Source organism: Pholcus phalangioides, unplaced genomic scaffold (genome assembly GCF_987345545.1).
Source record: "Pholcus phalangioides strain wild (caught in Gottingen) unplaced genomic scaffold, Ppha-v1.0 ptg000028l_1, whole genome shotgun sequence".
NCBI lineage: Eukaryota > Metazoa > Arthropoda > Arachnida > Araneae > Pholcidae > Pholcus > Pholcus phalangioides.
In genome coordinates, this window is record NW_028301618.1 from 7,946,393 (window position 1) to 8,234,750 (window position 288,358).

The 288,358-nt window shown below is 38.9% G+C and overlaps 6 protein-coding genes and 1 pseudogene across 9 annotated transcripts; 5 read left to right on the plus strand and 2 right to left on the minus strand.

Moving 5' to 3' along the window:
• Positions 1-3,787: 3,787 nt before the first annotated feature.
• On the minus strand, positions 3,788-65,131 carry CycC (cyclin C). Of its 2 annotated transcripts, XM_089252296.1 has the most exons (11): positions 64,600-64,749; positions 59,087-59,193; positions 58,903-58,987; positions 56,041-56,110; positions 45,242-45,293; positions 40,470-40,561; positions 39,762-39,853; positions 35,197-35,264; positions 33,512-33,591; positions 31,844-31,962; positions 3,788-5,729 (listed from the first exon to the last, which is right to left on the minus strand). In XM_089252296.1, the coding sequence occupies exons 1-11, from the start codon at positions 64,629-64,631 to the stop codon at positions 5,648-5,650; spliced, it is 879 nt and encodes a 292-aa protein (XP_089108422.1). In that variant the 5' UTR covers positions 64,632-64,749; the 3' UTR covers positions 3,788-5,647. The 2 variants fall into 2 exon arrangements, with proteins under 2 accessions (XP_089108422.1, XP_089108423.1); XM_089252297.1 differs by lacking the exon at positions 3,788-5,729 and having other exon boundaries at positions 31,493-31,962; positions 64,600-65,131.
• A 14-nt stretch (positions 65,132-65,145) lies between these two features.
• Positions 65,146-128,312, plus strand: LOC149067884 (proline-, glutamic acid- and leucine-rich protein 1-like). Its single transcript, XM_089252298.1, has 17 exons — positions 65,146-65,603; positions 68,268-68,320; positions 72,734-72,839; positions 74,391-74,546; positions 76,103-76,174; positions 76,297-76,356; positions 86,220-86,370; positions 87,259-87,373; positions 91,711-91,783; positions 93,872-93,972; positions 96,209-96,325; positions 102,782-102,908; positions 106,829-106,931; positions 115,932-115,984; positions 117,357-117,551; positions 121,155-122,120; positions 128,020-128,312. The coding sequence occupies exons 1-17, from the start codon at positions 65,502-65,504 to the stop codon at positions 128,104-128,106; spliced, it is 2,637 nt and encodes an 878-aa protein (XP_089108424.1). The 5' UTR covers positions 65,146-65,501; the 3' UTR covers positions 128,107-128,312.
• A 22,032-nt stretch (positions 128,313-150,344) lies between these two features.
• Positions 150,345-181,502, plus strand: LOC149067885 (uncharacterized). Its single transcript, XM_089252026.1, has 3 exons — positions 150,345-153,126; positions 173,441-173,495; positions 181,013-181,502. The coding sequence occupies exons 1-3, from the start codon at positions 150,560-150,562 to the stop codon at positions 181,340-181,342; spliced, it is 2,952 nt and encodes a 983-aa protein (XP_089108152.1). The 5' UTR covers positions 150,345-150,559; the 3' UTR covers positions 181,343-181,502.
• Positions 181,503-194,392: 12,890 nt separating this feature from the next.
• On the plus strand, positions 194,393-195,848 carry LOC149067886 (ubiquitin-conjugating enzyme E2 Z pseudogene; annotated as a pseudogene). Its single transcript, XR_016195295.1, has one exon. The product of XR_016195295.1 is annotated as a ubiquitin-conjugating enzyme E2 Z pseudogene (transcript).
• Positions 195,849-202,800: 6,952 nt separating this feature from the next.
• Positions 202,801-206,087, plus strand: RecQ5 (RecQ5 helicase). Its single transcript, XM_089252398.1, has one exon. It carries the CDS (start codon positions 203,072-203,074, stop codon positions 205,793-205,795), a length of 2,724 nt encoding a protein of 907 aa, XP_089108524.1. The 5' UTR covers positions 202,801-203,071; the 3' UTR covers positions 205,796-206,087.
• Positions 206,088-211,717: 5,630 nt separating this feature from the next.
• On the minus strand, positions 211,718-266,073 carry LOC149067888 (uncharacterized). Of its 2 annotated transcripts, none has more exons than XM_089252400.1 (10): positions 265,924-266,061; positions 262,796-262,902; positions 258,015-258,121; positions 257,822-257,920; positions 253,829-253,939; positions 253,653-253,723; positions 252,243-252,479; positions 217,068-217,324; positions 216,576-216,978; positions 211,718-212,195 (listed from the first exon to the last, which is right to left on the minus strand). In XM_089252400.1, exons 1-10 carry the CDS (start codon positions 266,032-266,034, stop codon positions 211,953-211,955), a joined length of 1,746 nt encoding a protein of 581 aa, XP_089108526.1. In that variant the 5' UTR covers positions 266,035-266,061; the 3' UTR covers positions 211,718-211,952. The 2 variants fall into 2 exon arrangements, with proteins under 2 accessions (XP_089108526.1, XP_089108525.1); XM_089252399.1 differs by having other exon boundaries at positions 211,723-212,195; positions 252,243-252,482; positions 265,924-266,073.
• LOC149067889 (stromelysin-1-like) lies at positions 226,415-248,039 on the plus strand. Its single transcript, XM_089252401.1, has 11 exons — positions 226,415-226,598; positions 231,671-231,884; positions 231,968-232,081; positions 232,172-232,275; positions 233,756-233,960; positions 234,117-234,278; positions 237,241-237,339; positions 237,427-237,578; positions 239,515-239,650; positions 239,763-239,944; positions 247,553-248,039. The coding sequence occupies exons 1-11, from the start codon at positions 226,464-226,466 to the stop codon at positions 247,613-247,615; spliced, it is 1,566 nt and encodes a 521-aa protein (XP_089108527.1). The 5' UTR covers positions 226,415-226,463; the 3' UTR covers positions 247,616-248,039.
• Positions 266,074-288,358: the final 22,285 nt, after the last annotated feature.

Consider the following 288,358-nt stretch of genomic DNA (forward strand, 5'->3'; position numbering starts at 1 on the left):
TCGATGGCAAGATGGTTGCTTAAAAACAACCATTTGAGTATTTTAAAATAATTCCTTTCTATTTAGCTATTGATGCGATGAATGGAAATATTAAGATAGATGCCTTTTTCTCAGCCCAAGATATCAAGGAAACAGATATTTTCTGGATATTATGCTGAGTTGAACTCTGAAAGAAAAGTAATGTTGTCTCCATTAGGATTCGAACCCAGACCCTCTTGCATACTAGGCAAGTATGCTACACTCTACACCACTGGAGACATGATTCTACCTTCCTTATTTCACTCACTGTGGCATGAAGTGCTGCAGTTAAAAGAGGCTACTAATATCTCTACTTCGGCACCTAACTCCACAGTGCGTGAAATAAGGAAGACTGGGTTGTGTCTCCTGTGTTGTAGATGATAGCATGCTTCCCCCGTACGCAAGAGGGTCTGGGTTCAAGTCCCAGCAGAGACAAAATGTCTTTTCTTTCCGAGTTCACATCAGCATAATGTTCAGAAGGTATGTTTCCGTGAATGGAATTATTGTTGCAGATGTGGCTGACCAATAAATTACTTTTTTCCGCTTGCAAGGTGAGCCCACACCACGCGCAATCAAGTATTTAACCCTTTCTGACTCAGTGTAGTCAGTCTGGGCTCACCTGGAAAATTCCCTTTCAAACACTGGAAATAAATGATACAATGGAAATTAGTTTAGGGATTCCTTTGAGCACTAGATAACGGCATCTACAACACAAGCCGATCCATACTTTTGGCCTGTGCTTATTTTTTAAAAAAACCCTTGTTTTTCAAAGAAATGGATTTAAATTTCAATGAATTTTTCTTTTTGGATATAAAAAGGATTTCTGGAGAAAAAAATTGTTATGTTATTGGCTGTACACTAATTCCTTTATTCTGTATAAGTTTTAACTTTTTCCACTGAAAGCTTGCCTAAAATCCAGTCCCGAATGCAAGGTGAGTTCTCTTTGGGCACACCCACAAAATTAAAACTGTAAATGCAGTTATAATTTACAAAATTATACCTGCGTACTCCTCTAGGCCTGAATAGACTTGCCTACAAATTTTTTTTGTTATTCCAACTTTAAAGGGTACTGGAAAGGGTTAAGAAGGGAATATTAGATAAATACACCAAACATTTCCTTCTCTTTTTTTAATATCAAAGCTCGTTTTCTCACTCACATCATACAGAACCATAATAATAGAGGTTGGGGGGGGGGGGAAGGAAATGTTAGTTCTCAAGGTGCGCACATACTAGAGAAAAGTTTTTTTCATTCCCAGTAAAGATGTCATTGAGAATATTTCATGTTTTTTAAAGGGTGATTGATGATGTAAGCATCATTCGAACGTCCCATCGATGCTGACCTAATACTTGAATGGCTCCTGAGAATGTTTGATATCAGCGTTTGGAAATTTTTTTAGGCTATTCAAATACAGAGTAGTTTATGTACTGCCAATCTCAGACTTACAATCTTTCAAATTCATGATCAGAAATGTTCCGCCAATATTTGGCTCTGATTTATCTGATAAGACGGGGTCGTGACATCATTATTCCTACTTGTGCCTTACAATTTTAATCTTTCAAAAATGTCTTCTGCAAAACTCATAGATATCTCATGGCATTTTAATTATGTGTCGCAGCGTATTATTTGGGAATCACTGTCGTAGAGACAATTATTGGCGGCAATTGGCTGTTTCTCCTAGGTCTACTTAAAATTTGCGCTTTATACTTACAAACTGGTGGTGATAAGTCGGGATTGGCTGTACTTGGTTTTTAGGGTGCAATTTATAGAGATAAATATTTATTGACTGGCTGTACATTTCTAATCAATCTGTAAATGGTGCTGATTATTTATTTGTATAGGCTATATATATATATATACAGTTGGAGCCACAACGAGGAGCTCATTTTTAAGCAAAAGTGTTTGTTAAATCCGCTTTCAAGCCAAAAAATATTAAATTTTGGAAATAAACTACTTATAACAAATGTGTACAGTCAACGCTTGTTATAATGGCAGTTTCATTATAGTGACCATTATGATTGGTCCCCATTTCTATTTCTGCCATGTTAGTTTTTAGTCGAATTAACCATCTTTTGATCGATCCGTTTCTCTTATCTTCATTTCACGTTTGCATCCTCTTATAGATGCCAAGTCTCTCAGACTTTCCGAGGGGCTCCTGAACTACTTCACGTCCCGAAAAATTCTTATATCTCTCAAATTTCACCCATGATTGTAAAAAATCCGTACTTTTGGGGGGGGGGGGGAAACATCATTCCCAGGAATTAACCCAGAAAAAAAACTGTTGCTTTCATTTTTAATTTTCCGAAATGGCATAACAAGCATAATGTAATTTGTTGCAAAGAAAAAAAAAACCCCCAGTGATTGTATCTTTACTAGTGAAAAATCGTTAATGTTTTTTAAAAATACTTTTTATATATATTTTTGTATGGAATTTAGATCTGTGCAGAAACCTCCCCCCTAATTCTCATTTTCTAAAGTTGGCAGCTTTACACTTCCTTCTAGACCAGTGATTCCCAATGTATTTCAATGCTCCCTGGGTGGGAGCGATGGAAGCTACAGGTATAACATAGGATCTTATGGATTAGATTGCGTTGGGGGGGGGGGGGTGATGAGAGAAAAAAATTCTAAAGTCCAAGATACTGTGAAAAACCTGCTCTCTGTAAGTGATAGAATTGCTGTGCAATCAGTATTGTACCAAACAAAATACACCAGTTTGCTCATTGAATCCAGAACCTCTCTAAAAGTGGGCTCATTGTAAGCTGGTCTGACTGTATAAACTGTTAAACTCCTATGTAACAGTACTCGAGGAACAGGAGAAACACACGTTGTTATAGATGGAAAATATTAACACTATGAAAATCGCACTGGAATCAGAGTAATATTGTTACATAGGGGATAATCACTATAGAGGCATTTCACTGTGCTCGCTCGCCGCATTGTGATATTAAAAAAGCACACATGTGCTCTGTATTTGTATGTATAATTAACATATTTTAAGACTGTATGATTTTTACTATTGTTGCGCCAATAAATTATCGGAAAAAAGGATTGCTTATGAAATTAAACTTCATATATATATTTTTTTCTCAACGTGCATCCACACAAATATTTTTTATACGCACACACACATGCACACTTTGTAATCGTACACTTGAACCCCTCGATATACTCCAATTTGTGAATAGATAGACTGCAAAAGATTAAAATTCAGAATTTAAAAGAAATCCAAGAGTTTTTTGTTATTTGAAATACTTAATTAACGCTTATCTGGATCATTGTTTTTTGAATGTTTTTCTCCTGTACGCCTAGCTCCTCGTCCAAGACCAGCCTCCTTTTAACTTACTAAATTAATTTTCTTACTTTTGCTATCATTTTACTTGATTTTTCACTCATGGTCCCCCTTAGAATCTCAAGTATCTTGAGAGAGAGAGAGAGAGCTACATAGCCCAATGTTCGAAAACATTGATCTAGATGACCTGAGCTTGAAGAATTTACGAACACTCGTTCGAATACATGCACTCTGTCATGGGAATCATGAAATTGTTGCAACATGTAATCATAGGCGGAGATAGACTTGGAAGTCTGGAGCCATGGCCATTATTGCTGGGAGGGGGATGATGTCAATTCATATACATATATTACATTAGATCAGTCGACTTCACCTTTGACACTGCCCCCCCCCCCAACCCCGGTATCTCCACCCATGCATGTAATCCAGCCTTGGTAATGCTTTAAACAAATAATCTTCAAGACAATATCAAACAAATTTTTATAATTAACAATTTATTCATAAATAAATGCATGGCATATATACACATACATGATGAACATGATAGTTATTGCAGTCTTTGAATTCAACAGATTCGCTCATTTACAAAATAATGATAATAATGGAAAAAGAAAAGAATTTCACCGGTAACAACTATTCCCAAGACGCACCCAAAAGCTGTCCTATAGCAATATGCTCTTGGCAGGGGGGACGAAGATGCTATTCATACATAAATGGTGCTCCAAACCCTTTGTTTTCCTACTGTGAATTGATATGTGGCTCCAAAAAATCCTCTTCCCCCTCCAAAGCCAACACTTGATCGATCATTTTCACATTGGCTAGTTCAATGAAGTACTTGATCGTATCCTCATCAGTTCACTTAAAAGAAAGTATCCCCCCAATCGTTCACTCAAAATATGATCAAGGGGACTTGATCATGTTCTTATTTGTTCATTCGGAGCTAGTTGTAGTCTGCCATTGGTTTGCTCATAGGAAGGATATGGATTTTATCCTCATTGGCTCATTCAAAAGGACATTTTTTTTTGTATCCCAATGGGTTCACTCTGGAAAAAGAGTTGATTATATCCTCTCATTATACACCAAATGCAGCCTAAACTTTCCACTTTTCACAGACGCCCAACAGTCAGTTTGTAAGCGCACATAAAGACATAACGGTTAAATGCTGGTTTGTCTAATCGTTCATTCAAAGAAAGGACCTGATCTCGTATCCACTTGTTTGCTCACTCAGAGGGAGGACATGATCGCATCATCTCGCTTGGAACTAGAGATGATTCTGAGTTCTTTCAGAGAAAGAATGATTGGCTCACTCGAAAAATAGTTGCTCATATCCCCAGGGCCGCAACTAGGGGGGGAGGGAGCAGGCGGGTTTCATGCCCCGGGCGCTATACCCGAGGGAGTGCAAATTTCATTCTGAAACCTCTCCTTCCACATTACAAGGGGGCGTCAAAATGTACGCGTGACCAAGCATCTAGTTGCGGCCCTGCATATCCTCATTCACTCATTGCATCCTCCCATTGGCTCACTCGGAAAAAAAGGACTTTATAGTATCTCGCTCGGAAAATAGTTTCTCATAATGAGGAAGAACTTGACATTATTCTTTCATAGGTTCACTCGGAAAAGAAAGTTGGTCTTATCTTCATTGGTTCATTCAAAGATCCCCTCCCTAACAGGCTCTCAGGAAAATAGGACTAGGTTGTATTCTCATTGGTTTATTTAGAGAAAGCACTTGATCGCATTCTCCCGAAAAACTTTCTTGTTCCAGTGGGCTCCACAGTAAAAAAGCTTGATCGCATTCTAACAAAAAAATCTTTTCTTATCTGGGCTCAATCGATGAAAGGACTTGATCGGGTCCTACAAAAAAACCTTATCCAAATAGGATCAATCGATAAAAGGACTTGATCCTTCCATTGGTTCTTTCGGAGGAAGAGCTCTATCCTATTTTCATTGTTTTACTCAAAGGAAAGACTTACGCCCCCCCCCCCTCGTTTTGATTTCTTCATTCCTTGAAAGGACTCGATCTGTCCATTTGCTTAATTGGATGAAAGACTTGACTGTATCCACATTTTCTATCACAGGTAGGACATATCCCTCCATTGCCTGAGATCAGAGGAAGGACTCTGTATGATTGGCTGGATTCAAACCACCCCCACCCCTCCCCGTCATATTTACAAAAACAATGTAAATTCCAAAACACCCAATCGCCAAAATGTCATTTAAGTAATGCTATACTGTACATAACATGAGTTATAACGTATGTCTGGTATGTGTATATACATATTTACAGGCGCACAAACATTGATGGGAAGAGGATGTACCAAACGATGTCGAATCTCACATGGTGTTCAGGCACGCACTCCTGCATTCTGGCAGGACCCTTGGTTGTTGGATTCCTGCTGAGTTCCACTCTGGCCTTGAGTCGACTGCCTGTAACGACAATAGAAAAGGCATAAATTTTTTAGGGCTGGATCCAGCTAATCTGGTAGAAAGACTGAGGGACCCCCTGAAAGTTGTGGGACCCCCATTTACTTACCATCTGGAGCATTCTCCTAAAGTAATGGTGTTAAACCTTTAGGGGGGAGTGTATGGGCAAGAGTAAGAGATCTACAACAACGATGAAGGTCAGTTATGTGGTCTGTAGATGTGCCGCTTGCTGAAAGATTATCTAGTTACAGCCCTCGGTAGATAATCAGTTATCTAGCCCTAACAACACCCCAACCTTTAAGTATCTAGGGGCACACTTGTAAATTTTTAGCTGAGCAGTGGGCACCATTGTCGAATAGCTTTTTTATCACAAATACAAGGCTACAACAGGTGAAATTCCCAAGGAGGTGGCTGAGAAAAATATGCCCATAACAAATATGGTTGTCATATATTTCTAAAATACAGCAACCAACTCCCAATTAAAAGTGCTATTATAAAAACTAGAAACAATATATATATATGCACATATAATAAAACATACAATGTATTTATGGTTGTCTTATTGTAAGTATGTATGGATAGCGTCCCGATTTACCCCAACATGTTTCTAGTACTTTTTTTAAACGTGTCAATTGTGTTAGAATTTACTACCCTGGGGTAAGCTATTCCATTTATTAACTATTAGAGAAAAATTCCCTGCAACACCATAACGTAGAACCTTTTTTCCAGCCACCTCGTTGGGCATTTTGCTTGTTGTGGCATTGTAATTGCCCCTTACCAATCGGTGTTGGTGTCCCCTTGTAAAAGCAGTAGATTGACAGCGTATTTTGATCATATCTCCCCAACACCTGCGTTGTCCTATGTAAACATATCCAAAAAATGAGTCTTTTCATAACTCAAGAACCGTGTGCCAATAAGGACACGTAGCTCTTCTCTGCACCCCCTTCAACCAAGTCTATGTCCCTCTGTAGGTATCATCTCCAAAACCTTGCAGCATACTCCAGTCCAAGACGAACTAAGCCTTGGAAGAGCAGAAGAATGGCTTTAGAAGAAAGCGAAGAAATATTTTTTGATCACCACTGAACATGTTCATAAAGCCTAAGCCGCTTGCCAAAGAGAATTCCCAAATCTGTGACCCTAGTTGCATCCGGGATAGTGACACCATTCGACTCATAAGAGAAACGTGGGTTGTTCGAACCAAAATAGGCGACCATGCACTTGTCAACGTTAAACATCATGCTTCATTCATTTGCCCATACTCCAACCCTGTTTAAGTTTGTCTGCAAAACAATGTAGCCATTTCATTGCCCACTTTGGGAAACAATGGTCTGGAGCAACTCCCTATCGCTTTGATTTCCGACTACCCCCTTTAGCTTCACGTCATCTGCGAATTAGCTAATAATCCCATCGATACCCTGACCGAGTTTATTGATAAAAAATGAAAAAAGTATGGGGCCAAGGACACTTCCTTGAGGAACTTCACTTGTGATGCCTGTCCAACCATAGAATTCCTCGCTCACCATAACCTATGTCTTAACCATGATTCTATCCTATTGAGGGGTAAATTTTTCCATTTTCTAATTTTTCATATTTTTATAAGTAGGATACATTTTTTCAGACCCGTAAAATACGGGATGATCCAATGCACTTACACAATAAGTCACTCCTCTAGCACATTGCCTTGAGTCCACCTGTCTCCGCCATAACCCGTTATGACCTATCTCTTAACCACGATTCCATCCAATTCAACAAGTTGCCCCCAATCTCATGTAAACGCTTCAAGAGTTTACCATGTTGGACCCGATCGAATGCCTTCTGGAAATTAAGATAAACAACATCTACATTTTTGCCCTTACCCAAAGCCTTAGTCACTTGATCAATACATTATTCTAGTCTATCCACTTCACCAGTTGCTTTTGATAATTTCCAAAATTTTCGAGAGGGAGCTCGTCAAACTCACTAAGCGATAATTGGACATAGCCTCTTTACTACCCTTTTCAAACATCGGAACAACATTAGCAAGTTTCCAATCCCTTGGGACGATTCCCTCAGCAACACTACTCCTGTAAATCTGTGCGACTGGTCCCAACAATTCATTAGCACATTCCCTGAGGACCCTGGGATAGATATCTGGTCCTAGTGCTTTGCTTGCACATACATTTCTTAGAAGATTTAGGACTTCCACTTGAATATCGTTGAGAATTTTATTACCCCATGCAACACCCGTACATTGAATATCATTATCTCTATCAAAAACCGACGCGAAAAAGTCTTTGAAAGCACTGACCATGAAATTGTAGTTTGATATTCATTCTCGGGTGCCAAAGCAAACCTGGCGTGCATCAGGGGGTTCGTGGACACGAGGATTGGGGGAACCCCGTTTTTAGAGGGTCGCAAAGCTATTTTCGCACCGGACCATTAAATACTTACCCTTATAGCGGCAATACGGAAATATCTCGTCAAACCTGATCTGATTTATCAGCCGGGGAAGGACCACCCTCCCAGGCGCTTTTGGTCACACAGTAATATCTCGAGTATTTAACATGCTTTTATTTCCAATGTGGCAGTGATAACGCGGATCAGGAAAATTTCAAAAACCGCTTCAGCGGCGCTACATAAAGCGTTTGTTCTGGCTGACGGAGTATCTAATTACAAAACACCCTCAGAAATCTACATAAAAACTGAACCCGGGTACCCACGGGCGCCGAAACGCTTCCGACGCCCCGTTCGGCAGAACTTGGTTTACCTCGACCTTCCCAGCCGTGATATTTCGAAAAATGCATTCACTCATTGCTGATTTCGAAAGGCAGATGGCAACACCTACTTACAGAAACAAAAATGTGCTGCTCTCTTTCACCCGAGATGGCACTTTCACATGAGGGTGGCCCAAAAAATTGCGATTCAAAGATGTTAGGCCATCTCGTGCCGCAACTAGGTGTCCTTGTTCGAGTAAGCCTGCCCCTTCCCCCACAATTTGATGATAAATAATTGCTATTTAAAATCATCAGAGGCAACCTCATGTATCAAAAGGTGCCTGGGTGAGCCGCATACGTTCAGATGGCCCTAGCAGCTCGTGCCCATAGACGGAGACAGACTTGAAAGTCTGGGGCCCGTGATGATGTCAGTTCATATATAGGGTGATTCAGAAAAGATGGGAAAAACATTAAGAGGTGATATTACACACCAATACAAACAATGCATGGTCTATAACCATGCGCGGAGATACGGGAGGGCGTGGGGAGGCATTGCCCCCACCCCTAGCGTCAAAGGTGTAGTAGACTGATCTAATGTATATATGAATTGCCATCATCATCGTGCCCCCCAGACTTCCAAGTCTATCTCCGCCTAAGTCTATCGAAACGTGCGTTTACGTTTCACGTTAAAGGTTGCTCTGCAAACGTTGAAACGGCATTTCTGTAGGAATTTATCGGAAGATAAAGAACACCGGGGGGGGGGGGGGGGACATGCAAATGTAACCTGGGGAAGAAGAAACCGCGTGCATTCGTTCTGGCAGTCCTTGCATCAAATCGGGAAGCAAAAAATATCCCGTTTCGCACAGCTGCCGATGCAAGCGCGCAAATGTTTTCGGATTGGAAAAACGCTCACCGTAAACTCATGCTGCCTCTGTGGTACTTCGGTTTGCAGCTCCCTAAAGGGGCCGTTCAAGTATTATGTCATCATCGATGGGATTTCCGATTTGATGACAAGGGGGGAGGGTTTGGATAATGCTTACGTCAGCAACCACCCTTTATGAAAATATGAGAGGATTCAGGGGGGCAGAGCTGATGACGAAATTTTGCTGACAAGGGGAGGGGGTCAAAAATGGCTAAAAATTTGCTTACGTAATACTTGAACGGCCCCAAATGAAATGTCTGTCTGCTTTTTCAGCTAAAGTGCGCCATTATCCCGTACGTTATAACTGTAATAACTCTTGGAACGGTTGCACGCTGGAATAACTTGACAGGGTTGGTATCCGCGTCTTTTATTCACTGTAACGCAAATTTTCATACGGTTTCTTCTTCCCCAGGTTACATTTGCACCCATGGTGTTATATGTATAAATGGATAAATTTCAACAGGAATGCCGTTTTAACGCCCCAGTAGCACAACGATATAGTACAATATCTGGACCATATTGTTATACTATATCGAAATGTCAGAGGAATATCAGATGTCATAACTATATGACATAGAACGATCTTGCCCTACATGGTGCAAATTATTTATGGTATTAATTGATCAAGTCTTTAATTTTTCAGTCGAATATGTATTTTTGGTTCCATGTGAATAATCTCTACTTTGAAGGACAACAACTTGGGACAATAAATTATTTTAATATAGTTTGAAAAACAGATCTATATCGTGCACCTGACAAAGATATATATCAGATTCTCAATATAGATCTATCAAAGGAGACATAGCTCTATATCAGATTTTTGATATAGACCTGATATAGATCTATCAAAGGAGACATAGCTCTATATCCTGAACATGACATAGATCTATCAAAGGAGACAAAGCTCTATATCATGAACCTGACAAAGATATATATCAGATACTGATAGTTGTATATCAACATATCGTGTGCATTTACATAAAAATATTGCCTTCAAATAAAAATTTGGAGAAAATTTGAAGTCGAGCGTACAATTTTTTGTTTGAATTGAAATTAAAAACGTTTGAATGAATAATTTTTCATATGAAATTTTGATTTTAATAGGATTAATTATGTTGATACATCAAAATCATTTCGTCAGTTATAATTGAATCCTTACTGTGTATGTTTTACATCGTAGATGTTGGTATTTTAGGAGGAGCGAGAACTTATCCACCGTAACACTTTAATTCCCACTTTATAATTGCACATATTTTTTAATTTAGAAAAATTTGCTCTTGTTTTTGTTGTATATATGTGTGTGTGTTTTTCTTAAAATTATTTGTTTTTCATTTTTTACTATACTTTGAGAGTTTTAACTTCGTGTTGCATTTTTTTTTGTTTTATTAGCATAAATCAATAATTTTAAATAAATAGTTAATATACTACACAATACATTAATTTGTTTCTTGTGTTTTTTGTATTATATATAATTTCCTTAATTATAATATAATTTTTCAATAATCTGCCTCAAAATGATAAATATGTCTCGCAATTTCTATGCATACATGAAAATTAATAAATTTGATTGAAAATACAAGTAAAAAAACCATTACTTGTAAATTAATCTTATAATAACAACATGTATCCAGTGCGGTAGTGGTGGGTTGGTAATGTACGGAGTTACAGATGGGAAGAGTTCAAACCCACTCACCTACAGAAAAATGCACTTTCCGATATAGATCTATTTATCCCTGACTATGTCTTTTTTAGCCAGAACGATATCGTGGCCCGATATAGATCTATATTGGAAACTGAAATTTTGCGATATAGATCTATATCTTTGTGCTACTTGGGCGTTTGCCGAGCGGCCGTTTCATGTCGGACCATGCATTCTTTGATGACAATTGTTTGCATTGGTGTGTACTATCTTCCCATCTTTTCTGAATAACCCTGTATACTCAAATGCATTATATCAGTCGGTTTTACCTTTGACGCTGGGGGGGGGGGGGGGAGCGTATTTCCGCCCATGCTCGAGCTACGACGACTTTTATTTAACTTTAGTTGCCATCGGGATCCGGACCGTTCGCCCCTAAAATTGAGCCTGCCCTGACCATGTGCGTGAGTATGTTATTAACTATGATTGAGTGAATGATCAAGCTAGTGACCTTATGAGTGACTACACTTACTTAGTCTCTCATATGGTCACTCGCTTGGTCCCTGATATAGTCATTCACTCCCATGGTCAGGGCAGGTGAAATTTCCGTAAAACGCGCTTACCATCCCAAAAACAATTTTTCCTTTGGAAAACATGAGCTGTGTGGTACACGTTTGCTTAGGGTTACCGGATTCGGAAACTGAGAAAAGAGGACTCCAGCGCACTTGGTCGCGTCACTTTTCCTAATTTTTACTATAGATGGCGCCACTATTGCTACAAAAAAATCCTTAAGAACTTTATAGTCCATCATTTTCTATATTTCTGAATGGAAGAGGTAACGTTTCCCTCCCTCTAGGGTGTCTTAAGGGGGTTGGTGCCAAAATTTCCAGCATCAGAGGCCCTGGCCACAGTGATTTTTCAGGGGGGGGGGGCGTCCCTCCTATACTCACTGTTAAAACTTTGACAAGATACCGTTTTCATTGGCCACTTTCTGCACTTAAGGCTCCCGGACCGTTCGCGGCTGGGACTCATGCATTAAGATGGCACGGCCCTGTCTCTCCACTTCAGTATACGGCTTTAGCTGATGGGGAGCAAACAGCGGTGCTCTCAAAATGGATGTTGCGGTTTTTTTCTTTCAGAGCTGTTTTTTCGGAGTCTTATTCGTATTATCCTGAAAAAAGTTGAGCCGGGGCCTTCATGATGTTCGTTTTCCCTCTAACCCTAGAAGAAACAATGGCGTCGTAACGCATGGACCCACCCGGACAAGTGCGAAGATTTGTTTGGATGAAACAACACACACAAACACTCGTGTCAATGAAGGGATACACGTTTCAGAGAATGAGAAAAATGTTCTCCAGAAAGAAAAAAATCCAGAAACCTGAAAATGGTGACAAAAAATGGCGGATTTTCTAAAACGTAAGGAGGACGTCTCTTTTAAACTTACGTTTGCGAAACTTATTAGCTCATGTACGTGACTTCCGTGCACGTTGTGCGTTCGATACGTGCTACTACTACTTCTAAACCACACATGTACCTCGTCCATATTCCTCTGCCGAACCTCTAACGAATTGGTACATGCGGGAATGTACGTGTAGTGAAACCTGACGTAAACTTTGTTTCTGTGTAATGCTTGTTATGTGTAGTGCTGCCATCTGCCACCAGTTTTTCTAACTATGAGTGAAGTGTAATGATTGAATAATTAACCGTTGTAGGACTGTTGCTCTCTGTGGCGAGACTTTTTAATGGGGAGATCAGCTCGCAGTTGCGCCTTGAAGTTGGGAACCACAGGAAAGCTCGATACGTGCTGCCATCTGTCTTCAAAATCGGTAAGCTGAAAAACCTCGCGAATTCAGAGAATATACAGTATTTCTGAACGCAGTCCAACGTCACGCCGCCCACGGCATAGCTGGCTAGTCGCAGACGCAGATTTTCCAATGAGTATCAATTGACCACAAACCCCCCCCAACAAAGGAGTCATAAAGAAAAGTATTTTTGCTTCACGTAACTAGGGTTACCAGACGTGCTCCTCTTTGATGTCATTTCAAGCGTCCTCCTTACGTTTCGGAAAACTCACCCTTTTGTCCTCCTTTTCAGTTTCGGGAATTTTTTTTTCCTCTCTTCATTAGCGTGTGCGTGTTTTTCCCACCCATTTTTACACGCTTTGACAACAATCGTCGTCGAAATTACCAGGGTACAAGAACCCAAGTTGTCTCGAAGCAGGACAGATGCTATTCTAACCACGGCCCAGGATAACATGAAAAAGACAGTCCGAAAAACAACTCTGGAAAAAAACCACCTGAGCATCGAGCTTATATATTACCAGAGGGAGTATGACGTCAGCGGTCTTCGCCTTGGCAGTGCTGAGAACGTCGTCCGCAACATCATTCGCCTGAAGATCACGTGACTCGGTGAAAACGAACGCGATCCTCCGTTATTTTCTTATGGCATAAATAGGAGTTTAAAACAATAAGTGAAAGAGAAATAATTTCAGCACCGATGAGACAATTCCAAAATTAATGAAAGAGATAACTGTGTCCGAGGTTAAATGAAGTGATGTATATAATAATCGAATCAGGTGAAAATGCCATGGAGCTGAAGGAATACAAGTTGTTGGACAAGAGAGCATGTCGAACGATCTGGTTTAGGCGTCTATGTAAATAAATGTGAATATAAATTATTCTCATTCTCGTTGGCTCCAGTGTATACTTAAATCGTAATATGTCTAGGAGGCCAAGCGACGCAATAATTTCAGCATTAATGAAAGATAATTCCAAAATTAATGAAAAAGTAATAATTCAAAAACCAATGAAAAAGTAATAATTGAAAAACCAATGAAAAAGTAATAATTGAAAAACCAATGAAAAAGTAATAATTGAAAAACTAATGAAAAAGTAATAATTGAAAAACTAATGAAATTTCAAAATTAATGAAAGTGATGGTTCCAAAATTAATGAAAGTGATGATTCCAAAATTAATGAAAGTGATGATTCCAAAATTAATGAAAGTGATGATTCCAAAATTAATGAAAGTGATGGTTCCAAAATTAATGAAAGTGATGATTCCAAAATTAATGAAAGTGATATTTCCAAAACTAATGAAAGTGATGATTCCAAAATTAATGAAAGTGATATTTCCAAAACTAATGAAAGTGATGATTCCAAAATTAATGAAAGTGATAATTTCAGCATTGACGAAAGTGACAATTCCAAAATTATCGAAAGAAAAATTCTAGAATTAATGAGAGATCATTTAGTTCCAAAATAAATGAAGGATAATTCCAGAATAAATGAAAGATAATTCCAAAATAAATGAAGGATAATTCCAGAATAAATGAAAGATAATTCCAAAATAAATGAAGGATAATTCCAGAATAAATGAAAGATAATTCCAAAATAAATGAAGGATAATTCCAGAATAAATGAAAGATAATTCCAGAATAAATGAAGGATAATTCCAAAATAAATGAAAGATAATTCCAGAATAAATGAAAGATAATTCCAAAATAAATGAAAGATAATTCCAAAATAAATGAAGGATAATTCCAGAATAAATGAAAGATAATTCTAAAATTATTGAAGGAAAATTTCTCCGACGACGTCACTTTCGAGCCTCCGGGAAGCAATCATTTTTATGGCTTCCAATACAAAGGCCATAATGAACTAAGGAATAAATGACGAGACGGGAGAACACAATCTAGCCAACAACAGGGAATGTTCAGACATTTCGTAATGGATAGCGAAGGAAGGCGTCAAAAAATGCTAGAGGGCGAATAGACAAGAGATTGTCCCTCATACTGAACCACTCCCCACCGAACGTCTTCCTTTGAAATTTCCGACCAAGTAACGGGATCTTTTATTGTCTTTTACCTTATAATTATCTGACCCTGCGTCTGGTTCCAGACGTCGTGGGAGACGGGCTCAAGTAAAGCTACCACCTTCGGGCAAAGTAATAAAACTGACCAGACTGTGTTAACAATTCATTATAAGCGAGGGGAGACGGGTCGTCATTTGTTCTGCTTCTTTTAGCTGTTCAGTTGGAAAGAATTATCGTGGTAGCTGGTTTTTTTTTTTTTTTTTTTTGCTGCTATAGTGGCGCCATCTTTTGTGGAAATTTGGATAAGTGTCAACCAATTGTGCGCACGCAAGCGTTTTCCTCCTCAGTTTCCGAGTCTGGTAACCCTAAATAAAATGTAACAATGACAAGGTTGTTGGCCGAAGAAATCCTCGCCATGCCTCAGGCAAAGGCCACTGTGCAATAAAACCGATGCGAGCAAATTTCTATTATAAGCGATGGGAGATGGATCGGTAAAGTAGAACTTCTCCTACCGGTCAGCTTTCTTTTACGGCCAAATAATAATTTCCCAGTGCAGAATAAAAGTACGCTTCCCCCCCCCCCCCCCGGTCTTCTTTTGCAGACGAATTTTTTCGTTCCAACCAGTATCCGCAAAAGACAGGTTTTACTGCATTTGTTGTTTTTTTCTGTCTGCGGTGTCCAATTTTGGTTAGTACTGTGGCGCCATCTGTTGCGGAAATTGGAAAAAGAGTGACGTTACCAAGGGTTCGTAGGCAGGGGTCCTCTTTTCTCACAGGTTTCGGATCTATTAACCCTACACCCACCATCTTTCGGCTTCGAATGGCATTTCGAGGTGCTGCCATCTAGTTTGCGCGAAAGGAAACATAAAGCAGACTACACGTGAAAATTTTTTTCTCCTTTAAATAACAGCGGAGACGGTGGCATCTGACGCGATGGCACTCACATATACATATATAACTAGAGCAGTGATTCCCAACGTGGGCGTTAACACCCCCTGGGGGTGATGGAATGTTCCAGGGGGCCGGTAGAAGCTACGGGTATAGGATCCCTATGGGTTAGGAGGCGATGCCAGAAAAACATTTCTGCAGAAGGGGGCGATGGGACAAAAAAAGGTTGGGAAAACTATGAACTAAAGCTTTTCTAGAAATGCCATCTCTCTGAAGGCAAACGAACTCCCATAGCATTCAATGCAAAGATATCACGATCGATTAATGTTCTCCCAGAGACGAAGAGGTGCGATTTTCGTTATAGGGGTAATGTTCAGCGGCGCCGACATGAAGAAAACATTGGGGGGGGGGGGAGCACTTCAAATGAACTCACCCGTCGCCCCCCCCCCTTCCGCCCCCCAAGTTCCGGCGCCAATGGTGATGTTCCATCTGAAGGCGGATACACGCGTAACAAGTATGTGGGTTCAACGTTTTTGTATAGATACGCATAACTTCCACTTCCGACACCACACGGTATGTGGTGCTCACATGGGGTATATGGTCCACATGCTCACACCAAAACCAGTTCGCAGAATAAGACATGCGATCACTTTCACTGCATTTGTCCCGCTCCCGCCAACAAACAATACCAGAGCGCCCTGAAGCGTGGAAGACTGGTACTGACTTGTACACAGAGGCGTATTTACAGGGGTGGGGGGAAAGCTTAACTGGCCCTGTAGCCCCAGGGTAGCAAGTTCGAAGGGGCGGCAGATTCGAGGAATGAGTAGTCAAGTGCACGGCCCCCCACATCCTAGAGCAGGGCCCCTAGGCTGGGATCTTTTGCGGGCCCTTTATGATGACTTTATAGCGTGAAAAAGCAAAAAAAAACGGTGAAAATCGTCCCGGGCCCCAGGGCTGGAGCCTTGTCAGCCCACCCCTTGTGGGAGCCATGGTCAAGTGAATTGAGAAGAATGGATAAACGGCGACAAGGCCCTAAATTCGCATCTATCTAGAGAGAGAGGGGATCTGGTTAATGAGTGACATAGAGAGTTTAAAAGCATGTGAATGACATAGAGCAGGGACCTTCAATCTTTCTCGAGTCACGAGCGGAGGGTCCATACCAGGGGTTCTTTACCTTTTTCAGTAAAAGTTACCCGACCCCAAAATCAATAACAAGATCAGCTTTGCGACCCGCGGGATTGTTTGCTTGCCCTCGAAAAAAGGGCCGTAAGTGGATTTGTATGTTTTCGTCCACGAAGCCGCTGGGAACCAAGTTTGCGTCGTCGTGACCCATAGCTCAAGAACTCCTGGCTGTGAGTTCCTACGACCCATCATCGGAAGTCCCTGCGAATTTCGGAGATAGTAGGTACGAGTAGGTTCTCGAAAGACCCTGTAGTTTGGGACGGGACAAATAGCTAAAGTGCTCTTGGGTTGTTGTTCACATCCACCAACAGCTATCTCGGAACCCTCTGTTCCATACCCATCATCAAGCGATGAGCACCCCCGTTGCAGCAACTTTGACATACTTTTTACATTGAAATCGGTATCAATTGTAATCCTTGAATGTGTAATTTTTACACCGTGTTTAATTAAAGCGTTGATGAAGTGCTTGCGGCGACTGATCGGTACTTCATTGTTACAACGGCCCTTTACGATTACAGGAAGGCGCCCCTCCCCCACCCCCTGTGAATTTGGCCTCTTAGCGAGACTCACATAAGCTATGCAAAAACCGCAAAGGGACAAACATTCGGGGGGGGGGAGGCGTTTTAAAGTCCGCATTGTACTAACGAAGTACCGAAGAAATCTCTGGACTACAAAAGGTTAACATTTCCCAGAGGAGAGAGAGAGGTACTGATCATCGGCAGGGCCGTCTCTCTCTGTCTCCCCCATCATGGGCCCCCGGGCCAAGTGATTTTTCTGAGGCCCTAACAAGCAAATTCTCGAAAAATTCTACTACTTCTCATTTTTCTGAGGTCCCCCGGGTGAGCCCATGCGTTAAAACAGCACTGATTATCGGCTCGCCCAAGGAGAAGCGACGGATTAACACCTGCCAGCCAAAGGGGGTGCGAGCGATCGATTTGTTTTTTAGAGGCTTGTTGATTGGTTAACATGTACCACACAGAAGAGGCGTCTTACTAACACCTGTCCAGACAAAAAATTGTGATCAACGTCTCCCAGTTTGTTGCAAGCCAGAGGAAAGATGAAAAACACCTTCACCCGAGGAGGAAAGCAGAGATCGGTCGTCCAACCCCCCATCTTTCTTTCAAACCGAGCACTACTATCGATTGATTTATGCCGGAAGTGAATTCTTTTTATAGTGGTGCCATCTGTATTACAAATTCTGAGTCAAGTGCGATGTTTGGATATTTATGTCGTTTGTAGGCCTGTTGCTTTCTGTGGCGAAACTTTTTAACGGGGAGAAATTGGGAAACCAAAAGTTAAACCGACTTCAGCCGACCTCCACTGTGGTGAAAATGGGGTTTGAACCCGGGTCCTCGCGATGCGAGTCCGTCACTCTGACCATTCGACAACCACAGCGGCTTCCAATTGTTGGACCAATGAGTCTGGATCAAATTTTTTACCACTCGTCCAATACCGTAACATAACCTGATCATGCTTTCAGCCAAAAGTCCTCAACATTTTAGCGAGTGCGGGGCCACCTCGTTGATTTCAAAACGTGTCGCGGGCTACTTGGGTGGTCTGGAAATGCACTGCCGAAGTGACTTGGTAATCATGGGCGGATATGCACGGGGGGGAGGGACAGCGTCAATGAAGATTTTTGCAGGGGTGGGAAGTGACTAAGTCCATTTCGGAGCAGCAAAATTCAGGATTCGGAGCAGTTTTGGAGCAGCAAATTCTGGATTTGGAGCAATTTTGGAGCAGCAAATTCTGGATTTGGAGCAATTTTGGAGCAGCAAAATGTGGGATTCGGAGCAGATATTTATAAATTGGAGCAGTGAAATTAACAAGAATATTTTCGTTAACCCTCAACCCTTTTCAAAATAAAACTGCACTGTCTTTTGCTATGAAACATCTCTTCATCGGCTTGTTTTAGGCTTTTGACACCTTGTTTGAAAGAGCGGCTGTCATAAAATTTTTTGCACCCGTCTATTTAGGATGATTTTTGCTTACTGAGGGCACTATTTGCTGCCTTGAACAGCAGCACTTCAAATGAGCTAAAAAAATTTTTGTAAGTTTTTAATTTTTTTGTACTTGGAAAGAAATTGTTGCAAAATGGGAGAAAATTTCGGAAGTATCAACTCGATGTTTGGCGATTCAGCACTCATTATCTGACGAGATTGGCGATCTGACACTCGTTATTTGGCGAGATTGGCGATCTGACACTCGTTATTTGGCGAGATTGGCGATTTAACCCTCGTTATTTGGCGAGATTGGCGATTTAACCCTCGTTATTCGGCAAAGTTTCTAAACTAACATTCGTAATTCGGCGGACATGCGCTTTTTACTCCCGGAATGACAATTTTTTTCACGAAACATCGGGATTTAACACAATGACAATCGACTACAGTAATTTCTGCTGCTTCCAGTGACGACTTTTTTTTTAAACGGAAACACTCGAATTTGCACTTTAAAGCTGAAAGGCCATTGCAAACCATCTTCAGTTCCACGATCACGGACAATATCGGGATTTCGCAATGGAAAGCCCGATCAGGGGCCGATAGTTTAAGTATAGCGGAATAAAACACGCTCTTTTCGTAAAGAAATGTTTCGTGGCTAGCAGGAACAAAAAACTTTTGGCGTCCTTTCCGAAAATCCGGGCATACTGAAGCGAAATTCGCTATTTGGCGCAGAAAAATGCGAAAATACGCTATTGGAGCAGGATGGCGCAAGATATTAGTTTTGGCGCAGTGCGGCGCAATTGGCGCAGAGTTCCCACCCCTGTTTTTGGGTCACGTGATATTTTGCTCTGAGGGACATACAAACCGTATCCAAGGTCACCAATATGGCGACTTCCTCGCCAACTCATGAAGGATTGAAAGAACAAAATACAAATCACAAAGAAATGTTAGAAATGCAATCGGTTTTTTTCCATTTAGATGGACAGGGCTCGTAGGAAGTGCCGTCTTAACGCATGGGCCTACCCGGGCACGGCCTGGGGGCCTCAAGAGAAGAGGGGCCTCACAAAAATGATATTTGGTTGAAATTTTCTATAATTTACCTGGTAGGGCCTCAGAAAAACCACTTGGCCCGGGGGCCCATGTAAGACGGCCCTGCTCCTAGGCTGGGTTATTTTGCGACCCCTCCCCCCGGTCAAAATTTCCACGGGCCCTTCTATAGTTAATTTATAGCGTAAAAAAAGATGAGAATTATCCCGGGCCCCGTCAGCCCCAACCATGCGGAGGCCATGGGGATGGGAGTGGAAACCGGGAGGACGGAGTTCAGTGAAAACAGGAACCCCCCCCCCTCCCTCACGTAAATACAAGCTTGAGAAAGATTTAGTGTTTGAAGAAGATTCGTTTTTATATCTACTCTCACAGAAAATTCTCAAGGTTGCATTCTTATCTCAAATAAGCGACACACGCACGCACAACGGTGTCTGTATTTCTTCTATAAAACTTCCGACGTGATATTACGTCAGAAACATTGGACAGGTTAACTTTCATTTGCATACTTGAGAAGGAATAACTAAAAAGAGCTAAAAAGTAGGGTCCGACAAATTATTTTATATTTAACTAGCTGTAATACCCGGCGCTGCCCGGGTTTTCTTCAATTACTGGGAGGATTGAAAGAAGTGACAAACCATTGCAAAGGCATATACACGTCTGAAACGCATTTCTAGGGAACCACGGTAACCAAAGTGAACGTTCCGAAAGTGATTGTTGGGGGCTCAGAAACCATTGTTGCCCGACAGTTTTTCGCCCATTTCGGGCAGATGTTAACTTTTAAAGTAGCCTATCGTTCAAGTCTGGTCCCGTTTGGTATATATGAGTTACTTACCCCGACCCGGCGAATGTGATTCGCCATACGGGGGTTCCCCTAAGGGAGCACCGTTTGGTATATATGCAAAATTTGAATACGGTCGATCTAAAATTGTAGATTTGCATAGAGAACCCCACTAAGGGCTACCGAGCCCCTCAATATTTCAAAAATCAAGAATTCAATTTTCAAAATTACTGATATGGCGGAAAACCCCATTAAATTCCCGCATTTCTGAAGTAAAATTGGCAATTTTAACATTGATTTCTATGGGGGGGGGGATACCCCGTGCCTCAGGCCCGTAGCCAAAAATTTCGTTCAGGGGAGGGGGGGGGGGAGAACCAAAGTGATAGAACAACAGATTTAGCCATTTCACCCCTTTTTTTCGGTCATTTTCTCACATTTCGGGGGGGGGGGGAGGGGGGCAGATCCCCAAGTCCGCAGCTGTGGTGGTCGAGTGGTTATAATGACGGACTCGCCTCGCGAGGTCCCGAGTTCGAACCCCATCGTCGCCACAGTGGTGGTCGGATGAAGTTGGCTTTCTGTGGTTCCCAACTTGAAGGCGCGAATGCGAGCCGATCTCCCCTTCAAAAAGTCTCGCCACAGAGAGCAACAGACCTACAAATGTAATTCAATCACAACACATCACTCACTTCACGTCTGAAATATAGATGACAGCAGCACTGAAAAGTCAAAACACAACACTACATACCCAGTTACACTTCCGGTACAACTCACTAGGTAGTAAATCGCCCATAGATGGTGATAGACCTGAGTTGTGCTCGGTTTGAAAGAAAGACCAAGTCCCCCCCTCGCTGCGGCCTTGCTGTGCCTGTCCCTCAAAGATCGAGCATAGACATCGAAAACCTCGAAAACCTTACGATGTCTATGCGAAAAGCCTCATGACGGAGCTGGCTGATCTACTGTATGTTTATATACAGGGTGGACATAAAATAACTTCACCGATACACGAGACCCTAGCGGCCGCAAAAATCGACGAGTGCGAATGAATTTCGAGATATAGGTGTTTCCCAATATACGCTCGGGAATGAAAAGTAGAAACAAAAACCGAGATAACGCAGTTGTGGTCACGGCGTTTCGAAAAATTTGAATGGCAACACTCACTTCCATGCATTGTAAAGTGATCTGTGCCGTAAAAAACCACGAATGGCGTTAGAACGGTACCTGTATCACCATAATCACCTGCGTAGGACGCAGAGAAAGAAAGACCTCACCAATAGGCTGGTACCCTAACTCCTCGGAGTGGGAACTCCCTGCGGTAGTAATGTTTCTAAGCGTCTCGCGTCGGCGTTCATGGTGATAATACAGGCACCGTTCTAACGCTATTCGTGGTTTTTTTACTGCGCCGATCACTTTGCAACGCATAAAAGTGTTACGATTCGAGTTTTTCGAAATTTTGTTGCCGTAACCGCGACATCTGGGTTTTAGTTTCTCTACTCATTCTCGAGCGCATAACTGGGAAAACACCTGTATCTCGAAATTCATTGGCATTCGTCGATTTTCGCAGCCGCTAGGGGTTCGAGTGTCGGCGAAGTTATTTTATGACCACCCTCTGTATAGAAATTAATATCATCAACGTGTTTCCACTCCCAAGCCTTCCAAATCTATCTCCGCCTATGCCGAAAATGCGCCACGTGTCATTCAAATGCTCTGAAACCAGGGGCGTCGGAAGTATTTCGAACCTGTGGGTGCTCGTCTTGAGTTCTATGCAGGAAATTTCGATTTCTGAATCAATTCTGTGGGTGCTCGGACCTGTTTTACAAACTTCCGTGGGTGCTGGAGCACCCACAGCACCCCCGGCTCCGACGCCACTGTCTGAAACTGTAAGAGTGGTCCGCAATTAAGTAGTGGTCCTGTAATTAAGTGGTCCGCACACACGGACCACTTAATGAATTTGGTATTGGTAATTTTTATGGGCCACTAGAGTGATTAGACAATTAGTCGCGGGTCGCAAACTAATAAAATGCTTCATGATTTTCGAATTCCTATAAAAACATCGAAAATTTGAAAACGGAAAATCAGGATCATGGGAGCCTACCTACCTCGCAATTTGATACCATTACAACCGCAGGGCCGTTGGCATCCTTGGTGAAAGGGCGCCGATTAGGATGACACCAAAAAATAGTTGTATGAAAAATGATTCAGTTCATTTTTACAAAATTAGATCTGGGCATGGGCGGAGATACGGGGAGGAGGGGGGGGGCAGAAGAGGGCATTGTTCTCACTCTCCCCCAGCGTCAAAGGCGGAATCGACTGATCTAATGTATATGTGTATACATGAACTGACATCATCGTGATCCGCCCCACAGACTTCCAAGTCTATCTCCGCCTATGGGTCTGGGACACATCAGGTGACCACGGGTTGGGCATGTACGCTTTAAACGTTCACGTATACCTCATACAATATGCGACAGACAGAAACTGATGACGATGACAACGGATCGACGAAATTGAAAACATCAACAGATTACATCATCATCTGCTCTGCATTTCAAAAGCGGCATCAGTCAACTTTGTGAATCATCAATCCATGCCTCGAACCGCTGTGGTGATCGAGTGGTCAAAGTGACAGACCCGCATCGCGAGGACCCGAGTTCAAACCCCACCGTCGCCACAGTGGTGGTCGGCTGAAGTTGGTTTTCTGTGGCTCTCGACTTCGAGGAGCGAATACGAGCCGATCTCCCCGTTAAAAAGTCCCGCCATTGAGAATTTGTAACCTAGATGGCACCCCACTACGAATTCATACTATATATTCTCACTCAGACTGTTAGGTACACATACACTTCCGACATAACCCAATCAGTAGTAAATTAGCCGTGGCGGTAGACCGAAGTTGTGCTCTTTGAAAGAAAGTCAGTCTTATACAATGGCGTCGGAGCCGGGGGTGCTCGAGCGCCCACGGAAGTTTGTAAAACAGGTCCGAGCACCCACAGAATTGATTCGGAAATCGAAATTTCCTGCATGGAACTCAAGACGAGCACCCACAGGTTCGAAACACTTCCGACGCCCCTGGTCTTATATCTCATGAACCGTGAGTCATATCAAAATGAAACAAGCCCCATCTATAGTGTGCACGTTAGGAATACAATTTATACTATCCAGAACTTTCTTTGAGAGGGAGGCAAATGGTATTTTGGGGGGAGAGGGAGGTATAACTGACTTAAATAGGATTCCGTATACAGTAGGACCTCCCATATCTGGACACTTCAGGCGAATTATGTTTTTTGCAAACGGGAACTTTCGTGATGTTTTTTCTTTACCTAAATTCTGTTTTGGAATTTTCTAATTCATCGGCCATTTTATTTATTTTTGACTTGAATCATAGGCGGAGATTGACTTGGAAGTCTAGGGGGGGGGGGCACGATGATGATATCTATACATATATACATTAGATCAGTCGACTCCACGTTTGACTCTGGGGGTATCCAGCTCCCCCGTATCTCCGCCCATGACTTGAATACGTCTTTTAAATCGCCTGACGATACCGGGAGACTACGTAAAAACCTTCGTGAGGTAATTCTTTAAACGCTCATAAATCTCAGGAAGTACCTAACGCAAGTCAAAAGCAATGGTATCGTCAAGGTGTAGTACAATGCAAAGGTGCACCCAATGATCACTACGGTTTCGAAATCTCTTCCCGTCTCGGCACTAGCCCTTCGCCCCCCCTGATTCGTAACGAAATGTTTTCCGCTATATCTCGAGCAGTTCACGACGAAAATAGGCGACGTTGGCATCGTTTGTTACATGTTCCAAAGATAAGACCGATGATAACGACACAATTTGATTATGTCAGTTCCTACCACGCGATTCAAGGCACGAAAAAAAACCCCCTAATTCATGTCGAAACTCGTGGCCGTGTCTGTGACACAGCCTACCCCCAATTTTTTTTTTTTGTACCACTTATCATTGTTGTCGTCCACTGCGATTTTCGGGCTTCTGGGAAACAATGATGGCAACTGTGTCCTAATGAATGATTAGTCAGAAAGAAGTAAGCTTGATAACTTTCTTTTTTCGTTTCATTTCACCGCGTCAGTTGAACAGTCAACCTTTTTAGCGTGTTATAGAAGTTTCCCAGCGCTCTGTTATTTCCTATGGTTATTTGGGCAAATTTCCAAACATGCCGAAAACGTAAAGTGATGTCAGGCACATGGCTCCCACATCCTGGAGCAGGACCCCTAATCTGGGATTTTTTACGCCCCCCCCCCCGACCAGACTTCCACGAGCCCTTTTTGCCCCTTTATGATGAATTTATAGCGTGAAAAGCAAAAAAACTGAAAATCGTCCCGGGCCCCAGGGCTGGAGCCTTGTCAGCCCACTCCTTGTGGGCGCTATGGTCAGGCACGTGGTGCAAACGGAAACCTGATGCTTTATGCATACGTGAGGAAAAAAAAAACTAAAACGCGCTACACCACTACGAATATTGACATGGAATCGGAAAAAATACCGTTTACGATCTTCAGAAACTACTACTACTACTAAACCAGATATGCACCTCGTCCATATTCCTCTGCGGAACTTCTAACGAATTGGTTACATGTTGGAATGTGTGTACGTATAGTGAACCTTCCGTGAAGTTTGTTTCTGTGTAGTGCTGCCATCTGCAATCAATTTTTTAAACTGTGAGGTTTTTCTCAACTCATACGGAGTGAAGTGCAAAGAATGAATAATGGTAACGTTGTAGGCACGTTGTTCTCTGCGGCGAGACTTTTTAACGGGGAGATCGGCTCGCATTCGCGCCTCGAAGTTGGGATCACCACAGTGATCTTCAGAAACTAAAAAGAAAAATATTCTTTTAGCTTCTTTTTTTTTTTTGGATCCGAGCAGTGACTACTACTTAACCGTACATGCACCTCGTACACATTCCTCTACGGAATTCCTAACGAATCGGCACATGCCGGAGAATGCGTGTTCTGAGTATATATGTGTGGCCCTAACGTATTTATGTTGTCGAGTTGAGCTTGCCATCGGTTCGTGCAGCCATCTATCGTCCATTTTTCGAAATGGGAATGCTTGAATTTTTTCATGTTATGTTAGTATCGTGTTGTTGGTCTGCCCGCTCTCTGCGGAAAGACTTTTTCAAATGGGAGACCGGTTCGCATTCGCGCCTCGGGGGTACTACTAGACTACTGAACCAGACATGCACCTCGAAGCAACCGCAGAAAACAAACTTTGGTGCCGACCAGCACTGTGCGGTCAGCGGGGTTCGAACCTGGATCCGTGGGACGAAAGTCCAGCACGATGCCCACACGATCGCACAGGGGCTCTCAGTAATGACTGCAAAGAAGTTTTAGAAATAAAGGATTTTTTTTTCTATGCATAACTAGTAATGGTATGTAAATTAGAAGTTGTGTGGTTTTAATTACCTGTTACTATACGCATACACAGGGTGTACCTGTAAGCAAGGGCGTAGCGAGGGGGGGAGGGACTTGGGGGGTCTGGTCCTCCCCCGAAATGTGAGAAAATGACCGAAAAAAGGGAAAAAGATGGCCAAATCCATTGTTCTGTCACTTTGGTCCCCCCCCCCACAGAACAAAATTTCTGGCTACGCCCCTGCCTGTAAGTGCTAGCACGGCTTTCACCTCATCAACCGTCCGTCGTAGAGGTATGATCATAATTTTAAAAAATGCTCAAAAGGTGTTCAGAAAATAAAGTTAAAGAAATTAAAGCGTTCGCAAAATAAAGGGGAAGTGCAACCAATTAACATAACTTGATGTGGTCAGCAGCGCCTATATAAAACAATAGGAAGCTGTTAATGCACATAAATTAGTGAAAAAAATGTAATGTGAGCATTCACAATTGGTTGTTGTACTTGTACGGTGTTGTGAACGACGAATTAATCCTTTTTGAGCCGTTCGAACCAGGCCACCGGGAGTCTTTTTTTCAGCGAGCACAAAGGAAGTTGGTGTCTACAAAAAAACATTAGTACTACTCTGGGGGGTCTTATCTCAGGGCTTTCCACTGTGGCTGTCTCCTCAGCCTATATCCCCTAGGGAGACAGAGCAGGAGTCACAGTCTGGTGGTCTTACCTTAGGTCGAGCAAATACTGGAGCAACTACGAGGTACGAGAGTGCATAATAAAGACTAAAGACGAAAACATTTGTATTGTTTTGTTCTACACTGCACATACTCGAGGAGTGAGACAGAAGCCAACAAGGTGCGTGACTTGAACAATCCTGTTTGTTTTAGCCTCGATCTGCTTATTTTTGCTATCCGCTGATTGGTTCATTTCTCCTTTTTTTTCTTTCCCTCTTCTGTGGAGGGATCAGCACATCCTTACATTTCAGAACCCCTCCGGCCATTTTCTTTAACCTCTTCCTTGTTTACTATGTGCCCTATCTCTTTCTCCACTCCATGCATTTTTTTTATTCCTCGTCGCAATTCTTGGAACTCGTAGCTCCTCGCTCCACTATGAGCATTATATGTTCTACTTGATAATATATATATATATTTACCTTAACATTGAAACTCGTAATTGCAGGTTATTATGATTTTAATGACTTTGAAAATGGCTTAGTAGTCGGCACTCACGTGATGGGTCACAGCATTTCGAAGGTAGAGATTAAATTTGGATTTTTGCATATACCCATCGCAAAATGGTACCGTGAATATACAGAATCTGGGAAAAAATTCAATCTCCAACAAAGGTACGAGTGGAAAAGACCTCAAAGGAACGGGACCAGTGACAACTGACAAGAATCGTTTCATTAGACAGACATGCAACACTGCCTCAAATTACTGTAAATTTTAATGTTGTGTCATCAACAAGTGTCAGCATGCGAACTGTACAACAGCCCCTTCTTGATATGGGCTTTCAGAACCGAAGGTCCACTCGAGTACTTTTGGCGACTGCAAGGCACAAAACTATGCACCTCGCCTGGACTCGTCATTGGACTGTTGATGACTGGAAACACGTTGCCTGGTCTGAGTCGCGTTTGCAGTTTCATCGGGCTGATGGACGTGTATGGGTATGGGAAAACCCCATAAAACCCATGGTCTCTGCATGTCAACAGGAGACTGTTCAAGCTGGTAGAGGCTGTTATAGTATGAGACATGCATAGTTATCAAATAAGGAACCTTAAATAGGGCTACTGACGGTTCTGGGCTGTGACCAGTATGTAAACATCCAACATCCTTTGTGATCGCTTACACACCATTCGTGTCCTGTACGCATTCCGACAGGCTTGGACAATTCCAACAGGACAATGCGACACCCCACCCATCAGAAGTTGCTACAGAGTGGCTCCAGGAACACCATTTTTTTTCCAGTATGGCCCAGGTCTTCTTCGACTAACTGTTTATATCTCTTCCTTGAGACAGAATGGCAGGCCATGATCTGGTAAGGGGGAGGAGGAACACTCTTCTGACTTCAGTATCCTCTGTAGGCAACCTAAATCCCCAGACAATATTATTGAGCATATATGGGATACCTGTTCAATGTGCTGTATAAAATCAATTGGTACCATTATGGAATTGTCCTGTGTAAGCAAATCATGAAGTGAATTGCCTTCAGGATACCTTCACACATTCGTGGAGTCTATACCACATTTCATTACAGCACTTTTGGGTGCTTGATGGGGACCTACATGATACTAGGTGGGTATACCAGTTTCTTTGGCACTTCAGTGTAGATGTATTACTTTCCAAATATACAACTACCTTCTTTGTGATTAAAAAACTATAGCAAGAAAAAGATTGTGAATTGCAAACTTTCAGGAGGGGGGGAAAGAAATTCAAACAGAAAATTTTAACGAATTAGCAAAATCACATGCTCTGAGACATAGAGTTGTTGCCGTTAATCGACCAGCAAATTCAAAATATAGAATGGAAAGAAAATGACCTGAGCCTATGTGCAAAGTCGATTCTGGATTTTTATCCTCAAACTGTGGCTGCAGTAATGAATGTTTAAAGGACCCTTTGCACATATGAAAGGCTATGCATTTAAGGCAGTAGTTCTCAAACTTTTGTAACCTGCGGCTCCCTTGCCTAATTCACAACTCGTCTGCAGCTCCCCAGAATAGTTTTTAATAGGTATTTTTCACTCATAAAAGAACCACTTCAAACATAAAATAGGCATACAAATCAATATCTGCTGCTCACAGTGATGCACACTTTGAGAAACACTGATTTCAGTGTTAAATAAAAAAATGCTGTACCAAAATAAACTCATTACGTCTCTTTCAAAACACATCTTCACAAGAGCTCATACTTATAACCTTCATCACAACACAGTTAAATACACCAAACTAATAACCTACAGTCCTGAATGACTCCTCAGATGGTCCTTGTTTGGATTCCCCCATAGACCCACACAAGTTGAAGTGTTTTTATCTTTTCAAGAGGGGTGGCAACCACCCTTTTTATGGAAATTCAGAATAGCTATGCTTCCATACCCAACTCAACTTAGGTTAGAGTTCACAAGCCATTCACTTGTTTTGCGGCAGACTCGCAAAACCTCAAGTGTAAGCTGAGCTACTGGATCTGAACTGCTGCCACACGATATGTTATACAGCAATAGTGCAAATAATCAATCACACAAGCACATAAATTATATTTCCTTTCTTCAACACACCAGAGGTGCCAACATGAAGAAAACATTGGGAGAAAGGGGCTGAAAGTTGCTGGTCGTTCCATATATATGCGACTCAGGTGCGTACGCAGAAGGATAGCTTTGTATATTGCATTGTTTTTTTCTGGAATTATTTGGGGCCCTCAAATGGCCTCAGCCCCTAGGTTCCGGTGCCTCTGCAACAGACATTTTCAAATCTACACTACCTTTGTTTGGACAATAAGAGTGAAATATAAAATTAGCCAATTAAGTAATTTCAATCCAGCAGAACCAATGCAAGTGTGCCCAACAGTAAACTCCATCAAAATTCCAACAGCAAACACCATCAAATATTTTATACTCAATGATCATGGGTGGAGATATGTCAGCCTCAAAAGCAGAGCCGACTGATCTAATGTATATGCATATATGGACTGATTGATCCACACCTCAAGCAATCACTCATGAAAACGTGCATGAAACAAATAATTTCTCATCAGTTAGATTAGCGATTCTCAATCTGTGCTCCATGGACCACTTAAGGTTCTGCATACACTTCTCAGGGGCTCTGCGGTCACTCCAAGAAAAATAAACCAGTAAATTCATAAAAATAAAAAAAAAGAGGAAAAAGGAACTCTTCCATATGAATTGATTCCAAAAGGACTGGATAAGTTGGAAACCTCTGAGCTAAAAAATCAGTCATTTATGGAAATGCATATGAAATAATCAAGCTCTAGTTGATCAGTCAATCATTCTTCATCTATGGAAATTTACTTCAACTTAATATACTCGTATCAATTGAATGATTGGATATTCATTTTGCACTAACAAAACCTCCTCCTCAGAAAACCAGTCACTCATTTTGTATTCAATGGACATGAATGCTGACATGACCTACAAATTCATACGAAATTGATAAGCTATTATTAGTTGGACAATTTGTGGGTCATTCTGTACTTTCTCACATAAATATTTATAAAACAAAAACCTCTCATTAGTCACACAATTGGTCACACATTTTGTATTCATAGAAATGTGTATAAAATTAACAATCCCATAGTCAGCCAGGCAGTTGCTCATTCTGCATTCATGGAAATGGATATTAAACCACAAATGACCTGCTCATTCATGGAAATGCATATCAAATAAATGACCTGCTCATTCATGGAAATGCATATCAAATAAATGACCTGCTCATTCATGGAAATGCATATTAAAAAATGGATGATCTTGCCTTAATCAACTGCTCATGGAAAGCATGTATGAAATTCTGTAGTCAGCCAGGTTTCTTGTACTACATACATAGAAATGCATATGAAATGGAGATGACCTGGGCATTCATGGAAATGCATATGAAATGGAGATGACCTGGGCATTCATGGAAATGCATATGAAATGAATGACCTTGCTCATGATCAATTGCTAATGGAAAACCTGTATGAAATTCTGTAGTCAGCCAGATGGTTACTCATTCTACATACATGGAAATGCATATGAAATGGATGATCTGCTCATTCATGGAAACTCGTATGGAATGGAGATGACCTGGTCATTCACGGAAAGTTGTATGAAATGGGAATGACCTGCTAATTCATGGAAATGCAAACAAAATGGATGACCTCACATTAATCAATTGCTCATGGAAATGTATATGAAATTTTGTAGTCAGCAAGAAAGTTACTTGTTCTACATACATGGAAATACATGCATATGAAATGGATGATTTGATCATTCATAGAAATGCACATGAAATGGTTGACCTGCACATTCGTGGAAATGCATATGCAATGAATGACCTCACAATGATCACTCTTATAAATGTGTATGGAATCAATAACCCCTTGTCAGCCAGACAGTAGCTCATTCTGTATTTATGGAAATGCAAATTGAAATGAGTAACCTCCCACCATGCAATCAGTCACTCATAGCAATGTGTATGGAATCAATCATCTCTATTCAACTGTATAACCTCTTGTCAGTTGGACAATTGATAACTCACTCTGTATATTTTCAGTAACATGCGTTGAATAACATTCTATCAGTTGAACAATTAGTCACTCATATGGCATTCAGGGAAACCCATATGAAAATTTTGACTCTTTGTATCCAACACAGAAGAAAACTGAACTGACAGAGGATAAAAGTGATTATCTCATAGGATTTACAAAACAAAATCTATGAAAAGCAGCAGCGGCATCTGAAATTAAGAACTGTGTAAATTTTTCAAGACAGACTCATCTATCCACTAAATGACGAGATCGGAAACTCCACAGAGGGTTTATACAAGACTTTTTATTGGCTTAAGGAATGGCAGATATATTTTTTCCGACAACAAAAAATGGCACATTCATAGGAAACATTATTCAAGGGCTTTTTTCTTTTTCCCTTTCAAGCAAGCTTTTTTTTCTTCTTTTCCTTCTCGTGCATATCACATCCATGTTGGAAGAGTATCACAGTGACGGCGCGGTTACATTTGACGCATACTGTGTATTTTTGAGTGTGTGTGTATGTGTATATATATATTTCTTATATATAATAAGGCCATTTTTATGCATGCAAGTTATAATAACCTATAACCTCCGCCCCCAAATAAGCCACCATAATCAACATTGAACGTTGTTACCTGGTGGGCTGTGTTTTGGGTTTTGGCATTTTTGCCAGCAGAGCGGGAACTTCTTTCTTCTCGTCGAACGATTTCCAAAGGTCGTAGAGTGACAAGATCTGGCGGGTGATCTCCAGTATCTAAGAACGGACAGATAAGAATTTGTTAAACAGATTAGCCTTTGAACAACTGAGAGTAATATACAATGTAGGGTGATTCTAAAAATTCATGGGACAAACTTTAAGCAGCATTATAAGACTCCTAAACAAGCATTTTTGGTCACAGAATGTGGGATCGAATCGCAATGGCAAAGGCGGTAGAGGGTGTTTTTAGAGAGTGCACAACAGCACTTCATCGAAAGCAAATATTATATTTTTATGACGGATTTGCTTCAATAAGTGCAGTCAACCATATGCGGGTGCAAGGTTATTGTAATGTGGTGGGCCTTCCCATGGTGCAACTTGAGTAACACAAATTCTACCACAAATCATTGTACTGCTTGATCATAGTTTGATGCAGCATGACCTTGATGGTTCTTGCACCAATAAAAAACAAACTCCAATCCAATCCGACGGTGCATATGCACCCTTGAATGGCTGATAGTAAATACTGCAGCAAATCTGTCTGAAAAATATATTTGTTTTCGGTGAAGTGCTGTTTAGCAGTCTCTGAAAACACCTCTACATTCTATGACCACAAATACTTGTTTAGGTGTCTTATATAACTTCAAAAAGTTTTTTCCATTTAAAATCACCCTGTATGGCCTAAAACAGGTAAGAGACCATCAGAGGTGCCAAAGATGTCAAAATTGCTACAACAGTTGATGCTTTTTACAACGACATTCCCGCCATTCCATCAAAAATGAACATTACACAGGGTAGTCGTTGTATCAAAAGAAAAAAAATATAGGATAATTATGTAAAAATATTTGGGACTTAGCATACTGGTCATTGTAACTGAATGGTTGCCAGAACATGTGTCTACTGTATGATTTTTCATAATATAAAACATAATCATGGTTTTTCGCTGCCCAGCATCAGTATGAACCCATTCTCAATGCTTCCAGGTCAGAGGTCTTCCCCAATCACAGCGGATATTCACAGTTTGGCAGGATGTGCTGTGTTGTGATTGGCTGCTGAGCTCTAGAAATGGTGCCTTCTCTTGAGTTTGAAAGCTATGATCGGACGAGAGAAGAATATTTGTTTGATTGAACTGGCTACTGAGAGAAGAATGCCTCATGTTCTTCGAAGCAGAAATTCAAGCTCATCTCTATGGTTACAGGAATTCAACAAATGAACTCATATATTTGAACATTTGCGTATTCAAACTGTTACAATCGAAAAGAGGAGCCAATAAAGTTGAGCAGGACTTTGACTGTCACTGTGAAGAACAAAAGACATTTTCCGTGCTGTAGTCAGTCCATCAAATAATTATCAAACTATTATGCACTAACAGCCTTCAAAATGCATACATCAATTGTAGTGCTCAGCAATCAATGAAAACACAATGGCTTCTGCTACGTCGCCAAGCCTTAAATATACATTGTGCTTACGGAAGACCTCATACCGACAAACGTTTATCTATGATTTTAACCACAAGCATTAGAGAAATGCTGATGATGAATTCATGGTAATGGCGGCCCTTAAGCCAGAGAAACTTCTTTTTCTAATTATAATCATTGAAAATTACCTTCTCCATGTCGACGTTGAGTTCCGCAAACCACTGCTTGCATTCCTTTCCCAGTATGACGCAGGCCATATGCAAACATGCTGAAATAATAAATCATGACAAAATTATTATATAACTTTTGGTTATTGACTCACACATTACACACACAATTGACAGAATAATTCTACCACTTAGAGGCGTTTGGAGTGTATTCAAGTTTTTCAAATCAGGTAAATTTGCTGCATTCTAGATTAGGGGGCTTTCAACTTGTGCTCTGTGGAGCTGTTTGGGCTACATGTACTTCCAAGGACTCCGTGGTTGATCCAGGACAATAAAATTTGAAAAACGATATTAAAAAAACAGAAGCCCACAGGGCTCTGCCACAAAAATTATTGACTGAAAAGGCTCTGTAAGTCAGAAGTTGAGAACTGCTGCTTTAAATAGATGTGTTTGCCCCGTATTAGAATCTAGAAATATTGTACAAACATTTTGTAGAATAATCCCTTAGAACTTCTAATTAAACATTTAATTAACACAAAGGACGGTTACACACAATGGGTGCCATAGCTATCCCAACATCCACTGACTATCTTTTAATACACAACATCCTTCTTGAAGATGAAGCTCATGCAGCCATCTGTCAGTCACTTATTGAGTTAGTAATATTTACAACACATTTGCTGGCCAGATTTAGCCAGTTTACATTGGTTCAGTAGAAACAATTCCTAATTTTTTTGTCACGTTTAATGAATCAGTTGCTAATATGGCACCTATAATCAGGGTTACCTCTAACATAAGCACCCAGGCAGCTACCAAATGTGGTGTTCATAGGTACAACCAGTTCACAGCTGCAACCGGCCTTTAAACTACTTAAATTCTACTACTGGATATAGCTATGTGAATCCCTCTAAGAATATCAGTGCACTCTAGCACGTTTTCATACTATGTTTGAATGTATGACTTGTGCCAGTCCCGCACACAAATCGGTGACAGTACATGTTCACCATACACTGCCTTCATTCGCTGATCCATTTCACGAAATCCAACTCCTTCTGGCACTAAAAAAAAAAAGGATAACACAGTGTTGCTCTTTTTTACTCGCAAAAATTCAGCAGACCCAAATAATGAAACAAATCATTGCCTGCTGAACGATGCTGTCGGCCGACCGCCAGCACATATCATGTGATTCCATATGATTAACTAGAGCAAGTCCATTCTGCAGTAGAGGGTGCTCTCTCTCTCTTTCTTTACTTCTATATATTGCTCTACCCCTACAAAAAGTTTTGTCACACTCATACAAAAATAAATCAAATTTTCCATTTTAATTTGATCCACCCTTATATTTACACAGACACAATTACCATAATGTAATTTATAAGTTGCAGAAATTGATCCTAAATTTCAATTGCGAATAAAAATTTAAGTCAGCTTTGTTGAAAATTTTGGAGGGGAAAACGAAAAAGTCGGAATGGCTAAAATTACGTGAATATATGAGAATGTCCTAGAAAATATAGGCCATTTGGTTGCCCTACCTGTGCACATCTTAGGTGCTGAGAGGGAGGGCTCATATCTAAACCTATGCTCTGTCTATGAAAGTTTTCTGCGGTACACCTGGTTTACCAATTGATCAGACCTTGTGATATGATAATTGATAACAATATTTGTGTTAAGGTTTGAGGGCAGGGTTGACAACCTCTGACACTTACCGAGAGCTATTTGATGAGGTGGATATAGGAGACAAACATCAGTCCGTAGGCTATCGTTGATGACTTTCCTGAAAAAAAAAACCAAATAGATAAAATGACGCATTTGTATTTGTATAAAATAAAAACATTTATCTCGTTAATCTGCCCCAACATTTCCATTGCAAAGCTAGATACTGCGAATCAAATACATTGAATATTACAGAGAATAATGGTAGAATTATGTTACAGGAAATTTTTCCTCCCTGAATGAATAATCAGTGGCACGATGTGGTGAACCGAGTCACATCTCCGGATCACAAGTCAATTCAACAATGACAAGGGTCAAGAACATGAACTCTGAATAATTTACATTTATATTTTTTTAATCTTTAACAATTTAATTTGAAGTCCTAGAAATTTCGAAAAACATTTAGCTTTTTCCCAAAAATGTCGTTATGCCTCTGATACGCCAGTCCCCCCCCCCCCACTTCTAGTCCAGGGACATCAAACAATTACAAAACAGCATAAAGATGGCAGCTAATTGCTCATCGGAGCAGAGTCAAAAATCTTCATGTCCTTGGACCTTAAAGACATAAGCGGTGAGCATCACAAGTCAATCCAACAATGACAAGAGTCAAGAACATGAACTCTAAACATTGGACTTCGATGGAACTAACCCATGGCTCAGAGAACCAGACTCTCCAGGCAGAATCGGAATACAACCGGAGACGCAAGCTGGTGAAGACATAAGAACATGGTGAAGGGAAGAGATGATCCCTTTGCTGCTAGCCAGCCTCTGTAGAGACAATCTAATGACTGGGACCACCCACTCGCTCGCAGCGTAGACAAATTTTCGTTCCAGATACATTTCTGCACTATTCAGTAATCATCACAAGGCAAAGCAAACCACAACACCATGTTGTTTTGATGCAAACAAACAATCAAGTTGGCACCTCTTGATGATGATGATGATGCGGCATCATGCTCAACCGCAGGCTGACAATGGATGGCTTGACAAGGAGGGAAATGAATTAATGAAATATATTTCAGTTATTAAGCACTTACTAGGATGCAGTGGCTTATTTCCATCCACCGCAGGTCCGAACCGTTACAGTAAGAGAGCAGTGCAAAGTACACATATACATTGCGATTATAATTGCAATGGGTCACAGGGGCTTGCGAGGTGGGTCATATAGCTCCTATAACACTCAGGGATTCTTGACCTATGGGCCATGAATAAATGAACTTGATTCATAGGGGTTTCCTACATGGGTAATATAAATCCACTTACACACAGAGATTCTTGAACTACGGGTCAAGATCCAAGCTTGATTCGCAACAGCTTCCTAGATGGGTCATACAACTCCACTAACAGTCAGCAAATCTTGAGTTATAGGTCACAACCAAAACTTGATTTGCCTTCCGAGATGAGTCATAGAAATCCACTTAGAGATATGAATTCTTAAGCTATGGGTGACGACCTTCCCCCCAATTTACAGGGGTTTCCGAAATGGGTTGTGCAAATCTACTTAGAAATGCGGATTCTTGAGCAATGGGTCACAACCCAAACTTGATTCCCAGGGACTTCAGAGGTGGGTCATACAAATTCACTTACAGCTAAGGATTCTTGAGCTATTTCTTCACCAAACACCAACTCTGACCGTATTGCTATATTACATTTTACTGCCATCAATGAGTTAGGTTAGGAATGAAGGCGCCATCTATCAGTAGTTACCTCAAATTCGCTATGGAAAATATCTCATGAAAGGGGGGGGGGGGGTTAGAACCCTCCCCCTTTGCATACGTGAATGCTTGGAATACCGCTCCAGCCCTCCATGTTCCTGAACTCCCAAGGCTACTTCTTCTTCACATTTGGCCTACCAAGGTAAAAGAATGGACAAGTTGACTTAAACCACCCAGATACTATCAACTGACTCGCAGTAATTGGAGATATGGACCAATGACTTAGCGATATCAGTTTTGTTAAAATTTATGTAAAACTTATAAATTTGGATGTTAAATATTCTGAAATTAAATATTAACGATTTTGAGTTAGATTTTGTCTCTTGTTGTGTTGGATTGTTCTTGCTACTCATTGACATCCCTGTCGTGTGACACGTGGTCTGTCGGTGTGTTAGGTATTGCTATATATACAGTGATGGGAAGAAACAGGACAAAATTTCAACCCTGCCTTACTTCTCAGACACCCTATATAAATTATGTCTCGCAAAAAGTATTTGGAAATTTTCCACTGTGATAAACGGCCATTTGACAACCTGGGATCACACCACAATATACAGACACTCCTCAGGTTATGAACATCTGACTTAAAACTCCTTTCACGAACCAAAATACCTTGTAGTGCTCTTGCAAATTATAGATTTACCTTGGCAATATTGCACACATTGTCATGTAGTTGGGCGACTCTGGCCAAGTTATTCAATGATGTTCTGTTATTTAAAGTGCCGCCACATATCTTGCTTGAATTACAAAATTATTTATTATTCCTCAATCGCAGTTACTTATGAAAATTTCCGATGTGTTTTTTGATATTTTCTTCAGGAAAAAATATGGTGATAAAACTGTTTTTTGTTCTGCGACTGGTCTGTCCAAGTCAGTAATTGCAGACTGAGCCACACTATGCTCTGCACATAAACCGCTTTACATGAGAGATTCAGATTCTCTCATACACTTCACCTCCACCATGTTCGATGTAGCTGCTCTGCGAATCAGCGATTGAAATGAATCATGAAGTGAATACGATGTCATAGAGAAATTATGCGCAAATGTTTACAGCAGAAAATTTTCAGTCAGCTGAGGGATCTTTGTAGAATAATGTGAAACATTCATTGGCAGGGAAGAACATAATTTTGCCGCCCCCCCCCCCCTTCAGCTCATAGAAGTTTCAATTTTGTAACAGTGGTTCTTTTTGTTTCCCTTCTTGCAAAAATTTGCTTCTTGGAGCAATTACCCCTCCCCCTCCAGTTCTAGCCTTGCCCTACCCTGCATGCATACAAAGAACCTTGCACAGTCTACAAACACAGCGAGAATACAATATTATCACCACTTATCACAGCATTTTCTTAACATTTTTAAACCCAAGATCAGTTTGGAACAAAATTAGATGGATCACCAACTTATTGTGGATCCAATAATTTATTTCGACCTCCACATATGTTTGTATAAAAAAACCACTTTGGTTAGAACTTGTTGAATAATTTCTAATCAAATCAGAATTTAAATATTTATACATCATTGCCTGTTATCTTCATGAGCCACCTAAGATGGGGGGGGGGCGGAACCATAGGTTGAGGAAACAATGTCTTATTAGATAAGATACTTAATCCCATAACAGTAAATGCAGTTCACTGTATATAGTGACGGACTCGCATCGCGGGGACCCGGGTTCGAGCCCCACCGTCACCACAGTGGTGGTCGGCTGAAGTTGGTTTTCTGTGGTTCCAACTTCGAGGCGCAAATGCGAGCCGATCTCCCCGTTAAAAAGTCTCGCCACAGAGAGCAACAGTCCTACAAACAGTACAAATATTCAGTCACTACACATCACTCACTTCCCTTCTGAGATACAGATGGCAGCACTGAAAAATCATACACAACACTAGATACACACTCAGACTGTTAGGTACACGAACTTACACTTCCAGCACAACTCACTAGGTAGTAAATTGCCTATAGCAATAGACCTGAGTTGTGATCGGTTTGAAAAAAAAAAAAGAAAAAAAGTTCACTGTACAAGCCACTGTGGTTGAGTGGTCATTATGATGGATTCACATCGCAAGGTCCTGGGTTCGAACCCCCACCGTCGCCACAGTGGTGGTCGGCTGAAGTTGGCTTTTTAGGGTTCCCAACTTCAAGACACAAATGCGAGCCGATCCCCCCTTTAGAAAGTCTCGCCACAGAGAGCACGAGACAAACAAACAGTACTAATGCAATTCAATCATAATACATCCCTCACTTCACTTCTGAAATATAGATGACAGCACTGAAAAATCAAACACAACACTACATACGCAGAGATAGATGGCTTTTTCTCAGCCCAAGATATCAAGGAAACATTTTATTTTCTGGATATTATGCTGAGGTTCACTTCATGGGGGGGGGGGGGCTCAATCGCTTTTAAAACATACCTCCATCCTAATATGTGTGTACATTCATCTGTCTTAACTAAACCCCGAAACTTTTCTCCAAATCCCAATCCCATCTTGCAATTTGTTAATTGCGACAGTACCCAACTGTCCGGGGAAAATATGGTTTTTTTTTTTACACAAAATAAAGTGTTCCAGACTCTGCCACGAAGCTGGGCTGGAAGAGGTCTCAGCAACGGGATAAGTCCAGTGGCAAAGTTCTGGCGTTCATTCATTGAGGTTCACCTCAGCATAATATCCAGAAAATAAAATGCTTCCTTGACTACATACGCACTCCAAATGTTAGGCATACACAGTGTTACACTTCCGGCACAACTCCCTAGGTAGTACATCGCCCATAGATGGTGATAGACCTGAGTTGTGCTCGTTTTAAAGAAAAGAAAGGAAAGTTCGCTGTACAGAGAATCTATTAGGAATACGTACCAAGCCATATGCAACAACGCTTCGTCCTGTCCAACATCTTCGACATAATGCACCAATGGTCTATACGGATGATACAACACCAGGCAACAATCCTGAAATGAAAAACATTGTTACGCCATTTTCATCACTGAGACAAATGATAATTTTGTTAAAAGCTTAATATGAGTGTATGGTCGAGGATGTAATACTTGCTATATGGTAGACTAATCAATCATGTAGATATCAACTTTGGAGAATGAAAATAAAGGAGATTTTCGCATTTACACAAATTCCGAACAAAAATTGTACACCAAGGATGATAAACCCTTTAGAGATTGTGTGCCATTTCATCGATTCAGAAATGGTTTGCAAGCCTTTAAAGGTATCTGGAATTGTGTCGCAGGCAGATTAGGTCATTTGCTTATGTCTCGTGAGTCACTTGACTGGTTTGGCAATAAGTCAATTAGAGAGAAAAGCGAAAGTTCCTTAATTGAGGAGGTGTAAAAAGTCTTGTTTTAAAACAAGGCAGTAACCATCAATAGGGGGAAACTATCAAAAAGCAGGACACCAGAGGGGTTGCTAAAAATTTTATTTTCCCGTTTACCTCCATTGGATGGTCAACTCACAATTTTACTGAATGCCAAACGAATTTCTTAAATAGGTTTCACTGAAAAATGAAATGCAGTGCATATAAAAAAAACATATTATATCATATTGCACAAATCTCACCATCGTTTCCAAGAGGTAGAATTCACACTCATTGACATGCTTCATCGGGTACGGGAATTCTTGAGGATATGCGTATGAAAACTTGTTCTTGACTGCAAAAGACAAAACAAAAATTAAATGAATAATTGTACCGAAATTTGAAACTATTAAAATTGTCCTCAAAACAGTATCTTGCTGCTGTATTGAAACTTTTACACATTCCTCTCAGCTTATTTCACTCACTAATTTGTAAGAGCTAAATCGATCAAAAGCTACATTCTGAACAGCCAATCATGAATTTCAAGACTTCGAACCCACAGTCGATCCTGCAATTCAGAACTGCTGCTCTATGTCTGAATTCTAGGATCTTTGTAAATAGGCCCATGCAGCTGCCAGTTTCTGAAGCCTGGGTAATGTGTGAAGTAGCCAGCCACAATTGTGATAGACCAATGGTTTTTAAAACAGAACAGCAAGCAAACAACGATAGTTACTGAAAGTTATTCGTGCAGGCGATTAATATGCAAGATACAAATGTTTTTTTTCACTTCGTTGTGTCCTTTAAAATGCCTGGTCTTTCGATGGGTGTCACTCTGGCACTACTACTAAACCACACACGCACCTCACCCATATTCCTCTGCGGAACTTCCAATTGAATTGGTACATGTTGAAATGTGTGTGTGGTAAAATATGACATGAAGTTTATTTCTGTGTAATGCTTGTTATGTGTAGTACTGCCATCTGCCATCAATTTTTCTAAGTATGAGTAAAGTGCAATGATTAAATAATTGTATCGTTGTAGGCTTGTTGTTCTCCGTGGCAAGACTTTTTATTAGGAGATCGACTCGTATTTGATCCTCGAAGTTGGGAACCACAGGAAACCAACTTCAGCCAACCACCATTGTGGCAATGGTGGGGTTCGAATCCGGGTCCTCATGATGCGAATCCATCACTATGACCAATAGACCACCACAATGGTCCTGTTGCTTTGGCTGATAAAGTTGTCAATTATAAAAACAATTTTGGAAATCATGATGTCTTAGAAAAGTTTACACTCCTCTATAACAGGCATGTTTAATAGGGTGGAACGGAATTTTTTTTTTTTCGAAATTGTCATCGTAATAGAATTTAAAATATGCCTTTATGTGAAGAAATACCATTCCTAATTTTTTTCCCCAAAATTCAAACTTCTTGAGGTTCCTCATCGCCTCTCAAGTTTTACGCACCCGTAGAATTCTGTAACATGACATCGTGGAGGAGGCTTTCTTATTCCCCCGAACACGTGATTCATTCAGTGAACTAGATGTTTCTCCCCTTGTTTTCAGTATTCATTACAATCTTATCCCTTAACTGAGAGGGTGTATAGCAGTCAAAATGACGACCAGAAGCTTTTATTGTTGTGACATTTTAGGAAAGCCTAAAGAGTTGGATTCTTGGGTCTTGCCCACCTATGGCGATGTTATGCTTTGTTATTTTCTAACTCAACGCAATATGAAGGCACAACAATCAAGAAAAGATCCAGCTATTGCAGACATTCTTGAAATTATTGTGCCAAAGATAGAAAATATTTGGAAAATTGCTTCAATTCCTACGGTTTCTCACCAACGGATATGCAAAATTTTCAAAGACTTTTACTGTAAATACAAGAATCTTCAGAGAAATATGAAAGCAAGGAAAGATTCTCAAACTTTCAAGTTGAAATCTTTTCAGTGCGAAGCACGGAAATTGTTCGACATTGCAGCATGCAAATGTGATTTTGAAGACTAAGTGTGACAAGTTGAGAAAGATCCCAAATTTAGAGCGAGATTTCTTGCAAGATCAAAGAAGTACACGCAAGATGGCCATTGGTCCAGTAGATGTCCTAACAACGAAGAAATTGAAAAACAATGAACAAAGGAAAATGATATCCCATTTGAAGTCCATCTCAAGAAGAAACGGCGGAAACTTGTTCATCAACCACTGAAAATTCATCTATATCCAACGATTCTGAGGAAAGTGATCTATATGAGCCAAAACACAGTTTGCCGTTGAAGTTAGCATTTCCATCTACCTAAAGCTGGTCCATCAATCGGTGCCGAAGCAAGTACTTCATTTGCTTTTGAAGTTCTACCATCATCCTCTCAGATGAGAACTAAATTACCAAATGTTCCTCTTGCTTGTGATAGAACTGGTGTGTCTGATTGATCAGCTGCAATTATTGCGAATGCTCTGCTGGAAGATGTTGGGTTATTGACGAAAGAGAAGCCAAATATGTGACAATAGACTGGATGAAAATAAGGCATGAAAGAGCATCACAGAAAGTTCTTTTGCAAGATAAAATTCCTAGAACAAAATGTGCGAGGAATATATTTTGATGGTTGAAAAGACAAAACCTTAGCTAATGTCAAAAAAGGTGATTTTTTCCATAGAAGAACCGTATCTGAAGAACACATAACCAGGAACCCGGATCAATTTATCTCGGTCACACAACTCCAAGAAGCAGTAGAGCAAGGGATATAAAGTCATCAATTCTTTGACTTTTTGAAGAAAAATTTTTATACGAAAGAATTGATGGCGATCGAATGCGACGGAACTGTTACCAATACTGGTTATAAAAAGATATCGGAAAAAGTTTGGAAAATTGCGAAACATTACCTCTATTGTGAAAGTTAAACCAATCTCTAATAGATCTCTAACCTTCAGATAATGGACAGTGACAACAGTGATTTATTTGCAGATCAGAGATATCTTGTGGAAATAGTACGGGCAAAGAACTGGGAAAAAAGAGAATTCTAAAAATTAGAAATGAGGGATTATCAGAAGCAGAAATCCGTACATTTTCCATGTTTCGAAAATAAATTTTTCTGCTAAGCACTATTCGGAACTAATTGCATGGGATCAAGTGCGAGTGACTGAACCACCTATCATAAAAAAATCAGGAACTGGACCCACAAAAATTATCTGAACCTGCTTTTCCATCTATACCAAATTTTCCGTGTCACACACAAAAGCTGTTGAACGGTGCGGACGACTCGTAACTGAAGCATCTCTTGCTGTATCAACACAAACGAGAATTGTGAAGGCTTCATTCAAGTCAGAATAAAATCAAGGAGTACTCTTCCATCGTTTGTAAAAAAGTGGACTATTTTGCAAAAAAGTGAAATGTAATAACAGTGTGATAACAGTGGAAGCAATAGAGGCATTCTCCTGACACCTATATCGTGAAACTATGTTTTTTTTGTTTTTTTTATATAATTTGGAATATGGTTATAGTTTTGTCCCAACCCCCATCCCCCCAAAAGGATTTATTATATATATATATATATAATGTTTAAAAAGATTTTCATAATGTGGACTTAGAAAAGTCTTTTAATGTATAAAATGATAATTTCCATGACTAAAAACCATTATTTATTTCTCAAAAATAACAAAGATAGAACCTCAAATAGATACAATTTCTTGTATTCAGCTCTAAAAAACAAATAAATACCTAGAAATGGATTACCTTTTGGGTTTGATAATACGATTAAATAATCGACGTTTGGGTGTACCCAAAATACCAAAACGAACACGGCTATACGCATTTCTCTCTCTCGGAACTATATGAAGTTCCTTCATCAGTAGCAGAAACAAAGAAGAAAGAAAATAAAGGAGTTTTTTCCAATATTTTCTTTCTTCTTTGTTTCTGCTACTGATGAAGGAACTTCATATAGTTTCGAAATGCGTATAGCTGTGTTTGTTTTGGAATTTTGGGTACACCCAAACGTCAATTATTTAATCGTAAATAAATACCTCGTTCAGAAAAGTATAAATTACCTATGACCAACCATTTGTAACAAATTCAGGAAAAAATTATTAGACCTCAGAATAAATAACATCTCAAGAAAGAAGCTTTTGGATTTTCAAACTCTATTATGAATTATGAATATTGAAAATATAAATAGGTAACCACAGCAAAATTTGAAATACCTTTAAAAAAAACTAATAAATCAACGTTTATTGTATATAGAATTTTTTTTTAACTCTAGAACAGACCAAGGGGATCTTTGAGAGCTGCATAGTGTATGCATTGTTTTGCTCTTCCATTTGTATTGTACAGGGTGGGCAAAAAGTCCAGCTCTTAGATTTTTTTTTTTTTTTTGGGATTTGTCCAGCCCTGATCTAGATGTTTATTGGTGAACACTGGCTGTGTCTGAGAAAATTTGACTGGCACCTAAATATTTGTTTTTTTCATTGCCTTTTGCCTAAAATCTTTACTTGATCTTAACCGCACACGAAAATATGGCATGAAGTTTGAATATGCAAAAGCAGATAAATAATACTGTGAATAAATAAAGAAAAAAAATTATATAATGGAAAAATTGGTTGCTGTTTGTTTCGCCCATTTGAATATGCTTATGGTAAAATGCTCAAAACTGATATTAACCAGCATGGCCATACAGGAGGGAGGGGGGGAGGGAATCAGGACATTGTCCCCAAGGTCAAAGGTGGAGTAGACTGATCTAATGCATATGTGTATACAAATTGGGCAAAAAGTCTAGAAGTTTCTACTGACGTTTTGCCCACCCTGTATTTTTATTTTGTATTTCATGGTACAATGTCTGTGTTGTGTTAAATAAATTTTAAAAAAAAGTTTAGAGATCTATGAAGCTCATGAACCGAATGTACATACATGAACGTTTTACAAACTGAGGTTTTTCACTAATAATGTTATTTAATAATGTAGAACAAGAAAAAAACTGAAATGCAGTTACAACAAGCCAACTGTCCTGTGTGATTTATAGAAATTTTTTGTATAAAAAAAAATTACCCCTTACCTACAGTCTGGCACGTCGTTATCAGGCGGCTATTTGAGATCATGCCAAATTCCTGAAAATGATAAATAAGATTATAGTTAAGCATGAAGGACATTACACATACATCATACTACAAGTTACACTGCTGGCCATTAAAATTGCAACACAAAGATGGTGAAGCCATTACAGAGCTGAACCGACACTATAAATATCTTGGCTATTACTGGAAATCGTTTAGGTTATAACCCCACCACAATGTCTCCATTTTATCCCATTTATTCTTTAAATGTGGGATGAGTAGCATATGTGCGAGTGTCAGTACGCAAATGTGTGATTTTTCAATTATTTATAAACTGTTTCTTAAGTTAGGTTCAACACATCAGTTTGTGATATTTTGTTCCTGTTATGTTAAATCACTATAGGTTATTGGATCCAGAACCCATGGATTTGTGTGGCGCCATGTGATTTGTGTGGAAAGAAAGTGAAATCACAAGGTTCACTCTGATGGATGTCGAAATACTCATCAATAAATTGCAATGTCTGAGAATTGGACAAGATGAAAAACTCTTCGACTTTTGGAGTGTGTGTGTCATATAAACATCTTTGGCCATTGTATCTCATAAAATAACTGCCAGTTTTAGTCTGGGTGCGTGTACAGTCCCAAATGAATATTCTGATAATCATCTTTGCTTTTGTTTATTTTTGCTTCACTCATCCAATTAATGCATTCATATTCTTCCTTTGGTTGCTGCCTTCATCGAAATTTTTTTTTGCTAACGTGATTCATGATTGCACACCAATTTTGTTGTGTAAACCAAATTTATGAACAAACATCAAATCATGATTTATATATATATATCAACCTATTCATCTAAATAAATCATTTTTATTATTTTCACACCTTTTTTTTTATCTGTGCTTTTTATATGCCGTAAACACGAGCTACTTTGGCCCTGGGGTGTTACTTTGTCCTAAAACAGAAAAATTATTGAAACATTCTTGCTACAAGCTGTTTGCTTCAGGTTCGCATAGTAGCCAGCAATTCTGCTAGGCCGTAGCACTGATCTGGGAAGCCCATTTTCAATAGAGTTCTAATACAAATACAAAGGCTGCAACACACAAAATGCCCAACGAGGTGGCTGAAAAGAGATACCCTTAAAAAATATGGATGCCGAATGTATATCTACACTATATCAAAAATACAGAAATCCAATAAGAGCAATAGAAAACCAATAATTATGATAAAATATAAATACACTGCCCATAAAAAATTATGGTTGCCTCATTCGCTGCTAAATTGCAGCAATGCTGCTTTCATAGCTTTGTTAAATACACATGTTTTGTTGTTGTCACACTTAAGTTTGTGCAAGGGGCCTCCAGTACATCTTTTAGTTTAGGCAAGCACCAAATTTCAAAGTTAATCTATATAAATAAAATTGATTTTCTGTCTGTGTGTGTGTGTATCCTCTATACAAATCTATAATTTTAGATCTATTGTATTAAAATTTTTCATATATACCAAATGGGACCCGACTAGAACGATAAGCTACTTTGAAAGTTTCTCAGAGATGGGCAAATGCCCGAAATGGGTGAAAAACTGTCAGGCAACAATGGTTTTTGGGCCTCAATAATCACTTTCAGAATGTTTACTTTGGTTACTGTGGTTTCTTAGCAATGCGTTTCAGACATGTATATGCCTTTACAATAATTTGTCACTTCTATAAGGCTGTGAATATATGTATAATAGTTTATATGCCTTTTTATAATGGTTTGTCACTTTTTCAATCCTCCCAGCAATCGAAGAAAATAAAAAAATAGTACCGGTAACTCCAAAAAACCGGTTACTATGTCCCAAAAAAAAGTGGGACAATGTAGCAAAAAATACTTGAGCCAACACTGGGAACTGGTTGTGAAAAAACTAACAACAAGTCTGTTGAGGACAATGAGCCATTAAAATCAACTTTACCAAAAACTATGGAAAACCAATCTCTAAAGGATATTTTTTTTGAAGAAGAAGATATTGTAGTAGTTGCTCAGAAGTGGGGGAATCCCAGGACTGGTTACGAGCATAGCAGAAACTGGCACAATTGTGCTTTGCATAGAACCTATAAAAAAGCTTAGAAGTGGTCTATTGAAAAAAAAAACCAGAGACCTCTTACAAATGGTCCAATTTTACACAAGTGATCAAACCTTCAAAATCATCGAAAACAGACCTTTTTCTGTAAATACTGTATTGTATAGCCCAGAATTGAAAGTTGTTTCTGAAATTATACGATACGGATACAAAGATTATACTTAGACTGAAAACATAGTGGGGAGAGGAGGGTGGGCGGCAAGCAAGGCAACCGGGGAAAGAAAGAGCACAATCAATGAAATCAAACATTGGATGGATTCCTATGTGCTTGCGTATAGTTACGAGGGCTGCAGCAGAGTTGCAGCTACAAACAATGGGAGCAAGGAAATCAAAAACATTTTCAGACGTGCCAACTTTTGGAATCCAGAAATCCGGAGATTCTACCGAGGGGGACCCCCCCCCCTCCGAGGCACTCATAGACTCGATCAAAAAAAAATTTCAAAAAAAAATTTTTTTAATCAATTAAGAAAAAGTTACATTTCTCCCCCCCACCCCCCAAGGCAGGTTCTGCACATTGCCCCTGAGCAGAATATAATTCCATGTCAGTCCTTCAGTGCAAAATAGAGAAATCACATCTACATACTGTTCATAAAATGTGTTTCCTTTCGTGAATGCTATCAGTGATTCTATCTTGGGTATATGAACTCTTAAAAGCTTTATACTTTAGCTTTATTATACCTTAAAGTTTTATATTTTTTTTCTGAACACGTTTAATCGGAAGAAACAATTAAAAAAAAACTCAAATTACAAAGCAGCCGACGAAAAACGTGTTTACCGCACGGCTGTTAATGGAATACAATAACGATTATACAGAAATTTCGGCAACCAAGGTCATGCCCCTGATAAATGATTGCCGATAAACGCTACGAAAACGAAGTCGCATCTTTGCCAGTTGCTTAAATGCGGTCACAGAGACCTTTTTTAAGGCTGCTCGATGGAAATGACCACGACTGTCCTCTATGGGTGTTTCCCTAACGACGACTGTAATCATTGACGCCACGGCAACATGAGAGCTCGCGTTAAATCTGATTTTCTGCCAAAATCCGGAGAAATTTCAACAAATCCGGAGAGCGGGAGGAAGGATGAAAAATCCGGAGTCTCCGGCCTAAATCGGGAGAGTTGGCAGGTCTGCATTTTGCTTTGTCGCTCGTTTCTGTGTAGTTTCAAAATTGGTGCCAAAGGGCTCGTTGGTTTTTCTTTAATTTAAATAAAACCATATGAGATTAAAAATACTTCCAGAATCATTCACGTTTGATTCTCAACTATTTTAAAATGCCATGAATGATCAAATGGAAACAAGTAATAAATAATTTTCATAAATTTTCCACGGATCTTTTTTTATGTTCACATGCTTTGCTAATTTATCATTCATCGTGTAGGAAAATGTATTTGAATAGTCAGAATTTAATAACATCTTGTACGTGTGTTTACGAGGAAAAATCAGCAAAATTTATATTTTGATTAATTTTCTTTGTTCTGTTTGATCATTTTTGTCGCACCACGATCATTTGCTGCAGAAGAGGGCTAATTAGACTGGGAACTACAATTTATTGCAGATTCCGAATGGCAGCCTTTTATTTTCTATACTCATCGAGAGGTTGGTGCACTAACCCTTTGATGTGGGACTCCCTGCCGTAGCAATCTTTTTCTGTGGTCATGTCACTGTTTCTGTTGTACCCCATGTGTCAGGAAAGTTCCTGATAAGGATAAACCAGGTATTGAACTTGAGGCACTTCCTTTGGCATCCTTTGGTACTTCAGACGAGTATCTTATCTACCTGGGCTACTGTGTCCTTTTTTCCGTCAATATTTCCATACTGGGTCATACCGAATGTTTGTTATGCTGTTCGTTTTTTGTGTGTCAATAATTATACTTTTTAGTTGCGTTAAAAGTGAAACCAACAAATAAATATAAAAATGCAGTAAGTGATGTGAGAGAGAATCTTTTGATAATTTTTGTCGCACCACTGTCATTTTCTGCACACAAGGGCTAATTAGACGGGACCTACAATTTATTGCAGATTCCAAATGGTAGGCTTGTTTTTATACTCATCGACCCTTCGATGGGGGACTCCCTGTGGTAGCAATTTTTTCTGCAGTCATGTTGCCGTTTCTGTTGTACTCCTGTGGCAGGAAAGTTTTCTGACAAGGACGAACCGGGTATCGAAATCGCGACACCTGTAAATAGGGGAAGGGAAGAGGAGGGCGACCAAAGTAGAAGAGGGAATATTTTTGTAGTTATCCTTAAAAATAGTGATATTTACCACACTATTTTTTTCTTAATTGATACCTGAGCTCTGGTCCTTACAATTTTGAAATTTTTGTAAGTTCTAAAGCCATAGAGCAGATCCTTTAACTGAAAAAACAAACTGATTGCAAGTTTCTGCTTGTAGCAGAGAGTTATCTCTCTGCTACATCAAACGCCCCCACTAGGTATGCTACGTTCCTTGTTCGTGGCTATATATTCTTATCTTGCTTCTCTCTATCCTATCCTAATTTTTTGCTTTTCTCACTGCCCCACTGTGTTTTCACTCATAACAACCGTACTGGTACTTTACCAATGTAAGATTTAGTTTAATGTTTTTTCTTTATTGATTTGTAAACATTTCCCTTTTTTGACGAAGTAACAGTGTAAACTAAAAATAAATAAAGTGTATTTTTTTATTGATATATGTGAGAGTACTTTTTCATCAAAATCAGTGAACCTCATCACTTCAAGCATGTTTTGGTGTTTTAAAATAGGGGATATTTGATGAGGGACAAAGTTACCCAAACTCATACATGCCAACAATGGAACCAAACCTATACCTCTCCATAGTGGCGGTGTTCATCACCAGCGTGGGGAGGGGGGGGGCAAAAAAAATATTGTGAAAAAGAATTTTTAGCATTTTTTTCTTCTCATGACTTTTTTTAAATTCCAATAAATTTTCTTCAACTTCAGAAAAAAATTGTGAATCTGACATTCTATATCCAACTATCAGTAATACCTGGCACTGCCCTGGTCTTCTTCATATACTGGGAACGTTAAAAAATACAAGGTCACAACAGGCAAAATGCCCAACAAGGTGGCTGAAAAAAAGACGCCCCTAACAAATATGGATGTAAATTGCAACAACCCAGTTAAAAGTTCACTACTATATAAACTAAAAACTATATATACACCCAGTGGCCAAAAAATCAGGAACATCCTGCTACTTTACCACTAATATTGTGTGGGACCTCCTGTGGCTTTGATGACAGTGGATATTCTTCTAGGCATGGATTCTCTACAAGTTACTGAAACCGATGAGGAGTACTAGCCCATGCTAACAAAATGGCAGCTCTTAATTACCTCAGATGGTGTTTCAAAGCTTTTAACAGACCTTTCAACCTTGTCCCACAAATGCTTAATGGGGCTGCGATTGGGTGACTGGGGGGGGGGGACATTAAAGCAATGAAAACTTTGAATCATGCTCCTCAAATCAATCTCAGGTAATTCCAGCCCCGTGGGAGGGTACATTGTCTTGCTGGAAATAGCTATCATGAAGAAACATTACGGACGTAAACGGATGCACATAGTCAGCAAGGATGTGGAGGCAGGCGCTGGTGGATGTTATAGATGTTTCCAATGGGAAATAAGGGACCAAAAGTATACCAGGCAAATGCTCCCCAGACAGTGAATCCACCATAGGCGGAGATAGACTTGGAAGTCTGGAGAGGGCACAGTCATTATTGCTGGGGGATGGGGGCACGATAATGTATATATGAATATACATTAGATCAGTCGACTACACCTTTGACGCTAGGGGAGCGATGCCCCCTGTATCTCTGCCCATGGATTCTGCTGCCACCCACTTCACTTGAACAGTTGCCATGTGGCATGCCGGATCCATGGATTTATGCTGCTTGCGCCACACATGGATCCCGCCATCAACATCATAAAGAAATCTTGATTTGTCAGCTCAGACAACATTCTTCCATTCATCAAGTGTCCAATTTTGCATTCTCTAGCCCACAAAAGCTGTTTTCTTTGGTTTTGAAGTGAAATTAAAGGCACTCTTGCTGGCTATTAAAACCAATTTGTTTTAAAATCTATCTTGTAGAGCATATAGATATGCTTTGAGATGTATTGGGCTACAATTTGCCGTGTTGTGGCTCTTCTGTTGCCGCATGCAATGCGTGTCTGCCGTCTCTGGCACCTCTTTCATTCACAAACGATTTCCTTCCACTTTCGACTGGAAGTTTTTTGGCTTAGCTGATTTTCTTTCAAGACTCAAGATACTGTTGTGCAAGAAAAGCCAAGAAGGTTAGTAGTTTCAGAGATACAGTAACTGCCCTTCCTGGCATCCACAATAATGCCGCATTCAAAATCACTCAAATCTCTTGTTTTTGCCATGAACAGTCAAATTGCAATGTTAACTGGTGCTTCTGACCAGGAGAAAGCTTTTTATCAGCGAATCAGTTTATTACGTCAGTTCATGTGCTGTATGGGTGAGTCGAAGGGAGTGTGAGAGGTGTTCCTAATTTTTTGGCCACTGAGTTTACATGATAGTATATAAGACTGCCCATAAAAAATTATGGCTGTCTTATCTAAGAATTTATTACTTCTCGATCCACCCCAATATCTTCATCGTATTTCTTTTCAAACTTGTCAATTGTGTTAAAATTCATGACCCCCGGAGATAAGCTATTCCATTTATTCACCACCCTGTTACGAGAAAAATTCCCTGCGAAACCACAACCTGGCATTGTCCCTTACCAATCGATACTGGTGTCCCCTTGTTAAAGCAGTTGGATTGGATTTGATTTTGGGATTATTGGAGCAAGCGCCAAAACAAATGACCAATTAAAGATAAAACAAAACCTGTTCTTGTCTCATCAAGAAAGTAAAACCATGAATGATAAAAAAACAATGCCGTGTGAAATGCAAAACAATGACATAGATTGCAAACAAGTATAATTTGTTGTAAAAACCAATGGCTTTGATGCATCGCTATGTACAAATACAAATACAACGCCACAACAGGCAAATTGCCCAACGAGGTGGCTGACTTAAGAACATCATGGATCCCCGAGCCCACCCCCCCCCCCCGCGCGGAACCCCCAACGAATCGGTATATGCGGGAATGTGCGTGTACGTGTAGTGCAACCTGACTTAAAGTTTGTGTCTGTGTAATGCTTGTTATGTGTAGTGCTGCCATCTGCCACCAGTTTTCTAACTATGAGTGAAGTGTTATGATTGAATGATTTATCGTTGTAGGCCTGTTGCTCTCTGTGGCGAGACTTTTTAACGGGGAGATCGGCTCGCATTTGCGCCTTGATGTTGGGAACCACAGAAAACCAACTTCAGCCGACCACTACTGTGGGGTTCGAACCCGGATCCTCGCATCGCGAGTCCGTCACTATAACCACTCGACCACCACAGCGGCAGGTCAGATAAACTGTCACGAAGCGAAAGATGATTCTGACCAAAAGCGGTCGTAAAATGATGACCATGATGTGAACAAGTAAAAGCATGAACAATGGTCAATGAACTTTGACACTGTGGGCACTCTGGTTGAGTGTGCTGTGTGCCATCAAGAGCATGCATGGTTCTTCTCTGCACCCCCCAACCAAGTCAATGTATCTCTGTAGGCATGGTCTCCAAAACCTGATGGCATTCTACAATCCAGGACAAATTAAGCCTCGGGTAAAGTGGACAAATAAACGATAAATTAATAAATGACTAGAATAAGGACCATTTCCGCGGGAGCCTAAATGGTAATGTTACTGAAAAAAAGTAGTTCTTTTTACCTCTGTGATGAGGAGGTGAAAAGCTTCTTCTAAATTCTAAAGCTTCTTGTATTAATAAGACAGAGGTATATAGTAATATACTGTTTTCCTTTCATTTGTTTCTTTTCTAACTTTTATACTTTTTCCTTCCTTTTTCTAACATGTCATTAGGTTAGAACAAGGTTATCATGTTTATAGCCGATTCGTGAAACATAGATCATCCGAATTTCTTGCCAATCGTTTGTAAGTGAAGCGGTTAATAACCCTATGATTACTAGAAGAAAAGTCATCTCCAACTGAAACATGTTCAATAACATCCCGGAACTAGTAAGAATAAAGCCGAAAATAGAAGTACCCATAGTAGCTTCTGATATACTTGCTGCTAAAAGAGATTATCGAGTACCAACTTATGAAAATCTCTCTCATATTGATCTCTAGCCAATAGGTACTCCCAATCGATACCCGGATATTTAAAATTCCTCTAATATTACTATCCTCTTATGTTTAAACATGTACAAAATTTCTTCCTGAAGCCCTGAAATCATGCCCCCCCCCCATCTTGAAGCAGGGCCCCCTGGGATTGGATCTTTTACGGGCCCCCCCTGACCAGACTTTCATGGGGCCTCCTTTATGATGAATTTATAGCGTGAAAAAACAAAAAAATGATTAAAATCCTCCCGGGCCCCAGGGCTGGAGCCTTGTCAGCCCACCCCTTGTGGGGCCATGCCTGAAATATAGTTTGGATCCCGATTTGGTGGTCTATATCAAACTCCTACAATAAGCTTATGACGATTTTTGTTTTTAAGCTCAATCCACATAGTTTTAATATCACTTCTCTGCATGTTATACTCTCTAGTTTTCGAATATGATTTCACATATATCAATTGTAGTTAGAAAATTGATCTAATTTTTCAATTAGATCAATTTTTCTAACTACAATGAGTGAAGTGTAATGATTGAATAATTGTATCGTTGCAGGCCTGTTGCTCTCTGTGGCAAGACTTTTTAATAGGGAGGTCAGCTCATATTAGCGTCTTGAAGTCGCCCTCCACACTACTACTACTCAACCATACATGCACCTCATACACCTTCCTTTACGGAATTTCTAAAAAAATTGGTTTCATGCCGGAATGTTCACGTACATGTTATAAACCTAACATGAAGTTTGTTTTTATGTACGTAACTTGTGTAGGGCTGCCATCTGCCATCAATTTTTCTAACTATGACTGAAGTGTGATGATTGAATAATTTTATCGTTGTGGGACTGGTGCAAGACTTTTTAATGGGAAGATCGGCCCGCATTTGTGTCTTGAAGTTTGGAGAATCACAGAAAACTAACTTCAGCTGACCACCACTATGGTGACAATGGGGGTTTGAACCTGGGTCCTCACGATGCGAGTCTGTCACCATGATCACTTGACCACCACAGTGGTTGCCCTTCATACTGTAAGTTAGTGGTTCGTTGAATTTTTTCAGACATTTCACTGGTACTTGGGCTCAGTAAGGTTGAGAAATGCTGCCATATGTATATGTGGCACTTCAGTTGTGAACGAAAACGAGTGCTTCTGGGGAAAAGGAAAATCAGTCAGTCATCATTCTGTCCATACTTAACGATGTCTTATCTTATTTCGCTATTCGTATGACTAAAATTCTCATTGTTTTATTTTCACGTTATTTTGTGGGACTAAATATAATTCATTTAATTTTTTTAAGCATGCTACCAATGAGAACAAATTATTAACTAATCTTAAAGAGAACTGCCCTCACAGTAGTGACGCAAATGACATTTTAACAGTTCCTGAACTGAACTAAAAATAAGATACCAGTTATGCTGAATCCCACCACTGAGATGAGATATTAAATTTTCAAATAAAAAGAATGCAGTCGTCCCTCCGTATTCGTTGAGTTATGTTCCAGGAGTGACCGCGAATACGGAAAATCTGTGATATACACAAACCTTATAATTTTGTTCTTCAGGTATCTTACTTTGTGAGGATGAAATAGGATGGGGGGGGGGGGAAGTCCAGTGCCATCTTAACGCATGGGCCAACCCAGGCATGGCACAGGGCCCTTCAAGAGCAGAGGAGACTCAGAAAAATAAGAAGTGGTTGAATTTTTTGAGAACTCGCCAGGCAGGGCCTAAAACAAATTACTTGGCCTGGGGACCATCCAGTGATTCAAGGTTGATGCTTTCTGCAAAGAACACAATATCTGTTTTCTGTTAGTCGTTTGTTCTAAATTCCAGTTAATTCTGTTGGAGTATAGTGACAAGGCTTCCCTTACCAAATTTCCTACATGTGAAAAACCTACCACAGATGGGTCTATTTCACAGAAATAATCCATTGACGATTTAAACTTGCGAATCCCTTGCTATGTTGACCATAATGAGTTTGTCTTTGAATTCTCAGGATTTGCAGATTAAATAGTGAGAGCTCTAGTGTGCAAGTTAAACAATGCATACCTTTCTTATGGCACCCACAGAAAAAAAAAGCACTTTCTGCATGATAGACACGTGGATTCAGGACTACATAGTAGCAGGTGTAGCTACAGCAATGGCTGATCAAATTTTACGTTTTTTATTTCTTGGTATATTTGACTGTAGACTCAATGATGCCGTGATAATGGGAAACCGCAGCAATCAAGCCAACATTTGTCAATATTTCGAGTTTTCCTTGTAAATTTTTCCCTTTTAGCAAACATTTAAACAATAGTTTGGTATAAATATTATCAGAAGGACAGGAAAAATCTTCAAGAGGGAGAGATTTTTTTTAAACATTTATTTAATATGTACAACTTATATTTTGTTCTAATACGAGAATTATTACATTGGCAGTGTTTTCCAAAAAACACTGGGAGAGAGACTACTGGTATGACGTCCCCGAATACTGAGGGCTGACTGTAGTTTAAACAATAATAAGTTAAATAGTAATATTTACCTCAACTTTTGAAGCCAAGAAGATGCAAGTCGGGGCCATAAGTAACGGATCGATACACTTGAGCGAGTTCCTGGAAAAAAACAACAACACAAGTCCAGGATAGGTGCGCAAGCAGGAAAAAAAAATCATTATTTAGTTGAAAAGTAAACGATTTGAAGCATGCATTAAAATGGCATTTAAAACGGTCACCAAACCTTTTTCTTATATTACACCATTTGAAATTCTCAATTTTGTATTCTTCTCTACCAAATTCCATGGATTTAATTGTGCTAAATCTGAAAGCTTTTTTAAGCATGATTATGGCGAAACCAAAAGAGTGGATATTTTTCGACCAACTGTATGAAAACAGTCATAAATTTTGATCGAATAAACCCCCCAGCAGTGAATTGTGTGTCTGTGGTCTGTCTGTCACTGGGGCGCAATAACAATATCAAAAGATGCTCTGTGGGGAAGGAAGAGTTTTAGTTTGGTTTCTGTTGGTCGAGTTGAACTGTTTGTACAAGATGGGCATCAGTAAGGCCTGTTTCTCACATGGACAAACAGGGCACACACACTCAAGGCTCACAAATTTTTAGGGCAGCAAAATTGGCTGCCTTTTGTATTTCAGACAAGGCCCACATGCTCCCATCTTCTGTCTCAGAGACTACACATAAAAAGGCCCTTAACACTTCATATTTGCCTAGGGCTCAAACTCACGAGGAACAGGTCCTGGGCATAGACAGAAATACGACAGGGAGGGGGGCATTATCAATGATGAATTGGCATCATCATGCCTATCTCTGCCTGAGGCTGGAGGTGGTGCTCGTGTCACTGCTTTTCGGGGTGACACAGAACAGCAGTCCTCCTGGGCTGCTCATGTCTTGTTCCTGATTAACTAAATGCAATGGCGCTGTGGGGTTGGGGCAAGGGTAGCACCACAGAAGTTGGCATGAGCAGGTTGCAGCAACCGTTGCAAACACTTAAAGTATTTTCAAACTTATTCCTGCTTTCAATGGCCGTAAACTGTTTCCTTATAAAAATCTGCCAGGAACGAGTTGGCCCAAGTCCAGATTTTGACATGGTGAGGAGGCATAGGACCTGGACAATGCGGAAGTTAAGCTACTTCCCCTCCCCCCCAGTAACTAAAGTCAAAGATGACGTTACTTTTGCACCTTGTAAATAAATTGGGAAAGAGAATTTTCTGAGTGCTGTGCTGATAAGAACCTTGCAAGTCTGAGAATATACAGTGAAACCAAGTTACAGCGCTTCCCAATTTAGTGTCGCTTAGAGCAAGAAATTGTTTAGTAAACAAACCTTTTACTACAAGGGAGATTACACATATTCTACCCTGATTTGATGTAACACCAAAACTTATTATAGGGCTAGAATTCTGATAAATAAATGGCGGCTGATAAATTATCTGATAATAAAGTAAAACAATGGGACTCACCTGCCTATGCAGAAATCTGGCCTAAACCATTCACTTATTTTTTTAAATGTTGCGGCATATTTTAGTTGCTGGTCTATTAACACTAAAAAGATGGACAGGGGTCTGTGCGACCCTCAGAGGCGCATTTATGATTTTGCCACCTGTGGGCATTCTAATCCAATTTTTTTTACTAATCTTTTTTCGAATTCACCACCCCATGCAATAGCCCACTTGACCCTCACTCCTGCAAGTACACCTTGTCTCTTAAGTAACTCTTTTAGTCATTAACATGTTTGCACACTGTTTTGGTCATTCGCATGCTTGCACACTGTTTTGGTCACTCGTATGCTTGACACTGTTTTGGTCATTCACATGCTTGCACTCACTCTAGGTCACTCACGAGTCTGCACACACTTTAGGTCACTCACGTACCTGCACACACTCTAGGTTACTTTTGATTGCTCACTGACATGGTTCCTTGCTATATGGGTCACTCTATTGATCATTTACACTGTGTTTCCCAAAGTGGATGATGGTCTCGGGGAGGGGCGATAGAAGCTACAAGTATAACATAGGATCCTATGGGTTCACTTTAATCGGGGGGAGGGGGCGATGAGAGAAAAAAATTCTGAAGAAGGTGATGGTGGAACAAATAGTTTTGGAAACTATGATTTACATGTTTACACAAACTCTAGGTCCTTCACATGCCTGCATGAACTCTAGGTCACTCTTTTGGTCATTCACATGCTTTCACACTCTCTAGAGAGGCCACTATTTCGCTCAATCATGCGCTTGCTAACTTTTTATGTCACTCTTTTGGTAACTCACTGATCTATACCTAGCTGTCTTGACAGATGCAGATTTATTGAAGGCTATACTAATTTTGCAGCCTCTTTGAACTTGCTGCACCGAGCAATAGCCCTCTATACCCTGTAAATACATCACTGGTGACCCTGTGTCTGTTCTTTTTGCTCTCATATCTCAAGAATGATTAAAAGGCTTGCATGCTTCTATAATTTCTTGAATTATTATGTTATTATACACCAAAGCTTTTTTCATTATCTTTCTTGGCAATGGAGTGGAGATACGGGCTCGATATACCTATAAAGACGGAAGGGGCCACACTGACCCTCCCATATGTTTAAGCAAACATTCACTGTACAATACTACTAAACCAGACATGCACCTCGTCCATATTCCTCTGCAGAACTTCTATCGAATTGATACAGTACAATACCACCAACGTTGTTACAATTGAATTATTTTTTGCTCGTAAAAGGGGGGGGGGTGACCATTAAGAGGGTTTCACTGTAATGAATTGCAGCTGTCAATGCTTAAATCCATAAATATTAACGCCACCACTTCAGTTACAATTTCAGGAGGGCTGAACGAACTACAAGATGAAACTACAGTTTAACAAAAAGTAGATCATTATATTGCGAGACTTTACTGACCTGACATAGAATCTTTTAAAATAGACAGTGGCTGTGGCGATGACTTGCTGTTTGACTTTCAGCTGTTCTCCGAGTGCTTGTATGACTGAAAACGTCAGTAACAGGTCAGCAAGAAAGAAATGAACGCGACCAATCAAATAAAAATGTCACGGGAAAATAAATGCAAATAAATAAACGAACTCACAATTCGCAAAGAAGATCATAAGTCTCTGATATTCCTCTTCTGTAAATATTTGAAGATCTTGATGCCGTTCTCTCAGCAGGTCCTGGCGGTCGAGGAGCCATTGCTGACTGTGAAATTAGGGGAACGATGAAAATTAATGAAACTTAATGCATCTCTCTCAAATAAAATAACAAGACATATAAAGACACAATACAAATATTGCGTAATATTAAAGCTGTAACTACCCACGGGGAACCAGGAAATTCTTTGGATCCCTCGAACCGAGCTAATCATAAGTAGAAAAATTATCAGAGGTTATTTATCTGCTTTAGGTCCCCCCCCCCCCATTGTGAATGGCAAAGTCGTGATCACACATTCAAAACAAATATTTTGATATCTTTCCTCCAAGGCCGTGACATGCCTTCTGAGGCTGACTTTTTCTTGGGCCCCCTGAAAGGGCACTTATTATTATACAAAATAAGTAAATTTTTTGTGCCCCCCCCCCCATTTGGCTAAGGAGCATGGGACAGTACCACAGTTGCCCTAGCCTAGTTACGGGTTTGCTTTCTTCTGGCTTTTCATCATATTGCTAAATTCAGAATGGTTGACAACAGTGTTAGGTCAGGAAATTGCCAATGAATGAATGAACGGCAGAACTTTACCACTGGACTTATCCCGTTGCCGAGATCTCTTCCAGCCCAGCTTCATGACAGAGTCTGGAACACTTTATTTTGTGTCAAAAAAAACAAACAAAATTTTTACATATTTTCCCCAGGCAATTGGGTTGGGTACTGTCGCCATTAACATATTTTGTGGTGATTACAGACGAGATGGGATTAGGAGTTGGAGAAAAGTTTCGGGGTTGGTTTAGTTAAGACGGATAAATGTACACATATTAGGATGGAGGTATGTTTTAAATGCAACTGAGGGCCCCCCATGCCATCTCATCTGTTATCTTACACTTGCCATTATTGGTGAGCAAATGGGTTTGATAACTTGTGGACTAGAAGCCAGCATTAATTTTATTGGGTTGAGTTCACTCGCTCTGGTGGATTTAATGAAAATATACAAAATAGAAGTATTGTGTGGGGGAATATATACAATTAGGGATCGCCCGTGCCATCTCGCTTAGTGCCTTATTCTGTAAGCAACATGAATACGACAATATGAGTCGTGTGTTGTGGACATGAAATGCATGAAGAACTTGAATAGAGGAAAAAGAAATACACATATACACACATTTATATACATATGTATAACTGCTAGGTCGAGTTGTCTCGCCCTAACCCTTTTTTGGTGAGCAATGTGGGCTTGGTTTAAATGGGGGATTGTGTGGAGAGAGCCTTAGCTAAGGATCAGCTTCGGTCTTGGTGTTTTGATTGACTCACTCTGGCTGGTTATATTTATATTTAAAAAGGTAATTGCCAAAGGAGGGTTAGCAAAAATGGTGTTGGTGGAGGGAAAACAACTGAATTATCAACAAATCCCGAGTGATATTACTACTACTGAACATGCACCTCGTACACATTCCCCTGCATAATTTCTAACAAGTCAACAGATGTTGAAACGTGTTACTAAAGTGTATGCATATGCATGACCCTAACATATATATGTTGCCCGACTTTTGCTTGTTTCATATACTTGCTAGTGGTGCCACCTGTGTTCCATATTTTGAAGTAAAGAGGGTAAATGCTTTAATTTTTCACGATATGTTAGTATTGTGCTGTAGGACTGCCTGCTTGAGTGGTACTGCTATATTTTACAAGAGTTCCAAAATTGCTCATCGGCAAGGCCATCGTAATACATGGGTTCACCAGCTATGATGCCCTTGCACAGTGCAATTAACATCTATTATATCAGGCTTATAGGGTGGAATTTGTGAAGGATCCTAGGTCGTCATGTTACACCAGCTACTGTTACTCGACCATACACACACATCTTGTAACATTCCTTCGGGGAAATTCAATGATTCGGTGCATGGCGAAACATGTTGCTTGTGACATATGTGCAGCCCTGGCGTATTTATGTTATCAGAATTATGCATGCTCTACTGGTGCTGCCATCTGCATTACATCTGTTTTAACAGCATCACAGGCCCATCTATGCCAAATGGTTTTTAAGGCACCCTACATGGCTAGAAATACTTATCAATTTGAAAATTCACCCTCGGAAATTGTAATCAGATCTCACTCACTATCATGAGGCCCCTCTGCACTTGAGGTCTGGATAAGCCCATGAATTAAAACGGCACTGGCCATCTGTCTTCAATATCAAAAATCGTGGATGCCTGAAAGGGTGTCAGACTACATTACTCTCCCCATGGCGTTACTTCACCACACACCAATTCTGGCCATATTGCTATATGCAATTTACTGCCGTTAGCAAGTTGGGTTGGAAGTTGAAGGCACCATCTATCGGCAGTTGTCTCAAGCTCATTAGGGATATCTTATCTATATTCTTCCCTGGGAATGAACCCGGGACCTGACAGCAACATCCACGGTGGTAGAGACGAGCATCTTACTGCCAAACCATTTGGGCACTTTGCATAGTGCTACTCTTAGCGGCATAAACTAAACAACCCATAACTTATGTAATCTCACCAACGCCATGGACTCTTGGGACCAGGGCCGCAACTCAATATTTTGACAACAGGGAAAAACCATCTTTGTGCACCTTGCCATGTATGAGAAGCAACTGAAGTGTGAATTCGATGCCCCTTTTGGTCCAGTGCCCGGGGAACCAGTCCGTCCTGCTCCCCCAAGTTAGGGCCCTGCCTGGGACTATTAATGCAAAAAAGGAATGCCTTACAAGTTCGGGAACAGAGACTGGTCAGCCCGAAACTCAAGCTAAAAGCAGCTTTAGGGAATTTATGTAACAAACGGTGATGATTTCGTGTTCAACCCTTCCTTTAATGTATAGATCCCCATTTTAAAGATTTTAATATGTTTTAAATGGTCCTTTCAACCAGGGCCGCAACTAGAAACCAAAACTGACCCTGTCACCTGGGGCAAATAAGCATTTTGCCACATTTCCCCTTCTTTATTTTACTAATTTCAATGAATAAAGAGTAAACTTTACACCCTTCCTAGTTCAGTGTCCAGGGCATCGCTCTCACATCCTAAACCAGAAGCCCTAGTTTGAAACATTTGGCAGGCCCCCACAATAATGAATTTAAGAGTGAAAAAAACCAAAAATTATGAGAATCATCCCGGGGGGCCCTGTCAGCAGTGCTATCTTAAGAGAATCATGGGCTCCCAGGCCAAGTGGTTTTCCTGAGGCCCTACCTTGTAAATTCTAAAAAAATTCGGAACAGGTGCTGTATAATCCAAACCGCCAAATCCAATATAATCCAGATCGTCAAGGGTGCTATAAGTCGCCAACGCCGGCGCTCTCAGTTATGCCGATCGGGCTCTCACTTGCTTTGCCGGGTTGTCATTGTTCTAGATTGTTCCTCGGTAGCTTCCATTACCCATCTATTATAGATGGGGCTTACAGCGCAGGGGATTCAAACGGATAATAGCATTTTTTCCCTTTGTGCAGTAGCGTCGTTGTCTTCGATTATTCCCGATGCGATTACCTTTCATTCGTTGTTTTTAGCGTGTCTTTTCAAATGTTTGAATAGTCATTTAGTGTTTTTCGTTCCGAGCATTAGGATTAAATTTTCGTCAACTGGTACGGTTGTATCCTTTTTATTTATTTTTCTTATTAATATTCATTATTTTATTTAATTTCCGTTATTTATTTAAAAGAATCTGGATACCCGGAAATAGTCCGGGTTATAAATTTTTTTTACGTAGAATATGCTTATTTTTACAACATGCATGACCGTTGTTTATTTAAATATACTATTATATTTCATTTATGTTTCATGATATTTTTCATATTAGAATGGGTTTTTATTATTGTTTTCCATGCTGGAGAATTTTTTTTTTTTGGCGTCCGCAGTGTCTAACGGCCCTGGCGACTTTTGGTCGCCAGAAATCGCCAATCTCTGGATTATACAGCACCTGTACTGTCGCGGAACAGGTGCTGTATAATCCAGAGATTGGCGATTTCTGGCGACTTTTTTTTTCGGCGCCAAACATGTCCGATGACCCGACCAAAAGTCGCCAGGGCCGTTAGACACTGCGGACGCCAAAAAAAAAAATTATCGTTAAATTTTGGCTGGCGAGTAGGCAGGTACCGTGTGCTGGAATAGAAGGCATCGAATTCACCCTTTAAATGCTCCTCCTATATTACACGAGGGCGCCAAAATTAGTGCTTTCCCTGGTTGACCAAGTATTTAGCTGCAGCACTGCTGGTGAGAACAATCTTACAAGAGAAAACCATCAAATGTCAATTGGTACCACTATTCTCTGCGAGAGTACTGGCTAAAATCACTAAAATATACTCATATTAAAATCAAAATGACACAAAATCTCATATTACAACACTAAACTAGCAAAATAAACCATCACTTCCCGATTCAAATACACGTGGTATCTAGATACCCGATATATTCAATGAGTTCTACGTAAATAAAGGCCTCAACTAGGCGAGTCAGCACCGGGACATTTTTTTTTTTTTGGCGTCCGCAGTGTCTAGCGGCCCTTGCGACTTTTGGTCGCCAGAAATCGTCAATCTCTGGATTATACAGCACCTGTACTGTCGAACCCCGGTGCTGACTCGCCTAGTTGAGGCCTTTATTTACGTAGAACTCATTGAATATATCGGGTATCTAGATACCACGTGTATTTGAATCGGGAAGTGATGGTTTATTTTGCTAGTTTAGTGTTGTAATATGAGAATTTGTGTCATTTTGATTTTAATATGAGTATATTTTAGTGATTTTAGCCAGTACTCTCGCAGAGAATAGTGGTGCCAATTGACATTTGATGGTTTTCTCTTGTAAGATTGTTCTCACCAGCGGTGCTGCGGCTAAATACTTGGTCAACCAGGGAAAGCACTAATTTTGGCGCCCTCGTGTAATATAGGAGGAGCATTTAAAGGGTGAATTTGATGCCTTCTATTCCATCACACGAGACCTGCCTACTCGCCAGCCAAAATTTAACGATAATTTTTTTTTTTTTGGCGTCCGCAGTGTCTAACGGCCCTGGCGACTTTTGGTCGGGTCGTCGGACATGTTTGGCGCCGAAAAAAAAAGTCGCCAGAAATCGCCAATCTCTGGATTATACAGCACCTGTTCCAAAAATTCAACCTGATTTCTGTTTTGTGAGGCCCCTCTTCTCTTGAAGCCTCCGGGCCGTGCCCGGGTGGGCCCATGCATTAAGACGGCGCTGCCTGTCAGCCCCACCCTCGTGGGGGGTCAAGGACCAGGGCATCAAACCCCCATAAATTAATTTCCAACAATGAGCAATAGCGTATTTTAACTTGCGTGGCAGGGGGGGGGGGGTTGTGCCCCCGGTTCCAAAAATGATTGATTTTTGTTTATATTCACAATATATGCCATTTTTATTCGAAAACAAATCGGGATTGTCGGGGGGGGGGGCTCTGGGCCCCCCGGAATTGCAGGTTTGAAATGAAACGATACGTACTAATGAGAACTTTGCCAAAAATTCCCAGCCATTTCTCCAGCGTAATGGCTAATTGAATGGTTAGTGTTTCACGGAGCCATGGCATTTAACGCTGATCCGTTATCGTCGATGTAAACAAGCGGAAGCCACCTTCCCTGTTAGATTTTGAAATGAAATATTGGCTGTAGCTTTTGCGCCGAAATGAAAACAAACTCCACATCAAAAATTGAAAAAAAAAAAATCATTAATAGAAACTCGTAATTTTATATTATAATAATTTACTCGGATTACAATTTGAATTTTGAAAAGTTTAATTTTGTTTTTTGGGGGCTGCTCAAAAAAAACAAGCTAAATTTTGAACTTAGATGTTGGCTTGAACACTTGTGCCAAACTATAATTATATAAATCGTCATTGAATTAAAAACATAATGACAGGAAATCTTGATTTTTATGTTTTAAAGTTCATCTAGATTCCAATTTCATTGAAATATTGAAAAAAGTTTAATCTTTATTTTTTTATGACATTTTTTTTTTTTGTGCTCTGAAATCAAGCGAGATATTGAACTCAAATATTGGCGTTATCTATCGAGCTAGAACGAGAAACAAAGCATTTAAAATACTTAAATCACGTTAAAAATGATAAAATAATAGCTTCAAACTTAAAAATTTAAATAGATTTTAATTTCCATTTACATCAAAAAAAATTATCAATAATAATGCGTTGTTTTTTTTTTTTTTAACCCAACAGACGACATTTCCATTTTCGAGGCGTACGGATCTGAGGAGCCGAAATGCTTGCTTCGAGCGAGAAAGTGAGGAGACTGATAATAGGCAACGAGGGACATCATGTTTAGGGTTTTTGTTTCTTCGCAATTTTAGATTATAATATCATCATTATTAATTAACGGGGAATTATAATTAATATGGATTGGATTAGGAAACTAATTGCAAGTGAGAATTCCCTACCTGAATTCAACTCTGCATACATCAAGAACATTCTACTCAACGGGTTTCAAACTCCACCGGTAATGTGCTTTCCATTCACTCCATTTATTGATTCAATGCTGTATATTCCAACTCGCACTTATAATCCAATTACTCTCGTTAAATAACAGCCGGGGATCGCCGATAATCATTGTTTAGTCGGATTTGATTTTGTTTCTCGTTTATTAGTTACTATCTCGTAATTATTCCGGTAACAGCTTTCAGATCGCGGGTTCGAACCCCGGTGCTGACTCGCCTAGTTGAGGCCTTTATTTACGTAGAACTCATTGAATATATCGGGTATCTAGATACCACGTGTATTTGAATCGGGAAGTGATGGTTTATTTTGCTAGTTTAGTGTTGTAATATGAGATTTTGTGTCATTTTGATTTTAATATGAGTATATTTTAGTGATTTTAGCCAGTACTCTCGCAGGGAATAGTGGTACCAATTGACATTTGATGGTTTTCTCTTGTAAGATTGTTCTCACCGGCGGTGCTGCGGCTAAATACTTGGTCAACCAGGGAAAGCACTAATTTTGGCGCCCTCGTGTAATATAGGAGGAGCATTTAAAGGGTGAATTCGATGCCTTCTATTCCAGCGCACAGGACCTCCCTACTCGCCAGCCAAAATTTTGCGATACACTTTTAACCAACAACTTGAACGACTGTTAGAACAGCCGTTCTTGCAGAAAAGCTGTTATTTAAATATTGATAGATGCAACATGCAGTTGTTACCCAGATTTAGTTCATTCACAGAATTCTTGTGTTGCAACGAGTTTGGCGCAATTTGATATATGTAATTCTAGAATGATTCGCTAAGTGGGTTTGGCGCAAAAACAGGGTTCTATTGTACTTTAATTTAAGAATGGTCTCTCAATCAGTTTTGAGTCATTTTTCACAAAAGTTTGGGGATTATCACAGTCAAACCCTACTTTTGCCGCAAAGAGTAAAAGACCTACAGTGATAGAAATATTCAATCATTATACTTCATATGTAGTTTGAAGAATTGTTGGCAGCACTAAAAAAAATTCATGCACGACAGTAGATGCTTATTCAACTGTGAAGCGCTACATGATTTTGAGCTGTGCAAAACCGGTTTTTGGGTGTGGGTATGTAAAATCTAGAATTAGAATAATATGATGTCTGTGCTAGAGAGTTTCAAATAAGCGGTTCTGCAGTGTTTGAAATCACGTAGCAATGGAAGTGTTAAGATATGGGCGGAGATGCGGGGGGGGGGGGGGGCATTGCTCCACCAGAGTCAAAGGTGGAGTTGACTGATCTAATGTGTATATGAATTGACATCATTGTGTCCCCTTGCAATAATGACCGTGCTGCCCCCCCCCTCAGACTTCCAAGTCTATCTCCTCCATCTATGTGTTAACCTGGCTTTAGATGGCCAACATAGAAAATGTACAATTGCACCAAAAAATGCTATTTTCATGAATTTTATACGCGACAATATGCAGTAATAAATTTTTTGGCGGGAAATATGTATAAAACTACGAAAGAATTCCTAAAAGATTGGAGTAATGAAATATGTAGTTGATAGAAGGTTGCAAAATTAACAAATACCAAACACTGGTTTTCTCGGTTGTCAATTTTGAAGTAAAAAAAAGTAGGTGTGCTGATCACGCTTATGGGAAATGAAACCTTAACAAATTGCAAAAAGAGTGTGGGTACCAGTTAAGTTTCTTTAGAGCCTAGCTTGCTTGGTTCCTCCGCCCCTCCTGAAGATGTTGGATCCCTCTCTTAAGGTCACCTGGCCTTCTCAAATATACGTGTATGGGCAGGTGCCATGCATGTACATTGCCAGTAAACAAGTGTCTCATCCTCATCCCAGGGTTTGGCAAATAAAAATATATGTATATTTATGTGCCAGCCCAATTTCTTAGAAACCAATCATGGTATTTTGCTGAAGATAAATGGTCTGTCCTAAATAATGTTTTCTTTTGCGATTCCCATGTTAAAAGATGTAGTGTAATGAAATCAGAAAATTTTGTGTGGCTTCTAGACTGATTTATAAATTTATTCCAATTTATCAACGACATTAATGGTAGCCAATACAGATTTTGTAGTAGTTACCATGTGGTGATCTGGTGCACTAGACTCCAATTTAACAAGCTCATACAGAAAATTTTTGATGCCCACACAGATTTTTCAGTGGATTTAGTAACGCTGGATTTCATCACGTCCTGAAATCGGGGTTGTGAAGTTTTTTCTGAAAATGTTTCAGGCTCTTTTTCTTCTCGAAAAATATAATATGCTTGGTTAGATTCTTCTGGTGCCTGAATTTTTTTTTATTTGCGAAGCTCTGATCTCGCTATTAATGTATCAGCTGTTGATTTTCCTTCCTGATTAACAAATATGAGTGTGTAAAATTAACATTTGATGAAATAAATTTTCGAAATACATAGAAAGATTACTTTTCCCCCTTGAAGATTTTTTTCTTAAATGATAGAATAGTGCTAATGCTACGTATTGTCCTACACCAGGGCTTTAAAAATCCCAAGTTGCAATGGTGCTTAAAATTTTGTATGTGCGGGTACCAGCTCAGGCAAAATAAATACGCTTGGTGCCTAGATTTTTTTTCCTGATTTGTGAAGCTTTTTTCTAGACATCATTAAAAACAAATGTAAAGTTTTGTTTTATGGTTATTTCGTTGTATTGATTTGTAATTACCTGTTTTACTCTTTGGTTTTGCAGCGTAATGAAGAGTTCATCACAGTAAAGACATGGTTGGAGGATGAGAACAAGAGGTAAAAATTCGAAGAGTTTATATAGTTATTTCATATTCAATTATAATCAGTGTCTCTTTGTGTTCAAAGAATTCACAGACATTTTGATGAAACACCATTACTGCTGTATGAAGTCCATATTGTATTCGCCAAGCTGCGCCATTACCAATTTCCTGCTACATACTGCGTCATAACGTTGATTTTCGGAGAAAATTTGGTGCTTCTGCGCCAATCTGGGTTCTCTGAAATTTCCCTCTTCAACTTTCGATGACGTAATTTGAATCATGCTGTGACGTCAACCTCGGCGTTGCTACTGTAACTTATAGAAAACCTTTGTGTATGTTCCAGTTTTTTTTGTAGAATTCATCAAGATAACCGGTTCTGCCAAGGTTTCCTGCATTTGGGTGTAAAAATAGTGCGTCCGTATTTCAGATTCGAAAACCCACGTCGTCTCCGATTGATTAAAAAAATCGAATTTCGAGCAAAAAAAAGTACGGGTTTTTAACCAATCGGAGACGACACTGGTTTTTGGAATCTGAAATGCGGATGCACTATGTTTGCACCATCGAGCTGGAGGGAGTATGACGTCAGCGCCCTTCGCCTTGACAGTGCTGAGAACGTCGTCAGAAGACCACATGACTCGGTGAAAACACACCCAATCCCCATTATTTTCTTATGGCATAAATAGGAGTTTAAAACAATAAATGAAAGAAATAATTTCAGCATCGATGAGAATTCCAAAATTAATGAAAGAAAATTTCTAGAATTAATGAAATAGATAATTTCAGTTCCAAACTAAATGAAAGTGATAATTACAGCATTAATGAAAGATAATTCCGGAATTAATTTAAAGGTAATTTCAACATTGATGAAAGTGATAATTTCAACATTGATGAAAGTGATAATTTCAACATTGATGAAAGTGATAATTCCAAAATCATAAAAGCGATAATTCCAGCATTAATGAAAGAATTCCAGCATTAATGAAAGAATTTTGGAATTAATGAAAGAAAAATTCTAGTTTTAATGAATGATTATTACAGCATTAACGAAAGAATTTTGGAATTAATGAAAGAAAAATTCTCTAGTTTTTTAATGAAAGAATTTCAGTTCCAAAATAAATGAAAGTTATAATTCCAGCATTAATGGGAGAAGAAATAATTTCAGCATTAGTGAAAGAAATAATAAAGAAAATAATTCCAGAATTATTGAAAGAATTCCAGAATTAATGATTAAAGAGATAATTTAGTATTGATTCAGAAGTAACTTATCTTGACTGCATTAAATCCAGGAAGTCCTTTCAGGTAAGAGTGTTTTGGTGAAAGCTTTGTTTCTGAAAGAAGCATCAGAACTTTTTGAATGGCTTTCTGACATTATTTGAAAAAGAGGAGCCTCTCCTCTTTCTAACAAGGAGCTCTTGTTAGAAAAATTATGGCACGTTCCCTGAAATCTGAACGTATTCAGAATGTTAGAATTGTGAGCTTTAGAATTTAGCTATAGAAAGCAGTGAGAACTGGAGGAAAAAAGTGGTTGTTGGTGCTGAAATAGAATCCGATCTTGCTGAGTTGGGGGAATGTTCTCAACAAAAAATTTCTATTAGGTGCTAGATCACTTGCACTGGTACTAGATCGTCAAGCACTTGCTTAAAGTTTTATCTTTTGAGAACACCATGCTGGAAAAAATGAAGTGTTTGTATCCCGTTTTCTGACTGGAAAACTCTTCATTATCATGTATTAAGTACATTGTTTCAAAGCTACTGCAAGTTGTTTGTCCTTTAGATGTCCCTGTTCTCTTGGATAAATGGATTTCTCTGCAGTGTGAAGATATACACGTGAGTTATCAAAGGTTAGATAAGTATTAGGGATCTATATTTGTGATCTGAAAAACTTGGAAGTGCAAAGTTTAAAATTTTGCTTGTGCTCGTCAAAGCCTTATTATGTCTTGCCCACATGGAAATGCAGACTGCGAGAGGGACTTTAGTGTAAACAAACATTTCCTGCAACATAGATTAAATCTTTCGATTGAAAGTATCAATGGCATTAAGCAAATAAAATCTTATGTACAGCATTCTCGAAATGCTAAAGATATTGATGTCAATGCCAATCTTCTGAAAGCTGTTCACAGCTCGCATCAGTACCAAGACAGACTTCAGCACCAAAAAACTTTTGATAAGAACTTTCCACAACCAGATGAGAATCAAAGACTAAAAGCAGAAGAAAGGAAGTTGGAAATTCATTTGTCATCATCAAAAACTATGCTGAACACTGCAGAGAAAATGATAGAAGTGTGGATAAAGAGAAAAAACTTTGCAGACATGGAAAGTGGACAAGTTCGTGTGAAAACACCGAAAGAGAAAATGTGTAGTGTTCTTGAGAAATTGGAGGAAAACAGTCATGAGTCAACAGAAACAGAGTCAACAAAATGTCATGAGGTTTTTTTTTTAATATATGCTTATTTGTTTGATTTGTAAAGTTTTTCTTCTTATGCCCAGCTTGGATTATGATTAATTTATACGTCCGTACAAGTGGATGCAAGTTTTATCAAACATATAAAACTGATTTTTGATGCCAGAACCCTATAACTGGTTAAAATGTTCAAAATTTAATCTGATTATCTCGGTTCAAAAAATTTTCATTTTTGACAAAGGTAATAATGATTCTGCACACTGCTCCGAATTCAGAGATTGCTGTTCCGAAACACTAAATTTACTGCTCCGAAAAGAGTCAACAGCATTCCCATCCCTGCTGCAGCTACTGGCCAATTTTCTTTGTCCAGATACAGGCATCGTGTAGCAGCACATTTGGGGAAGAACCTATGCGTTCTCTACGTTTGTTATTTTACTGACTATTGGATGGCCATTAACATTTCGCCATAGTAAGCGGAAACCAAAAGGAAACTCATAACCTCAAACTCATCATTTCATTATTATCTCTATAATGTTTCAGTCATAAGAGAAAAAGAAATGAAATCGCTCTAGTCATTTGTTGGTACCTTGTATGTTTGTGCCAATCAGAGGAAATGTTTTTTTAACCAATGAATTGACAAATTCTGTACTATAATTCTAAGCATTGCACAGTGATAAAAGCAAATTCAAATCATGCACGTTTCCTCATGCGCTGATTTATTGTTACTTACAGTTGGAACAAATTCATCTCTCTTTAGAACATCAATAATAGTGGAGTGTAGGCTGAACAATCAGGATCTGTCCAGCAAAATTTGAATCAATTTTCCCAATCTCTTGCAGAATTTGGAATCTGAAACGCTTCAGATTTAAATTTTTGAAATTTCATTTCTTTTGTGCAAAATTATCTGGGATTTTTTCGCTTCACACAAAATTATGTATTTTCATAAAAAAACAGGACCTTATTAAAAAAAGAAAGTCTGGACTGACCCCTGAATATAAACATATTGTATGAACATGGATGATTGGGAATTCCTCAGGAATTTTTCCTTAGCTTGTGTACTTAGTTGAGAGTGAAAATGAAGTTTAACAACCCTTTTGGGCACCAAGTCCTCGGGTCGTATCCCAAGGCACAACATAGGGAAATAAAAAAGTTTTTTTTGTCAACGTGTTGATGGAATTGAACGGACGGTACACTGGTACTACAGAATTTTTTTAAAAAAACGAAAATGCAGAAAGATAAATTCTGTGGGGCTTGAAGGTGCTAGGCCTTGGCCAAAAGTAGCAGTTTAACACTGTCAACACAATAGGGGAATCAGTGCTGAAATGCGACTGTTAGCCGAATATGCAGCGACGAAAGTGAAATGACAAAGTTCAACAATGCAATAGTGCAGAAAACGATTTGTCCAATTGCTAACATATGTGCTGTAACAATAGTTGGGGAATCCCTGGGTAATTTGCCTCATGCATCAAATTCTCCAGATCAGAACCTGGTCTATGCAGGGTTGTCATAACCATGTAATGCAAACAAGTTATAAGAGGGAACATAGTAAAATTGTTGCAGCTATAACAATACATGTGATTTTGCTTTTACTTTGTCATGACCCTTACCCCCGAATATAAATAACAAAAGTAAATAAATGAAAAATCTGGGGCTTACCGCAATGCAAATGCATTGAAATATTTATAAATCAATAAATGATAACAGGGCGATTATATTATTATCAACTTGATGCGCCTGAACCGCATTTGATTAAATCAGAAAATTTTTTTTACAACGTCCTCCATATTAATATTTCACTAAGCAGGTTCAAAGCCCTAGCAGACGAAGAAGTCAGCATAATCCAGTTGTAGCAGGCAAGCACAGAGAAAATTAACGAATGTTTCAAAGGTGCCGCATTTTGTCAACTTTCTGAAGGGTGTGTAAACTACACGCCCCCCAAAAACTATTTTACAAACAAAAGTTTATCGCAAATTCCTTTTTTTTCTCTAGTGTTTATTCTATAAAGAAAAGTTTTTCTTTTTCTCTGTAGGCCGGATGGTCTATTTCTACTTAGGTTGATTATACCGGAATGCAGCAATGGAGATTTTGAAAGGAATGCACTGAATTGGATCCAGTTCTGCTGCCAAACTATAAATGTAAGCCAATTTTGATTATTTCCAAATGGCAGGAGTAGTGTTAATAATAACCATGAATAATGTTATCAATAATCACACAAATAATGTTAATAATAATCGTAATAAATATGAACATGTTTATGATAGAAGTACGTTTTTGTATATGTGTGCTGAATGTTCATTTTAAACAGTTCTATATCGAAATATAATAAAATAGTGTACGTCAAAATGCCTTGTTGCCATTAGAATCAAATGATTTATATTGGAATTTAAAGTCATATGTAGTTGGGCTTGCTTATAATGTGAACGCAGATATTAAAAATTTTCACATATAAAGTTTTTTCATGTCCTGTAAATTTTGTATAGTTCATTGATACTATTTTGATTTCTTATAAGGAAATCGTATTTCGGCAAATTATGCAGGACTTTACAAATCCTGAGTGCTAGGTCTCCATTGTGACTGAAAAATCGGAATTGTCACCTAACATTTTCCGTAATTTGTGCATGTTGAATTGGAGTCTAAGGATGACACAAAATTTTTTTGATTTCGTAATGCTTCTTCCAACATTGGAACGGATCATTAATACAAATACAAATACCACGCCACAACAGGCAAATTGCCCAACGAGGTGGCTGACTTAACATCATGGATCCCCGAGCCATTTTTTGAATAGATGTCAGAATCATCATCAGCATCACTTTGAAGGTCAGGCATAGGGTGATCCCTATAGAAATCGGTGTTAAAATTGCTGATTTTACTATTGAAATGTGGAAATTTAGTGGTGTTTTCAGCCATATCAATAATTTTAAAAATTGTATTGAATTCTCCATTTTTGAAATATCGAGTTCACTTAGATACAAAGCTCTGAAAATTAAATATGAAGCAATTAGTCGGACCTACTTCTGAGTTGGATATGCATGCAATAACATTGATTTCAACTTTTTATTTATATCCTCTCAAGCATGAAAAATAATGTGTCTGTATTGTCTTTTAATATTCAACTGCGTAAATTCATGTAGTTAAGGATGTTTTGAAAATTAATTATGGGGCCTGTAAAGTACATCAAAGAAATTCCACAGCTTTAACTAAGCGTTTTTTAAAGCAGAAACAGGCAGATGGATAACTTGAAAGTTCAAGGGTAGAAATACCTAGCACCCCTTAAAAAAAGAGGAAATATTCATTTCTACGTTTAAATCTAAATTTGTTTCTTCCATGAGTTGTGCAGGAAGTCGTGTATTGGTTAACTTGGAAACGCTTTGTATGTCCCTTAAAGAAAAAAAGGAGATATCATGCTAACCAAAAAGCCTCATTGAAGAAAACCCGGGTAGCGCCGGGTATTATAGCTAGTCATTATTATAAAGTATTAAGTCACTGTAGTGTCTGCCATCATGGAAAGAGGTCACCAAGTCCTGAACTAGCCAGAAGAGGGAGGAAATTTCAACTGTTTTTCCTAAAAAAATGCTAGGTTCCTCAGAAATTTGCTTAACTAAATTTTACAAGCCCTGGTGTAAGATATTCTATCATCAACTTATGCAGCGGTGTTTTAACCAATGATATTTTTTTCATTATAGGGGTTGTTTTCTGTCACCACCAAACAGTTAGCATGCAGTGTTGTGATACTGATTACCCTGAGGTTGAATTCTTTCATCGAAATGAAAAAAGATACCACCGATAAGTTCTTGCCGGTATTGGTTACGGCTGTTGTCAACCTGTCTTTCAAGGAAACAGTAAGGCTGAAAGTGTTTTTGCATGTTATCAAATTTTTTTACTTTTTTAGCATGTGTGATGTTTTATTTAAATTCTCTGTTCTACAAACCGTACCAAGTCTAATATCCAGTGTTAATACAGGTTCTTTAGAAATTGTTTTCAATAAAAAGTGAACCAGTCTGAAAGTATGGAAATTGAAGCGGTTCAGCGATATTAATTTTGAGATAATGTTTGTTTCAAGTACAGCCATTGTTGTAGTAAAGCTTAAAATAGATTTCACATTGTGCAAAAAAAAAAATCTTTGCTGATCAATTCTGTGTTTCTGTAACAATGTCATACCAGGCAACACCATACCTGGTTCGTACTAGCTCAGAGATTTAGAATTATAAAATTTGTGTTTACATGATGTGCATTATACTAATGCATGGTCATGGACTTGTATCATGAGGATCCAGGTTCAACCCCCATTGGGGGCCACAATGGTCATCAGCTCAAGTTTTTTCCCCCATTTTTGGTGTGAATGTGAACCAGTCTCCTATTTGAAAAAGTCTCCGCAGAGAGCAGGCAGACCTTCAACACGATACTTACATAACATGAAAAATTCTAGCATCTGCCACCTTCACTTCTAATATTAGAGACAGATGGTAGCACCATTGACATACAAAACACACATAATTTTGACGACATAAATAATAGTTGATAAGGAAACTCAAATGGACAATGGTTTTCAAACCTGAACAGACAATTTTCATCAACATAAATAATGTTACAGCCACGTGATATTATACATGTACAAACACGTTCTCGCATGCAGCATATTGGAAATTCCTCAAGGGAATGTTTAGGAGGCGCATGTGTGTGGCTGAGTGATAAAGTAACGGTTTGTGCAAACAGTGCTAGTATCGATGACATTCGCGCTCATTTTCTTTTTCAACCATTAAATTATTTAGTTCAAGTCATAATGGAGTCGTTCATGACAAGAAAAGAAATCCAAATGGTAGAGCTGTTCTTGTGCAGGATCTCTGGCTTTTATTGCGATGGGGGTTAGCAACCTGTGCACGTTCTGATTCCCAATAATTGTGCATGCTGGAGCAAAACCTTGTATTTAAAGTAATGTACCTGAGTTAACGATTTGTGTGCTTTACTTTCACTTTGTGATTTAATTTTTGACAAAAATTTTTGTGTGCATCAGACTCTTAACGTTCTAAAGCAGGTCTTGTTATTTGTAGGGACCTTGTTTCAGGTACATAATGTTTATTATTATTATAAAATTATATATATGGTATTTTAAATATTTCATGTTATTAGTTTCTACATTGTGTGAACAATTGTATTTTTATAAGTCAATGCTCCCTATAAGTGTATTTTTGTTTGTCGCTTGCTCCTTGTATTATATGATAAAATGTGTATAAATTGTAAATAAAGTGTACAAATCAATTACTATCAATTTTCTCTTGTGAGCAATCACCTACCAACCATCGACAGCACCCCACATTTACAACATTTTGTTTGAAAATGATTGCGATCTTGGAAGTAAAATGGTGTACACAAAACTGTCTTATTTTTTATATTTCAGTGGTTGAACGCAGGCTTGGATTTGCTGTCAGTTCTGATGGAGGTGTTTCAACATCACTGCTTCAAGCTGAAGGTGAGTTGAGAAGTCCCTGATGGCGATAGTTTGATCTCTATTTTTTCTTTGATCATCCTGTCTGAAATTTTTTTCCTTTTTCAATTCATGTAATTTATCTTAACGTTTATTTTCCTGTTTAGGGCCATATAGAGGATTTTCTGATGGAAATTTTGAAAGGTCTAAAGTTCGATAACATTGAAGTAAGTTTTTCTTGTTAGAATATGTTATTGGTCTTGCTGAATCTGGTGTTAATTTTTTTTCACGTGGCACAAATGTTTGATATCCCTTCAAGTCAGCGCTTATGAACCCAGAGATGCCATTGACACATTATAACGCTTCAAATACCCGGAATTTCGGAAAAGGACGCATAAAAATTTTGTTCACTAGTTCTAAGAAGGAAAAAGTTGTAAAGAGGAAAACCTCCCCAACTTTTTCCCTTTCTTTTTTTCTTGTTTTTAGCATGTATCGTGATCCCTCAACCTTGAAAAACTAACTGGGAGGGGGTACAGGCGGGTCTAGTGTCCTGGGCTCTGGACTAGAGGGGAGCACCAAATTGACCTTTTATAACTGTTTCTTCTAGATTACATGAGTGTTCCAGAATGTGTACTTGCCCCGTTTAAGAAAGTATCTACACTGGTGAAATAAATTAAGAGAATTAGCATATTTTATCGAATTTCATGAAAAGAACTGAATGTAAAACCACTGCTTCTAGACAAAAATGCAAATCTTGTACGTCAAATACGTAAGTGTACACGTGTGTGTAGGCGGAGCCAGTAGAGAAACAGGCTTTATAAACGCGCGTAAGTTACGACGCATTTCGTTTGCAAGCACACCTCGGCAAATTTCTTGGTGTTATTTTGCAGCAATCGGTTAATTTCAAATTGTAACAGTAAAAATGAGTAACCACCAACCTTTAGATGATGGAATGAGGTGGCGAATTGTGGGGAAGCTAGAAACAGGCCAATCTCAAGTCCAGATTTGTAGAGAGTTCAATTTAACGCCCAGCGTCGTGTGTAACTTATGGTAACAGTTCCAGGATACTGGATCCATCGAGAGAAAGCCTGGGCAAGGTCGTCCAAGAGCCACGGCGGCCAGAGAAGATCGCCATTTGTCTATTATAGCGAGGCGTAACAGGAGTGCTACAGCTTCTCAGCTCTCTCGTGACTTGTATGCAGCCACAGGAACCCGTGTATCAAGGGTGACTGTTTCCAAAAGACTTCATGAGAGAGGGTTGTTTGCAACATGACCTGCTGTTTGCATCCCGCTCACTATTCTATGGACAAGAGAATCCGTTTATCATGGAGCATAGATATTGGAGTATGGATCAATGGGCGACCGTTCTCTTCACTGATGAGTCCCGGTTCAGCCTAAGCACCGATTCTCGTCGTACGTTCATATGGAGAGAACCAGGGACCCGCTACCTACCCTCCAATGTCCGCAAAATCAACCATTGCAACTCGCAACCCCTTCTGGGAACCATGCAGGGAATGAAAACAGCGTTGTTGAACGAGTGGGACCAATTGCCACAGGAAATGGTAAACTGCCTTATTTCAAGTATGAAATCACGCTGCAAGACCTGTATATCTGTAAGAGGGGACCATACCCCTATTAACCATTTTTTTGTTTATTCTGCAACCCCTGTTTCATACCTTCCGACTCCAATGAGTGTTACTCATGATCATGCGTGTGTATTACAATTATTGAATGGTTATTTGTTTTGTATTGTATCAATGTATGTACATATCAAATTTCATTAAAATCGGTACAGTAGGTACCGGTACAGATAATCGACCAAGTCTGCAAATTCTCTTAATTTCTTAAACCAGTGTAGTTACGGCACTAGATAGGTGGCACCACCTACTGAACAGAAAACATGCCAAATGCTGGGCGCACACTGTCAAGTTTCTCCAACACAAATCTGACATAGCTCCCATATTCAGGTGTTAAAATATGTGGCAGTTAAATGGCGACAGATCAGAATGGTGGACCATCAGGGAGAGAAAATAAAATCATTTTACCAGGAAAACCAAAGTATGAATAGGAAATCAGAAGATAAGTATCTGAGAGAGAGAGAGAGAGAAAAAGAATCTAATTTGCTTTAAATTTGATAAGAAGATATTGAAAGTGCTAAGATTTTTTTAACAAAATGTAAAATCAATCAGAAGAGAATATTAGATTGATTATTAATAAATATATAAATGTGTGCCTTCAACTGTTAATGTTGAAGTTGATCCTGCTTATAACGTTATTCAAAAAACCGTCATAAAAACATTGTAAATAAGAAAACGGGAAATCTTAATGAGAATTACTTATTGTTAGGACCACGAAAATAAGTTGTACTAAGTGGAAAAACATTCTAAATGGGAGGAACGTTATAAGCGGAATCAACTGTATATTTGTTTTAGATTTATTACATGTGCAGAATTACACACGTTAAATTCTCAGTGCTAATCAGCTTCTTTGCAAGCTAAAAAAAGGCTCATTTACTTTCATTGTCTACTAGTAAGAAATACTAGTAGACAATGAAAGTAAATGAACCTTTTTTCTCTTTTGGGTAGAACATGTTTTTAGAAATGATTTACTTGATTCACGGGTAGCCTACTTTCCTCTCCTACCCAGAACATGACCCCTGCTCAGTCTCAACGAAGAAATATAAGCAGGTGATCAAAGACCTGGGGCATGTTGGAAGAAAATTAATAGAGATACCAGTGAGTTATATGGGAGGGGGGGGGGACATAATTTTTTTCAAGATAAATTTTTTTTTGAGAGGGATCCACTTTCACTCAAAAAAGACCCAGATTTTTCGAATAACCCGGGACCCAGGTAAATTAGAATACAGTGGCATCTCTGTGAACCTATGGTGAACATTCTAATGAAATAAAAATTACTCAGTTGTATGCAACTGATATTAGTAACATCCACTTATATAGGCTCAAATTTTAAAAAAAATAGTCCCATATGTGTGCTGTAATTAGCCTAATACTTTGACATTTTAGGTCATTAAGTTGAAAATAATTGAGGGAAACACACACTGTCCCAAATACAGTGGACTTTTTTTTTTTTTCAAATATTTCAGATAATTTAGTTGAAATTAATGAGTTGGAAAGGGGGGATTCATGATTTTAGTACGAGCTATTGGCTGGTGACCAATTTGTAACTTTAAAAAAAGAAGAGTTAAAAAAATTTCTGGCGTTTCTGAATTTAGACAAACAATGGATTCTGTTTCTTTTACCTTACCTTCTGGCTTGAACAACCTTGCTAACTAATATTCTGCACACTGTGCAACGTGTGAGGAATTGTTCATCAGTCTTAAAGATAACTCAAGGTTTTATGACAACTTGTAATAAAAAAAATTAGTACCGTATATACTCGTGTATAAGCTGACTCGTATATAAGCCAACCCTCCCGCACTTCAGGACCACCAAACCCGCAATAAATTGAAAACCTGTGTATAAGCCGAACCAAAAAAATCTGTGCATTTCATAGAAAAAAAATTCTCATATTTTCATGCAGAATGAATAGCTTACAGAAATTTATAATAGATAATGATTCAAACGTTTTAATCTGTTTCTTCGGAGTCTGCAAGCTCATCGTAATCAATCCATCACATCATCATAGGGTGCTACATCTTTGTTTTTATCTTCATCTGGGCTGTCTCATAGTCATTGTCACTTTCAAAGAGGATATCATCTTCAGTTCCGTCCATCTCATTGCTGGTGCAACACTTTTTGAAGGATCGGATGATAATTACGGTGGAAATAAAATTCCACACCTCATGTACCCATTGGCACACTAGGTCAATGTCAGGTTTCTTCAACAGGGTTCGCACATCCTTACAAACTCCTTAAAAACTCCTAACTTTTCATTTCCCTCTGGAAGGGCCTTTATAACTCCTTACTTTTTGCAGCCGTGCCTGAAAAGGTCCTTTTTTTTTTCTGAAGGGATGATCTTTCTTAGAATAGGCATTCCCCCATGGTGATGAATAGCATTGCCTAGAAAAATAAGAGGAAGCTTCCCCTGAATATAAAGAGGAAGAAAAGAGAAAAAAAAAACCGCTCTCTTCCTTTGTAATAGGAAATGTGAAAGCAGGGGATGGGATTGGAACATCCAATACGATTTTGTCGTATTTAGTAAATTAATACGATTATACGCTTTTGCTTCTAAAAATACAATTTTTTACCGAATCTCTAGTTTTGACGTGTTTTCCTGCCTTTGTCGCAAACTGGTCAGCGTTGGAAATCGATGGTCCGTAGAACGACATCACTCCGCTGAACCAGTAGCCGAAAATTCCCCCATGCCCAGTGGTGAGAAAGTTTTTTTAAGTTTTTACTTATGCGGCGAAACCATGTCTCGAACCTCCTATATTACGCAGTATACTGAGTGCAGACCTTGCAGCTTTTCTATTTTTCCTACTATTTTCTCACTTTCGCCGCAATCGTCTTTTTTTTTACTGCAATTCTCTCCTACTATTTCTATTTTATCCCTCCTTCCCATTTGCTTACAGCCAATATCTCACTACGAAAATTCTGAGAAACCGCAAAATGTCACTGCTTTCCGCAGTTTTTTTGATGTGTTTTATTCACATTACAACTCGCTACTGAAAAAGAAAAGAAAAAAAATTTCAGTTCCACTGGAGTAAGGGACGACAACAAGCGTATCTTTTCGCCGCCGCGCCTTAAAGTGCTAAAAACTGAAGTCCAGTGGGGAAAGCGAATCTGTTTCGCAGATTTGTTACCGTAAATAAAAAGGCAAAAAAAAAAGAGGAACAGGCTCTATCCACACACAAGAGATTCTATGAGAGACAATGGGTTTATCTCTCCTGGGATCCCGTAACGAGCGTTCATCCCTGAAGCCAGGTTTTCCTAGGAGTAGGCTTTTTGCGCCGCGTGAACCTAACTGGATCATTTCGTGTCGGCAGAAATGGGTTACATAATGACGTTACGCATTTGCGTTTTCCAAGCGTGGCGCATCGGCTCAGGACGGCTACATTGTATATGACCCTGGCGTCATATACTCTATCGGCTGCATGCTCCGGTTACATAAACGGACATACTTAAAGGGAAGAGACACAACACGAAAATAAAGGTAAGATCGCTGAAACGAGCAGCACACGACGCTTAACTCCTCCAGAAGCAGTCTGCCAATCACGCCCGACCTAAAGTGCTGCCGTGAGTCGTACTGCTTTTCATATTGATGAATAGACGGCCTGTCGCACTGGGTGATTCACGTTGCGCGCGGCATAGAAAACCTGCTAGTAAAACCCAGCTTTTAAAAGTGGCAGACCAAGCCACGTCTGGTTTTACAGGGGGGGGGGGGGAGGACGAGCCGATCAGCCGCTATATCTGAACCCACTTTTTTTAACCTTCAGAAAATAACTGGATTTCGGATATCTTTATGTTAGGGGTGATTCAAGTATTACGTCAGCATGGATGGGGGATTTTCGATTTGCTGACTTGATAACGTGGAGGGTGGATGATTCTTACGTCATCAACCACCCTTTATAAAAAATATGAAATATTCTTAATGGCATCTTATTCGGTGCGCGAAAAACGAGTAAAACTTTTCACTAGTTTGTGGGCAACTGAACTAACATTCTCCCTATTGAGTCCCCTACAGAGCCACTCTGTGATCTTCAAATACTTAGCAGATCCAAATGCTCTGGAGCTGTGCCGCGCATCATATAAGTGATCCGTGATTATGCCGCAGATCACCTAAGTAATCTGGGAATGTGCCGCAGATAACTTGAGTGATGTAGAACTGCACTGGTGGCAGGACCAATGCTCTAAAACTTTGTCACATGTCACTCAAGGGATCGCTTAATGTGCCACAGATCGCTTAAATGGTCTGGAATTGTGCCACGAGTCACTTAAGCGATCTGTAAATGTGTCACTTGGTTCATTGTTACAAAAATAGATTTAGGGACAGGCCACATCATAACACCAGGGCCACATTTGGTCCGCACAGGCCGAATGTTTATCGCTGGTCAAGGGTTACCAAGGGCTTAGAGAGGTAGGGTCGCAATGAATTTCTTGAGCAATTTTGGGTTCTTAGCCTTCAAATAGCATTGAAATTAACAAAAATTGATTATAACAACATATAAAGATATTTTGTTTCAAAATTGTAAAAAATATTTTTACAATTCTTTTAAAAAATATTTTGTGGATTAAAAAAATAAATTTTTGATCATCTGGGGGGAAGCCCCCAATTCAGATTCCACCAATAAGCGTTAGGAGGAAGGGGGCAGAGCGCTGACAGGGGGAGGGCGAGAGTTTTGCTGACTTTTTCTGACAAGAGGGGTGAGTCAAAAATTGCTGAAAATTTGCTGTCGTAATACTTGAACAGTCCCTTATTTTAAAGCATACATGTGCTCAACACATGGCCTAAATGTGGCCTGCCTCAAGTAGCTCGTGGCAAATTCTTACTTCAATTGAGCGGCCCGCGGCACATTCCCAGATTGTTTGAGAGTGATTTCCGGGGGGGGGGGGCGGGGGGGGGGGCTTTCTTTCTTTCAAACCAAGCACAACTCAGGTCTATTACCATCTATGGGCAATTTACTATCTAGGAAGTTATGCTGGAAGTGTGTGTGTGTGCCTAGAGCAAATATAAATAATTTTGTAAGAAAAATCTTTGTCGGCTGTGGTTTTTATTTTGAATAATTGGAGGGGGGAATGAATATCACTTTTAGAATTTTTATAATTTATGTGATGCTGTTATGAATTATATTTTTGACTAATACTTGAAGGTTTTAGAACACTTTGGTGAGGACAGAAAGCATTATGTGGATTGATTATTTTATGAATTCTTATGATGCTGGGTAACAAATCAAAACTTGTAATTTTTTAACCACTTCTACATCTATATTTTTGAGAAGAGGAAAAATTTATTTGGCAAATTAAAAATAAATTTGAATATGTGCCCCGCCCCTTTTTTGTTGTAAAACTTGTAAGTTATGAAGTTTGCCATGACTCCTTAAAAACTGCTTGAAACTCCTTAAAAAGTCCTTAAAAATTCCTTACTTTTCATTTTGAAAATTTTGTATGAACCCTGTTCAAGGCATCACTTTTTGTGTTTTCTTTATCATCGGAACTCATCCATTCGATCCACAAATCCTTCAAATACTCTTTGAAAGGCTTGTTGATGTTCACATCTAAAAGCTGTACAATCGACATCAATTTCTCTGCCTCGGCTTTGACATTATTGGTTTTGTGGAGTTTGAACATATCCCATACCGATAATGCCAGTTTCTCGAACACTGCTACGGAAATGACTACTGATTGTGGGGTCGATATTTTCTCATCAAAAACTGACCTGAGTATAAGCCGACCCCCTCCCCACTTGAGGAACAAATTTTTCCACCACAAAACTCAGCTTATACACGAGTATATACAGTACTTTCTTTAAAAATGGCACCCTTTTGTATGTTGAAATATTGAGTCAGAATTTAATTTACTTCCCATGTTGGAAGTTACCAACTCAGTTCCAAAAAATTGACCAGTTAACCATTGAAAGAAAGAATTCAAAATTATAATTTGTGCAGTTTTTTTGTTGATTTAATGTCTATTTTAACATTCATCAGCCGGAATGCATCAAAATTATGTACTACTTAACGTGAATGGTGTTGTTTAACCTCTGGAACCAGGTTTCTTCAGAACAGTTTCTTCCAACAAATTATTTATTTCTTATACAACATTGCTTGGCCGAGGTCTATACAAGGGAATGCAGTGAAGTTTAACAGAGACAATTGATGTTACAAAGGAAATCGGAAACTGTTGTACAATCAATAATGTTTGATGGGAGATTGTTCCAGTCGGTTATTGTTCGAGGAAAGGAATTAAATTTGAAACAATCTGGATGCACAGATGGGTTTCAATTTTTGTGAATGGTTAATTCTTTTTGAAAAGTATGAAGCTGGAGTTAGAAAATTTTAAGTGTTGATATGAAAATGCCCATGAAGGATTTTGGAAAGGAAAGTGAATCGAGAGGGTTGGGGGGTGAAAAGTGGTTGCATATTGAGTTGGCACTTGAGTTAAGTGATGGAGGTAGAGGATGACTAACAGTTAAGAATGAAGTGGGCAGATTTATTTTGAATAGATTATAATCTATATCTATTTTAGAGAGTATGGGGGTCCCATATTTCACAGGCATACGAGAGTACAAGAACGATGTCGATTTGGAAGCAGAGATGTCTGAGGTGACGGGTGGAGTTTTTGGAGACATATATAAAAGACGTAATCAAAATAACTTATTTTTCACAAAATTAATGACCCGTTTCAAAAAAGTAAGGAAATTTTTTTTACAAAAACAGGACCCTACAAAAGTGGTCTGGATAGACCCCTAATTGCTGGCGTTTAATGCAGTTCCTGGGCTTGTGGAAAAAGGGGAAAGCAAGGTTGCAACTAGAAACCAATATTTACTCTGTCCCCCCTGATAACCACTGTCTATTTCAGTGTCTCCCCCCCTTCCCCATACTTTAAGGGGGGAAGTAAACTCAGTGCCTGGGGCATGAGACTCTCTTCCTTCCTCTAGTTGCAGCCCAGGTGAAAACAATGGTGATACCTACATGTATTAATGAATGTTATTGGTCAGAATATAAACGTTGAACATGAGAACCTTTTCATTACATTTCCCCAAGCTGTACAGTTAACCTTAGTGTTTTAGAACTTGCCCAGCGTTTTTATTTTCAGTGATTATATAAGTGAATTTCCAAACATGCAGCAAACTTTAAGTGATGGGGTAGGTACAAGCTGCAAACAACGACACATTGCTTTAAATAGGTGTGAGAAAAGATGAACTTTTGGAAAAGCTAGAAAGCATAACACCATTAATAATGTTGTGTGAAAAATATTGAATAGGAAAATGTTTATGATCGAGAATGAAAAAAAAATTTTTTTTTCATCCAAGCAATGCCTGCAAAAAATGTTTGAAGAGTGACTTTAGTGATTTTTTTCCATATATATATAACGGTATGTAAATTAAAAACTATGGTTTAAAATTAAATTGTCTGTTATTATATGTGTATATTAATTTTCTTCCAAAATAAAATATGAGTCATAATGTTCAAAGACACACCTTTGCTGCTTTAAATATAAAAATATTTATTGATCCACAATCTCGGGAATCACCTAGGTCCCAAAAAGTCCTTGTCAGAGTGGTTCTACTGTATATCGGGGGGGGGGGAAATACCCAGAATTGTTTGTACTAAGTAAATGCATTTTCACCTCTCTCTCACTTGCAAAAGGATTTATTTAAAAACTTCTCCATCTCAGAAGTCTAAATATGGTGATAGTAGATAGTAATAGAGAGGAAAATTTTTGCAATTTTGGAGGCATCTGATTTTCTTCCAGACCTGGAGAAACTGAGAATGCAAATTTCAGATGGATTGTTAATTCGCCATGAAAATGGATATTGTCACTCATAGCTGCATGATACTTATAAAATAGAGGTGATATATGTGAAGTGAAAGTGTGATTTTAACATAACTCTGTTGGCTGCAAAATAGTTGGAAACATGCCTTTCTGTATGCACAAGAAAAAATGTTTTTTCCTGTGTCATAAGTTAATCAGAAAGTTATTGAGCAGGCTACTACTCTCATCATCAGTGCTGCATCTAGTCTGCTTGGTCAGCTTGGGCAAGCACACATTTTGGCACTTTCTCATTATGTTGAAGGTTGAAATTTGCACCCCTCTGGTGCAGTGCCGGGTCATCAGACCTGCCTGCTTTCCCCCCCCCCCCCAATTTCAGCACTGCTCATCATCAATACATGATGCAAGCAATTTAGGAGTTAAATAATGCGACGGAAGTCACCGGGTCAAAAATTGAGATACCAGTTGGAGTTGGGAGAAAAATAGAAGCCATGCATCACATTTGTAGTCATAAGTGAAATCTATTTTAATTTTCTCATTCAAAATTTTTGCCATTTTGCTCATTTTTTCTTTAAGTAAAAATTCTATTTCTCGGAAATTTTCCCGTCAGATTTGAGATAGAGATTCTACCGTAATTGACTTGTTTTTGAAGTGAGATTTCTGTGAGATTTTAATTTCTGTTTTGTGTGTTGTATTTTTAGGCTCTGGCAGCTTGCATTTCTAAACTACCAATGATAAACCATCCAAGTCCTTCTTTGGCTCATTACAAGAATTCATGGCGTGAAGTTATCGAACATTTGGCCAGTTGCCTTCAAGAGACTTGGATTAAACTATACCCGTGGTTCAACACAGGTAATACACATTAGCAATTGGTACTTTATTGTGTTGCATTCTCTCCCCCCCCCCTATTTTTTTGACTGTATTGAAAATTTGCAAGTTTTTGTACCTTATGTCTTTCTACTTTCAACTTATGGTTCTTGATACTCATTTAGTTCTCTGTGCTGCATAACCAGAATGTAGTCCTTGCACCACAAAAATGAAATCCCAGGCTCATTTATTATTTAGCTCCCGAAATAACTTTTTTCTTTCTGGCATAACTTGTAATACAGTGAAATCTGTCTAAGAGTGGCACTGTATCACACTGTTTCTCAACCGTGAGGCCCTGATGTCATTCACACAAGGCTGCGAGTGATTAGCTGTTCCATTTTAACTCATTCATTTTCCGTTGGTCGTATATGTGACCGGGCTTTCCACTCACAAAAATGAATGAAACCAGGATGCAGGCTCGCAAAGGTTGAGAACCACTGCTGTATTCAGAGCCATAATTAATAAGTTTGGTCAGCTGGGGCCCAGCACACATTTTGGCTCCCCCATGTAATATTGAAGGAAAGGTTAAAGTGTGAATTTTGCACCCCCTCTGGTCCAGCACCTAGGGCACCAGACCTGCCTTCTCCTCCCCAGTTGCTCTATGAGATGGAAACCTCTTAAACTGAATCAGAAGATAGCCTGTTCAATGATGAGTGCTTTGCTTTGCATCTTTATAAAACTGAAATCTGTCTAAAATGGAATATTATTTCATTCTCTTGACGTTTTGTTTCGGAAGTTTTTTGTTTTCTTGTTACAAGTTTCACTGTATAAAATAGTATGATTTTCTTTATAGATTTTTGATGGCAGAGGAGAAAATTCACATGCAGACATTGGAATGTGTGTCATTTCCGCTTGTTTATTTTTATTTTCCAGAAACGAATGATGCGATATCGATGGCAACAAACTCCGATGCCGCTGACATGATGGCTATAGTCAATGACTCGTTTGTCTACAAGGCCATCGTGATATGTATCGTAAAGATGTTAGGGTACGTATAAGAATATATTTTGGAATTTATATTTGTGTTTATTGTTTGATATTTTGGGCAAAGATAAATTCTTGATCTACAGTAAAAAAAAACCACTACATTAATGCTGTAGAACAGTGATACTTTGGCTAACAAAGATGATTCATTCCGGTATTATGTACGTTAGCTGAAACATGATTTCCCATAGGTATCTATAGAAAATAGTTTAATTTGTTCCAGATATAGCTTTAAATACCAATGAGGCTATAAAAAAAGGAAAAAAAAGACTAAAAACTTGAATGAACAGCTTCAAAATTGTATAAACGAGAATTTACAGGAAGATGTACTGAAAATCATTTTATTTTACATCATATGCACAACCGACACCAGCTTTAGTCTACAAATACCATATTCCCCCCCCCCCCCTCCCTCCAAGTTTGAGCTTTGTTTACAGTATTATTCCTGAAGCATTAAAAAACACATCAGACTTTTGAGTGGGTGCAGGTCTACTAATAAGAGACATACACTATTGTTATGAAATCATTTATAGTAAAACTCTTTAACGGCCACCCCCTCTTTTACGAACAAAATTTTTTGTCCCGCCAGTGACAACAAAAGATAGCAGACCTCGCAGCGCTCCTATTTTTCCTATTTTTTAGAAATGTCCTCCTATTTTTGCTGCAATCATCCTTTTTTACCCCGCAATTCTCTCCTACTATTCCTATTTTATCCCTCCCTCCCTTTTGTTGACAGCCAAAATCTCACTACAAAAATTCCGAGAAACTGCAAAATGTCACTGCTTTCCCTCCCTTTTTGGCGTGTTTTATTCGCATCACAACTCACTACTAAAAAAGAGAAGAAAGAAAAAAAATTCAGTCCCATTGGAGAGGGGACGGGGACAGGCGTATCTTTTCGCCACCGCGCTGTAGTCAAAGTGCTAAAAACTCGGTGGGGAAAGCGAATCTGTTTCGTAGATTGGTTGCCGTAAATACGAAGGCAGAAAAAGGAGGGAAGAACAGGCTCTATTCATCCCCACATGAGATTCCATGAGACTATAGACTATGACTACTCTTTCCTGGGATCTCGTAACGAGCGTTCATCCCTGAAGCCGGTTTTCCTAGAAGTAGGCTTTTTGCGCTGCGTGAACCGAACAGGATCATTTCGCATCGGCAGAAATGTGGTATATAATCATGTGTTTTCCAAGCTTGGTGCATCAGTCAGGACTTCTATATAGTATATGACCCTGACGTCAGCTATTCTATCGGCTTTATGCTCCGGTTTGAAGGGAAGGGAAATAGAACAACACGAAAATATAAAAAGATTGCTGAAACGTGCGGCACACACACGGCGCTTAACTCCTCCAGAAGCAGTTTGCCAATCATGCCGACGTAAAGCGCTGTCATGAGCCGTATTGCGCTCTGTAGGAAAACAGTTGTACTGCTTTTCTTATTGGTCAATTTACGGCATGGCATGCTAGGTGATTCACGTTGCGTGCAGCACAGAAAACCTGCTTCTAGGAATACCCGGCTTGAGGTTACAGAGCCCGAGCCACGTCTGGTTTTACAGGGGGGGGGGCGGAGACGAAATCCCCTTTTTTCTAACCTTCAGAAAATAACTTTCGGGTATCTTTATGTTAGGGGTTATGCAAGTATTACGTCAACATCGTTGGGGATTTCTGATTTGCTGACTTTTGATGACGGAGGGGGGAAGGGTTTGGACGATGCTTACATCATCAACCACCCTTTATAAAAATATGAAATTTTCTTAATGACGTCTTACTCGGTGCACGAAAAACGAATAAAACTTTTCATTAGTTTGTGGGTACCTGAACTAACATTTTCCCTATTGAGTCCCCTACAGAGCCACTTTAGTGGTCTCTAAATCTTAGTAGATCCAAGTGATCTGGGAATGTGTAGCGGCCGCTTAAGTGCTCTGGACCTGTGCCGCGCATCATACAAGTGATTATGCCGCGGATCACTTGAGTAAGCTGGGAATGTGCCGCAGATAACTTGAGTTATGTAGAACCGCACTGGTGGCCGCACCAATGCGACACGTTTTCAAATCAATGAAGTGGCCTGCGGCATGTTTTCAAATCAATGAAGTGGCCCCACACTCTTCAAAAGATTGAGTTAAGTTGAAATGTGCCGCGAGTCATTCAGATGGTCTGAAAGTGTGCCGCAGGCCGCTTGAGTCATCAGGAAATGTGCCACAAGTCACTTGAATGATCTGAAAGTGCGTAGCGGGCCACTTTAGTGGTCTGTAAATGTGTCAGGAGCGTCACTAAAATCTACATATAAAAAAACACATGTATGCCTGTTTGTCTTTTATGCATTACTACACTATTCATCCAATCGCTGCCATCAAACTATGGGAAGTTGTTGAGTACACTCCCGCGAAGGTTTCTGGCATAGTGTTTTTTTTTTCCTTTCCTTCATTTCCTTGAATTTCCTTTCTTCTGAGATCGCAGCAACGCGCTACCTAGCAATCTATAAAAAATGCATTTTGCCACTTGAAGTGTTAATGTATTAGCCCATTAGGTGATCTGTGTTCTGCGAGCGACTCAAGTGATTTCGAAGCATGCAGAGGGCCACTCAAATGATCAAATGTGTCTCCAGCCACTTTTTTGTGGGCCACTTGTGTAGTTTTGTTATTTGTTCTGGACCACATGGGAAGTCGAGTGCCACAGGTTAGCATGTGTGTTTTAAGAAAATGTGTCTCTGGAAATAAACCAGACATTCATAAACATATGCAGGCCATTCTAATCGTTGTATCCTTCAGATATAGTGTAACTCCAGGAGGTGTTGCATCAAGGGTGTTCAACATCCAGTAGAGTGTGGGCCATTTCATTGATTTTGAAATGTGTCGCAGGTCACTGAAGCTGACCTGTAAATATTTCTGAGTCAATTGAGTACTGTGAAACTGTCACAGTGATCTGTAAATTTTCTGCGGGTCACGGGAATGTACCGCAGCACATTTAAAGACTGTAGAACTGTGGTGCAGGTTACTTGAGTGATCTTTAAAAGTTTCATGGGTCGATTGAGTGTTCTGGAACTGTGCCACGGGTTACTTGAATGACATGTAAATGTACACGGGTCACTTGGAGTGGTCTAGAACTCTGCCGCGAATCACTTAAGTGTAGATGAACAATATTGCAGGTTACTCTAGTGGTCTAGGAATGTGCCACAGGTCACTTAAGTGAAATGGAACAGCAGCTTGGGTAATGCGAGTAATCTGGAACTGTGACGCGAGCCACTTGAATGACCTGAAGCTGCTGTTGGTTCTCTTGAATGATCTGGAAATGTGTCGCTTAGTTCATTTTTTGCAAAATTAGGTTTGAAGCTGTGGGAACAGATTACTCCGGGGGCCACATTCGGCCCGTGCTGCACATGCATGTGTTACATTTCTATGGCACCTAGACAGGTTTTTTCTTTCTATGAAAAGCATGGGGGGAAAATGGATCACTATCATTAATTGGACTTTTAAAGTAAGAGTACAAATTTTATTAATTTATTTTTAGTTTCGCTGTTTACATTGTTTTCGATACCACATTCTGTGGAAATGAAAGATTTTTAAATTTGTTAGAACTTGAGTTTCTTAAAATATCAATATATAATAATATAATTAAAATATATAAGGTGTGAATCTCAACGGCACAACATTTTTAAATGCCACGATAATTTGGGAATTCAGTTTTTTCCCTCCTATTGTTTTCCTATTTTTTGTCAATGGTTTTTCTATTTCTCCTACTCTTTTTTCTCAAATTTCCACTTCTAGGCCTGAGAGAGGTTTTACTGTATTTTGGCATTATTGGCACTATTTATGTTAATAGTGCTGTATAATGTAAAATCAACAGTTATTTTCAAAAAATACATTTTTCTGTAAATCATATCAAGCTAGGGATGAATTCAGCAAGTTAGGTGAAAAAGATGTTTTGATGTCCTTCATAATGTGAAGAAGGTTGGCGATGTTACAGGAAGAAACTGAATTTGACAGGATGGTTCAAGATATTTCTCTTGTGTGAATATGAGGGTACTCCCAAATCAGAAATTGCACAAGAGAAAGAAACCAACTTACCTGTTTTCTTATTATTGCATTGTATCACTATTTTTAATTGAATTGCTTCTTGGATTAGTGTACATTGTTCTGTAAATAAGTTGGATGCACCCAGAGTTTTATCTTCGTGTCTTTACTCACTTTGAGGGGATACGATCTATAACAACATCAGTTTTTTTTCTTTGATTTCCAGAAAATTTATATATATTTATGATGATTTTGCTTGTTGCTGAATGTAGATTTCTAACATAATTTACAAAATCAATTTTACAAGCTGTTGAAGACAGTTTCTTTTTTATTTTCAGGTTTTCTAAAGTCCCCGTTGAGATACCCGTGGAATCTTTCCTGAAGTTCGTACAAATTCCAGTGAACTACAGGGTAACATAATTTCCAGGCTGTAACATTGTTTTTAAGTGCTTAGCAAGTTGTATAAATTTGTTATTTTCCCATAGTTTTTCAGAAAATGCTTGTAAAAAAAGTTTACTGGTAATGAAGTTTCATTCCTTTGGTTTTTTTTTCACATTTGTGACAAAATGTCATTAATGTTTTACTGGCAATGCCCTCAAATATATTATTAATTACATTATCAGACCTGCCAGCTCTCCGGATTCAGGCGGGAGACTCCGAATTTTTCATCCTGCCACCTGCTCTCTGGATTTTGGCAGAAAATTAGATTTTACTGGAGTTTTCACATTGTCGTGACGACAGTGACTGCCATCGTCATTAGGGAAAACACCCATAGAGGACAGCTCTGGTCATTTCCATCGAGCAGCCATAAAAAGAAGTCTTTCTGACCGCATTTAAGCAACTGTGACTTTGTTTACGTAGCTTTTATTGGCAATCATTTATCAGGGGCATGACCTTGGTTGCTGAAATTCCTGTTTAATCATTATTGTATTCCATTAACAGCCGTGCTGTAAACACAATTTTTTTCGTCAGCAGCTTTGTATTTTGAAGTTTTTAAATTGTTTCCTCCGATCAAATCTGTCTTCAGAAAGAAAATAAGAAACTTTAAGCTATATGAAGCTAAATATAAAGCTTTTAAGAGTTCATATACCCAAGATTATCAATCACTGATAACATCCACAAAAGAAAACACTTATGTTTTATGAACAGTATATAGATGTGATTTCTCTATTCTGCATGGAAAGACTGATATGGAATTATATTCTGCTCAGGGGCAATGCTGAACCTGCCTTTTGGGGGGGGGGGAAGGAATGGAACTTTTTCTTAATTTATATATTTTTTTGGGTGAGTCTATGAATGCCGGGAGGGGGGCCGCTCAGGAGGATCTCCGGATTTCGGGATTCCAAAATTTGACACGTCTGCATTATTCAGCTTTGTTTTCAGGAAATGTGAGGTTTTTAATTTAGAAAAAAATAAAAACCATTTCAGACACTAATGCAGTTAATGGTTCTGTCCCCCCCCCCCTAAATTGACGGTTTTCAAAAGGAAAAATATAATCGAGGGTTTTGCTCCCACTTTCAAAATTATTTTTATGAATATAGGCATGTTCTGAAAATAAATGAAAAAAATCAGGCGGGTGAAATGGGAGAAAAAATGATTTAAATCAATCTGAATCTGGCCTATCTATTATGTTTAGGTGGCCCTAGGAGGAAAGTAAAATCATATCTTTGTTGCTATCAACTACCATCCTCACTTTCTGAATTGTGAGTTCATTTCAACTGTCCAAGTCTAAAAGTGTATTTACACGTGCTCATTGTCCTGGAGTGGTTTGGTTGAATTTCCCATCCATGCATACAGCTTTCGAAAATATTTCTTTGCCGAACCAAACAACGCACACTAGGTGAATATCAAACTTGGAAGGCTTCGCCAACAAGGGATTTGGGAGAGGGACTAGTGTTGTATCTCGGGATTTGTATAGCCAAGGCTTCTTTCAGAATAGAATGTTTGTGTGTGGAGGGGGAGAGAAAGAGTATGGCAAATTTGCAAAGTGAAATCTCTACTTTACCGTACACCAACTCGGGTCTGCCATATGGCAATTTCCAATTGGTGGAGTTGGGTGGGAAATGAAGGCTCAATCCATCAGTGGTCACCCCAGGCTCAGTAAGTAAAGAACTTGCTTCTGATGTCCTATGCCCGGATTTGAACCCATGGACCTTGATGGTAACCTTCATAGTGAAAGACGAGCATCTTACCACTTCTCTACTCGGGCATACAAAGCGAAACCACAGCGAACAGAGGTCGGGACATGAGAGCCCATGTAAATACGTCCTAATGAAATCTGAAAAAAAAATTCAAACTTTTTCAATGGCTTTAAAATTTGTGAACCTCCAATTGTTTCTTAGTGTGTGCAGGTTAACATGTTATAATGTACTTGAGAACGTTTGGTCCTTGGTGTATTGATCCTTGATGTTACCCTGACTAATTTTCTGATATTCACGGAAAGGAATAAGATGGGGCCACGTAAACATAAATAGTAATGCTCAAATTTTTATTTTGCAGCCCTCTAATACCAATAATGAAGAGCTGAAGTTTTTCGATTTCAATGTACTGCCAAATATACAGATAGCATCATTGCTTCTTGTGGAGAGCTTGATTGCGAAGTATGATTTCTTAACTTTTATTTTTCTCTATTAATCATATTACCTAATATTGTTTAATCCTTTGTTCAGTGTTCCACTGCATAGAACACCCAACTTGACTAGCTTCTCAAACCATTAAATTCAATTATAAATGGATAAAAAGAGGTGTTTGTACCACTTACTTTGAATTTTCCTTTTCAATCTAGATAGCACTACCACATAAGGCAATCCATAATATTCAGCTGTGACGTGCTATTTAAAATCCTCGTATTTACAAGAAATTTTTTATATTTTTTGTGATACAAAAAGGTTGCTTGAATAAAAATTTGTTATATCGGTGGCTGTACTTTAAACTATTTATTCTATATTATTTTTAATTTTTTACACGGGAAACATACGAAGAATCGTTGAATAAAATAAGGTGTCTCATCAACTGGAACACTGCGCCACCAGCTCTTATCATACTACACAACCGCACGCGATGGCACATCTGTGTTTGTTTTCTGTTTGGGGGAATGAAGTTAAGCTATATCAGATGCTGCAAGGGAGGGTTGGTTGTCTATTAAAAAAAAACCAGAAATATATATTTCATTTGTAGGAAATGTGATCCTCTGGAATTTTGTGGGGAGGTTTGATTTTATCAGTAACTCGAGTCATCTTTACTTAGAGCTGCACAAATTATTTTGCTCTCGCTGTTGAGTTTCGCTACCGTATGGTTTATATAATTGTGTAGATAATTTGAATTTTTTTTTTTGGTATATATACATAGCTTATTTTTTCTTCATTGTAAATACAATTGTAGTTAGTTTTTTATTAATTATTAATCGTTCTGTAAATGGTGCGGAGGGGTCTGCTAAGACTTCCCGAAGCACTGAAAGTGCTTGAAGAATTACCTTTGGGTAGCAAATCTGAAAATGCGGATAGCAATGATACTGAGGAATACGCTCCTGGACCTTCGAAAAATTTCTTGAAACCAAAAGAATTGACTGACTAAATATTTTTGCACGTAGGACTTTATATATATATATATATATATATATACATAGGAACTGTAAATATTTATCTCTTATTTTGTAAAAAATCATACACAAGAATTTTTTGAAGGGGAGAATGTAGAGTAGCAGGGTTCCTTGTGGTGCACCCTTGGTCATGCTAAATCTGCTACACAGGTATAATAGTGTTTTGTCATTTATACGCTAAAGCTTCTACTCATTTACGCGCTTCATTGCGATACTCACTTATACACACTTTTCCGAGCTCTGGTGGCACACTTATGGATCACCCACAGAATCAAAATGGTAAGTGCAATCTTTACAAAATTATACCTGCATACTCCTTTAGGCCTAAGTAGACAGCCTACAACTTCTTTTGTTGAAATTCCAACTTTAAAGGGTAGTGCGCAGTAAAGGGTTAACATGGAACTTTACATACTCAGTGCTCATAGGTATCCATTTACATTTAATAGGCAGCATGTAAATTGTTAGATTTTATGATAATGAAACAGTCAATTTCTAGTATAACTTCCATAGAAGTTTCTTTATTTACATTTTTCTTTATGGTAGGTTTTACTGATTATAAATATCTTGAAGGGTGTTTTACTTTGAAATGGTGTTTTGATGGGAGCTGATGCTCCAAGAATATGGTACATGTTAATGGAAGCAATAAGTTTGAATGAATTCAATTTTAAACAGAAATCACATAATTTTCCTTGTTTTGACTTGCATTTGGACATTCCATGATGAAAATTTTATCAGTATTTAGGAGTATACAGATTTGTCAGTGACAATCCTTGCTGGACACGTTCATCCATTTCTTCCCCCATCTAATATGTTTATTTTTTTATTAACTTATAAACTTTTCCATTAAAATGTTCTATACACAAACATAATTCAAATGACCTAACCGATCGTGTTGAATAAAATCATTTTTAATTTTGAATTCACCCAAATTTATAAATTTAACAAAAAATTTTAAACTCTATTAACAATTGATTGATTAATCAAAACAGCTTCATTTTACTTTTTTTTGTGAAGATAATCAAGTAATAGGGAATATCAACCAGGTTTGTATTGAGTTGATAGAACTTTCTGTCTGTAGAATAGGTGTATTATTCTCAGTTACCAAGTCAATCGAACAAATCTCTAATTAAATTTATGAGCCAGTTTCAGATGATTGCTTTGTTTTTGCAATTTGTTGATCAAGAATACTAAGTCCAGTATAGCTTTTAATTTATTTACCTGTACTCTTCCTTTTACAGGTTTCATCGGTATCTGATACGGGATGCTGCACAGATTGCAGTTATGCTGGAAAACCTGCTGAGTTTTGCAAGCTTTGGAACCAAGAACACAAAGCATTACACTGAGAAGACAAGCAGGTAGATAATGGGTGAATGATCGCATTGTGGATGTTCAATGCAACGAACATAAAATTGATTTAAATCTTCTTTATCTTGAAATTTATTTAAGTTTCTTCCATGTATACAAATGAGGTTAATGCATTAATACAAGGGCCAGAAATAGTCAAGTTATTTAGTGGTGGGTGTTTTTCTTTAATTTGAAGCATCAACCAATGTAACATATTTTTATTTTGTATTTTAACCTGTGGAAAGCCAGTAGGCTCTTACTTTACTTCGCTATGTGCACTATACACAATGAAATTGGAAGGAAAAGGCTGGGAATATCAGTAAAAACAATAAATTAATCACACAGGCCGCTATGGTGGTCGAGTGGTCATAGTGATGGACTCGCGTTGCAAGGACCCGGGTTCGAACCCCACCGGGGCTATAGTGGTGGTCGGCTGAAGTTGGTTTTCTGTGGTTCCCAACTTCAAGGCACGAATGTGAGCCGATCACCCCATTAAAAAGCCTCACCACAGAGAGCAACAGACCTACAAACAGCACAAATGTAATTCAATAATAACACATCACTCACTTCCCTTCTGAAATATAGATGGCAGCACTGAAAAATTAAACACAACACTACATATGCACTAAGACTGTTAGGTACACACACGGTTACACCTCCGACACAATTCACTAGGTAGTAAATTGCCCATAAATGGTGATAGACCTGAGTTGTGCTCGGTTTGAAAAAAAATAATAACCACACAACTAACATGTGCAAAAAGGAAATGCATAAAAGATGAGACTAATAAATAGGTTAAAAAAATCACTGAATGCATAACAAACAATAAAATAAACATGTATATACACAAATAACATTCAATATATGATAAATTAAAAAAATAATATTGTATGTCATTTCAAATTAAAGTAATCAATAAACTGATGAGGAAAAGCAGCAATATATCAGATAAAAACGATTACACACAAGAAATGCAAACAAAGAGGAAAAAATACATAAAAAGATGACACCTGTTAATAGGTTGAAAAAATGGAAAAAACTGAACATAACATTCATTAAAATACACTAATAAATTTCAGTATGATGAATTAAAATTCATGGCATATATTAAAAAAGATGAGAGATCAAAAGCGCTGAGAGAATAACAAAAACTGTGATGTGTGAATGAACACATGAGATCCGGTGGCAATCTGTTTCATACTCATTCCGCCCTGCATCGGAAGCTATAAAATTTAGTATTACCCCTTGGAATTTTAATTTTTAATGGATGTCTTCTCAGTGACATCCATTGTATCGTATCTCCAAAGTTATGCTTTTATTTGTATGTGTGTGTGTGTTCCTGATCTATAGTCACAAGGAATTCATTATCAATTTACTTGGAAGTAGGCCTCTGTAGTTCCCTGTTTATGCTGCTTTGGCGAGAAGGGCATGGTGGAATCAGAGGGCATTTTCTGTTTCAAATCATTTAATATAGACACAAACAGTTTCATTACTTTTTTTTTTTTTTCAGTTTTATTTATTATAAATTTCTTTTTTATATTTCTTCGAAAATTTTGATGGAAGCTGCTCTGTTCACCAGGCTATGCAGACCCTCAGAAAACTAACATGATGTTTGAAGAGCTAGTGCATCACTGGAAACTATGAAGTGTGATGGTGGATATTTCAAAAAAGAAACCTAGCCAAAAAGTTTCAAACGACAACTGTTGGATAATAGTAATGCTGATTCAGAAGCTTCCAAAATAGTCCCTCATACTTGTGTGAAATTCGGAGAAGTTTCCCATTTCGTGCTGTGCTATTGATCATGGATTCTTGACCGTGATTGTTCATGGATCCATGGTGGCCCTCTGCACTTTTATGGGAGGGGATGTTTGAATGACTTGTTAGATGCTCTTGGAAGAAAATAATTTCAAGAATCATGTGGGCCTACAAATTCCATGTGGGAATCCATTGGAAAAACCATTTTACCTGCGTTTAAAGCTGTTTTTTCCCCAAATTTCCTCTGTTTTTCCAGTTTGAATGTTTCAGTGAATATTGTACTTAGAAACGCTGAATTTTTTTTTGTTGGAATCGGAAGAGACAGGGCAACACCTTTCTAATTAGAAGTTGGAGGACAAGGGGAACCGTAAAGAAAATTAAATTTTGTATCTATATTTACGCTGCTCCTAGTAAAATAAATGACATACAGACCTGCCAACTCTCCGGCAATGCCAGATTTTTGAAACGTTTACAGTGTTTGTGGATTTTAATTACATATTGCGGAATTTGATGAGAAAAAAATTGTAGAAAGATAAAAAAATCAAATTATATATATTTTTCGTGTGAAATAAAATTCTTATTAAATGAAATTAATTCTTATTAATAAAATTTGATTTAATTACTAAATCAAAATATTCTTTGGGTATACTGATCTTTGAACAAATTTTTTTTCTATGGAAAAATCGAATCTAATTTTCTATGGAAGCATCTATATTCCAAATAATTTCAATACCATAGAGGGCACTTGTGACAATGTCGTACAATGTTGATGGGCCGGCTGTGCTTCACTGTACCTTCATGGTAATATTTTTCTAGATGGTAACAAAATTTTGAAGCGTGTCAAAGCCGTTCAAACCTGTGAATATAAACTATACGTTTTGTAAGCTTTTCTTTGTATGCACAGCTGATAGCCCTGCATAAGTCTATCAGAATTTTATTTTGTACGATGTTTTGAGCGCATAATGGCTGGTCGGAAATATCAGTGTTTTTTCAAGAAATGTTTCACAGCAGGTAATCCTTGTATAATCAAATCAAGGAAGGGACAGCAGTTTGCCTTCTGCTCCATTTGTAGATGTGATTTTGCTGTAACACACAAAGGCAAAGCAGATGATGTAAAACATGTTCACACACAGAAGCATATGAACAATTGTAAGATTGCGGAAAGTAACAAAAAATCAAATTTTGCTTAAAGCGGTTTGCCTTTTGCTGCCGTTATCCATGCTTAGTGTTTATTTACATCGTTCATTGTGGAACATAATTTACCATTATCTTGTGCTGAGCATGCTAGTATGCTTTTTAAGAAAATGTTTCCAGATAATAAAATTGCCAAAAATATACATGTTCAAGAATGAAAACATTGTGCACTGTTGTAGAAATGGGGAACGTTTCGAAAATATATAATTGATCCATTTCATGCAGAAAGGCCCATTTTTTTTTTCGACTGACGGCAGCAATATACAAGTTTGAGAAGTACTACCCACTTATTGTGACAGTATTCAGTTCCAAAAGTAGTCGGATTGAAAATTTGGATCTTCTAATTGATAATCAGCTCTTTGGAAGAAAAGAATATTCCATTATTCTTTAAGGACATTGTATTGCTTTAAGTGCAGACAATGTACTGGTTATGGTGGACAAATATAATTGTGTGTGGCAGCGTTTTTAAAAAAAAATATTGACCATTTAGCTGTTGTAGGTTGCCCGTGTCATCCCATTCATTTGGCTGCTGAAAAGGGGAGCAGAATGTCTCCCAGGAAACATAGAAGAATATCTTATTGATATTTTTTATAATTTTCAAGGACCCCCAAGCAAAGAGAGAAGTTTCAAAATTTGTGTAGCAAAGAAACTAGGAAAATACTTAAACATGTAACAACAATGTGGCTCTCCTTAAACAAATGGTTGGCAAGATTGTTGGAGCAATGGGAAGAATTACTGCCATATTTCAAGGAGGAACTAAAACAGAATAAGGCAGATACCCCTAAACATTCTGCCATCTCAAAAGTCAGTGGGAATATAACGAATTGCTGTAAGAAAAGAACAAATGAAAAAACTATTGGAAATGTTGTTATAAAATCCAGTGTCTGAAATGAAACCAAAAGAGTCCCAGAACAAAATGTCTTCTGTATTGACACGGGAAGAAAGAATTTTTGTTTGTCAAATAGATGTAAATAGAGCAATTTGTTCATTTCTGACATTTATTTTGCCATCTTTCAATAAAACAAATTTACTGTTACAATCAAATAAGCCCATTATCCCCAAGGCCAGACCAATTCTCCTGCATCTCTTGGAGGGTATATTGTCAAAATTTGTTTTGCCATCTGTCATGAAAACTGCATCTTCAATTAAGAGTATCAAATATGATTCGGTTGAAAACCAAAAATCTGATGCAGATTTAATGATGGGTAGGTCTTCAGAAAAAATGGTTTTGCTTTTGGAAGATTCACAAAAAGAAGTTTTATTCTTATATCAGAAAATTTTACGTTGCTACTTGTAATTTCATGACTCATAAGTTCCCTATTGATCATTAAGTGAAGTGTTTATTAATGCTGAAGTGGCTGACATAGATTTAGTAGAGAAATCTTCATTTTGTAAAAAACATGTTTTTATTATGAAAAAATATTCATCAGTTTATCTTAAGAGCAATTGAAATTTCACATGTAGATGAGGCCTACGACATTATCCAGTCTGAATTTTGCCATCTACAGCATGAAAAAATTCCAGATGAAATTCTCAAAGTAGAAAGAATGAGCTGACATTTAATGGAGATTGATAGATGAACTCAGAAGTAATAATGGTGCATTAAAATACAAGAGAGTGTCAAGCTTGATGCTGCTCATCCTAAAAATTCCTCACAGCAATGCCCAATATGAGAGAAGTTTTAGTTATGTTGCAAAGACAAACACTCAGTTTAAGTCAACCATGGCAAAAGAAGCATTGGAAAATCTATTGGTAGTCAAATCTAACCAACAAGCACCATGTTTTGAACAAAAGTTTAACATTGAGTTTTTGAGAAGGGCTAGATGTTCCACAACAAATACATTGCATAAAACTTAGTCCCATTTGTTAATAACTTGTATATAGTTTTGTTTTTGTGTTGGTTATTAAATGTAGATTTTCAATGGTAAATACTTTTCAAATGTGATTGTGATGTAGCATCAAAGTTAACACGGAAGATAAAATAATCCAATTATCATATTTAATTTAATAGAGTTCTAGAATAAATATTTTATACCCATAAATATTTCAAACATGCAAAAAACAGGTTGCTGCAATAAGTTGTGCATTGGCATTCCACTACTTTGAGAACAAAAAATGTTCTTTAATCTACATGCATAAATCCCTTAATGAAATCTTGAGAAATTTAAGGAAAGTATTTGATTTTCAGAGAAAATGTTGCTTCTACTAAATGTTGCATCCATGCACACAGTCTATTACCCTATAAAAATATACCCATATTTTACATTTGATTCTTTATTTTCACTTTTACTCTGCGGATTATGCACAGGAAGTTACCGTATGCTTGCAGGATTTGTAAAGGACTTTTGCCTTTTCAAGGTTGGCAGGTCTGGACATATCTTAGATGAACTTGTTATTTGGATAAATTTTCTTACTGAAAGTATGCTCCTATAATCAACAGATCAAAAGATGAAGGGTGCCCAAGGACTTAACTTCACACCCTGTAGCTATACTGATACATGGCCAAGGGTCCTGGGCTATCGACTAACGACTTACATTAGCTTAGTTCTTGCAGATTAGTTGTATATAATTAGATCACTTGAATAGACCTGAAAATGGTTAACATCCTACTTGGCCAACAGAAAGGATCACAAAATTTCCATGCTTTCTTTACATGTGGGGCAGCCAAGCGCGAGACACACACTAGACCCAGAATGAGTGGCCTGTCCATAAAGCTCTGGAAGCAGACATGACAAGCATTGTGAGTGAACCAATTGTCAGCTGAGAGATCTTTTTTTTTTAAACTTTTGACTAGTTTTTCCTCCACTTCATCTCAAGCTTGGATTGATGAAGCAGTTTGTCGGGTCATTGAATGTTGATGGCGAATCAAAGCAAGTGAGACCTCAAAATTTGTGCTCTTGTGCGTGATTCTTAATTTGTCACGAAGATGAATGAAAAGAAGTCAGTGTGTGTGGCTGTCTTTTAAGACAGTTATACAAAATTTTCTTAGTAACAGAAAGGCAGATAACTGAGATTCTGATTACTAGAATGCTGATTGCTTTTCATGAGCTTAGGGACAACATGAGTGTAAAGCTACATTTCCTGTTTAGTCCTCTTGATCAATTCCCCCAACAATCTTGGGGCTGTAAGGGAGTGAACAGGGAGATGATTTCAAGATGATGGAAGTGTGCCATCAAAGCATCTGGAACAAAAATAGATGGCGGATTTCAAACGGGATTTCACTCGTAAAGTCCAGGAACGTAAAAATTATAAGCTCAAATTCTTGCCTGCAAAGTGCCAGAAAAAATAAATTCAGAAAAAAAACTAAAAATGTTATTTTGAAAAAAAATCTAGAGCTTACAGGAAAAAATTAAATTCAGATTTGAAATCGGCATACTCGAATTAGGTAAGATCAAGTGCTCCTATAAATGCAACAAAAAATTTGTTCCCCCATTGTAATAGAAGGACAAGACTCTGTATAATTTTTTTTTTTTTTTTTTTTTTCAAATAGATAATATGCTTGCTTTTCATTTTTACAGGACGCTTCGTTGCCATGTATACAAAGCACTCCACGTTATGATCCAAAAGATGCAACCAGTTTTATCAAGGGACATGTTGCTAAGCATATTCGAGAGCATGAGGCAAGACATTGATCTTCATTCTACTGTAAGTACTTTTTACTGTACATGCACATAATAAGTATTCCTCTTGGGAATTTCTACATACCTGAACTTCTGTTCTGAGTGCATGCGTGACCCTAACGTATTTATGTAATCAGAGTTACGTGTGTTTTGTGCTATTTTAGTGGTAATGCCATCAGTTGTTCATATTTTGACGTAAATGACATTGCTGCCAAGTCTCCTGAATTTCTACCTCATCTCCCATTCCCCAAAAAATTTATATATCCTGAATTTTTTGACTGATTGAAAAAACAATCCTTTCTTTTCAGGTGAAGATAATTATTCTCAAACAATGCGTCTATAAGAAAATCTGTTAAATGTGCCCTGTCCCAAAAAAAAAGAAAAGAAATGCCACTGGTCGCGCAGCGCTTCTATTTTTTTTACTTTTCAGAAATGTTCTCCTCTTTCCTATTTTCACCATAATTGTCTTTTTTTTTACCTTAATTCTCTCTCCTACCATTCCTATTTTATCCCTCCCTCCCTTTTGTTTACAGCCAATATCTCACTACAGAAATTCCGAGAAACTGCAAAATGTCACTGCTTTCCCTCTATTTTTGACGTGTTTTATATACTTCACAACTTGCTACTGAAAAAAAAAAAAATGTTTCACTTCTACTGGAGTAGGGGACAACGACAAGCATGTCTTTTTATCGCAGCCCTTAGTCAAATTGCTAAAAACTGAAGTCCAGTGTATAAAGCAAATCTGTTTCACAGATTGGTTGCCATAAATAAAGGCAAAAAAAGGAGGAGGGGTGGACAAGCTCTGTCAACACGCACAAGAGAGATTCCATGAAAGACTAGATTTCTCTCCCGGAATCCTGTAACGAGCGTTCATTCCTGAAGCCGGGTTTTCCTAGGAGTAGGTTTTTTGCATCACGTGAGAAAACAACTGGATCATTTCACGTCGGCAGAAATGTGTTACATAATCACGTTACACATTTGTGTTTTCCTAGCATGGTGCATCAAGTCAGGACGGCTATATAGTATATGATCCTGGCATCAGCTACTGTTAGGCTGCATGCTCCAGTTTGAAGGGAAGGGAGAGAAAACACAAGAGTGAAGAGAACATCAGCAAAACATGGTGTGCACAACGCATTTGACTGCTTCAGAAGCAGTCTGCCAATCATGCCCGACATAAAGCGCTGTCATGAGCTGTATTGTGCTCTGTAGGAAAAGTCACACTGCTTTTCTTATTGATGAGTGGAGGGTGTGTCGCGCTGGCTGATTCACGTTGCGCGTGGCACGGAAAACCTGCTCCTAGGATAACCCGGCTTTACGGGAGAGAACCCAGGCCACATCTGCCTTTATAGGGGGAAGAAACGAGCCGATTAGCTGCTAGCTGAACCCAGGTTTTTAATGGCTAAAAATTTGCGGACGTAATACTTGAACGGCCCCTTATTTTAAAGCATACATGTGATCAACCCATGGCTTAGATGTGGCTTGCATCAAGTGGCTCCAGCACACTTACAGATAAATTAAGTGGCATCGCACCACATTCTTACTTCAATTAAGTGGCCTGGGAACGAATTTCCTGATCATTTAAGTGGCCTGAGGCACATTCCCAGATTATTTGAGTGACCCATGGCACATTTACAGATCATACAAATAATCTGTGGCGCTGTTCTAGATCACGTGATTGAGTGGCCTGCGACACATTTTTAAATCAATGAAGTGGCCCGCACTCGTCAAAATGTTGAGTTTAAATGTGCCGTAAGTCATTCAGGTGGTCTTAAAGTGTGCCGCAGGCTGCTTGAGTCATCTGGAAATGTGCCACAAGTCACTTGGATGGTCTGAAAATATGCAGCTTACCACTTCAGTAGTCTGGAAATGTATCAAGAGCGCCACTAAAATCTATATATAAAAATGAATGTGTCTGTCTGTCTGTCCTTTATGCATTACTACACCATTCATCCAATCGTCATGAAACTTTGGGAAGTTGTTGAGTACACTCCGCGAAGGTTTCTGGCATAGTTTTTTCCTTCATTTCCTTGAATTTCCTTTCTTCTGAGATTGCAGCAACGTGCGACAGGTAAGCTAGTAATCTATAAAAAATGCATTGGGACACTTGAAGTGTTAATGTTGAATAACAAAACACACACGTGGCCCACGAATGATCATCAAATCATTTAAGTGGGACACATTCCCAGATTACTTCAGTGGCTTGCAGCACATTTCCAGATTATTTAAGCTGCCAACAGCATATACCCAGATTAACTAAGCGACCCCAAGCACATTTCCAAATCACTTGAGCCACCCGTGACAAACCCCCAGTTCACTTAAGTGGCACATAGTTCAGTTGCAGATTACTAGGTGGCTGGAGGCACATTTACAGATCATTTGAGTGGCCTGCTGCACGCTTCAAGATCACTTCAGTGGCTCGCAGCACACAGATCACTTAATGGTCTGCGATACATTTTCACTTTAACCTGTGCAGCTTGAGTGATCTTTAAAAGTTTCATGGGTCGATTGAGTGCTCTGGAACTGTGTTGCGGAAATCTATAAATATGCTGCAACATATTTACTGATCAGGGAATGTGCCACGGGTTACTTGAATGACATGAAAATGTGTCACCGGTGACTTGGAGTGGTCTAGAACTCTGCCGTGAATCACTTAAGTGTAGATGAGAATAATATCGCAGGTTACTCTAGTGATCTAGGAATGTGCAACAGGTCACTTACGTGAAGTGGAACAGCAGCTCGGGTAACTTGATTAACTGTAACTGTGTCACAGTGACTTGTAAATGTAATGCAAACCACTTGTGATCTGAAACTGTACCAGGGTCTCTTGAACGATCTGGAAATGTGTTGCTTAGTTCATTTTTACAAAATTAGGTTTGAAGCCGTGGGCCACAACAGATGACTCCGGGTCACATTTGACCTGTGGGCAATGGGTTAAGCATGCATGTGTTAAATTTCTATGGCACCTGGACAGGTTTTTTTTTCTTTGAAAAGCACGGGGGAAAAATGGATCATGATCATTAATTGGACTTTTCAAGTAACAATAAAAATTTGATTTATTTTCTTTTAGTTTTGCTATTATACATTGTTTTTGATCCCACATTCTGTGGAAATAAAAATTCAAATTCATTAGAACACTTTTTAGTTCCTTAAAATATAAATAGATAATATTATAATTAAAATACATAAGGTGTGGATTTCAATAGCACAACATTTTTAAATGCTATGATAATTTGGAAATTTCCATTTTTCCCTATTTTTTGTCAATGGTGTTCCTATTTTTTCCTTCAAATTTTCACTTCTAGGCCTGATGGCATATATTGTGGCCATTGTGTCAGATTATGAAGAAATGTTTAATTTTGGCGAGGAAAATACAATACTCTTCAAACAGACAGCATTTGTTTAGTTCCTCCACAGTTGAATTGATGAAATGACCTTTGTCCCTGATGACAATAGTTCTGGGCGGATGACAATTTTTTTTTTCTGCTGTGATTCCGATTTGAGCATAGTAATGATAGGTAGTTTTCTCTACTGTTTGATGATAACTGGCTATGCCTAGCTTTGTGTTGCGTTCATCCAAAGAGAAAAAATCAATGATTCAACTTCCATTAATTAAAAATCCTTTCTATATTTGCGTATGATTTCTGTACAGAATTCAGATCCTCCGGGAAATCTCCCTAATTCTCATCCTCCATATTTTGCAACTATAAAATTAAATTTTTTTTTAACTGACTCGACAGAAAAAATATGGGTGGCAGTTGGTTTCTGGTAATGTCACTTGAGGCAAAAAAAGATTTGTAACAAATATAAAAAATTTTTTGTTTCATTTTTAAAAAAAATCTTGGGAAAACTATCTGATATCACTATACAGATTATTGTCTACACTCTTATTATGCATGCAGATTAATTTTTCCTTTAAAGAAAACTAATCAAAAACTTGTTCTCCAGTCATCTTCCAGTGAATCCTCACAAAAGGGAAAAAGCAGTGTACAGCAGCAGCTCGATAAAGCATTGACAAATAAAGCTGAAGTTTGTGTGGCAGCTCTCAAAGGTAATTAGTTTCTTAATGTCATGTTTCGATGCTATTAAAATCACTTCAATCACGACCGTATTTATGTCAGCTTGCCTTTTGAAGCAAATTTTATCTCCCTTGGGACAAATTATTGAGGTTTTTGTTAACTTTTACAAAGATGGGGGGGGAGGGGTCTGTGTGACACATAGCTTTTTATGAAAAGTTTTTGAACATTCTATTGTTTTAAAACACGATACAATATTTTTTAAAACAAAAGTAATTCTTTACTAACGCAAAGAATTCAGCATGAACCATTTATCTATTAATCTATCCTTATTATTTAGTTTTTAAACCATTTTGTGTAAACGACTTTGTGTGTCAGTATATGGGAATTCAGAAGACGCTGAGATGTTTATTTTCTCCCCGATTGGATTTCAATGTTACATCGCTTCTAGTTTTTAATAGAAGCAACAAATGTGATCATGCTTTATTTTTTTCATATTTGGAAGCTCCTGATGATTTTGTCAAAGGGTTTCATCCAAGCTTGTCGATTAGATTTGAAAAAATTCCCATTATTTCAGAGATGTGAAACAAGCATCTATAAAAAAAAATAATAATAAGTTTCTCCTAATATTTTAAAGTCCTTGGTATCCTATTGAACAAAGATCCTTCTATATTTCATGTATTTCCATCTGCAGCAGCGTTTTGTGACCGATAGACGTTGGATTATTGTGATCTTGGATATGTATGGAATTCCTTTGACGTTTGGGTGTAGTTTTAGGTTGTTTTTGTTTTTTCAATATAGTTTGCGTTTGTTTCCAGCAGCATTTTATTTTGCATCAGCTGAGGCACTGTTGCAGGTATAATCATTGTTCGTACGGTGCTTAAAAACTCCTTAAAAAGTAATTGATTTTCATTTCCTTTTTAAGGACCCTTAAAAACTCCTTAAAATCGTTCCAGCTATTTCTTAAAAAGGTAGACTTTTCCCCCCGCTCTCAATTTTGTCCCCGAAAATCGGATTGTGGTAACTGCAGCTCCTTATTCAAATTATCTGTTCCTCATCAGGCTTTTCATCGTGAACCCCCGATCATATCCTTTATCGTACAACTGAAGATGGTTTACTCTAGTACAGTGTTTCTCAACAACCGACCACGGTTTCCGTTTTCAAAAAAAGAAAAGAAAAATTCGCCACTACAAGCAGCAGAAATTACTATCGTTGATCTTCATTGCGTCAAATCCCGATGTTTTGTGAGAAAAAAATTAATTTCATGAATAAGAGCTAGTCCGCCAAATTATGAGAATTAATTTATAAATGTTGCCAAATAACAAGTGTTGAATCGCCAAATATTATGGTGAATGTCCTGAAATTTGCTCTCATTTTGCAAAAATTTCTTTTTCAGTACAACTGAAAAACAAGGAAAATTGAAAAACTTAATTTTAAAGAATTTGTGTATGTGTTGATCCAGAGAGAGATGATGTTTGAGCAAGAGATGAATAAAGAGTTGCTGCAAATATAATTTTGTAAGGAAAATCTTTGTCAGCTGTGGATTTTTATTTTCAATAATTGCGGGAAGGGGAATGAATATCACTTTTAGAATTTTTATAATTTATATGATGCTGTTATGAATTATATTTTTGACCGAAACTTCAGTTTTAGAATACTTTGGTGACAACAGAAAAGTATGTATGTAGATTGATTATTTTATGATTCCTGATTATGCTGGGTAACAAATCAAGAGTTGTAATTTCTGAACCACTTCTACGTCTATATTTTTGAGAAGAGGGAAAATTTGGCAAATAATAAATAAATTTGCATATGTGCCCCATCCTTTTTTTTTTGCTGTAAAACTTATTAATAAAACTTATTAACCTTTTATTGCTGCAAAAGTTATGAAGTTTGCCATGACTCCTTTAAAACTGATACTGGCTTCTAGTCGCAAGTTATCAAACCCATTTGCTCACCAATAAGATGTTAAGCGAGATGGCTCGCTCTGATGGATATTTTATTTCACAATAAGATTCTCATTTCTTTTTCTTTTTGTATCCTGTGTATATAATATGGCAAGTGTAAGATAGCAGATGAGATGGCATGGGAGGGGGTCCCTCAATTGCTTTCAAAACATACCTCCATCCTAATACGTGTACATTCATCTTAACTAAACCCCGAAACTTCAACTCCCAATCCCATCTCGTCTGTAATCACCACAAAATTTGTTAATCGCGACAGTACCCAATTGTCCAAGAAAAATATGTTGTAAAAATTTTATGTCTTTTTTTTTGACACAAAATAGTGTTCCAGACTCTGTCTCGAAGCAGGGCTGGAAGAGATCTCGGCAATGGGATCCAGTGGCAAAGTTCTGGCGTTCATTCATTCATGCCATGACTCCTTAAAAACTGCTTGAAACTCCTTGAAAAGTCCTTAAAAACTCTTTGAAACTGCTTGAAAATTCCTTAATTTCTATTTAGGAAATTTTGTATGATCCCTGATAATTTCATTCTGATTCACAGCATGGTTTAAGCTGGATAAAAAATTCCTTTCGCAAAAAAGCAAAAATGGGTGGAAAAGCTTTAGCAAAATGCTGCAATGCTAACAAGGGCGTAGGGATGGGGTCTGGTTCCCCCCCCCCCCGAAATGTGAAAAAATGGCCGAAAAAAGGGGGAAAAAGATGGCCAAATCTATTGTTCTAACACTTTGGTTCCCCCCCCCCCCCCCCCCGAACGAAATTTTTGGCTACGCCCCTGAATGCTAATGTAATGATTGATGGTTGGACGTCTACTCGTTGCGTACCTCCTGTATGCATTTTTGCGAAAGTTGTTGCTACTTTTTTCGCATTCTATGGTTTTCTTTTGCATTTTGCGGAAAAAGCGACCGTAGCTTAAACCCTGATTCACAGATCCATCATCAATACTGTTTTTTACTTCACAAATGTTTTGTCTGGTGTAGTTTTCATTTTCCTATAAATTTCACCACCACCACTGCTTCCGAGTTTTTCTCATGCATTTTTTGTGAAATTCTGAAAATTTTTCATCTGCAGATAAGAAGGTATAAGTCTCACGAATGGAAATTGCAATATAAAACACAGAGATAAGCAGAAAAATTGTGGCAGTACAAAAACCAATTGTGACAATTTTGGTAGTGTCAATGCCATGTTTTTCCAAAGGGAGAAAAATCCAGATTTTTACCTTCCTTCATGAAGGTTCATATTTGTTTTTCAAAAAATTTGATACATGCCTGTAGGGTTTTGAAACGGGATTCTAATTGTACTCGAAAATCTCACTAATTCTCATTCTGCTAGGTTGACAGCCATGTTGTAGACAGACACCACAGGCTGGAAAAATCTTGCTGGACAATTCCCACAATCAATATTCTGTATAATAGTGGTTGAAAAAATATTATGACCTAGGCATAATATTTTTTCAACCACTATTATACAGAATATTGATTCTGACTTGTACTATGTCAATTTGGGCATGTAAAGTTTTGAAGACTTGTTCAACCCTGGTGTATATTAGAACAGTGTGCTTTCCTTTGACAAATTCAGAGTTTCTAAATTGCCAGGACTTCAGACTATGTACAATTATTTTTCATCCTTCCTCTTGCTCTCTGGATTTTGGCGAAAAATTAGATTTTACACAAGCTTTCATGTTGCTGTGATGTCAATGACTGCCATCGTCGTTAGGGAAAGCACCCATAGAGGACAGCTCTGGTCATTTCCATCGAGCAGCCATAAAAAGAAGTCTTTCTGGCCGCATTTAAGCAACTGTGACTTTGTTTACGTAGCATTTATTGGCAATCATTTATCAGGGGCATGACCTTGGTTGCCGAAATTCCTGTATAATTATTGTATTCCATTAACAGCCGTGATGTAAACATAATTTTTCTCATCAGCAGCTTTGTATTTTGACGTTTTTAAATTGTTTCCTCCGATCAAATATGTCTTCAGAAAGAAAATATGAAACTTTAAGCTATATGAAGCTAAATATAAAGCTTTTAAGAGTTCATATACCCAAGATTATCAATCACTGATAGCATCCATGAAAGGAAATACTTATGTTTTATGAAAAGTATGTAGATGTGATTTCTCTATTCAGCATGGAAAGACTGACATGGAATTATATTCTGCTCAGGGGCAATGCAGGAACTGCTTTGGGGGGGGGGGGGGGATAATGGAACTTTGTCCTAATTGATTTAAAAAAAAAAAAATTGTGAATTTTTTTTTTTTGATCGAGTCTGAGTGGGGGTGGGGCCGGGTACCCCTATCCAGAAATCCGGAGATTGCCCCTCGGGAGAATTTCTGGATTCAAAAAGTTGGCACATCTGTGTATATTCTGATTGCATATGTGGAGCAAATGTATTTGTGTTGTCCAACTTGGTTGCAGTGTGTGAAAAGAGCCTTAAAAAACATTCCATTCTAATACAAATACAAGGGCCACAACAGGCAAATTGCCCAATGAAGTGGCTAAAAATATTTGCCCATAAAATATATGGAATAGCCAAAATACCCGATATAAAAGCATATATCACCAAAAATTGCATATAACAAATACAATACAATAAAAATACAAATAAATGAATTTTTCATTTTATTTGTAGCTATATAATTTAAATTTATTACCGACAGTCAACCATTATGTATATATATAAATACATAATACATTGTCCATAAAAATAATAATGGTTGAGTGTCTGTAATAAATTTAAATTATATAGCTATAAATAAAATGAAAAATTCATTGTTAAAAAAAATTCTAAATTTAAATTGTAAAGCAGAAATGTATTCTTTCATCTTTCACTATCCTTCCTTAATGTTTTCCTTCTTCTGATTAAGGAACACTATATCATAATTAACTATAAATGCTGTATGCTGTTGCATTGTAACAACTCTGATTATAACACATCTGATCTGTCTATTATTAAGACACACCTGATTTATATCATCATTATGTGTCTGATGGAAGGATTTTAATAATCCCTACAGTTTGCAGTGTGTATGTTTCTTTTTCTGTATTTCTTTTGTCGTATTCGTATTGTAGCATTTTGTATTTTGTCATTCACCATGTCGTTGTATTTTCATGTGATTGTGTGTGAATGTATAATTTAAAAATAATAAAAATGAAAGGCCTTACACTTCTGGTGCTTGTAATCAGGTAGAGGGTACCCAGAACATGACTTGGGTAGGGTGGTTTAGTTTAAACCACGTTGGTTTTAACCAAGTGGTTTTTTCACAAAATCCCATAAAAGTGACCTAAATATAATTTTTTTCCCTTGAAAAATAACATTATAGTTCATTTTCAGCCAAAATGATTAATTTTTACCACATTTTCTATTCTTGAGATACTTTCTGATGGCATATCTTTAAATGGTATAAGATAATATAAGTGGTTTTTTCAAAAAATCTCATAAAAGTGGCCTGAATATAAATTTTCTTATATATTTAGTATTTTAGTTGCTCTGAAATTTCTCATTCTTACTGCATTTTCTAAGTGCTACATTCTGATGCTCTGTCTGAAGCAAATCCATGAATTAGGATTGTATATGTATGATGTGGTGGTGTATTATCTTAGGCTTTTTCCCCCTTCGCAAAGAAGCAGCAACAGTACTGACTTCATTGTCATGCTAAGGGCAGGTGGTCTTATAATCCAAAAAGATACCAGCTACCCCTAAAGGACAATGTCCAGTGTGCTAGTAGTTACATTACCTCACAAACACACATATTTTCATATTTTCTTTCCATATTTCTATAGGTAGCAGCACATCTTGTACTGTATATCACCACCAGGCTTAATATTTAATTTTTTTTACATATGTTCAGCATTACCCCCAGTTAATCAACATTCTATTGTGCAGTAGCAAAAGCCTGAATGAAATTGACCTGTTGGCAAAGTCGCCAGTGATCCCTGTCCAAATAATTTCCAGTTGGAAATTCCTTGGAATATGGACACGGTCACCATTTGGTTGGGATGTAGAGTAGTAAGTGATTTATGAAAAATAATCAGCTATGTACAGGGTGATTATGATTAAAAAGTTCCGATTTCAAAACACATACAAGAACTGCTTTTCAGAATGGCTTGAAAATTTGCATGGATCCATTGCATGAAGCAATGGAATTTTCTTTGGTGAAAGAAAAAACAACTTTATATTGTGCAAAGTAGATGATGCTGTACTTGGCCAGCTGTCGCTTAATCTATTTTGTGCAGCAACATTTCGGCACTTCAACAGCATCAGTGTGTGAAAAGCAGGGCTGGACAAATCCCAAATGCTAGAACAACTAGAAAATCAGTTTTGGCATCTAAAATTTTACATGCATCATTGCTAAAATGAATTATAAGTATGAGAATTTTTTTGTTTGTTTCTGTAATATGTCTTCCAACATGAGAATGGGTCATAAAGCCCCAAAAAAGTTAAAAAAAAAAAATACCCAGGATTGTTTTTTCTTGGGGGAAAAAAACCTATGGTTTGCTCCTAATGAATTTGGCTGGCGTCGAAACTTTTTTTTTTGTATTGGCCAGCCCTGATGGATAGCACGTTTATCAAGATGCACATTGTAACACCAGCAAAGCAGCTGCTGAAGAACTATTTTGACAATAACAGGATGACATGATACCTGGCCACCATGTTCACTTGACAGGCGAACGCTACTATAACCCTTGTAACTTTTGGCTTTAGGGATACCCCAAAATGTTATGTGCAGTGGTCAGATTGCAAACTTTGGTGAATTGAAAGCACATCCACATCATTATCATGACATACTTTAGTCTGTTGCTGAACAAGCATTTTTGTGCTTCCACCTCACACGCCAGAACACGGTGAACCACATATTAAACATTTCTTGTGAGAGTTTTAGCTGTTGGTTTAAAGTATTTCCCCCCCCCCCCCTCTCCATCAAAAATTCGATTTCAACAGGAATATTCATGTAAATTTCCAATTCATTCTGATCAGTGGTTCTTATTTTAGTGTTTTGAAATTGGAACTTTAGTTATAACCACCCTGTATATCTTAAACTATCGCTGATTAGTCTGCATTAATTTTGCTTTATTAAACATTGTATTTGCCCAGTTTTTGTAAAATAGTCTTCCTAATTAAGCATATTGAAAGTAATGGGAGAAAACATCTTTATTATAGGGTTAATGATAACATTAAGAATTTTTAAATGCAAAATAATTCCTTGAAGTTACACTATAAAATAATTAAATTTCAAAAGTTACTTTTTATTAAAATTTTAAAATATTTATAGATTAATTAATATATGGGAATTGTTTTAATTACATCAATAAACATTTTATTTTAAATATTAAAAGTTTGAATGATTTTTTGGAAATTCAATTGTTTTTGATGTAAATGCTATTAAAACCAAAAACTGGTTTAAACCAAAAAAAGCCAGTTTTTTGGATTTTTTACCAACCCTGCCTGGGGGCCCCTGTTAAGTTTTACAGGTATGGATTATAGCAGATGTTTTGGTCTGTGCTAGACCTTGAATAGAAAACTTGGGTAACTCTGTTTAAGTAACTTGAAACGAAACTTTTTTTTCCATATATTTCTATATCTTTGCCACATATTTCTATATCTTTGCCACATATTTCTATATCTTTGCCACATATTTCTATATCTTTGCCACATATTTCTATATCTTTGCCAATTCTCCCTGAAAATATTTTGGGTCTCGATGTGCTGCTGTGAATATGTAGGAACAAGTGTCAGAAGAAAATTATTTCATATGCAGTAGACAGATAATCCACCTCCATGGCTTATCTAACATTTTTTCAAGCCGACTCATGACACCACTCAAGCAGACATTTACCAACGTTCACATTTGTTCCACATCATACCCAACTGCCACTAAAGACTCCATAGATATTTCTTCGAAGAAGGAATCAAAGATTGGTTGTTCTATGCATTCAGATGTGCCCAGAAGCTTGTGCTCTTACTCTGGTTCCATTATCAATGGAATATGCTCTTCAAGAATGCTGTGTCTATACATTTTCCTTACCTTTCTGATATAATTAAAGTTTTATCTTTCCGCCCATCAAAGTATAAAGCAGGTATTTGTAGGACTTTGGTCGCTCATTGGTTGATTAGGAAACTTTTCTCTCAGACAGGTATTTTCTTGCATTTGAGTAAATGCACTCTTCGATGTTCTTACACTTGCAGGATGAAAATGGCAAACAATAATTTACAGTGAAACTCTTCTAATTGCTTCTTTGGTATTTTAGGGTGCCATTTTAAGACTTGTATTTCATACATGTCTTTCATGCACCTTCAGCTTTGCTTTCACTCGTTTATGTTAGAAAAAAGGAATGGAAGCTCGTGACCATATTTTTTCAATTTTTTCCACAACAATCAATATCCTCTATTTCTTTATACGTGGGCTCTTGATTAGTTTCATTATCACATTTTATCTTATGATGGTTCCACTCATAGAACTTCATAACATCTTCGTAAATTGGTGACATTGCATTTAATATCACTTGAATCACAAAATAATGGACATTTCTACTTTGAACAAGTACGATCCATGATAAAAATGGCACAAATGAGGGCAGCACAACCTCGCCTTATTTCAGTTGCAGTTATACTGGGAACATGCGTGTCACATGCGCACGCCTAGGTGCTTCCTATACTCTCCCCCACTCTACTCACACCTACAACATGACTAATTGTCTATGTTTGTAAAAAGTAATGTAATTGGTCGAAACCCTAACTGAAACTTACCTTGAAAAGTATTTAAAAAAAAAACCAAAGAATCAATATCAATCTGGAGGCATTACACTAATCAAAATGTAAAAAAAAAAGAACTCACAAGTGTTAATTTGAGGTCATTTAGCACCTTTTTATCATTGTGCCCCTTAAAAAATGTTAATTTTATTTTTTTGACCCACCCTTAGTAATCAGCCCATGTGCATGCATGAAATGGTTGTGATGAGATGAAAGTGATCTAACGTGAAACATAAAGCTCTTTTGAATATATGTGTAACACATTCTGTGTATATACTTGACATTGTGTATGCACATGTTCAATAATTTACTTTTCTCTCACACAGTTTTGTCCTCCATATTTTCCACCTGCAGTTTCTTAGAATCTCAGTTCGTAAAGGTAAGTGAGATTCCTGTATTATTCCGTAAATAATTTTGAGTTCTTTGTGCCCTTTCTGGTGTCTTTGGTAAAGATAAAAATACTCCCAAGACTGTTTTTTGTTGCTTGTTCACACTGCATGAGTATCAGGAAAAACATCAAATTTTTTAAACATCCTATATTTTTGGGGATTTCCATGTGTGTGTACTGTTTTATATAAATTCTGTGGTCTTTGGTCAGAACATACTCCAAAATCACATTTCTGAGATATAAGCATTTTCATTGTCATTTAAAAATAAAAAATAAAGCATACACACAAATACAAATGAAAATATTACATTAGTATGTTGTTTAGCCATACGCACATATTTGTGCATTTATCTCACTTCTAATTACAGACCTACCAACTCTCCAGATTTAGGCGGGAGACTCCGGATTTTTTATCCTTCCTCCTGCTCTCTGGATTTTGGCAGAAAATTAGATTTTACGTGAGTTTTCACATTGTCGTGACGTCAGTGACTGCCATCGTCATTAGGGAAAACACCCATAGAGGACAGCTCTGGTCATTTCCATCGAGCAGCCATAAAAAGAAGTCTTTCTGACCGCATTTAAGCAACTGTGACTTTGTTTGCGTAGTTTTTATTGGCAATCATTTATCAGGGGCATGGCCTTGGTTGCCGAAATTCCTGTGTAATCATTATTGTATTCCATTAACAGCCGTGCAGTAAACACAATTTTTTTCGTCAGCAGCTTTGTATTTTGAAGTTTTTAAATTGTTTTCTCCGATCAAATATGTCTTCAGAAAGAAAATATAAAACTTTAAGCTATATAAAGCTAAATATAAAGCTTTTAAGAGTTCATATACCCAAGATTATCAATCACTGATAGCATCCATGAAAGGAAATACTTATGTTTTATGAAAAGTATGTAGATGTGATTTCTCTATTCAGCATGGAAAGACTGACATGGAATTATATTCTGCTCAGGGGCAATGCAGGAACTGCTTTGGGGGGGGGGGGATAATGGAACTTTGTCCTAATTGATTTTAAAAAAAACCATTTTTTTTTCAATTTTTCCTTTTGATCGAGTCTGAGTGCCTGAGTTTATCGGTTGCGGTTTTCCATAATCTCCCACATACAGAGATTTAATATAATGGTAACAGATACCATAACTTTCGTCCCCAGAGCAGCCACCAAACTCTGGGAATTTCCAAAGAATAATGTTTCTCTTCATATTTACATGACCCACAATTCATGTTAAACCACTTGGTGTTAAGGCAATGGGCAAAATTTGCCTAGGCTTTTCCCTTATGGGACGCCAAAGGATGATGATGATGACAGATATATGTGGGAATCGGCAGCTATGCTTATATAATTTTTCATCTTATTTTCAGAAAGTGGAAGACTGCATACACAGGATATTTAAAGTTCTTCGTGCATTATTGTTGCCGCCATATGACGAACCTTCCTGCAGGCTGCAGATCTACAATCTGCTGAAACACTTGGTCCTTAATAAACAGATGTCCCGGGGAACTATATCGTTCGCTATCATGGTTTTCGAAAACGGGAAATTGGATCATGACTTGGAAGTGAGTTTTCTAAAGATTTGCTGATGTTTAGCTGAGTTTTTTTCTGTTTATTGTTCAATATGATAATTAACGTAATCATCAGAATTGAAATGAACTTGTAAATGGTTTTTAATTTACTTGTTCTGAAAGAGTTTGAGATAAATTGCTTCTTTTAAGTTTTAATCCTGTTTTGGTCTTGAATCAGTGACTACCAAAAGTAATTAGCAACCATTTACAATGTCTCTTTTAATTTGATTCATTTTTGTTGCACCATGGTCATTTTCATTACACAAGCACTAATTAGACCGATAGTTGCAGTTTATAGATAGAAAAAAATTAATACATACCCACTTTGCTCCTGGAAAAAGCTTCATTTTTTTAAACAAAAATGCTACAACAATAATCACTCAAACTTTTATGAATTAAAAATTTGAGCAACATAAAATGATGTAATAAACAGCACATCATGAAACCCCTGCCATACAGTGCTAGTAAGCATAAAAGCAAGCATCTACCCACACAGAGGGTTGGTAATTTAGGTGCCATCATGCTTTTTAGGGGTCAATTTTCAAAAATGCATGAAAGCAAGACTATTATTTCATACAGTTGGATTTATGCTTACTGAAGGTTTTTCTTTTTCTGACGTACTATTTACCAGCGTTGGCAAGGTTTTGGACAGTAGGGTAAAAACCACGATAAATCTGTGGTTTTTAACCATACTGTCCAAAACCTCTTATTTATAAATAACTCTAGGTGAAAAACTTTAAAATTTGAAGTAAATTCTATGATGAAATAATAAACTTTACACAATATAAATCATAATTATTAATCATATTAAATATAATGATATTCAAAACAGTATAGTTAAAGGGTTGTATGTATGAGTGATATCAGGTTATCAAACCATGGGATTGCACTTAATCTTAAGGTTAAACATTAGATTTATTGAAACATGAAAGATATGGATACATATACAAGAATGAGATAAAAATTTGTCACATGAAAATTAGAAAAAGGCAATTGATATGATTGCAGAATGAAATCAAACTTATGTAAAAATCAAACACATAATCACGCTCAGCTGCACCTCTTAACATTCGAATAATACATAACTAATTATTTAGCTGCCCTATCTGTGCCAAGGTGATTTCTAAGATTAAAAAATTTGGAAATATTCTTTTAATTGATGCATAACTTGTGGGACACTAAAGCATAGCTGCCAAGTCTCCCGAATTTTAGCTTCATCGCTCGACCTCCCGAAAAGTTCTTAAATCTCCCAAATTTTTACAAAAATCACAAAAATTCCTAATTATCCCTAAAAATTTCCTACTTCATTAAAAAAAATCCCCACTTATGAAAACAATCCCTAAGGAATTTCTTGTGGGGCATGAAGCAGGGCCGTCTCTGCATGAAGCCTCTTTTTTTTCCCTTTCAAAATGATGTCACACGTCGTAAATGGGGAAATACCCTTTTTAAGGAAGTTTTACAAACCCTCTGATGGTAACAAGAAAGTTGTTCGTCTTATCGTGCAGGGGAATGGCTTAGCAGCCAATAGTCCTGGATAATAATTGAAGATTATAGTGACGCTCATATGGTCAAAAATTCTTTTGTTGAAGTTACGTACGTGCGATATAACAAAGCATGAATACTGATGAGCAAAAATATATTTAATCAATTTTAAAGATATTTATTCCGATGAATTTCCTTTCATCAAATGTTCCAGAAGAGGGCCGACTTTCCCTTTTTGTACAAGTTGTGTTACGGACATAAACATCGGTCATGGAAAGACTGCCATCATCACTCGTGAAATGAAAAAAAAACCATCAAGCAAGTGTCACAAAAAGTCAGTGTTCTTCAAAAATTGACGGTGTTTTCCTTCATCTTCCAATGATTTTGGGGTCATTCGCGCAGCATGTTTGTTCACAGCATTTCTGATTGAACACAATATTTATTTTTACATCATTGAAGTTTCGTCCTCCAATTTCACTTGTTTTTTGCTTAGGAATTTTATTCCCAAGGGTTTAACTTCCATGTGTGTAAAATCCCTATTTTAATTTAACTTCAGTTTTTGAGTAGGGATTTTATTCCCTACACTTTAACTTTTATGTTTGGAAAATCCCTATTTTATTTGAAAAAATCCCTATTTTATTTGAAAAAGTCCCTATTGTATTTATTAGGGAGTGGTTTTAGGTTAAAATACGGATTTGTGCGAAAATCTCCCGAATTTTCATTTTCAAAAGTTGGCAGCTATGCACTAAAGTAAAAAAAAAAATGTCATTGAACATGGTCTTTTGATAAGCCTTCTTCATCCAGTGGTTTTTCTGACTGCTGTCCATTATGTGAGGATTGTATATATAGCTTGAATTAATTCAGTGAAATATTAGCTTCTAGCCTCATAAGCGCAACAATTTAAATTTAACAAAAATTTTTGGTCTTATTCTTTTATTTTCATATATGCATAATCTGTGTTTGTGAAATTGTGTTCTGTGGCCTTATTTTGTTCAGATATTTTCCTATATTTAAAATAATTTTTAAATTCAAAATTGTGAATTTAAAATAGAAAGTTCACTTGAAAATTACAAAAGAATTTTTTTACAGTTTTATGTTCTGCTAGTATTTTTTTTTATATGTTAGTATCACCAAAAATTATATGTTCCCACATAACATTTTAAAGGCTCCCGCTCATCCTACTTTTTGGTAAAATGTCCTTTTGTCCTACTTTTCCTAATTTTTTTATTAAATCCTATCAACAAAATTTGTACAATTCATTTTAATTGAGGTGGGAATCAACAATATAATGCTGAAACTTCAAACTTCATTGCTGATGTAATTGTGGTATTTGTTCTTTCTTTTAAACCGTGCACGACTATGGTCTATCGCCATGGGCAATTTACTACCAAATGCGTTTTGCAGGAAATGTTTATGTGTGTACCTAACAGTCTGAGTGCATATATAGTGTTGAGTCTGATTTTTCAGTGCTGCCATCTATATTTCAGAAGTGAAGTGCAATGAGTGAATATTTGTACCATTTGTTGGCCTGCTGCTCTCTGTGGTGAGACTTTTTAACCGGGAGATTGGCTCTCACCTCGAAGTTAAGAACAACAGAAAACCAACTTCAGCCGACCACCACTGTGGCACCAGTAGAATGATATTTGTTGAGAGAAAACATTCAAAGTCAGTTCAAGGACAAACATTCAAGGACAATTTATGAATATTTATACAGAAAAATCCTCTAGCGCAGTGTTCTTTTACACTTGCGGACCAGGAAAAATTGAAAACATTTGTAGACATGCTGACGGCTAAAACAGAATTAAAAACCAATGAAGAGATGATATTTATTGAATCTGAATTATGCAACTACTACAATTGGGCCAAATGTTTCATGGACCTTGAAGAAATTCTTACGGACTGGGGGTTATGCTGGTTTATACTATTTTCTGTGGTATTGTCAAGAAATTTCCTTTTTGGAATTCTAGCAGTGTTTCTTGTTTGGCACCGAGTGAATCATGCGGTGGAATTTTTCAATTGAAAATTGACTTTTTCTATGTTGTCTGTGAAATTTTTTTTATATAGTAGTTAAATTTTGATATCATTGATAATATATATTTTTGCGATATACTGTAGGTCTCGTCACTCTGCATGGAGTCATCTAAGCTGTGTGAGTTGTTCCTCTCGATGTCGAAGGTGGTCACTGTTCCAATATCGGATTCAAATGAGGTGGTGAGCGCTGTGGATCAAGCCATCAGACAGAAAGCAACGGATATACAGTTCAGTTTGTTCAGATCGAAAATTGTAATATCAAAGTGTGGAGAGGAATCGAATAGTGTCTTAGGTTTCGAAAATGACAAGGCCATTTTCAACGGATCTGGCATTCAGGGATCCTTGCATCAGAACATGGATCGTGGTGATGTGAGCCAGGACGATGAACTGGACTATGGTTACGATGATGAGGAAGGTTGCGAAAATGCAGAAGATGACGACGAAGAGGAATGCAAGACTGCCTATAACAGTTACCACCACCAAGACGCGAGGCGTCGGAAGAGGTCTCGCCATCAGTACGAAGAAGAAGAAGATGAGGAGGAGGAAGAAGAAGAAGATGATGATGATGATGACGACGATGATGATGATGAAGATGAAGAGGAAGAAGCTGAACCTGATGAAGAGGGTGAAGGAGATGATGATGATGATGATGAAGACGATGAGAACTACGATGATGGCGAGAACGGCGAGGATGAGAGACACAATTCCTTACCCATGTCTAATGACTCTCATAACCATTCGAGACATGTGGAAATCGCTGTAAAGACTTTGCACCACAGTCGCCATCCTGTGGACAGGGAGGAAGAGGAGGATGATGATGATGAAGGGGAACAACTCATCAACAGTACTACTCACTCTGAGTCTCCTGAGAATAACGATTCGATGCCACTCGTCATAAATGAAAACGGTGTGAATAGCTGTTCCTCTTCCTCGGAGGAGAGAGATGATAAAGAGTTTGAAGTGCCAGCTCCTAAAAGGTTAAAAAGGTTCCATGGTGCATCATGCAATACAGAGAATGATGTGGAGGGTGTCGTCGCTGAAGCAAAAGAGGTAAAAAAATTTATTTGGTTACTTAGAAGCTTTTATTTTGTGTTTCTGTATGAAAGTTTTGTTTGGTAATTTTTTATCATTGTGTAAGAATTATCAGCTCTCTTGGTCTTGGATCTTTTTCTCACTATACTGGAATTGATATTCAAAATTATGGCGTGTACTTTACTTATACAATGCACATCTAAAGCCTGATCCACGCCCACACCTCAAAACCATTGTGTTTAGCATAGCACAGCTGTAAGCATCGTATCAGGCAGGGTTGTTTGGTTTACACCACGATGGTTTCAACCAAGTTGTTTTTAAAAAAAAAAACCAATCTGTTTTTTTTTCAAAAAATCACAGAAGTGGCCTAAATATAATTTTTTCCCTTGAAAAATATCATATTGTTTCATTTTTACCACATTTTGTATTCTTGGGGTATATTCTGATGGTACATCTTTAAATGGTGTAAGATAAAACGTAGGTGTAGATAAAAATGGTGTACATAAAAGTGACCTGAATATAATTTTTTTTAATATCAAGTTTCTTGGTTGCTCAAAGTTGTATATAGAAGCCAAATTTTCTCACTCTTGCCACATTTTCTAACTATTGGCTACATTCTGATGTTCTATTTTTAGCAAATTCATGAATAAAGATTGCATTACACATCTTGATGTAGTGGTGTATTATCTTGCAGAGTTGTTTTTATCCTTCACGAAGAAGCGGTAACAGTAGTGACATCATTATGCTAGGGACATTCTTTTAATCCAGTGAAGTCACAGCTGCCTCTAAAGGACAAAGACCAGTGTACTAGTAGTTATATTACCTCACAGACATTTTCTTTTTCTTTTTCATAAGAAGTAGCACATTTCTGTAGTACCGTATATCACCCAGTCTTAAGATCAATAGTTTTTTTTTATACTCTCACCATTAAGCCCAGTTAATCGAGGTTCAGTAGTAACAGCTTAATGAAAAATAATCAGCAGTATACTGATTAGTAATTATAATATTAAAGTTTTTGATTCCAAAACTTGTAAAATAAGAGCTGGTCAGAATGACTTGAAAATTTGCAATAGGTACTCCTGAAGCAATGGAAATTTCTTTGGCAAAAGAAAAAAAGTGCAAGTAGATGATGCTGTACTTGGCCAGCAGTATAATCTATTTCGTGCAACCACATCATTTTGACAGTTCAACAACATCAGTGTGTGTATAGCACAACTTTTATCAAGATGCACATCACAATACCAGCAAAGCAGCTGCTGAAGACCCATTTTGACAATAAAATAATGGCATGACACCTGGCAGGCAGTCAATTCACCTGACCTTGACCCTTGCAACTTCTGCCTGGGGGGGGGGGGGCGCGAGGCGAGAGTACCTCATGTTATATTATTTTTATTATATACTAATGTTATGAACAGAGGTCGGATTGCAAAAATTGGTGAATTGTAAGCACATCTAGAGATGTAAAATTTTCGAGAATATTCTCATCGAGGAGAATATTTGAGAATATTCTTATAAGTTCTTGATGAGAATATTCTCCTGTTATTTATAATATAGTCACATATAATGTCCTTGAGAATATTCTTTGGAAGGATTACTTTCATAAATTACCGGAAAATATTCTTAATTTTTTCAGAGAAACAAAAAAAAACTTCACGTCAGGTTTCACTACACGCACATTCCCGCATGTACCGATTCGTTGGGGGTTCTGCGGGGGGGGGTGCATGTGTGGTGTAGCAGTAGTAGGTAGGGCCTCCAAAAAATGGCTCGGGGATCCATGATGTTCTTAAGTCAGCCACCTCGTTGGGCAATTTGCCTGTTGTGGCGTTGTATTTGTATTCTGAAATCTGAAATTGTTAAAATAATAGTTCTTCCAGAGAATATTCTCGAATATTCTTATCGATGAGAATATTCTTCAGTTACTGAAATCTTTCTAGAGAGTATTATCAAGAATATATGTAAAAAATAACATGTATTATAAATAATCTTGATAAATAACTTGAGAATAATTATTTTTGATAAGAATATTCTATAGTAATTTATAATAGTAGTTATTTAAGAGAATATTCTCAAGAATATTGTATATATTATATTATGAGAACTATATTTATGAGAACTATATTTATGAGAACTATATTTATGAGAACTATATTTATGAGAATATATACAATATATTGTATATATATTTATAACATTATGTAAATATTCGAGAATATTCTCTGGAAGGACTATTATTAACAACTTCAGAATAATTCTTATTATTTTCTATAAGAATATTTCCAAGAAATTTATGAAAGTAGTCCTTCCAAAGAATATTCTCAAGGATATTATATGTAACTATATTACAAATAATAGGAGAGTATTCTCATCAAGAACTTATAAGAATATTCTGTCCCTGTCAAGAAGATGAGAATATTAAAGTTTGTAGACCACAATATGAAAATTTGAAAGCAAGAAAATTAAACCAACAGGGCTGAATTGCACAACTTTTAAAGAAATGTGAATGATACCGAATTTAAGTGTATGTGCATTGAAGAAAACAAAGTTCTGTATCTTAGAATGAAGGTGATTATATAAGAATAGCTTCCTTTATCAATCAAATTTGATTTAATTTCTTTTGTTTTGAACTTTAAATTGTTCAAAACTGTTTTGAAATTCTGAAAATTTATCCAATTTTAAAATAATTTTTTAAGGTTCTAATCTAAAGGTTTCTAAAATCTTTATAACTACACTTTTAAAACCTCTCATCATGACCTGGAGAATATTCTAGAATGTTCTTGTTCTCAGAGAATATTCTCACCTCACATCTCTAAGCACATCCACATCATAACCATGGCATAGTCTGATCTGTTGTTGAACAAGCATTTTTGCACTTTAACCTCATTGCCATTTTACGGTGGAAAGTATATTTAACATTTCTGGAGTAAGTTGTAGTTATTTGTTCAATTACTTCATTTTTGTGATGTTTCCATGGATTATGAAATTGTGCAATGCTAACTAAGTTATAATTTTGCCCTGAATGGCCATTGTTGGATGAGTACAGTGTCATTAATTTTTCATTTTTAAGTATTTCCCCCCCCCCCCTTTGCCATATAAAATTCCATTGCTTCAGGAATGTTCATGTAAATTTTCAAGTCATTCTGACAATGGCTTGTCTTCTGTGTTTTAAAACACAACTGTAGGCATAATCACCCTGTATATCGTTAATCATCGCTAATTAATCTGCATTATTTATGTTTAATTAAATACATTATATTCACTTAATTTTCATCACAGTTTTTGTAAAATAGCTTCCTAATTAAATGTACTGAAAGTAACTCTGGAGAAAACACCCCTTTACATTATATGGTTTATAGTAACATTAACAATTTTCATACACAGTAATTCATTGAGTTCAGCAAAAAAATAATTAAATTGCAAAAGTTGGTTTTTATTAAAATGTGAGAAATGTTTCTTGATTAATTAATATGGGAATAGTGTTAATTGCATTAATAAACATTTTACTTCAATTAATTATTTGAAGTTTAAATGATTTTTCGGAAATTTTTATGTTTTTAATGTTAATGCTATTTAAACAAAAAACCCTGATTTTTTTTTTTTACACACACACACACACACACCTACCCTGGTACCAGGTTTAAAAGGTTTGGATGCATTGTCTGATATTTCAACACTGGAATTGGCTAGGTGTTCAAACACAAGTATCTGGAAATGCATTGAGAAGTGCCATCTTGTGTGATGAGCATGTGTAGCCACCAGGGGTAAACATAAGCAGTTGAACATAGTGAAAAAAAGTGGTGTGACAGTTTAATGGACTGAGACTATAGTTAAGATTGAGTGAACGGAATAGAAGCCATGAGCAGAAAGTGTTTCAAAGATTTTGTGGGGACGGATTTTGTGCCAGGATATTAGACACTCTCAATCATGTCCCTGATTCTACTTGCCAACATGTTTCATCCTGTCGTAAGCACATTTTCTGACAAATTGGACCCTACCCATATATCTGGGATTGAGCACCAATCCTGGTACAATAAAGACAATTCTCAAACCAGCAGCCAATTTGAACAAGACAAAGGTTTTCTGTCACCAAGAAATTCAAAATTTGATCTGATTATAACATAACTTTTGCTTGGAAATTTCAGTTAAATAGAAAAATATCCTGAAACAATCTTGCACTATTTAAACGGTTGAAAACATTTCTCTAAATCTGTGCTCAGATGGCAAAATGCTGTAAGTCACTTTCTTAAAATTTTGCTATGACAAATTTGTAAATAATATTTTGCCAACGTGAGATGCTGTGACGTTTTGACTTATCACAATTTTGCCCTCTTTGTTTCCTCATGAACTACTACTGAACTGTACATGCACCTCGTACACATTCCTTTACAGAATTTCTAACCAATTGGTACATGCTGAAATGTGCGGGTGTTTTGAACCTAACATGGAGTTCGTTTCTGTGACAGCATATCTACAGCGTAAATTTGCTTTATTTTTCACAAGATTGCTTTTGCGAAGAATCGAAAAGGGGATTGGTTTACTCATTTAAATCATCAACATTTTTCGGAGATCATTGGAAAAAAACGGGATCTATAAACTCCATCGAAAATATCCATAGTTTTGTCATCTAGCCACTTTGGTCGTGTGGTTATCGTCCGCAGTTGCTGATCGTGACAATTTCATATCAAGAAAATCCGGATTTGCACTTCAGAAAAAATTTAAATGGACTTTAATTTGTGAAGAAATTTATTTAGAATTATTTGTTCCAACCCTTTTTTGGCAAAACTTTTGGCATTTCACAGAAAAATCACTCCTTATATTGCAGATATAGTTAGTTTTTAGTTCTGCTCCATTTTCGAAATTTCTGCTCCAAAATGGATGTGGGGCGTTTGCACCCCTTGCTGCTATAAATGTTTCTAACTGTGTGTGAAGTATAATGATTGTTCCTCATAAACTGAAAGAGAAAGATGGAATTTTGCCATCTGAACACAGAAATAAAATATATCACTGCATTGAACTTAATTTTAAATAATGGTACATAAACAATAAATATAGAAATCTTGCCCAAGAGAGTATGGCTATTTTAATTTAAACAAAATACATTTTTGAACTAAATTGAAACATTTGGCATATGCTTAAAAGGAACTTCACAAGAGATATTTTATCCAGGCAAAAATCATGTAAGTCCAAGAATATTTTATTTCTTAACCAACAAAAGTGTCAAAACTGGAACGATCAGAATAAGTCTGATTGCTAGACACACCAGTTGACCCAAAACGAGAATTTCCATACCTATGCCGGGTAATCTGTCCACACACCTGCAATAACACTAATGACCGGAAGAAGATATCGAAACGTATGTAGAATATTCCATCCACGTACCTGGAATAGCAACTAAATCATGCTCTAAATCACAGTAACATTTCTTTAGCCATATGAGAATATCATCACATCTTGGGGCCTATAGTCCAGGGGTGGCCAACAGCTGGCCTACGACTAGGTAAAATCACTGTGTATTAAATTGATTTTATTAGCATTATTTAAACAATCATTAACCACAGACCTAATCACCAGACTATTTACATTATTTATTTCTAATGATTAATTGGCTGTGTTGTCATCACACTGCCTCTTCTTACATACGTATTGCTTTTTTTTTTTTTTTGTTATGGACATTTTTACTTTACTTATTTCCATCACCTCGCTGTGCACGTTGCTTTTTTTTTTAAACCTCTGTATTTGTAGCTAAAAGTATATTTGGTGTTCTGCTCACAGTGACGAAATTTTCTCAAAGTGGATACCAACTCACAATTACACCTCAAAATTACAGCCAACTATGCTAGGCACATTCCGATAATTTCAAAGAGCAGAAATTTGTCATATTGGCTGACCATTGATGAAATTATTTTTCTTTTTCCCGCAGGAAGTAGTTTCCATGGAAGATATGAATGCTACCGAGATGTTGGCAGATTTTATAGACTGCTCGCCGGATGCTTCCCAGCAGACCTAATTCAGCTGCCGAATGAGGAGAATCATCGTAGGAGAGAGATTTAAAAAACAAGAGAAATCGCTGTATAAAGTCCCATTTAGTAAAAAAAAAAAAAGAAAAAAAAATTCATATTCATTTCATGGCGGCTGACAAAGATGCCGGGAAAAAAATACCTTTTTTTCTTTGTAATATTCTGAAGGAACATAAACATTTTAAACTTTTCGACGAAAAGATTTAGAAGTTTATTTTTCCAGAATTTTCTGATAAATGAACTTGTTTACAATAGTCTCAATAATTTGAGGTTGTGGATAATCAGAGGTGCTGGAATTTCTTGAAATTTCTTTTCAAAACCAGTCTTTTGCGAAGAGCGAGTTTTGTTTAATTTTCTGTCTTTTTCCCCATGAACATGATTAATTCCATTTAGAGGGGAGGGAGCTTTTGATCCCCAGATTGGGATCTCCAGGACAGAATTTTCCATAGGTACCTCTATAGTAAATATGTATAGTGTATAAACAAATAAAATTCATATTGGGGGGGGGGCAGGTCTGGAACCCTTGTCGGCCACTTTCGTGCGGAATCTATAGGTCTTAAACAGAGTCGAAGACCATTGCGTAATGAATTAAGCACAAAATAAACCGAGTAGTATCTTTTTCTTCCCCCCCCCCACATTTAAAAAGTTTTCTGTTACTTTTGGATAATTCTAATTTTGAGTAATTCGAAGTGGTCTCTGTCCCCGTTCACCCCAAATTATTGAGACTATTGTATATCGTAAATATGGGATGTGTCTCAAAAAACTAAAAAATTTCCAATTATTGCAGAATTAAAGGTTTTGACGTGTGGGAAACAGGGTGCTACTGCGAGTCGTAGTAGATTAAAATATATTTATATGAAAATAAATGTTTAATGTGTCAGATGGGTATTTATAGTCATAATTATCATTAATACAGAGTTGCCGACTGCTACGGATTGTCCATAGTTTCTACGGGGCCCACAATAAACTACAGAGCTACAGGAGTTATGCTCAATACAGAAATTGGTTTAAAAAGGGGTCTTTGAGTTTCTTGCAGTGTTCTATTTATTTTTGCTATTTTTTAAAAATTGCATCAATCTTTACCATAACAATGAATTCACATGTGCATGTCAGAGTTTGAGAGAAGACAAACTCAGAGCCGATCTGTTTTGTCTGTGTGCGGAAGACAACCTGTAACACTGGTCCAAACATGCCGCTCTACTCTGCCCTGCAAAAACCTGTTTTCTATCAAAACCACTTTGCACTATGGGCTAAAAACAGGTTTTTGAGTGGGAAAAAACAATTCGGGGTAGGTACAGATTCGTGGTGATGCGTTGGATGGGGTGCTTGATAGTGTAGGCTTGTTGGATCATATCTCATTTTTATTGATCCAAGGAGTCCATAATTTATTTATGTATTTAATATTGCTTGGCCAAGGCCTATATGAGGGAATGCGGTGGTAAAGCTTGACAGAAGAGACGGCTGATGTTACAAAGGAAATCGGGAACTGTTGTACAATCAAAAATGCTTGGTGTGAGGTTGTTCCGATGGGTTATTGTTGGAGAACAGAAACTAAATTTAAAACAATCAGTGGATGCAGAGATGGGTTTCAATTTATGGGAATGGTTAATTCTATTGGAAAAGTATGAAGCTGGAGTTAAAAAATTTGAAGTGTCGATATGAAAATGCCAACAAAGGACTTTGAAAAGGAAAGTTAATAGATAGATATGTCTATGGGTGGAAAGCGATTGAATAATGAATTGGAGCACTTGAGACGGAGGATGACCAACAGTTTGAAATGAAACAGGCAGGTTTATTTTGAATAGATTCTAGTTTGTCTGTATTGGAGAGAGTATGAGGGTCCCAGATTTCACAGGCATATGAGAGTACAGGAAGGATATAAGTTTGAAAGTAGAGATGTCTTATGTGACTGGTGGAGTTTTTAAGGTTTCTACGAAGAAAAAAAAAAGTTTTTGGAGACACTTTTGAAAAAGACTTAATCAACATGGAGATTCCAATGGAGGTCAGCAGAAATAATTACACCCAGATATTTATAATTAGAAACTTCTGTGATTATAGAGTTATTGATAGTGTATGAAAAATCGAAGGGAAGTCTTTTGCGAGTAATTTTCATAACTGTTTTTGAAGAATTAAGGGGTAATTGCCAGGACGAGCATCATTCCGATACAATGTTGAGGTTATTTTGGAGAGATGCTTGGTCGGATTCGCTGTGCATTGTTTGGTAGCTAACACAGTTATCTGCAAAGAGTCTATGGCAGTTGATGTAATTAAGAAGCCAAAAATAATAATGGCAAGAGGACTGAACCCTGGGGCGTGCCAGACTTGGGGAAATGGGCGTTCTGGCCCTTGAAGGAAACAAACTGACTGCGGTTGGTAAGAAAGGCTTCCACCCATTTAAGCAGTTGAACACATAGCCAAGGTTTTGGAGTTTAAGTGGAAGTTCATTGTGGGGCTCCCTGTTAAAAGCTTTAGAGAAATCCAAGAAAATTATATCAGTTTGGACTTTTTTGTCGATACTGCGTGATAAATCGTGTATGAAAAGAGCTAATTGGGTAGTTACTGATAAAGATGATCGAAAGCCATGTTGATTTGAGAAAAAGTTTATTGAATCAAGGTGTAAGTGGATTTCCTTGGCAACTATGTGCTCAAAAAATTTGCAGCTGGGTGTCTCGCAGTTTCTCTAGCATGTAGAAGTGATAGCGACTGGTCTGAAATTCAGGGGATTTGAAAGAGAACCTGATTTATGTATATGAATTGGGATAACCTTATTAATTTTCCAGTCAGAGGCCAAGTTAGATGAGTTTAATGAGACATGGAAGATAATTAAAAATTTAATTAGAAATTTCATCTACACAAAATTTCAGAATATGACTTGGAATCCCATCGGGGCCAGTGGAGTGGGGGTTTCAATTTTTTTTTGAAGATTTCAGGAGGCTTTTAGTGAAGAAGAAAGGACAAGAATTGAATTATATGAATCTGAAAAGAAGTACTGAGAGGGAGTGGGGTGAGGAGAAAAACAGAAGGAAAAGCGCGATTAAATTCTGTGGCGATATCAAGGTGAGAAGTCAGGTCAATGTTATCAATTTTAAGGGAAGAAGGGCCAGCTGATTTAGGGTGAAGAAAATTCCAAAATTTTGGGGTGTTAGTTTCAAGGTATTGAGGTAGAAAGTTAGGTTGTTTATCGTTGAGCGATGAGATCTTTAAGGTTACGCGTGAAGACGTCTTATTTCTGAGAGAAAGGGAGTTATGGAATTTGAGTTAGGAGACATTTTTCTGTAAATTTTCCTTTTTAAATGTATAAATATGATTGATCCAGGGGTTAGAGACATTTAGAAGAGGTATTTTTGATGGGAACGAGGCTTTGCATTTTTCGATAACTACTTTGAATTTATTTCAGAGAATATGAACATCATTTAATGGAGATGATGAAACGAAATGGGTTCGAGGGATATTTCGCATAAGAAGAAAATCGGACTTGTTAAAATTGAGTTTTGCAGTGTGTTTAAAGGAAGGTAGAGTGTGATGGAGGGGAAAATTTACAAGAGGAATATTTTGTGGTCGAAAATGTGTGCCATCAAAAACCTAGAAATCGGAAACCAGGATTTTGTTAGAAATAGCAATTAGATCTAATGTAGAGCTAGAGTGTTTTGAGATTCTTGTTGGTTCTAGAATAGTTTGAACGAGATTAAACTTCAAGAAAAGAACTCTCTCTGTTATTAATATAGTGGTAACCCAGAACGGACTCCATTTTATGCCAGTCAATTCCGGCTATGATTAAGATGTGTGAATTATAAAATTTATTCTAATTCGACGAAACTGAAGATCTGGAGCGGGGGGGGGGGGGGTAAATAAAGAGAGAATATTGCAATGGGGGGGGGGGGGAAGGAGAGAGTACAGCTCGGGCAACACCACTTGGCACCAACGATTTCAAGATTGGTGGTGTCCAAAGGAATTTCAAGAAGAGGGCAACGCTCCCTCCACGGGAGTTTCTATCTTTACAAAACGCAAGGTAGTTAGGTGGTAAGAATTCGGAATTGTTGATATTACTATGTCATAGCTGCCAAGTCTCCCGAATTTTATCTTCATCGCTCGATCTCCCGAAAAGTTCTTAAATCTCCCGAATTTTTACGAAAATCACAAAAATCCCTAATTGTCCCTAAAAATTCCCTACTTCATTAATAAAAATCCCCCGCTTATGAAAACAATCCCTAAGGAATTTCTTGTGGGGCATGAAGCCTCCTTTTTTCCCCTTTCGAAATGACGTCACACGTTGTAATGGGGAAATTCCCTTTTTAAGGAAGTTTTACAAACCCTCTGATGGTAACAAGAAAGTTGTTTGTCTTATCGTGCAGGGAAATGGCTTAGCAGCCAATAGTCCTGGATAATAATTGAAGATTATAGTGACGCGCATATGGTCAAAATTTCTTTTGTTGAAGTTACGTACGTGCGATATAACAAAGCATGAATAATGATAAGCAAAAACATATTTAATCAATTTTAAAGATACTTATTCCGATGAATTTCCTTTCATCAAACGTTCCAGAAGAGGGCCGACTTTTCCTTTTTGTACAAGTTGTGTTACGGACATAAACATCGGTCATGGAAAGACTGCCATCATCAGTCGTGAAGTGAAAAAAAACCATCAAGCAAGCGTCACAAAAAGTCAGTGTTCTTCAAAAATTGACGGTGTTTTCCTTCATCTTCCGATGATTTTGGGGTCATTCGCGCAGAATGTTTGGTCACAGCGTTTCTGATTGAACACAATATTTATTTTTACATCATTGAAGTTTCGTCCTCCAATTTCACTTGTTTTTTGCGTAGGAATTTTATTCCCAAGGGTTTAACTTCCATGTGTGTAAAATCCCTATTTTAATTTGACTTCAGTTTTTGAGTAGGGATTTTATTCCCTACGCTTTAACTTTTATGTTTGGAAAATCCCTATTTTATTTGGAAAAATCCCTATAGGGAGTGGTTTTAGCATAAAATACGAGTTTGCGCGAAAATCTCCCGAATTTTCATTTTCAAAAGTTGGCAGCTATGCTATGTAACCAGGTTTTAGTGACAGCAAGAAAATTGGGATTATGAACTAACAATATGGATTCGAAAGAATTAATTTTATTAGTAATGCTTCTTGTATTAATAGTTCCGATTTTGAAGGGGTTCTTTTGAGGTGCTACAAGGGAATTTGAAGTGGCGAAGTTCGTGGGACGAGGCCTAAAGGGGTGGTGGAGGAAGATGAGATAGGGGAAATCGGGAAAATATCATTAATGTTGGGATCCCAAATGTATTTAGTGTTAAGGGCAAAGTTATGAAATAGTTCCAATAGTTATGAATAACTTCCAAACCAGTATCGCAGAATTTTTGGGAAGCCCTCCCAGATGTCCCCGCAGTCTGCGGGTCTCCGGCGAGAAATCCACTGAGATGGAAATGCCAATATTTTTTAATTTGAAGGCGCTTTTTAAGAATTTCAGTTTTGACTTTGAATTTAATAAATTTAATTATCGAGAATCTAGATCTGACGTCTCTTTTAGATAAGCCTGTGGCAACAGTCAGTATCGGAAGGAGAAATGATTTTCAAAAGATCGGAGCGGTATTTGATTATTTTAAGCGTCGAGGGGTTTTTCAAGTCCGAAGGATCCTCTGGGATGCCACGAAAAATTTAGTTGGCATGACGGGAGCGGTCCTCGAGATCAATTTCGACCAAGGAAGATTGTAATTCAGAGAAGTCCAATGAAAGGTCGGAATCCTGTTTTTGGGGGTCGTTCGATGGGAAAAATTTCTCTTCAACCACACTTAATCGTTGAGATAAACCGTTTATTGGATACGAAAGAGTCCTGTTTTTGTGAGTGAAGGTCAGTTTTTTTTATTGAGAATAGCCATTTGAGTATCATAAGAAGGATGGAAGAATCGGAATTATCGGGTGCTTCGTCTGCCTCGGAAAGGGAATTGGATCTGGTTTGTATGTGAGAAAGCGGATAGCTTTAGGACCAGGATTTTTTCGACGCGATATCTCCAGAAAGCAAGAGAAGAAGGAACTGGTGGGAAGTGAGTGGGAGCGGGGAAAAATGTTAGATCAGCCTCTGACAAAAAATAGCGGAGATGGGACGATTCAACTGGAACCAGGTTATGAGATGATCGCAACTCTCCGACCCCAGAAAGCAGTTACAAAGACGCGAGCGTGAAGATGCTTACAAGTGATGGGACGTATAGAACATGATCAAGACCGTTGTCTTGAAAACAATGTTTGCATATAAATTGATTATTTAGATAAAGAATTACACAACACGATGATTAAGAATGCAAGATGTAACAATTGAGAGGGATACATGAATTAACGAAAAGATGAGCGAAAGATAAATGAAACGCATCCCTGTGTTCAGAACAAAACACGCAAAAAATTTACTAATTCAGTCCAGATTTGCGGGGGTAAGTGATACACATCCAAGTCCAATGGTAGAGCGGGGGGGGGGAAAGCAGAATTTTCCACACCAATTTCACATTACACGTGAGCGTCTCACACATTTCAGTAAATGACAATCAAACTTATGTCGACTGCTGGTTGATACATATTGTACTTGTCTGGGGGAAGACGTACACATCCCAGTCCAATTGGTCGGAGATTACCGAGTGTTGCTGTTCTGGAGAAGTCTCCGTCGAGCTCTGGTCGAAGGTGGCTCATAGAAAACTCGTTCCTCTCCCTCGGAATCAGACGGAGGGTCCGAGATAAAGCCATGGGCAAGATGAGAATTCGCTTCCAGAAAGTGAATGAGGTTGTAGATCTTCTGCATATTTATAGATAAACGGATCATTCTAGCTTTCTATAAATACTGCCCCAGGTTCCAGTCGCCCAAGAAAAGGTAATGGAAAGATGTGGTGAGAACACATTTACGTAATGCCCAAGCTCCGCCGGCGCAGAAATCATTGTTGGAAGCTTAAATCTCTTAAGATATGTCGGGAAAGGCCCGTGTTCTGTAAACAGGGCCACACTTCAAGACTAAACTCTATTGATGGGACGATTCGATGAACGTTCGTGGAAGTTGTAGTTCCATCGCATATCAACTGCCACCTACGGAGCGATAGGAGTTTAAGTTGTCGTTTTGCTTGTGAGGCAGGAAGAGGTAGAGACAAGCTAGAGTGGTGAAATGGATTTCCGCCTCCTCATTCCCCTCTATGCCTTGATGGGCCTTCCCCTCACCCAAGCTAGATGAATCCTCGGATTCTCGAAAAGAATTCCTTTGATGAAACGAACAAACTCGTTGCGGCTCAGACGGTTATTAGAGATGGCGTGCGAACTAGAGGGTGTCAGAAAAAAATGGACGTTTCAGGCCGGTTTGATGAGAATTGGGCCGCCTGAAAAATGGAATTTTGATTATTCAGACGAATGCTTCAATCCAGCTCCTTGACACCCTGTCTGTACACGACAAACGTGGAAGCGACCCCGTTTTCCTGTCTTGACCCGTCAGAGATGCCTATAAAATGGAACCTGAATAGTAGAAATTTGCAGACTGGAAATCACAGGACGGGTGTTGAATTCAGCCGGTGGAGAATTCTTCAAATTGTTAGCCAAGCATTTTTTCCCAACATATTTCACGTGAACAATTATTTCTTAACAGCTCTTCTGTGGCCCTCTTCATTACTTGTTGCGACTTCCCTTTCATCTGATTTTCGACCATATCGCTGCATTTGTATACTTCTATATCGTACACACCGTTTCATAATATCAGCCCCGTCACTTGTCTACTTTACCGCACACCAACTCCGGTCATATATCACCATACAGCAATTTCCAACTAGTGGAGCTGGGTGGGAAATAGAGGCTCGGTAGATAAAGAACTTGGTTCTGACGTTCTGTGCTTGGATTCGAACAAATAGCAACGGCAACCCAAGATGGCTCACCATTCGGGAATTACAGCCAAGTCACTTTCTTCAACATAATTCCTAATATAGGCTATCTCGCGGCACTGGCGTACTCGGGGGGAAGAGCAGGTCCCCGGGCCGTGTCCGGGTGGGCCCATGCTTTAAGACGGCACTGGGAAAGAAGCGAGATGGAATTTATTTTCTACAGCAGTAAAAAACAAACAAAAACTCCCTGGAAGATAAAAAAAAATGATGAGAAACCCCTCCCCGCCTTATTACCAGGGGAGAAAGTTCAACCGCCGTTGCGGGAACCCACGTCCTCTCACATGCCGAGCGAGGGTGACAAAAAAAGCAACGATCGCAGATCACCTGAGAATGAGGTTCGTTATAGCAACCCGACACATCACCACACAGCAAACCGCCATAGCGGAAAGCCGCGAAGGTTTGAAGTCGCTTATTTCACATACACAGAGGTGGGAAGTGACGAAGTCCAATTCGGAGCAGCAAAATACAGGATTCAGAGCGGGGTATTTATAAATTGGAAATTAAAAAAATTTATAATTTATGCCATTCCTAAATCTTTGATCGTTTTTGTTTTTTCATTTTCGTTTTAATTTTTCCATCAATTTTGAGCGTTCAATAAAATTATTATATCATTAATTGTAAATTACAATCTATAATGTTCTAGTTCTCGGCTGACAGACAACTCGAGAGAAGCCTGACCGAAATCAGGTTTGGAAATATGGGAAAATACGGGACGTAGCCAGTTATTTTATCGTTTTCTTTCCTTCTTCCTTTGTCATTGAAAAATTAGAATGCATATAATTATTTATAATTTTCGAGAAAAAAAAGAAGAGATTTTAAAATTCGTTTTTCTTTTAGTTCAATGTACACGCAGGGGCGGCTCGAGCTTACCTACCGCCCGTGTGCGAAGCCTCGTGTGCCGCCCCTAAAGGGGAGCTGACAGGGTTCCAGTCTCCATACTTCCCACTTTTAAAAGCAGATTTTCTACTTTCTGGTCCAGCATTATTTGATCGCTCTTAATAATGCCAGATAACTTGATCCTCAAAACTAGGCTGACCATATTTCCTTGAGGGAAAATACAGGACATCGCCAAAAATGATGCCAAAAGTAAGCAAAGTCGCCAACTCATGCTAAAATAAGATAAATCGCCAATCGCGGAAAACAAGCGTCACCTCAAATTTCAGTGAATTAAAAAAAAAAACAACAGTTATATTTGAGATGAATATTCTTGTTTGCAGTCGTAATTATTCTAATGCAATTTCTGAGTTAGAAAGATAATTTTAATCGTTGATTTGGAGAATAAATAGTCAAGTTGGCTTCGTTGAAAATACGTGAAAACCCGGGACAGTCGAAAAAACCAGGACTGTCCCGAGAAATACGGGACGTATGTGTCACCCTACTCAAAACAGCACTTATGATGTTTAACTCGATGTATAAGGTTGGTTTTTTATTACGAAACCAGCTATAAAAAATACCCAGCGTTGCCCAGATACAAAAATGGGAAAGAAAACATGTTGCGAAATTGAATAATATAAAAAATGAGAGAAAACATGCTACGACTTGTATAACGACAAAAATGAAAGAAAAAACATTTTGGAACTTGCATAATTATAAAAATAAATAAGGGAACGTGTTTCGAACTTGAACAATTGCCAAAATGGTAAAAGAAATGCAAATTTGTATAATTACAAAAATGCGGTAAAAAACATGTTTCGAACTTGCATAATTACTAAAATTTAAGCATATTGCGAATTTAAAGACTATCATTCTAATGCTTTATGATAAACAATGTTTTCAGTCTTTCCTTCCGGAACAAATACAAATAAGTTTTCAGGTGCTCCCACCCTGGAGCATGCGACGTAAAGCTGGCCGTGGGAGAAGCATGGATTTTCCAGATTGATGCCTCCAACATTGAGAGATTGTCCTTGAGCTTTATTGATGCTAATGACAAAGGCAAGTCTTATGGGAAATTGCAATCTCTTGAAATCAAAAGGCAAGTCAGTTGGTATCATAGGAATCCGTGGAATGAACACATCTTCACCTTTACCACTACCAGTCAATATTGTCGCTTCTAAGTTTCTTGATGCTTAGTCTGGTTCCATTACACAGTTTTGGAGGATCCATATTTCTTAGAAGCATGACTGGAGCTCCGACTTTTAAAACCAGTCTTTGAGGTGGCAATCCCGGTGGTTCTAAGCAATTGAGGGATTCTGTTGGGTAGTAGGTGGCTTGATCATTTTCAACGACTGTGTCAAACGATTTGTAAACAACTTCGAGATCGAGAAGCTTGCTTTGTATTATCATGTTTATTGCATTAACATTTTCGTTTTTTGGTGACAAAATTGCTCGCTCGGATAGCCATTCGGTGTTTTTAAAATTTTCACGGATGTTGGGAAAAAAATTTGTTGACATCTTCCTGGAGCGACGGTAACAGCTGACAAAAATCAGGGGGAAAGAAAATAGCATGGTGGTCGGATCCGTCGGAAAATTGTCATTGCCAAGACGCAGTAATTCATGCGAGATTTTTTGCATCGACGGATTTCTCTATGAATAAACTCTCATATTTATCTTCATCTATCAAAGATGGGATGCTTTGAGACATGCGTTCAGTTGGTCCACTGGTGTTGAACGTGGGATGACAGGGAGAGTTTGACGAAAATCTCCTGCAAGAAAAACTACAGTACCTCCCATTATACTCGAGTTTCCTCTGATATCTTGCAGCGCTTCAAGAGACTTCTTGTGGGCCATTGTGCACTCATCTCAAAAAATGACCTTGCATGCCTGAAGTACTTTGGCTTGACCAGTATACTTGCAGATGTTATAGAAGGTGTTTTCCGACCATGTCACATTCAAAGGTAATTTGAGAGCTCAGTGTGCAGCTCGTCCTCCAACCAGTAACGTTGAAGTAATTCCAGAGGAAGCCACGGCGACAGAAATACCACCATCTTTACGTATCTTGGCCAAAAGCAAGTTGATGAGGAATGTTTGTCCTGTACCTCCTGGTGCATCCAGAAAAAAAAAGTCCGTTCCCATCAGTAACAGAATGAAAAATGGTACTGTATGCATCTCGTTGTTCTTCATTCATAACGGGCTTGTTGACAGAAACATACGTTTCATACGAAATTGGTTTTTATTGTAGCTCGTTTCTCTCAGTCTATCTCTAACGAGAGTATCAGACATGTTTTGCGATGGTGCATCGAGATCAAGCTGAATGAGAGTTTTGCCATTCATGGCTAAACATACATTTTCAAGCTTTTAACGAAAATGTCCGATGCGAAGTTCAAATCCAAGCCTGGGCACGCTTTTCGTGCTTGCATGAGAATATCTTCGCTCAGATTAGTTTTGTGTTTTTCCACTGATCTTTGAGGTTAGATGGGTTGCAAGTTGTCAGTATGATTGCAAAAAGTCTTAGCAATTGAGCGGGAAAGGACATGAGTGACGCTTCAGATAATGTCATCTTCCAATGCTGGTCGTCTTCGAGCAAACCGTGCTTCTGATATGCTTCTTTGAATGTTTAACACACTTCTCTTTCAAAAGTTTTCAGATGCGTGAAAGAAGTCGGACCTCAGATGGTATGGAGCAATAATCTCAGATAGTAGCACTGCATAGTTTTGGTGAACTGTGAGTTGGGTGAACTGTGAGTTGGGTGAACTGTGTGTTGGGTGAACTCGTCCTAATGTGCCCGTTGCTCGAATATCGTATCCAGGCTTTCCAGTACCAGGATAGCCTTTTTCCTCTTGCTGAACATTTTTCTCGACGTGTCCCATGTGCAATATTTGGGAACTTCTGAGTACAGCAACGCTTTTGCAAATAGATCTTGTTGACACAAAAAAAAGGCTGTCAATGTTGTGTTTGGGGGTTGGGCAGCTTTCTCTCGTGCGTTTTCAGCAGTGAAATAGATTCATTGTCCATTTTCTAGGTGAACGCTGAGATGAAGAACTGGGGGATAACGATCATGAATTGAAAAATTTAGAATCCTCCAAATTGTTTCATTACTCCTTATATACCTTCCCATTTGATATCTTGGTGATCGCGTCATTTGGCTTACTGCCGTCAGTTAACTCGGAAACGGCCATGTCACTGCCCGTGTTGACATATTTACAAATGTATTTGATTGATTTCACAGAGTTGCAGTATTCGACATTCATATGAGCATGAAACATCTTCGAGAGCAGTGGAGTATATAGTACGACCCATTTGTTGTCCACTTCAATCTCACTACAACTGTTGTTCACTTGTAATTTGATATTTGCTGTGTGTCCACCGTCTCCAGGTTTTCGCCTTTTGTACAGAGGATAGCTATCATTTCCTGTTTCAGTTTCATGCCTCGTTGTCGGGGATATTTTTTCGATCACTTCCCATCCTTATGCATGGCGAATTGGGATTAAGCATGGACCATGAATCATATTCTTCGTAATGACTTCAAACAACAGAGGATCTTTTTTTTGGATCTAGAAGTTCCGCTTATATGACACTGCCGATCTGAGTTGGACGAATCTTATCTTTGAGCCATATTATTATACGAGCATGTGGAAGTCCTCTTTTTTTGCCATTCGACTGAATACACCCAACAGCGACTTTTCCCATAACATAACTCTTGGTTATTACGTCAATGAACTTTGTCAATTTTTGTTTAAAAACTCTCGCGGTCAAATCATGTCTATCGCTTGGCAATTGACCGACCATAAGTTCTTCTTTAACCTCGGGCCAAACAGGATTACACGTGAAAGTGATGAATAGATCTGGACGGCCATGCGATCGAACGTAAGACGTATCATCTTGAGCATACTCGTGCATATGCCGTGGACTTCCGGTAAAACGTAGCCGGTAAAATGACTGTTTGGTCGATGATACATCGCCCAGCCCCCTCATCCGGGCAATGGCTAAAATTGACAATGGTCGATAGAGCCTGGGCGGTGCACGGAATGAAATGAAATGTTTGGTCGATGTCCGATACATTTCCATCGCTAGCTACGGCATCTCTCAAGCGAATGTAGTCATCCACTCGTAGCTTCTTTTGGCTCAACCTTATGAAAAGAAGGCACTCGCTCTCAATTTTTGCATACATATCAACGACAAATTGATGGAAAAGTTGGCGACATTTTAAAATGTGGTTTGAACATTAATCTCTCATCATTATTCTATATGCATAGAAATCATTGGCAGATACTGTTTTATTGGTTGATGACCCTGTGTTGGGATCAGTTTGCTTAAGAATGAAGTGATATCCATCTTCCCCTTGCCAAAACAGCAATGGATGTTGAAGGGCATCATATGAGCGATGCGTTTTCGAAATTCGTTGGGGAACATCATTTCGTTTGTGAATGACTATGTCCCGGCTATCGAATTCATTCCCAACCACGATTATTGCCACCTCATTAATGGTGGGAGAATTAAAGCGTCGCTCTTGTTCATCTGTAGGTTTCTTATCCGCTCGTATAACGATCATCAGAAGGCATTTTTTCCAGTGCCGTTTTAGACAAAATATTTTTTAGACTAAATTATTATGAAGAAGTCTGCAAATTTAATACTATATGTTTTCTCATTTCTGAAATATTGTCGCAGCGTTGGTCGGCTTCGATTTCTTCATTGCACATAAAATACACTTGCAGGAATTTTTGGCTTTCTTTGGTTTTGGAAAGAAGAGATCCAGCTTTGTGATAAATTTGACCTTGAATTTTGAAAGTTGGCATGAAACCCGTTTCTTTTACAGTTGCTGTTGTGCCAAAAGATGTCATTTGAAAGTATGAATTGTATTTTCTTATATTTTGCAAGAAATGTTTTGATTCTGGTGTTGTGCCCGACACATAAGAAAGGAATGGTTCCGGAGGTTCATTTAATGGCAATATTTTCACTTTTCCATTTGAACAACACAATCGAGGTGATTCAGTTTTGAATTTATAGCTTGACAAATAATTACATTTCTGATTTATTTTTCCAATTACTACTTTAGGATGGTACTGATAGTTGCAGTTTGGATTATGACGGAGCGTTGCCAATTTCAGATGCTATTTCTTTTAATCGGCCATGAAAATTGCGGTCTCTTTCTGATCGATCTCGACACTGCTGAGCTGTTTCTTCTACTCTAACTGATGCAGTTCTTTTCTTATTCTGCTCAAGTCGGCCGACTCATTGATCTGTAGCTGCTGCGGTTCTTGTCCGATCCTGCTCCAGCCGGCTCACTCGATGATCCGTTGTTTCCTCTTCTCTGGCTACTACGATTCTTGTCCTATTCTGTTCAAGTCGGCTGACTCGTTGATCCGTCATTTCTTCTCCTCTAGCTACAGTGGTTCTTCCATTCGAATTCTGCGTCTGTTCGTTGTTTCCACTGTTCTTGCTGCTGCAGTTCTTCTTTTGTTTTCTTGTCGTCGAGATTGACGTTGGTGGATGGTTTCGGCGGCCCTCAGCACTTCAACTCTTCTTTGGTTCTCACAAAGTCATGATGCTCGATTTTGCAGCGACTCCGATTTCCTGGATAATTTGATTTTTTTTTTTGTTTTTTGGATAAATCCTATTCCTTTTCGTTTTTTTGGAGGCATTTTTTTACTCAATGGCACTAAATAAGAATCATTTGGAATTATTGTAAACACAAAAAATCAGGCGTTTAGATAGATATACAGTCGACCCTGTATCCGCGGTTTTTTTCCTTTATTGGAATTTTTTTTGCAACACTCAGAAATCGTCATCCGTATGTTTTGTTTACGAAATTTGAGTTGTGCATGTTTAGGATTGCTCATTTTTGGATGGCTCGCTAATGCCATTACTGTCATCACTAGAGCTGTGGCAGCTCCCAAGAGAAATAGTCACCTCGGGTTGGATTAACCTTTGTCCACAATGTGCGCTAAGGAATACAACCATTTCTACAGAGCCAACTGAAGAGACTATAAAAGACATTGTCACGTTAGCGAAACAGGTGGGTAGAGAAGGGTTCAATGATATGGATATAGGAGTCGAACAGCTAATTAATAGCAATTCAGAGGTACTGACTGAGGAGGAATTAATGCAGATGTATGCTCCTGAAACTGAAGCGGTACCAGATGAAGAAGATCAAGATAAAATATTATACAATGCCCGTATAGAATACTTATGGTAAAGCATTCTATTCGAATTTTTTTGACCACCGCTGAACAATGTTCAGAAAACCTAAGCCGCTCGTCAATGAGAAGAGTAAGACAAATTCACGGTGTGTAACATAGCGGAAGGGCTTCGCACGTTACGTTCAAATCAGCAATAAATTGTTTTCATGATATAGATCCCTGTATGATACGCTCTTCACATGTAGAAAAATTGGTAGAGGAAGCCTTGTCAACATACTCCAACATACTGTACTTGATGATATGACGAAGAAACGGCAAACAGAAATAACAATGTTCTTTCGGAAAACATCGTCAACAATTTTTTGCTGCACCCTTTTTTACATTCCCTTATACTTCTACGTTACTCTGCTCTTCTCATGCTGTTCAATGAACGAGATATACAAGAAAAAAACTATGGTTTCGGTTATTCGCGGTCACCCTCGGAACGTATACCCCCGAATACGGGAGGCCGACTGTACTTCATCACTTCTCAACACAGATATTTTTCTCCGATACTGACTTGGCCTTTGTAACAGCTTTGGATTTCCATATCTCCTAGCAACAATACCTGATGCTATACGGGTTTCTCCATGTACTGGAACCATTAAAGAAGTGACAAACCATTACAAAGGCATATGCGTATCTGAAACGCATTGCTAGGGAACCGCGGTAACCAAAGTAAACATTCCGAAAGTGATTGTTTAGGCCCAGAAACCATTATTGCCCGACATTTTTTTGCCCATTTGGGGCACTTGCCCTGCTCTGAAGAAATTTTAAAGTAGCCTATCGTTCAAGTCGTATCCCATTTGGTATATATGCAAAATTTGGTGACGATCGATCTAAAATTGTAGATGTGTATAGAGAACATACACACAGAAAATCAGTTTTATATATACAGATTTATGTCAAAGGTGTTCTGGTGCTCTAAGGAACGAACAATGAAAAGCTGAATGTTTCTTTTGCCTTCGTTCTGGAAAAAACACTAGGTGAGACATAGGCGTACGCAGAATTTTCTCAAGGTGGGGGGGGGGGGGGTTCATTTATTTTCCCTCTCAAGGAAGGGGGTTTACGTTTTTTCCTGTCTATAAAATAACACTATTTTATTTATTTAAAATACAAAGCTACAGGTTTAAACCCAATTACAGCTTGCAGTAAAAATAAAAATTACCACAGAATAGAAAAAACGACATGATAAAGTACACAAAAGACAAATAAAAAGTATCAAAAATTACGCAAAATACAAAAATTCTATACAAAGATATATACAACGCAATCACAGCAAAAATCGTCTAAAGTCGGTAACAGACGAATGAAAAATATCCAGATGTTGAGGAAGCGCATTATAATAATCTCGGCTTGAGGCTGGCCCATCATTTAGAGGGGCCCGTTGCCTCCCCCCACCCGGCTTTTGAAAATACACTACAAATGGTGTATATATATATATATATGCGTACCTTTAGTACATGCTCTTTGCCCCCTCCCCCCGGCAAAAGTTGAAATGACGGCCCTGGCTTGAGGGCCAATGAGGTGAGAGATTGATTGATTGATGACCGCTCACGCCCAGAGCTGGTTGTGCAAGACAACTCCCTCTCTTCACTTCCTGGGAGGCTGGGTCGTGCCGGAGAGCATCTTCTATATATTCAACAAATGGAAAAATTATATACGTTCTACGGAAACAATCCATAAGAAGACATTGGAGATACATACAATCAGAATTAGCTAAGAGAAAAATGAAATTAAAATGAAATATTTAAACCAACGAAAAAAGATTAAATATGCGCTAATTTGCACTAATTAGAGCTATGCACTATTATATACAGTCAATGGAAACAATTCATCAGAAAACATTGAGCACGATTCAATCATAGGATTATCATTACATACAGGATTATCATAGGAGAAAAATGAAAAAATAATAAAATATATGTACCAAAGGAAATAGGATTAAACACACGCTAATTTGCACTAATTAGCTATTACATTTACATTGGGATGTAGAGGGTATGTCCGAGGGAGGAAAGGCTGCCTGGATTGATCTTTCTTTACTCCTGAGTCTTGTGATCATGGGATGCAGGCAGGGCCGGACTTAGGTAGGTGCGAAGGGTGCAGCCGCACCGGGCCGCTAAGTTTTTGGGGCCGCAAAAGGGGATAAAAATGTTTTGATTACTTTTAGACTTCAATTTCTTAACAAAGCCATAGCTTAAAATTCAGTCCAAGATACAGAAAGAGAACCTCTAAGGTTGAAGGTGTGGGTGGATAATCAGTTTCTAGCCCTGGAAGCCCTAAACCTTCAAATGCCTGGGGGCTCAATTTTTTCACTGGGAAACGGATATTTCCGTCCAAATTTATTGCCGAATGAAATTTTTTTTATGACCACAAAGTTTTAGTCATTCTTGGGCACTATTGTGAACCTGGCGCGCACCAGAGTACCCATGGACACCCTGAGGTATTGAAAAAGCCCTGCTCAGAGGGGGCCGCAATTTTTTTTTGCACCAGGCCGCAAAATACTCAAGCCCGTCCCTGGATGCAGGCTAGGAATTTTCGGTCTTGGTTCTGAAGCGGTATATTCGGAGTCGTTGGAATCGTCAGTCCGGTTAATTGGACGTCTGTATTCTGTTTTGCATGTTTCAAGATGTTTCGCAAACTAGGTGAGAGAACTAAAATGCATACTTGCCCCTTGTGATACGAGTACAGTAGCGGCTCTTAGGCCATGTGACCGATTGCGGTGGCACTGGGCGCCGCTCAAGAGGGGAGTGCTAATCCGAAGTGGATGGGTGAAGAAATTTTCATTCACTTGAAAAAAAAATCAAAGAAAATGATTTCTGTCCGCTCTGGAGGGGCACCAAATCCTGGATGAGAGGACGAAAAACAAAATTGATTTTTTTTTTGTTAGGAGGTGGGACATGTGAGGGAGGTGCATGGCCCTACAACGGTGGGACTGACAGGGCTCCAGTCCTAGACCCCGGCATTATTCTTATCTTTCACACTATAAATTAACTATGCAAGGCCCCCTCTAAAAAATCTGGCTCAGGGGGCTCTAACTCAGGATGTAGGGCTACGTGGGGAAGATAGGCAGGAAGCGCAAAAAATAAGTCCCGCGTGGGTAGAGATTCTGTCTCGATCCACCTCTTAGTAGATTACATTCTTGTTTCTGGTATCACAGTCTCAGTCGTTGTCAATTCCCTCAAGTTTTCTCAAATCTCCGTTATCAAAGTAGAGATCAAACGCGTGATGTCATGTGAATTTTTACTGTGTGTGAAACTTTGGAGTCTAACTAAAACTAAAGTCTACGCTGCCCCCCCCCCCGAGTGCACCGCATCCATTGCACCCTCGCTTAAGCCGCCGCCCTGTGTCAAAGAATCTACTGCATCTTTTTTTCAACCGTTGACAGATTTCACAGATCCATTTTGTTTCTTCACCTTATAAATTTACTATAAAGGGGACTGTGAAAAATATTTGTCCTGGGGCCCGCCAAATATCACAGCCTAAGGACCCTCTCTGCTGCAAGATGCGGGGGGCCCGTGCCTACAATATCTGTACTCAGCGCACCACAATGGAGCGCTGTCAGAGCTAGACGACGGATTATCTACCCCAGAGCTGCAACTAAATACTCTTTCAGCTGGAGCAAGCGTGCATTTTTCCCGCCCCCCCCCTCCCACGTGTAGTTTTAAATACGTCGTTAAAAGAAGAATTCAGCGCTCATTCCGATCCAGCATCCGGGTCATCAAACCCTCGTGCACTCTTGTCTTAATGCACAGTGCCTATTTGCAAGGCAAACGGGGTACGTACTCAGGGCCCTCAAATTTTCAAGGCTACGAAACTGGCTGCCTTTTGCATTACATTCCCCCATTCCTCTGCCTCAAAGAACACTTTATATAAGGGGCCTCTAAAGTTTCATATTTGCCCAGAGCACGAACACAAAGCTGGGAGGGAGTTCTGTCAAAACTTTTGCCTTGTGGGTTCTCTGTATTCAACATAACTGTGAGATATTGCTTATTAAGAAGCCATTTAATCAAAGCATTTTTATTCCGTTTTGTGGCCCCTAAAATTTAGTGGCCAGCTGTGGCTGCACCCTTCGCACCTGCTTAAGTCTGGCGCTGGGTCTGGTTGCGGGCCATCTGGAAGATCCAACTGGTCTGAAGGGGTATTCCCGAATTTCAACCGTTTACTTATGAGTCTTACATTTATCACTGAATAGGCATAGGACCCTTTGAGTCCGCTGGAGTTGAGAGCCGCTTTCGATTTTTGGGTCGAAGACACCCACCCCGCCCCCATCCGTCTAGCTCACGTCTCGTAACTGAACTTTCTCAATATTATAAGGATAACGGAATTACAAAAAAAAAAATTTACGGGTGGCTATTTGCCGGCTCCCAAAGGGAGCTACTATTTCGTGATACTACATTTCACCCAGAACCAAAGCTACAAGGCCAAGACAGTGGACGCTCAAAAAGTTTAAGGGGAAAATTTAGGGGAAAGAGAAAGTTTGCGCTGATTGGTTAGAAAAGATGTACCAAGTTCTGTATAGTTCAAATTACCTACTGCGGGTCAAGATCAAGCATGAGTTATTATCAGTCATTTATGCGAAGGAGGAAGATAGGAGAAAAAGGGAACACCCAAAGATGGCGTGTATTATTATTATTGTACGTGCGGAGAACTGAATTTTGAAAATTAAAAAAAAAATTGTATTTATGAGTGTGGGGCACATATTTTTGATGGGGAAATTAAAGTGTGGTATTAGTGTGGGATTTCAATAGGGAGAATTTATGTGTGTATGTGTAAATACCATAATGATAAACATGTATAAAAAAATTCAAAAATTTTTAAATGAGATTTCAACACTGCAATAGGTGCCTAGATTGGAGTCTAAACTTTTATTTCTATACAATTATTAGTGATGTTCCACATATGATGTATCCTCTTCTAATATATATAAGAGCGAAAGAGAACAAGTGGAGTGAGGGTGAAAAGAGAAATCTACTTCGTATATCTTATTCGTATCTCTCTTTCGTATGTCTTATCTCTATTCTCTTTCTTTCGTATCTACTTATCTATTATACTGTTTATTTTGTTTTTTCTTCCTTCTCTTCTTTTTTTTCACCTTTCCTTCTTTCTAACGTGTGGTTAGATTAGGGAAAGGTTACCATATTTATCACCCATTCGTGGGATAGAGATCGCCTGGATTTCTTGCCAATAGCTTGTAAGCGAAAGGGTTAAAGTTTCCTTTTCAATTAGCAATTGTACTTGTTTTTCATTTCGGTTGAGAAAAAATACCATTATTTACCTAAACTATTACGTGACTAGCTAACATTTGTACTTCGTCTTAACAACAGCACAGCTGTGGTGCTTAGATTTGATACCGTCATGAACATTACTCAGGGAAAACGTCAGAAAATTTAGTCAAGTGTCAAAGAAACATGAATTTATAGTGGTTGCGGCTGGAATTAATAAGCGAAAAACTTATTGCATTAAGAATCGATAAGAAGAAAGAATTCAATGAATCTTTTTTTCCAAATCAAAAAAAATTTTGAAAAATAGTAATTTTTTTTAGTTTCCTTTTTTGATATATTAAAAAAAATAGCCGAAATTGAATATTAACCATAGCCGAAAAAGGCATTAAATAATAAGTATAACAAGTCATAGAAATTAAATAATGTAATTAATTACAGAAACACTGAATTTTCGAACACAAAAAACGCATTATCTAAGGGGGACGGGAAGGAAAAAAAAATATTAAAAACCACTGATTCGTAGCATCAGCGCTGTCGCTAAACTCGCCAAGTTTGTCGCCAACTTGGCGAGATTTATAAAGAAATACGATAACTTTCTTTTTTTCATCAGGTAATGATTATTTACAATATTTACAGGCAAAAAAAGACATAATAAATGAAAATTTGGACTATTTACATAATTTCGCAAGAGTATTTTCTTTGCTCTCAATTTCCTATACAGTCGAATCCCGTTATAACGAATTCCAAGCGAACGTAGAAATTACTTCGTTATAAAGGAATTCCAGGTTATTCAAAAGTGTCCCTATGTAAACTTGTCTGAGGGATTAGAAAAGTATTCGTTAAAACGAGATTTTCGCTATAACGGTATTCGTTAAAACGGGATTCGACTCTATATATTTTCATCATTGAAATATGATCATCAGTTAACTGACCATATTTCCTCGAGAGAAATACGGGAAATTGGAATTCCAAATACGGGACATCGCCAAGAATGACGCCAAAAGTGAAGAAGTTGCCAAATATTGCTGATTTCACGGAAAAATCGCAATGGCGGGAAATGAAGCATTACAGCTAGGGTGACCATACGTCCCGTATTTCCCGGGACAGTCCTAGTATTTTCTGTTTTTTTGGCTGCCCCGACTTTTTATCAAATGTGTCCCGGTTTTCCCCGTATTTTACACGAAGCTCACTTGAATTTTTATTCTTTATTGAAGTCAAAGATTGAAATTATTTTTTAACTCACAAATTATATTATGATAATCACAACTATAAATGAGAATATTAATCTCCCACATTTGTCTTGGTGAACGTTTTTTTTTTCCGTGAAATTCATTTTAACCCACTGCAATCTGCAGTAATGCTTCATTTCCAGCCATTGTGATTTTTTCGTAATTTCAACAATATTTAGCAACTTTGTTCGGTTTTGGCGCTATTTTTGGCGATAATTAGCGATGTCGTGTATTTTCCCGCATTCGGAATCTCGATTTCCCGTATTTCTCTCGAGGGAATATGGTCAGCTTAATTACAGCAAATTGCAGTGGATTGAAATGAATCCCACGAAATAAAACGTTCACCAAGATAAATATGGGAGATTAATGTTCTTATATATTTGTAATCATCATAATATAATTTGAGTCTTTGACTTCAATAAAGAATAACAATCCAACTAGGCGTCATGTAAGAAACGGGTAAAACCGGGACACTTTCGCCAAAAAGTCGGGACGGTCAGAAAAAAGAAAAAAAATCGGGACTGTCCCGGAAAATACGGGACGGATAAACAACGTATCAACAGACAACGTATCAAAATTTTATTCTCCCTTAACAAATTTTAAAACGTTTCCGATTGGTTCTCACTCCATGACTCAACTCTATGCGTCATTTCGATTCAGAAACAGCAGACGACAAAAAAGAAACTGAACAAATAGGCATGTTTTTGCTTCGCAATTATTTAATTCCCGATTTTTAACGAGTAAATTTGTCGATAAACGTTCAGCAAAAAAATCTATTCAGGGTTCTTTTTATTGAGTTTTTTTTTTAGGGAGGAGTAGGGGGTTCGAGACTATTACATATGGTCGCCATTTTTCCCCCGACGGCTGCTGTGTGTGTTGTATGTACTGTAGTGTAGTGAAGTGAAGGTGCATCGCCCGTTTGTTGACTCGCGACAGCAATTAAGCAAAAAAAAAGTTGCGTTTGTCGCCGGCGTTAATTTCGGAGCGTTTATCGTATCGAATGATCGTCATTATGATTAACAGCCGCATATGTTGCTGCACGAAATATATTATTATTATTCCATTCGCTGTTGTCCGCTGCTGCTCGTACTCGTCGTTGTGTTGAATCCACCCGTCGTCGGAGGAGAAGAAGCAGAAGATTGTCTCCTTCGTTCGTGGTGGTTGTTGCTGTTGTCGTCTGCCCTTCTTGTCATGGCCGAGTGTAATGACAAGAGGCTGATCGTCGGCGGTGACCAGCAGCAGCAGAGGTTGCCGACGGCGACGTTCAGCCAACAGAATTCTCACGGAGCCGCTGCACCGACGACAGCCAACAGCTACGGCGGCGGTGACGGCGGCCACGAATCCCTGAAGAAGAAACCGACGTCGTTCCAGATAACGAGCGTCACTGTCCAGGGTTCCCGACTCAGCACCGATGGCGGTGACGACAGCGCCGATGATCTGGACGAGAGTCACACGGAGGACCTCAGCCTAGACTGCTCGAGGACGACGGACGTCGACAACGACCCACTGTCCGAGGACAGCAGCACTAACACCACCACGAGTTCAGTGAATCCTAAACTAGTGACTAATACCATTCCGCAGAGGTGTGTCTCTGACGTGTCCTCCCAGCAGCAGCAGCAGGTTATTCCATCCCAGGCGACACCCGTGGTGCAGGTTACACCGGCTGTGGCTGTGGTGTCGACGCCGGGTAGTGGCGGTAGTCCCGATAGTTGTACCGTCGGAGAGCCTGTGGCTGCGGCTAAGCCGACTGAGACGACTACTATACCGGATCAGTGGCAGTCGAGGTTTAAGGTGGTCAAGATCGTGAGTAGTCAACCGTTCAAGAGAGGTAGGTGGATATGCATGGATTTTCTGGACCCTCCTTCGACCCAGAGCTCAGAGACTAAGCAGGAAGTCACTGCGGACCCTGTACCGGTTGTGTCGGCAGCAGTGACGAGCGCGGCAGAGACTTCCGTCAGCATGGGTTCGAATATTGTACAGAATGTTGGCAGTATGGCTCATGTGTACGAGATAAAGCCTAATGAATCGTATCCAGGTGGCGTATCTGTCACCATCAGCCCGCAGCCAACTCAACAGCCTTTCTACGGGATATTCTTGCCGTTGAACAACCAGCAGTTCTCACCCGAGGTCACGATGCTGAATGCGGCGTTCGCTCAAGATCCCAGTCTACGGATCGATGGGAATCCACACTCGATGCACCAGTCTGTGATTATAACGAACCACCCTCCTTCACACATGGCTGCTGCGACGCAAACCATTCAACAGCAGCCGCAGCAACATCAATCTAATATCCAGCAACAGCCCAAGAGCTATATGCCAAGTAATAATAGTAACGGCAGAATGTATGAAGAAACTAACCAATCATATTCGTCACAGCCTCCCTCTCAGGTCTCTAATGTACCCAATCAACACGTTTCTGTTCCACAGCACGTCTCGCAGATACAGGTTAGGAGCATCTCTGGTCAAGACTCTGTGCCTGTTCAGTGCACCCAACAGCAACAGCAGCCTCGGATTATGCCTAATGCAGTTCCTCCCCCTGTTGCCTCTCAGCCGCAGATGACAGCGAGTGCCCCTGGAGCCCAGCAACAGCAAGCCTCTGTCTCTCAGCAGCCTCAAATGGTTTCTGTCACCAGTGGTTCCGGCGCCACTCAGCTGATGTCTGCCACTCCACCCACTAGCGTGACAGCTGCGCAACAGATACAACAACAACAGCCTATGATGTCGGCCAGTGTCCCTGTCAGCCAACAACCTCAGATGGTGGCGGCATCCCAACAGCACCAGCAGATGATGTCAAATACGCCCGTAGCCAGCATGACTGCCACCCAGCAGCATCAAATGATGACCAATGTCTCCAGGGTCAGCCCGCCCGCGTCCCAGCAGCAGCCGCAGCAAATGATGATGCCTGCAGCTCCTGTAGCTTCTGCGACGATCACCCAACAGCCTCAGATGATGGCGGGCGGTGCGCAGGTGGCATCTAACATGTCTGTTCCTCAGCAGCCTCAGATGATGACCACCACAGTCACGCCGGTGGCTACTATGATGGCCAGTGCCACTCAGCCACAGTTGGCCAGCGCTGTGCCGGAACACATGGTAGCCGCTGCACACCAAATGCAGTCTGGTTCACAGCAGAGCCAGGGGATACCGATCCAACAGAGTGTTCAAAGTATTCCTACATCTCTCGGTAGTCAACAACACCCGGCTGTGTCCTCGTCAGCACCGCCTCAACAAGTGATGACTTCAGCGGTACAGCAGTCTGTGAATCTACAGGCAGCTGTGCCTCCTCCTCCCATTGCTGCTTCTGCCGCTGTTCCTTCTCCTCCCGTTGTTGCCACACCAGTTGCCGTGCAGCATCATCAGCAGCAACAACAGCAGCCACCACCAACGCCTCACATTCCAGATGCGAGTCAGCCTCCATCGAATGTCTCGATCCCTACGAATGTCGCTAGTCAATGCTTACATAATCACGTGGATGCATCATCTCTAAATGTTCCTTCTCAGTCTGTCGCAGCTGCTGTGCAACCTCAGGCAGAACCTGCACCTGATGTAACATCATCGTCTTCGAAACCTTCGAGCAGCGAAGATATTGTCACAGAAAGGTGAATGACCCACTATTATTATTTTTATCAAAATATGCAGTATTGAAATTATATTCATCTAATGGTCTTTATAGTCAAAAATTTGTTAATGAATAAGGTAAATACCAGGAAATACGAAAAATTCCTTATGCATTTGGACATGCTATGGGTGTCGTCTTTCTTGCCTCATTTGACTTGGACAGATGTATAGTTTCCCGTTTCGTTGAGCAACCGAGATTGAAGATTTGGTAATCAATCCAAGTGGGGAACTCGTTCAATGTGATATTCTTATCCTCTGAAGACGACACCCATAGCATGTCGAAATGCATGAAGAAATTTTAGTATTTCCTGTTATTTGCCTTATTTGTTGACAAATTTTTTAGTATCATTAAGCAGTCATCTATACTCTTCTGTAATGTCTGTAGGGCGGTTCTTAGAGAACATGATGGGAGAAAACAGACCTAGGTATCAAAGCATACTCTAGTGAAAGCTCTTTGTCACTGCTGTCCACAAGCAATTGTTTACTGTTTTCTTGTTCATACAAACGATATCATTGTCCATTAACGGTTCCAAAGTGAAGACATCAGAGAAAAGAAATTGTCCGGCGTCTATTCAGAACAGACGTTTCTTTTGCGATGTTTTCTCACAAAGGCTGCAAATCAGTGGATCTAATTTCATCAGCTTTATTCAGTGTTTCTCAGAATTCTGCTGCGATTAAATTTTCTGTCTTATACCCATTACAAATGACTTTTTGAGCGATATCTTTCAAGGCTCCAGCTATCATATCCATAGCTTGCTCGATGTCAAGCCTCACTGTGATTTCTTTATTATCAAGCTAGTGAATACATCTCCGCAGTTGCGTATGGTACTTTCCTTTCACCTCTTTAATTATGCATTGGTCAAGTGGCTGCAAAACAGATGTGCAGTTAGGAGGCATGTATTTGATGTGAATGCATTCTAATTTTAAAGATTCAATGTGTGCAGTGCAATTGGCACAGCAGTATCTCTATTTTTTTTTCGCTTCATTTTTCCGTAAAACTTTATTAGCCTTTCATTACAAATTCTTGTTGTCATCCAAGTGCTTCGATTTGATTTGTAATTACAACACTGTGATTTCATGTTTTTCAGGCACAGCGGATTCACCAATTTTGAAATCACTGTAACTTTTCTTTCTTTGGTCCCGTTCATGTTGCAGCAAAACAAAGCAGTTATGGGTCACTTGGAGTTTTTTGCCACCAATGCACTTGTCTTTTTTAAATGTCAAAGTAGTGTTAAGTAACAGTTGGAAAAAGATTCCGGCTTTGTCTGCGTTGAATACATCGGAAGGATCATATGACTTTATCACTTTTGTTATTTCACCAGCTTTCCATTTTCCATACGAACTGAATTTGCTTCCCCGCAAATTTGTTTTGTGGTTACCACACCATACTTTGAAACTATTCAGCCAGCCGACACTTGCTTGAAAGTTTTCGCATTCAAAAGAAGCACGTGCAAATTCCGAAACCTTTTCTCCTATGAATGGAGTGGTAACTGGCACATTTCGGGAATGAATGTTCTCCAACCATGTAAAGACAGTTGCATCCACATTTTGTAAGTTTGGAAGTTGAGATATTTTTCCTAGAAGACCCTATAACTACTGTTTGAATTTCAATTTCGTCCGATTTTTTCAAAAACGTTGAAAGAGTAGATGGAGATTGACTCTCTTGTTTTTCGGACATTTTTTTTCTAGTTAGTTATGATTGCACATTACAGTGTTGCTATGTAAATTGATTTGAAGGATTATAAAAGTTTTCATTACAACAGGATTTTCGCTATAATGGTATTCAACTGTATACGAGATATTCTTAATGGCAGCTTACTCTGTGTGTTAAAAATGAGAAAAAAACTTTCCCTAGTTTGTGGGCACCTGAATTAACATATTCTCCCTATTGTTAAGTCCTCTATAGAGCCGCTTTAGTGATCTTTAAGTGATCCGCCAATCCTTCAAGTGGTATGAAAATGTGTTTTGGAACTGTTCAGCGTGTCACTCAAGTGATTTGTAAGTCTTCATGGGCCACTTAAGCAATTTGGAAATGTGCTGCGGGTAAATTATGTGATTTAGAACTGCATTGTGGGCTGCTTAAGGGTTTTAAAAACTGCCACGTGCAACTTGAGGGATCTCTAAATGTGCCATGGACCGTTTAAGTGCTCTGGAACTGTGCTGCAGGTCCCTCAAGGGATCTGTAAATGTCGCTTAGTTCTTTTTTACAAAATTAGATTTGAGGTGGCGGGCCACCTCAGATATCCCAGTGGGTTACAGGTTTAGCTTATATGGCTTAGAGCAGGCATCTTCAACCCATCGCTTGCAAGCACTATGGTACTCTCTGAAGTACTCAGATTTCGTGCTCGCGATCACTTGATCAACATTACAGGTAAACACCTTGTACAAATTACATTGAAGGATTGAAATCATCCCGATTTTATGCATTGGTATGTCAAACTATCCGTAAGGGTGCTCTCCTTTTGATGATGGCTTTGAGCAATGCTCGCAACTAGGAAAAGGTTGGAGACCTCTGGCATAGAGGGTGGGTTTTAATGAATTTCTTTAAAAAAATTTTGCATTCTTAGCTTTCAAATAGCATGGAAATTAACAAAAAGTGATTATATTAACATATAATGGTTATGTTCTTCAGACATTTTAATTTTTTTAAAAAATTTCTGCATCAAAAAAATAAGTTTCGATTGTTTGGGGGGGGGGAAGCATAAGTGGCTCATGTCCCCCCCCCCTCCTCCTGCATATGTCTTTGATCCCAATATGTGTTAGGAGGCGGCAGAGCTGACAAAATTTTACTGATGGGAGGGGGTGTCAAAAATGGCTACAAATTTGCTGATGTAATACTTAAACAGCCCATTCTGTGTATGGCAAAACTGAAAGTGACATTCCTTGATGTCCATTCTGAGAGTGGGCATGTGGATGTTCAAAAATTGCTAAATTAAATTTCTCCCATGCAGCATCCGCTGTTAGACCAGTTGGGAGAGAGTGGTACTAGCAATCCGAAAGTTGATGGCTCTCTCTTGAATCCCGTCCATGATGCTGATTTACATTTTTTTTCTTCCTCCCTTAATTTCACCTTCAATTTTTTTATTGAATGATTATTAATTTTTCGTTGTTTTTCACTTGCATTCAAAGCTGATATTAGGCATCCAGTCACCCCCCCCCCTCCCTTCCGGAGGGTCACCTGGACTCGAGCTATTGTTAGAATTGATTCTTTTTTAATTATTTATATTGATCTTAGAGGAGGTATAAAAGCTCCTCTAAGGCCATGATGTGCTTACTGCGTCAGGTAGGCAGATCAGCAAGCAAAGCGTGCTGAAAGGGAAATGCCATTGCTTTCAGAATGTAATAATTATATGCGTTTCAAAAAGATACAGCAAACCAGTGATGTGACTGAATCAAATCTGCCGTACATCAAACGAAAGTGGAAGGTGTATATAAAAGGCAGGGCTGGACGATTCGCAGAAAAAAAACAACCTAGCGTCAATATTAAAAATATAACATCCTAGGCCAGGGGTTCTCTGTTAGATTGAGAGATATATTTATGATTATAATTTGTGTAATTATCAAGTCGGACAATATTTATATAATTTGAGTTTTTATTTGAAGTGATAATTGGTACATATACATTTTTAGAAAGTGGCACGAGTATATGTAAATTAGCAATTATGTGACATCACTCATTATCCTCTAATCAGTGTAGGCCCAGGGGATTCTGGGAAATTTTCTCTTTTTCATAGTAGATCCATAGATCAGTACTTGATTGTGTATTGGAGAGATAGGAGGGTTCAGTAGAATATGGTCTAGCTATTTTTATTAGCATTTATTATCTGGCTTATCTCGTGCACTTTATCAGAGAAATGAACATGTTACACACTGTCATGTTACTCTGCTGTAAGTCATTGAACTGGAAACGAACTCAAGAAATGGTTATGTACAGTGCCCTGAAAAATCTTGGACATTGTGCTTACTGAATCAAGATGGCCGACAGCATGGCTGGATTAGATATGGAGGATATTGGAAGCAGCATTGGGCAGGTAAAAATTCCTGTATTGACTAACTGTAACTACTGTACTCGGAGAGGAAGAATTGAATCCCTTTTCTACAAGTGATTGGATGTAAGAAATCCGTTGATGAACCTGAGCCAATATTGCCAGTCGCAGCATCACAGGCTGATTGATGGCAATAGATTCAATTCGAAGAAAGAGAAAACAATAGGCCTTACAAAGTTGCACATGTCAAGCAATCGAGTAGCTGTATTTCAGATGGAATAATATTACCTTTAGAAGCCTGGCAGAAAATTAGATACATTTTGCCCCAAATCTCGTTCAAGGATAGCAGAATTGAGAAGAAAATTCGTGATAAGACCTGAGTATATTGGAATATTCATTGCGAGAGTCAAGACAATAGCGAAAGCCTTAAAAGATGCTGGAAAAAAAATTTGATGCTGAAATTGCTTATCAACTTAAAGCTTTTCTTCTAAAGGCATATGAAAATGTGGTGATGAAATTACAGTAGCCACCATTACAGTCCGCATGAAAACCAATAAAAACAGACTGACTAAAATGTTGCACAGTAATTGAACTACTATTGTCATGGCCCCCCGCAAGAGTGAGCCTGACAGGGCTACAGTCCTGGGACCTGGAGATTCTCATAATTTTTGTTTTTTCACCCTATATATTCACTATAGAGGGGGAGCTCCTTGAAAAGTCTGGTCTGGGAACCCACCAAAGACTCCAACCACTAGGACTCTGCTCCAAGGATATGGGGGCCATGACTATTGTCCGAGTACATAACTCTCGATCAGAGGTTCCCAAAATTTTTGTTCCATTGTCCCCTTCAGAATGTTTTTTAATCATCACAAGGGATATGTAAATTTCATAGTTACAAAATAACTTCAATAAATGCAAAATTGGTCAATTTTGCTGAATAAATGTTAAAATTTGATTTTTTACTACTTTTTAGCAAAATCTAGGTAATTTATACTTTCTGAAGTGGGGAAGTCATAACTCTGCTCAGTATTTGTTAGCGTGCTTGAAAGGGAAACCACAAGCAACACTTCTTTCCTCTCTGTTGCAGTTGAGTTTGGTTATAACATAGTCCCTAGGTGCAGAGTTGCCAGGTCCTTAAAAAATTTTCAGCCAAACTCCTCTTCAAAAATTAGCCCAAATTATTTGAACACGTGCTGCCATCTATTAAGCAACAAGTGAGCTACAGCTTGACGATATTCTAGCCTACAAAGTTGTGATAGCTTTTCTTGTTATAGTCAGTAACTCCCCTTCCCCCAATTTTACGAAAATGTTTTTTTTTACGAATAAATTGATTTCTTTGAAAAGTTGCGAAAGTCAGGGCTACACATTCTCTCTCCTCGAAAAAGAGATGGCCTGGAGTCGAGGCCGTCTTAAAAGCATAATGGGCCTCCGGGCAAATTGATTTTGCTCAGCCCTCTACCCAGACTGCACATGCCTACTTATCAATTCACATGCTTAATCTCGCAAATCTTAATCATATCTTACTATCCCTCCCTCCGTTCTTCATTCAAGGCCTCCGTGACGTGCCCGGGTTGGCCCATGCGTCAAGACGGCACTGCCTCAAGTGCATAGGTGCCTACGAAATTTGGTACAATGATTTTAAAAATAAGTGCCAGACCAGATTTTTCACGGTCTAGTAAACAAAAAATTTAAGAACTCTTCTGGGTTCTTGGCAGGGCCGTTTTAAGAGCATCATGTACCCCTAGCCAAGTGATTTTTCTGATTCCCTACATGGAAAATCTCCAAAAAATACAACTACCTCTCGTTTTTCTGAGGCCCTCTTCTCTTGAGGCTCCCCCCAGGCCATGCCTAGGTGGGTCCCATGCGTTAATTTGGCACTGGTTCCTGGGCTTGAGCCCTGCTATCTCCACGCTTGTGGAGGCTACGGTTTCTTTCACAGGCTTCTGTGCTCTAGATACTGTGTTCCCAATCGTTGGGCCGGAGCAACACCTTCTATGGCAGAAGGCCTCCGTGTGAAGCTCGTGACGTCATTGAAGTTGCCCATTTCCTTTATAGTCATTGGATATACTACTTCCCTTATACTACATTGGATATATTATAACCGACCGGCCACGGTATCATAAAGGTTGAAAACCCACTGATCTAGAACCTAGGACAGTTTCCCCAAGTTTTTGTTTATCGCCTCTTCAATTATTGGATGGCAAAGGCATTGTGGTTGAAAGTTCTGGCTTTCCATAGTTTGGTGAGATGCCCCCCCCCCTACTTCTGCCTTGTCAGGAAGAAAACACAACATGAGGTGGGGACTAAAGTGAAAAAGAAAAACTTTGCTCGCTAGCAAAGAAAAATAGGGAGAAAAATATTTGCCATGAGCATTTGGAAAACCCGCCAAAGCCAAAAATTTCCCGCCGAACCATTTTCGAACCAGAATCGCAGAAATATCGCAGAAAGCGATATCAGATTTCTACAGAAAAACGTTCTTTTCCGTCTCTTGAAATAATTTCAGTTTATGGATCGAAACCATTTTTCCCCGACTTTTCATATGGATTACCAGATAAAGAATTCACTTCAAAAGAAATAGAAACAGCTATTGTCTGTGTGAATATCGTCGAATTCAAAGTAAAAAGAAGCTGGAAGACATGGTTCAAATGGACAAAACATTTCTATCCCAAGGACAAAAATTGTTTCCAGACAGATGTGCCAGAAGAATGGAGAGGAAAAAGATCTCATCTGTTATCGGTGCAACAAGCCCAGACATTTTGCCAAGCGGTGCAGAGGGGATCTGGAAAGTGGAAATGGCAATCCTTTGGAGATAAATGAACAGGTGAATGATTCTATATTCTTTGTCACCAAGATGGATGGTGCTAACAAAGAGACTATAAAAAATGGAAAATCAATATTTACATGGGATTCTGCTGTCACGTGTGATCATCTCAATGGTATTCTTCAAGAATTATAGACCTTTGGAAGATACAGTTGTGAAATTCAGACCCCATCCTACTATAGTCAAAGGAATCTGCGATGCTGTAGTGAATATGATGTCTGATGATGAATTGCATAGGATGACCCTCAAGGATGCTCGTCATGTGTCACAAAGGTACTTGATTTCTGGAAAAAGAATGGATGACATTGGATTCATGTTCGCATTGGCAGTAATGGTAAAATTAAATTCTATTATCCGTATGGAAATCCATTCGTCATTGGAAATAAAGTAAGTGTTTTTTTATTTTTGAAGTATATAGTACAGAAATTTAGAAATGAAAATAGAGAAGTGCATACATCTATTCTATCGACCATTTGGCATGAACGCTTAGAGCATTTTATCAATACTATGCTCAGTAACTGAGAGAAGATAAAGTAATTGGTTTGAAAAATTCCAATCTAAAAGATTATGCATGTGAAAGTTGTAATATTGGAAAGTCTAAAAGAGTTAGTCTCCCATCTTATGGAACTGAGATCCAAAGAAGTTCTTGAGCTAATTACACTCAGATTTATAGGGACCAGCTAAAATACTATCTATGGGGAATGCCTCATATTTTCTTAGTTTCATCGATGATTTTAGTCGTAGAGCTTTTACATATCCTTTTGGAGAACAAAAACAAGTGTTCGATAAGTTTCTTCAATTTAAGGCTATGGTAGAACGTCAGACAGGAAAGAAATTGAAAGCCTTTACAATACATAATGGCTAAGAATATTTGTCTAAAAAATTTCAATACAAATTGAAACTGGAAGCTATTAAACATGAACAAACATATATCCCTCTGAGATGAATGGTGTGACCGAAAGATACAAAAACTGTGATGGGAAGTGTTCTAACCTGGAGATATAAAATTCTTGAGAATATTCTCATCGAGGAGAATATTTTCTGGAAGGACTACTATTATAAAGCTAATAGAATTTCATATATGTTATGTATGGCATACCGTAAGTGTGATGCGCATATGTTGTCATATGCTTTCTGTGTGTACGTTCGCCCACCTCTGGAGTTCTGTTCGCAAGTATGGAGCCTTTACAAAATCAAGGACATAAAGCTCCTCGAAAAGCCACAGAGGTAGTTTACTAAACGAATACCGGGCATGAGCGGTCTATCTTATTGCCAGAGACTTCAGTTTCTGGATTTACAGTCGCTGGAATGGCGTAGAATCGCTGAAGATGTGCTACAAACTAGTCCAAATTGTTTATCTGCCATCGAGGGAACCTTTCTTTGAGATCATAGACAAGCGAGTTAACCTACTAGGCATAGTTTCTAAATAAGAATACCAACCGCCAGAAGGGATTGCTTTTTCCATGGATATAGCTGCTGTGTGGTGAGAATATGGAACAGTCTTCCATCAGAACTTGTATGCGCCTCCTATTGCAAGATTTGCTTCCGCTCAGGGTTGTTGATTTTTTTGATTTAATCATGATTTTATTGATTTTTTTTGAACAAAATATATAATATATATATATTACTTACACACTAGTCATTAATCTATGCTTTCTTTAAAGAATATAAAATTAAAGAAATTTTAACTTAAAAAAATAATGACTATTTAAAAAATATTTGTTAACTAAAGATAATGAATCATATATACTTGTGAAATATTTCAGAACATTTTAAGAAAAGGGAGGAAAACACTTCTTGAATAGATATCTTGCATCAAGTATTAAATAATTTTACCCTTTGTGAATAATTGTCCATTTGTTTCATTAGAAACACTAGTTTGAATGCTTTGCCTACTCTTAATCTGTTTCGCTATTTGGAATGAACTGCACCTTGAAAAAATCCTTTCAACACAGACATCAATGAGTTGGCTGTAGTTAGTGTGTTTACAAATTACATATTGCTCCCTGTAATTGTATCTTTACCCAAAACATTATAAAAACTATTCCACCACTCAAAATCAGACATTGTATCAACAACCTTAGGGTGAAAAAAAAAAATGTTCAGCATGAAATGGTTCAAACTTTTTCAAAAACCAGATTCATATTTTTGTTTGATTAATTTAAGACCCTTATTTCTCTCTTCTTTTGTGACATTAATCCCCTATTAGAAGTTAACACTGATGAGCTTAGAATAAATGCAGCAAAGTGTGCATCTGTTAATGATTGTTCATATCTATTTTTATACTCTGATGACAAAACCTTTTTATTGTTTGATGTTGAGGCTTTTATCTTCAATTGCAGCTTTTTCCATGCCAATACACATTCAGCTATGGAGCAGTTGTGTGTTCCTTTGTACAAGATCCTTAATTTTAGCTATTGGCTTCAGAATTGCAATTGTGTCCTTGACATTTCTTTTTGAATCAATATTTAAGATTTCACTAGAGATGTTGCTATCTGAGATCTGTGGTCTTCACAAACTTTGGTAACAACTGACGAATTTTTAACATAAGATTCAAGAGAATCACAATAAGTTTTCCATCGTACCTCTGCAGGAAGACCAATGCACTTCCATTTTGCATATGATACCATGCTTTTAGAAATGATTGTGGAAGTATCTAAATATACTTGTAACATACTTTGTTACATCAGTTTTAACCAAATCATTGGCTAACAAGTTTAAAATGTGGGCACTGCACCAATAGGTAAGTCCCGAAAAGCCAGGCTTTTTATCCAGAGTCTTTCTAGAAGAAACCATACTTGCAGTAACAAAACTTTATATGTTACATTAGAAGTTTTCTCTTCTGTTGACTTCTGAACTAAAAACCACATTTGCTAAATAATTTCCAGCATGTGATAAGCCGAATGTGTCAATAGTATTAACATGGATGGCTTTACCACACCGTTTGATAATACATAGAATTTATTTATTATGTATATCCATCCATCGCCATGTAATTTGATTCTCCAAGTTAATTTTACATCCTCTAACTTCATCACTGTAAATCATGGGTAACCATTTATCAGCTAAATTGGTACAACTATGGTATGTCTGATATTTGATATATACATATTAATATATATATATAATATATATATATAATATAAAAATATTTGAAAATATATTTAAATTAATTGATATTTAAAATAATTTAATAAAAATTTAAATCAGTTTAGAGCTGCATAAATAATTTTATTCAATTACAACAGATAATTTTTCATTTCTGAAAAAAATTGATTTAAATCAGTGATTTTTTTTTTAAAAATCAGTTGATTTAAATCATGATTTAAATTGCTGATTTAAATCACGACAACCTTGCTTCTGCTATTGAGGATTTTGACCTGACTTCGTATATGCAAAATGCTTCCCTTTCTGACTATTATTTTTTTTTTCCAGTATAAGTGCATTTCATGCCGTCTGGGGTTATTGTAAATAAATAAATAACTTGAGAGTATTCTTATTATTCTAGATGAGAATATTTTCCTCTTATTTATAATATACTTATATATAAAATATCCTTGAGAATATTGTCTGGAAGAACTACGTTCATAAATTACTGGGAAATGTTCTTATCAAAAATAAGAATTATTCTCAAGTTATTTATAATAGTCTTTCCAGAGAATATTCTCTAGTAATTTATAATAGTAGTCCTTTGAGAGAATATTCTCTGTTCCCGTCAAGAAGACGGGGGAATATTGAACTTTGTAGTCCACAACATCAGAGTTTAAAAGCAAGAAAATGAAACCACCGTGGCTGAATTGCACAACTTTCAAAGAAATATGAGTGATACAAAATTTAAGTGCATGTATTCTAAAGAAAATTAGTTGTGTATCATCTTAGAATGAAGATTATATAAGAATAGCTTCATTCATCAATCAACTTTGGTTTAATTTTTTGTTTTGAACGTATTTCTGAAAATTTATCTGATTTTAAAATAATTTTTTAAGGTTTTAATCTTAAGGCTTCTAAAATCTTTATAACCAAACTTCTAAAACCTCTCATCATGACCAAAAAATAGTTCAACAATATTCTCAGAATATTCTTGAACACTAAAAGTTGTCATTATAAGGTGATTATTATCAGCAATGAAAACTAATTTATAACATAAACAAAATTAGTAAAAAAATTTAAATTATTTAAAAGAAAAATCAATATTCTTGATTATTCTCCAATTTTTACATCCAGGACAATATTCTCACCTCACATCTCTATTCTAACCTATTTGCATAGTTCTAAATTGTCATCAGAATTGTGGGCAGAACTGGTTATGGCTGTTGATTATTTCAAAAATAGTGTGTTGCATTCCATAACTGCATATGTGCATATGCCAAGACAAAAACGTCATAAACTGTAGCTATGGAGCCAACCCCCACAAAACACAGTTCAGATTAGAATATGTTCAATTGATTCAAGTTATATTTGCGCAAAGATGTTGCATACCAAGAACAGAAGGAAGACATCACAGAGAGAGATGGTGCTCCTGGTACGAGTAATACTAGACCCATAACATTCCACTAAGAAGGAGATACATCAAAGTGGAAAGACAAAGGGAAGGGTGGATTCTGAAGATTTTGAATGGAAGCCTACTAATGTAGGGAAGGAACAATCTAAAAATGTGTCTAGTTGTGACAGTAACAGGGTTGGTACTCGCTTCGGCAGTACATATACTAAAATTGGAACGATACAGAGTAACAGGGTTGGTAGAAAAACTGCTTTTTAAACAAAAAGTTTTTTGGTTTAAATAACATTAACATTAAAAACAATAAAATTTTTGAAAAGTCATTTGAACCTCTAATAATTAACTAAAATAAAATGTTTGTTAATGTAATTAACACAATTCCCATATTAACTAATCTATAAATATTTCTTAAATTTCAACAAAAACCAACTATTGCAATTTATTTTTTGCTTAACTCATTGAATTATTTTGTGTTTGAAAATTCTTAATGTTATCATAGACCATATGATATAAAGGGGTGTTTTCTCTCCAGTTACTTTCAGTATGCTTCATTAAGAAGCTATTTAAAAAAAACTGTTATGAAAATTAGGTGAATATAATGAAGCATAAGTATTTCAGATTAATTAGCGATGATTTACGATATACAGGGTGATTATAACTAAAGTTCGGATTTCAAAACACTATTAAAAAAAACCGTTGTCAGATTGACTTCAAAATTTGCATGAATATTCCTGAAGCAATGGAATTTTACGTGGCGAAGGAGAGAAAAAATACTTAAAAATGTAAAATTAACGACAGTATACTCATCCAACACGCGAATGAATGCCAGGGTCTCTGCCACCAGACTTATCCCGTTGCCGAGATCTCTTCCAGCCCAGCCACGAAGCTGGGCTGGAGTCTGGAACAAAGTGAGTGTGTACACCTAACAGTCTGAGTGTGTAGCTATAGTCTGTTTCAGGTTAACTTTGCAGTGAAGAGGAAGCTACGAGGGAACCGCATCACTCGTTGCTATGACAACGAAAGCCTCTTAACCTATGTATCGATGCGCTGCCTCGGGAAGGTATGGCTGATTCTCGCCAATCTCGCAGAAAAAAAATATCGTATAACGTAATGCTTGTAGAAAAAATTGCAGTCAGTTAGTAACAATTAGCTAATGAAAAAATACCCCATCATCGATACTTTCAGAAATTAAAGTGCGGTTTTTAAAAAGAAAAAAAGTCTTTTTTTTAAATTGAAAAGTATCTTCGTAACTCCTATTAACCCGGTTTTCACGTTTGAATTTGGGAATCGCCCAAATAATAATAATAAAAATGATAAGGAAAAATTTAGAATTCTTTTACTCACTTTTCTTGCCGCAATTTCCGTCGCTCACCCACCCGAACGCATATACGTCGATGCCACTTGTTATGACTACAGTTTTATTCATTTTTTACGGATTCCCATTCTATGGAATCCTGACTTGAAGTTGTAGAACTATTGGATTCTCCATTACTTATTAATTGTTGTTGCTCCAACATGTGTTCCATCAGGCCACCTGCAATCCAAAATTCCTCTTCCTTTCAATAACGTGCTTTATGCATTATTGCCAAAAAGAAAGGAGAACGTTTTAGCGTGTCTATCTCTGGTGAAAAGATACAACTGTCACAGAAGGAAAAAATACACTGCAAGCCTAAACCATTGTGGGTCTCTCTCTCTTGCTTATTTATATTTATCTGGAGAGACAGCCTCTGTGTGTGCTGTGGGGGAGAAATTGGTGTGGACGCAAAAGAGACATTACTTATGTCAACACCCTCCGCTATCGGCTATTGGAATTCAGAAACCACCCCATCCTACGAACACGGCAAGAAATAGATAATTAAAAAACAAAAGGGGGGGGCGCCGTAATAAAGAGTGGAACCGTAACCTACATCCATAAAGAGAGCCTCTCACAACGGTATCGGCGCTGTCGTGAAAGAGGGACACTTCCTGTAATCTATGAGTGAATATCTGAATTCGTTGGAGGCTATTTTTGGGAGAAAAAGAAACTGATTGAATGTTCGTCGTAGGCCTATAACTACATTCAAAACTGAATGGAAAATTCAACAAAATGACGATATAATATATATATATATAATTGTGCAACCAAAAAAAAAGCACGACAGTAATATTGGCAGGGAAAATTTCTTGGAAATCGCGCCAAAATGTTCTTGAGCTCGCCATGGATTTTTGATAATCGTAACCAATATTTTTTCTAATTTAAAAATTTTAAACAAATATACATTGGTTCAAAACGGTATTTTTTCAGTATCTTTTTCGAAATCATAAAAAAATTTGAAATATTCTATATAAATGATCATCAGAAACCTCCGATGTATGGGAACTATATTTTGCGGCGAAGGAATACACTCTCTACCTTTCTCTTCACTGCAAAGTTAACCTGAAACAAACTATAGTGTTGTGTACGATATTTCAGTGCTGCCATCTATACTTCAAATTGTCAGTGGAGTGTAATGATTGAATATTTGTAACGTTGTAGGCCTGTTGCTCTCTGTGGCGAGACTTTTTAACGGGGAGATCGGCTCGCATTCGTGCCTTGAAGTTGGGAACCACAGAAAACCAACTTCAGCCGACCACCAGTGTGGGGTTCGAACCCGGATCCTCGCATCGCGAGTTCGTCACTATAACCACTCGACCACCACAGCGGCTCATCCAATACGCAGGAAATTTGCTCGCAGAATGGAAACAATAACCCAGTCAGGGCAAAATGATAACTTAACTAGCATTGCACGATTTTGTAATTTTATGAAACGTCACAAGAATGAAGTAATTGAACAAATAACTGAAACTTAAGAAATGTTAAATATGTTGTCCATTGAGTTGTCTGGCTATGAGATGAAAGCACAAAAATGTGTGTTCAACTACAGATCAGGGTATGTCATGGTAATGATGTGAATGTGCTTTCAATTTACTTAAGTTTGCAATCCAACCACTGTTCCACCCCTCCCCCACATCCAAAAGTTGCAAGGGTTAAGATCAGGTGAACTGGCGGCTAGCCAGGTGTCGTGCCATCCTGTTATTGTCAAAATGGTTCTTCAGCAGCTACTTTGCTGGTATTGCAATGTGCATCTTGATGAAAGTTGTGCTATCCATACACTGATGCTGTTGAAATGCCAAAATGATGTGGTTGCACAAAATAGATTATAGGCCTACTGCTGGTAGAAGATTATATGGAAAATATACAACCTCTGACAATAAAGTTTGGTGAATAGTCCTGTAACATTAACGTAGATGAAATGTTAACGAAAGTTACCTTACTGTCCTTCGAAATAGTCACCTCCCATTACTATGCACCGCTGAGATCTCCTATATATGTCCTGGAAACTTTGCAAGAAGTCGTCTTTTGGGATGGAGTTCAAAAGCCTTGTCACGTTTCGTTGGATGTCAGGAATATCGTCAAATCTCTTTCCTTTCAAAGCGAGTTTGAGCCATGGGAATAGGAAGAAGTCTGGAGGATTGAGATCTGGCAAGTATGGCATAGCTGCCAAGTCTCCCGAATTTTAGCTTCATCGCTTGACCTCCCGAAAAGTTCTTAAATCTCCCGAATTTTTATAAAAATCACAAAAATCCCTAATTGTCCCTAAACATTCCCTACTTCATTAAAAAAAATCCCCACTTATGAAAACAATCCCTAAGAAATTTCTTGTGGGGCATGAAGCCTCTTTTTTTCCCCTTTCAAAATGACGTCACGCGTCGTAAATGGGGAAATTCCCTTTTTAAGGAAGTTTTACAAACCCTCTGATGGTAACAAGAAAGTTGTTTGTCTTATCCTGCAGGGAAATGGCTTAGCAGCCAATAGTCCTGGATAATAATTGAAGATTATAGTGACGCATATATGGTCAAAATTTCCTCTTTTGTTACGTACGTGCGATAACAAAGCATGAATACTGATAAGCAAAAACATATTTAATCAACTTTAAAGATACTTATTCCGATGAATTTCCTTTCATCAAACGTTCCAGAAGAGGGCAGACTTTTCCTTTTTGTACAAGTTGTGTTACGGACATAAACATCGGTCATGGAAAGACTGCCATCATCACTCATGAAATGAAAAAAAAAACCATCAAGCAAGTGTCACAAAAAGTCAGTGTTCTTCAAAAATTGACGGTGTTTTCCTTCATCTTCCAATGATTTTGGGGTCATTCACGCAGAATGTTTGTTCACAGCGTTTCTGATTGAACACAATATTTATTTTTACATCATTGAAGTTTTGGCCTCAAATTTCACTTGTTTTTTGCGTAGGAATTTTATTCCCAAGGGTTTAACTTCCATGCGTGTAAAATCCCTATTTTAATTTGACTTCAGTTTTTGAGTAAGGATTTTATTCCCTACGTTTTAACTTTTATGTTTGGAAAATCCCTATTTTATTTGGAAAAATCCCTATTGTATTTATTAGGGAATGGTTTTAGCATAAAATACGGGTTTGCTCGAAAATCTCCCAAATTTTCATTTTCAAAAGTTGGCAGCTATGGTATGGTGGATGTTCAATTTGCACCACCCCATTTTTTGCTAGGAACTGTTTGACGATATTGGCTGAACATGAACCTTGTTGTGTGTACTGAGGTCGTACCCTGCGTAGATGTTTCATGAAACGGGTCAAAATTTCAATGTACCTTGCAGCATTCATCGCCGTTCCCTCAGGTAGAAATTCCTTGTGGATAATGCTTTGACTATCAAAAAAGGTGATTAGCATCGTTTTGATGCATGATTTTTCTGCTCTGACCTTTTTCCGATGAGATGATGCAGGAGAACGCCATTCCATGCTTTGCCGTTTCATTTCAGGGTCATACCTGAGACACCAGGACTCATCCTCAGTTATCTCTCTTAATGTCCCATACAGAAACCCAATATAATGTGGTAATAGATACCATAACTCTCGTCCCCGGAGCAGTCACCAAACTCTGGGTATTTCCACAGAATAATATTTTTCTTCATTCTTACATGACCCACAACTCATGTTGAACCACTTGGTGTTAGAGCAATGGGCAAAATTTGCCTAGGCTTTTCCCCTATGGGACGCCAAATGATGATGATGATTGCCGTTTCATTTCAGGGTCGTACCTGAGACACCAGGACTCATCCTCAGTGATCTTTTGTTCGTTCATTTTCTTGTTCTCAGTTAAGAACCAATGCACTAAATAAGCACTTTGTAAAACAAGTCTTTCACGGAACACAAACGACACTCAACTGAACAACAGTGGCGGCAGATGGTCAACACCTGCCGCTACGCATGTGCAGCGTTTTGCTTCACCAGTGTTGCCAGATCGGACGTTCTGACTTCATTCACCGAACTTTATTGTCAGAGGTTGTATATTCAGGCCACACAAAATTCACATTGAGGCCACTTTTATGAGACTACTTGGAAAAAACCACTTACACCATCTTGTACCATATAAATATATGCCATCAGAGTGTATCCCAAGAATATAAAATGTGGAAAGAATGAAAAATTATGGCTAGTAATGAACCAATATGATATTTTTCAAGGGAAAAAAAAAAAAAAATTATATTTCGGCCAATTTTGTTTCATTTTTAAAAAAGCAACTAAACAACCCTGACACAGTCGTCAAGACAACTTGCAGATAAATGAAAGCAACCAAGCTTCACTTAATGTCTTAAAAAAAATGGGGAACTTACAAATATTTCAAACAGATATTGACATTCCGCAACACTATACATGCTCGGAAATCTCTGCAGAATGTCGAGTGGAATAAAGCAGTGTCGGAAGAAATAGACTCATTTAATGAAAGAAAAGTATGGGATTTAGTACCTTTGAGCCCAAAGAAAATAAAGTACCATATTTTCCATAGGCGGAGATAGACTTGAAAGTCTAAGGGGCATGATGATGTGAATTCATATATACGCAAATACTTATATACACTGCTGGCCACCCAAATTGCAACACCAAGAAAGACAAGAGATATCGCAACAATATTTATTTTGTAGATAACATGTTGACCAAGCATCAAATGATTAAATTTATAGACTTCTGTGAAGTGTGGTTCCTGCCAAAATCAGTAGCCAGAGTAGCCGCCATTGTTGGAGATCACCGCTGCCACACGCCTCGGCATTGATTCAAAGAGACTTTGGATGTGTTCTTAGGGTACAGCAGACCAAGCAGCTTCCACGCGTTGTCAAAGTTGATCTGGTGCGGCAGCTGGGGATGTAATCTGGGTCAATCGTTGAGCAACCATGGACCACATGTTTTCTATCGGCGAAAGATCCGGAGAGCGAGCTGGCCAGGGAAGCAAATCAATCTGGCGATTGACGAAGAACCTTTGGACAATGCGTGCCACGTGTGGTCGCGCATTATCCTGTTGAAATATGGCTGTGGGCAAGCCCTGAAGGTAAGGAAGGACAACTGGCTCCAACAGCTCGGAGATGTAGCGCTGGCTTTTTAAAGTACCGGCAATACGTACTAGAGGAGTGCGAGAGTGATATCCAATACCGCCCCATACCATAATACCCGGTGCAGGACCAGTGTGGCGGTGCATAACGCAGCTGTTCAGCATCCTCTCTCCACGGTGTCTCCAGACTCGAATCCGACCATCGTGGTGTTGCATACCGAAGCGTGACTCGTCAGTAAAGACAATTTCATTCCATTGTGCCGTCCACATCCTTCTTTCATCACACCATTGGCGGCGGAGACGTCTGTGGTTCTGCGTCAAGGGTAGATGAAGCAATGGACGTCTTGCGGACAGACCACTCTGCTGTAAACGGCGTCGAATGGTACGCGCAGACACTGGATGATGCGGTACAGACTGAATGTGCTGTGCTATGGTTCGTGATCCGTCACTGCCATACGCACAATACGCCTGTCATCACGTGAAGTGGTGCACTGAGGTGGATGCGATCGAACATGTCGGTCCGTCGTACCCTCCTGCATCCAACGATCACATATCCGCATTACAGTTGTTTGGTTTCGTCCAACACGACTACCGATTTCCCTGAAAGATAATCCACAATCTCGGTAGGCCACTATCCTTCCTCTGTCGAACTCGGATACTTGAACAAAAGATGATCGCTGTTTTCTACGAGGCATAATTGATCGTTTTTTTTGAAAAAACCACAAGAAAAACACAATTGCCGTACTTCAAATCGTCGAAATCTCCAAGCCTTAAATAGCGCTTTGAAGTGGCGCCACAGGCGCGCGTGATGTGCGTCTGCGCTGAAATTCTAATCATTTGCATATCTCACCTCCGCTAATGCATGTTGTAAATTTCATATTATTGCATGTTTCCTTCAGGGTGTTGCATTTACGGTGGCCAGCAGTGTATTCACGCAATATATACGCAAATTAGATCAGTCGGCTTTACCTTTGACGCTGAGGGGGGCATCACTACCTATCTCCGCCCGTGGTATTTTCCTCGTAGAATCCGTGGACTATCTGTTAAAAGTGGTTAAAAATTTAAACATGTGACTTATCTACTGTTGCAGACTATCTGCAGAAAATGATGTTATCAGCCTGATGAGTATTCTGATGAGTCTGAATTTGAAAGTTTTGGATTAGCATCCATTGGTATGCTAATTAATAAAATTTATTTACGAAACAACAACATTATTTACTCACAAAACAAAATTTACAGTTCAATCGAAAACCTTCAATATCAGACTCATCCGAATCAGAATTAAATAAGAGCAACAGTTATTTATCTAATTTGATTTATAGTCTGGCTATTTTTATTAGTATTTATAATCTTATTATCTGGCTTATCTTGTGCACTTTATCCAAGAAATAAACATGTTATCCACTGATGTTACTGTGCTGTAAGTCATTGGACTGGAAATTAATTCAGCATTCTCAAACTTTCCCGTGGCGCCCTGGTGCATGCAATGCATGATTTTCCACCACTTTTTCGCTTCAACTGACTATCACGTTTTGTGAAAACATTGCTCCTGGATAGAAATCTGTGTATGCTTCTATTGAAACATCTGTAGTGCAATAACAAATTCTGAATTTGGTTTTTCTATCCATTGTTCAGCAAGCTTCTTGTTCCTTAGTTAATCTTTTTCCTCTCAAAACAGGATCAGTCATATTTGCAAGAAAATGAAATGAAGTTAGTCCTTTTTCAAAGCGATATGCAACATACTCCTTATACAAAGATAATTCTTTACTTTCCAATACATCTAGCCATATTTCTACTGTCTGTCCAAGAGTACAGCTATCTCTTTGTAAATTATCTAGGGCTTTACCAATACTCGATAACTGTACTTGCAAGTTTATGTATGCTCTATATAATCCTTTGTTATCTGAAAACATCACGATACTTTTTTCAATTTATTTATGTTCAATGGATATTTCTACATATTTTTGGTAATTATGGATGAATGAAGAAAGACAAGCTTCTTCAGAATTCCACCTTGTTTCATTAGGTAATTGTGGCTTTTGTTAATCTTTTTCTATAAGCCACCCAAGTGGTCCATGGTGTTGTCTAAAATATTTTTGTATTTCTACTACATATTTTACCACATTTTTAGGGGTGATATCCTTAACAAGAAGATTCATAAAATGGGCTGAGCAGCCAAAAGCAAGGACATGTGGATGGTTCTGGACAATTATGTCACAAAATTTTTTCATTTTGTTCTCGTTATTGCAACAAACAGCAAAAACACTTTTATTATACTTTTGCTTGATAGTATCCATAGCCCTTTCAGTTATTTCCGCACAGAATTCTGCTGTTTTCTTGTGTGAGCCGCATTGGACAGCATCTATTAAATGGGTGCTCATTTACCACTTTCCGACACTTCCACAAAAATATACTATTTTGAACCGATTTTGTTGGAGTGAAAATGGATGCTTCTTCCCATAGTGACAGCGTGTTTACTTCTCTGCAAATCGCCATAATGTGTTTTTTTTATCAGTTTACCTTAGATTGTCAATAGTGTAACATGTTGTATCATTTTTTAGTATCATTTTTTAGTATCATTTTGACGTTTTCTTATTTTTTATCTAGTGCACCTGGTGGAGGTAGCACAGTCGCTATCGATAACAAAATCGAACAGGCAATGGTATGTATTAACTTTTTCATTACTCGTGTTATAGCTCAGTAATAAAGAAAAGTTTTATGCCCACTTTTTTCTCGAGTACCGTGGTGAGCTCACATACATGAGCAAGTTATTCTGTTTGGCATGTTGATGAGAGTGGTGTATCGGGAATAGACTAGCTTATGACATAGACAGAGATATTGGGGGGGGGGGGGTGTTTGTCATGAATGGCAGTGCCTCCCCTCCCTAGAATCAGTGATAGGGCTGACTGATCCAATATATTAATATACTTAATAAAACTTATAGTTATTAAGTTGCCTTGCTCATAAAGTATTTTTCATTTGTCTCCTTGCGATGATGCTATTTCCAGAGTCTGATTTCCCCCTCCCTCTCCAGCTTATGTATGATTATTATTGATTCTGGAGCACAGCAGGGAAGTTCATCTGCCCCCCCCCCTGCGAATGAGGAAAGATGTTTAGAACACTTTCAGATGTTTTGTTTGCATCTTCTGGGGAGGGGGGAAATCTAACTCTCTGGCTGGAGATTGTCTGGATTGGTTATCAGCCTAGATACTGTGTGAATCCAACCTCTCTGTAAATCGGTGGTTCTTGACCTTTTTCCACCCCGCACCCCAGTGCAATACGACTTGCCTTCCCGCACCCTCTTGGATAATCTTTTTTTTCCCCTGTAATCAATTACATTAATTATCTGTATTAATTAATTTTCATAAACTCTTTTATTTATAATTTAGGACAGGGTAGGACATCCTGTAAGTCCTAACTCAGCCTTTATTATCATCAGCGATTGTCATATAGAAATGATTCCAATTTTTAAAAAAATAATCAAAATATGTTAAAAAATCGCCCTGTACTAGTTTTAAGAGTGAAAATACGGTGTCATAAAATAAAATAAAATTTTTTTATATGTATGTCTTGTCCTAAAAAAATCCAATTAGAGAGAATTTGCCCTGTCTCTTCTGCGGCCAACAAAAAAAATTTCACATTTCTAAGCGATTTGTTTGAATTTGCTGAGATAAAAATTCAAAAATCGGAGAAATGTTGAGAAAGAACAGCATAAACTGACAGACAATGCTCCTATCCCTTATTTATACTGTTCTTTCCCAAAATTTCTCCAATATTTTAATTCAAATATCTCAGCGAATGTTGTGCTTAGAAACGTGAAATTTTTTTTGGCCTCACACAGAAGAGAGAGAGCAGCGACTCTTTAATTAGACAGGGCATCCATATAAAAACTCAAGATCTTTTCTATTTTGTGACATACTGTATTTTCACTCTCAAAACTGGTACGGGCATTTTTTTAACACATTTTGAGAATTTCTTTTGATTGAAACCATTCTTCTACAACAGTGGTTCTCAACCGGTACTCCACGGGGCCCTTGGGCACTTCCCAGGGGCTCTGCAGTAGCTCGAGGGAAGTAAAATAAATCAGTAAATTTGATTAATAAATAAATAAAAAGGTCTGAATGATTCCACCATATAAGTTATATATTAAAAAGGGCTCCTCGAGCCAAACTTGGGACTCCGCCATAGAAATTATACGTTTGAAAGGGCTTCGTGAGTCAGAATAGGTTGAGAACCGCTGTTCTACGATAAGTCGTTGATGAGATAAAGGCCAAGTTAGGGTTTACAGGACACCCTGTACATATGTTTGTTTCACACTTGATTAAATTTTCTAATGGCTCTACTGAGTCATGCTCACGGCAGTGTCAAATCTAAGTGCAGCATTTTAATAACATGAGATACAATTGTGTAAATAAACACATGGTTTATGTTATACAAAGAATAAATATTTAATATGATTATTATGAATTATTTTGCACAAAATATATATTGTTGTTTTCTTTATAAAATATACAATTTGAATAAAGCATAGCATAAACGCTGAAGGGAAAACTATGGATTGATTTGACATTCTCTGATTCAAGATGATTCTTGACCTTCCAAAATTTCTTCACCTGCTTATATATGTGCATTGATATAAACCATCTGTTCTTTTTACAAAAAACCACCTGTACTCTTTTTTACAACAGATAAGTGTTTAAAAAAGTTTATTACATCATATATAAAATGTTGATTTCTGTTATTAAATTATATAGATAATCACTGAGATACTCTTATTGTGCATAACATTGAGCATACAAATATAAAAAAATACAAAATACACAAAAATCTAGAGATCAAAATACTAAACTGTAGAACTTAAATGTCATTTAATTTGGCAATGCTAGCTTGTACATGAAGCTTAAGAAACTCCTGTAACTTATCTTTAGTCAAACTTAGTTATTCTTACTTCTGCACTATGATATAGTATACAGTCAAACCTCGTTAATGAGTCACTCTTGGGAGAGCTAAAATATGACTTGATAAGCGGAGTGACTCGTTAAACGGAGTAAGCCGTAGCTGTTCCAATTCCTGCATGAGGATAATTGGGACTTCCAAAAAGTGATCCGGTAGGTGGAGTGACGTGTTAACCGGGTGACGCACTAACAAGGTTTAACTGTATTTACTAGCATTTATAATGCAATGGTTTTCCAATTGAAGCTGTATTTAATTTTAAATTTTTCAAAACAAATGCTTTGGGTATCAAGTCCTATCGGCTCTGCTTTGGTTGAAAATACTCTTTAAAACTCTTAATTTATACACCCTGAACTCTAAGAAATTTTTAGATGAAAATAAATGTGTTTAATTAGTCTATTAACAGATTCTGTGTGAGAATTTTTACATGGAATAAAATTTTGGGCAGATCAGAAAATTTAAAATATCAAAATAGATTCTCAGTAATTATAATTCTGAATATAAAACCCTTTAATCTACATAAAAGTGTTTTTTTATTTAGCATATCTATAGGTTAAAAACTATTTGACAACATTGACAATAAGATTTTTTTACAGTTTTAATACTGATTGTCGAAAACCCAACTCTGTGATGTCCCTATCATACATATTTTAAATAAGCAGCTCTATTCCGCTTAGCAAATTGGACACAGGTAATCAGTAGCTTAGATATTAACCACAAAATTATATTTTATATGTTCAAGACTTATGTTGAAATTCAAAATTGCAAATTATAATTAATATTTTGTTTTAATTTTTAATTACTGTATGTTTAGCAATAAAACATTGTAATATACAAAAAGTAAGTTTTTCATCATTTTATATACCTATTGTGTTCAAAACATTATCAAAAGGCATTCATTTAGGTTTTTGACGGTTTAAACAAATTTTTGACACTTGTCATATCAAAACCCAACCCTGATTTCTACAAGCAAAAGTTAAAAAGATAAGGTGTCAAAATGCCTGTTTTATTCATGCAGCGACTCTGTTCTTGCTACTGCATCAAAACTTCTGGATGTTCTAAATTCCTTGGCACCCTAGCTTGAAACTAACCTTCTCATCATGACACTGGCAGAGAAAGGAAAGAAATCCAATTCATTTTGGCTTTTCTGCATTGATGAACGCAAGTAAGAATATTTCCAGTTTTATATAATTGCTGTTGATGTTATCATCCACTTCTATCAATTTCGGCTGTCGCCCTTGTTAAGGACCATATTTAAGGGTTTCCAAAAGGGTTGGGTTTTGATGTCAAAAACCGGTTTTTGGCATGACGAGCACTAAAAACTGGTTTAAACCATCAAAAACTGTCGAAAATGGTCAAAAACGTAAATGAATGCTTTTGGATAATATTTTGAACACAATGGCATATCACATGATGAGAAATATTTTTTTTGTATATTATGTTTTATTTTTAAACAATATTTTATTACAATAGTTAAAACAATATTTATTTTCAATATTGAATTTTTTGACTTACAAAGTCTAGAACAGATTATATATAATTTTATGGTTCATTTTATCTAAACTCTTGATTATCTGTGTTCAATTTACTGAGTGGAATAGAGCTGTTTATTCAAAATATATGTGAGAGGAGTGACCTTAAAAGTAGGGATGGAATGAATAGTGATTTGGCAGAATATTTGGCTAAATTTTTGGTTGAATATAGAGTATTAATTTTCTTAAAACTCATCACAATTATAAATAAAATTGACATTTTAAATTGAAATAAAATTGACATTTTAAATTGAAATAAAATTATTTTTAATTGAAATAAAATTATTTTTAATTGAAATAAAATTATTTTTAATTGAAATAAAATTATTTTTAATTGAAATAAAATTATTTTTAATTTGAAATGATCAATATTGAATTTTAATTATGGAATTAATTTTTAAGTAAATATTAAAAAACTGGTAACACAAAGATTTTTTTATTGCCATGATACTGACAATCAAATTTAATGATACATTGTATTTTAATATTATAGTGATATGTCTGCTAACAAAGATGATTCATTCTGGAATCACGTTCGTTAACGTGATTTCCTATATGTTTCTATGGAAAATCGTTTGATTAGTTTCAGGTTCTGCCCAAAATTTAAGGATAAGTTTTTTATGAAAACACCAAGAAATGCCATAAAAAAGGCAAAAACTGATTGAATGCTGAAATGCACAGCTTCAAAATTGTATAAATGAGAATACACAGGAAGATGGGAGGCGCTGAAGATCTTATTTATTTCACATGTGCACATCCAACACCCCAGCTTTTGTCTACTATAAAGCTTGTGTTGACACAACCCAATCGAGTTCATAAGTGCCCCTATCCACTATCCATTTGTGATTTGGTCAGCTCATTTCTGTATGTGACACATACAGATGGAAAAGATAATCTCCCAGACTGTTCAGCTTGATGTTAAGAGTCATGCACTGGAAGAACGCACGCTCTGTAAACATAAGCTACCTCTTTTATTTCAGTGCATTTTCTATTTTGGCTGAATCTTTCATTTTATTTGAAATGGTTCAAAGAATTTGAGAAAGAAGTGTAGGTACATCTGAAATATGCATTCATATCATTGAAAATGTTCGTTAGCTAAATCTGTATTGGTTAGCAGAAGCAGAAAAATCACAAAAAATCTTTGTTAGCCAGAAAATTCGTAAGCCAAGGCATTCGTAAGCCAAGGCATTCGTTAGCAGAAGTATCACTGTACTTGTAGAATCAATTTTTTTTCCAATTCTTTTTACAATTTTACATCTAATTAAGAAAATGTCAACCATTATTTGCTATGAAGTATTAATGCATCATGAAATTTACGACTTATTTTTTCACTCTAGATGTTCTTTGTCCCTTTCAGTAGCTCCATACATTTCTTGTCTAGGCACATCCTTCAGTTAGTGAATTTGTAATTCATGCTCACTTCCACATTATTGCAGTAGGATTCTACTTTCAGTACCATGTTTTCCTTTTCTTAGAAATTCTCCCTGACATAACCGTTCCCAATTCTCTAATGGAAAGTCTCAGGAAAACACATAAATAAACAAATGTACGCAATGAAACAAACTTTATTTAGCTTTTTATACTATACCAACTTTGTATTAGATGGGGATCAAAAGTACTCCTCTTCCTGTTGCCTCTAATGAGTTAATGGTTGGTGCACTAAAAATCTGGTCCCAAAAATCGTTATACTCCATTGGGATGTATTTTTTGGTTTTATTCCCTTTTACTTTGGTTATTGGAAGTTTTGTCGATGAATAAGCTTTGCTTTGGAGTATTATTAGAGATACACCAAGTTTTCTTAGTGGGAAGATTCATGAGCCAATACCATTGACGTATTGCGTACAGTAAACTTTAATGCATTCTGGTTGATCAAATCCACATATTGATCCACTGTGAACAATCTCACATTCTTCTTGATAAGTATTTTTATCAGGGCAAAATCCCTATCACTGTAAAAAAGAATGCCCTCTGATGGGGAAATGAAATTTAATTTCCTCAAAATGTTCAGACTCTACTAAGAACATCAAAAACCTCATCAATGTGTTATTATTCTGCCCTCCACAGTTGTCCATAAAAAGTTACAAGATCTTTCCATCTTCAGCTCCATCAATATATTTTTTCAAAAAGAACATAACTTTATTAGTGCCCTTTGCCTCCATTTGTTTTGTCATAAACGAAACATTTCATTTTACCATCTCTTGGGTTATGAATACCGAAGGTATTAACACTCAGTTGCCTAAAATAGTAGATATCTTGCACTGGAATCCGAGGTAAGGATATTCATAGTCAATACACAGACAGAAAATATTGCTGTTTTCTTGGCAAAGTTCTTTAGCTTCTACTATTTCATCATAAAATTTTTTGCTCCTTTTCTGTACTAATAATTACAACATAATTACATGATAACTACTACCTTTTAAACAAAAAACAATAAATAACAAATAACAAAAAAAACTGTAAACGAAGAAAACCCAAGAGGAAAACTCTGCTACCACCCGTTAGCAGTCTTGAGAACTAAAGACTGCTAACAGGTGGTAGCAGAGTTTTCCTCTTGGGTTTTCTTCGTTTACAGTTTTTTTTGTTATTTGTTATTTATAAAAAGTTATTTGTAAAAAGGGGTCATGTCCTGGACTTGACACCTTTTACTTTTAACATCAGTTTTTTCTCAGCATCTAGAGGCGAGACTTGACCCATTTTACCATAAAATGATGCGTTGGCGTCTCTTACACAAATCCATCAAAACATAAAAATTGAAAAAATGTGACATGACCCCTTTTTACATTTAGCGATTCAATTTAGTAAGGTAAATCATCTTGAATTGAATCATTCCATAGATTTTACTTCAGCCTTTATACTATGCTTTATTCAAATTTTCTATTTTGCAAGGAAAAATACACATTTATTGTCCAAAATAATTCTGTAGAGAGTAGAAAACTATTTTTCAGTCATATTAAGTATTTATTCTTTGTATAACAGTCATTTTTTAAACATTACATGCAATCAGTATCTGTATTTTCAACAGGAAGTTTTGTATTCAAAAGCAATTGAGGTTTTTCAAACTGGTTTTTCAATAATGTGGATTTGAGGTTTTTCATGGAAGGTTTTTGCCATGCGTTTACACCAGTTTAAACCATCAAAAACTGCCATGCATCTGAAACCTGCCAACCCAGGTTTCCAATAATTTAAAAAAGAACAAAAAACAAATATGCCTATGTTTCATCACTTGTACATGTTCGTTGACGTCAAATTGGATTCAATGACTTCCCAGAATGTTCCTTGAACTGGCATGTATGGAATCTTTCGAGATCGGGTCATTGGCTACGAGGATTGGATGTTGGTGCAATAAGCCTTGTTAGGTCTTGTTGGTTGTCATTGTCCCTTGCTTGGCTCTGGCCATTATTAGGTCGTTGCATGTAAGAGTGATTGGATGTAGTATGCTTTTTCCCCCTTTCTGAGTGTTGTGGAGTTGGCTGGCGGAACACTCCCTCTTTTTGTTTATCATTAATTTACATTCAAGATCATGATATTTTCAATGCAGTTGATTGTGGCACTTCGTTGATCATTAAATTGGTTTTATGGCCAAAGATAGAGATAACATTGCTAAAATTGATTGAAAAACTGTTGGGATTTTGCCTATAAGCTTTTTTAATCAATAAACTAATCTTTTTCTTTTTCCCCATGAAAACTATTCCAGGACCTGGTCAAGAGCCATTTAATGTTCGCAGTACGGGAAGAGGTAGACGTCCTGAAAGAGAAAATATCCGAGCTGATGGAGAAGATTTCTCTACTGGAGTACGAGAACAGCTTTCTACGTGCGAATGCCACCACAGAGACTCTAAGCCAACTAACCCAGTCACAACAGCTACAGCAGCAGCAGCAGCAGCAACAACAACAGACTCAGAGCAACATTGCTGCAGCAGTTCAAGCAGCAGCCGCCGCTGCTATGCAGCAGCAGCAACAACAACAGAACATTCAACAGCAGCAGCAGCAACAAAGCCAGCCGCAGCAGCAGCCGTTGTTATAACAACTGGCTGATTCTATGGAGTTTGTGTGTGACTCTGTTTCAACTTCCGCCGCCGACTGTTCAGCAGCAGCTATCTGTGATGACTATGTATGAATGAATGTAAAATATATATATATATATAATGTATGTATGACGTATAAACAAGGGGCTGTGTTTCGTGCGCATACTCGTCGTCGTTGTGTTATTATGAGGGGAAGACGACATTGACATTTTCCTTTTTTTCCACTTCGATATCTTTACATGACAGGTATATATCGACATACATATATATATACCGTTGCGCAGGTGCCTGAATGAACATGTAAAAGGATTATATATATGTGTGTGTGCATACATGTTCGATAGTTTTATTTTATGTCATTTTAAAAGCATAGTTTCTTTCCACCCGGCAAATTTGTTCGCTCGTACTTTCATTCCAGCCTTAGACTCGTATATTATATATTTGTCTTCTGCTTTAGTTTAATCGATATAAGAGCTTGTTTTTGGTTTCCCTCTCTTGCTCGCAGGTTCGGTAAAAAGAATCTGCGTAGGAAAACCCTGCTTTTTTTTAGGTCTGATTTTTAAAAGTGTATATTAATTTATTAGAAAAACGTGTTAGTGATTATTTTCCCGCTGTCAAAAAATAGGAAAAACGAACGATCTTCCAGACAAAAACCTGCACTCGATTGTATAGAATGGCAAAACGAAAAAAATCTCATACCATGTATGGGTCGTCAAAAATTTTTTTTCTTTTTTTGACACTGTCAAGAAAACAAATCTGGATTATTATATGTATAACATGAATGTACGGAACTTGAATTTCCCCCTTCTCTCATTATTGAGAGGTGTATTATTTCGTAGTCTTGTGTGTATATATAGCGTATATTATAATATATATATATATAGGAAAGAAAAAAACTTTTTACGAGAAAAAGAAAATGTTTTTTTATCCTGCTTTCTCCTCGCCTTTTGTCGATGCATTTAGTTTGCTTATGTGGTTGTCGCTCAAGTTATTTTTACATTATTATTTACCATCATCCCACGTTATCCCATTTTTTTTTTTACTGTGAACTGCAATAAACAGTCTTTAAATTGCGGATAATGCAACCATAGTTTGTTTTCATAAAATGAAAATTTGATAGGTATTTATTGGATTGTTATTTTAAACGTTTTCCAGAACAAAATGATTGATGCGTAGGAGTTTTCATTGTCAACAAATTGGCATTCTCGGTTTCCTCAGGTGGGAGTAAAACTTTTTTCCATAGCTAATGAAATGGTGATCGTTTTCCCTTGGTATTCTCACTTTTAAGTAGGATTTGAAAATATTTTCATCAACGATAAGAATTTTTTCTTTTCTCTTTCTGGTAGGTGTAAAAAATTTTTTTTTTTCATAGCTGATTTGAGATGGCAATGATGAAACATATTTCACAGTGTCCCAATTTTTATTTTTTTGAGCAGGAATGAAAAATTTTTTTATTGTCGATTTTTATTTTTTAGATAAGGTTGAAATATTTTTTAATAGCCAATTGACATTTTTGTTTTTTTTCTAATCAGAGTGAAACATTTCCTTCTTCATAGTTAATTTTTTTTTTCTAAAAGAAAAAGTAGATGCAAAATTTTTATTCATTGCCAATGAATTTCGTTTCAGGTAGGAGTGGAGTTAAATATTTTTTTAAAATACAAGGCCACAATAGGCAAAATGCCAATGAGGTGGTTGAAAAAAGATGCCCATAAAAAATATGGACGTCAAATATAAAAATTTTGACATCCATTTTAGATTTTCATAGTGTATCATTGGTATTCTCAGTTTTAACCCTAGATAACTAAACATTCATTTAATAGACCACTAGTCTCGTAGACTACAGACTGACACTGATTTAAGTACAGTTATCTAGGGTTAAGTAGGATTGTGAAAATTCCTTATCTGGAAATAAATTAGTTTTTAAAAGTTGAGATATCTCTGAAAATATTTTCATTGACAATGAATTTTTTTTTTTTTGGTAGGAGTGAATTGGTATTATCTGTTTCTTTGAGATGGGAACGAAGCATTTTTATAGCCAATCAATTGTTATCCCAAGCTTTTTTTTCAAGTAGGAGTGAAAATTTTCACTATCTCTGATTAATTTTTAGTTTTATACAGATAGGAGTGAAAAAAATTTTTTTGCACCCAATTCATTGATATCCTGTTTATTTTTTAAGTAAGAGTAAAAATGTATTTCATTGCTAAGGAATTTTGTTTTTAGGTAGGAGTGAAATTGTTTTTATTACATATAGCTGAATGATTGGTATCCTTTTTTTTTAATGACGGTAAAAACTTTTCTCATTGTCGATGAATTGGCGCGTCAAATTGTTTTTAAGGTAGGAAAGAAAATTCCACAATCACAGTTTTCCAAGTCAAAGTTGAGAATATTATCATTTTTCATCAATGATTGTTTTTTAGAAGTGAAAAAATGTTCATTGCCAATGAATTGGCATTTAAATTTTTTTTTTTTTTGAGGTGGAGTGGGAATCAATTGATATTCTCTCTTAACTAGAAGTGAAATTTTCCACCATCACCACTGAATTGTATTCTTAGTTTTTTTAGATGGGGATATAAACCTTTCCCCCCCCCCCCCCACAGTTAATTATGTTTTTAAAGCCAGGGTTACACTTTAAAAGTTTAATAAAAGATCTTTTACAAAACTTGAAAAAAAAAACCATAATTGGTTACATTTACTTGAATGTTAGAATGTGCTTATTAATTGTATACTTCAAGTTTCATAAAACGTTTATAGTGTGATCCCAGCCTAAGTAGGAGCAAAAATCTTATTCATCGCCGAGGAATTCCTTTTAGTTAGGGCAAAAAAAAGAGCCAATTGAGATTGGAATGTTGTTTTTCTAGATAGAAGTGAAAACTTTTTTTTTATATTAACAATGAAATGATTTCATTGCCAATGCAGTTATATGTTCTGATATTTTATTTCAAAGTTATCTACTCTCAACCTTGATTGTGCTGATATTATAACCATCGAAACTGTTAATTCTGAATTTTTTTCCCTGTGTAGACAGCAGCGACCAATAAACATCAGAAAAATACAAACGTCCCCTCTATCATGACAAATACTGAATTGTACTAGACCATATAACAGAACAAGTTTTTTTTTACTGGAATCAATCGTTATCGCTCCTTAACAAGTTATTCAGCTAAACTTGATTAATGTGAAAATTTGAGACTGGACAGTTATTAGTTTCGTAAATTCAAAAGCTCGATTTTTTTTAAGCGAATGGAAATGTCAAATTTCTTCAACAGTACAACACAATCTATCTCCTGATTATGTTCCTTTTTAAACTTTATCATCTGTAATCGTGTTTCAATGTCTATCTTTGTGGTATCAGAATCTCACTTGTAACAGCTGCTGCAGTTTTTGTATTTTCCTGTTTTCGCACGCTGCTACCATTTGAATGGTTTCTTACAGTACATTAATCACAAATCTGTATTAAGTATATAATATGTATCTCAATCTCTCTCTCTCACCCAGAATGCATTTGACACACTGGCTCTTGAATCCGCACAGACCATGTCAGTCGATACAAGAGTTATCATATTGGCCCGTAATGTTTTTCTTTTTTACTTATGTGGTGGTTTCTTTTATGTGTTAATTTTTTTTTTGCCTGAATTTTTCGCGTGTGCTTGACATTGTCACAAAAATACATATGGGATGATTGAAATTGAGAGAGCAATTTATTTTTTCTTCTCCAGTTATCTTTGTTATTGTTCTTTGATCATAAATCATAATAAAGATTTAAGTTCGTTGATTATATCCAGAAAAGCAAATATGTAAAGTTAACCATTTTTGGAAATTATATAGTTGCATTTTAGTTTTACCAATGTACTTTTCACTTAGAAGCATCCAGAGAACATGTTTCTCAAAAACGACCACGTAATAACAATTACATTGTAATTTTGTGTCACATTATGATTAACGATTGATTCTCGTACAAATTGAATTATTTTTGTCTTTAGTATTATTTTGTGTTGTTTTTTTAGATTTTTTTTTGCGATATCATCCTTTTTGTGTAATTCTCTATACTTTTCAATTTGACCTATGGATGGATTATTATGAACCCTATTTGTTTCATGTCTGTGTCAAATTTTCTTTTTTGATAAACCATGAAGCCTTCTGTCATCGTCCTTAAACAGATTGTATAACTGAGTTCCCAACTAAATGGCATAGTATTATGGTCCTAATTGAAACAGAACTTTTTTCGTGGTTTTGAAATGATCTTATCAGTCAGAATGAGGCATTTTCCAACGCCACTAAACCTCAAGAAAGAACTACAGACGCATATGATAAAAAATAACCAGACATTCACTTGTATGATGTATTGAATCTTGCTTCATAGTTTATATGACTTATATACTTCAAGCAAAACCATTCCATTTTTTTCTTCGAAAAAGTTATTTTTTTCACTACCAAAACTTGAATATGATGATTAACTAGCCATTATTAGCGATGCCAATATTTGTACAGCAAAAAGAAATTGTTCACAGAAATTAATAGAGGAAATCTTTCGTTGATTGCAGTATTAATTTTTTGGAATCCTGTATGTATGTGTATATTGCGCTGAAGTGTTTGTATAAAAGATATATTTCTCGAGTGTAAGCGGGTTCTACACGAAGAATTATGTACATTTTTTTTCTCCTCTATTTCTCGCCTTCCGTCTTTTGTTTTTTTTGTAATGCCCTCTATAGTGCCACAATATTGTTGTATTATATCGTGTGAATGGATATCGATTGATTGGTGTGTATTTTTTAAAAAGAGAGAAATGGGAGAAAAAAAACCTGTTAGGACCAACATTCGCATGCGTGTGTAAGTTTTTCCCTGATCCTCCTTCCCACCTGCGCTTCAAACTGAAAAACAGGGACATTTGTGTGCATTCGTCACAATTGCGCCTTATTACGATGACAGCAACAACTCTAATTAATTGTGATAACGATAACTGACAATGGTATTTATTACCTTATTGTTTATTTTCTTCTTCGATATCATATATGCAATATTATTATTAGTCGAACGATTCCTCTCAGTGTACAGAGATTGTTTTTTGTCGAAAGTGTGATAAAAAGCGTTTTTCTTTCTTCTTTTTTTGTAATTGATCTATTTCCTGACCCAGTTCTCTTTTGTGAAAGTTTTTTGTCTTTTTCTTATTCGATCCTCTTCCCCTCCCAATATGAAAACAAAACTTCATTAAACATCTAGGTGCTTGTATGTGAAGAGCTCTTTCATTTTCGACTTCTGATTTGTTAATCGCTGGTGTTCTTGGTTCTTTGGTGGTGGTGACGACAGGGCTGAATAAGAAACAATGTGTGAAAACTCAGAGTTTTTGAATTTATAAATTACTAGCGAGGCCAATACCCCCCCCCCCCCCCAACCAACTTCCACCACGCAATAACTGACTACATTTGGATAGGTTTGACACCAAACACGACGGGTCTGCGATATTTAGTTTTCAAGTTATAAAGAATACGCATCTCGAAAACGGGTGACCCTCGGACCTCCACCATGAGATTTACTGACTATATTCGGATGGAATTGATACCAAACACGACCGGTCTGGGACGATTAGTTTGCAAGTTAAAAAAAAAAATAAGCATCTCGGAAAGGAGTGACCCGGTGACCTTCGGACCTTCACCATGAGATTTAATGACTATACGGTATTGACACCAAACACGACGGGTCTGGAACGATTAGTTTGCAAGTTAAAAAAAAATACACATCTCGGAAAGGAGTGACCCGGCTACCCTCGGACCTCCACCATGAGATTTACTGACTATATTCGGATGGGATTGACACCAAACACGACGGGTCTGCGATATTTAGTTTTCGAGTTATCAAAAATACGCTTTTTGAAAACGAGTGACCCGGTGGCCATCGGACTTCCACCATGCGATGTACTACCTGAAATTTCAGGTAGTACATCGTAGTTTCAGATTAGATGGCAGCACCAACAGTATATAAATCAAGCCTCCATCGAGGTTATATTACTGGAGAGAGCATGACGTCAACGGTCTTGGTTGTCCCGCAACATCGTTCGTCGGAACATCACGTGACTCGGTGAAAACAATCCCCGTTATTTTCTTATGACATAGATACGAGTTTAAAACAATACAATGAAAGAAATAATTTCAGCATCGATGAGATAATTCCAAAATTAATGAAATATAACTCCAGAATGATGGAAAGAGATAATTCCAAAATTAATGAAATATAACTCCAGAATGATGGAAAGAGATAATTCCAAAATTAATGAAATATAACTCCAGAATGATGGAAAGAGATAATTCCAAAATTAATGAAATATAACTCCAGAATGATGGAAAGAGATAATTCCAAAATTAATGAAATATAACTCCAGAATGATGGAAAGAGATAATTCCAAAATTAATGAAATATAACTCCAGAATGATGGAAAGAGATAATTCCAAAATTAATGAAATATAACTCCAGAATGATGAAAAGAGATAATTCCAAAATTAATGAAATATAACTCCAGAATGATGAAAAGAGATAATTCCAAAATTAATGAAAGAGACAATATCAGAATTAATGAGATATAATTTCAGAATCAATGAAAGAAATTATTCCAGCATTAATGAAAGAAATAATTTCAGCATTAATGAAAGAAACAAATCCAGAATTGATGAAAGCAATTATTCCAGAAGTAATGAAAGAAATAATAATTAATCTAGGGAATAATTCCAGAATTGATCAAAGAAAATTCAAGAAATAATGGAGGAAAATTCAAGAAATAATGGAGGAAAATTCCAGAATTAATGAAAGAAAATCCAGAATTGAGATGAAGGAAAATTCAACAATTAATGAAATAAATTATTCCTGTATTAATGAAAAATAATTTAATCTTTTTTGACCTCCATCCTTTTTTCAATCTTTAATTTCTATGGGTAAATTGCCAGGCGGGAACTTTGTTTTCATCGAGTCACGTGATTTCCTTGCATTTGATGTCGGTGCCATCGCTGGGTGTGCTCCCTCTAGTTAAGGTGACCATACGTCCCGTATTTTCTCTTTTTTTGGCCGTCCCGACTTTTTGGCAAAAGTGTCCCGGTTTTTCCCGTATTTCACACGAAGCCTACTTGAATTTTTATTCTTTATTAAAGTCGAAGATTGAAATTATTTTTCGACTCAAATTATTTTATGATAGTTACAACTATATATGGGATATTAATCTCCCACATTTGCCTTGGTAAAGTTTTTTTTCCGTGGAATACATTTTAATCCACTGCAATTTGCAGTAATGCATCATTTCCCGCCATTGTGATTTTCCGTAATTTCAACAATATTTGGCAACTTTGTTTGGTTTTGGCGTCGTTTTTGGCGATAATTGGCAAAGTCCCGTATTTGGAATCCCGATGTCCCGTATTTCTCTCGAGTAAATATGGTCAGCTTACCTCTAGTAATATAAATTGCTCGATGCAAACCTCAGAATCTCTGTCGTCTGCTTCGCTCCAAGCTACTTGTTTTGGTCGCTCTCCTTGTGTCCTGAAAAAATTACTGAACTGGCAGTTCGATCTTCCAGTTCTGTTTGTGAGCTTAGCTTGTAGGGAACCGAACAAACCGTGTGTCGTCTGCTCATTAAAAGGTTCTTTGTTTTGGACGTCTCCTTATGCTCTAATAAAATAACCGAGCTTTCCGTTTGAATTCCCAGTTCAGTTTATGAGCTTTGTTTATAAGGAGCTGAGCGGAATGAAAAATATAGTTTTTTTACTTCGAACTTCCTCATCACCACATGAGTTACTTTTAAATTTGATATTAGATGGCAGCACATTACTATAAAGTGGAATGAGGAAAAATTCACATTTTACGATCTTACCTGTCGTCTGCTTGTGTGGAGGTCCTTTGTTTTAGATTTCTCCTTGGGTCTTGAAAAAATTACTGAACTGGCAGTTCGATCTTCCAGTTCTGTTTGTGAGCTTAGCTTGTAGGGAACCGAACAAAGCGATTTTTGGTCTGTCGTCTGCTTATTAAGGGTTATTTGTTTTGGACGTCTCCTTATGCTCTAATAAAATAACCGAACTTTCCGTTTGAATTCCCAGTTCAGTTTATGAGCTTTGTTTATAAGGAACTGAGCGGAATAAAGAATATAGTTTTTTTACTTCAAACTTCCTCATCACCACATGAGTCACTTTTAAATTTGATATTAGATGGCAGCACATTACTATAAAGTGCAATGTGGAAAAATGCACTTTTTACGATCTCACCTGTCGTCTGCTTGTGTGGAGGTCCTTTTTTTTAAATGTCTCCTTGGGTCTTGAAAGTAATAACCCTCGATAAATAATTTATAGTATGAAAAAAACAAAAATTATAAAAAACTTAGGCTGAAGCCTTTCGCCCCCACAGAGGCCGTGCGACCTGTGCAGCGCGACATCGGGAACCTCTCTAGGAAAGGGTGCCAAATCCGAGTTGGAAGGTAAAAAAAAAATTGTTGAGCTGAGAAATGTCATCGGGGGCACAAAAAATAGATCCCGCACGGGCAGAGATTCCTTCTCTTTTCTGCCCCTATTCATTTGCACATCAAGGCCACCTTAAGACCATTGTAGAGCCGGGGCCACAACTAGAGGTTTGGTCAGCTGTGTGTCAAGCAAGCACCCTCTTGTCATAGGTGGAGATAGTCTTGGAAGTCTGGGGGGGGGGGGAGCGAGCAAGATGATGATGCAAATTCATATATACATTAGATCAGTCGACTCCACCTTTGACGCTGGGAGGATTCCCCCCCCCCCCATATCTCCGCCCATGCCTCTTGTAATGTTGAAGCAGAGTTGGAAACATTTCAGAAAAGAAACCATAATCGGTGTTGTTAACAAGGGATAGTTCTTTTGGCCGTGCGACCTACGCGGCTGTATGGGGCACCGCCAGGTGCGGATCCAGGTCGATGTGTCGGGAGAAGCGAATTGCGTAAGTTCGTTGGATCGTCTCATATTTTACGGGACAGGAAAATTTTACAATATTATTCGGTTCTTACCTATCGCCCCCAGCCCTGGATCCGTTCCTGAGCAAAGGCAGACATCTTCAGCTGCTGCGAATGGAGCAGAGGCAGAAATATTCAGCTGGGAAAGAAGCTGATACAGACATCTTAAACTGTGAAATGAATGGAGGCAGAAATATTCAGCTCCGAAATGAGTGGAGGAAAAGATATTCAGCTCCGAAATGAGTGGAGGAAATGATATTCAGCTCCGAAATGAGTGGAGGCAGAAATATTCAGCTCCGAACGGAGCTGAGGTACAGGCATCTTCAGCTGCGAATAAAGCCGAGGCAGAGATTTTGAGCGGTGAACAAAACCTAGGCATAGATCTTCAGCTGCGAATGGAACGAAGGCAGGTATCTTCAGCTGCGAATGGAGTGAAGGCAGGCGGAATAAGGACGATGTGTCGGAGAAGCGACTTCCTGTGTAGGTGCATTGGATCATCCGTATTTCACGGGACAAATTTCTCCCATATTATTCGGCTCTTGGGAGGGGCGATTGCTCACCGTCTGGATCCGCTTTTGGGCACTGCTCTAAGAGGAGTGCGAAATTCGAGTTTAAAAAGCGAGAAGCTTTGTTAGCAAAAAAAAAACAAAAAAAAAAAACGTGGGCAGGGGACACCAAAAATAGGTTCCGCACAAGTACAAATATCTTCTCAAGTCACCCCTGTTCTTAACGCATATTGGTGCATCAGGCCCCCCCTCACCCTCCAGAAACAGGGCCTCCAGACCAACCATGGCCCCCGCTCTGTCCCCCTAGGGGATATAAGCTGGTTCGTCTCCGGAGACGTGGGCCATTGTGGGAAATCCGACATCCAAGACCGGCAAACCACCAGGCCCGTCATTTAGGGGGGGCGCGCGCAGGGGCTGGCTTTGAAAATACACTACAAATAGTATACATATATATATATATGCGTACCTTTAGTACATGCTCTTTGCCACCCCCCCCCCGGCAAAAGTTGAAATGACGGTCCTGCAAACCACCCGCAGCAGGCCGGACAGCCCCAAGCCAACCAACAGCATGGACTCCTTCCGCAATTCCGCACCCACAATTCACCATTCACCGTACAAAAAATGACATTAAATACTGTACAAAGATATGGGGGGGGGGGACATGGGCAGGTGCACAGACGCACATCGCCTGCAGGCCACGAATGGGGCAAACGAAAAACAGTTATACAAGTTATTATGAGTATATATACAAGCATATAAACACATAGACAGCGTGTCAGAGGGAATCTGGAAACATCAACGTTCACATTGGATAATAATAGTACATACAAAAAATACAAATACAATTCCGTCCAGAACGCATCTGTAGTGACGCGCACAACTTAAATATACCATATACATTTGTAAATAGTATAAAATCAGGCATCATGTCATGGATATAACAAAATATAAATGGGTACATTTTAAAACTTAAGAATACGTGATGCAACACTGATTCAATATAGGAAAGGACTTGTTAATACACCGCTAAACATATATATTATACAGAACATGATACATATACGTTAATACAACTGCAATACCACCCAGATCACATTTCTAATAACATGCACAACCTATATACCATGCTAATTTGCTAATGTATAATCAAACTTGATATTACGAATATCACAAGACATAAATGTTACAGATGCGTATTATCCAAAACATGCAAAAACATGATACAGCACAAATTCAAAATAGCATGGGGCTTATAAAATAAACTATGCGACATGTATCAGGACTTTTAGAATAATTGAATATCTTTGACCTTGTCATGGCAAAGTAAATCAAAGGACAGTCGAACATCCTGGGGGTTTCCGATTTGCTGACAGGGGGCGGGGGGGGGGTGGGTTTGGATGATGCTTATACGTCATCGACTGCCCTTTATGAAGGTATGAAGTATTCTTAATGGCATCTTATTCGGTGCAGCAAAAACGGGAAAAAAACCATTTCGATAGTTATTGGGTACCTGAACTTCTACCTATTGATAGGTCCTATACAGAGCTACTTTAATGATCTTTAAATGTTTCACGGATCCTTCAAGTGCTCTGGAAATGTTTCCGGGCCGCTTAAGTGCTCTGGAACTGTGTCACGCATCACTCAAGTGATCCGTAATTACGCCACGGATCACTTAAATCATCTGGGAATGTTCCGCGGGTAACCTGAGTGATGTAGAGCTGCATTGGGAACCGCTTAAGTACTGTAAAACTGTGACACATGTCACTCAAGGGATCTCTAAATGTGCCACGGATCGTTTAAGTGTGTCGCGGGTTACTTAGGTGATCTTTGAATGTGATCTTTGAGGCCTACTCCAGTGATCTGGAATTGTGCCACGGGTCAGTTAAGCGATTTGTAAATGTGCCGCTTAGTTATTTTTTTGCAAAATAAGGTTTGAGGGAGCAAGCCACATCAGGTAACCTTCAGGGCAACATTTGGTCCGCGGGTCAAGGGTTTACCGGCTTAAAGGGTGGGTCACAATGAATTTTTTTATAGAGAAATTTTGAGTTCTAACACTTTAAATAGCATTGAAATTAACAGAAATCGATTATAATATCATATAAAGGTATTTTCTTTCGAAATTTTAATTTTTTTCGTCTGGGGGGGGGGGGCATGCGCACGAGCCCCCTATGCCTTCCTCCCGAGTACGTTTCTGATCCCACCATTATGCGTTAGGTGGTAGGGGGCAGTGATGACGAAATTTTGCTGACGAGGAGGAAGGAGGCCAAAAATTTCTAAAAATTTGCTTACGTAATACTTAAAACGGCCCCAAAGCCTCATTGATAATTTGCTGGGAGGCCAAAATAAGATTCATCGAAAGACCGGTTGTTTGTGGAGATGAAGATTACAAGGAAGGAAATTCATCACTGCCCCCACGGGGACTCGAACCCCGGTCATAGGCGGAGATAGATTTGGAAGTTTGGGGGGGGGGGCACGATGATTATGATTTCAATTCATATATACATTTATACATTAGATCAGTCGACTCCACCGTTGACGCTGGGAGGGCAATGTCCCCTCCCCCCGTATCTCCGCCCATGACCCCGGTCTCTCTGTATGCATGTGGCCATCTGGTTGGCGTATATCATTCACGAGCTATTAGTTGATTGTTGACGCCGTCCATGTACGGTGCCCATGGCCCCCCACAAGGGGGAGGCTGACAGGGCTCCAGCCCTGGGGCCCGGGACGATTTTAATCATTTTTTTGTTTTTTCACGCCATAAATGCACTATAAAGGGGCCCCATGAAAAGTCTGGTCTGGGGGTCCGCCAAAAGTCTCATCCTTGGGGCCCCGCTCCAGGATGTGGGGGCCATGACGGTGCCTTTCAACATATATATACGCTCCAAGGTTGAAATATCATATCTGCTTCCATAGCTTAGATCAGTGATTCCCAACGTGGGCGATGGAATGTTCCAGGGGGGGCGGTAGAAGCTACGAGTATAACATAGGACCCTATGGGTTAGATTGCGTTGGGGGGCGATGGGACGAAAAAAATTTCTGAAGAAGGGTGGCGATGGGACGAAAAAGGTTGGGAAACTATGGCTTAGATGGTAGAGCATTCGTCCGACAGACCGGTCACGATCCAGGCTCTGTCCCTCCCGGGATAGTTAGAGCATCCGTCCGGCACGCGAGAGACCGGGATTCGAGTCCCCGTGGGGGCAGTGATGAACTTTCTTCTTTGTAATTTTCATCTCCACGAATAACCAGTCTCTCAAAGAATCTTGTATAGACAAGTGGAGAGGACATTTCTACATGCAAAATAAGATGTTTTCCTCCAGGAAATATGGTTTGCAGAGCTTGCGCGGCTTTAGTCTGTGACATATATGAATAAACATTACGAAAATGGATCTGGCATCATGCTCAGAAATAAATTCGAAAAATAAAATCATGCTTCTAATGTCATTTTAATCATTATGAGCCTTCATGATGCCCAACGGATTCAATAAAATAAAACAAGAGCGAATCGCACAATTATTCGGATACATTTGAGATGTTTATTCCACAAACTGCGCACGAGAACATCGATTACGAAAGAGAATTTTCCTTCCCGTGTAGGCGCATGCGCAATGAGTGAGGGCAGCGAAGTGTCTTCTCAGTGGCCATGGCACGTGTTTGTTGTTGTTCCGTTTTGATAGTTTCAGTTTCGACGTCCCTCACCATCGACGTTCCGACGTCCCGATGCCCAACAACGGAGACGTCCCTCCTGTGATGGATCCATCGTTGGGATTGATCACCGCCGCCGAGTGGATCCCGTCTCCTCCCACCAGCGGCGGCAAAGCCTCCAACTTGTGCATCCAGCGCATCATGAAGGACATCAAGTCTTTCTACAAAGACCCACCGCCGGGCATATTCATCCTTCCGGACGAGTCGGACATGACCGTCATCCACTCGATGATCGTGGGCCCGTCCAGGACCCCCTACGAGGGCGGCTTCTTCTACTTCGTGGTCAGGTGCCCCCCGGACTACCCGATAAAGCCCCCCAAGGTGACCCTGATGACCACCGGCCAGAACAGGGTCAGGTTCAACCCGAACCTCTACAGCAGCGGCAAGGTCTGCCTCAGCATCCTGGGCACTTGGACGGGCCCGCACTGGACGGCCGCCCAGTGCCTGTCCAGCATGCTGCTGTCCATACAGTCCCTGCTGGGCGACAAGCCCTACTACAACGAGCCGGGCGTCTCCGTGGACATGCACGAGGAGTCCAGCGAGAAGTACAACAGGGTGATAAGGCACGAGACGATTAGGGTGGCAGTTTGCGACATGCTGGAGAGGTCCACGAGCGACAGCCGCAACATCCCAGACCCGTTCCACACACTCATGAGGGACATATTCCCGCAGTACTACGAGGGTTACTTGGCATCCTGCGAGCAGAACCACAAGCTGAACGGCAAGAAAATGAACGACCCTTACCACGAGAACAGGGGGGAGTTCAGCTTCTCGACGCTGAAGAACAGGTTGAAGAGCTTGAAGGAGTCTCTTGATTCGTCGCCGGGTCCTAGTCGTAATCATCAGCAGCAGCAGGCGGTGGCATCCGCCTCGGGGGATTCTAGTCAGCAGCGGTCTGCAGTGTCCACCAATGAGCGGTACTTTGAGTACCCGCAGCTCGTCAAGGCCTACCCTTGGCTGAAGAGCATTGGTGAGGAAGAGACTGTTCCCGGTGTCATGAGCAAGGAGGTGTCCAAGGAAGAGGATGTCTTGCAGCTGTGGGAGATAATGGACGATGATGACGATGAAGATGAAGAAGATGGCGCCGAAGACAGTGGCGGAAGCGAGTCAGAGGAAATGGACGTGGATTGAAAGTCTGTGATAATAATGACGGTGGTTGTTGTACATTCCCATTGATGTGTTTTCCCCCCTGGTTTTCTTACTCAAGCAGTGTTTCGAGTCTTGTGAACTGCAATTGTTAATATTTACCACTTCTTTTGTGTTTCTCTTCCCGCATGTTCGAACAAAATTATATGTTGATAAAACCCTGTTCGGTCAATTTTTAAGCAAAAAAAATATATGTATTCCAAGTTACAGCTGACGTTTTTATTTTCGGTGTTGATATTTAGTTTCGAGTTAAGTTGTTAATCTTTTAACTGATTACTCACCATGCGTTTTTTTCCCCTGGTTACTTCGCTACTGGAACCCTGTGACGCAGGAGCATGTTTGTCAAATATACCTTATCGAAATATTTTTGTTATTCAGCTCTGGTAAATTCGCAGTGTACGCTATACCACTGCTTGGCAATTTTCTTTTTAATTTGGTGCTATTGCTAAGGTTACCAGCGGGACGATAGGAACACGAAGGGGGATTGGGTTGGCGACATATCACTGTTTTTGTCATTGTTGTAAACTTGGTTGCGAAAAGGTTTTCCCGTTTATTGGGAATTTTAGGGCCCCTTGTTTGATCAAGTCACCAAAAAACAACAACAATGATTGAGAGTTTTATGGTGCGCCTGCCTATACTCTTCTATTATAACCATACCAGGTATTTTTGACGCAAAATCAGCATGTTTGGCTTATTGCTTCCCACACAATTTTTGACGCATTCTTCCATTAGGATCCAGAACGATGTGTTGAGAGGAGCAAATTAGGTAAGTTTATTGAATCATCCCATACTTTACGACAGTGGTTCTCAACCGGGGGTCATGTGGCCCCCTAGTGGTACTGGGATACTTCAAGGGGGCCACGGAAGAAAATTGAGAAAGGTCCCATGACAAGTGGTTTAGAGGGCTGCAGAGAGCTGAGAAGAAAAATTAAGGTGTAAATAAAGCGTTTATATTAATGACTAGGATGCCCATGATGTTGAGACAGCCCTGAATAGATCTCGGACTATCGGGGAGCTCAATAAATTTTAAGCCAGTTGTCTGGAGGCCAGTCTTATTTGCAAAATTTTCGCTCAGTATAAAATCACTGAAAAAAATCAATTCAATACTTATAAAGGATCTTGCTCCTAGGTGAGGGTCGAAACTTCTGGGTAAAGACAGGAGAGCCACGAGAAAAAAAATATGGTTCAAAGTGGGCCACGGGCAAAAAAGGTTAAGAAGCACTGCTTTACGAGAAATATAAAGTTTCATATTATTCGATTCTTGAGAGGGGTGACAGAAATTATAGCTCCCCCCCCCCCCACATCTGGATCCATACCCAAGCGAAAGCAGATACACCTTCAGCTGCGAATGAAGCCAAGATTCAAATGGAGTGAAGACTGGCGTCTCTTCAGCTGTGAATGGAGTGGAGACACGTATCTTAAGTTGGGAATGAAAAGGGGGCATCAACTGCGAATGAAGTGAGAGCAAATGCGGATTCCTTCAGATTTGAATGGAGCAAAGGCAGACATCTACAGCTGTAAAAGGGGGGGGGGAAGACAGGCATCTTCAGCTGTGAATGAAGTGGAGGCAGACATCTTCAAATTCGAATGGATGCAGGCAGATCCACACACAGGGTGATGTGTCAGCGAAGCGATATATGGTATAGGTGCATTGGATCATCCCATATTTTACAAGGCAAAAGAAATTTCTTTCGTATTATTTGACTGTTGGGTGGGGTGATCGTCCAGCATCGCGCTCTCCCCCTCCCAGATCCGTGCCTGACTGTAATGACTGCTGCATGGCACCGGAAAATTTGCCAAGACAAAAAAGGTGCCAAGCAATATGGTTATAACAGAGGACCTCGCCTGTGGCAGGTCCAAGGGGGGCTCATACCAGTAGCCACTGCTCGCTATAAATATAGGATCGTATTTGGTTAACCCATTTTGGTTCTTATAACTCAGTATTTGCCAAAGTGTGCAATATCGCCTTCTGGTGGGTGATGAAATTGTCTGGAGAGGGAAAAGGCGATAGAAGCTATGAGTATAACATACGATCCTATGGGTATGCTCGAGTTCAGGGGCGATAGTTTCACAAAAACTATAACTGATGAGATCGCCCTACGCTGAAACAGCGTTTTTTTTTCTCTGATTTGATTCTTAAAAGTGGTGGCCACCACATTTTGTACCCAAGAGAATGCGACGGTCAAGCCTTTGCTAAGAGACTTTGTTTTGACCCCGATGCATTGCGGCTAGAAGAAAAAAAAACGTAGCGAAGAGGTTCATTTTTTTGTTTGCATGGGCCCTCACAAGGGTGGGGTTGACAGGGTTGCACAGCCCTAGGGCCCGGGACAGTTGCCATCATTTTTTGTTTTCTTCATGCTATAAGTTATCTAGAAGGGCCCATAAAAAATCTGGCTTGGGTCCTGTGGAAAGATCCCAGCCTAGGGGGAGGGGTCCTAGTTGTTTGCGATGATTTGTTGGACAAGAAATAACGACTTGGTGAAGCTTCATTACGATGATGCACAACTTTGTAGAAAACCCTCAAAGAATGTAACAGGTTAATGCCAGTTCTCGGTCTGTGATTACAGTGAGCCGATGTGGTCTGGGTATCCCTCGGTTTGACCACGGGTTAATTCATGTCTTGACAAATCGAGAGAAAAAAAAAATCAAGGTGCCAGTCATATTCTAGGGGTGAAGGATTTTTTTTTCGCCCAAGATAGTAATTCCGCGTGGAATATAATTAGGCGCCAATATATAAATTTTTTTTAGTTGGCAACTTGGGATTTGTCAAGCCATGGGTTAGGGGCCGTTCATGTATTAGGTAAGCAAATTTTTAGCCATTTTTGACCCCTTGTCAGCAAAACTCTGACACCCCCCCCCCTCTTGTCAGCAAAATTTCGTCATCGGCTCTGCCCCTCTGAATGTAAATCGGAACCCCCCCCCCATCGATGATGACGTAATACTTGAATGACCCCTTATCAGCAGTGCCGTCTTAATTGCCCTGTAGGGCCTCCAAAAAAATCACTTGGCCCGGGGGGGCCCATGATGCTTTTAAGACGGCCCTGCTTATCAGTAGGGAGGGGGGAATGTTACTTCAGGTGCCCACAAACTATCGAAAGGTTTTTCTCGTTTTTGGTGTACCGAGTAAGTAGGATGCCATTAAGAATATTTCATATTTTCATAAAGGGTGGTTGATGACGTAAGCATTATCCAAACCCCCCCCTCTCCTCCCCAAAAGTCAGCAAACCGGAAACCGCCCCTTCCCCCCATCGATGATGACGTAATACTTGAATGGCCCCTTAATGCCTACCCAAAGCGTTAATTTTCATTGCCAAGAGCTTCATATTTCATCTCCGAGAGGCTCATTTTGTTTTATCGTTAAAAGGGTAAAAACCTAGCCAAGAGGTAGTGCCGTCTTAACGCATGGGCCCACCCGGACACGGCCCGGGGGCTTCAAGAGAAGAGGGGCCTCACAAAAATGAGATCCGGTTGACATTTTCTAGGATTTACCAGGTAGGGCCTCCAAAAAAGCCACTTGGCCCGGGGGCCCACGATACTCTACGCAGGATCGCCATGGCGACTAAAAAAAATTGAGATTGGCACCCAATTTGTTTTATGTTTGATGACTGAATCGCCGGAGTCTCGGGACCACAAGGTTTTCTGAAATTATGTCCACCCGGAAATATGCAAATGTGACGGTTATAAGAACTTTCCCCAGCGGGTTCGATCGTCCTTACATCCCGGGAGGGACAGAGGCTGGGTCGTGTCTGGTCTGAGACGGGACGGTTATAAGAACTTGCGTTCCTAATCCACCGTTGTAAACCGTGTATGTGGACCTGCTGCACTCTGCCCTTGCTGATTTAGGGGCCGTTCAAGTATTACGTCAGCAAATTTTTATCCATTTTTGATCTCCCTTCCCCCCCCCACCTTGTCAGCAAAATTTCGTCAGCGCTGCCCCCTACCTTCTAACGCATACTGGTGGGATCAGAAACGCACGTGGGAATGGGGCTCGTGCACAACCCCCCTGACGGAAAAAAAACAACTAAAATTTCGAAGAAAATACCTCTTTATATGTTATTGTAGTCGATTTCTGTCAATTTCAACGCTATTTGAAGGGTAAGAACTCAAAATTTCTCTTTAAGAAATTCATTGTGACCCACCCTTTAAGCCATATGTGGTAAACCCTTGACCCGCGGACCAAATGTGGCCCTGAAGATTATCTGATGTGGCTTGCGCCCCCCCCCCAACCTAATTTTGTAAAAAATGAACTAAGCGGCACATTTACCAATCGCTTAAATGACCCGTGGCACAATTCCAGAGCATTTAAGTGGCCCGTGGCACATTTTCAGATCACTGTAGTAGGTCCGTGGCACATTTTCAGATCACTGAAGTAGCCCCATGGCACATTCAAAGATCACTTAAGTATTAAGTAACGAGGCCTAGAACGTTTAAACGATCCGTGACACATTTAGAGATATCTTAAGTGACATTGTGGCACAATTTTAGAGCACTTAAGTGGCCCAAACACATTTCCAGAGCACTTAAGTGGCCCAAACACATTTCCAGAGCACTTGAAGGATCCGTGAAACATTTAGAGATCACTGAAGTGGCTCTGTAGGGGACTTATTAATAGGGAGAATGTTAGTTCAGGTGTACAATAACTATCGAAATGGGTTTTTTTTTCCGTTTTTGATGCACCGAATAAGATGCCATTAAGAATATTTCATATCTTCATAAAGGGTAGTGGATGACGTAAACATCATCCAAACCCCCTCCCTCCCCCCCTGTCAGGAAATCGGAAACCCCATCCCTACCATCGATGCTGACGTGATACTTGAACGAACCCTTATGACTCGCCTGCAATGTGTTATCCGCTGTGGTGGTGGTGGTAACGTGCAACACACACTGCTGTAATAAACGATTTGGGGGCATTCTGTTCGTTATTTGCGTATCTTTTCTTTGACTTGTGTACATCAGCGCCACCTATCGGCTGTTTTTAATTCCCCCCTTCCCCCGTCTTAAAAAAAATTCCCGTGACCTTGCGATTCCAACCCTACAAACCTTTTTGTTATTTCGGCTATATTTCCGGTTTTTAGGAATTTTTAGAGTTTTTACGGACTTTTTGCCCACCCTGTATATAGTCTTTAGTTTTTATAATAGCATTTTTAATTGGGTGTTGGTGTATTTCAGAAATATGTGACATCCGTATTTGTTGTGGGCACCTTTTTCTCAGCCACCTCTTTTGGCATTTTGCCTATCGTGGCCTTGTATTTGTATTGCGCCGGGTGTGTGTTAAGCACCTCAAAATTTTATTCAGAAATCAAAATCATAAATTTCAAGCCGAACACCTACAGTCTGAAACACTTCCGACGCCCCTGCTCTAAAATATGAATCAAGCAGTTTTTTTTGATAAAGGGGCCATTTAAGTATTACGTAAGCATATTTTCAGCCATTTTTGACCCCCTCCCCATCCCCGTCAGCAGCTTAGAATATTTCATATCTTCGGAAAGGGGTGGTTGATGACGTAAGCAACCTTCCAACCCACCCCCCCCCCGTCATCAAGAGTCAGAAAATCCGAAACCCCCATCGATGCTGACGTAATACTTGAATGACCCCTGGGGGGGGGGGCACCGTTACCATCGATAGTTCCAGGACCATCTTTGTTATAGCCCTCCTCCCCAGCGGGCCAAGTGATTTTTCTGCTGCCTTTTTCTCTACCTAAGAAATACTCCCTCCCCCCTCTAGATTTGGGGCGTGCGTGGGTGGACCCTATATACGTTCAGACAGCACTGGATAATCCCTGGGCAAAAGTAAGAATTTGGGGGAAGGCTACCTGGTAACAATACCAGTTACCAGGTAGACATGTAACTGGGTTTGAAGACGTTTGGTTAGTGCATATATGGGCCCGCCCCCCTTTAAACAGATACACTAAATCTCCCTTGTGGAAACCAGGCCCTGAGTTCCAACAACAGTGGTAACTCTAGTCATACAGACCCTCTTAAGAGTTCCTTGAAGCAAATGTCGAGAGGGGGGTGGGGGGGAATGTTTCAGACTTTTGATTACTCATCCCCAACTTAGGGTGCAATACCACTAAAAGGATCTGATCCCGTTTTTCGAATTCTTCGAAAGACCCTCACCAGACCCCTCTGTCTTCCCATAGTTGAGACCGTAGGGGGTTTGATCTCATATCATCTAAAGGAGAAAAGTGTTGTACCAGATTCACTGGCCCCACATTCTGAAACTAAAAAATTCTTTGGCGGCCATCCAGGACTGGGACCCCTTTCAACCTTGCCCAGATGGCTTCCTCAGTGCTGTCTTAACGCCTGAACTCACCTGGCGGGCACCTCACAAAAATGAGAACTAGTTGGAATTTTTCAGGTAGAACCTCAGAAAAATAACTTCGCCCGGTGCTTCTCACTCAAGGAAGGTTGACTAGTTTCCGGTAACGAGGTCCGGCCTGGAGCTTCAAGTTCAGAGGAGCCCTCATAAAAATTAGATTAGGCTAAAATTTTCTAGACGAAGCATGTAAACTGGTAGGTAGGCATTTCTGGACTGGGGGGAATCCCTCCCTAAAATCACTTATCCCGGGGCCCAGGGCCGTCTCAAGACCATCATGGGTCCCTGGACCAAGTGATTTTTGCGAGGCCCTACCTGGTAAATTCTCGAAAATTTCAACTAGATCGCATTTTGTGAGGCTCCTTCTTCGCTTGAGGCCCCCGGGCCCCATACGTTAAGACGGGGCCCACGATGCTCTCAAGATGGCCTTGGGCTAGACATGATCCAACCGCAGTGCCGTCTTTCAACGCAGGGGCCCACCCGGTTATGCCTCAAGAAAAAAAGCCGCCCCCTTCCACAAAAACGAGATCTGGTTGATTTTCTATAGTAAACATGTAAATTTGTAGGCAAGCATTTTTAGCCGAGCTTCAGTACGAAGATTTCGCGCACTCACGATACTGACTAACCGTATTTTTCTCGTGCAGATATGGTCACAATATCAAAAGAATATGATCTCCCGCTGTTGATACGATAAAATATGGTCAGCTAAATGTATTTAAATTGCGATGACGTCACGTCAATTTCGTTCCTCATCAGAATGTTATGCTCGAGTGTATATGATCAGTATCGTTTGAAATATTGTCTGAGGCTAGCATCGTTTGTTCGATCTGGCAACACGTCACCGTGGTTGTTGAAATGTAATGGCCGATTTAGTGTGTATTTGTTGTTGTTGATGAATTAAGAGGGAGCAATTTGTGTCCCAAACGTTTGACGATGCGAAAAAATTTCTGAGGGCATTTTTCTTTGAAAATCACTTATTCGGAAATTTATGATGATTTAGACTTTTTTTTTTCCCTCCCTCGCCAACAGACATCGCCAGCGTGTGTCGTCTGCTGTTTGTAATCGGACTGTCGTTGAAAGGGTGATAATCGAGTGTAATTGGACAGCAGCAACGTCCATGGCAGGCGCGACGCCGGGTGGCGACGGCGAGGTGCCCGGATGCGTCGTCAAGGAGATCGAGAAGAGACTCTACAAGACGCTCAAAGACGTCTTCGGATACGGCAGCTACAAGAGCCTCGTCCAGAAGAGGGCCGTCGAGGCGGTCGCCAACAGCTCCCAGGACGTCTTCGTGTCCATGCCGACGGGCGCCGGGAAGTCCCTGTGCTACCAGCTGCCCTCCCTGGTCAGCGAGAGGCCCGGGGTGACCATCGTCGTGTCGCCGCTCATCGCCCTCATGACCAACCAGATGGAGCAGATGAGGAGCATCGGCATATGCACCGAGACCATCAACTCCAAGATGACCTCGTCCGAGAGGGAGCGCGTCAAGGCCGACCTGATGAGCCAGTCGCCCAGGGTGAAGCTCCTGTACATCACCCCCGAGCTCGCCTCGACCTCCGGCTTCAATTTCCTCATGAACCACCTGTACACGAACGACAACGTGGCCCGGGTGGTCGTCGACGAGGCGCACTGCGTGTCCCAGTGGGGGCATAACTTCCGGCCCGACTATCTCAAGCTCGGTGAGATCAGGGAGAAGTACCCGCTGGTACCGTGGGTCGCCCTGACTGCCACAGCCTCCACAAAGCTCATGGATGATATAGTCCTCCAGCTGAAGTTCATGCAGCCGATCGCCATCTTCAAGACTTCGTGCTTCCGTCCGAATCTGTTTTACGATGTGGTCTTCAAGGAACTAATAGACAACCCTTATGAAGACCTGTTGGAGTTCTCGTACCGTTCCCTCGGCGAGCACTGGGAGATGACGCCGCCAAGTGACAGGGGCTGCGGCATAATCTACTGCCGTACCCGGGATGCTTGTGAGGAGATCGCCTCGAAGATATCCAAGCTAGGGCTCAAGTGTCAGGCCTACCATGCCGGGCTCAGGCCGAACGTGAGACAGGAAGTGCAAACCAACTGGATGGAGGGCCGGACAACAGTCATAGCTGCTACTGTGAGCTTCGGGATGGGTATCGATAAACCATCAGTGAGGTTCGTGATCCACTGGTGCGTCTCCCAGTCACTTGCGGGTTACTATCAGGAATCGGGACGTGCCGGCCGAGATGATGACCCGGCTTTCTGTAGGATTTACTACTCTCAGAAGGACCGGGACGCGATAACGTTTCTCTTGAAGAAAGACGAGAGATCGGCCATGAAGAAAGCAGCGAAGATAAAGGCCACTGCTGCTGTGAATAGCTTTGACACTGTGATAAAGTACTGCGAGGAGATGAACTGCAGGCACTACTTAATGGCAAGAGAATTCGGTGACGACATCCCCGACTGCAAAAAGTCCTGCGATGTGTGTACCAGCCCGAAGACCATTGAGCACAAGTTACAGCTGTTCAGGAGCATGAAACTCGGCAGCAAGATAGAGAGGCTGAAGAACTCAACGAAGATGAGCGCAGAGGATTTCGAGGACCTGTATGGCGGTGGCCGCAGGGGTGAGAAGGAGGACTTGGAATCGTACCAAATGGAGAATGATGAAGACGGCGAAACTCAGAATCAAAAAGCCGGCCGGGCGCTCACAGAATTCATCAGCAAGGAGTTTGAGAAACGCAGGGGGAACCGAGAACAGCCGGACAAATCCAAACAAACTAGTCTTAAAGTACTTGATCCAACGCTGAAGAAGATTCAGGGCCTGTCACTGGAAGCCCGGGAGAAATACTATGACAAGCTGGTCAGCGAAGTGACCAGCAACCTGACTACGTGCCAACAGACCCCCTCGTGTCCGAGGATGACCTCCAAAGACATCCAGAGGTGTTCCGCGGAATACGAGTTGGAATCATTCAAAACGAAAGGCAACATACTTGCTTACCGCAAGGACTTTGTAGCTCTGTACAAGTCCCTCGAAGAGGCAACACGACAACTTGAAGTCCATCCCATAATCACCAAATATTCGTCAAAATCTGTTTCCAATAGCTCGGCAACAGCGACCAAGAACTCCCGACTGACGAACAATGCCTACCCTAAAAATGACACTAACAATTTCAATAGTCATCACTCAGATTTGAGCAGCTTGTCGAAACGAAAGAAGAGATCGTCGCCGTCTTCAGAAGGCAGTCAGCGCAGTTTCATAGACTTGAACGACTCAAACAGTAGCATCTCAGACTATTCTGACAATCTGAGTCCGAGAAAGATAGTACCAACGTCTGATACGTCAAAATCGGTTGCTAGCAAGCCAATGATAAAATACTTCTTCGAGAGCGTCGGCTGTCCGTCGTCGCAATCCCCGGAACAGGCATTGGACCTGGCGTCTCCGAAATCAATAGAAATGTCCGATGACAAGCATGAGGCGGCCACCTCCCACGCTTCCGGTTCGTCCAAGAGACACTCTATATCCAGGAGCAGTTCACACAGCCCGAACAAGAAACAAAAGAAAACGTCGTCCGAGATAACCGTCAGGGTCAAGAACAGCAGTGGCAACAGTCCCGAGAAACAGAAGAGAGGCGATACTGTCAAGACGATATCGCAGATACAGAACGATAATCTCAAGAAGGCAGCGGATCTCGTCCGCAGACACTTAAACCCGCAATACAAGGCGAAAAAGATAAGCAAGGACTTGTTCAAAATCGTGTGTCGAAGCATTTCGCATCGCCTCGTCGAGGCAAATGCTGTGAACGATAGGGCCGCGAGGCTCGAAGTCGAGAAACTCTTCCAACAGTATCCACCGAGCGATAACTTATCCGACTAAAAAAATGAAATTGTGATCGTTACGTGTGTTTGTGTCCGTGCGTCCTCTAGAATCGTTATTTTTTTATGAGGGGAAAAAATTTCTCGATGACATCATCAAAAACTACAGAATCATATTCGTTTGTTACCGCCATTCCCGTCTTGGATGTAATTAATTGAAAATAATCAAGAAAAACTGTATCCTTTGCTCCCTGGGTAATATTTCTGTGCGACTTTTTGTCTTTGTTGTTAATCGATGCTTCATGTCTGTAGTATAACTATTAAAAATTATTGTTCATTCTTTGATATTAATATCCATCGAGGAACGTTATTATCTCTCTCTATTACAAATGCACCAAATCCAAACTGTCACATGATGAATACAATCATTAATGGCATTTGAAATGTTCTGTGAATACTCACATTTTTTTCTGCCTCAACAATTTGACTTTCAAACTAATTTGTTCATTATTCGCTTGGTCTTCCTGATTTTCGACCTTTGGTCAACCACGTCCACTACTTTTACAGATGATTCTGTCAACCACCTGCTGATTGGTTGATCGCCACCTTGTCCCAATCAATGCTCCTGCTTTGACTTACAAACCATCACTTTAATGACTATCCCTATTTTCTTTTTACCCACACCACCACTAAGCCCTGTGCTTTTTAATCGTGGCCAACAGATTTGATTTGTAAAACACTAGTCCGATAATCATCTTTGGCTGCTGCTTTGACCCATGATACCACTTAGCACTCCACTTTATTTCATGGCCGCCTTCACTATTACTTTGACCCATGACACCATCTCTCTGCTTCATTTTATAGCCACCTTGGCTGCATGCTGTGACCAATAACATCATTCCATTTTTTTCCCATGGCCATCTTGGATGTTACTTCGACCCATGACTTCACTTTATTTTGTGGCCATCTTGGCTGTGTGCTACTGTGAAATATCACTAAACTCTGCTTCTTTTTATGGTCATCTTGGCTGCTACTTTGACAAATGACGCAGCTCTGCTTTATTTCATGGCCGCCTTCACTGCTACTTTGACACACGACACCATCTCTCTGCTTCATTTTATAGCCACTTCGGCTGCATGCTGCTGTGACCAATAACATCATTCCATGGCCATCTTGGCTGCTACTTTGACCCATGACATCACTCCACTTTATTTTGCGGCCATCTTGGCTGCGAGCTACAGTGAAATATGACTCGACTCTGCTTCTTTTCATAGTGATATTGGCTGCAAGCTACTGGGAAATATGACAATTCTGCTTCTTTTCGTGGTCATCGTCACTGCTACTTTGACTCGTAACACCAATCTGCTTCATTCTATATCCATCTTGGCTGCATGATTACTGTGAAATATGACTCAACTCTGCTTCTTTTCATGGTCATCTTGGTTGCAACTTTGACAAATGACATTGCTCTGCTTTATTTCATTTCCGCCTTCATTAGTACTTGACCATGACACCATCTTTCTGCTTCATTTTATAGCCACCTTGGCTGCATGCTGTTGTGACCCATAGCGTTATGTTTTTTTTCCATGGCCATCTTGGCTGCTACTTTGACCAACCACACAGCTCCGCTTTATTTTGTGACCATCTTCACTACCATTTTTACCCATGACACCACTCAACACTTTTCTCTATTTCATGGCCATCTTGCTGATGCTTTGACACGCAACTCAGCTTTATTACATGGCTATCTCTTGGCTGCTGCCTTGACCTACAACACCATTCAGTGCGTTTTACTTCATGGCCATCTTGGCTACCACGTTGACCAACGACACAACACCACTTTATTTCATGGTAATCTTCGTTGCTACTTTGACCAATGACCCGGGCTTGACAAATTGCAAAAAATAAAAAAATGTAGGTGCCAGAAAAAGTTTTTGAGCCAAAATTTTTTTTTTCCGGAGAAAAACAGGTTAAAGAAATAATTTCTTGCAACTTTCCCAGTTGGTTCAATGACTCACGTTATTTCATTGTCAAGGTTCACTGATACCTCTAAAAATGGCTGTTGTGATTATGATAAATTCTTGCATATGGCATTTATATTGAGGAGCACAGGATCCTCCTGAACATTAATATAATACGCAGTGTGTGATCTGAAAAATTTCGACTTGACTCTTTCTTCCTTCAAATTCACCACCCTGTGCTATAACCCGCTTGGCCTTCCCCCAACTCCTACAAATACACCTGTGTTAAAGTCGCTCTTTATATCATTCACATGCTTGCACACTGTTTCGGTCACTTACATGCTTGACGTGCTCTAAGTCACTCGTTTGGTCATTTACATGCTTTATAGGTCAGGCTTTTGCTCACTCAAGTGCACCCAAACTGTCTAGATCATACATGTCGAACCCGTGGCCCTCAGAGACATCTGATGTGGCTCGCCACCTCAAACATAATTTCGTAAAAATGAACTAAGCTGCACATTACTGTATCTCTTAAGCAATCTGCAGTGCAGTTGCCTATCACTTAAGTGTTCTGCTGCACATGCCCAGGCCACTTAAGTGACCCTTAGTACATGTTACAGATCACTTACATGACCTGGGGTGCTGTACCAGATCACTCAAGTGACCTGTGATGCAGTTCCAGACTTAAGCCATCTGGGTCACTGTAACAGATCACACAAGTGGTCTGTGGCAGTGTCTCATTTAAATTAAGTTATCCACAGCACATTTCAGACCACTTAAGTGTCCTGCGGTACAGTTCCAAATCCCTTAAGCAGCCCGCAGCATTACACATTTACAGGTCACTTAGTTGAACCGTGACACATTTAAAGATTTCTTAAGCAGCCCGTGGCACATTTCTAGATCATGTAAGTGGCCTGCAGTACACTCTGAGTTCGATTAAGTGATCCGAGGCGCATTTCAGATCTTGTGGCATATGGTAAAGTTCCCACTTAAGAAACCAGCGAACCGTTTTCAAACTAGTGAAGTGACCTGCACTCCACAAAAGGTTGAGCACCCTTGCTCTAGGTCACTCTTTTAGTCACTCATTGACCTAGCTCCTTGCTGTTTGGCAGAGGTGAATTTATTGAGGGTTATACTAATTTTTTTTTATTTAGAAGACACCAACGAATGAGGCAAATACACAAAAAATAATAAAAGTCCTAATGCATTTCAACACCAATGGGTGCCGTCTTCAGAGGAAAAATTTAACCACTAGTTTCGCTGACCAAGTTTCCCATTTGGGTTGAATACCAAATCTTCACGCTCGGTTGCTCAGCGGAAGAAGTATGTCTGTTCACTTCAAACGTCGTGGTCAGAATGAAGCTGTGAGCCTGCGTGAGATACTAATGCAGCGTCCTGATTGGACCTTTGCGGAATAGTGCAATCTGATTGGTCCATTCGAATTTTCTTGTAATTCCCGCTCAAAATGAATTTAAGCCATGGTGTTGCGATCGGGGACGTACTTCAACAGCGTGTACTGCGTAACAGACGTACTTCTTCCGCTGAGCAACCGAGCGTGAAGATTTGGTATTCAACCCAAATGGGAAACTCGGTCAGCAAAACTAGTGGTTAAATTTTTCCTCTGAAGACGGCACCCATTGGTGTTGAAATGCATTAGGACTTTTATTATTTTTTGTGTATTTGCCTTATTCGTTGGTGTCTTCTAAATATTCTTGGGCAAAGTGGATCAACTCTTCTATACTAATTTTGCCACCCTTCTCCCATTTTACGTATTTTCTTGACCAAAACAGTGTGCAAGTATGTGCATGGCTCTCACATCTCGGAGTAAGGCCCCCCCCCCCCAAGACCAGACTTTCACTTCACTGGCCCTCTTTATAGTGAATTTATAGCATGATAAATAAAAAATGATGAGAATTGTCCCGCTCCCGCCCTGTCAGCCACACCCTTGTAGGCCCCCCCCCCCATGAGCATGTGAATAGTTGAAAGAGTGGCCTAGAGCATGTGCAAGCATGTAAATGACAAAAACAGTGTGGAAGCATGTGAATGACCTAGAGAGTGTGTGAACATGTGAGTGGCCAAAAATGTGAGTTACCAAAAAGAATACAAAAGTATGTGAGTGACTAAAAGGACTTAGAGACACAGGCATATTTACATGCTGGGGAAGCCAAGTGGGTTATGGCAGTGAATTCGAAGAATGAGTGGTCAAGCAAATTAAACTAGAATGAGAGAAGGGTGGCAAAACCATAAATACGCCTCTGATCAGCCCCCTTGTTCTTCTAAGAATCATGGGTATTATTATGGAAGAATTTCGGGCTGTTTGGCGATTCTGAACGAGTTAACATGCTTGGTCACTTGTGTGGGGCAGAACATTCGGTACATTTACTTGTTTGTGACAGCCAAACAGCCTGAAATTATATCATAATAATATGACGAGTGCAATAATTTGGGGTCTTCATTAGTTGAAACATGAGATTTCTGTGTCTACGTTTTATTTTTTTGTTATCATGGTGCTTACAAGAATTCAATTTATGCTGCTTTCATGATTTGCCTTCCGCTACCAGGGCATATACAACCCTAGACCTAAAATTTGAAATAGAATCGCTAGGCAAAAGACATCCATGCCATCACTGGGATTCGAATCCAAGTCAGTTCGACTAAAGATGAGCATAACAAACTACCTTGTTGGCGGTCAGCAGCCAACGACCATGTCTCTCTGCAATCCCTTCCAATATCGAAAATATACACTATCTGATCACAAGTATCTTGACCAGGGCCACAACTCGGGGAGGAGAGCAGACAGGTCTGGTGCCTTGGGCAACAGACCAAAGGGGGGAAGGGTACATCAATTTCTCACCCTTTAACCTCTCCTTTAACATTATAGGCAGGGCTTCAAAATGGGAGCTTGCGGCTGATCAAGCACCTAGTTGCGGCCCTAATCCTGGCACCGTACAGCAGAAATTATTGGGCGCAGGTTCACTTTTTACTGTGGGGTCACAGCTACGGATCTCTCACAAAGGCTATCCATAAAATTTTGCGTTCTCGTAAAAGAACCTACACAAGTTTGGCTGCTGAAAAACCCAAAAGTGCTCAATCTTTGGGTTCTGAGCAAAAACAGTGTGCGGGAAATTCATTGCCAACAATTCAAACCTGGAAATTTCCCCCCTAAGAAAATTCACTGACTAACAATTCATAGACACAGTGGATGAGTGAGCACATGAGTGAGTGAGTTGATGAGTGAATAGATTAGCAAGAGAATTGATGAGTGAACAGATGAGCAAGAGAGTAAGCAGGTGAGTGAGGGAGTGAATCATTCACATGATAATTTCACTCAATCACTTATTCACTTGGTCACTCCATTGCTCACCGACTCACTCAGTTATTCATGCAGTCACTCTTTCACACACACACACACATTCCCATGATCACTCATTCACGATTATTCATTTGCTTACTCACTTGGTCACACAAACAGTTACTCATAAAGTTACCCACACAGTGTTACTCGCAAGCTTATTTGCTAGCTCACTTGCTCACATATTCACTCACTAGTGTCAAACTATGGTCTGTGGTTCTTCCATTGGCAAATTTTCTTATCACAGCTTGGCTGTGAATTTTCCCATGGTGAATTTTCCGAAAGTCAGCGACGACAGTCCTATTCCCAAACATGATTCTTAATAAACCAGCTGCGTGCAAAGTGAAAAATATGGGCTAGGGTGTCCGATCATCTTGAGACGAACAGGTTTGCTAGACCAAACTGTGGGCAGACAGAGAAGAGTCATCAGTAATGCGCCAATAAACAATGAACAGCTAGTCAGACCAACACCTGCATAGTCACTTATCAGATCTGCGGCCTTTCAGGGTGTCCAGATACTAATGATCAGATAGTGTATATACAGTAAAATACCTCACGGAAGTGTCACTATCTTATCAGATCAATTCTTCCGACAAGACTGAATCAGAGCAAAACAAGAAGTATACAAGACTCATACCTGAACCATGCAGCGTTTCTCACGGTACAGACAAAACAGCTTTTTCTACCATTTTTTTATTGAAAAATCATGTCTCCTGCGGCGAATCATCCCTGGAAAAAAGAATGTGTATAACATCAAATGACACAACCGTCTTGTACATAGAGCCCTACAACGTGAAACTTATTATCGGCACATTAATGACCCCAAAGGCATACAGACAGAACCATCCCGATAACAAGAGGAAAAATATATCAATTGTCAGGTTCACATCTCGACGTTCTTTTTTTCACCCTTGATTATCCTTCGCACATGAGTCCACACCGGGATTTGTTTTATTAACCTTGCTGCTGCTATTGTTGTTATTATCCGGGATTTTCATACCGATGGTGTTAAGGGGCGGAGTAGGGCTTGGACTTGGCGTTGATGAATTACTCGTGGAGGTCGATATCTCTTTCTGTGGGCTGTTTCGAGGGACATTGTTGTTGAATCGTCTCAGGCCCGGGCGGTAGATCTCCAGCGAGGGTCGATCCTAGAAAAGAAAGAATAAAGTATTAAATGATAAGACATCAAAACAAATTTTAAGAATAGATTATACTGTGGCAAGCGATTGGCAACTAGCCTGGTGAGATCATTAACTAACGAGAGCACCTGCACACTACAACACATTGATTTTCAACTTTACATTTATGTTTTAGAGTACAGATGGCAGCACACATTTGTCTCTGGATGCATGATGCCCATTTCCAGGATGAAACTGACCCTTTTCAGAGATGTAGCCGAAAATACACCAAAGTTCTAAAATCTTAAGCCAACAGGACTAGTCGTCTTCAATCTGTTCCTCACAAGCATTGTGGTAATAAAGTGAGCACCAGCTAAAGTGCTCAATGTTTGCGCTCAAATTTCAAACTTCTGATACATCGAGGGGGGTTTTTGTTACAAGGAATCAGTCAATGCTGATGTGCCCCCCCCCCCCCGCAACTTTCCAGAGTAGTCTGTGCCAAGAAATCAGTTGATGTTGTCCTCCATACTAGTGAAGACACCCTGGGGCAAGACATCAGTCAATATTTATGTCCCCCACACTTGCAAAGTAACTTTTTGCCAAGAAATCAGTTGGTTCCCCCCATACCTGTGACAGTACCCTGTGCCAAGAAATATGTTAATGTCCTCACGGGGCCGGATAAACCCATATGAAGGCCCTAAGCACTAAAGTGATTTTAGTGCTTAGGGCCCCCTATTTTTGACCTGAACGCATGCTCCTTCCCCGTGATAAATATACTTGTTTACAATTTTCTAGAATAAGTATGCAAATTTTGATAAGCAGGTAGTTTTGGGAGTGTTCGAAATAATCATTTTGCCCGGAGCATGTGATGCCATGGCTGAGGAGCCTCGAGTGCCGGGAAGACCTCACGACAATTTGATCCGGGTAAAATTTTAAAGAGAGAGAGAGAGCGAGAGTATGTAAATTGTGTGGTAGTTAGGTATATACAGGGTGTCTATTAAGTGTTAGTGCGGCCTCTATCTCCTCAACTGTAGAGATGATTTCAGTTTTATAAAAATGCTCAAAAGGCATTCAAAAATTACAAAACTAAATTTTTATATGCCCCCCCCCCTCCTCTAACTTCCAATTAGAAAGTAGTTGCACTGTCTCTCCTGATGCCAACAAAAAAAAAAAAATTCCCAGTTTACAAGTACAATATTCGCTGAGATATTCGAATTCAAAATTTGAAGGAAAGTTGGAAAGGACAGCAAAAGTGAGGGGAAGAAGCGTTTCCCATAACTTTTCTTCAGTTTTTTTAATTTAAATATCTTAGCGAATATTACACTTAGAAACATGGAATTTTTTCTGTTGGCATCAGGAGAGACAAGGCAACAATTCTCTAATTAGAAGTTAGAAGACGGGAGGGGGGGGGCGACCGGAAAAAATTTCGATTTCTTATTTTGTGACCCACTGTATTTTCCGAGGACGATGTCACTCTCCGCTGTCCATATGAAGGTTTCAACAGTTGGCTGATGCGAAGATGAATTTAGGAAAGGGAAAAAATTCAACTGCTCTTGCCAGGAATCAAACCCCCGTCACATCGCCGGATAAGCACACTAGACTATAAAGGAAACAAATATCTCAATTTTTCCATAGAGCTTGTGTGCGCTGAATGGGACCGTACATAGACTGGTGGCAGTGTCAGCTATTGTCAGCTTCAGTCTGAGTTAGGTCTCACTGTCCATGTACGTTCAGTGCACACAGGGGCGTAGCCAGAAATTTCGTTCGGGGGGGGGGACCACTTTCATTTCGGGGGGGGGGGACCAAAGTGACAGAACAATAGATTTGGCCATCTTTTTCCCTTTTTTCGGTCATTTTCTCACATTTCGGGGGGGGGGGGACCAGACCCCCAAGTCCCCCCCCCCCTGGCTACGCCCTTGAGTGCACACAAGCTCTAAGGAAAGATTGAGATATTTGTTGCCTTTGCTATTCTAAGGCGCTCACTCGGCAAGTGAGAGGATGTGGGTTCAATTCCCCGCAAGGGCAGTTGAAAGTTCTTTCTTTCCTGAATTCATCTTTGCATCGGCTGTATTTTCATTCTCAAAACTGGTATAGGGTGATCTTTAAAAGCTTTTTGAGCATTTTTTAAACTGAAACTACCTCTCCGACGGACGGCTGATGAGATAAGGCCATATTAGCACTAAGTGGACATCTTGTACAGCTAGGTAAGAAGGCTCAGAAAAGTTTGTTTCACCTGGGGGGGGGGGGATGCTGTTGAGGCGCCTCTGGGCTTACTTTATGGAAATAGAGCGAATTCTCTCAATCCAAAAACTGAGCATTAACGCAAGTTCTTGTTTGAAATTGACTTAGTTTCCCTGCTTTGTGTCGACCTTAGGGCCGCAACTAGAAACAAAAATTTACTGTCGCCTGCTCTACATTATTATTTTATTATATTTATGTGTATTTTGGCACCCCTCCGCATAATTTTTAATGGAAAAGTAATAAGCTCGACGTCCTTGCTGGTCCAGCGCTCGGGAAACAGACCTCGCCCTCTTTTAGTTGTGACCCTGGTCAACCTTTCGATAAAGGTCTTCAACTGTGCAATCAAGTGCTCTTAAAATTTTAGAATTTCTTACCAGATAGTTGATGCTGAGAAAAAAAAAAAATTTCGCATTTAAACAGAGCCGCAACTAGAAGTTTGGTCAGCGGGGGCAAGCATGCATTTTGGCAGGTCCAGCGCCCAGGACATCAGACCCACCTGCTCCCCCCTAGTTGTGGCCCTGCATTTTAAAACAATGTACTAACTGTTTGATAATTTTTTGTGGTGTCCTTTTTCCTCCTGATGCCCTAAGCACATGTATATTTTGCTTAATGGTTAATCCGGCCCTGTGTCTTCAGCACTTGTGAAGGTACCCTGTGTCAAGACATCAGTCAATATTTATGTCCCTCCCACTTGCAAGGTAAATTTTTGCCAAGAAATCAGTTGGTTCCTCCCATACCTGTGACAGTATCCTGTGCCAAGAAAGATGTTGCTGTCCTCAGCACTTGTGAGAGTACCTGTGCATTGCTTCCCCCCCAGCTTCAGACATCAGTCAATATTTATGCCCCCCCCCACTTGCAAGGTAACTTTGTGCAGAGAAATCATTTGATGTCTCCATACTTGTGAAAGTACCCTGTGCCCAAGAAATCAGTAGATGGTGATGCCCACAAACTTACGAGAGTGATCTGTGACAAGAAGTCCCTCACACTTGCGAGATTATCCTGTGCCAAAGAATCAGCCGATGCTGATATTCCCTGAAACTTATACGAGAGTAGACTCTCTGCCAAAAAAATCTGCTGATGCTAATGCCCCTGCATCTGCAAGGGTGCCTTGTGTTAAGAAATTAGTTTCTTTCATACCGAGCACAACTCCGGTCAATCGCCATGGGCAATTTACTACTGAGTGGGTTGTACTAGAAGTGTAAGTGTGTGTACCTAACAGTCTGAGTGTGTACATAACGTTAACGTCTAGTTTTTCAGTGATACCATCTGTATTTCAGAAGTGAAGTGTAATGACTGAATATTTGTATCATTGTAGGCCTGTTGCTCTCTGTGGCGAAACTTTTCAATGGGGAGGTCGGCTCTCTCATTTACTTCTCGAAGTTGGCAATCACAGAAAACCAACTTCGACCGACCACCACTATGGTGACAGTGAGGTTCGAACCTAAGTCCTCAAGATGTGAGTCATCGGACAATGCTTATGCTCTATCCCTTCTCCCACACACACTTGCACCTACTTGTGAGGATGGACCGTATCATGAAATTAGAAATCAATCGATGCTGATGTCCCCCCCCCCTACCTGCAACAGAAGGTCACAAAATTAGTTGATTTGGATATCTCCCCACACTTGCAAAGAACGGCCACACCATGAAATCATGGGCGGAGATACGGGGGGGGGGGCATTGCCTCCCCCAGTGTCAAAGGTGGAGTTGACTGATCTAACGCATATATGTATGTACGAATTGACATCATCATCATCATCTTGTCGCCCCCCCCAGCAATAATGACCTTGCCCCCCCCAGACTTCCAAGTCTATCTCCGCCTATGCATGAAATCCATCAACGTCGACTGTCCTCCCTCTACTCCACTTCCAAGGATGTATTGCGCCATTAGTTGATTTCCCACCTTGGCAAGACATCTGAAAATAGATGTCTCAATTGCATATCCATTTCTAATAGACATGAAGAGCTGAGGGAAGCAAAGCAGAATATTTTTCTCGCCACCCACCATGCTTTCTAATGTGATGAAATTTTGGACATATAAGTGAGAAGATGCTGCCATCTAGCTTTCAAATTAGAAACTGTAAATGTATTTTTAAATTATTATTGTGAGACAATCCAAAGAGGCCACACCGTTATCGGGCATAAAAAGTAAATTCTGCATTATCTTACCTTATTGCGTATCCGCCTCTCTGTCCTCGGATCCTTTGAGTTTAGCAATTGCTTGCCAATATCGTCGCTCTTGGAACAGTCAGCAGCATCACAGTTGTCCTCCGAAGCACTGGATACTTCCTTGGTTGCAGCGGCGGCTGCAGCAGCAGCACAGCTCTTATCCTGTTGGTTGGTGGTGGATGTTTCGACGACGCCAGGGCAACTCTTATCCCGTTTTGTTTTACCCAGGTTTTTGTCTGGCGCTATATAGGTGGCAGCTGTGCTTGTACCACCAGCTTTCTTTTCCTGTGCTTGCGATGTTTCTGTGGCAGCCGCCGAAGAGCTGATGTTGGATTTGCCAGAAGTTGACGGCACTGCTACGGGTGTATTTTTATCCTCGGATCTCTTGTAACTGGACGAAGGCCTGAAAGATGAAGAAGACTATTAGGTCATTTCGAATCTATCGAATACCACAGCATCATGGATTCGAAGGTATTGAAATGATACACAAACCTGAATTCCATTCTCTGGCCACTGGAATAGTGATCCTTGTCCCTCGTATTGATCGGCCTGTCTCGGTTCCTGTCCTTCTGGCGGTTCCTGTCGAAGTCCCTCGATGACTCCCATTCTCTCCGGTTCCTGTCCTTGTAGGAGCGGGTGTAGAACTCCTTGCTCTTGTGAAGCTGCACGTGGTGATGGTGGGGGTGGTGATGCTGCTGCTGCTGATGGTGTTCTTTTGTGTCTTTCTCACGTTCAGGATTCTTCAACACCTATAAATGACCATCATTATTAGCATCTTCCAATTTAAAAAAGGGGGAGAACATAGATGGACGAAAAGATAACTTCTCAACTGTTTCTCGGTATGAAAAGGTCAGCTTCAGCGTACTCTATAGTCCAAGTTCTGGCAGACCATTCCTAGCAAAGAGTTTTGATGCCCCCACCCTCCTCCCAAGGCTCAAGTTTTTTCATACTCTTCCCCTACAACAGATTTTTGGTGAATCGTTGGGCTTCAATTTTTTACGAACCTGTAGATTATGATTTTTGGTGGGGCCACCTAGCCCGAATATTTTATAGGACTCCTTTATAAGCAGTTAGACCAGGGTGTTTTAATAGCTTGCTACCTCCCTACACAGCAGAGATTTTCATTTAGTCTGTAGACCACCATTGTTTACAGAGATCTAGACTGGGATTCTTGATAGGTCCCCAGACCAGGAAGGATTTTTGATAGGAAAAACGTCATTATATTAATAGATAGCGAAAGGTACCATGCTGGGCAGGGACAGCTTGGGTGCTAAATCGAGGGAAAAAGAGAATAATAGCAGAAAAACTTGGAAAAAAAAATGCGTTGTCTGTCAGAGGCACCAACATGAAGGGGGATTGAAAGCAGTCAATCGTCCCGTATATATGGGACTCGAACCTGTTACTCTGAGGGTGTGGCAGGCGAACGTTGAGTTGCGTTTTATATTCATTAATTATCGGGGGGCACCCCCACAGAATTTATTGGGGGAATGGGGCTGAATAGTCTCAGCTATATTATTTTGCCGCCACCCCCCTAAATTTTTCCGCCCGGGGCAGTTGTTCCGCATGTCTGCCTATAGTTCCCTCTCATACATAGGCAGGGCCTATCGGTAAAATTCAAACTATAAATGATTCGCAGGGGGAAAAAAAAATTTGTGCATTTTGTTTAGCTGAGAAATACGTAATACAGCGGCGGGTTCTCAGGGTCATTTTACAGCTTATAAGCCAGAGGAGCGCCGAAAATATGTGCCGCACTGTTGACAATTTTGTCAAGGAGTCGCCCTTGATGCTGGGACCCCCCACATCTTGGTCTAACCCGCTCCACGCTAGCTTCTTTCACTGAATCCCAGACCTGGATTTTTCGCACCTCCTACCTCCTCCAAATGTAAATACTGCGCCACGTCATAAACTGACATAACTCTCTCTCTCTCAAGGGCGTAGCGGGGGGGGGGGGGGGGGGGGGAACTTGGGGGTCTGGTCCCCCCCCCCCGAAATGTGAGAAAATGACCGAAAAAAGGGAAAAAGATGGCCAAATCCATTGTTCTGTCACTTTGGTCCCCCCCCCCGAACGAAATTTCTGGCTACACCCCTGCTCTCTCTCTACTGCACCTTACACACATTAAGAGAAAATTTATCATGCAAGCCTTATTTATATCATATTCAGCCTTTATGCAAAAAAATATGTGTTGGAAAGTGCTTGCTAGATGCTCAGAATTGATTCGTACCCCGAAATGTGAGAAAATGACCGAAAAAAGGGAAAAAGATGACCAAATCTATCGGTCATCTATCACTTTGGTTCCTCCCTCCCCCCACCCCGAATGAAATTTCTGGCTACGCCCCTGCCTCAAGAGGTGCGCCGTGCGATCGGTCAGGGAGGGGCAGGGTGCCGTTATACGAACAGTATTTCTGAGGTAGAATTCAGTGGCGGCCTCTGGAAGGGGCTTGCCGAATCAAATATTCATTTTTAGGCACACGTGGTAAATTTCGAAAAATATGATTTTTGTAATTAATTTACAATTGCCGTTGTGGTGGTCGAGTGGTTATAGTGACGGACTCGCGATGCGAGGATCCGGGATTCGAACCCCACAGTGGTGGTCGGCTGAAGTTGGTTTCCTGTGGTTCCCAACTTCAAGGCGCAAATGCGAGCCGATCTCCCCGTTGAAAAGTCACGCCACAGACAGCAACAGTCCTACAACGATAAATCATTCAATCATAACACTTCACTCATAGTTAGAAAAACTGGTGGCAGATGGCAGCGCTACACATAACAAGCTTTACAGAGAAACAACAAAAACTTTACGTCAGGTTTCACTACACGTACATTCCCGCATGTACCGATTCGTTGGGGTGTTCCGCGGGGGGGGGGGGGTGCATGTAGTAGGTAGGGCCTCCAAAAAAATGGCTCGGGGATCCATGATGTTCTTAAGTCAGCCACCTCTCGTTGGGCAATTTGCCTGTTGTGGCGTTGCATTTGTATTTGTATTTCTTTAATAACGAACTTGTTCCAATTAATTTGTAGGATAATTTGTGATAAAAATTTATCGCGACATCACATTCATATCCGCATAAAACTCGAAGCGTAAAACTAAGTCTATTTTTAGTCACCTAAATGTAATATATAGTACGTATTTGTCATATTTTCCTGGAAAACAAAAATTGAATGCAGGAAACAATTTTGTGTTGCTTAACAAATGAATGAGTGACTATTCTCGTGCGCTGCAGTAGTGAAGACATCCCAGTCTTCACCATGGCGACTAGATCGATGACCAGATCAGCATCGACACCCCAAATCTAATGACTACGCGGAAATTGTAAAAATGTGTTCACGTTTTTTTTTTCCCCTTCTCTCGGACTGTGACGTGCATTGTGCTTACCACAGATGTTTAATTTTTACATTGTTTTGCGTGTTTCCCATAGTGATTTAACTGATGTTTATTTTCCATTCCTCATATACGGGGTGATTATAAAAAAAACTATCCCGACATATGGGCCCCTAACTATCATACCATTCACAGAAACTGAATGAAATTTTGGCATAAGGTATTTTGATGTATGCGCTCGAAAATGATATGGAAAACAACAGTATCACTCTAACAGTTACGGTTACAGTGAGAAAATTTCGAAAATATCAAATGGCAACACCAAGTTTTTTGTATTAGAATGCGATCTCCATACTGAAAAACACTAAATAGCGTTGGAACGGCACCTGTAGCACGAAAATCCCCGGAGCTAGGCAAGGAAAAAGGACTTTGCCGTGCACCAGAGCATTAATGTTCGTTTTATTCGTCACACCGTTTCTTCGGTTGAGATCCCAGCAGCCTGATTAGTCCTCCACAAGGTCATGTGGAAAATTTGTGAAACACAATAAAATGGACTATAGGATAGGGGGGGGGGAGGGGAATTCCTTCGTGCCTTTATGACGAGCTGCCCCCTAATAGAAGTAAACTGAAGAGCCAAAAAAAAAAAAAACTGGTACAGGCATGCGTATGCAAATAAAGAGATATGGAACCAATCAGAGTACGGGGCTGCGGTCGGCAACGCCTATATAACACAACAAGTGTCTGGCATAGTTGTTAGATCGGTTACTGCTGCTACAATGGCAGGTTATCGAGATTTAAGTGAGTTTGCACGTGGTGTTATAGTCGGCGCACGAAAGATGGGACATGGCATCTCCGAGGTAGCGATGAAATTTGGATTTTCACATATGACCATTTCACGAGTGTACCGTGAATATCGGGAATCCGGTCAAAAATTGAATCTACGACATCACTGCGGGCGCAAAAAGATCATGCAAGAACGGGACTGACGAGAATCATTAAACGTGACAGCGTGTGAACCATTCAACGAAACATCATCGATATGGGCTTTCGGAGCCGAAGGCCCACTCGTGTACCCTTGATGACTGCACGACACAAAGCTTTACGCCTCGCCTGGGCCCGACAACATCGACATTGGACTGTCGAGAACTGGAAACACGTTGCCTGGTCTGACGAGTCTCGGTTCCAATTGCTTCGAGTTGATGGACGTGTACGGAGACAACCTCATGAATCCATGGACCCTACATGTCAACAGGGGACTGTTCAAGCTGGTGGAGGCTCTGTGATGGTATGAGGCGTGTGCAGTTGGCGTGATATGGGACCCCTGATGCGTCTAGATACGACTCTGACAGGTGACAGGTACGTAAGCATCCTGTCTGATCACCTGTTCATGTCCATTGTGCATTCCGACGGACTGCATGTCAATGCAGGACAGTTTCAGCAGGACAATGCGACACCACAAACGTCCAGAATTGCTACAAAGTGGCTCCAGGAACACTTTTCTGACTTTACACACTTCCGCTGGCCACCTAAATCCCCAGACATGAACATTATTTAACATATCTGGGATGCCTTGCAACGTGCTGTTCAGAAGAGATCTCCACCCGCTCTCACTCCTACGGATTTATGGACAGCCCTGCAGGATTTCATGGCGTCAATTACCTCTAGCACTACTCCAGACATTAGTCGAGTCCATGCCACGTCGTGTTGCGGCACTTCTGCGTGCTCGCGGGGGCCCTACACGATATTAGTCAGGTGTGCCAGTTTTTTTTTTGGCTCTTCAGTGTATATTCAACGCGATAAAGTACTGTAATTATCAATTCACATATCACAGAACTTTAGGAATGTCGATGGCGTGCATAGGGACATTTGACGTTGCTAAAATTCATGAAAAAAAGATCAAGCCAGGAAAGCAATGCGTAGACAAAAGGATAAGTGATAAAATTTTGACGTGAGCGAAAATCTATGACAACGAGATGTCGCCTACGCTACTTAACCGACTCCTAAAGATTTTTCTTCCAGTGCAATTAAAGAGGAGATATTACAGTACATTCCAATCAAGGGAAGTTTCCTTGAAGGTTTTAAATGTAAACGTTCCTCCCCGTTGGGGGCCGAAAGGTCAGACCGAGTTCGAATTATTTTTCCCGATTTTTCATGCGATAAATATATTTGGAAGATGCCCTTAAAAATTCTAGTCCACATCCTGAAGCCGGGGGCCCCCCCAGGCTGAGATTTTTTGATGAGAGTCTAAGGGTCTTTACACGAGCAGCTCTAAAACAAATTTACGGTGTGAGAAAGACGAAAATGTGTAGGAGCTGTCCCAGGGCTGGAGCCCGGTTTTAGCCCCCACCCCCTTCCCTTGGCAAGGCGACGATTTTTAGATACTCGCTCTAAAAGTAGCCTCACGCATGACCACATGAGTTTGTGAACGTTCTTTGCAGGGGCGTAGCCAGAAATTTCGTTCGTTCGGGGACGGGGCGGACCACCCGATTCGTTCTTGTCAGAAACTTTCCTGACACTTGGGGGAACAACAGAAACGGCGACATGACCACAAAAAAAAAAAAAAAACGTTTGCGACCGCAGGGAGTCCCACACCGGGGGGCTGGCGCACCAGCCTCTCGGTGAGTATAAAAAAAAAAAATCTGCCGTCCGGAATCGGCAATGAATTGTAGGTCCCGGGGTCTAATTATCCCTCGTGTGCAGAAAATGGACGTGGTGCGAATTTTCGGACGCTGAACGAATGTTTCGCACAGATGAAAACTTTGTCTCTTGGCTCACCCCACCCTGCCCGTAATATACAGCCGCGCATAGGCGTACGCAGAATTTTCTCCTGGGAGGGGTTACGTTTTTTCCTGCAAAATGAAAATATAATATCGACTTTGGTTGGGGGGGGGGGGTTGGGGTCCCCCTTTGCGTACGCCAATGCAGCCGTGGTTCTCAACCTTTTGTCTCACAGAGCTCTTTTTAGTATATTATCTCCATGGCGAGCCTTGCACACAAGCCTCGTTTTATTTATTTATCAGATTCACAGATTTATTTTACTGCCCTGGAGCAACAGTCTCAGACAGCGGCGACATTGAAGTGGCCCAGCACTTAGGCTGGCCACAAAGAAGCGACGGGCTCATCCGAGCCAACCAGCCAGCGGCGACACTGAAGTGGCCCAGCACCTAGGCTGGCCACAAACAAACAGCGGGCTCATCCGAGCTAACCAGCCAGAGACACAGAAGTGCACCAGCACCAAGGCTGACCACCGAGAAGCGACGCCGCGCCCCGTGGAGGTCATATGTCGCGTGGGCGGCCAGAAATACGCATACATAGGCGATAATTGTACATATCATCAAATTAATAAAGCATCCGGGGGATTTTCGGTGTCGGGTCTTGGGGGTGCCCCCTTGACCGCTGCTCGGGTTTGTGGGCCCCTCCCGGGGCTGGTGGCGGCCTGGACCGGGGGGGGGGGTAGCCGCCGTCTCCTTGGGAGGAGGAAAACCCTGAAGACTAGGCTTCGTGCTTGCAGCTAGGGTCTTAGAGTCAGGGTGCCGGGAGGGGGCGCCTTCCACTTACACCCCTGATTCTCCCCAGCACGACCCAACCCATACGGGTAAAAGGCTTACATCCCGGGAGGGACAGCGCCTGGGTCGCGTCTAGTCTGACGGAGCAACCGCGGAGCCTCTGAGAAGTGCACAGAGAGCCCTAGCCCCCAAGGGCTCCGCGGAGCACTGGTTGAGAACCACTGTTATACGGTATTTATATAGAAATATAACAGAAATAAAAAAAATCAATATACTGTATATATATATATATTTTTTTTTTTCAATATGGGGCACCCCCCCCCCCCTTGCGTACACCTATGTGAGCACCCACGGGTTGGAAATACTTCCGACGCCCCTGCCCCTAAAGGATCTCCCGCTCATGCATTTGTCACAGGTATGCGCGTGGTGGTATTTTTATAATCTTTTTATAATCCATAAGGGGTCATTCAAGTATTACGTCAGCATCGAGGGGGGGGGGAAGGGGGTTTCGGATTTGCTGACTTTTGACGACAAGGGAAAGGAGGGGGTTTGAAGGTTGCTTACGTCATCAACCACCCCTTTTTGAAGATATGAAATATTCTAAGCTGCTGACGGGGGAAGGGGGGGGGGTCAGTGTTTTGCTGACAAGGGGGGGGGGGTCAAAAATGGCTGAAAATCTGCTTACGTAATACTTGAATGGCCTCCAAGCTAAGAAATGGATTAAATCCAAGAAATAGTTGGTAAATAATATATCTTTTGTGACATTAGCATTCAAAATAACAATAATAATAACAACTTGAAACATTTTACACAAGGATTGTTTTTTTTACATTTGCTTCTTATGTTTTTATGTAGCAGTTGTATTGGTAAGGGGCCGTTCAAGTATTACGCAAGCAAATTTTTAGCCATTTTTGACCCCCCCCCCCCGTCAGCAAAACGCTAACCCCCCCTCCCCCTTGTCAGCAAATTTCGTCATCAGCTCTGCCCCTCTATATCCAACTCATATTTTCATAAAGGGTGGTTGATGACGTAAACATTATCCAAACCCCCCCCCCTTGTCATCAAAAGTCAGCAAATCGGAAACCCCCCCCCCCCATCGATGATGACGTAATACTTGAACGGCTCCTAACTAGCTGTTATACCCGCGGCTTCGCTCGCGTGAATTTGGTAACCCCGAAAATTCTTCCTCGAGACCCCTTTAGGGGAATGAATTGTGAGAAATCCCTTCTTGGCGAGTCTTTGCATCATAAGATGAAGATACAGAGCAAATTTCTTAATTTATAGTTTCAGCTGTTTTCACTTGGCACGATTTCTCTACGTAGCAGCAATTCAACCCCCCTTAAGGGTCGAATTTAGAAAAAAAACCCTTCTGTGAGTCATCTATATATATAAAATTGATTTTCTGTGTGTGTGTGTGTGTGTGTGTGTGTGTGTGTGTGTGTATGTTCTCTATACAAATCTACAATTTTAGATCGATCGTCGCCAAATTTGGCATATATACCAAATGGGACCCGACTTGAACGATAGGCTACTTTAAAATTTCGTCAGAGCAGGGCAAGTGTCCCAAATGGCCGAAAAACTGTCGGGCAACAATGGTTTTTGGGCCTCAACAATCACTTTCCGAAAGTTTACTTTGGTTACCGTGGTTCCCTAGCAATGCGTTTAAGACGTGTATATGCCTTTACAACGGTTTGTCACTTCTTTAATCCTGTTAGTATATGTATAATAGTTTATGCCTTTATAATGGTTTGCCACTTTCTCAATCCTCCCAGTAATGAGGCTTTTCGAATAGACGTCATAATCATCATCAGCATCAGTTTGAGGGTCAGGCCAAGGATGATTCCCATAGAAATCAGTGTTAAAATTGCCGATTTTACTGTAGAAATGCGGAAATTTGGTGGGGTTTTCCACCCCATCAATAATTTTAAAAGTTGTATTTTATCCTCGATTTTTGAAATATTGAGTTCGCTTAGAGATATACGAAGCCCAGGAGATTAAATATGAAGTGATTAGCCAGACCTACTTTCGAGTTCGATATAACATTGATTTCAACTTTTTATTTACATCTTCTCAAGCATGAAAATTAATGTCTCCGTATTGTAATAATAAAATGTGAAAAATAATGTCTTTTGATACTTATTTGCATAAATTCACATAGTTTAGGATGTTTTTAAAATTAGTTATGGGCCCCGTAAAGTGCATCGAAAAAATTCCACAGCTTTAATTAAGCATTTTTGGAAGCTGAAACAGGCAGAAATAGATAACTTGAAGTTCAGGGGGAGGGAATCGAAATACCTAACACCCATAAAAGAAAGGGGGGGGGGACTATTCATTTCTACGTTTCTTTAAATTTAGATTTTTGTTTATTTCATGAGTCGCGTAGGACGTCGCCATACTGGTTAACTTAGACACGGTTTGCATGTCCCTCAAAGAAAGAGGGAGATATCGCATGATCCAAAAAGCCTCATTGAAGAAAACCCGGGCAGCGCCGGGTATTGTAGCTAGTATAAAATAAAACTACCGACCAAATTTCATAAATATAGCTTCAGTGGTTTTGGCTAGAAACAGTCAAACAGCCACCGAAGCTATAAGCTTGGCAAGGGGGGGGGGGAATAATTATTTCCTCCCCTGCAAAATAACAATATAATCTCGGCTTGTTCCTCCCCATCTTGCTTACGCCAATTCGCAAGATCTATTTCTAGTGAAAATTGCACAAAGTAGTGCCCGATGTCAAATCAAATGACGTCATCAGTTCACGTTTCGAAAACAGTTCGAGATGGAAATCCGGTTTTCAATCCGATTCAAATTTCAAGAGGAAAAAAAGTAATAGAGTTTTGTTTCCCCTTCTTCTTAGAATAGAATTAGTAAATGCCTTCAACCAATCATGACGCACGTTCCATCCTCTTGTCCCTGCTGCTTCTGACGTGGGTGATATATGAATAGATAATTATAACCGGCCACACTCCCTCGTTCTATATAAGATTCAATTCGCATTCATCTAATTTCAAAAAATCATCCAGTTCCAGTAGTTTTTTTCTTCTTTTTTATCCTTCCCGCGACGGAACATGGAAAAGACGTCTAAGAATGGACTGATATTCGGGAAATCCTTGCAATGGTTCTTCTGCCCGACACTGGCACTAATCGCCTTCCGACCGAACGCCACCGCTTTCCCTCTCGTCAGCATCGAGGAACAAGCCACGGTAAGTCGGTGTCGTCTTATTTGCGACCGAATCGAAAAACGTAGCGTTTGCGACCATGGAGGAAAGAATAACAGGAGGTGACCGCGACCAGCGCCTCCGTTGAGAAAGCATGGGGGAATCTGGGTTGCCAGATGAAGCCAGTGATCGCTCTATTAAAGGGACCAAGTAAGCCCAAACAAACCGTGGCTTCCCACGCTTTCCTATGAGAAACATCCCCGTTTTTAAAAATCATTTAAAAATTTACTATTCACTTTAGGAACTCGATTTTTTTACCCTCAAATTCTTTGGATATATTTACACAATTGAACGAGAGCTTTTATAATTTTAGTTGTTATTTGTTTTCGAATATTAACTTCAACAACATGGAAACCTTTTGCAAAAATAACCAAAATTTACCCATATCTTGTGCCACAAAATTCCTTCTCGGCATTTTAATTTTAAAAAAATTATGCCAAAACATGTAATACCTCAGTGCTGAGAGAGACACAATGTTTAAAGACACTTGAACAAGCGGTGTTTGATAAAAATCTGACTTTTTTTTTTTGCGAAAAACATTATATATGCAAAACATTAGCATATATAATGCCTTTCAGCTGTTTATATTAAAATATTGTAGAAATATTTCTCCATTCCAGGCAAAAACTCGACGAACACAGACACAATTTTTGATTTCAAATTCAATTCGAAACTTTTTTGTGTTAAATTTTCGTACACATACCACTTTAAAAGCAAAGTAATTGGTACAAAATGAAGAAGAAAAAAAAACAGCCCAAGTGATTACTTTCCTAAATACTATAGGCCAAAGAGATGACTTATCGCGGTTCGTAAAAGAAGTTCTTTATTTTTTAATATTTTTCTCTCAATACATCTACATAGCGGAAAGTTCGGATGGGCGGCATATATTTCCAGTAATACGTATTCAAGAATATGAGAGTGGAGCGGAAGAAGGGTGGCGAAATTTGTACAGCCTACAGGCAGCAAAACCATAAATACACAGTGGCGGAGGACGCTCGACTTCCAGTACTTTGAGGCCACAGGCGGAGAGATTGACTTGGAAGTCTGGGGGGGGGGGCACGATGATGATGATGATGTCAGCTCATATATACATTAGATCAGTCGACTCCACCTTTGCCCCCCCCCCCCGTATCTCCGCCCATGTTTGAGGCACGGGGGCGGCAATATGCTGTTTGCCCCGGGTGGCAAAAATCCTAGCTACGGCCCTGTCAGAAGGTGCTCGAGCACCTCACGATTGATTCAGAAATCTAAATTTCTCATGTAAAGCTTAAGACGAGCGCCCACGGGCCTCAAACACTTTCGAAATGTCCCGGATCTATGATAATGATGAACGAAACAAAAAGGCAAGATAAACAATTAAAAGAAAAAAATTATGAAATTGCATTTTATTGCAGCTTCATATTATTTTAACTAATCATATTCCCATAGACATTAATGTGATGCATCAAATTTTTAAAATAAATTGAAGCACTGAACTAAAAACTTATGACGAGTCGAGAGTGAAAAATGATCTTCCCCTTTTTCAAAAATAAATTAAAAATATAACAACCCCTTATATAAGGATAAGATTTGTATTTTTCCCCTTTATTAGATCATGTAGATTACCTGAATACGCATTAAATGGTCATGGTGCTTAAATTTATTTAGTTATTAATATTTTAAGAGAATTCGATCCGGCAAAACACATGTTAAGTATAGGGAAAAGAGCGGTTTGTTTGGGCTTACTCGGTCAGCCCATAGGGTTGCCACAACGGCTTCAATTTTCGTTCTTGATGTCACCTCCTGTTATTCTTTCCTCCATGGTTTGCGACCGACACCACAGGGGGGCAACTAACGGACGATGATGGGGATCTAGGGTCCCTAGGGTCCTCTCATCTTTTTCCGTTCTCAGGCATTTTCGTGTTGACCTTTGACCTATGGCCATCCGCGAATTTCCCTTTTCAGCAAGAACAGGAAATGAAGAAAGTCGAATCACAGAACGCGTAACAGCGCCCAAGTTCAAAATTTTGTGTTTCAAATCAGTTTAAAAATTCATTTTAAAAAAAGTGCAAAGGGAAGTTTGCTTGGAAAGAGGGAGGGGGGGGGGATGCGCCCGAGATACACATGCTAAAAAATAAATTAAAAAAAAACAACAACCTATATTGGTTTCTTTACTGCAGATTTTACACTTCTCGTGTAATCTACGGCTTTTTTTTTCTGATTTAATTGGGAATTTTCAAAAATTGACTAGCAAAAAATAAATGTTCAAACATATATAGATGGCGCATAAATTAAAGTTGGAAAATCGACTTTTTTTTAACAAGAATGTGGCCCATAACAACTTCATAAAATTAATATTTCACTATTGATGCATAAAACTCGCAAATGTGGATTACAGGGGTGGGAAGTGACTAAGTCCATTTCGGAGCAGCTTTGGAGCAGCAAAATTCAGGATTTGGAGCAGTTTTGGAGCAGCAAAATTCAGGATTTGGGGCAGTTTTGGAGCAGCAAATTCAGGATTTGGAGCAGAAAAATATGGGATTCGGAGCAGATATTTATAAATTAGAGCAGTAAAATTAACAAGAATATTTTCGCTAACCCTCAACGCTTTTCAAAATAAAACTGCAGCATGTCTTTTGTTATCAAACATCTTTTCGTCAGCTTGATATTTGTTTTTGGTGTTTTAGGCTTTTGACACCTTGTTTGAAAGAGCAGCTGTCATAAAATTTTTGCACCGTCTATTTAAGATGATTTTTGCTTACTGAGGGCACTATTTGCTGCCTTGAACAGCAGCACTTCAAATAAGCTAAAAAAACTTTATAAGTTTTTAATTTTTTTATACTTGGAAAGAAATTGTTGCAAAATGGGAGAGAATTTTAGAAGAATCAACTCGATGTTTGGCGATCCAGCACTCATTATCTGGCGAGATTGGCGATCTGATACTCAATATTTGGCGAGATTGACGATTTAACGCTCGTTATTTGGCGATATTGACGATTTACCGCTTGTTATTCGGCACATTGGCGATTTAACGCTCGTTATTCGGCAACATTGGCGATTTAACGCTCGTTATTCGGCAAAGTTTCTAAACTAGCATTCGTAATTCGGCGAACATGCGCTTTTTACTCCCGGAATGAAAATTTTTTTCACGAAACATCGGGATTTAACACAATGACAATCGACTGCAGTAATTTCTGCTGCTTCCAGTGACGACTTTTTTTTTTGAACGGAAACACTCGAATTTGCACTTTAAAGCTGAAAGGCCATTGCAAACCATCTTCAGTTCCACGATCACAGACAATATCGGGGTTTCGCGATGGAAAGCCCGATCAGGGGCCGATAGTTTAAGTATAGTGGAATAAAACACGCTCTTCTCGTAAAGAAACGTTTCGTGGCTAGCAGGAACAAAATTTTTTTGGCGTCCTTTCCGAAATTCCAGGCATACTGAAGCAAAATTCGCTATTTGGCGCAGAAAAATGCGAAAATACGCTATTGGAGCAGGATGGCGCAAGATATTAGTTTTGGCGCAGTGCGGCGCAATTGGCGCAGAGTTCCCACCCCTGGGATTATGAAATACTATAATCTTTTCTCAAAGTAGTCAAATTCGCATCGGCGTATACGCTGGAAAATACGGTACATTTTATCTCACAAGGAAAAATCCAATTCTTCTCTAAAGCGCTTCTCATAGCTTTTATTATTTTTTTTTATATTCATGTAAACTGAAGAAAAGAAATCTAAGTTCATGTGCGACTTGATTTATTTAGAAATTTTTTCACTCTTTCTTCTTACTCCTCTTTTCTTTTTAAGAGTAAGTCACTGAATTGCCATTGAAGCACATTCAGCAACTACGCCAGTCAAGTTAACCTCTCCACCGGTTCTATACTATACTATCCAATGACTACAGGTGAAATGGCCTTCTCCAGTGACGTCACGAGCTTCGCGCGGAGTCCTTCTGCTACGAATGGCGTTGGTTTTGAGCAGTGGAGCCGGGACCGGAGAGGAAGGAGGTCAGGCGCGGCTTAAACGAGGGTGCAAGGGGGTTCGGTGCACCCGGGCGGGAGGTTGTAAGGGGCGGTAGCGTAAACATGTTTTAGTTAGGTCGGGATTATACTATAAAAGTTTGATAGGAGATCTTTTACTTTAAATTATTTTAAATTGTGTTGCTGTATTTTAGAAATACAGTCAAATCCCGTTTTAACGAAAACGTTTCTGATCCCCCCCCCCCCCCCCCAGATAAGCTTACATAGAAACAATGCAAAAACCTGGGATTCCTTTAAAACGAAATTTCGTTATAGCGAGGTGATTTCTCTGGTCTCTTGGAGTTCGTTATAACGGGATTCGGCTGTATATGACATCCATTTTTATTATGGGCATCTTTTCCTCAGCCACCTCGTTGAGAATTCTGCCTGTTGTGGCCTTGTATTTGCATTCACTCAAATATAACCTATGAACTTATTGGTTGAATTTTTATAAATGAAATTTTGTAAAACTTTTATAGTGTAATAACGGTCTTAGGCCGGTATTTAAGTTACCCGCGGCACATTCCCAGATTACTTGTAATCCGCGACATAATTGCGGATCACTTGAGTGACGCGCGGCACAATTCCAGAGCCCTTAAGCGGCCCGGACACGTTTAAAGATCACTTGAAGCATCCGCAGAACATTTGTTAGAAATCTCCAAAGTGGCTCTGTACAGGATTTTCATCATCATCATGGGGAATGTTAGTTCAGGTTGCCCACAAACTAAAGGGAAAGGTTTTTCTCGTTTTCGGCACACTCAGTAAATATGCCATTAAGAATATTTGACATTTTATAAAGGGTAGTTGATGACGTAAGCATCATTAATCACCCCCCCCCCACCTCGATGCTGATGTAATATTAATTTGAATGACCCGCGGCTCCCCAAAGCAATTTCTAACAAAGAATCGCTTCCAAGAACCTTTGTCAGGGGTTGCATCTCCGCGGAGCCCCTAACAAAGGTTGGTGGCGTACCAGGGTGCTGCGGTGCACGGTTTTGAGAACTCCTGGTGTAAGTAAATTTTGGTGGTTTTGTTTTTTCATACGTACTATTGTTTCAGACGTTCCTCCAGAAATACGGTTACATGCGAATTGGCGGCTGCGATTCATCTCCACCGGATACCGAAGGGGAAAAATTTACTGCCGGGAACGGGTCCAGGACTCAATCAACGGCTCCCGAAAGGGCTCCCGGAGGCGCTGAAAGTGATTCGGCCCTCACGTCCAGGAAAAACGCCGTCGCGACTTACCAACAGTACATGGGATTGGACGAAACAGGTAAAGACATAATTCGGCAATTAGATGGATAAACACAATTATGGCTTAAATAATTATATTGATGATTCCGATGTCTCGCGCAGGCGAGTTGGACGACAAGACGCTGACGATGATGAGCAAGCCGAGGTGCGGCGTCAAGGATAAAGTTCGCTATGACGACAGGAGGAGGAGGAGGAGGCGCCGCTACATTTTAGAAGGTTCGGTTTCGATAGAATTTGATTATGGCACCTTGTCATTGTGATGACTTACGTAGATTTTTTTAAGGTTTTCGTTTTTATTCGTTGCAGGCAGCAGATATATAAGCACTTACATCTATTACAAGATCAACAAGTACCCGAAACGAATCAAAGACCGACGAAGCGTCGACAGGGAATTCAAAAGAGCTTTTGCGGTATAATTATTTTCATAATAGTACCTCGTTTTGCTCACACGATTCACATCCTTGATAAGTATCGACGAATATGAGCACCGGGGAATATCAGCCGTGTATCAGCGCGATTTGAAGTACCTATCTTTCAAACCTAGCCCAACCCTTGTCCTATCGCCATGGACATTTTACTACCGAGTGAGTTGTGCCGGAAGTGTGAATGTGTTTACGTAGCGGCCCGAGTGCGTATACACTGTTATGTCTGCTTTTTTTTCTCTCGTGCTGCCATCTATATTTCAAATTATAAGTTAGTTAAGTAGCTTATAATGATTGAATATTTGTAGCGTTGTTAGGCCTATTGCTGCTCTCCGTGGCAAGACTTTTGAAGTGAAACTTCTTTAGCAACATACGAGAGAAATTTTGTGAGGGGAGAGAAAATTCGTCACAAAAAGTGGAAAATGCTTCCTTTTTCCTCAAAACCGATACCGTAGAATGACTGATTGTGTGATGAAGTTTCGCGCGAGTGTTGAAGATGTTATTAATTTATTAGTATTATAAACGAGTCGCGGAATGGCAACAGTGTAGCATCCGAATGTCGGCTCGGTTATTGTCATGTACATCTCTGCTGGATGTTTATTAAAGTTATTAAAGTTTTTTGTTCTCGTTCGTAATCGATGTAGTATCACTAAACACCGAGAAGCAGAGGGGTTGTGGGATGTCAATAGAGATTCGGCCGTGTAAGAAAAGAAAATTGGGTGAAAGGGGGGGGGGCTGGTTCGGACGCTTTGTCCTTCCTCCACTCCCCCGTGACGCCACTGCAGAACGTCCCCTTTAGTATGATGAGCGATGCACACAGTTTGGAAAAAAAAGAAAATTGGGTTAGTCCCACATTCTCTTAATTTTCTTGGCCAATCATTCCTCAAATTTGCCATCCTTCTGAACTTGCCACCCTGGGCTATATACTGGTAACCCCTTCCCCCCCCTTTAAATACGCCACTGAGTGCACCTTCCTAATTAAGGCTCCCCCAGGTGAGATCGGGCAAAACCGGCAAGTTCCGAGTTCCCTTTTTCACCACCAAGAGGTTAATTTCTTGTGTTGCGAAAGTAACGAAGCCAGCTGAATAGGCACCCGATTGATTGATTGATTGCATAGGGATCCCCGGACCCCTTTTGAAAATATATCTACGGCAACTGTAGAAAGAATTGCATTCAATCATCTTTGTGGCTCTGAGTTGCTACAAATGCTCAAGGTTTCCAAATTGCGTTGTTTACCCCTATTTATACTAGTCTCGCCCTCCAACGGCAACCTAAGATAATTTTCCTGAAACTGTCAGGTGGGCATGATAAATTAGCCAGTGTATAAGGTATCATTTTAGGAAACTCTAGTTCAATCTCGGCTTTCTGAGTGAGAGTGACTCTTGTGAGCCAGGTTCGATTCAATGATATTCAGTGAGGTTAGACAGTCATTGTTCGTTCTTATGCTTGTCTGTTTTTTTTCTTAAAGGTCTGGCGTTATCACACGCCACTGAAGTTTGTTCAAAGGGATTATGGTAATGTACACATTGAGATCAGCTTCGAGGAAAGGTATCACGGCCACGGAAGCTCCTTCGACGGTCCCGGATGGACACTAGCCCACGCCTCGGCACCAAAAAGAAAAGCCTACATTCACTTCGACGATGAAGAGGAATGGACTATCGACGAATACACCGGTGAGGGAAAAAATGTGCATAGTACGAAATGTTACTACGCCGTGAGGCCCAGTCACTGACAATTGACGCATCGTGTTCGAGAGTTATTGTAGTCACTGAATTCGGTGGGTCTACTGCACGAATTAATGAATTTTGTTTTGTTTTTACCATCGACAGGTATGAATCTTTTCCAAGTGGCAGCTCACGAGATCGGCCATTCGATGGGATTACTTCACTCTAATCTGCGCGACTCTCTCATGTTTTCCAACTACAATAAGACTGAGGGGCCTGCTTTCGTTCTCACCCACGACGATACAAGGGGAATGCGCGATCTTTATGGTGGGTATAGATCCATGTTTCATTGGGGGGGGGGGGAATCCCAGGAAATGTGGATATCATAAACACGGGACATTGCCAATATTCGCTAAAGAGGCGGCCAAACGTGGAAAAAGTTGCCAATTACGACTAAAATTGCTAAGAAGTTTATAGTGTGCGGAAAATTAATGGCTACCGTGAATTGCAGCGAATCGAAATGGGGGGGAGTGAGATGAACATATTTATTTATATACTATAACTATATAAATAATATTATAATATATAAATTTTATGATTTTTAATAGCGATATTGTAAAGAAAGCATTGGAAGTTAATAGGAGCTTAAAATCAGCAAAACGAAAACTGTGTGTTGGGAGAAAGGAAATTTTTGCACTAAAAAAGAAAGATGGGAACCATCACAAAAGATGTAAACGAAATCATTAGTATTGTTGAGAAATTTTATAATACTCTGTACAAGCATGAAGAACAGGATCGGAACAAAGGAAAGAGAGCGGGAAGAAAAGAAAATGGGGGCCGAATTCGTACAAGTAGCACCTGTGCTGAAAGAGGAAGGAAGTCTACGAGGCTATAAGATGTATGAAAGAAAGGGAAATGCCCAGGTGAAGATGGGATTTCAATAGACATTATTTTAAAGAAGCGGGAGAAGAATTTGCCAGTATGCTAGCTGCTTTGTTCACGAATTATCTTACAAAATCGGATCGGCCTGAAGATTGGCATAACGCAATGATGGTTCTTCTTTACAAAAAGGGTGAAAAAGAGGATATCAAGACCAATCGACCAATCAGAGTCTCCTATATCAGTAATTTATAAAATCTTCACCAAAGTGCTCACATATAGGCTTGAATCCAAATTGGACGAAGCTCAACCAAAAGAACAGGCGGGATTTCGAAGTGGATTCAGTACAATGGATCACATCCAAAGAATCAGGAAACTTATAGAGACACACAAGGAATACGAATTAACATTGTGTATGGCCTTCATTGATTTTGAGAAAGTGTTTGACTCTGTCTTCACATCTGCTGTTGTTAAAGCTCTAGATATAATTGGGGTAGAGAAGACTTACATCAATATCATCAAGAGAATATGACAAAGCAACTGCGACGATTCGTTTGGATAAAAGAAAAGCAAAGATTAAACTCAGTATCACCCTGTCTGACTTCTTTTCTATCTCACCAAAACTCTTTGGAAGAAGTATTCAGAAAACTGGATTGGGATAAAAAGGGAATTAAAATAAATGGATAATTTCTCAACTATTTGCGTTTTGCAGACGACATTGTTGTTGTTATCAGCAGTAATTCAGATGAACTAGAAGAAATGATACAAGAACTGACGAAGGCAAGCATTGAGTTGGGCTTGAAAATGAATCTGCAAAAGACTAAAGTTATGTTTAACCCGTTTGCGTTGAAGAGGACAATCAACAAAGTAGTAGAAAGCTATGTATACCTGGGACAAGAAATTACCATGGACAACGGAATCATCAATGAAATAAACCAAAGGATCAGGATTGGATGGAGCACTTTTGGCAAAAACTGTGTAATTCTGAACAGCCACATGCCATTATGCCTGAAAAGAAAAGTTTTAACCAGAGAGTGCTACCAGCACTGACTTATGGAGCTGAAACATGGACACTCACAAGCAAGACGATACAAAGGCTACAGACAACGCAAAGGAGACAAAGGCTACAGACAACGCAAAGGAGACAAAGGCTACAGACAACGCAAAGGAGCATGGAAAGATGTATGCTAGGCATCACAAGGAGACACAGAAAACGAATCACTTGGATAAGGAACCACACAAAGGTATATATCATGGAAAGAATTAAACGGCTGAAATGGAAATGGGCTGGCCATATTGCAAGAAGACAGGACAACAGATGGACCACAAGTATTCTAGAGTGGTACCCCCGTGGTGCTAAACGTCCGAGAAGGCGTCCCCACGCCAGATGGATTGACGAGATCAGGAAAGTGGCAGGAGTCAACTGGATGGCTAAAGCATCAGACACAGCAAAATGCAAAAATTTAGAGGAGACCTTCATCCAGCAGTGGATTGAAAATGGATGATGATGATATAAATAATATTATAACTATAATACCCAGTCTATTGAGCTCCCAAGTGGTACCGAGTGGTGATGCCCGTCTTCCACCATGACGGTTACCGTCCAGGTCCGTAACGTTTACATACCGTATGCTTGAAATCTCCATAATCGTTATTAGTGAATGCAAATTTTTACGGGGTATTTAATTGAAGAGCTGATCAAGTGCTCGCGTGCACGAAATCTGGCACGAGCATTGAGCACTCTTGGTGATTTAGGAAACACCATGGTGCTCGCGAGCAACAGGTTGAAGATTGTTCAAATAGAAACTTGCAGTGGTTCATAGCTTCGAGGCGCGAATGCGAGCGAAGTTCCGCAGGTTTAGTAGTAGTCCATGCAGCGTCGATGCAATAATGCGTGCCGGTGCACCTGGCAAAAACTTTGAGCATCTGCTGTAGTTGAATTGTTCCTAAATGAAATATTATAGACGGATTCTTCTCTTCGTCGTCCTCGTATTACGAATTATTTTAAATGACGTCTGCTGCTTCCAGATGGCGTTTGCGCCATCCTATGTGATTTTGGATGGTTATCGTATGCCTGAATTGCCCTTTCATTCTGTCGATGTTTTTCGTTTTTTTTTGTAACGCCCTATATACAGTGAAACCTCGTTAGTGCGTCACCCGGTTAACACGTCACTCCGCTTACCGGATCACTTTTTTGGAAGTCCCAATTGTCCTCAGGCAGGAATTGGCACAGCTATGACTTACTCCGTTTAAGAGTCACTCCGCTTACTAAGTCATATTTTTGCTCTCCCAAGAGTGACTCATTAACGAGGTTTGACTGCATATATGGTCATCATGTATGCTATGCGCAGTGATTAAGTTGCAAAAATTATTACTGGACTGATGATAAACCGTTGTTGAATCACGAAAGGTGATTTGGAGATACCCGATATGTGTGGCGTTCTCTCCGGCCTCTACAGCATCGATGCCGCCACAATGACAGAAGACGGCAAAGCGTACCTCTTTATGGGTAAGTTTCCGATCAATCTAACGTCAGTGGTGTGATACGCCATCGTGATCTGACCCACCTCAGAACATTGCTCGTCTATTTTTGTAGGCAGGCATTACTGGGAGGTTGTTAAGAGGGAAGACGGGATAGCCCGTGCAGCCGATGGCTACCCGAGAAACATAACCGACGATTGGGTCGGACTTCCTGGTGAGCTGGATGCCGCGTTGACATGGCCTGACGGGCAGACGTTCTTCTTCAAGGTCAGTGTTTTACATTCATTTTATATCAAGTTTCGTAATATACAGATTTCATAAAGCCGGGTTTTAATAGAAATAGGTGTTTTGCGCCGCGTGAACCGAACAGTATAATTTCGCGTCGGCAGCAACGTGTTACATAATCACACTAAGCGTTTTTGTTTTCCTAGCGGGGCGCATCAGATCAGGACGGCTATATTATAGTATATGGCCCTGGCATCAGCTACTCTGTCGTCTGCATCGGCAGACCTCTGGAGAACATCGGCAAAACACGCGGCGCACGACGCATTTGACTCCTCCAGAAGCAGTCGGCCAATCACGCCCGACGTAAAGCGCTGTCGTGAGGCGTATCGCGCTCTGTGGGAAAACAGTCACGCTGCTTTTCTTATTGGTGAGTGGACGGCGTGTCGCGCTGGGCGAATCACGTTGCGCGCGGCACAGGAAACCTGCTCCTAGGAAAACCCGGCTTAATGGAAATGACAATACTCCAAGACGTAAAATGCGCGACAGAATGTTTACGGTTCGTCATAACGCGTACTCTAATGCAGCGGTTCCCAAAGTGTGGGTCGACATCCGAATTTTATGACTGCTCTGTAACAATGGCTCGATGGAGCAATGAAATGGGAACCATCGAGTGTTTATGGGATGTCGGCTGTACAATAAATAAAAATTGCTGCAACGATTTTGTTGATTTTTTTTTTTGCGGAGGAATAATTGACCATCTACACCACTGGAGACATGACCCTCACGCCACAGGGCGAGAAATAAGGAAGGCAGGGTCATGTCTCCAGTGGTGTAGATGGTAGCATGCTCGCCCGGTATGCAACAGGGCCTGGGTTCGAGTCCCGGCGGAGACGTGGTGACTTTTCTTTCCGGGTTCACCTCAGCATAATATCCGGGAAATAACTGTTTCCTTTGCACATGTCTTTTGGCAAACTGCGGCTTTGACTGTCACGCCCGCATGTGGCTCCTCGGGTGGGGGTGGGGGGGGGGGAAGCGGACCGTTCGGGGGGTTGCAGGGAGGTCGGGAATGGGTGTCGGTGGTCGGGTGGCTTCGTGCGTGGTCGGGAGTGGCGCGTCGGTTGGGGCCCTTGTTGCGAGGCGTCCGTGTTTTTCTTGGTGGGGGTGGTGTCCCCGTCCTGTGGAGGGGATCCGCGGTGGAGGTTCATCAGGATGGTCGGGAGTCTCCCTTCGCGGGGCGTGTTGGGGCGTTGTGGGCGACGTCGGCGGGGCTGAGGGGGGGATTGCGCCCGCGGTGCTGTCCTGGCTTGTCGAGCGGTGATGTGTCCTGGGATTGGGGGTTTGGGTGTGTGGATGTTGGTCCCGGCCGGCTTGAGTTTTTTTCCGGCACGCCCACGATCTCACGATCAATGAGCTTATATCGCAAAAGCGACAGAGCCTGGGCGTGCTCGGTTCTATACTATACTAACTGTTTCCTTGATATCTCGGGCTGAGAAAGAAAAGCCATCTATCTCTCACTCTAATAATTGTCAAGATCGAAAAATACCGTGCACGTAATTTTTTGGTGAAAATTCCGAGGGCCAGAGCATAGCTCCCCCCCCCCCACCACCTAAAAAACCATTATTTCGTGTTAATTAGGGGCCGTTCAAGTATTACGTCATCATCGATGGGGGGGGGGGAGTTTGGATAATGCTTACGTCAGCAACTACCCTTTATGAAAATATGAGTTAGGATTCAGAGGGGCAGAGCTGATGACGAAATTTTGCTGACGGAGGGGGGGGGGGGGGAAGCAGGGTCAAAAATGGCTAAAAATTTGCTTACGTAATACTTGGACGGCCCCTTATCATTATATCCCCTAGGGGAACAGAGCAGGGGCCATGGTTGGTCTGGAGGCCCAAAGCAAAACATTCTGCTTTGAGGGCGCACAGTGTTTTTTTTTTCTGATCTGTGACTAACCCGACCTGTTTTTCATACTCCGCAGAGAGACAAGTACTGGAGTTTTAGGAACAAGGTAATGGATCCGGGGTACCCGAAGCTGATCTCAGAACGATTCAAGGGCATCCCCATGAATATCGATGCGGCCTTCACGTGGAACGACAAGACGTACTTCTTCCGAAGTATACAAGTACTCCTTTTGGAATTTTTTTTTTCTTCTTAAATATCGATTTCAGTAGGATTGGATGAATTTCTCGTGAGATCGATTGTTCAATATGTTCGTCCATTTTTCAGGGAGTGACTTTTGGGAATACGACAGATGCAAAACGCCACCTGTCGGCGCCGAATATCCGCAGCCGATAAGCAATCTCGATGGCGTGCCGGACTACATCGACGCTGCTCTGCAATATGCGGACCAGAGGACTTACTTATTCAAGGGTTATAGATACCACAGATTGAACAACGAGATTTTCACCGTGAGTACGAAGACCACAAATATTACAAAAATGCAAAGACTACAGTAGATTTTTTTGTGTTATTTGAGATTTTCTTCCATTACATTACCTCCCAACAGTATACGAAGTAGAATTTCCACTGCTCAGTACTTAATTCAGGGCCGTAACTAAGATTTTTGCCCCCCCCCTCCACAACTTTAAATTTCTATAATTTTATAATATGGCGTTCTTTGTTCCCACCTAAAATTGCCGCCCCTCCCCCTAAATTTTTCCACTAGTAGTATAAATTTGTCCACCTAATTTCCTCCCCCCCCCCATAGTTCCGGCCCTGCTTAATTTGATTGTAAAAGTCGAAATGTGATTGAAGATTTCCGCTGCATTCAGCAGGGGTGCAAGTGCCCCTCATCCATTTCGGAGCAGCAAATTTCATTTTTGGAGCAGAAATTTTGAAAATGGAGCAGAACTAAACACGAACTATATCTGCAATATAAGGAGTAATTTTTCTGTGAAATGCCAAAAGTTTTGCCAAAAATGGTTGGAACAAATAATTCTAAATAAATTCCATTTAAATTTTTTCTGAATTATCTTATCTGTCATTAATAAAACGACGAATACAAATTATTACTCTTTTCAAATTAAGCAACATGCATACTGAAAACCCAGGCAGCAAGAATTTCTGCTGCTTGAACACCAAAATCTTATTCATTCTGATATAGCAAAAAAAGTGCGTGCAGAATATAATAAGAGTTTCCGTGAAAAAAAAAAAAAAAAAAATTGGCTTCTCACAGAATTTAAAGGAATTATTAAATTTAAAAGCAAAATGCAAAAAACGAGAAAAATATAAACACCTTATTTACTTAAACAATTTCTCAACCTAATAGCATGTTAATAGATTACGAATCACGAGTCGCTTTGAGAAGTACAGTATCTCAATGACAATTTTTTTCCAACTTTTTATGCCCTTGAACATAAGATTTTGTATGTCTTATTCCATTAAAGCATTGCATGGACAGATTTTTCAATGTTCGAACAGACTTTCATTTATTTGTTAACAATGAACTCTCTTTCACTATCTGTGTTGCCATATGCTGAAGATAAAAAAGTTTTCACCAAAACTGGCAAAATTTTGAACTTCGGGCAGCTTTCAAAGTTACGAAGTTTGAATATGTCTGCCCAATATCTATCTATCTATTGTATGAACTGATTTCACTTCTTGTAATTGTTTGGATTGTAGTGCAACCCATTCATCACACATAATCAATAGTTCTGTTGGAGATACAATGTTAAAGTAATCTACCATCCCAGCAATGCACGAGATGGAGTACGAAAAACAAGAAAGGGTGCAAATATTTCATTCTCTCCAACAACATGTTTTGGAAAGGTAGGACATTAATATATATTAGGTATCTCACGGAAGTTATGTAAAATGAGCATGCTCCTAGTACAAACTCCTTCCTCTGACTATTGTGAACATGCTCCTCCCCTCCCCAATGCAGTGGCGGACCGTGCGGCCATATTGGGCGCCGCTCCAGGAGGGGTGCCAAATGGAGGTGAAAAAAGGTTTGTCGACCAAAAACATGTGGTCAGTAGCGCCAAAAAAAAAAAGGTTCTGCATGGGTAGAGATTTTTTCCCCTCGAGCCGGCCCCGTTCGCCAAATCTGGATTTTCGCGATGTGAAATTGTTACAATCGGCAACCGCCGACGATAACCACACGACCGCATAGTGGCTAGATGACAAAACTACGAATATTTTAGCTGGGGTTTTTACAGATTCTATTTTTTCCCAACGATCTCCGAAAAATTTCGGTAATTTAAACGAGTAAACCAATCACCTTTTCGATGTATGCCGTCTTTGAACGCAGGTTGGCAGCCGCGAAATGACCGTTATTTTCAGCATATAACCTATAACCAGCAGGAGAAAAAACGGTCTCCGAAATCGGAAAATTTGGCATATTTATTCAGGGACTTTGATAGAACGCCGGTTATACCAATAACAGTACAGGACTTTATACTTCAAGGTAGTATAACTACTTCCCAAGGTCACGAGATAACGCGATTGTGGTAGATGGTGGGAAGTGAAGAAAAAAAAATTGAAGTTTCTCCCCCCGTATCTTTTTCCGTGTCTCGGAAAGAACGCGTCCCGTGAACAACAATTTCACGCGCCTTCTTCCTAAATTAAGGGTATTTGACGTACTACAGTGCATTAGCGGTACCTCCGCGAACCACAAACAAGAATTGGCGCAAATGCGCAGGGATTCGGCGCCTTGGCGCACCGTGTAGCAAGAGAACCGTTTCGGCGCAGTTTGGCGCAGTTCTTGCACCCCTGCATTCTGTCCTTTTCTGATGGGTGTTCGGCCGGGTACCGACACGTACAGACGATATTTTAAAATTTCCACCCTACTCCGCTTTTCTGAATTTCTATTCCCCTTTCTTTTACACCACGACTCCCTTTTTGTCAAGTTTTCGGTTCTTAACGGTTTTTTTGTTCTGAAGTGTTGCCGCTTTTACCTGATATACAGTAAAACCTCGGTAAGTCGTCATTTTTCTTCGGTCCCGTCCGGCTTTCATAGACAACGACAATAATGTTTTCAATGTTATTGAAACCTCGTTTACTCGTTGCTAATTTCAGTTGACTCCTCACTATTATTAAATAGTCTGAAAGACAGGAACAGAGATAATTTCCACGGCTCACTTTTTAAAGAAAGAGATTGATCAAAAGCATTGTTATACGTTGCGAAGCGGCCATAAAAGCCTGTATCAAAAAAGGGGGAAACTCGAGAGTAACGAATGTGACACAGAGGAAGGCTGACTGAAAAACAAAAGTTCTTGAAGCGTTAGGAACTGTTCAAACTGGACCTGATTCAGGGACGGGCTTAAGTATTTTGCGGCCCGGTGCAAAAAAAAAAAAAAAAAAAAGGGCCCCCCCCCTCTGAACAGGGGTTTTCCAATACCCCAGGGTGTCCGAAAACGACTGTAAAGCATACTTCGTGGTCGTAAAAAAAAAATGCCATTTGGCAATAAATACGGTCAAAACTGTCCGCTTCCCAATGAAAAATTGCCAGTGCGCCCCCAGGCACTTGAAGGTTTAAAGCTCTCAGGGCTAGAAAACCGATTACAGCGGATCTCGATTATAATGTTTTTCAAAAAATCGTCATGAAAAAACGCTGTAAGCGAGAAAACGCTTTAAACGGGAAATCTTAATGAGAATTTGTTAGAGTTACGACCACGGAAATAGGTCCTACTAAGCGGCAACGTTATAAGCGGGACCGACTCTATCTATCCCAGCCCTCAACCTTAGAGGTTCTCTATCTTGGACTGAATTTTAAGCTATTGCTTTGTTAAGAAGTTGAAGTCAAAATGTAATCAAAACATTTTTATCCCCTTTTGCGGCCCCAAAAATTTAGCGGCCCGGTGCTACCACACCCTTCACACCTACCTAAGTCCGGCCCTAACCTGATTCCTGCATGGGCAAAGCAGGTATTTCCCAAGAGCCTCAATTTTTTTGGGGGGGGGGGGAGGAGGGGAAACTTCAAATTTGAGCAAAATATATTTGTTGACAAAACAGAAATTTTTTCCCAAGTGGAAGAAGCCTTCTAATGTGTGCTGCATCCTGCTCACCGCCCTTTCAAGCAGCGCCGTCTTAACGCACGGGCACGGCCCAGGGGCCCCAAGAGAAGAGGGGCTTCACAAAAACGAGAGCCAGTTGAAATTTGCGACAATTGGCCAGGTAGGAAAGATTACTTGACCCGGGGACCCATGATGCTCTACAGATGGCCCTGTGTTGAACCACTACTTATTATATGAACAAAAATTTTCCGTTTTACTAACCACTACGAGTATCAGAGAACCAATAACGTAGCTTTCAATTTTTTCTTTTCACAGTTAATGTACCAAGCACACACATACAGAATTTTTTAATGTAAAAACAGAAAATAAAAATCTCATTGACCCAAAAAATTTCCCCCAAACTAATTTTTTTCCGCAAATTCAGAATTAATGTGCTGCCATCTGTAGGTAAAAATATCTTTCCAAGTATTTAGCTTTAGAAAAGAGCATTGCACAAAAATTAAAACAAATACAAATACAACGCCACAACAGGCAAATTGCCCAACGAGGTGGCTGACTTAAGAACATCATGGATCCCCGAGCCATTTTTTGGAGGCCCTACCTACTACTGCTACACCACAAATGCACCCTCCCCCCGCGGAACCCACCCCCAACGAATCAGTACATGCGGGAATGTGCGTGTACGCGTAGTGCAACCTGACGTAAAGTTTGTTTCTGTGTAATGTTTGTTATGTGTAGTGCTGCCATCTGCCACCAGTTTTTCTAACTATGACTGAAGTGTTATGATTGAATGATTTATCATTGTAGGACTGTTGCTCTCTGTGGCGAGACTTTTTAACGGGGAGATCGGCTCGCATTTGCGCCTTGAAGTTGGGAACCACAGAAAACCAACTTCAGCCGACCACCACTGTGGGGTTCGAACCCGGATCCTCGCATCGCGAGTCCATCACTATAAAATAGTTAATAATTTGATAACTTTCAAAATTTCCCCACAAAGAAAAAATTTCCCTCATAGACAATATTTTCCCTTCTAGTTAATATTACTGATTCAGATGATTAATCTACACTGCTCAAAACAATTAGGGGAGCACATGGTTTCAACAAAATTACGCAAAGATGTATACCGATAAGTAACATAAAATGAATCATCCATAATTTAAAGCCTAGCAGGAAACGGAGGAAGAAAACTTCATATGCAAATCAAAGTTCATGACGTCAAAAACCAGGAAAAGGAGATAAGGGCAGAAATCGGGATGTTGCAGAAACGTCTGTTTTACTGCCGTAACTGTGAAATTCGATTGCGCAGTACTGTTTTTTGAGACAAGGTGACTTGAGGATGTCTCAACAATGTGATTTACCGGAATCCATAGCATGGCGTGTTATAGGCAGACTGGAATCCGGGCAAACACAATGTAGTGTCCCGGATGCTGTTGGAGTCGCCAGAAGATGTTGTTGCAAGGCTGTGGAATCGATTCCAAGAAACAGGAAATGTTAGACGTCGACCAGGGCAAGGTCGGCCACGCGCCACTACAGCAACTGATGACCGGTATGTACGGTTAACAGCCCGTCGAAACAGAACAGAGAATGCTACGCAGCTGCAAAGACGGTTGCTCTCGCCAACAGGATGAAGGGTGTCCAGCCAAACAGTACGTAATCGGCTTCATGAGGGAGGGCTCAATGCACGTAGGCCAATGGTCTGCATTCCGTTGACCCCACGCCACCGTGCGGCCCGAAGAAGATGGGCTGCTGAACATCGAGATTGGGAGCAACATGATTGGAGCCAAGTGCTGTTTACAGACGAGTCCCGATTCAGTCTGGAGTGTGACACCCGGCGTGTTCTGGTATGGAGGGACAGGGGCACTCGAAATAACCCCGCATTCGTTCGTGAAAGGTCACAATACAGACGAGCTGGTTGGATGGTATGGGGTGGAATCAGCATAGGCGGACGTACGGACCTGCATATCATTCGGAATGGCACTTTGACGGCCCGAAGGTATGCAGACGAGATACTGCGACCTCATGTCATCCATTGGAGATTCCTTTGTTTTCCAGGATGATAATGCCCGACCGCATAGAGCTCGTCTGGTGGAGAACATGCTTGAAGCTGAAACAATACAGCGTATGGAATGACCAGCGTGCTCTCCTGACCTGAATCCAATCCTTGGACGAAGCATTGCTGCGCGACCAAGGCCGCCTGTTACTGTCCGAGACGTGCAGATTGCACTTCTTGAGGAGTGGAACAGTATTCCCCAAAGTCTGATCGATAACCTCATCGCATCCATGGCAAACAGGTGTGCAGCAGTCTTAGCTGTTCGAGGAGACCACACGCCCTATTAAAACTCATGCATGTATTGCGCATTTATACGCGTGTACTATCCATTGTATGCCAATACGTGGCTGTCTCGCACGGTTTTCTTCACTTTTTTGCTTGCTCCCCTATTTGTTTTGAGCAGTGTATTTACAGCCCCCCACACACGAGTGTCGTTAAAGGACTAGTATTTTTATGCTCTAAAAAGTCAATGTCGTCGCTGATTGGTTGAATAATCTTAATTTCAGTATTCTTTACCAATTAGGACGACATTTCATTTACAGTGCATAAAAACCCTAGTCCCCTAAATCAGTGGTTCTTAAACTTTTGTCACCCGCGGCTCCTTACATGATTCGTGATTCATCTGCGGTTCCCATAATAGTTTGGTGTGGATATTTCTCCATACAAAAGAACCATTACAAAGCCTAAATAAGCCACACAAATCAATGTGTCTAGCTCACAGCGATGCCTCTAGGAGCCACGATGCACACTTTGAGAAACACTACCCTAAAAATCTTTTGTCAATAACGGGGAGGAAAAAAGGGCTCTGTCAGAGATGGGAAACAAAAAACCAGTCTGAAGTGGAATCGGAATAGCTGGGTGAAATGAAATTTTTATTTAAAATTATGAAATATGCCTTAAAATTTTTAAAATATGGCCTATCACGTAAAAATAGCGAAATATGCGAAAAAATATGCAAAGATATAGAAATCTGAGCCGTAATAATAAGTTAACTACCATAAAACAAAGAAAAAAATCCTTTTTTTTTTGTAATTTATGGATTTGTTATTGCTGTAATTTTATTTGTATTCGAATAAATGTTATGCTATTTTAAATTTATACGATTTTTACAGTATTCACACCATAGGCGGAGATTGACTTGGAAGTCTGGGAAGTCAAGGCCATTATTGCTGGGGGGGGGGCACGATGATGTCAATTCATCAGTCGACTCCACGTTTGACTCTGGGGGGCAATGCCCCCCCCCCACTCCCCGTATCTCCGTCCATGATTCACACTCGAAGCTGACAACACTTCGCTTGAGCCATTACTCCACTTAAGCTTAAAACTTGAGTGACAACTTATCAAAATTTTACTGTACTTTACTTTCCGTTTGGATTTCTGACCTTGTTCTCCTTCCTTGCCCTCTTTTTAATTCTTATTCAATGAATTTTGTCCTCTCCCTCAGCTTCATTCCTTGCCATAAAGCTAGGCTAAAAGAAATTTTAGCAATGGGATAAATGCATTAGAGTTCTTGAATCTATGTCACGCCCTATTCCTGATTTTCGGCCTGTTTCAAGTTTCTTAATTAATTCTACCCCTCCTTGCATTCGTCTTTCCTCGAAACCCACCCCCCTCCCCAACTTTTTATTCTGAAAAAATTTCAGGCTCCCTTACTGAACTTCTGTGCACTCCCTCTCCCACAACTTGAGTTTTTTCTGAACTGTTCCTCCCCCCCCCCCTCCCCTGCCTTGTATTATTACAATGGATGTTACTTATAACGTTTTTTCAAGAAACCGTAATAAAAGATGTTGTAAGTGGGAAAACGCTTTAAATAGAAAATCTTAATGACAATTACTTAGAGTCAGGAATACGAAAACAAGTCGTAGTAAGCGAGAAAATGTTGTAAGTGGTGGGAATGATATAAGTGGGATCATCAAACTAAAATACAAGTTTTTAGTTTGATGGTGTAGGTGGGATATTGATATGATATATAGATTTTTTTTCTTGATGTGTCCATTACTCTTCTTTTGCAGGTAGACCCGAAACAACCAGAGAATGATGCAAATCGTACAAACGAAGGATGGTTTGGCTGTTAGGTACTCGTATTTGGTGAAGCATTCCTAGAAAGATGCTAGTTGCTGAAGAACCTTGATGGCGACATCCGGCAGAACAAGAACCATAGACAATAAGAGACTGCATTCCAACAGCAGCAGCACCATGCTTCTGTTAGAGCTGCGCTGTGCAGCATCATGTTACAGATACACACCATCATCTTAATTTATTCTATTTCACCCCACGCTCATCTCAATTTGTGTCAAGCTGAAGCTCTGCGTCATCTGTGAAAGTTATTCGCAAAAAAAATAAAATAAAAAATATATGCTTTCAAATGCGAAGTCGACCAAGATATTCGATTTTAAAGTTTTGAGTGTCTAATGCCAATGACTGAAGACGTAGTACATTGTAAAAAAAATAATTTTCTGTCTGTGTATGCCGTGAATAAACATTAAAAATTTTGGGATGAATTTCCACCAAATCTATTGTGTATATATACCAAACAGAACACGACATGCACCGATTGGTACTTTAAAACTTTTCAGAGCAATACTAGTTATCCGTAATAATAAAAAAAAGAGCTGTTCAGTAACAGCTGTTCCTTGGTTTCCACAATCCTTTTAGGAACGCTTGCATTATTCCCAAAAAATATGTTCTAAACATGTTTACCCCCCCCCCCACATGGTTTGCTACTTCAATGCTCAGAGTTCAGAGAAAACCAGGGCAGTGCCGGCAAGGGCGTAGCGGGGTGTCTGGTCCCCCCCCCCTCCGAAATGTGAGAAAATGACCGGAAAAAGGGAAAAGATGGCCAAATCTTGTAAAAAATCTTGAAAAATATTGTTCTGTCACTTTGCCCCCCCCCCCTGAACGAAATTTCTGGCTACGCCCCTGAGTGCCAGGCATTCGGCTTAGCACAATCCAACCCACACAGGTAAAGGGCTTACATCCCAGAAGGGACAGAGCCCGGGTCGTGTCTGCTTTGACAGGCATTTCAGCCAGGGCTGGCTTTTGAAAATACATTAAAAAAAAAATTACGAAAAAAAATTAGTAAAAAATTACGAAAGCTTGAAAAAGAGGACAAAAAGGGGAATTTTCTAAAACGTAGGAGGACGCTTGATATGAAATAAAAAAGAAGGATGCCTGGTAACTCTAACTCCGACCAGAATTCTTTGTATGTCGCAATTTTTTTAGCGCTACTAGAAATTATATTTTAAGCTTCCCCCCACCCTTTGAATGTAATTTTGGGTGACTTCCTCCCATCCAGGGTTTCTGATATGTCTGCAGCACAGATTTTTGTTGCCTGACACAGACCAGGATTTCTTTTTTGCAGATTTCTTAGCCGTGGGGATCTTTGATAGGACCTCTAGCAAAAATTTTCAAAAAGCCATCTATCAGAGTTTTTACGAGCTACTAGGTAAGATGTTTTAAGCAGTTTCAATAGCGGAATTTCTTTTCATGTTTCCTCCCCACTAGAAGCCAGAATTTTAGGATGGGGGAGATTTTCAAGTGCTCCTAGGAGAAAGGAGAAATCCTTGAGGAATGTTTTGGCAGCAACACCTCCCCCCCCCCCTCTCTGCAAGGGTTTTTGGTAGGATCACACAGGCCAAGATTTTGAATAAGATGCTTACCAAGTTTATAGAGTAAAAAAGCTACATCCCAGGCTCCTCATTTAGTCTCCATAAATGCTGTCACTTCTGAATGGGGGAGGGGGAAGATGGCTGCTATTCACATCGCATCTGGGTACCTAATTAGATTAATTGATAGTTACCGGATTGTTCTCTTTTACCGACTCTTTGCTGTAGACCAGGGGTAGCCAACTTCTCAGTATTCAAAGGCCAACATCATGGTCAGCTGCAGCGTTGCAGGCCACCCCAGGAACAATATTCTGATCTATAAGCCGCACCAGTAAAATAACCTAAAAACTCGCTGATTAGTGTCCACCACAGTAATATGGTGAAAACTAGCAATTTAGTCATTAAAATTTTTCCCTGGGTTCCACTTCATAAACTGATACATATATCCATGATTTTTTGGTTCTTAGATAATCGATGCAATGCATCAAAGAATGCTGTTTCTTTCTGTAAATTGGTCCATTCAATTACATCCATACTTTGAATTTTACAGACAAAACATATTTTTCTCTGCAATTATTTTTATCCCTCACTCCTGATTTGGCAACTTGTAGGGCAGCATGAGTCGAATAGAGCTCAAGGAATTGACTCACGCACCAGAAGACTTCAACAGGAGTTACCTATGACTATCATGGGTAAACACGTGATGATACCATGATATATGATGGACTAATTTCGCATAGACCAGGCTGATTACCCATAGATGTGAAAGGATATTCACACGCACCATTACCTGGTACTCCTGTATGCCCATGAGGTTACACGGAATCAGATTTGAGATACACGAGTTCTTATTACTTGAGTTACCTTCTTGGATCAGAATATCTGTATTAAGGAAAAATACTTTCTGGATATTATACTGACGTGAACTCGAAAAGAAAAGTAATTTGGTTTCTGCGGGACTCGAACCTAGGCCCTCTTGCAAACCAAGCAAGCATGCTACCATCTACACTACTTTCCATCTACATCTTTCTTTCTGAGTTTACCTCGGAATAATATCCAGAACATATCTTTTTCCTTGATATATTGGGTTGAGAAAAAAAGCTGTCTATTTCTCTCTATTGTCCCACCATGGGATCATTTACTGAGGTTAAGAAAAGCTGCTAATGCCTCTACTTCAGCACCTCACGCAACAGTCTGTGTAATAAGAAAGGCAGGGTGTGTCTCCAGTTGTGTAGATGGTACCATGCTTTCCGATTTGCAAGAGAGCCTGGGCTTGAAACCCCGCAGATACCAGATAGTTTTTCTTTCAGAGTTCACCTCAGCATAATATCCAGAAAGTATCTGTTTCCTCAATATATTGGGCTGAGAAAAACTTGTCTATTTCTCGAGAACAGAGTTTTCCAACCTTTCTGAACCCAAGGACCAATAAAATGTCTGAAATGATTCGACGGACCTCTTGTGCTCTGTATTATGAGACATTCCTGTATTTTTAGTTGTTTCTAAGTCATTTATACATTTGTGACTTGTTTCTAAGCCATTTATACATTTTTTTCATGATGCTTATTTGAATTTCTAATGTTTACGAAAATCATAAATAAACAGCGTTTTCATAACTTATTATGGTAATTACAGCTATAAATACAAATACAGTAAAACCTTGCTACAACGATGCTCGATATAACAAATCATCCCTAAACAACAATATTTTTCAAGTCTTGTTTGGAAACATCTATGCTCTAATGTTAAATTACTGCATCTCGATATAATGATAATCCCTCTACAACGATATTTTTCTCAGTCTATATAATATTGTTATATCAAGGTTTCACTGTACATCTTTATTTTACAAATTTGTCAGGCTGAATATTTTTCCTCAGTTTTTTAGTGATTTTAAGTACATTTTGGGATTTTGCCCACTTATGGCAACGCTTCTAAAGACAATTGTCGGAGTCCCATATTTTACCGTATTTAAGATGGTCATTTAGTCATTTGAATGTTTTTTTATCCAATAAATTTTTGTTTACAGGGATTTGTAGCAGGTCTTTATTTTCCCACCCTTCGCCCATTTTGGCAGTAATTAGCGAATTCGTCATAAACTGTATTTTTTGGCTGCAATTAGTAATGTCCTAAATACCAATTACTAAATAAATAAATATATATTTGTGATTGCAATTTCTCGCTCTTTTCTTGATGAGGTACGGCAAGCCCCTAAGTATGAAGGTATATTTTTTGTTTGAACATCAATAATATCAATAACAACTGAATAATTTTTCATTCAGTTAGAATCAAATTGTCTGCCTGTGGACCACCTATGCCATCATCACAAACCATTGAGAAACACTGCTCTAGAATATCAGCATTTTGGTTTGAGAAAGTGTTAGTCTGCTTCATGTATTGGTGCCAACCTACTATGTTGAAATTAAGACTGTGTTCTTAAGACAAACTCTGTTTTCCATACAAAAACCATTGTGTTTGGGTGTGGAACTCTCTTGTTCAACGGCACAATATGAACCCAACCATCCCATATGACACGTTTTTGCTATTTGGAATTGTTAAAGTCTGTTTAGCCTGGTTGGTTGTAATTTTGGGATGTCATTGTTAGTTGGCATCCACTTTGAAGAAGTCACTCTGAGCAGAACACCAAATATGCATTCAGCTACAAATACATAGTCAACTTTCCCAATGAGGTAGTGGAAAGAAATGGCGTATAAATGCCCATAACAAACTTTAGGAGTGTGCATGAAAAGGAAGTGTGATGATAACATAGCTAATTAACAACACTAGAAATAACAAATGCAAATAGATTGTTAATCAGGTCTGCTGTGGAAAATGTCGGCTTAAATAATGATAAAGAAATCAATTTAATACATAATATTTTTACCTAGTCACAGGCTGCACAAAATACCCTCACAGGCCAGCTCTGTTGGCCATCCCTGCTGTAGGTGAAAAATATTATCATAGGTTGGTATAGACTAACGCCAAGTCTTGGCGTTCAAAGTTGGGGGCTAAACGCATCAGCACCAAACATTTTTTCCAATCAGAAATAAGAAAAAGATAAGAAAATGGATAAGAAAAACAAATTAAAAATGTGTCTCACCTGAACAACAGCAGCATCCTGCTGTTTCTGATCTTCCTGGGACTTTGATTTCTCGCAGTCAGCAGCAGCAGTGATGCTCCCCTTGTCAGCGGTGGAAGCTTTCGCAGCCTCAAGTTGTTGTTGCTGCTTCTCTTTGGCACGATCCTTCTCCGCCTTCCGCCGCCGGCGCTCCTCTTCTCTCAACCTCTTCTTCTCAATTTCTTTTCTCTTACGCTCCTCCCGTTTCTCCTCACGGATCTTCTAAAAGGAAACGATGGGAGAAATGAATGCCGTGGAAATAACTCTCCGTTAATATAAACTCGAGGGCCATTGCATTAGCTTACACCCTGCCCTTACTACCTGCTTATAGTGATGGGAGAGAAAACAATGACACTGGCATTGTCCAGCATCAGGGAACTAGTTGCTGATGCATAATGGATAAAAAACTATTTTCAAACTTGCAATGATCCTGCACATTTAAAACGGTTTAGGCTGCTGCTGCTAAACTACACATGCACTAAACGGTTTAGGCTGAAGACGACAGCGAAAAATCCTTAGTGGCCACCTAAAACTCACGACCTAAGACTAGCTGGTGCTAGTACAACGGCTCTCAGGTGAAGACCTAGTAAAAAGATTTTAACAGTTCCAGATAATCTCAGTTGCAGTCACAATCACACTTCTCTTTTCACAGAATAGTTTAATCCAGAATGAGGGTCTTTTTGCCTTCGATTATTTTGACATTATACCCAATAATAAGTGAGGGACTGGGAGAATGATCTGAAGAGTGAGTGACAGTCAGTGGGCAAGCAAAAGTTCAGTGAGCAACTGCAAACATTAACTAGAGGGTGAGTGACTGAATCAGATAACAAAGGAGTGAGCAACAGACTAACCAAACGAGTGGCATAGAGAGTGAGTAACCAGGCCAGTTAACAAGCAGATGAGCAACTGAAAGCATGAGTCAGTGAGAAAATGAATGAGCAACTGGGAGAATGACCCAGAGAATGAGCGGCTAAGTCAGTGTGCAAACATGCAAGCAACTGAAGAAGTGATCTACAGAGCAAGTGACTGAGTCAGTGAACAAGTGAATGAGCAACTGCAAGAGTGGCAGAGTCAGTGTGTAAGTAAGTAACAGAAAGGCTGACCAAGAGAGCAAGTGACTGACAAAAAGAGCAAACTGGAGAGACAATAAACCATGTCGGTAAATACAGCCCAGAGAGATCCGGAGAGAAAGTGAGGGACTGAAAGAACGATTTGGAGTGCAAGTAACAAGTCAGTTTTTCAAGTATGTGAGAAACAAAAATGAGCAACCGAAATAGTGAGTATTGTGAGTGACCAAGAGAGCAAGCAAATGACTGAACAACTCACTTCAATAATGTCAAAAACAATCTCAGTCAGTACAGATTTGCGATAACGGAAGAACACATTCCTCACCTGTTGCTCGATTTTCCTCTGCTTCAGATATTCTATCAGTGGCGTCGTGATCTTCGGCACGCCGTTATTAGCTGCAATCAATCAACAAGACACAATACAAGTTTAAAAAAAATCCAACACATATTGGTCGAACACCAAACGAGAAAGAGTGGCCAATAAAAATAAACAAGAACTACCTCTGAGTTCCTTCTCTTTTGTTTCAATCTCTTCTAGATAAGCTTCCGCTGGTGGGAGGCTGCTCTCATCTGGTTTCTTCAGGTTTTCGAGGAAACTCAAGTAATCGGGATCTGACAGAGAGAGAAAAAGAAATATATCAATACATTATTGGTAGCCTTATCCTCTGTTGTCATTTTCCTCTGCCAGATTCCAGAACAGAGATGCTAATCTTCTGCAATGTTCCCTGTAACATATCAGTAGATCTAGCGCAAAAAAAAACGTATTAATTTCAAAACTGCGTTGTTTAAAAGATGTAAAATGTTTATATTTTTTTCACCAAATCATTGGCGGTCAGCCACGGTAATCGCATGCTTGGCAATCAGGGCTGATCTGATCTATTGCCATTTTTGAATTTGTGAAAACTTTGATTTCTAACATGAATTAATGTGCGAATTTTTATAAAATGTCAGTGAATAGGAGACCTGTACTACATGCATGATTTTATTCACTTATAAATTATGGTACAATTATATGGGGGTGGTGATTATAAAACTAATTCACCTTTATTTTCAATCCAAAAAAAGAGTTTTCAAAACTTTGAGTCGGGGTTAGTCTCATTCTTCCACAATTTTTACAAATCTTAATCTACTTCCTTTGTACCTATAATGCTGTTTTCCATGTATCATTCTTTCCCTAAATCGTAATAAAGGCTTATGCAATTTGAAAGATAATGAATTCGAGCGAAGACCTCATATGATTTACCATATTTTCCTACTTTTAGGAAAAGAATTTCCCATAAACATTTTTATTATTTAGCTTTGAAATTATATAATTCAGATTACCACTAGAAATTCAAAATATACCCACACCCACGACATTTAAAAATCATTATTCAAATCATTAATTTCAATAGACGATGTAGACTCTTATTTTTATCTTTAGGAGCAGCAATAATATTTATTCACTTTAGCTTTGCCACTTTATATATATAAAACTGATTTTCTGTCTGCGTGTGTGTATATGTTCTCTATACAAATCTACAATTTTAGATCCATTGTCATCACAAATTTTGCATATATACCAAACGGGACTGGCTTGAATGATAGGCTACTTTAAAAGTTTGTCAGACCTGAGGAAATGCCCAAAATGGGTGAAAAACTGCCGAGAAACAATGGTTTCTCAGCCTCAACAATCACTTTCGGAATGTTTACTTCGGTTACCGTGGTTTCCTACCAATGAGTTTCAGACATGTATATGCCTTTACAATGGTTTGTCACTTCTTTAATCCTGTCAGTATATGTATAATAATTTATATGCCTTTATAATGGTTTGACACTTTTCCAATCCGCCCAGCAATTGAAGAAAACACGGGGAGTGCTGGGTATTATAGTTAGTTATGTATATTTTTCAATTAAAAAGAAAAAGTTGCTCTTGTTTATACAAATACAAATACAAATACAACGCCACAACAGGCAAATTGCCCAACGAGGTGGCTGACTTAAGAACATCATGGATCCCCGAGCCCCTACCTACTACTGTTACACCACACATGCACCCCGCCCCCCGCGGAACCCCCCAACGAATCGGTACATGCGTGAATGTGCGTGTACGTGTAGTGCAACCTGACGTAAAGTTTTGTTTCTGTGTAATGTTTGTTATGTGTAGTGCTATCATCTGCCCCCAGTGTTTACTAACTATGAGTGAAGTGTTATGGTTGAATGATTTACCGTTGTAGGACTGTTGCTCTCTGTGGCGAGACTTTTTAACGGGGAGATCGGCTCGCATTTGCGCCTTGAAGTTGGGAACCACAGAAAACCAACTTCAGCCGACCACCACTGTGGGGTTCGAACCCGGATCCTCGCATCACGAGTCCGGCACTATAACCACTCGACCACCACAGCGGCACGGTGTGGTGCCTATGTATCTGCGAGTTTCATTCCCCCCCCCATATATTATTTATTTAATGTTTGTTTATTTTAAATTTCTCGTCATGCATTAATAATTTTGTCTTTTTTGTGTTGTTTGTGAGTGCATTTTTTCGTCATTTGACATTGATAATTTCGTCTCTTTTATGTTGCATATGTATTTTTTTTAATGTTTCTGCTCATTATCATATTCTTTTTATTTTACTCATTAATTATCATGTAAATTTTCAATTATCTGTACAGGCATCATAGCCTCTCGATGATAAATATGTTTTACAAAATTAATGTTAAATCTCTATGCTAAAAATGAATAAAATTTGATTTGATTTGAAATAGTGACATAACCGTTGCGAGATGGGTTGGTGTTGTAGTGCGACATAGTCCGGATAGATGACGCACCCTCCTCTTGTAGCTTCTTATGCGTATAGTTCTTTTTGTAATGCATCTTAATCCTTGTAGATGGCGCACCCTGCTTAAGGTCTTGTGCGAACTTTGTTTTAAGTTTAGTGTTTAACTAGTACTGCTCATGTGTAAACATGTCGTTGAACTCCTAAATAATTATACAGTAATAAATTGTTATTGCTTGTTCATAGTGTGGTAGCCTGTTTGGTCCGACATTATTTTTGTTTTGACTATGAATAAAAGTCTCTCTCACAAAGAATTAATAGGCATTTACTGACATATTCTACAGTCACATTTACCTTTGTCTTTCGAAGAGTGATTGATTCACATTTTCATTGATAATTTTGCGTTTGTTTAGAAAGTTATCTTATAATTAACAGGTTAAACAAAACTAATTATAGACTCTAGTTTAGTAGTTCGTAATCTTTTTTTCCCCTCTTCCTGCTTGGATAGTGCTTTTTTATCTGTTAGGAAATTCATTTTTTATGCAATGCCTGTTGCATGTCAGAGTGTACTTATGCTAATGGAGTTACAGTGAGTAGGTCGTCCCACAGACAAATGCTTATGAATATTGTTGTGATCGTAGAACGTGTGAGATTATATATTTGAAATCGTTTTTTGAAATTGCAGAAGTTCTTGGTGAAACTTCTTCCGCTGATCGAACACAACCCTGTGGATCTGTGAAAAAAATTTGTGCCTTCTGCATTTATAAAAAACGTCGAATGACAAGGTTCAGTTGTACCAAACATAAAAAATTCATGTGTATGGATCACCACTCTTTATTATGTGTCGATTGCTCAGAATAACTATTGTGTTCACTTTCATTTCGGAAAATTAATGATTAATAAACAACTTTTCAGATTTAAAGTGTGTTTTATGGCTCATTGTATTCTATAAAACAAAAATCATCAATATAACACGTTCGTCTGAGAGACAAATGTTTATGAATAGTGTATCTCCCATGCATGTTTATGAATCTAGGGTTAATGACTAATAGCATGTGAGCATGAGGGTGACCAAAAGAGTGACTTAGAGACACAGCTGTACTTACAGGAGTGGGAGATGGGTTAAGTGGGTTACAGAACAGGGTAGTGAATTCAAGGAAAGAGTAGTCTAGAAAATTAGGGGAGAAGGGCAGCAAAGTTGATGTAGACCACAGGCGGCAAAACCATAAATGTGCCTCTAGTTGTGGCCCTGACAAAAAGGGAAAAGGACAGAAAAATCTGTGCGGCCCACAGACAGCAAAACCATAAGTGTGACTCTGCATGTCGTCTTGGTCCTTTGTCACTGCTAAATCTTTCACATTAGTTCCTGACCACAGACTGGTCACCAAACTCCAGCCATAGATGTGTTTGAACGTCTGCTGAAAAACAAGATGTCCTGACGGAACATAGGCCATGATGAGAGGGATAAGTTTTATTTTGTCGTATGAACTATTGAATTCAGTAGACATTAGAGTCTGACCGTAATATGTAAGCAATACAATTTTTTATGAATGTTATGAAATAGAGAAATCTAATTTGTCATAAATAAACGATCCGTTGAGATAAAAACTGATATCTGATGAATTCATTTTGTTGTTGGCATATTTTGCGTCAGTTAGATGTGTTAATTAGTTTGGGGATGTGCAACGAACTATGTTGAATCCTGTTACATTCTTCAGTATAATACAGATAACCCCCAAACCTGTATCGATAGTTCCGCTTTTTGCATCCCTTTTCTTGTTTCTTCTCCTTGGAATCTTCTGGAATGGCGCAAACTCCACTAGAGCTGGATACTCTCCACCTGCAAACAAAAACAAACAGTGGCATTATTCTTGATAGTTGGTTACAGGCACATTTCATTCTACAATGTAAAAAAAACATTATTTGAGTCAAACCTTTTGAATCGACGAATACGTAGCCATCGAATTTGTCCTTGAACACATATATATCATTCTGGTAAATGAAGTTCACGTAAGCCCTCGAGAAAGCGTTTTGACCCAACCTGTTGGAAAGAAAAGTTTGAGCATTATGCATCTTAATAATAGCAAAGGCAAATGATAGAGAAGTTTGTCGCAGCTGATTCACAAAAAAGCCAATATTCCCAAAAAGCAGTTTGCCACAATGTGTATTCTTGAGTGAGCAACCAAGACAGCGAGCAAGTGACAAAGTGAAAGATCGATTAAGAAAGAAAGAGAACAAGTGAAAAAAATAAGAGAAAACAAGAAAGCACTCGCTCTCATGGTCAATTAATTTACTTATTTGGTTGCTCATTTATTCAACTATTCACTCCCTTAGTCAGCCACTATTTCAGTCACTCGTTCTTTTTGTTACTCATACCACATGCAAACTGACTTGCTCACTTGCTCTCTGGATCACTCTTTTGATTTCTCTCATCTTTGAATACTAACTTTGTCACTCTTTCATTTGCTTGCTAACTGACTTGATCACTCTTTCGGTTGGTCACTTAATCCCTAGTTGAGTCTTTCTGTTGCTCAGTTGATCACTTTTTCAGTTGCTCACATGTTTGCACATCGACTCTGTTGCTCACTCTCTGGGAGCCCTTCTTCCAGTTGCTCATTTGCTTTCTCGTTAATTATGTCACAGGCTCTAGGTCAGTCTTTCTGCCCTTAACTGGCATTCTTTCTGCTGCTCACTCACTGACTCGACACTCGCTCCCTATGTCAGTCTTTCTGCCGCTCACTCACTGATTCAATCACATGCTCTCTAGGCCAGTCTTTCTACTGTTCAGTCACATGCTCTCTAAGTTAGTCTTCCTGCCACTCACGCACTCACTGACTCAATCACTCACTCTCTGGGTCAGTCTTTTCATCGATCACACACTCACTCAATCATATTTGCTCTTTCTACGCCAGTCTTTCTGCCGAGAGAACCGAGAGACACCTAGGCTCTATCACACAAGGTGATTTAAGCGCATTATCCCATGGGAATGTGGGTGTCTCTAGAGATTTATTGAATATTAAAATTTACATCGCTGGCCATCACTGGCAGCGAATACAAGTTTTTATACATGGGCAGGTGCAATCATGCACATTGCCAGTGATTTCCAGCAAACATAATCAAATCAAAATAAAATGAATCAAATCAATAATGTGTATAAAATGAATCAGCAATAAATTAATAATACGAGTTCATATTGTAGTAAACGGATGCAGTTCTTGATAATATATTAATATGATTTCCAGTCAGTCACATTTTCCACACAAGTGCTAACTTCAAGCGGATATTCTTTGCTGTTGTGTGGGCAGCCACCTGCAGATACAAGGTGAACTCGAAGACATCATGTTCGGGGCACAGAGCTGCTGACTGTTGCACTAAAGAATCTAGTCATGATTCCACTCGATTAATTGCTCTCAATGCCAGTGTTTCTGCCACTCAGTCACCTGCTCTCTAGGCCAGTCTTTCTGCCACTCAGTCACCTGCTCTCTAGGCCAGTCTTTCTGCCACTCGCTCACATAGCCACGTAGGGGTACTGGAAATTCATGAAACTGATATGGTGTTATCAAGCCCAGACGTGCCAAGGACGCTACAATATCAATTTAGACTTCGATTCTTAGACCACAATTTATCATATTTTGGTGATTTATAGTCTTGTATTCAGACTTATTCTGTCATACAAATTTATCTTTCAGGAACGCTTCGCTATCTCCTTGAGATGGAAAGAGGGGTGTGTCTGGTCCTTCGATATTCAATGCCACTCGCTTACTGACTCAATCACTAGTTCTCGATGCCAGTCTTTCTGCCACTCACTCATTCACTCGATCATTTGCTATAGACTTTGACAAACCACTTGTCACGCCCGGGATCTTAATGAGTACCACGAAGCAATCCAATGTAATTTGAGTCGAGATTGAACTCTAAACAATTATTTTGATATGACAAAATTTACTATTTAAATTTACAGCTTAGATATTAACAAAATGGAATTTATCACCATGCCGAACTATGATCTGCCAATCCACACATCCAGTCTATGGAAAGTACTGTCCAGGCCATGCTCCGGATGTCCTCTTTGATCCATCTGAAATGAGTCAACTGTTCTTTCACATCTGATTTTCCTTGCATCAAGAAGAGGCACTCACAGATTCTGGAATGTTGCTGAAGGGAGAACAAAATTCATAGCTTTGATGCATAGCATAGCTGCCAACTTTTGAAAATGAAAATTCGGGAGATTTTCGCGCACACCCATATTTTATGCTAAAACCACTCCCTAATAAATACAATAGGGATTTTTCCAAATAAAATAGGGATTTTCCAAACATAAAAGTTAAAGCGTAGGGAATAAAATCCCTACTCAAAAACTGAAGTCAAATTAAAATAGGGATTTTACACACATGGAAGTAAAACCCTTGGGAATGTGAAATTCCTACGCAAAAAACAAGTGAAATTGGAGGCCAAAACTTCAATGATGTAAAAATAAATATTGTGTTCAATCAGAAACGCTGTGAACACAATCAGAATCTTCGCGAATGACCCCAAAATCATCGGAAGATGAAGGAAAACACCGTCAATTTTTGAAGAACACTGACTTTTTGTGACACTTGCTCGATGGTTTTTTTTTCATTTCACATGAGTGATGATGGCAGTCTTTCCATGACCGATGTTTATGTCCGTAACACAACTTGTACAAAAAGGAAAAGTAGGCCCTCTTCTGGAACGTTTGATGAAAGGAAATTCATCGGAATAAGTATCTTTAAAATTGATTAAATGTTTTTTTGCTTATCAGTATTCATGCTTTGTTATATCGCACGTACGTAACTTCAACAAAAAAAATTTTGACCACATGCGCGTCACTAGAATCTTCAATTATTATCCAGGACTATTGGCTGCTAAGCCATTTCCCTGCACGATAAGACAAACAACTTTCTTGTTACCATCAGAGGGTTTGTAAAACTTCCTTAAAAAGGGAATTTCCCCATTTACGACGTGTGACGTCATTTCGAAAGGGGAAAAAAAGAGGCTTCATGCCCCACAAGAAATTCCTTAGGGATTGTTTTCATGAACGGGGATTTTTTTTAACGAAGTAGGGAATTTTTAGGGACAATTAGGGATTTTTGTGATTTTCGTAAAAATTCGGGAGATTTAAGAACTTTTCGGGAGGTCGAGCTATGAAGCTAAAATTCGGGAGATTCCCGAAAAATTCGGGAGACTTGGCAGCTATGGCATAGAATCGCCAAGAGGAGTCGGATTTGACTAGACGATCAACTGAGAGATGAAGCAATCGGGGGAAGGGAAGTAAGCCTGTGATGATCGCCTGAACAGCTGACATCGTCACTACATTATATAGCTGCAGCATCAGAAGAGGTAGCCAATCACATGTTATGAACCGTTTGTCACAACTCGGATCTCAATGAGTGTCACGAACAATCCAATGCAATAAGAGTCTAAATCTGAACAATTTAGACTTATTTCTCAAACTTTTAACAATTAATTTTTAGGAATTTTGACAAATATTTAACATATCACCATATATCTCACTGTTCTGGTACACCAGTCTGCACTCCAGGATTGTCAGTCCATAGGGTGACAGCAGATAGTTCATTGGAATTGTGTCGAGCATCTCCTTCTGTCCATGAGCCTTAGAGGATAAGCTAGTGGATGTCAGAAAAGTAGATGAAGTTACTCATTTCTATATTTGCATATTTTTCAAATTTTCATAATTCTGGATTCACAATGTGGCAACAGCATCCATGACATCATCTTCCAAAACAACAGTCAGCTAGACGTCTCGGCATTGATGTTTACAGATTGGAAAGACGTAAGGCACACCATCATCGGGCTTACATCCGGCGATCTAACTTGAAATATTTAAGTGAGAATTTGATCAATCAGTTTTACATTTAGATTAGCAAGCACTTATTTGAAAAATGCCACCTGCCGCAGGTCCGTAAAGTTACATTTACATATCCCGTGAATTATTTTTCCTTACTCTGGAAGGATGACGTAGCAACTGCAACACTGATTTAGGGTAAACAATCTTGTAGGTGTTTCTGGACCACGATACGGTACCACAGCTCACGATCTTGGACAGATACTGGTTAATTTGTAATATTATAGTGAGAAAAATTATTATTTATTAAAATTATATTAATCAATAAGCACTTATAGGATAGGGCGGTCCCGCTCCACCTGCTGTGGATACGTATCATTACACTATGTCAGTCTTTCTGCCACTTGCTCACTGACATGTTTACAGGGGGCTTAGTGAGCTATAGCCCAGGGAGGTAAGTTCGGAAAGGTGGCGAATTGTAAGGATGAGTGGCGAAGAAAATTTGCACACAATGGGAGAAGGGCAGTAAAATTTTATAACCATGAATCTGCCTCTGCCCAGAGAGTGAGAGACTATGTCAGTGAGTGACCTAGAGAGTTTGCAAGCACATGAGTAAACAAAACAGTGTCCAAGCACGTGAGTGAGCAGAACAGTGCCCTAGCGCATGTGCAATCATGTGAATGAAAGAAAGAGTGATGCAAAGTGCATGCAAGCATATGAATGGCTGAAAGTGTGCAAACATGTGAGTGACCAAAACAGTGTGCTATATGTGAATGGCGAAAAGAGTGACCTAGAGAGTGCATGAGCATAAGAGTGATAAAATGCGTAATTATATACTCCTGAAATCAGCCCTGAGCTACATTACACACATACATCCATCATGCTTACCTGAGATCAGCTTTAACGAAGTAGAAATAATCATGGTCGGGTATCGGTGCCACCTGCTCTAAGAACTGATCCTCCGTCATGGTTGGTGGCAGCCTTCTAACAACGACCTGGATTTAAAACAAAAGACACAATATTATATGAAGAGGACAACTTTTTCGAATCATAACAAGATGAAAATATTTAGCGATAATCCAGTGGAAGACGCTGCCCGCTTCCAATTTCTTTCAGAAACTCTTTGACGCTTACTTGATGACTAGCTAACCATCTTTGACCTGAATCGTGTCTACCTCATCTCCATTTGCAGCTGAAGATATCTGCCTCAGCTATTTCACAGCTGAAGACATCTGCCTTGACTCATTTGCAGTAAGATATATGCCTTGGCTTTATTCGCAGCTGAAGTTGTATACCTTTACTTCATTGAAAGCTGAGAATGTCTGACTAAACTTCATTTGCAGCTGAAAATGTCTACTTCTGCTTCATTTGCAGCCAAAGACATCTGCTTCGGCTCATTCACAGCTGAAGATACTTGACTCTGTTCCAATCACAGCTGAAGATGTCAGCCTTTGCTCAGGCACGGAAGTGAGGGCAACAGGAAGGATCAGCCCTCCCAAGAGCAGAATACATATGGGGAAAATTTGTCTGTTCCATAACATACGGAAATTCGAAATGAACTTACACAATTCACCCTTCCCGACACATCGTCCTGGATTCATGTCTGGGTGAGAACAAGCATTAGGCACGACACTACAGCGAAGAATAAAGAAGTGTTCGATGAGTCAACGATTTTATAGTGTCTAAACAAGCAGGGGTACAGGTGCTGTATAATCCAGACCGCCAAGGGCGCTGTAAGTCGCCAACGCCTGCGCTCTCAGTTCTGCCGACCTGCGCTCTCACTTATTTTGCCGGGTTGTCATTGTTCTAGATTGTTCCTCGGTAGCTTCTTTCTCGAAGCTTCCATTACCCATCCATTATAGATGACGTTTAAAGTGCGGGCAATTCAAACGGATAACAGCGTTTTTTTCCCCCTTTGTGCAGTAGCGTCGTTGTCTTGGATTATTCCCGATTACCTTTCGCTAGTTGTTTTTAGCGTGTCTTTTCAAACGTTTGAACAGTCATTTAGTTTTTTTCGTTCCGAGCGATCGCATTACACAAACCGGATTACATTTTCGTCGACCGGTAAGGTTGTATCCTCTTTATTTATTTTTCTTATTAATATTCATTATTTATTTAAAAGAGTCTGGATACCCGGAAAAAGTCCGGGTTTTAATTTTGTTATACCTAGAATATACTTAATTATACATGCAGGACCAAGTTTTAGTTTTTTTATACCTAGAATATAAACTGAAGAGCCAAAAAAAACTGGTACAGGCATGCGTATGCAAATAAAGAGATATGGAACCAATCAGAGTACGGCGCTGCGGTCGGCAACGCCTATATAACACAACAAGTGTCTGGCATAGATGTTAGATCAGTTACTGCTGCTACAATGGCAGGTTATCGAGATTTAAATGAGTTTGAACGTGGTGTTATAGTCGGAGCACGAGAGATGGGACATAGCATCTCCGAGGTAGCTATGATATTTGAATTTTCACGTATGACCATTTCACGAGTGTACCGTATATATCGGAATCTGGTAAAAAATTAAATCTATGACATCGCTGCGGCCGGATAAAGATCATGCAAGAACAGGACCAACGACGACTAACGAGAATCATTAAACGTGACAGACGTGCAACCCTTACGCAAATTGCTGCAGATTTCAATGCGAGGCCATCAACAAATGTGAGAGTGTGAACCATTCAACGAAACATCATCGATATGGGCTTTCGGAGCCGAAGGCCCACTTGTGTACCCTTGATGACTGCACAACACAAAGCTTTACGCCTCGCCTGGGCCCGACAACACAGACATTGGACTGTTGAGTACTGGAAACACGTTGCCTGGTCTGACGAGTCTCTCGGTTCCAATTGCTTCGAGCTGATGGACGTGTATGGGTATGGAGACAACCTCATGAGTCCATGGACCCTACATGTCAACAGGGGACTGTTCAAGCTGGTGGAGGCTCTGTGATGGTATGGGGCGTGTGCAGTTGGTGTGATATGGGACCCCTGATACATCTAGATACGACTCTGACAGGTACGTAAGCATCCTGTCTGATCACCTGCACCCATTCATGTCCATTGTGCATTCCGACTTGGACAATTTCAGCAGGACAATGCGACACCTCACACGTCCAGAATTGCTACAAAGTGGCTCCAGCAACACTCTTCTGACTTTAGACGCTTCCGCTGGCCACCTGAATCCCCAGACATGAACATTATTGAACATATCTGGGATGCCTTGCAACGTGCTGTTCAGAAGAGATCTCCACCCCCCTTTTACTCCTACGGATTTATGGCCAGCCCCGCAGGATTCATGGTGTCAATTACCTCCAGCACTACTTCAGACATTAGTCGAGTCCATGCCACGTTGTGTTGCGGCACTTCTGCGGGCTCGCGGGGGCCCTACACGATATTTGGCAGGTGAACCAGTTTTTTTGGCTCTTCAGTGTACTTATTTATACAACATGCAGGACCGTTGTTTATTTAAATATACTATTATATCTCTTTTACGTTTCATGATATTTTTCATATTTAAATGGGTTTTTATTATTGTTTTCTATGCTGGCGATTTTTTTTTTTTTTTTTTTTGGCGTCCGCAGTGTCTAACGCCTTGGCGACTTTTGGTCGGGTCGTTGGACATGTTTGGCGCAGGAAAAAAAATCGCCAGAAATCGCCAATCTCTGGATTAAACAGCACCTGTTCCCAAGCAGGTCCATAAATTACGGTTGGGGATGGACGAGTTACTGCGCACGATTAGCCCATGAGGAAACAGGCCCAGTACCCACAGTCCAGAGGTCAAGTTAAAAGAAAAGAAACACTGCGTAATATTAGGAAGTGGACGCTCTAATCGAGTCCACGTGCCATATAAAAGCGGATCCGACATGAAATCGGTGTCGGACCCACTTCATCTCCATAATTGCAACTGCGATGTATGTGTGATAAGATGTCCGTGGGGGGACGCCTCCGCCAAGAGTTGTGAAATGAATTATTTCGGATAAAATGTCGGATATATCGGGGAGTCATTACCTTGGTCAAGAAGTTGGACTTGTCCCTCTTGGCCCTGCCGCCACCGCCGGACTTGTAACTGTCCGAGCGCTGCTTATTTTCATTGGAATCTTTAATCCTATCTTGAGCCATGTTTACCAACAACAACGCTCACGTAATGCGGACGGCTTTGACCGCCGGTGGAAAGGGGAAAGGGGGGGGGGAAAGCACTCTCTCACTGGAATAAAGGCAGATGCCAAGGGGATGGTCATAGTAGCTAAAAGCCCTGTATAATTATTATTGTAAGGCCGGGTGTGCCAGACGACCGCGATTATCGTCACAGGACAAAGTTGACGGAACGACGACGGCCATGACGAAATGCACCACCAGCTGTCAGACGAGCAATGTGTTTTCAAGTTAAGAACTAGTTTCATAGGGGAAGGAGGGGGGGGGGGGCAACCATTCAATTATTGCGTCAGCACCGATTGGGGAGGGGTGGTTTCGGGTTTGCTGACTTTTGATGCCAAGGGGGAAGGGGTGTTTGAATGATGCTTACGTCATCAACCACTCTTCACAAAAATATCAAATGTTCTTTCTGGGGATGCATAAAACAGAAAAACCCTTTCCGTAGTTTGTCGGCATCTGCGAACTAACATTCTCCCTATTGAGGTGTCCTCTACAGAGCCGCTTTAGTGATCTCTACTGGTTCCGCGAATTCTTCAAGTGATCTGGGAAATTCAAAAATTCTGAGAATTTTCCGCATATTTTCTGAAATTCCAAGAATTTTCCGCATATTTTCTGAAATTCCAAGAATTTTCAGCTCATTTTACGATGTTTTCGGTATTTTCGACTCATTTTTCGAAATTCTGGGAACTTTCTGCATATTTACTGAATTTTTTTGTAATTACTTTATTGTCTAAAAGGAATTTCCAGCCCATTTTCTTTAATTTTTGGAATATGAAGCTAATTTTCGAAATTCTTGGGCTTTTTAATAATCGTAAATGGCATGGGTAATTACGTAAATTTTTGAATAAAGTTTTTTTCGATGTGAAATTAAATAAAAATTATTGAATTTTTTGTAGAGTTCATTGACAAATCTTTGATGACAAAGACCTTCTCAGAGAAGTTTAAGAGTAGATGAAATTTCCCTTTCCACTGTAATCCAAAGGTGTTTGCAAGCGCATTAATTATAATAATTTCATATAACCGTTCTTATGATTAATTAAGACTTTAAGCGGCAATGATGAGATATATGGTCTCCATAGAAGGCTCTTATTTTAGCATTGGCAAGCCCAGATATTTTTTAAAGTACATTTCTCAATGGGAATACTTTTCCCCATACACCTTTTAGTTGCACCTACTGAAATTCCGAAGAAAGCGAACTTCATTAATAAAAGATATGGCGTTCTGAAGGGGGAATTTGCGAGTCTAATTCACGCTTAAAGTGTTCATGAGTATATAATATAAACTTGAGATACGTTTTGCTCTAACTATTAGAGCAAAACCTATGTCAATGAAATTGATTAGATTAATCTCAAATTTTCTGCTTTTCAATTTCCTAAACGCGAAAGTTCAAATAGAATTACTGAATGGTGAGTGAGCGTTGAAACATAAGAAAACTCACTTTTTTGTGTGTGAGGAACAAACAATACATTCAACTTTATTACTTACGCATGATGTTAATGCATACTATAGACCAGCGGTTCTCAACCCTATTTGACTTGCGGAGCCACTCTGGTGTATATATATATATATTTCAGCTTGAGAATTAAGTGTTCAGTCCAAACATACTTATCAGATAAAAAGTTTTCGGTTATACATTTACTGGACGTTATAAATTAACAGAAACGTTATGCTTCTTTTTGCGATCGGGAGAAATATAAGTTCTCGTTTTCTTTACAATGGTGTAGACAGGTCTATGTGAACGGGTTGAGCGAAATGAAGGAAAGATGTCTTTTTTCAGTTAATCATTCAGTGTCGTGGTTTTATTTTAATAGACACATAAAATAATAGAGCTTCACTGAATTTTTACTTAATTTGGGAAATTTTTGAAATTTTCAGATCGTTTCCTGAGATTGTTGAAATAATCAGTTTCTTTCCTGAGATTGTTGAAATAATCAGTTTCTTACCCAAAAAGAAAACCTCTGAAATTCTCAGCTTCTCTTAAAGAATCTGTGAAATTCTCAGCTTATTCTCTCGCAACTCGTCGAGTTTGAGGGATGTTATTGTCAATTCTTTGAATTTCTAGCTCACTTTACTAATTTCTGATAATTTTTGGGTTGTCCTCCGAAATTAATGGAAAATTCGGTTAATCTTCCGAAATTCTCGGAATTTCGAGCTCATTTCACGAAATTCCAGGAATTTCCCGCATATTTTCAGAAATTCTGGGAATTTTTTGCATATTTTCTGAAATTCTCGGAATTTTCTGCATATTTTCCGAAATTCTCGGTATTTCCAGCTCATTTCACGAAATTCCAGGAACTTTCCGCATATTTTCCGAAATTCTAGGAATTTTCTTCTGATTTCTCGAAATTCTGGGAATTTTCTGCATATTTTCCGAAATTCTAGGAATTTTCTTCTGATTTCTCGAAATTCTGGGAATTTTCTGCACATTTTCTGAAATTCTCGGAATTTTCTGAAATTCTCGGAATTTTCTGCATATTTTCCGAAATTCTCGGTATTTCCAGCTCATTTCACGAAATTCCAGGAATTTTCCGCATATTTTCTGAAATTCTTGGAATTTTCGGCTGATTTCATGAAATTCCAGGAATTTTCCGCATATTTTCCGAAATTCTGGGAATTTCCCGCATATTTTTTGAAATTCCAGGAATTTCCCGCATATTTTCCGAAATTCCAGGAATTTTCGGCTGATTTCTCGAAATTCCAGGAATTTTCCACATATTTTCCGAAATTCCAGAAATTTTCCGCATATTTTCTGAAATTCCAGAAATTTTCCGCATATTTTCTGAAATTCTTGGAATTTTCGGCTGATTTCTAGAAATTCTGTTAATTTTCTGCATATTTTCCGAAATTCTAGGAATTTTCCGCATATTTTCTGAAATTATAGGAATTTCCGGCTGATTTCTCGAAATTCTGGGAATATTCTGCAGATTTTCTGGAATTCTCGGAATTTTCTGCATATTTTGCGAAATTCTCGGAATTTTCTGCATATTTTCCGAAATTCTTGGAATATTCTGCATATTTTCTGAAATTCTCGGAATATTCTGCATATTTTCTGAAATTCTCGGAATTTTCCGCATATTTCCCGAAATTCCAGGAATTTACCGCATATTTTCCGAAATTCTGGGAATTTCCGGCTCATTTCACGAAATTCCATGAATTTTCCGCATATTTTCCGAAATTCTTGGAATTTTCGGCTGATTTCTCGAAATTCTGGGAATATTCTGCAGATTTTCTGGAATTCTCGGAATTTTCTGCATATTTTGCGAAATTCTCGGAATTTTCTGCATATTTTGCGAAATTCTCGGAATTTTCTGGATATTTTCTGAAATTCTTGGAATATTCTGCATATTTTCTGAAATTCTCGGAATATTCTGCATATTTTCTGAAATTCTCGGAATTTTCCGCATATTTCCCGAAATTCTAGGAATTTGAAGCATATTTTCCGAAATTCCAGGAATTTTCCGCATATTTTCCGAAATTCTGGGAATTTCCGGCTCATTTCACGAAATTCCATGAATTTTCCGCATATTTCCGAAATTCTTGGAATTTTCCGCTGATTTCTCGAAATTCTGGGAATTTTCTGCATATTTCCGAAATTATGGGAATTTTCCGCATATTTTCTGAAATTCCCAGAATTTTCAGCTCATTTTACGATGTCTTCGGTATTTCCGACTCATTTTTTTGAAATTCTGGGAAATTTCTGCATATTTACTCAATTTGTTTTGTAATTACTTTATTGTCTAAAAGGAATTTCCAGCCCATTTTCTTTAATTTTTGGAATATGAAGCTAATTTTCGAAATTCTTGGGCTTTTTAATAATCGTAAATGGCATGGGTAATTACGTAAATTTTTGAATAAAGTTTTTTTCGATGTGAAATAAAATAAAAATTATTGCCTTTTTCTAGAGTTCATTGACAAATCTTTAATGACAAAGACCTTCTCAGAGAAGTTTAAGAGTAGATGAAATTTCCCTTTCCACTGTAATCCAAAGGTGTTTGCAAGCGCATTAATTATAATAATTTCATATAACCGTTCTTATGATTAATTAAGACTTTAAGCGGCAATGATGAGATATATGGTCTCCATAGAAGGCTCTTATTTTAGCATTGGCAAGCCGAGATATTTTTTAAAGTACATTTCTCAATGGGAATACTTTTCCCCATACACCTTTTAGTTGCACCTACTGAAAATCCGAAGAAAGCGAACTTCATTAATAAAAGATATGGCGTTCTGAAGGGGGAATTTGCGAGTCTAATTGACGCTTAAAGTGTTCATGAGTATATAATATAAACTTGAGATACGTTTTGCTCTAACTATTAGAGCAAAACCTATGTCAATGAAATTGATTAGTTTAATGTCAAATTTTCTGCTTTTCAATTTCCTAAACGTGAAAGTTCAAATAGAATTACTGAATGGTGAGTGAGCGTTGAAACATAAGAAAACTCACTTTTTTGTGTGTGAGGAACAAACAATACATTCAACTTTATTACTTATGCATGATGTTAATGTATACTATAGACCAGCGGTTCTCAACCCGCTGGTGACTTGCGGAGCCACTCTGGTGTATATATATATATATATGGTACAGCTTGAGAATTAAGTGTTTAGTCCAAACATACTTATCAGATAAAAAGTTTTCGGTTATACGTTTATTGGACGTTATAAATTAACAGAAACGTTATGCTTCTTTTTGTGATCGGGAGAAATATAAGGACTCGCTTTCTTTACAATGGCGTAGACAGGTCCATGTGAATGGGTTGAGCGAAATGAAGGAAAGATGTCTTTTTTCAGTTCATCATTCAGTGTCGTGGTTTAATTTTAATAGACTCATAAAATAATAGAGCTTCACTGAATTTTTACTTAATTTGGGAAATTTTTGAAATTTTCAGATGGTTTCCTGAGATTGTTGAAATAATCAGTTTCTTTCCTGAGATTGTTGAAATAATCAGTTTCTTTCCTGAGATTGTTGAAATAATCAGTTTCTTTCCCAAAAAGAAAACCTCTGAAATTCTCAGCTCCTCTTAAAGAATCTGTGAAATTCTCAGCTTATTTTCTGAAATTCTGGGAATATTCTGCGTATTTTCTGAAATTTTGGGAATATTCTGCATATTTTCTGAAATTCTGGGAATATTCTGCATATTTTCTGAAATTCTGGGAATATTCTGCATATTTTCTGAAATTCTGGGAATATTCTGCATATTTTCCAAATTTCTCGGAATTTCCTGCATATTTTCTAAAATTCTCGTTATTACCAGCTAATTTCACGAAATTCCAGGAATTTCCCGCGTATTTCATGAAATTCTAGGAATTTCCCGCATATTTCCCGAAATTCCAGGAATTTCCCGCATATTTCCCGAAATTCCAGGAATTTTCCGCATATTTTCCGAAATTCTAGGAATTTTCGGCTGATTTTTCGAAATTCTGGGAATATTCTGCATATTTTCTGAAATTCTTGGAATATTCTTCGTATTTTCTGAAATTCTGGGAATATTCTGCATATTTTCTGAAATTCTGGGAATTTTCTGCATATTTTCCAAAATTCTCGGTATTTAATGCATATTTTCTAAAATTCTCGGTATTTCCAGTTAATTTCACGAAATTCCAGGAATTTTCCGCATATTTCCGAAATTCCCGGAATTTTCCACATATTTCCGAAATTCCAGGAATTTTCCGCATATTTTCAGAATTTCCATGAATTTTCATCTGATTTCTCGAAATTCTGGGAATATTCTGCATATTTTCTGAAATTCTGGGAATATTCTGCATATCTTCCGAAATTCTCGGAATTTCCTGCTCATTTCACGAAATTCCAGGAATTTTCCTCATTTTTTCAGAAATTCCAGGGATTTCCCGCATATTTTCCGAAATTCCAGGAATTTCCCGCATATTTTCCGAAATTTCAGGAACTTCCCGCATATTTTCCGAATTTCTAGGAATTTTCGGCTAATTTCTCGAAATTCTAGGAATTTTTGGCTGATTTCTCGAAATCCTGGGAATTTTCCGCATATTTTCCGAAATTCTGGGAATTTTCCGCATATTTTCCGAAATTCTGGGAATTTTCTGCATATTTTCTGAAATACTAGGAATTTTCGGTTTGTTTTCCGGAATTCTATGTATTTTTGGCTGATATTCCAAAATTCTGAGAATTTTCCGCATATTTTCTGAAATTTCAAGAATTTTCAGCTCATTTTACGATGTGCTCGGAATTTTCGACTCATTTTTCGAAATTCTGGGAACTTTCTGCATATTTACTCAATTTTGTTGTAATTACTTTATTGTCTAAAAGGAATTTCCAGCCCATTTTCTTTAATTTTTGGAATATGAAGCTAATTTTCGAAATTCTTGGGCTTTTTAATAATCGTAAATGGCATGGGTAATTACGTAAATTTTTGAATAAAGTTTTTTTCGATGTGAAATTAAATAAAAATTATTGCCTTTTTCTAGAGTTCATTGACAAATCTTTAATGACATCTTTTCTTCACAATGGCGTAGACAGGTCCATGTGAATGGGTTGAGCGAAATGAAGGAAAGATGTCTTTTTTCAGTTCATCATTCAGTGTCGTGGTTTAATTTTAATAGACTCATAAAATAATAGAGCTTCACTGAATTTTTACTTAATTTGGAAACTTTTTGAAATTTTCAGATCGTTTCCTGAGATTGTTGAAATAATCAGTTTCTTTCCCAAAAAGAAAACCTCTGAAATTCTCAGCTCCTCTTAAAGAATCTGTGAAATTCTCAGCTTATTTTCTCGAAACTCGTCGAGTTTGAGGCCTGTTATTGTCAATTCTTTGAATTTCTAGCTCAATTTACTAATTTCTGATAATTTTTGGGTTGACCTCCGAAATTAATGAAAAATTCGGTTAATTTTCCGAAATTCTCGGAATTTCCATCTCATTTCACGGAATTCCAGGAATTTCCCGCATATTTTCCGAAATTCTGGGAATTTTCTGCACATTTTCTGAAATTCTCGGAATTTTCTGCATATTTTCCGAAATTCTAGGAATTTTCGGCTGATTTCTCGAAATTCTGGGAATTCTTTGCATATTTTCCGAAATTCTCGGTATTTCCAGCTCATTTCACGAAATTCCAGGAATTTCCGCATATTTTCCGAAATCCTAGGAATTTCCCGCATATTTCCCGAAATTCCAGGAATTTTCGTATATTTTCCGAAATTACAGGAATTTTCGTCTGATTTCTCGAAATTCTGGGAATATTCTGCATATTTTCTGAAATTCTGGGAATATTTTGCATATTTTCTGAAATTCTGGGAATATTCTGCATATTTTCTGAAATTCTGGGAATATTCTGCATATTTTCTGAAATTCTGGGAATATTCTGCATATCTTCCGAAATTCTCGGTATTTCCTGCATATCTTCCGAAATTCTCGGTATTTCCAGCTCATTTCACGAAATTCCAGGAATTTCCCGCATATTTTCCGAAATTTCAGGAATTTCCCGCATATTTTCCGAAATTCTAGGAATTTTCCGCTGATTTCTCGAAATTCTCGGAATTTCCTGCATATCTTCCGAAATTCTCGGTATTTCCTGCATATTTTCCGAAATTCTCGGTATTTCCAGCTCATTTCACGAAATTCCAGGAATTTTCCGCATATTTTCCGAAATTCCAGGAATTTTCCGCATATTTTCCGAAATTCCAGGAATTTCCGTCTGATTTCTCGAAATTCTGGGAATATTCTGCATATTTTCTGAAATTCCAAGAATTTTCATCTCATTTTACGATGTCTTCGGTATTTTCGACTCATTTTTCGAAATTCTGGGAACTTTCTGCATATTTACTGAATTTTTTTGTAATTACTTTATTGTCTAAAAGGAATTTCCAGCCCATTTTCTTTAATTTTTGGAATATGAAGCTAATTTTCGAAATTCTTGGGCTTTTTAATAATCGTAAATGGCATGGGTAATTACGTAAATTTTTGAATAAAGTTTTTTTCGATGTGAAATTAAATAAAAATTATTGCCTTTTTCTAGAGTTCATTGACAAATCTTTAATGACAATGACCTTCTCAGACAAGTTTAAGAGTAGATAAAATTTCCCTTTTGATCCTTTGTATTATTAAATTATAAAATATGAAACAAAAATTTTTTGTAATTGCAATGAGAGGTTTGAAGTGATAATAAAATTCTTAATTCAGTTAAAAATATTTTTTACTGGAACGATAGTTATATAGAAAAAGAACTAATATTCTGCTGCCACGGGCAAAACCTTCACTGTAATCCAAAGGTGTTTGCAAGCGCATTAATTATAATAATTTCATATAACCGTTCTTATGATTAATTAAGACTTTAAGCGGCAATGATATGGTCTCCATAGAAGGCTCTTATTTTAGCATTGGCAAGCCCAGATATTTTTAAAGTACATTTCTGAATGGGAATACTTTTCCCCATACACCTTTTAGTTGCACCTACTGAAAATCCGAAGAAAGCGAACTTCATTAATAAAAGATATGGCGTTCTGAAGGGGGAATTTGCGAGTCTAATTGACGCTTAAAGTGTTCATGAGTATATAATATAAACTTGAGATACGTTATGCCCTAACTATTAGAGCAAAACCTATGTCAATCAAATTGATTAGTTTAATGTCAAAGTTTCTGCTTTTCAATTTCCTAAACGTGAAAGTTCAAATAGAATTACTGAATGGTGAGTGAGCGTTGAAACATAAGAAAACTCACTTTTTAATGTGTGAGGAACAAACAATACATTCAACTTTATTACTTATGCATGATGTTAATGCATACTATAGACAAGCGGATCTCAACCCTTTTTGACTTGCTGAGCCACTCTGGTGCATATATATATATATGGTACAGCTTGAGAATTAAGTGTTTAGTCCAAACATACTTATCAGATAAAAAGTTTTCGGTTATACGTTTATTGGACGTTATAAATTAACAGAAACGTTATGCTTCTTTTTGTGATCGGGAGAAATATAAGGACTCGCTTTCTTTACAATGGCGTAGACAGGTCCATGTGAATGGGTTGAGCGAAATGAAGGAAAGATGTCTTTTTTCAGTTCATCATTCAGTGTCGTGGTTTAATTTTAATAGACTCATAAAATAATAGAGCTTCACTGAATTTTTACTTAATTTGGAAACTTTTTGAAATTTTCAGATCGTTTCCTGAGATTGTTGAAATAATCAGTTTCTTTCCCAAAAAGAAAACCTCTGAAATTCTCAGCTTCTCTTAAAGAATCTGTGAAATTCTCAGCTTATTCTCTCGCAACTCGTCGAGTTTGAGGGATGTTATTGTCAATTCTTTGAATTTCTAGCTCACTTTACTAATTTCTGATAATTTTTGGGTTGTCCTCCGAAATTAATGGAAAATTCGGTTAATCTTCCGAAATTCTCGGAATTTCGAGCTCATTTCACGAAATTCCAGGAATTTCCCGCATATTTTCAGAAATTCTGGGAATTTTTTGCATATTTTCTGAAATTCTCGGAATTTTCTGCATATTTTCCGAAATTCTCGGTATTTCCAGCTCATTTCACGAAATTCCAGGAACTTTCCGCATATTTTCCGAAATTCTAGGAATTTTCCTCTGATTTCTCGAAATTCTGGGAATTTTCTGCATATTTTCCGAAATTCTAGGAATTTTCTTCTGATTTCTCGAAATTCTGGGAATTTTCTGCACATTTTCTGAAATTCTCGGAATTTTCTGAAATTCTCGGAATTTTCTGCATATTTTCCGAAATTCTCGGTATTTCCAGCTCATTTCACGAAATTCCAGGAATTTTCCGCATATTTTCTGAAATTCTTGGAATTTTCGGCTGATTTCATGAAATTCCAGGAATTTTCCGCATATTTTCCGAAATTCTGGGAATTTCCCGCATATTTTTTGAAATTCCAGGAATTTCCCGCATATTTTCCGAAATTCCAGGAATTTTCGGCTGATTTCTCGAAATTCCAGGAATTTTCCACATATTTTCCGAAATTCCAGAAATTTTCCGCATATTTTCTGAAATTCCAGAAATTTTCCGCATATTTTCTGAAATTCTTGGAATTTTCGGCTGATTTCTAGAAATTCTGTTAATTTTCTGCATATTTTCCGAAATTCTAGGAATTTTCCGCATATTTTCTGAAATTATAGGAATTTCCGGCTGATTTCTCGAAATTCTGGGAATATTCTGCAGATTTTCTGGAATTCTCGGAATTTTCTGCATATTTTGCGAAATTCTCGGAATTTTCTGCATATTTTCCGAAATTCTTGGAATATTCTGCATATTTTCTGAAATTCTCGGAATATTCTGCATATTTTCTGAAATTCTCGGAATTTTCCGCATATTTCCCGAAATTCCAGGAATTTACCGCATATTTTCCGAAATTCTGGGAATTTCCGGCTCATTTCACGAAATTCCATGAATTTTCCGCATATTTTCCGAAATTCTTGGAATTTTCGGCTGATTTCTCGAAATTCTGGGAATATTCTGCAGATTTTCTGGAATTCTCGGAATTTTCTGCATATTTTGCGAAATTCTCGGAATTTTCTGCATATTTTGCGAAATTCTCGGAATTTTCTGGATATTTTCTGAAATTCTTGGAATATTCTGCATATTTTCTGAAATTCTCGGAATATTCTGCATATTTTCTGAAATTCTCGGAATTTTCCGCATATTTCCCGAAATTCTAGGAATTTGAAGCATATTTTCCGAAATTCCAGGAATTTTCCGCATATTTTCCGAAATTCTGGGAATTTCCGGCTCATTTCACGAAATTCCATGAATTTTCCGCATATTTCCGAAATTCTTGGAATTTTCCGCTGATTTCTCGAAATTCTGGGAATTTTCTGCATATTTCCGAAATTATGGGAATTTTCCGCATATTTTCTGAAATTCCCAGAATTTTCAGCTCATTTTACGATGTCTTCGGTATTTCCGACTCATTTTTTTGAAATTCTGGGAAATTTCTGCATATTTACTCAATTTGTTTTGTAATTACTTTATTGTCTAAAAGGAATTTCCAGCCCATTTTCTTTAATTTTTGGAATATGAAGCTAATTTTCGAAATTCTTGGGCTTTTTAATAATCGTAAATGGCATGGGTAATTACGTAAATTTTTGAATAAAGTTTTTTTCGATGTGAAATAAAATAAAAATTATTGCCTTTTTCTAGAGTTCATTGACAAATCTTTAATGACAAAGACCTTCTCAGAGAAGTTTAAGAGTAGATGAAATTTCCCTTTCCACTGTAATCCAAAGGTGTTTGCAAGCGCATTAATTATAATAATTTCATATAACCGTTCTTATGATTAATTAAGACTTTAAGCGGCAATGATGAGATATATGGTCTCCATAGAAGGCTCTTATTTTAGCATTGGCAAGCCGAGATATTTTTTAAAGTACATTTCTCAATGGGAATACTTTTCCCCATACACCTTTTAGTTGCACCTACTGAAAATCCGAAGAAAGCGAACTTCATTAATAAAAGATATGGCGTTCTGAAGGGGGAATTTGCGAGTCTAATTGACGCTTAAAGTGTTCATGAGTATATAATATAAACTTGAGATACGTTTTGCTCTAACTATTAGAGCAAAACCTATGTCAATGAAATTGATTAGTTTAATGTCAAATTTTCTGCTTTTCAATTTCCTAAACGTGAAAGTTCAAATAGAATTACTGAATGGTGAGTGAGCGTTGAAACATAAGAAAACTCACTTTTTTGTGTGTGAGGAACAAACAATACATTCAACTTTATTACTTATGCATGATGTTAATGTATACTATAGACCAGCGGTTCTCAACCCGCTGGTGACTTGCGGAGCCACTCTGGTGTATATATATATATATATGGTACAGCTTGAGAATTAAGTGTTTAGTCCAAACATACTTATCAGATAAAAAGTTTTCGGTTATACGTTTATTGGACGTTATAAATTAACAGAAACGTTATGCTTCTTTTTGTGATCGGGAGAAATATAAGGACTCGCTTTCTTTACAATGGCGTAGACAGGTCCATGTGAATGGGTTGAGCGAAATGAAGGAAAGATGTCTTTTTTCAGTTCATCATTCAGTGTCGTGGTTTAATTTTAATAGACTCATAAAATAATAGAGCTTCACTGAATTTTTACTTAATTTGGGAAATTTTTGAAATTTTCAGATGGTTTCCTGAGATTGTTGAAATAATCAGTTTCTTTCCTGAGATTGTTGAAATAATCAGTTTCTTTCCTGAGATTGTTGAAATAATCAGTTTCTTTCCCAAAAAGAAAACCTCTGAAATTCTCAGCTCCTCTTAAAGAATCTGTGAAATTCTCAGCTTATTTTCTGAAATTCTGGGAATATTCTGCGTATTTTCTGAAATTTTGGGAATATTCTGCATATTTTCTGAAATTCTGGGAATATTCTGCATATTTTCTGAAATTCTGGGAATATTCTGCATATTTTCTGAAATTCTGGGAATATTCTGCATATTTTCCAAATTTCTCGGAATTTCCTGCATATTTTCTAAAATTCTCGTTATTACCAGCTAATTTCACGAAATTCCAGGAATTTCCCGCGTATTTCATGAAATTCTAGGAATTTCCCGCATATTTCCCGAAATTCCAGGAATTTCCCGCATATTTCCCGAAATTCCAGGAATTTTCCGCATATTTTCCGAAATTCTAGGAATTTTCGGCTGATTTTTCGAAATTCTGGGAATATTCTGCATATTTTCTGAAATTCTTGGAATATTCTTCGTATTTTCTGAAATTCTGGGAATATTCTGCATATTTTCTGAAATTCTGGGAATTTTCTGCATATTTTCCAAAATTCTCGGTATTTAATGCATATTTTCTAAAATTCTCGGTATTTCCAGTTAATTTCACGAAATTCCAGGAATTTTCCGCATATTTCCGAAATTCCCGGAATTTTCCACATATTTCCGAAATTCCAGGAATTTTCCGCATATTTTCAGAATTTCCATGAATTTTCATCTGATTTCTCGAAATTCTGGGAATATTCTGCATATTTTCTGAAATTCTGGGAATATTCTGCATATCTTCCGAAATTCTCGGAATTTCCTGCTCATTTCACGAAATTCCAGGAATTTTCCTCATTTTTTCAGAAATTCCAGGGATTTCCCGCATATTTTCCGAAATTCCAGGAATTTCCCGCATATTTTCCGAAATTTCAGGAACTTCCCGCATATTTTCCGAATTTCTAGGAATTTTCGGCTAATTTCTCGAAATTCTAGGAATTTTTGGCTGATTTCTCGAAATCCTGGGAATTTTCCGCATATTTTCCGAAATTCTGGGAATTTTCCGCATATTTTCCGAAATTCTGGGAATTTTCTGCATATTTTCTGAAATACTAGGAATTTTCGGTTTGTTTTCCGGAATTCTATGTATTTTTGGCTGATATTCCAAAATTCTGAGAATTTTCCGCATATTTTCTGAAATTTCAAGAATTTTCAGCTCATTTTACGATGTGCTCGGAATTTTCGACTCATTTTTCGAAATTCTGGGAACTTTCTGCATATTTACTCAATTTTGTTGTAATTACTTTATTGTCTAAAAGGAATTTCCAGCCCATTTTCTTTAATTTTTGGAATATGAAGCTAATTTTCGAAATTCTTGGGCTTTTTAATAATCGTAAATGGCATGGGTAATTACGTAAATTTTTGAATAAAGTTTTTTTCGATGTGAAATTAAATAAAAATTATTGCCTTTTTCTAGAGTTCATTGACAAATCTTTAATGACATCTTTTCTTCACAATGGCGTAGACAGGTCCATGTGAATGGGTTGAGCGAAATGAAGGAAAGATGTCTTTTTTCAGTTCATCATTCAGTGTCGTGGTTTAATTTTAATAGACTCATAAAATAATAGAGCTTCACTGAATTTTTACTTAATTTGGAAACTTTTTGAAATTTTCAGATCGTTTCCTGAGATTGTTGAAATAATCAGTTTCTTTCCCAAAAAGAAAACCTCTGAAATTCTCAGCTCCTCTTAAAGAATCTGTGAAATTCTCAGCTTATTTTCTCGAAACTCGTCGAGTTTGAGGCCTGTTATTGTCAATTCTTTGAATTTCTAGCTCAATTTACTAATTTCTGATAATTTTTGGGTTGACCTCCGAAATTAATGAAAAATTCGGTTAATTTTCCGAAATTCTCGGAATTTCCATCTCATTTCACGGAATTCCAGGAATTTCCCGCATATTTTCCGAAATTCTGGGAATTTTCTGCACATTTTCTGAAATTCTCGGAATTTTCTGCATATTTTCCGAAATTCTAGGAATTTTCGGCTGATTTCTCGAAATTCTGGGAATTCTTTGCATATTTTCCGAAATTCTCGGTATTTCCAGCTCATTTCACGAAATTCCAGGAATTTCCGCATATTTTCCGAAATCCTAGGAATTTCCCGCATATTTCCCGAAATTCCAGGAATTTTCGTATATTTTCCGAAATTACAGGAATTTTCGTCTGATTTCTCGAAATTCTGGGAATATTCTGCATATTTTCTGAAATTCTGGGAATATTTTGCATATTTTCTGAAATTCTGGGAATATTCTGCATATTTTCTGAAATTCTGGGAATATTCTGCATATTTTCTGAAATTCTGGGAATATTCTGCATATCTTCCGAAATTCTCGGTATTTCCTGCATATCTTCCGAAATTCTCGGTATTTCCAGCTCATTTCACGAAATTCCAGGAATTTCCCGCATATTTTCCGAAATTTCAGGAATTTCCCGCATATTTTCCGAAATTCTAGGAATTTTCCGCTGATTTCTCGAAATTCTCGGAATTTCCTGCATATCTTCCGAAATTCTCGGTATTTCCTGCATATTTTCCGAAATTCTCGGTATTTCCAGCTCATTTCACGAAATTCCAGGAATTTTCCGCATATTTTCCGAAATTCCAGGAATTTTCCGCATATTTTCCGAAATTCCAGGAATTTCCGTCTGATTTCTCGAAATTCTGGGAATATTCTGCATATTTTCTGAAATTCCAAGAATTTTCATCTCATTTTACGATGTCTTCGGTATTTTCGACTCATTTTTCGAAATTCTGGGAACTTTCTGCATATTTACTGAATTTTTTTGTAATTACTTTATTGTCTAAAAGGAATTTCCAGCCCATTTTCTTTAATTTTTGGAATATGAAGCTAATTTTCGAAATTCTTGGGCTTTTTAATAATCGTAAATGGCATGGGTAATTACGTAAATTTTTGAATAAAGTTTTTTTCGATGTGAAATTAAATAAAAATTATTGCCTTTTTCTAGAGTTCATTGACAAATCTTTAATGACAATGACCTTCTCAGACAAGTTTAAGAGTAGATAAAATTTCCCTTTTGATCCTTTGTATTATTAAATTATAAAATATGAAACAAAAATTTTTTGTAATTGCAATGAGAGGTTTGAAGTGATAATAAAATTCTTAATTCAGTTAAAAATATTTTTTACTGGAACGATAGTTATATAGAAAAAGAACTAATATTCTGCTGCCACGGGCAAAACCTTCACTGTAATCCAAAGGTGTTTGCAAGCGCATTAATTATAATAATTTCATATAACCGTTCTTATGATTAATTAAGACTTTAAGCGGCAATGATATGGTCTCCATAGAAGGCTCTTATTTTAGCATTGGCAAGCCCAGATATTTTTAAAGTACATTTCTGAATGGGAATACTTTTCCCCATACACCTTTTAGTTGCACCTACTGAAAATCCGAAGAAAGCGAACTTCATTAATAAAAGATATGGCGTTCTGAAGGGGGAATTTGCGAGTCTAATTGACGCTTAAAGTGTTCATGAGTATATAATATAAACTTGAGATACGTTATGCCCTAACTATTAGAGCAAAACCTATGTCAATCAAATTGATTAGTTTAATGTCAAAGTTTCTGCTTTTCAATTTCCTAAACGTGAAAGTTCAAATAGAATTACTGAATGGTGAGTGAGCGTTGAAACATAAGAAAACTCACTTTTTAATGTGTGAGGAACAAACAATACATTCAACTTTATTACTTATGCATGATGTTAATGCATACTATAGACAAGCGGATCTCAACCCTTTTTGACTTGCTGAGCCACTCTGGTGCATATATATATATATGGTACAGCTTGAGAATTAAGTGTTTAGTCCAAACATACTTATCAGATAAAAAGTTTTCGGTTATACGTTTATTGGACGTTATAAATTAACAGAAACGTTATGCTTCTTTTTGTGATCGGGAGAAATATAAGGACTCGCTTTCTTTACAATGGCGTAGACAGGTCCATGTGAATGGGTTGAGCGAAATGAAGGAAAGATGTCTTTTTTCAGTTCATCATTCAGTGTCGTGGTTTAATTTTAATAGACTCATAAAATAATAGAGCTTCACTGAATTTTTACTTAATTTGGAAACTTTTTGAAATTTTCAGATCGTTTCCTGAGATTGTTGAAATAATCAGTTTCTTTCCCAAAAAGAAAACCTCTGAAATTCTCAGCTCCTCTTAAAGAATCTGTGAAATTCTCAGCTTATTTTCTCGAAACTCGTCGAGTTTGAGGCCTGTTATTGTCAATTCTTTGAATTTCTAGCTCAATTTACTAATTTCTGATAATTTTTGGGTTGACCTCCGAAATTAATGAAAAATTCGGTTAATTTTCCGAAATTCTCGGAATTTCCATCTCATTTCACGGAATTCCAGGAATTTCCCGCATATTTTCCGAAATTCTGGGAATTTTCTGCACATTTTCTGAAATTCTCGGAATTTTCTGCATATTTTCCGAAATTCTAGGAATTTTCGTCTGATTTCTCGAAATTCTGGGAATTCTTTGCATATTTTCCGAAATTCTCGGTATTTCCAGCTCATTTCACGAAATTCCAGGAATTTCCGCATATTTTCCGAAATCCTAGGAATTTTCCGCATATTTCCCGAAATTCCAGGAATTTTCGTATATTTTCCGAAATTACAGGAATTTTCGTCTGATTTCTCGAAATTCTGGGAATATTCTGCATATTTTCTGAAATTCTGGGAATATTCTGCGTATTTTCTGAAATTCTGGGAATATTCTGCGTATTTTCTGAAATTCTGGGAATATTCTGCATATTTTCTGAAATTCTGGGAATATTCTGCATATTTTCTGAAATTCTGTTAATATTCTGCATATTTTCTGAAATTCTGGGAATATTCTGCATATCTTCCGAAATTCCAGGAATTTTCCGTATATTTTCCAAAATTCCAGGAATTTTCGTCTGATTTCTCGAAATTCTGGGAATATTCTGCATATTTTCTGAAATTCTGGGAATATTCTGCGTATTTTCTGAAATTCTGGGAATATTCTGCATATTTTCTGAAATTCTGGGAATATTCTGCATATTTTCCGAAATTCTCGGTATTTCCAGCTCATTTCACGAAATTCCAGGAATTTTCCGCATATTTTCCGAAATTCCAGGAATTTCCCGCATATTTTCCGAAATTCTAGGAATTCTGTGCATATTTTCCGAAATTCTCGGTATTTCCAGCTCATTTCACGAAATTCCAGGGATTTTCCGCATATTTTCCGAAATTCCAGGAATTTCCCGCACATTTTCCAAAATTCCAGGAATTTCCCGTATATTTCACGAAATTCTAGGAATTCTTTGCATATTTTCCGAAATTCTCGGTATTTCCAGCTCATTTCACGAAATTCCAGGAATTTTCCGCATATTTTCCGAAATTCCAGGAATTTCCGTCTGATTTCTCGAAATTCTGGGAATATTCTGCATATTTTCTGAAATTCTGGGAATATTTTACATATTTTCTGAAATTCTGGGAATATTCTGTGTATTTTCTGAAATTCTGGGAATATTCTGCATATTTTCTGAAATTCTGGGAATATTCTGCATATTTTCTGAAATTCTGGGAATATTCTGCATACCTTCCGAAATTCTCGGAATTTCCTGCATATTTCACGAAATTCTAGGAATTTCCCGCATAATTCCCGAAATTAAAGGATTTTTCCGCATATTTTCCGAAATTACAGGAATTTTCGTCTGATTTCTCGAAATTCTGGGAATATTCTGCATATTTTCTGAAATTCTGGGAATATTTTGCATATTTTCTCAAATTCTGGGAATATTCTGCATATTTTCTGAAATTCTGGGAATATTCTGCATATTTTCTGAAATTCTGGGAATATTCTGCATATTTTCTGAAATTCTGGGAATATTCTGCATATTTTCTGAAATTCTGGGAATATTCTGCATATCTTCCGAAATTCTCGGTATTTCCTGCATATCTTCCGAAATTCTCGGTATTTCCTGCATATCTTCCGAAATTCTCGGTATTTCCAGCTCATTTCACGAAATTCCAGGAATTTCCCGCATATTTTCCGAAATTTCAGGAATTTCCCGCATATTTTCCGAAATTCTAGGAATTTTCCGCTGATTTTCCGAAATTCCAGGAATTTCCGTCTGATTTCTCGAAATTCTGGGAATATTCTGCATATTTTCTGAAATTCCAAGAATTTTCATCTCATTTTACGATGTCTTCGGTATTTTCGACTCATTTTTCGAAATTCTGGGAACTTTCTGCATATTTACTCAATTTTGTTGTAATTACTTTATTGTCTAAAAGGAATTTCCAGCCCATTTTCTTTAATTTTTGGAATATGAAGCTAATTTTCGAAATTCTTGGGCTTTTTAATAATCGTAAATGGCATGGGTAATTACGTAAATTTTTGAATAAAGTTTTTTTCGATGTGAAATAAAATAAAAATTATTGCCTTTTTCTAGAGTTCATTGACAAATCTTTAATGACAAAGACCTTCTCAGACAAGTTTAAGAGTAGATAAAATTTCCCTTTTGATCCTTTGTATTATTAAATTATAAAATATGAAACAAAAATTTTTTGTAATTGCAATGAGAGGTTTGAAGTGATAATAAAATTCTTAATTCAGTTAAAAATATTTTTTACTGGAACGATAGTTATATAGAAAAAGAACTAATATTCTGCTGCCACGGGCAAAACCTTCACTGTAATCCAAAGGTGTTTGCAAGCGCATTAATTATAATAATTTCATATAACCGTTCTTATGATTAATTAAGACTTTAAGCGGCAATGATATGGTCTCCATAGAAGGCTCTTATTTTAGCATTGGCAAGCCCAGATATTTTTAAAGTACATTTCTCAATGGGAATACTTTTCCCCATACACCTTTTAGTTGCACCTACTGAAAATCCGAAGAAAGCGAACTTCATTAATAAAAGATATGGCGTTCTGAAGGGGGAATTTGCGAGTCTAATTGACGCTTAAAGTGTTCATGAGTATATAATATAAACTTGAGATACGTTATGCCCTAACTATTAGAGCAAAACCTATGTCAATCAAATTGATTAGTTTAATGTCAAATTTTCTGCTTTTCAATTTCCTAAACGTGAAAGTTCAAATAGAATTACTGAATGGTGAGTGAGCGTTGAAACATAAGAAAACTCACTTTTTAATGTGTGAGGAACAAACAATACATTCAACTTTATTACTTATGCATGATGTTAATGCATACTATAGACAAGCGGATCTCAACCCTTTTTGACTTGCTGAGCCACTCTGGTGCATATATATATATATGGTACAGCTTGAGAATTAAGTGTTTAGTCCAAACATACTTATCAGATAAAAAGTTTTCGGTTATACGTTTATTGGACGTTATAAATTAACAGAAACGTTATGCTTCTTTTTGTGATCGGGAGAAATATAAGGACTCGCTTTCTTTACAATGGCGTAGACAGGTCCATGTGAATGGGTTGAGCGAAATGAAGGAAAGATGTCTTTTTTCAGTTCATCATTCAGTGTCGTGGTTTAATTTTAATAGACTCATAAAATAATAGAGCTTCACTGAATTTTTACTTAATTTGGAAACTTTTTGAAATTTTCAGATCGTTTCCTGAGATTGTTGAAATAATCAGTTTCTTTCCCAAAAAGAAAACCTCTGAAATTCTCAGCTCCTCTTAAAGAATCTGTGAAATTCTCAGCTTATTTTCTCGAAACTCGTCGAGTTTGAGGCCTGTTATTGTCAATTCTTTGAATTTCTAGCTCAATTTACTAATTTCTGATAATTTTTGGGTTGACCTCCGAAATTAATGAAAAATTCGGTTAATTTTCCGAAATTCTCGGAATTTCCATCTCATTTCACGGAATTCCAGGAATTTCCCGCATATTTTCCGAAATTCTGGGAATTTTCTGCACATTTTCTGAAATTCTCGGAATTTTCTGCATATTTTCCGAAATTCTAGGAATTTTCGGCTGATTTCTCGAAATTCTGGGAATTCTTTGCATATTTTCCGAAATTCTCGGTATTTCCAGCTCATTTCACGAAATTCCAGGAATTTCCGCATATTTTCCGAAATCCTAGGAATTTCCCGCATATTTCCCGAAATTCCAGGAATTTTCGTATATTTTCCGAAATTACAGGAATTTTCGTCTGATTTCTCGAAATTCTGGGAATATTCTGCATATTTTCTGAAATTCTGGGAATATTCTGCGTATTTTCTGAAATTCTGGGAATATTCTGCGTATTTTCTGAAATTCTGGGAATATTCTGCATATTTTCTGAAATTCTGGGAATATTCTGCATATTTTCTGAAATTCTGTTAATATTCTGCATATTTTCTGAAATTCTGGGAATATTCTGCATATCTTCCGAAATTCCAGGAATTTTCCGTATATTTTCCAAAATTCCAGGAATTTTCGTCTGATTTCTCGAAATTCTGGGAATATTCTGCATATTTTCTGAAATTCTGGGAATATTCTGCGTATTTTCTGAAATTCTGGGAATATTCTGCATATTTTCTGAAATTCTGGGAATATTCTGCATATTTTCTGAAATTCTGGGAATATTCTGCATATCTTCCGAAATTCTCGGAATTTCCTGCATATTTTCCGAAATTCTCGGTATTTCCAGCTCATTTCACGAAATTCCAGGAATTTTCCGCATATTTTCCGAAATTCCAGGAATTTCCCGCATATTTTCCGAAATTCTAGGAATTCTTTGCATATTTTCCGAAATTCTCGGTATTTCCAGCTCATTTCACGAAATTCCAGGGATTTTCCGCATATTTTCCGAAATTCCAGGAATTTCCCGCACATTTTCCAAAATTCCAGGAATTTCCCGTATATTTCACGAAATTCTAGGAATTCTTTGCATATTTTCCGAAATTTTCGGTATTTCCAGCTCATTTCACGAAATTCCAGGAATTTTCCGCATATTTTCCGAAATTCCAGGAATTTTCCGCATATTTTCCGAAATTCCAGGAATTTCCGTCTGATTTCTCGAAATTCTGGGAATATTCTGCATATTTTCTGAAATTCTGGGAATATTTTACATATTTTCTGAAATTCTGGGAATATTCTGTGTATTTTCTGAAATTCTGGGAATATTCTGCATACCTTCCGAAATTCTCGGGATTTCCTGCATATTTCACGAAATTCTAGGAATTTCCCGCATAATTCCCGAAATTCCAGGATTTTTCCGCATATTTTCCGAAATTACAGGAATTTTCGTCTGATTTCTCGAAATTCTGGGAATATTCTGCATATTTTCTGAAATTCTGGGAATATTTTGCATATTTTCTCAAATTCTGGGAATATTCTGCATATTTTCTGAAATTCTGGGAATATTCTGCATATTTTCTGAAATTCTGGGAATATTCTGCATATTTTCTGAAATTCTGGGAATATTCTGCATATCTTCCGAAATTCTCGGTATTTCCTGCATATCTTCCGAAATTCTCGGTATTTCCAGCTCATTTCACGAAATTCCAGGAATTTCCCGCATATTTTCCGAAATTTCAGGAATTTCCCGCATATTTTCCGAAATTCTAGGAATTTTCCGCTGATTTTCCGAAATTCCAGGTATTTCCCGCCTATTTTCCGAAATTCCAGGTATTTCCCGCCTATTTTCTGAAATTCCAAGAATTTTCATCTCATTTTACGATGTCTTCGGTATTTTCGACTCATTTTTCGAAATTCTGGGAACTTTCTGCATATTTACTCAATTTTGTTGTAATTACTTTATTGTCTAAAAGGAATTTCCAGCCCATTTTCTTTAATATTTGGAATATGAAGCTAATTTTCGAAATTCTTGGGCTTTTTAATAATCGTAAATGGCATGGGTAATTACGTAAATTTTTGAATAAAGTTTTTTTCGATGTGAAATAAAATAAAAATTATTGCCTTTTTCTAGAGTTCATTGACAAATCTTTAATGACAAAGACCTTCTCAGACAAGTTTAAGAGTAGATAAAATTTCCCTTTTGATCCTTTGTATTATTAAATTATAAAATATGAAACAAAAATTTTTTGTAATTGCAATGAGAGGTTTGAAGTGATAATAAAATTCTTAATTC

Excerpts from the sequence above, each read along its gene's own strand:
- CycC (XM_089252296.1), bottom strand. The coding sequence starts at position 64,631 with ATGGCTGGGAATTTTTGGCAAAGTTCTCATTA. Across the intron at positions 35,265-39,761 it reads GCGTTGTTGCATATGGCTTG|GAAAGTCATCAACGATAGCC; the intron begins GTACGTATTCCT and ends TTTTTTTTTCAG. Across the intron at positions 33,592-35,196 it reads ACCTCATCAAATAGCTCTCG|CATGTTTGCATATGGCCTGC; the intron begins GTAAGTGTCAGA and ends TTATTATTTCAG.
- LOC149067884 (XM_089252298.1), top strand. The coding sequence starts at position 65,502 with ATGGATTGGATTAGGAAACTAATTGCAAGTGAGAATTCCCTACCTGAA. Across the intron at positions 68,321-72,733 it reads TTGGAGGATGAGAACAAGAG|GCCGGATGGTCTATTTCTAC; the intron begins GTAAAAATTCGA and ends TTTTCTCTGTAG. Across the intron at positions 102,909-106,828 it reads ACATTGATCTTCATTCTACT|TCATCTTCCAGTGAATCCTC; the intron begins GTAAGTACTTTT and ends CTTGTTCTCCAG.
- LOC149067885 (XM_089252026.1), top strand. The coding sequence starts at position 150,560 with ATGTTGCTGCACGAAATATATTATTATTATTCCATTCGCTGTTGTCCG. Across the intron at positions 153,127-173,440 it reads GAAGATATTGTCACAGAAAG|TGCACCTGGTGGAGGTAGCA; the intron begins GTGAATGACCCA and ends TTTTTTATCTAG. Across the intron at positions 173,496-181,012 it reads ACAAAATCGAACAGGCAATG|GACCTGGTCAAGAGCCATTT; the intron begins GTATGTATTAAC and ends AAACTATTCCAG.
- RecQ5 (XM_089252398.1), top strand. The coding sequence starts at position 203,072 with ATGGCAGGCGCGACGCCGGGTGGCGACGGCGAGGTGCCCGGATGCGTC.
- LOC149067889 (XM_089252401.1), top strand. The coding sequence starts at position 226,464 with ATGGAAAAGACGTCTAAGAATGGACTGATATTCGGGAAATCCTTGCAA. Across the intron at positions 239,651-239,762 it reads CAAGACGTACTTCTTCCGAA|GGAGTGACTTTTGGGAATAC; the intron begins GTATACAAGTAC and ends TCCATTTTTCAG. Across the intron at positions 239,945-247,552 it reads TGAACAACGAGATTTTCACC|GTAGACCCGAAACAACCAGA; the intron begins GTGAGTACGAAG and ends CTTCTTTTGCAG.
- LOC149067888 (XM_089252399.1), bottom strand. The coding sequence starts at position 266,034 with ATGGCTCAAGATAGGATTAAAGATTCCAATGAAAATAAGCAGCGCTCG. Across the intron at positions 257,921-258,014 it reads CGTATTCGTCGATTCAAAAG|GTGGAGAGTATCCAGCTCTA; the intron begins GTTTGACTCAAA and ends TTTTGTTTGCAG. Across the intron at positions 252,483-253,652 it reads AGAGGAAAATCGAGCAACAG|AAGATCCGTGAGGAGAAACG; the intron begins GTGAGGAATGTG and ends GTTTCCTTTTAG.